The sequence below is a fragment of the Ovis aries genome, chromosome X (genome assembly GCF_016772045.2).
Source record: "Ovis aries strain OAR_USU_Benz2616 breed Rambouillet chromosome X, ARS-UI_Ramb_v3.0, whole genome shotgun sequence".
In the NCBI taxonomy this organism is placed as follows: Eukaryota; Metazoa; Chordata; class Mammalia; order Artiodactyla; family Bovidae; genus Ovis; species Ovis aries.
Genome location: NC_056080.1, coordinates 12,981,191 through 13,269,548, shown reverse-complemented (window position 1 = coordinate 13,269,548; position 288,358 = coordinate 12,981,191). Strand labels below are relative to the sequence as shown.

Here is a 288,358-nt window from a genome sequence, read left to right as displayed (position 1 = left end):
CACATGTCCTGTCAGGCGACCCTGCCCTCCAGCTGCCAGTCTGATATGCACTTCCTCCTCATGCCACTCAGGCTTGGGATAGCAAAAGCTTCATATTTCACTACCTTTTGGCTTCTCTTAGCCCTGCCCACACCTTTGAAATAGTCGTTTCATCAAAACCCCCACAATTACTCTATTTGATATGCCATCTGATTCCTGCCAGGAATTTGACTGCTATATTACTAACAATTTTAAAACTTAATGATAATAATTAAGGACAATATCCGCCATGAGTCCATGGATCTATCAAATAGAATACAAATAGAATTCCTCTGCCTTTTCTAAAACCAGCTTGAACATCAGGAAGTTCACGGTTCACATATTGCTGAAGCCTGGCTTGGAGAATTTTGAGCATTACTTTACTAGCGTGTGAGATGAATGCAATTGTATGGTAGTTTGAGCATTCTTTGGCATTGCCTTTGTTTGGGATTGGAATGAAAACTGACCTTTTCCAGTCCTGTGGCCGCTGCTGAGCTTTCCAAATTTGCTGGCATATTGAGTGCAGCACTTTCACAGCATCATCTTTCAGGATTTGAAATAGCTCAATTGGAATTCCATCACCTTCACTAACTTCGTTTGTAGTGATGCTTTCTAAGGCCCACTTGACTTCACATTCCAAGATGTCTGGCTCTAGGTGAGTGATCACACCATCGTGATTATCTTGGTTATGAAGATCTTTTTTGTACAGTTCTTCTGTGTATTCTTGCCACCTCTTCTTAAAATCTTCTGCTTCTGTTAGGTCCATACCATTTCTGTCCTTTCTTGAGCCCATCTTTGCATGAAATGTTCCCTTGGTTTCTCTAATTTTCTTGAAGAGATCTCTAGTCTTTCCCATTCTGTTCTTTTCCTCTATTTCTTTGCATTGATCACTGAAGAAGGCTTTCTTATCTCTTCTTGCTATTCTTTGGAACTCTGCATTCAGATGCTTATATCTTTCCTCTTCTCCTTTGCTTTTCACCTTTCTTCTTTTCACAGCTATTTGTAAGGCCTCCTTAGACAGCCATTTTGCTTTTTTACATTTCTTTTCCATGGGGATGGTCTTGATTCCTGTCTCCTGTACAGTGTCACGAACCTCCCTCCATAGTTCATCAGGCACTCTATCTATCAGATCTAGTCCTTTAAACCTATTTCTCAATTCCACTGTATAATCATAAGGAATTTGATTTAGGTCATACCTGACTGGTCTAGTGGTTTTCCCTACTTTCTTCAATTTCAGTCTGAATTTGGCAATAAGGAGTTTATGATCTGAGCCACAGTCAGCTCCTGGTCTTGTTTTTGTTGACTGTATAGAATAGAGCTTCTCCATTTTTGGCTGCAAAGAATATAATGATCTGATTTTGGTGTTGATCACCTGGTGATGTTCATGTGTAGAGTCTTCTCTTGCGTTGTTGGAAGAGGGTGTTTGCTATGACCAGTGCATTTTCTTGGCAGAACTCTGTTAGTCTTTGCCCTGCTTCATTCTGTATTCCAAGGCCAAATTTGCCTGTTATTCCAGGTGTTTCTTGACTTCCTACTTTTGCATTCCAGTCCCCTATAATGAAAAGGACATCTTTTTTGGGTGTTAATTCTAGAAGGTCTTGTATCTTCACAGAACCGTTCAACTTCAGCTTCTTCAGCATTACTGGTTGGGGCATAGACTTGGATTACCGTGATATTGAATGGTTTGCCTTGGAAACAAACAGAGATCATTCTGTCATTTTTGAGATTGCATCCAAGTACTGCATTTCGGACTCTTTTGTTGACCATGATGGCTACAAGATCTTTCAATTGTTAGTTCTAATCCTGTCATCTTAAAATGTAAATTATGGAAGTGGGTCTAGTAAGATATTTAGAACTTTGAGACATTCTTTTGATTTATTGTAATAACCAATTTAAAAAGTATATAATTTCCTTTCTAAGACTAGCGAAGAGGGCACTCCCTGTCCCCCTTCTGATGTCCGTGTCAGAAGCATTCTCTGTCCCTTTTCTTACTTTAATAAAACTGCTACACAAAATCTCTTGAGTCATCATGCCTGATCCCTGGTCCCGAAGCTAAATCTTCTTCTTTGGAGATCATGAATCCAACATCATTCACTGTAAGCTATCACTGCAGTATAAAATAAAAAGTAAACAAAATGGAACAATTTATTGCAGACCATAAAAAATATGTTTAGCAAAATTAGAAACATAAAAAATAATCAAAATCATGAAAAATACAATGAAATAAGAACAGGCATTTTAAGAGTAGACAAATAGAATTTGTAGAAATTAAAAAAATGGTTATTGAAATTTCAAAACTGTTGGACAGTTTAACCAGTGAATTATACATAGCTAAAGAGAGCTATGAAACCAGATGACAATTGCTTCTTGGCAGGAAAGCGATGACAAACCTAGGCAATGTTATATGAAAAGCAGAGACATTACTCTGCTGACAGAGTTCTGTATAGTAAGGCTATGGTCTTCCCATTGGTCATGTACAGTCGTGAGAGCTGGACCATAAAGAAGGCAAAACACCAAAGAACTGATGCCTTTGAACTGTGGTGCTAGAGAAGACTCCTGAAAGTCCCTTGGACAGCAAGGAGATTAAACCAGCCAATCTTAAGGGAAAGGAACCCTGAGTATTCACTGGAAAGACTGATGCAGAAGCTCCAGTGTTTTGGCCATCTGATGCGAACAGACAACTCATTAGAAAAGTCCCTGATGCTGGGAAAGATTGAGGGCAGAAGGAGAAGAGGGTGTCAAAGGTGAGATGGCTAGGTGGCATCACCAATGCAATGAACATGAACTTGGGCAAACTGGGAGATGGTGAGGGACAGGGAGGCCTGGCGTGCTGTAGTCCATGGGGTTGCAAAGAGTTGGACATGACTAGGCCACTGAGCAACAACAAGAGAGGTTTAGTCACCAAGAAGGTAAATCTGAGTATGTTGATCAGAATGAAGTATGACAAGATAAAGGGATGGAAAATATGAAAGAAGGGTTAAGAGACATTAAGAAATTGGCAGAGGAGCAGTACTTGCAGGATAATAACTGATAATTTTTCATAATGGATTAAAGGCATAATTCCTAAAATTTTAAAAATATAGCATGTCCTCAATAGGACTAAGCAAACATGCCCACATCTAGACATGTGCAGGCAAAGAAACAAAGAATAAAGCAAGCAAAAAGAAAAACCATATTAGCCAGAATACTAACAGTAAGACAGTGGGGTTTGCTGCAGCAGTAATACAGACCTAGTAACATAGAATAATATCTCAAAATGATGAGGGAAATTAACTGTCACCTATAATTTCACATCTAGCTAAAATAGCATTCACAATTAAGGTCAAAATGAAGACTTAAAAAAAAAAAGGTTCATTTTCTTAGTCAAACATTTAAGTTAGGAAATTGACCAAAAGAAAAAACATAACCACTGAAGAAATAGACTCAATAATCTAAAAACTGTTTATAAAATGAGCACTAGGCTCAGGTGGTTTTACAAGCAAGTTTTACTAAAAGGAAAACAACCCAAAAGAGAAATGGGCAAAGAATGAACAGATTATTCAGAGAGGAGAAATTCTCATTGGCTAACAAGCCCTGTGGAAAGTTTCTCAGCCTCATTTATAATCAGAGGAAAGAAAAGTCAAATAATAATGAAATATCATTCTACCACTTGCAGGTTGGCAAGGATCGTTCAGATCTGAAAACAGCAAATACTGGCCTGAGTCGAACGTAGAGAAACAGGAAGTCAAAGGCATTGGTGGTAGACTATGGATTGGATTGCTTACTCTGGGAAGCACTTTTGCAACACTTAATAAAGATGGAGATAAACATATACATCAAGTGGGCAATTCCATTTCTAGAAACTTTCGCACGTGTGCATAGGAAGACAAGTACAGGTGATTTAGTGGAATACTGGAGATAATCTAACTCTACCCGTCAATAGAACAATGGGCAGCTGCAGTATCAGAAAATGGGTATCATCCAGGAGTGGAGATGCATGGACTCAGTCTGCGTGTATTAGCTGAATGAATCCAAGGAACAAAATGTTGAATGAAAGTAGCAAGTCACACACTATACATCATTATATCATTTATGGACAAATTAAAACACAAGTGAAAATAGTGTAATTTCCTATGGATATATGCTTATGTTGTTACAAGTTAAAAACACACAGAAGAATACACATCAACTTCAGGCTGAATGAGGATAGCATGGACTGGTAACTGCTGTATCTCTAACACTTTATTTTTTAAAAAGCTTTTTAAAATGTAAGATGTTTCTGCTTATCTAGTATTGGTGTAGGAACCAAGGTATATTATATGATTTTCTGTACTGTGACTGTATGTTTGAAAATGCCCTATACTTCTAGACAAAATAAGACCCATATGTTTATATAAATCACCAGATTATTTTTCCTGAAGATTGCATTCTTATTTTTTGTACCTGTAGCAGAGGAATAGGGCAGCCAAGTCCATAAACAGTTTTACCATACATAAAATTTATATTACGTATATTGGTATTCAGAGCTGTCTCAAACCTGGTCCCTGCCCTCTGGGATATAAGTAGGGATGGAAATTGTTAGCCTGGAATTTAAGATGACTCGCTGACAATGAATGTTTCATGTGAGACTATGCCACCTGCTTGCTGTATGGCTCCTTAACTAGCTTAAAGGAAGCCATGCAGTTATCATGGTTCCAAGCTCCCCCTTGAGACATGTCTTGTTGTTTATTCTGGCTGCTGGGTTTCCAGCCCTTTCTTTTCCTATTAAAGTACTGGCTGGTGACACTTAATTTGACAGAAATGTAAAAGGAAATCTGCCTGCAACCAAAGGAAATACACAAGTTCTTATGAACTCCTTTGCATGCAGAAAAGTTAAAAATGTTGATTGAACTCAGCTCATTGAATTTCTATTTCAAACTTTTTCTGTGCTAAAGAGTCTTTTCCATGCACACAATGGTAGTCTGAAACTGCCTTGAAGACTTTGCTATATCCCAGAAGGGAACATTAGCCCTTTTTTCTGGGAACCTGTTGAAATTCAAAAATGAGTGTGTATAAGGACTTGGACCACTGGCTGAGAGAGCCTGGAACAGCGTATTTCATTATATAATGTGAGGTATTTACTTCAGGGAAACAAAAGTATTTATCTTTGGGAAAAAAATCTACAACCATGTTGTCTCAATGAGAAGTTATAACCCACAAATTTTGCTCAGTTTCTAGAAAGACATGGTATTAGCACTGACAAATAGGAAAGAAAAACGTTGAAAAGTCGTGACTAGTTAGGGTCTCTGTCCCAGAGCACTTTTAAATCTAGTTGGGAAAAGAAGATGTAGGCTTGTTAAGCAAAGAATGAGCAGAAAACTCCGATGACGTTCTCATGTTTGCATGTCTTAAAAATCCAACTGGCCAGCGAATTTGTTCAGAGCAGCAGACGTTTACTGTGGACCCATGATGTGCCAACTGTTGAGATAAGCACAAGAGATGTAAAATCAAGTCAGAGAAAGCCCTTGCCTTGGTCCATAGGTGAGGCGAGCAATTAAATGGATTATTCTAATATATTAATACTGGAGTCTTCTAATAGGAAATGTGCTTAAGAGCTACTGGGGCACAAGATGGTTGGAATCTCGAGACATAAGTAATCATTAGTCAGGCAAAAAAGATTATTCTAGGCACCTTTAAAAGTATGAGCTCAAAATACCCAGGAGGGGAATTTCACGTAGTTTGAAAGAGTATCAAGTCTTTTTCTTTTTTTTTTTTCCCCTTTCACCTGAGTTTTAAACAGTGGTCCTTAAAGTGGGGAATGTGTGTTTAGTAGGTGCCCAATCGTGTCCTATGCTGTTCGACCCCGTGGACTGTAGCCCGCCAGGCTCCTCTGTCCATGGGGATTCTCCAAGCAGGAATACTGGAGTGTGTTGCCATACCCTCCTCCAGGGGATCTTCCTGACCCAGGAATCGAACCCAGGTCTTTCTGAATTGTAGGCAGATTCATTACTGCCTGAGCCACCAGGGAAGCTCCCATAAAGTGGAATGCTCCAAAACCCTTTTGTGCAAAATATTTGTGTTTCCATGCAGAACTGGCTCTCCTCATCCCTGGTGCCACAGGCTAAGTATAAGGAAGAAGATAATGGGATGAGGACAGACTGGTTTGTTTGTTTGTTTGTTTGTTTTTGGCACTTCATTGCTTGGCTCATGGATGGATGATGGGTGGATGGATGAATGGATGGACAGAAAGGCATAGAAAACAGAAGCTTTGTACAAATACAAAAATATCTATATCTCTTTCTAGAAGGCTTGTTGAATCGAATTTAACCACCAATTAACAAACTAAATTGTTATTTACTTCACTGCAGGGAGATAGGATGGACATTGCTTAATTTTCTAGGCCTCCCATCCAATTTCGATGCTTTATGACATTGAGAATTAGGAGGCTCTAGGTCTACAGGCTCAGATTTTATGTCAGTGTACAGGGGGGTGGAAATTCCCTCCCCCATCAACTTAAATGTGTTCTAGATTCTCCTATGGGAACCTAAACTTGTTATAAATATTGGCTGCTTTCAATGCCAAGTATTTCTGACTGATAAGTTTATTACTTTCAAATTGCATTCTGTGTCTTGGTGCCTGAGGCAAGCTGGGAACACCCACCAAGGTGCTGATGTTTTATTCTCATCCAACTTAATTGAGTTATTTTTCAATGATTTCTCCATACTTCCGACACTGTGGGAGCAAAATATTTTTTTCCACACACAAAGCTGATTCTGCTCAACATATTAATTATTATATATGTTGACAATGATATATATAGCTATAAGATCTTTTACTTCAGTAGTGTAAAAAAATTCTCTCTTCCAATATTTTGCCTTCTTGATCACTAATAATGTGTTCTGTCCTGGATCTTCATTTTTCTTTCTCCTCAAATGACATTCACTGGTGGAAAAAATTATGTTGGTGAAAGCAGTCTTTGAATTTTTATACTCTGAAAAGTTTGATATTTATTGGCTTTCAACATAACCTGATTTTGCTTTCCAATTTCTGTTCAAAGAAGCACTTCATAAAATATGATTTGAGATTCAGATTTCTAGAGGGCAGAAAAGTCTTAAAAGTAATGAGAAGAATGTAATATAAATGAAACTAACTTTTTAACAAGGATATTTATCTATCTTAATCATGGGTAACTTGTGATCCTCAATGAGAACTTTTTGCTCTCAAAAAGTAAAATGATCCTCAGAAGGAGGGGCAATGTCAGGAAAAGTTCTTTGATATGAAAGCTGACATGAATCCACAGTCTACACAATCAATGAGGAAGTCTTTCTCTGTAGGTAAGTATCAGTCCATGCTCAGTCGGGAGACAGAAATCACACCAGCAAGTTTAATGGAATTTCTTTTTATTATTTTTTTAATTAATTTTTTAAAATATACAGTTTTAAAGGTCACTTTCCAATTACAATTATTAAAATATTGGCTCTGTCCCCATGTTGTACAGTACATCCTTGAGTGTGTCTTACACCCAGTAGCTTGTGCCTCCCACTCCCACCCCTATCTTGCCTCTCCTCCCTTCGCTCTCCCCACTGGTAACCACTAGTTTGTTCTCTATTACTGTGCATCTGCTTCTTTTTTGCTATATTTACTAGTTTGTTGTATTTTTTAGATTCCACGTATAAGGGATATTGTAAAGTATTTGGCTTTCTTCATAGAATTGAATATAAAGAATTGCTAACTAGGTATTGTGTTAACTAGGTAACTGAAAAGGGCACGCACATACAGGAAGCAGCTATTACCCCTGGGGAAACAAAAGTAAGAGGTTGGAAATGTAATATTTTAGCAGGTTGGAGGAGGAGGAGCCTGGGTATTTAAAACTGAGCCCTGAGAAAGGCACACTGCTTGGCTGGCGCTGGTATCTGTGGGTGGTGGTAGAGTGTTGTGAGGTTGACTGTGCCTGTGTTGTTTTTTTGTTTCAATTTTATTATTTTAAGTTACAGTTGTATTATGCTGCTGCTATAGCAAAGGCTTGCCACAGAAGTGAGACCAGGGTGATGATGATAGGAACAAGAATCCGACTGGAAGCCCACAGAAAGCAAACTGGAAACAGGAAAAAACAAGTCCCTCTTCCTTCTGCGACCTTACTGTCTACTTGCATCTCGAGTGAGAGCCTAATAGACCTTAGCTGAAAAACGTGTTTTGCAGAATCTCAGTCCCAGCATCAAAGAGCGGACTGTAGCAGGGCAGTTTGGAGCTGGGGGACACTAGTTTAATAACCAGCATGAAAGTTTGCAGAAGTAACCCCACCTATGGTATAATGTGATTATGAAATTAAAAGTACTGCCTACAGACCACTCGGATGTTAATTGACGCCTTGTCATCCAGGGGTCCCTAATGAATTATCTGAGCCAAAACCCATACCCCTTGCTAGTGACTGATACACAAATGAGTTTCTCATATTTTATGGTAACCTAAAGACTTTTATATGGCCTTCAGCAAATTAATTCAATTGGTCCAGTGCCAGGATTTTTTTATTTTTTATTTTTTTGTTTTACTTTATTTTACTTTACTGTATTGGTTTTGCCAGTATTTTTAATAAGCTGCAACCACTAGCATTAGGACTTAGATCCGGAGAGCTGACATGTAGCAAATTTTGGCCCCTGTTGTCTGCTTCATATCAAAGATGCAGAAGCATTGTTGAAAACTTTAATAAAGTTTCTTACAAAGAAAAAGAAAAAAACTAAGCAAAATACTGAAAAAAGAGCAAGATAAGTTTGGCCATTTTCATTTACTCCATCAGCATTATTCTGGTATTCCTAGACGGTGCATTTAGACAAGAAAAATAAATAAGATACATATATAAATATTAGAAACTGTCATGATTCAGAGTTATTATCCTCCTAGAAATGCCTATTCAATCAACTCAAACTCTAACAGAATATTCGATTCCAGTCAGTAAGCCAGATGTAAGATTAACATATGTAAATCAGTAGCTTTCCTTCAAGTCAGCCACAACCAAGTAGAAAATATAACAGTGAACACAAAAAGAATTTAAAGTTTATTCTCAGTACTATTAGAAACTGAAATACCACTGGCTTTATAAATAAAATTGTATGAGAACACAGCCATACATTATTCATATGTGTATCATGTATGGTTATTTTCGTTCTACAATGATAGAGTTCAGTAGTTGTAGCAGAGACTCTATGGCCTAGAGAATGGGCAATATTTATTATCTGGTCCTTTACAGAAAGTGTTGGCTGATCCTCAATCTCTGTGATCACATTAGAGATGAGCCCAGTCCACATTTGCATTTGTGTTTCTAATCACACTAGTGCCTGAAGTGACTGTATTTACTGTCTTTTTAAAATAGAAGTGTAGTAAGTTTACAGTGGGCTTCCCTGGTGGTTTAGCAGTAAGGAATTCGCCTGCCAATGCATGAGACCCAGGTTCAGTCCCTGGGTGGGGAAGGTCCCCTGGAGAAGGGCATGGCAACCCACTCCAGTGTTCTTGCCTGGATAATCCCATGGATAGAGGAGCCTGGTAGGCTATAGTCCATGGAGTCAAAAAGAGTCAGACACGACTGAGAGGCTAAACAACAACAGCAGCAGCAACAAGTTTCCAATATTGTGTTACTTTCAAGTGTACATTAAAGTGATTCAATTATATGTGTGTGTGTACTTTCTCAGATTCTTTTCCATTAAAGGTTACTGCAAGGTATTGAATATAGTTCCCCAGGCTGTACAGTAGATCCTTGTTGGTTATCTGTTTTATGTATAGTGGCTTGTATATGTTAACCCCAAACTCCTAATTTATCTCTGCCTCCCACCACTATCCTCTTTGTTAACCACAAATTTGTTTTCTGTGTCTGTGCATCTATTTCTGTTTTGTAAATAAGTTCATTTGTACCATGTTTTAATACCTTATGTAAAAATATATGACATTTGTCTTTCTCTGACTTACTCACTTAGTATGATAATCTCCTGGAGAAGGCAATGGCACTCCACTCCAGTACTCTTGTCTGGAAAATCCCATGGACGGAGGAGCCTGGTAGGCTACAGTCCATGGGGTCGCTAAGAGTCAGACACGGCTGAGCGACTTCCCTTTCCCTTTTCACTTTCCTGCATTGGAGAAGGAAATGGCAGCCCACTCCAGTGTTCTTGCCTGGAGAATCCCAGGGACGGGGGAGCCTGGTGGGCTGCCGTCTGTGGGGTTGCACAGAGTCAGACACGACTGAAGCGACTTAGCAGCATGATAATCTCCAGGTCCATTCATGTTGTTGCAGATGGCATTATCTCGTTCTTTTTTATGGCTGAGTAATATTCGTGTGTGTGTGTGTGTGTGTGTGTGTGTGTGTGTGTGTGTGTGTGTGTGTGTAAAACATCTTCTCTATCCATTCATCTGCCAGTGAACATTTAGGTTGCTTCCATTTCTTGGCTATTGTAAATAGTGCTGCTATGAATATAGAGGTGCATGTATCTTTTCAAATTAGAGGGTTTTTTTTCCTGAATATATGCCCAGGAGTAGGATTGCAGGATCATATGCTAACTCTATTTTTAGTCTTTTAAGGAACCTCCATACTGTTTTGCATAGTGGACATGCCAGTTTACTCCCACCAACAGTGTTTGAGGGTTCTCTTTTCTCCACACCTTCTCCAGCATTTTTATTTGTGGACTTTTTTTTAAAATTGGAGGATAATTACTTTACAATGTTGTGTTGGTTTCTGCCATACCACAATGGAAATCAGGCATAATTATGTATATCCCGTCCCTCCCTCCCCGCTCCCATCCCACCCCTCTAGGTCACCACAGAGCGCCAGGCTGGGCTCCTTGTGTTATACAGCAGCTTCCCACTAGCTATCTTTTTTACTGACGGCCATTCTGACCAGTGTCCCACTCTCACCAACATACAAACATGCAAAAATGTGCATGCACACTCAAACACATCAACTCCACAGACATTCTCTGTGGCGAGGGAAGGCAGCTAGAAAGCCTTTGTTCATTTCTTGCTGTTGTCTCCAACCTAAGTAGCTTGTATTATCATGTTTCAGCCCCACACTCATCACCCCAGCATCAAACTCAGAGGCTCTGAGGGAAAAACAAAACCTAGTAGCTAGCTCAGGAACCCCTGATGTATTCTTTCTTAAATAGAGCACACAATAAAATACTATAAATATCACAATATTATGTGATTTTTTTTAAAATGTGTGTGTACAGTCTGGGAAAAGTCTGTTTTGCAAAAGAAAAAAATAAGTCACATTAAAACAAATCACACACCAACAGCTAAAGCAATGCTCAGAAATATCTGAAAACTCTAGCTGGGTTATTTTGCCCGTGTAATTTTCTTCTAATGACTACTTAGCAGGTAAAGGAAGAACAGAGAGACTAGTGCTTCTAGAATAGTATTCTTAAGAATTCCCTTAATAGCCTTCTATTACAAATAAAGCTGTAGGCAGCTTGAGCCAACATGAAGTTATAATGTTAGGAGATAAAAATAGTTACCATAGTTACCTTTCTCCCACTAGAAAAAATTCAACTGCCTACAGCTATCCCTCTTAGGGATTTTGTAACAAAGCAGGGAGGCCTGGTTTTATCTGGTAACTTCAGAACACTGTGGGATCTGAGAAAATTAGCTTGGAGTTGTTACAATACACTGGCAGTGATGTTGCTACCTCTGGTATCCCATTTTATTCATCCAAGAACAGAAATCTCTGTCTCAAGGTCTGTGAGCATTCAGTGATGAGAGAAGAAACTTGACAATGCAGAATTCCAACTCCTGGTATGAGTGAAACTCTTATTTTGTGAAACTTCAAAGCAGTGAAATTTCCCTTTGGTTTAATTGACAACTTCTTTGAGGTAAAAATGACAGGGAAAAAAATCTTGGTTTAAAACTGAATCGTGATAGCTATTCATCTCCATGAAAAAATACAGTAAGTGATGGCAACTGGCGAATTGTAGATGGTTCTCAAGTAAGTGAGTTCAGCTCAGGGCTCCTCTGACAGAGAATTACTGACATCAGGCTAGATGCTTATTGTTTCCAAACTGGTGAAGATTTTCTACTGTGAGGTCATGCAGCGTCTAATCACTGCTTTCAGAGTGGTTTAATTCACCCATTTGATATTTGGCTGATGGATTTACATTCTTTCACAAATAATGATGCAATTTTGTTTTTGTCTAATGACCTCATTTGCATTTTCATATTGCTAGAACCTACAGACTTTAATGGGCATACAGCCTACAGACTGTATTTTTAATGTTTTTCTGATGACATGAGTAATAAATATTCATTATTGAAAATACATGAAAAATTCAAAAAGACCTGTAGGTGAAAATGAACTGTTATCCATAATAAAACCCTAGAGTTTGACATGTGGATGAATCTACTTCTAGTATTTTATATATAATATCAACATACAATATCCATTGTGTACATCCCTGGTATCTCAGATGGTAAAGGATTCACCTGAAATGCAGGAGACCCAGGTTTGATTCCTGGGTTGGGAAGATCCCCTTGAGAAGGGAAGGGCAACCCACTCCAGTATTTGTGCCTGGTGAATTCCATGGATGGGGAACCTGGTGGGCTACAGTCCATGGGATCAGAAAGTCAGACGTGACTGAGTGACTAACATTTTCACTTTTCATTTTCCTATGTACAATGTATGTGTGTCTCATGTATATATATACACATACCATTTCCATATCCACTGTTCTACTTATGGACATTGGTTTTTTTGCTAGTTTGGGCTGCCTTGAATCTATATACATCTTATTTTCCTGAACATACTACACTTATTTCTCTTGGAATTGCTGGATCACAGAGTAGGCATGTTTAAAAATGTCTTCTTAGATGAGGGCAGAAGCTCATATGAGAAAAGAAAAAATTGATTAAGCCCCTGAATATAGGAATGGATGCTGACAAGTGCCAACAGAGAGGGAAAGCTGGTCCCAGTCACCTCAGTTTTCATGGACGTGAGGCAGCCAGGATGATGTGTCACAGGGACAAAGTATTCCCGTGGTGTCAAGGAGCCTGGCCAGTGATACCATAGAAAAAAATATTCTTTGGGCCAATTTTAAGACTCCCAATTTCCTCTAAAATGTATTTTTCTTTGGAGGTCAGAAACAAGACAAACTAAATACCCTTTAATACTCCTCCCCCACAGATGTGAAAGAAGAAAGGCTCTAGGAGTCAGTGTAGTTTTAGCATGATGCTACACGAGTGCTGATTCATGACAAGATAAGAAACAGGCATGCATGCAGGCTCAGTCATGTCCGACTCTTTTGGGAACCCATGGACTGTAGCCCACCAGGCTCCTCTGTCTATGGGGTTCTCCAGGCAAGAATCCCAGAGTGGGTTGCCATCTCCCTTCTCCAGGGGATCTTCTGACCCAGGGATCACACTCAGGTCTCCTGCCTTGACAGGCAAATTCTTTACCATTGAGCATCTGGGAAGCCCTAAGAAACAGGCACCAGAATGTAAATCAGTGCACTGCTTACTTTATTGAAGAAATTTTGGTACCAAAAAAAAATCAGATGAATTAAACGTTGTTCTTACATATTTGACTTATATGCTGGCCCATGTTCCTTAGCCCATCAGAAATCAATACCAATTTGCTAATGGGCAGCCAATCTGCAGAATAAACAGGCTTTGGAGTAACATAATCTGAGTTCACATGTTTCCTATGCTGCTTATTCTGTGACTTCGCATATATTTCTTAATCACCTTAGACCTCAGTTTTCTCATCTGTAAAATAGAAATGGTAACAGTACCTAACATGGGGGTATGTGAAGAATTTGGATACATACATGTAAAGTGTTTGCTGCTGTCCCAAAGTAAGTGGCTATGTTTGTGCATGCAGTCCAGATTCTGTGAAATGTGATAGGCTCAGAGTGTACTTAAGCAACTTAATCCTAGCTTTTTACCATGTAGAATAGGTACTGCAAGCAATGGATGAGAAAACCAGTGCTGAAATTGCTAACCTTCATTTTGCTTTCCTGGAGAAGAAGTTCCATGTTCTGTATAGGCATTAAGCCTTGCTTTCTCAAATGAGAAAAGGTGCCAGTAAACTAACAAATGCCTTTGTTTTATCTCTATGCATTAAGGTTCTTTATTTACATGTTGTTCTGCACCCATTGGACTGTGAAGTCCTCAAAGTCAAAGGCTTCGATTAATTTTCTTTGTATTTCTTGTATGCCTGGCACATGGTGGACGGTCAACACATTTTTATTGAACCAGTGGAATGGCAGAGTCCTGACATTAACTGCAAGCAGAAGATAGTACAAGCCTTTGTCTACTGTAATTGGACTGACCTTTCCAAATGAATAAGTAATGTCTCTGCGTTGTTTGGTCTCCCATGAATTACGGTTGGTAGTATTTGACAATTAATTAGGATATGCTAATGTTAAAATGTAAGCATCATTGGGTGTGCGTCAGAGAAAAGATGGATGAACAGTTTGGAGTGGTACGTGATGTATTCAGTTTCCACAAGGTCGCCCAAGATCTAAAATCTCCTACAGCTTCTTTTGCTCTGACCAAGCAGAATTTTGATCATTGATTTTTAGATTATTTGAGGACAGCATAAAATCTGTTACAGAGTTAAGATTCTGGGCTAAAATGTTATTTAGGGGTAAAAGGTGATGTATCTCACCCGATTTATGTACCTCCCCACTTTCTCTTGACCCCTTCTGTGTTGCTGGTCCTCAGCTAAGAACCTGAGGGAGAGCTGAAGGCTATCATGTCTGCCTCGTATCCCAGGTCCCTCTCAGTTTCCCTTGCAGAGTGGTCAGGACAGTTGAGCCATTTCAGTGTGCAGACTGAACTGGACTGCCTGAGGCTCTGACTCCTCCTACCACTCTGAAACTCAGTTGGAGGGCTGTAGATTGGGGCTAGGACTTTGGGAACGTACTTCTGTGGCACAGGTGTTATGAGGGAGCCCATGTATCTTATCCCTTTCAATTCAAAGTTCTTGCCAATTAAGTTTTGATGGTGTAAAAAATCATGTGATGTGTTCTTTATCGTACAAGAGATATTACTGTGCGTTGTGATTTTCGCATAAGTCGTGTCTGACTCTCTGTGAGCCCATGGAGTATAGCCTGCCAGGCTCCTCTGTCCATGGGATTTCCCCAGCAAGAATACAGGAGTGGATTGCCATTTCCTTCTCCAGGGGATCTTCCTGACCCAGGGATCAAACACATGTCTCCTGTGTCTCCTGCATTGCAGATGGATTCTTTACCCGCTGAGCCATCAGGGAATTCAGGCTCTTCTGTCCTCTGCTATCTCCCAGAGTTTGCTCAAATTCATGTCCATTGAGTCAGTGATGCTATCTAACCATCTCATCTTCTGCCATCCTTTTCTTCCATTGGCTTCAGTCTTTTCCAGCATCAGCATCTTTTCTAATGAGTGTACCTTTTTACCTCTTTTCTGATTTCTGTATACCTTTGGGTCAAATTGTTTTACTTGAAAATTTTTTTTCAGCATAGGTGATTTACAAAGTTGTGTTCATTTCAGGTATACAGCAAATTAATTCATTTATACAAATATGTATTACATACCTGTTCTTTTTCAGATTCTTTTCTATATAGGGTATTATAAGATATTGAATGTGGTTCCTTGTGCCATACAGTAAGTCTTTATTGTTTTATCAACTTGAATTTTTTTTTTTTGCACTGAGAAGAGATTTAGGAGCTGTTATGTAGATGTAATATAGAAATAGTAGCCACAAAGCTACTCATTTCAGCTCAGGTTCTCCAGAAAACAGTCTGTGAGCTGCATGTCTTAGACAGTATAACAGTCTGTATGGGGTGCAATATCAGGGTAGCAAGAATGAAGAGGAAAAGTAAGGGAAACAGGAAGTGAGAAAAGGCAAGAAGTGAAGTGTCACCAGCAGCCGCCTGTGATTGTCACAGAGTCAGTTGTGGCCATCTCTGACTTCATGCACCATGACATCTCCATTGCTTTTCCCAGACCCAGAGCCTCATCACCTCACATCCGTCTGCGGCAGAAGCTTCTTGCCTGGTCCCCCTGCCTCTCCTCACGCCAGCCCAGCCTTAACACCCCTGCTGGAGCACTGCTCATGTGGCTGTTCTGATCACACCCTCTTCATGCTCAGAAACTCTCAGCAGCTTCCCACAGTGCACAAATTAGCACTCCACCTCCCCTCTCACTTCAGAACATCATCCACAGGCTGTTCCAGATCCCTCCAGCTCCATCTAACTATCTGCATAGGTCTGAGTGCGTCTTGTACTTTTCTGCCATGAACCATCATTTGCCCTCCTAAGTCTCAGTGGGATGTCTTCCTGCCTGATCTCCTCGGCCCTGCCCACTATCTCAACTGTGGAAATCCAGTTTTTCCTTGAGAGAGCCCCAGGGCCGCAGGCCCTGTCCCTGCAGCTCTGCGTTTCTCTCTGGCTTAGATTACTTTACCCATTTTATGTGTGTGTGTTTGCATAGCATTTTTGTTTGTATATCGTGGCCTCTTAGGGTTTCTCATTTAACAATTTGCATTTCTAGTGATGTATCAACATATTTCATCTCACCTGCACTATAAATTCCTTAAAAATGACTTCTGGATTCCTCTATCTCAGGGAATTCTTAGACCAGGAACCTTAGACTGGCTCAGTCCCTGACACGTGCTAAGTAGTTGAATTAAACTCTAACAACATACCTTTGAAATGGCCTAACTTCATCTAGGTGTTTCCTGTGTTACGTAGTAAGAACCAAGACAATAATAATATCCTCACCACTTAAAGTATGGCAATATGTAGAACATTTTCTGAGGCCTGGAGTAAGAGCAAAGCAAAGTTTACTTCTTTCTAAATGCAGGTACAAAATAGAAGGTATCCAGCTTTCCATGACCAGTTCCTTTTGATGAAAGAAGATTGCTTTCTATTTCAATAAAAGGAAAAACATTATAAAATTAAATAAATTCTTACTTATCTAGAATCACCAAGGAGCCAAAACATTGTGCTGTCTGGAGTCATTGATTTACATGTTTATTTGAGCTCTATTGAGTAGTTTTTATAATCAAGAGGGAGAAAATGCTATGATTTCAATCTCTGTCATTAAAATTCTTTAGCATGAAACCATAAAAATTCCGTACTGAAGTCAGTCTGAGAGCTCTGCCCACTTTCAGCTTGGAGCTTAGACTATCTTTCAGAAAAGGCAGCTGGAGGTTGTATGGACATAAAGGAAATGCCATTTGTAAAATCCCTGCATTAGCTGGGCCCTTCTGGGATGTGAGGATGCTTAGATTTCAGAGGTAAATGTCTATCTTTGCAAGGAAATGCACATTTATGTCATGTCAGAAAGCCCCTTAACAGTAGGTGACTGAGAATGCCTTCAAGTAATCGTCTTTAGAGAATCTCTGCAGAAGAAAGGCATGATCAACAGAATAGTGTTGAAGGGTCTAAGAAAGAAGACAGAGATAGCAAATGAAGTCAGCCTTATGTGTCAAGCAGTGAGTCAGTTTTATAGGATTTAATTTGATATCCTGAGGAGGTTGTACACTTAGAGATTCATTACTTTGGGCAAAAATATGGTGCCATATTTTTCCACTTTGATATTCTGGTGTTGAATACAAAACAGTTGTGCTAGGATGTTTTCCTCACTGATTTCAAAAATAATTATCTGGAAAATTTTGGAGCATCAAGGAAAGCATAAATAGAAAATGACTTGTAATCCCATCTCCCGAAATGAATTCTATTCACATTTTGTTGTTGTTGTTCAGCCACTCAGTCATGTCTGACTCTGTGACCCCATGGACTGTAGCACACCAGGCTTCCCTGTCCGTGACCAACTCCCAGAGCTTGCTCAAACTCATGTCCATCGACTCAGTGATGCCATCTCATCCTCTGTTATCCCCTTCTCCTCCTGCCTTCAGTCTTTCCTTTTGGAGCCTATCATTTAAGCCTTTTTTTTCCCCCTATGCAGACATACACTTTAAGAAAATTAACATAATATTGTGACTGCTCTTTTGTTACTTGGTGGTTGGTTGTCTTCCCATGTAAAGTAGCCATGCTCAGCCCTGCTGTGTCTTAGAATCCCTGGGGGATTCTAGAAGCATGGCGGGAGGTGGTGATGGATGCATCATGAACAGACTTGATTTGGACAAAGCATTCTCAACCTTGAGTGAACATGAGGCTCTCCTGGAGAGGTTTGACAGATCCCTATGCCCAGGCCACATCTAAACCAATTCTATCAGAATCTCCGGAGTTAGCACTCCAGGTTTTTTTTTTTTTTTTTAAGTTTTGTAAAGTCACCAGATGATTCTAGTGGGTAGCTAATAGTTGAGAACCTTAACTCTGGATGTAGAGTACACAGCAGGTTGTCTTAAAAATCTTTCAGTTGATTTCAGTGTATTTACGTAGGGTAGAAAAACCCATACCCAAGACTCCGAATTCCCTCAGCTCCATTTGGGTCTGTGACTGTACCTGTGAATTTGTTGTTGCTTCTCTTGTCTGAGGAGACAGATTCCCCCAGATATTGCTATGACACATGTCATAGAGTATACTGATGATGTTTTCTTCTAGAAGTTCTGTGGTTTCACAGCCTTGCATTGAAGTCTTTGGTCCATTTTGATTTCATTTTTGTCTATGCTGTGAGAAAGTAGTGCAGTCTGGTTCTTTTGTATACAGCTGTCCAGTTTTCCAAACACCATTTACTGAAAAGGTTGTCTTTACCCCATTGTATAATCTTGCCTCCTTAGGCAGGATCATCTCTAAAGCAAGATTTCCTTGCTTCGGCACCTTGGGTCTACCACTCCCTTGTCAGCCTTCAAAAATGAGCAGTGAAAATGCAAGTGCCTGGAGTAAGAGTGAACCCTTAACCTATCAGCGGCTGACGTTCCCGGAGCTGAACTGGCATCGCCTGTGATGGAGCCAGGACCGGAAGCAGATACTGCCTTCACTGTGAAGTGCGATTCCGGTCCAGCTGATGGCGGAGGGCCGCTCCAATGTGGAAAACAAACCACTAGGGGAACAGGGGTGATGGGAGTGCTGAAGGAACGTGAGATGGAGATGAGCTGGCTTCAGACCCAGTGCTCACTCCAGCGGCAGCAGCTGCTCTTCCGGGGGCCTGCTCCCTGGGGCTCCCATGTGTGTTAAGCCACTTCAGTCCTGTCCAGCTCTTTGTGACCCCACAGATTGTAGCTGTCCATGGAATTTTCCCAGGCAAGAATACTGGAGTGGGTTGCCGAGGGATTCTCTCGACCCATGGATTGAACCTGCATCTCTTATATCTCCTGCATTAGCAAACTGGTTCTTTACCAGTAGCGCCACCTGGGAAGCCCTCTGGGGCTCCCACTGCCAGGCAAAGCATTGTTCTGTGTTCTGAGGAGCCTCTTGAGGGAGCATGCCTGCAGAGATTTGTGGCATGTTTTGAGAGAAAGGTCACTGCTAGGCAGTGGTGTTACAAACCCAGCACAAGCACTGCTTTTTCCACCGCAGCACATGGAAAGGGTGCTTACAAACGTCTGAGCAGTGATGCTTGAAGTGGTGATTCCTCTTGTTGAAGGAGTCTTGGGAATGTGCCATTGAATCTCTAGTTCTACCTTTAGATTAAAGTGATTAGAATTATGGCATTTTCCTTCTTATGTTCAGCTATCACCACTATATGGAGAAGGCAATGGCACCCCACTCCAGGACTCTTGCCTGTAAAATCCCATGGGCGGAGGAGCCTGGTGGGCTGCGGTCTATGAGTTCGCTAAGAGTCGGACACGACGGAGCGACTGCACTTTCACTTTTCACTTTCATGCATTGGAGAAGAAAATGGCAACCCACTCGAGTGTTCTTGCCTGGAGAATCCCAGAGATGGGGGAGCCTTGGTGGGCTGCTGTCTATGGGGTCTCACAGAGTCAGACATGAGTGAAGCGACTTAGCAGTAGCAGCAGCAGCATCACCATTATATCCATGGCATGGCATTTTGGAAAAAAAAAAGTATTTTTCTAGTTGGGATTTTTATTTTGGGGAATTTTATTATTTAGTTGAAGTATAGTTGATTTACAATATTGTGTTAGTTTCTGGTGTACAGCAAGGTGATTTTGGTTATACATATGTATGTATTCTTTTTCATATTGTTTTCCCAAGTTGGGGTTTTTAGATGTCTGGGGTTCTAATACTGGCCTTTCAAGGCAATTAAGTTCTTAATAATAACTTATTAAACTGGCTCTATCTTTGGTGAAAATCTGAAAAATAATTTAGGCACAATACAGGTTATCAAGATGATGATCTTTAAGAAATGTGATGAGTTCTTACTGTTTAGAGTTATTTTATTTCAGTGCTTATTGAAATTCAGTCATTTTTGTCCCCATTTTGAAGGTAAGTAAGGTTTGCGCAGAGAGGTGAATCAACCTGCTTTGGGTTAGTAAAAGGAGGAGGCACCGTTAATAACCTAACCTCAACAATGTTTTAGTGCCAACTTCAATTTGTCTCAGAGTAATGAGCCAAAACAGGGACTTCATAACGTAAATCAACTACACTTCAATAAAGGCTGGTTACGTCCCAATGTGCAGTGGAAAATTTAATGAATCCTCAGAGAAAAAGCCGCAAATTGAGGACTGTGTGTTCAGTGTCTTTGATGGCTGGAGAAATCTGCTAATAGCTGCTTAGAGGCAGAACAGGACCTTTGTTTCCACTGATTGATTTTCGCCTGGGAGTGTTTGGTACCATTGTGCTGACTGCCTCTGTCAGGGGACACGATCCTATTGCCTGATAGATCCAAGTGATACCACAGACAGCTGGATTATTGTTTAGTCTCAGACATAATACCTGTTATTTCTGACATGTCTAGCAGTTATGGAAAGATGATCCTAAAGACCCTGTGCCCTGAATGTTGACTCGTGCCACTAGGGAAAGAAATGGTCCGTTTGGGGCTGTGATAAAATGAGCACTCCATGCAGCATCACTTAGCAACCGAGCTCAAAGGGCCCCTCATTGGGAACATATGTCTGTTTCGCCAAGCTCTTTGCTTTCAAACTGGAATTCTCTGTCTGTTCATTACCTCACTAACAAGTAATAGACTTTGACATGTTTAGATTAATTTGTTTAAAGAAGTTTGCTTCAACAGTCTCATGGAAAAAGAGGAGGGCCCAACTCAAAAGAATTGACACCTTGAGAGTTTACTCTTTATTTGTGTTTCCAGTGGCTATTTTATTTCATCTAAAAAGGGAAAAATTCCATATAGCTATTACATTTATGTTTTGATATTTTTTAATTTTTTATTTTTTGGGGGTAAATTGGTCTTGGTTCTGTAATGCACTGAATGGTTTATTAATTCCATAAATAGCTGTGTGCCAGGCACTGGGCTAGGAGCAGGAAGAACATACATGAACAAACTAGACAGAGTTTCTATCCTCACAGGACTTAACGCTCTAGAGTAGGTAAGCCAAGCAACAAACAAGAACACTGATGAGAAAGAAATGCACTGAGTAGAAGAGTAAGGCAGAGGATGGTTGGGAGACGGGTTCTGTTGCAGAGAGGGTAGCACAGGGTAGAAGGTAGCCTCTTGGAAGAGATGACGTTTGAGCAAAGATTTAAATAAAGTGAAAGAGTCAAGAAACCACACAGGAGGAACATGCCAGATAGAGGAACAAGAGTAGGGGAAATCTCATTTCATTGGAAAGCTATACATTGTTTAGAGCAATGATTTTTTAAAATTTAAATGTCTTTATTTTTGATTGGAGGGTAATTGCTTTACCATATTGTGTTGGTTTCTGCCCTACATAAAACAGGAATCAGCAATGCTGGTGGCGATTGGCTTGAACCCCCTCCCCCACCCGCCAACCCAGATGTTTTCAATTGTCAAAAATTGGAGAGGAAGGTGGTGTTAGCACCTCATCCATAGATGCCAGGGATGCTGTTCAACATCCCATAGTGTGCAAGAAAGTTCCCTCCCACCCTAACAAGAATTAACTAGCCTATAATGTCAAGTGCTGAGGTTGAGAAATCCTGGTTTAAAGCACACACTTCCGGGTTATTTGACTCCAGTTCTGTAGGGCTCTGTGCCTTTCATTGCCTTTGAGTTATTGTGCAACTCAGTAAGTTGCAGGCAGCTGATCAGAAGGCAGAACAATACTGCTCTATGGATAGCTAATAAATTCTTTCCCTTGGAGGTTCAGTTAACTTCCCTCCCCACACTCAGAAGAGGCTGCATTGGCTCCCATTTGCACATTCATTTCAGTGTCTCTAATCTATAAATGGGTCTGGCCTTTGGATTCTCCTTCAAATTGACTGCAACGTCTTACTGATTCCTTCCTTGATAATAAGTTGAATGAAATCAGTAACACATGTTGTTCGTTTTATGTCTCTGTGAGAGTCATGATTTTACCTTCTTTTGAAAATTGTCCTTCAGCACAAGCAAGTTTAACATAAGTAAGTATAAAAACTGTGAAGTGTAACCTCAGCTCTTTTGAGAACCACAGGAAGGAAGAATGTGGAACAGGGTAAATGAAGGAGGAGCTGATAGGAGATTGAATCAGAGAGACAATTGGGGGCCGAGTAATGAGGGCCTTGGAATCACTGGTGAGGACTTCATGTTTTATACTACGTGTGATAATTCTGAGCCACAGACTGGTTGAAAATCAGGGAGAGTCTTGAAATAATTTCCATTTTCCAAAGATCCCTTTAAGGATTAGAATTATTAAGATAATATTAGAGGATATTGTGGCTTCCCAGGTGGCTCAGTGGTAAAGAACCTGCCTACCAATTCAGGAGACACAGGAGACATAGGTTTGATCCCTGGATCGGGAAGATCCGTTGGAGACAGGAATGGCAACCCATTTCAGTATTCTTGCCTGGGAAATCCCATGGACAGAGGAGCCTGGTGGGCTATAGTCCACAGGGTTGCAATGAGTTGGACATGACTGAAGTGACTTAGCACAGCACAGAGTATATTGAATTAAGAGTTCATCAGAAACCGACCTTTCAAAATGATGCAAAGAAGAGAGAATGGTGGTTGGGACCCAGGAAGTATTGATCAAAATGGGGAGAACTGTTCAAATCAAGATGGTAGATCATGATATTTGCACCAAGAGGGCTTGCTGAAGCCAGGCTCACCAATTTGGTAGCCTCCAAGTGCATGTGGGTATCAAGCACTTAAAATGTGGCTAGTTCAAAATGAGATGTGCCATAAATGTAAAATACACACAGAATTTCAAGGACATAGTGAAAAAGTAAAACATCTCATTAATAGTTGCTTTTATGGATTATAGTTTGAAATGATAGTATTTTGTATCTTCTCAGTAAAATTTCACCCATTTCCTCTTGTTCCTTTTTGACATGGCTACTAGAAATTTAAAAATTACTTCTATGCTCACATTTTCCTATTAGACAATGCTATGCTAAAGAATGGCAAGTAGGCTTTTAACTTCAAAAGGATAAAAAGGCTATCTCCAAGGTTTTTTAAACTGAGCAAACACATTAGAGATAAGCAGTTGATCCTAGATTTGATTTATGTAGCAGTCATTCTTCCATGGTGGGAGAGGAAAGTGAATTGATCCTAGTGTTGATTTATATATAATGAATCATAAACATATACTTACATAAATAAATCTATGCCTAATAAAACACCCTTTAAGAATCTTAGAGGAAGAAAAAGCAGGTCAGTACCTCACTCATGTTTGAAGAAGCTGGGGAAAGATCACTGGACTAGTGATTAGGAGACCTCAGTTCTACTCCCTCTTGACTGTAATACTCTAGGAAGTTCTATGGCCATGGGAAAGTTGCTGCCCTTTCTGAATCAATTCATGGTCTCTTTTATCTACCCCATGGTGTCATTGGATGCTCTCAAGTCCTGAATAGCTTGCTTAGGTTGTATCTTCCATCATAATGGCTTGCATACATAAATAGATGCGTGGTGGTCCTTCTTGAATTGAAGAAGATTCAGATGGTAGTCCTATCCTAAAAGAGTAAAATAATCTCACTAAGTCCTAGTTTCTTCATCTTTAAAATATAGGTCACAACTGTATAGGACATGCGTGTGTGTGTGCGCACATGTGCATGTGTGTGCGAACACACACTCAGTCGTGTCTGACTCTTGCAACCCTATGGACTGTAGCCCACTGTCCATGGAATTCTCCAGGCAAGAATACTTGAGTGGGTTGCCATTTCCTTCTCCAGGGGATCTTCTTGACCCAGGGATCGAACCCATGTCTCACGTCTCCTGCATTGACTGCCGGATTCTTTACCTCTGAGCCACCTTCCCTTGTAAGCTTAAGCATTGTTTCAGTTTCCTAGGGCTACAGCAACAAAGTATTACAAGGGTACTGGAAGGCTTAAAGCAACAAATTTATTGTCACATTTCTGAGGCTGGAAGTCTGAAATCAGGATGTTAGTAGGGCCATGCTCCCTATTCCCGAAGCTTCTAGAGAAGCGTCCTTCCTTGCCTCTTCCAGCTTCTGGTTGCCCCAGGCATTCCTCAGCTTACAGCAAAGGATCCCCGATCTCTGCCTCTGCCTCCACACAGTCATCTTCCATCTGCGTCTGTGTCCAAGTTTCCCTCTTCTTGTAAGGACACCAGTCATAACGGATAGGGCCCACTCTGATTTAGTATGACTTCGTCTCAACCTGATGACCTCTGCAAAGACCTTGATTCTTAATCAGTTCACATTCAGAGGTACTGTGCCAGGATTAGAAATTCAATGTATATTTTAGAGAGAACAGAATTCAACCCAGAACAGGCATTTTGCAGAAAACCCACCACACAATAAATACTCATGATTGCTATTATTAATAGTTTAGAGCAGGATTTGACAAACTATGGAGCATGGGCCAGATGCACCTGTCACTTGTTCATTTCCATATTGTCTATGGCTGCTTTTGTGCTGCAAAGGCAGATTGTGACAGAGACTGTACAGTTTGCAAAGCCTGAAGTATTCACTCTCTGGCCCTTGACAGAGGAAGTTGCCTGATCCTTGGCCTAGAGTCAGTGTCATGCTTGTTAGAAACATAAAACCTTGGGTCCCATCTCAGACCTACTGAATCAGAACCTGCCTTATGACCCAGCAATCCCACTGCTGGGCATACACACCGAGGAAACCAGAACTGAAAGAGACACGTGTACCCCAATGTTCATCGCAGGACTGTTTATAATAGCCAGGACATGGAAACAACCTAGATGTCCATCAGCAGATGAATGGATAAGAAAGCTGTGGTACATATACACAATGGAATATTACTCAGCCATTAAAAAGAATACATTTGAATCAGTTCTAATGAGGTGGATGAAACTGGAGCCGATTATACAAAGTAAGCCAGAAAGAAAAACACCAATACAGTATACTAACGCATATATATGGAATTTAGAAAGATGGTAATGATAACCCTGTATGCGAGACAGCAAAAGAGACACAGATATATAGAACAGTCTTTTGGACTCTGTGGGAGAGGGAGAGGGTGGGATGATTTGGGAGAATGGCATTGAAACATGTATAATATCATATATGAAATGAACCGCCAGTCCAGGTTCGATGCATGATACAGGATGCTTGGGGCTGGTGCACTGGGATGACCCAGAGGGATGGTATGAGGAGGGAGGAGGGAGGATGGAGGGGGGTTCAGGATGGGGAACACGTGTACACAAGTGGTGAATTCAAGTCAATGTATGGCAAAACCAATACAATATTGTAAAGTAATTAGCCTCCAATTAAAATAAATAAATTTATATTTAAAAAGAAAGAACTTGCATTTTGGCAAGATCCCCAGGTAATTCATAAGAACTTGTATATTTGAATAGAACGGATTTAGAAATGATCTTTTAATGACTCACAGTTGGTTCTTAGTAGTCGTTAAGGTTTTTTTTTTTTTATGTCTTTTGTTTTAGTTTGTGGAAGTGGGAATATTTGTACATAGTAAAAACTTCAAATAGGACTAAAGAACTAGTAATGAAAATATATTTAATTCTTTTTTATTCTTTGTTTTTTACCCCAAAAGGACCATACTATATAGATTATTAGGTACATAGCTTTTACATACAACTGCATAGTTTAGAGATCATGCCATCAGTACATAAATCCATCCCAGTGTTCTGCATGGCTGCATGTGATTCGGTTTTGCCTAGATACCACACTTAATTTAACCAGTTTCCTCATAAAGCATTTGCAGGGATAAAGCTTTTTATTTTCTGAAGTTGTTTTTATGATCACGGTTTCTCTTTGGACAGTTTCAGGTTCACCATTGTTTTCTTGGGTATGATTTGTCTAAAACATGATCCCTGTCAGTCAGTCAGTTCAGTTGCTCAGTCGTGTCCGACTCTTTGCGACCCCATGAATTGCAGCACGCCAAGCCTCCCTGTCCATCACCAACTCCCGGAGTTCACTGTAGGCCCCCCAAATTGGCAGTTTGGAAGAACTCATTAGGAAATCTTATGATAGAGTCAAATATGGTAGAGCTTAACATTGTTGGAGTTGTTGAGAGTTCAAACCAGCACCAGGATCCTTGGACTGGAAGCATCTCCTAGCCTCTCTATATCCACACTCCATCCTTTTTACCCCCTGCTTTCTGCCATCTTTGTTCCAATTTAGCTAATGAGGAGCTTAACCAGGAGCTGAGGGAAGGAGGAGAATGGAATTAGGGTCTTGTTTTGTTTTTCTTCTGGTTCCCTCCTGAATCCCCACTGAAAGTCATTGTTCTTTGACAGTTGCCTTTTTCTGTATGACTCCCTCAGCTTTCTGTGTTCTAAATCTCACTCATCCCGTAGGCCTTGGAGTGGCAATAGCCACCCCATATCCAGCCCTGTGCACTGCCGATTCCTTGTGGTCCTGTGACACTCTCTCCACAGCTTTATAAATAAACTCTTTGTAAACAGATTTTCTCAAGTTATCCTAAATGGAGAGCTGGGTTTCCTGTTGGGTCATTGACAGTCTCGCTCCTTCCTCTGCTCCCCAGTGATGAAAAGTGGTGAGTGGATCAGGCTTTACACGTGAATAGTCACCTCATTAATGCAGTTGCAGAGATATTGGAGAATATTTTGCTGTGTGGATCCCAGAGATATGTTGTCTCTGGCTTCTGAGCCAGTTAGGATCTTCTGACTACAAGTGGTAGAAAACCCAAGTTAAGCTGGCTTAGTACCAAAGAAGGACTAAACTGACTTCAGCATCATGCTTCAGTGTCATGCTTGTTAGAAACATAAAACCTTGGGTCCCATCTCAAACCTACTGAATCAGAACCAGCATTTTAGCAAGATCCCCAGGTAATTCATATGAACTTTTATATTTGAATAGAATGGATTTAGAGATGATCTTTTAATGACTCACAAAAGGGCAAAGGTCAGTTTGGCTTCCAAAGTCAAAGCCAACTGGTAAATACAGGAACTGCAGCCTTCCCACAAGAGTCATGCTTCCTGTATCTCTTTGACCTGTTCTTCTCTGTTATTGGCTCAGGTTCCCATAGGGAACCAAGATGTAAGCTTCAGATATACATCCTTCTGTTTGAAGATCAGCAAGAAAAAGGGAGTGTCTTCTCCCAAAGCATTAACTGAAGTCTTAGCCCTCATTCTCACTGACTCAACTTCCTGATGCTAGCAGGTTTGTGGAAGAATAATGAAAATGAACATTTATTGAGTACTCACTTTGTGTCAGACTAACGGATGGCAACCTGCTCCAGTAATCTTGCCTGGAAAATTCAGTGGACAAAGGAGCCTGGACTACAGTCCATGGGGTCACAGAGTGTTGGACATGCCTGAGCATGCACACACAGTTTGTGTCAGACTTGGTTCCAAGGACTCTTCCCATGTGATAGACATTGTTATTCTGTCTATTTCACTGAAGAAAGCAGTGAGACGTAGACTATGTCCCAGAGCTAATAACTGGTAGAATAGGAAGTCAAACTTGTAGTTTTGCTCCAGCCCCCAGTATAAACCCCCACACTCTTGTCCTCTGTTTAGCTTAGACCTGCACCCCATATCTACCTCTGGGACTGGGGTGGAGTCACCTTCCAGTGGACTTGGAATAGAAAAACGGCACTCATCACAGAAAATGCCAGAGACTGTTATCACAGAATTAAAAATGGATGGCCACCAACTGTAATCAGTTAATTTCCACTTTAGCAAGTCATGATGCTTTGCTAAGGTGATAGTTCTCATTTTTCCCAAATCAACATGCCATAATGTGTGTGTTAACATCAATAAGAATGATAGTCATTTACCTTTAGGGGTACCCCTCCCCAAAAGTATACTCTGCATACTTGAAGATAATTTTCAGAACAAGCTAAAATCCTAACTCTGACACAGATAAGTCTGTGCTCAAGATATTTAACTCATGAGGAAGCTAGTTCAAGGGAAAATTTTAAAAACCACAAATTTAGATGCAAAAAGAGAAACATTTAATAGAGTGTGTAAATGGACACAAAACTGTTTTTTTCCACAAGGGGGCAAAGAAGTCAGACCTCTATCGAGAGGACAGAATTTACATGTCTATAAGAATTACTTTGCATTGGTATCACTTAACTACAGAATTGTGAAATAGTTCAAAGACAGTGAAAAGCTCGAATCTGATATCTGGGTAGGGAAAGCTCTAGACAATGCATAGTTCCTCATTGAAACACAGTATTTTCCTATTTTGTTAAATAGTATTTTATCATAGTAAGAACACCTAACTAAAATCTGTACTTCCAACAAAACTTTAAGAGTACAATACAGTATTGTTAACCATAGCACAATGTTGTACCGCAGATCTCTAGAACTTAACTCATTTTGCATCACTGAAGCTTTATGCCCATTGATTAGCAATTACTCAATTCCCCTCAGCCCCAGGCAACCAGGCAAAGTTATTTTATATCCTCATATGAGTGGAATCATGCAATATGTGTCCTTCTGTGACTGGCTTACTTCACTCAGCATATTAACTGCAGAGCTCATCCGTGTTGTCACATGTTATAGACTTTCCTTCTTTTTAAAGATTGAATAATATTCCATTGTATGTGTCTGCCACATTTTAATGAAATCTGTTCATCTGGCAGTGGACATTTAGGTGGTTTCTGCCTCTTGGCTGTTGTGAATAGTGCTGCAACGAATATGAGAATATTAATCTGTCTCTGAGATCCTGCTTTCAATTCTTTTGGATATTTGCTTGGCAGTGGAATTTCTAGATCATGCAGTAGGTCTACTTTAAATTTTTTTGCTGAGCCTCCATACTGCTTTCTGTAATGGTCACATCATTTCGCATCCCCACTAAGACTGTGCAAGGGTTCCAGTTTCTTTGCATCCTCGCCAGCACTTGTTGTCTTTCTATAATAGCTGTCCTAGCAGATGTGAGGTGATAGTTCATTGTGGTTTATATAGGAAAGTACCAAAGGTAAAACTTCCATTGTTCTCTCCTCATGGAGTCATTGACAGGGTTACTTATGACATTAATGTGTGACAATACATATGAAGTTATTGCTAACCAGGGAAGCTCACTCGAGCTTTCATGTCCAGAATTTTTTGTTTCTATTTGTTAAATTTATTTGGCTGCACTGGTGAAGAATCAAAGCTACTCCATTTTGTGAGGTTCCGGGAAAAGAGCCTTTGGAAATCTCCTGAGCTCACCCCACCACCTGCAAACCAATCAGAACCCTTGGCCAGCCCGGGAAATTCAAATCAAGCCAGGGAAAGGAGAACCAATCAGAACTCAACACCTAACCCTTCACCAGAAGGTGACCAATCAGACCCGGAGACTCCCGTTTTTCAAATTTTTCCAGCGATAATACCCTATATAAGCAATGTAACCCAGAGCTCAGGGCTCCTCCCTATAGCTGCTGTGTCAGTATTGGTGGGAGCCCCAGCTCGAGCTTGGTAATAAAAACTCTCTTGCTTTTGCATCGGATATCGGCTCCCTGGTGGTCATTGGGAGATTTTGCGACTTGGGCATAATACTGGGTTTTAGTTGGGGCATATGGAATCTAGTTCCCTGATCAGGGATAGAACCCACACACCCTGCATTGGGAGTGTGGAGCCTTAGCCAATGGACCACCAGGGAAGTCCCCAGAGTTTTTACTGGGGCTTGATCACACACTACCCATGGGGCTTCCTTATTTTTGAGAGCCCTTCCAGAGGCAGAACTGGTATCTCTTGGTCCAAAGCTCCCATCATCAATCTTACTATTTGACTCTCTTGTGGTCAGGGCTTCCCTGATGGATCCATGGTTAAAGAATCCACCTGCAGTGCAGGAGACACAGGAGACACAGGTTCAATCCCTGGGTGGGAAAGATCCCTTGGAGAAGGAAATGGCATCCACTGTGGTATTCTTGCCTGGAAAATCCCATTGACAGAGGAACCTGGCGGGCTACATTCCAAAGGGTCACACAAAGAGTTGGACACGACTGAGCAACTAAATACACACACACACACACACACACACACACACACACACACACACACACACCCACACACACCCCTCTTGTGGTCAATGTCCCAAAGCAAGCAAAGATGTTCCAATCAGACATGATATTCTAGGGGAGTAGAGATCATGTCCCAGTAGCCAAGGAAAGAGGCAAGACATCTTTTGGGGTAAGGTTAACTCTTAACTACACAGGGGGGCCCTAAACAAATTCTTTAAACTACTTTAATTCTCAGGTCTGGAAATTACACATATGAATAACAACATGAAGCACTCTTACATAGTGAGTGCTTACCAAGTGTGATGCCTAGAGTTAAGACTTTTACATGCATTGTATTATTTAATCTTGGGTTTTATCATTAAATCCTATGAGGCGAGCCCTGCTGGCCCTGATTTGTGCATAAGACAGTGACACTCAGAGAGTCTGGGGAATGTGGCTATGACTTAGAAATTCTGATAGAGTTAAATTCCAGCCCAAGCCCTTCCTTTTAACCGTGGGACTTCATACCTTCCAGTTAGTGTGCTTTGAATGAAATGATTCAGGTCAAAGTGTCAGCATAAAATAGATTTTTTAAAAACTGAATAATTGTATTGGTAAAATGGTTTCTTATATCCTATCATCACTTAAGTGCAAAGAGGATGATTGATCACTCACTACTTCTGCCTGGGACAACACAGAAAGCTGTGTTAGGCATTGAAATACCAGCCTTGTGAGGTTAGCTGAGGGAAGCATGGTGGTGAAGGAATTTTTTCTTTTTTCCTAAGCTGTTGGCAGAGTCTCAGTCATTACAACAACGTTGAAATCTAATCTATCTTGTGTGGTTAATGTCGTGGGCATTTGTCTGTCTCCATCTGGGAAATTTCAATAGTGTAATTTTCACCTGCCAAACCTGTGCAGGGAGATGATGAGAATTAACAATGTGATTTGAAAGAGCTCATAGCTATTGCTCATAAAGGTGAGGACTGAGAACACAGTATTCTCAGAGTGACTTGTAAATATGCATGTTGCTCAAAGGTGAATTTGCTCCACTAGTTCATGGGCTAGTAGGACGGTTTTGCTGTATGTCCCTTTGAATGTCATCTGAATAATACATGATTACGGTACTTTTGTTGTTTGTGCAGTTGTATACTGAGAGTTTTAAAGTAATGAGATGTTTTCTGTTTCTAGAAAAGAAATAATGTGAAGAGGTAGGCTATGAGTTGTGTAGCCACAAGAATAGACGAGGAACAAAGACAGCTCAGACTTTATTTAAGTGCTACTTGTGGAGGTGATAGAAATGCTCTTAGAACTTTATTTGTTGTTGTTTAAATCCAAAGATATGCATGTGGAAGAGAGTCACTGACAGTGGTAGCAGAAGTGTCTTTTTTCCCCCTGCATAGCTTGTGCATCCAAGGACCAAACTCAGGCCCTTGGCAGTGAAAATAGGTAGTCCTAACCACTGGGCTGCTGGGGAATTCCTGTAGAACTTGAGATCAGCTCCTAATACCAGGATGTTCTTTTACAGAAGAAACAAGTCAAAGTCAATTCACGGTGTCCTTGGAAAATTCAAAACCCAAAGGCTCAGTGACAGGTGATCTTGGAATGGCCAGCGCCATTACTAATGAACACAACTCTTTTTAATAGAATTTTTTAAATATAGGACAGTGTAAGCCCAGGTTTTGCTGTGATTTGAAACTAGTAGGCATACTTATAGGAGTCAAGCTTATATTTCTGCCCCTACCATCTTTCCCCCACTCTTCCTATAGGTAACTTCCTTTATAAAAGTTTGGTTTATACTCTGTTTTTCTTTTTTTTTTTCACTTGGTATTATCTTTAATTACAAAGACTTTTCCAATCACATCACATAGCGGTAGTTTTATCCACTGCTCTGTTTGGCTGCCAATCTCTTATCTCTCTCCTCAGCAATGGTAAGGCGAATACCCTTTCCACGGGGAAGAGAGATCCATGGTTTGTTGCCTTTGCCAATAACAAAAATGTTCGAGAGCCAAGTGGCAAAGCTGTTGCCGTTTGCATCTTTCACATGAACTACATCAAAAGAACCTGGATGTCTCTCCCAGTTTGTAATCACACCAATTCTTCCCAGGTTAGCACCTCCAGTCACCATGCACAGGTTACCAGTGTCAAATTTGATGAAATCAGTAATCTTGCCAGTCTCCAAGTCAATCTGAATGGTATCATTCACCTTGATGAGGGGATCAGGGTAACGGATGGTACGAGCATCATGGGTTACCAGATGAGGGATTCCTTTTGTCCCCACAAATATCTTTCTTACTTTGCACAATTTATACTTGGCCTCCTCAGGTGTAATACGATGAACAGCAAAGTGACCCTTGGTGTCATAGATCAAATGAAAATTCTCTCCAGTCTTATCAATACTGATGACATCCATAAAACCGGCAGGGTAGGTTATATCTGTTCGGACTTTGCCATCGATCTTAATGAAACGCTGCATGCAAATCTTCTTTACTTCGTCTCCAGTTAAGGCATACTTACGTCTATTCCTTAGGAAAATGATTAGGGGGAGACATTCCCTTAGCTTGTGGGGGCCGGTAGATGGACGAGGGGCAAACACACCAGTCAGTTTATCCAGCATCCAATGTTTTGGAGCTGCTACGCGTTTCAGGTGCTTCTTGGGACCCCGAGCCATGGCTGTGCTAGGCACGAAAAGAGGTGTTTTTCTTATTATAAACAAATATGTGTAGATACTCTTATGCTTCTTTTTAGTTACATAATAGAATAGTGTGTGTGTGTTGCGTGTATGTATCCATGCGTGTGTGTGTGTGTGTGTGTGTGTGTATATATATATATATATATCTTGCTTTTTCACTTGATAATATATCCTGGCAATCATTCCAAAGTAATATTAGAAATATACCACATAAGTTTTCACAGCTATACTGTTCTGTTATGTGAGTGCACCCTAGTTTACTCAACCAGTCTCCTAGTGATGGGCATGTGGGTGTTTCTAAGTCTTTTGCTGTTATAAATAAGGCTTCAGCAAACAGTCTTGTGCATATACTTTTTCATATCTTTGCTAGCACATACATTCCCTTCTCCAGGGGATCTTCCCAACCCAGGGGCTGAAGCCACATCTCCTGTGTCTCCTGCATTGCAGGCGGACTCTGTACCCACTGAGCCACCAGGGAAGCTGATTCTGAGGTTGACTATTCTTAATTATATTGTTAATCACAAGCCATGTTGCCTCCATGTTCCCCTATGTGAACTCCTGCATATTGTGAGTATAGAGGTGGAGGCTAGAGGGATGAATCCTTAACAAAGGCCTGGGCCTGCCCAGGAGCACAGTGGAGGGATATTGGCTTAGTTTGGGGGGTGGGAGCAGGATGGTTTTTCTGTACTGCACAACGAGGCAACTTGAGCAGAGTTAATGAACCTCTGTGTACTTCTGTCCTCACCTCCGAAGAAGTGGTGGTGAGAACATTACCTATCTGATGGGGCTGTGTGGGAGGAAATGAGAGAAGCCCTGAAAATTCTTAGCCTTCTGGCAGAGGCCAGCATCACTGACAAGTGCTGGCAAATGATACCCAAGCTTCCCTGCAACAGTGTCCACTTTGCTTCCAGAGCATCGCTGTCCTGTGTGTCCTCCTGGCTGCCTGGCCACTCTGTTTCTTTTGCTGACGTTTATGTGGGTGTCAGTGCTTCATTTATGTCCCTCCCCCCTCAAAATAGAGCTCAGAACAGGAACTTGAGAAAGATGTTGATTGGAGATGGCTTCCCAGGTTAGGGTTTCCAGAGTTAGCAAATAAATATAGAATGCCCCATTCATGTTGCATTTCAGTTTAAACAATGCATACTTTTAACAGTATTTTTAGTAAAAGAGAAAAAAAAATTAACTGTCCTGTATTTAATCTGACAGCCCTATCCCAGGAGGCATCATGGAAAAGATGAGCAGTGAGACATAGAGGGAATAAAGCCTGAAGAGCATGTTAATGAGTCATTAGACCACTAGGAGGCCAGTGGGGCTCAGACCTTTGGAGGGACCATGCAGAATAAGGCTCACCATTGCCTTTTCCAGGGCCGGTGAGACTGGAGCGTCTCTTCTAAGGGTTGCCCCTGGGAAGCTGACTCTGCAGCATGCCCTTATTTGTGCCAAGCAGCCTCTCACAGCTTCAGGCAATGCCCTGTGGGAAATTCCATTTGACCTTGCATTCTTGCTTTGTAGCCGTTTTTACGTGTGCCATAAATTATTTCATGATTATTTTCAATGCGCTTATCTCCTTTCATTAGACTAAGCTCTATACGAGCAGGGTTTTGTCTTTGTCGCTGCTGGAGCCCTAGAGTTTGGCCATGTCAACACGTACTGAGAGAAGGAATCTGTTAGTGGTCATTGCTGTGCAATAGATGTTAGTGACATAGAAGGAGCTTCCTTGTGGGCTGACCCCAGTGCGTGGTAGGGTGGACAGTCTCCTGAATGCTCCACTGGCTGGAAGAGGGGCTTGTCCTAGGAACCTTTTACCTGCTCCTTGATCTTAACACCTGTTGTCCCAACTGAGAAACTGATACAGCCAAGGAATCTGCGTAATCCCACTCAGAATGAAATCTGCCACTATAAATATCCTTTAAGCCCCTGTTGTACATACAGCCCGTACCACAGCAGGTGCCACAGAGGGATGCACACGTGGGCTCGGTGGGGCACTCCTCCCTCTCTCCATGAACTGATCTTGGTAGATGAGACATACGTGAAAAGCTTTAACATGGGGCGGCACTGAAGTCTAACTGGTGACCTGGTGTTGTCGTTCCCATCTCCCTGGTCTGTAGGTTGGTCATCTAGGTCCCACTTCGCACAGAAATCCAGGCTCAGAGGGGAAATAAATACTTAGGCACTTCAGTCATGAGGCTGAGCTGGAAGTTCCATCATTGCCTCTGTAAAAAGCCTCTGTCGTTATTGAATGAGTGCAGATCACAGTGGCCCTTCCTCTTGGTGGGGGTTCCTTCCTCCTGCCCATTGGTGTCTAACTGTTGGCAGCTGAGTTCCCGACCTGAGCCCCTCCCCCAGCCTGTTATGTTCCCCACATCCCAGAGCAGGGCTGTGCTTCGGCATCGCTCTCCATTTACAGTTCTTCCTCCAGCAGTCTGTCTGGTTCTCAGCTTTTCTTTGAAAACCAGAGCCTAATCTTGTCCCCCCTGACAGTACTCATTAAACCACGTTTCTCATCATTGGATAAGGCACAGTTGCCCGTACACAGGCTCACAGACACTTGGCTGTGGGATCTTCCACAGACCAAGGACCTGGGTCATACAGGAAAGGCTCCATCCTCCAGGACGAGCGCAGATCACATCCCCTCTTCCCTGGGTGTGAGCGTTCAGCCTGAACTGAAGAGGCAGCCATCTTGCCCTGAACACCATCCAACTGATGGCTAGATCTCTTCCGACATCTCTGTTGAGCCCTCGTGTGCATAGTCAGGTTTATTGCCAGGGCCCAGCATCTACCCCTGCCACAAAACATGCATGGTGTGGTTTGTGTCAACCTGCAGGCCTCATTAAATGGTTTTGAAAGTTGACACCTGGACAGTGTTGGGCAAGAAAGAGAGAGACTCTGATAGTCATGACCTGGGGGTCAATGGAAAAATGGCAGCGATTCAAGATGAGCAGGAATCCTACTGAACTGCCAGTATTGGGTGACTTCTGTCTCTGGCCCTAAGAATCAGATAAAAATATATTAGTCATCTCCTCTCTGTCTGCTCTCTGCTCTCCAGTACGTCTGTTGGAAATACTTAGATGCTTCCAAGAGCCTTTTGTGGTGAAGCCCTGAGAATATTCCAGAAGGCTGTGGCAGCTTTGAGTGATGAATGTGTGTGTATTCAGTTCAGTCTAACTCTTTGAGATCCTATGGACTATAGCTCTGTGTCCATGGGATCCCCCAGGCAAAAATACTGGAATGGGTTGCCATTTCCTTCTTCAGAGGATCTTCCTGACCCAGGGATCAAACTCAGGTCTCCTGCATTGCAGGTGGATTCTTTACCACTGAGCCACCTGGGAAGCCTGTGGCAGCTTTGAAGTCACTTGGAAAAGAATTGCTCTCTATTCTGAATTAAAAGTGTAATTCCGTGATAATCTTTGTATTACTCTAAATTTTGAGAGGGTTGAAAAATTGTGGCATTTCTTTCACAATATAGCTGTTTGGGGATTTTACATTTATGTACAAATATTCAGCTTTGAGACCCGTATTCAACTTCTCAATTAAAATTTTATGCAGAACCAAATTAGGCCTGCAAACATATAGTATATTTGTAATTTTCATTCATTTTAATTATAGTTTCATTCAGCCCTCAACAGGAACATTTGTTTTCTTACCTATAGTCTACAAAACATAGAAAAAAATTAGTTTTGATTTTGTCGGTTGTATTTATACATTTCCAGGAAAGAAGTGTAGTGTTATCTTATTTCATTTAAATTGAAAATTTTCTTCTGATAATATTATATAGGAAGACATATACTGTGCTGGTTTAATGAAAATTTCTGGAAATATCTCCTCCAAATTATCTCCCTTCCAGAGGAAATAACTACTTAAAAGGAATCAAATATAGGTTTACTATTTTCTACCAGTTTTTCTCTTATAACCTGAACATATACAGTATGTTTAATTGAAAAGAGAGAAATATATTTTCTATTATCATGGCTCCAGTAAGTTTACTCTTTAAGGAGTGCCACTTTTCAATGCATTTTTAAGATTTAAGTTTTTCATATCTTTGTATGAACTCTTCTAATTCTTCCCAACCTAAACATTATATCTATTAAATACTTTACATTTTTTCTCAATTCAAAATGATAAGGTAGGAATAGAAACAAATTCAGGCTTTTATGAAATCTGCTCTAACATCCATGGAATGATGATTTGGGATTAAAAACAAAAAGAATTTTTGTTTTGATTTCTTTGAAATGAAGAGTGCTGTTGAAATTTACCCTTACTGGTATGTTGTGTATGCACCCCAAACTACTCTCTAATATCTGGGAAAATGAAATACATTTAGGTGAGAGATAACTGTAGACTTACGCCATCTGGAGACCTGGTTATAATGACATAATGTCAGTGAGATCCTCCCAGCAGGATGGAGTTGTTCTGAGTTCATCTGGCAGCTTCTGTTGGATCTGGGAAATTCAGAACTGGCCAGCCTTCCTTCTTAGTCCTGACCCCCAGCATACACGTCTGTAGTTACGGCAGGGAAAAGACATTGTTGCCTATCAGCCTCTTGCTCTCCTGCTCCACAACCAGCCCGCCCCCGCCCCCGCCCCTGTACAGAGCTTGACTTACTGAGTCTTGACCAGCAGAATCCACAGGACCCCCCAAAATAGGCAAGGTCAGAGTTTCTAACTCCCTTCTCCCTTTTTGGAGCACTCACCCATACTGAGTCACAGCCACATCCCTGGCACTTAGCAGTTGACTGGAGGTATGCCTTTCAGGTGAGAAGGAAGGTTTCATGAAGCTGGCCTGAGTATGATTTTCAGTGGGGGAGAGACTGCATGCCGGGGAACACACATTTCATTCCCAAATGCACCCATCAAAGCAAATCTAGCTGTCTGAAGGCTCCTTATATTTAGTAAAAATCAATAGCCTGATGTATCCACACTGTATTTCCTCATGAACAAGCTTTCAAGTTTCCTGTTGGGCCTTTCCCCAGGCTCCCTATCAGAACTTGCATTTTCCCTTTGAATGCTCTGCTTCACTGGAAGTCCAGTCATGCAAGAGAGTGTTGCGTCAGTTAACCTCAGCGCCACTGGCAGAGACCTCTCCCTAATACTGCAACAGGCACCTCTTACACCCTTTCTAGTTAATTCCTCCCCTCTTCAAGGTTAAAGTCAGAGTGCTACTGTGGATTATTTTTTCTTCTCTGTGCTCTAGCCATGCTGTGAAACCATTTTATAGGAGTTGTGTAAAGATACTATGGAGTTATCACAGAGTGAGTGTGGACAGTTTACAAGTATCTGTATCTCTTAGCCTGTGGTTTTCCAAAAACAGAGCCTGAGAAAATGGCTTGTGTGCAGAGAGTTTATTTGAGACCTGAGCCAAGGATGTAGGAGAAAAAGCTTGAAGCTGGGATGAGGAGAATCAGTTGGTAAATTTGGGAAGTAGGAAAGCCAATGCAAAGATGTGTCATGCAGTCAGCTCCTACTCTAAGCTTGTTGTCATCCCCAACTCTTTTTTCAACCCCATAAACTGTAGCCTGCCAGGCTCCTCTATTCATAGGATTTCCCAGACAAGAATACTAGAGTTACTATACTGGTTTAGTGTTTCCTTCTCCAGGGGATCTTCCCGATCCAGGGATCGAACCCATGTCTCTTGCATTGGCAGGGGGATTCTTTACCACTGAGTCACTGTGGCTTTTCCTGCTCTAGGCTACTCACGCTGGATGACCCAGGCCCCTCCCAGGAGACTTAGGAGATGCATCTCAGAGTTGTCCGCCCAGGGCACAAAGGAAGGAACATTTACCCCAGCCCCAGTGACCAGCGGTAGATCTACACATGTTCATTCCCACACATGCTTTCTGCTTGTATTTGCATGAGGGTCACGTGGATTCCTCTGAGCGGCCTATGCTGTGGTGTTGAGGAAACCTTGGGGCAGGGAAAATAAGTAAGAGGCATGACATGTAGACAAGCGCTGTCAGGTTACATGTATATGAAAGTGCTGGCCACCATGCACATAACGTGACCAAAATGGTGTGCTTCCTTAGGATTTCAGTGTAGTCATTTATTTTGAGAGTGAGATGGAACTCCCAGCAGGGAAGTGGGAAAGTGAGACAGGGGCAGGAAGACAGCCCATGAATGGTGCGTTATCCAGACTGCTGTCTCTGTGGACAACTGGAACTTAATTCCATTGGAGAGCTCTCAGAGCCAGTAATAGAAAATGTGCTTCTGGATTTTTTTATCCAAGGGTGAGAGAACCGGGGTGTTTATACCATTTCACACCAGTGATTGACTGTGGGCTTGGGAGCATTCACTCCCTAGTACTTTGTAAGTATGGCCAAGCAAGGCTCCAGCAATGCTCTCAAAGAAATGTATGTACTGTCTGGTTGGCAGGCAGACTGGTGGGCAGTCATGCAATTAAGTGAGCATATAGGGGCGGGACACTGCTGACAAGCTGCTGCAGTCCTTGACAGATACATTTTTCTTTATTTGTAGTACTCTTATTTCTGCAGGAGAGTCTTTTATTAAAGGGACCGCTGGGTTAAAGTATATATTTTTATCAATTACAATAGGTGCTACCTAATCACTTTCCAAAAGAAATGTCATAATTCACATTTCCACTAGTAGATTTTGAAACTACTCTTTCTCCTATTAGCAATGAATGTTATGATTCTTTCAAAGTTTTGCCAGTCTGGTAAATATAACGTGATGTCTTACTACTTTAAAAAATATTATCCTGATTAGTATTTTTGTTCATTGGCCAGATGGATTTACCCTTCCAGAAAATATCTTTTCAGATTCTTTATCCCCTTCTTTTGGTAGGTTGATTTTCCCTTTGGGCAATTTTTAAGAGTGCTTTGTGTATTATTTATACTAGCCTACTGTCTGTTCTCTGTTAGAAATATCTTTTCAAGTCTCTTCTTTGTCTATCAAAACTTTGTTAAATTTTTTTATAATATAGAAGTTTCATGGAACATTTTCTGGATGTACTGTATTGTGATAAAGATTCCAACACTTGCTGTTACATACCACTAAGAAGGAAAAAAAACCTGTCAATTAAATTGCTACAGTGCTTTCTCATGAATTTAACCTTGTGTTTGCAGTGGGGACTTTTTCCAGTCTTTAATATTGACAGTATAGTTTTGTAGCACATTGAAGAACACTGGTTTTGTTACTACTGCCTACTTGCTTCATTGTCTTATATTTCCTTATTAAACGATATATAGCTGGAAGTTTGAGCTTCCCTGGTAGCTCAGTGGTAAAGAATCCTCCTGTAATGAAGGAGACAAGGGTTCAGTTCCTGGGTTGGGAAGATCCCCTGGAGGAGGGCATGGCAATGCACTGCAGTATTCTTGCCTGGAGAATTCCGTGGACAGAGGAGCCTCGCAGGCTACAGTCCATGGGGTCGCAAAGAGTCTGACACAACTGTAGTGATTGAGCAACACAGCTGGAAGTTTAGCATCAGCTTCTGGTCAGTTTCAGCAGGAAGTTTCTGATACTTTGATATTCTGCTCCTTTATGATAGTGCTGCATGAATTGGTCACAATGGCCTCTTTTCTTTTGAAACCATTTTCATCTTTTTCAAGAAATTTGACAGTTTCTTCAGTCTCCGTCTCAAGGTTTGGTGTCAATAAGCAATACTTTTCCATGTATCTCAACAGCAAAATGTAGTGTAGTTTCACTCATTTGTGAGTATTTTCCTTTTTGACCCCACAGAGCACTTGGCTATTTGCTCTGTGTGAGGCATGGGACAGGTAGTTATTCCTCCAGTGGTGATGGGCATTTGCTTCTCAACTATCCAAGTCATGTCAGTATACTGTTTTATGCCTTTCTATGTACCCAGTAACATTTTATTTCAATCTCAAATCACTGTACACTTAGGAAGCCATTTTAAAAATGGCAACTAAACTCAACAAGTGAGATGCCAACAATGCACCTTATTGTTGTTGTTTTTTCACTGTCGTGTCGGACTCTTTATGACCCCATGGACTGTAGCCCAACAGGCTCCTCTGTCCACGGGATTTCCCAGGCAAGAATAATGGAGTGGGTTGCCATTTCCTCCTCCAAGGCATCTTTCCAGACCAGGGATCGAACCCTCATCTCCTGCAGGCAGGATTTTTTGCCGCTGAGCCACCAGGGAAGCCCAACAATGAATGTATATGACTGTTGAAATGATAGCAGTATCAGTAGTCATGACCAAATCTGAGCATGCTCAGACACATAAAACTAGGTCACAAATGGACAGTTACATCCAGGTTCAGAGATGTGAAATGAGAGGGAATATATACATCTTGGGATCAATAAGATAAGGTACATAAATTTTCTTATCTTCCTTTTTAGACTATAGCAAGAATGGTTTAAGCTTCCCTTTAGGGGCAGTTTCAGTCAGAACACCTATCTTTATGCTGTATAATGAAACAGAGACAACCCCCATGAGTACTGATACAGGTGATGGTGGCCCCATGGCATTCCACTCAGGGAATGCTCTGACCTTTCATTTTCTACCTTCTTGCGAAATACCAGGTGATTGGTCAGTACCACAGATAGTGGTACTATGTGATCATGCTTTTCACTTTCAATATACTGGGGGCTGGAAAACCACAATGCCAGGAAAAGATGCTTTCCAGGCCAGAAATTGGACGAAGGACAAGTACAGAAGGCGGGTGTGGTAAAAACAAAATTACAAAAGCAAGGGTCTGGGGCTTGAGTCTTGTGTTGTTATTGCATCTCTCCCTTCTAGTTTTTACCCACTAGCACAGCTCACACCTCTAGATTTCTGTATCAGGGAGATGTTGTCCATCAGTTGCTGCCTCTAATATGTTTCCATCCCTGATGATGCTGCTTTCCCAGTTTAGAGCTTATTTTCACCCTCTGTCAATGGGAGCCTCCCAGGGCCCCTTGGTGCTTGAGCTGAGGCTGCTATAGCTCTCCATCGTGCAGAAAACTGGGGACCACCAAATAAGACCGCCAAAACCCAGGCATGGGTCACTGTCCTAAGAAGGACAGGCTGATTATTGCTGGGGTTCTCTGTTGAAGCAGTTTCTCCCCCTAGTCTTGGGTACTCAGGAAACTTGAGGCAACTAGGTCCAAATCAGGGAGAGTAGAACTGGGTCTTCCCACCATACAAACCATAGCTGCACCCCCCACTTCCCTCCACCCCTCCTTCCCCAGTGCCTCCTGCCCATTTCTCTGGTTTCTGTTTTTTGTTACCCCCAAACTGTTTAAACTTCTCATTGTGAGATGTAACACATCCAAGAAATTAGGCAAAAATGCAAAGATAGAACTTTTTAAAAAAAGTTTTGCAGAGTGAGCACCCATACAATTAACACTTGCTTGGATCACTGTACAGCTGTTGAAGGAAAATTAGTTACAGCTACACATAAAAGTGTGAATGAATCTCAAAACATAATGTTCAGTGAAAATGTTGGTTCCAGGAGAACATATACAGTATGATGATTGTATTTTTAAAGTTCAAAAACACATGAAATTAAACAGTTATAAAGAAAAAAATAATTATAAAGAAAAGCAAGAGAAAGTTAACCACAGAATTCCAGACCGTGGTTATCTCAGAGGGGCAGGACGGGATGCAAATGAGAATGGGTCACTGGGGACTGTTAAAGAAGCAAGTGTTCACATGTGCTTATAGTTTTGGAATTCTTTATTATACACATGTACTTTATAAATTATTTTGCATCTACTCAATATTGAAAGCAATCTTAAAAAAAGAATACATTAACCATAGAGCGGCTATAATTAGTATCTTCTGATCTAACCCAGATCAGAAGAGCCAATGTATTTTTCTCCTCTGGTCTCACTTTTCCCATCCAGTCTACTGTAGGCTAGGAAAATACAACCCCCTTGCATTCAGTATGTGGGTGTTTGTACTTACTGTTTTTTGACATATTAGAAGTTGGCAAATACAAAGTGAGAAAAGATATGAGGCATAAAATGGAGCTCCAAGATGGTTGGTAAAAAATGAGAAAAATGCAAGGATGAGCAAGGAAGAAATGACTGGGGACCAACTAAAATGAAGAAAGATGATTAGAGAACATCGCTTTACATTAATGTACAGGGGGACACCTGTACACCCCTGGCTGATTCATGTTGATGTATGACAAAACCACAATATTGTAAAGTAATGAGTTTCTAATTAAAATAATTGATTAAAAATGTTTTTAAATGAGAAAAGTGCAAAGGTGAGCAGGGAAGAAATGACTGGGGACAAACTAAAATGAAGAAAGATGATTAGAGAATTAAATGTGTACACACCATCATAACCATAGAAATGACAGAGGACGCAGCGAGGTGATGACTCCACAAGGTTTCTCAAAGAGTCAAAGACTGCAGAGAAAAGGGGATTTTTAAGTCCTTCTGCCACGTAATGATATTGTATAGTTGTTCTGTATACATTTTGTAGACAAAGATTCCTTACCCTGTGGTCAAAGGGACCTTATATTCTAGATCTTTGACTGAACTATACTGTTCATATCAGTGATTTAGCATTGAAAATACTGTTTAATGGAATCAACAACAGGACTATATTCCCAAGAGGGTGATCTTAATAAGGAGGCAGCCATGGTCCTATTCCTTGGCTGATAGAAAATGACACCATCCATGACAGTCACACGAATGATCTCTTCATGGAACCTCGTGTGTGTGTATTTAGAATGTTGTCAGTAAATATTGACTATTATGTTTAGAAGAATATGTATGACACTAAACTTGTGATAGATATCTTTGGCTGCCTACCCAGGACCATTCTTTCTTATTCACAGCTATCAAAACCCTAGTTTTACTTGGGAAAAATTGGATCCAGCACTAGAGGGCGAACCATGATTAATGAAACCATAATGGCAGTCCTCTTCTCCTTTGGTTAGTGGTCGGTTGATGGGTGAGTGTGTGACCCAGTTCTAGCAGGAGATGGAATGGCAGCCTTGTAGGGGAGATTCTGGAGAAGCGAAAACATTAAAATCTCACAAAGAAAAAACCTTTTTGCCTCTTCCTCCACTTAGTGCTTTGAATTCTGCTTTGGGAAGATGTTCTCTTTAGAGCTGGGCCAATAAAACCAAGGAAGGTAAAGACTCAGGGTCCTTGGTGACACCGTTGCCCTTCTGAGCTAATCCTACATCAACTACCAACAGACTTCATGTAATAACAATAAACGTCTTTATGTTAATTAGGTTTTCTGTGATTTGCATCACATAAAAAAGACATAATGAGTGAAGTAAATGAATGCTAATCTACATTTGTGTAAACATACCTGAATCACTTACTCTATTTTGTTATCACTTATTACCATATTCAAAGCACATGCCATATGGATTAGCGCTGAACAAATAATTATTAAAATTATTGAATTAATAAATAATAAATGGAAATGAAAATTAAAAAATCAAATTCCAAGAGAAACCTTAGTGGACACACTTTGATGTTTCTGTAAAACTGTGTATCTTAATGCCTAAGCTCCAGGAGTAGTTAGAGATGTTGCAAATTGCCAAATGCATATTTGATTTGGTTAGATATATGCTAAATTTAGGAAATGGAATGCAAATAAGCAGAGACTAAAAGCTTTTCCTGGCTCTGACATAAGGTACTTTGGCAGGGGAAAAAACTCAATAGTGGAACTAGAATGATGAATTTGGTGTAAATTGAAGAGACTCATCTAAAAATTCAGCTTACATCATTTTTTAATATATTTCAGTTACCCAGAAGAATATATATATAGCATTCTGAGGAATATGTTGATCTATAACTCCCATTTGAAAATGAAATTCTCCCACAATGGTGCCACTTTAATACCCCCTAAAGCAGCCCAATATGCTTCTTCCTTTAGTCCTTCCCAGTTAGCCTCTTAGCAAATGCTTAGATTAGAAACTATACAGTAAGTCATTTAATGCAGGTCATGATTTTGATCTTATTTACAGAGATTTCTGCCAGCTGATAAGTATTGAGAGGGTAACAGACAGGAAGGCTAGAGGTCCCCACGTGGAGGAAATAGACTGCAAGTGTCAGACGTTTTTTTTCTCTCTGTTAGTCAGCGGGAGGAAACAAACTACAAGTGTCAGACATTTTTTCCCCCTTCTCTGTACATAATTTCTATACAAAATCTCCAAGCCAGGCTTCAACAGTACATGAACCGTAAACTTCCGGATGTTCAAGCTGGATTTAGAAAAGGAAGAGGAACCAGAGATCAAATTACCAGCATCCGTTGGATCATCGAAAAAACAAGAGAATTCCAGAAAAACATCTATTTCTGCTTTATTGATTATGCCAGAGCCTTTGACTGTGTAGATCACAACAAACTGGAACATTCTGAAAGAGATGGGAATACCAGACCACCTGACCTGGCTCCTGAGAAATCTGTATGCAGGTCAAGAAGCAACAGTTAGAACCAGACATGAAACAACAGACTGGTTCCAAATAAGGAAAGGAGTACATCAAGGCTGTATGTTGTCATCCTACTTATTTAACTTGCATATGCAGAGTACATCATGAAAACTGCCAGGCTGGATGAAGCACAAGCTGGAATCAAGATTGCTGGGAGAAATATCAATAACCTCAGATATGCAGATGACACTACCCTTATGGTAGAAAGTGAAGAAGAACTAAAGAGCCTCTTGATGAAAGTGAAAGAAGAGAGTGAAAAAGCTGGCTTAAAACTAAACATTCAAAAAGCTAAGATCATGGCATCCGGTCCTATCACTCCATGGCAAATAGATGGGGAAACAATGGAAACAGTGACAGACTTTATTTTGGGGGCCTCCAAAATCACTGCAGATGGTGACTGCAGCCATGAAATGAAAAGATGCTTGCTCCTTTGAAGAAATGCTATGACCAACCTAGACAGCATATTAAAAAGCAGAGACATTACCTTGCTGACAAAGGTCCATCTAGTCAAAGCTGTGGTTTCCAGTAGTCATGTATGGATGTGAGAGTTGAACCATAAAGAAAGCTGAGCACCAAAGAATTGATGCTTTTGAACTGTGGTGTTGGAAAAGACTCTTGAGAGTCCCTTGGACTGCAAGGAGATCCAACCAGTCCATCCTAAAGAAAATCAGTCCTGAATATTCATTGGAAGGACTGAGGCTGAAGCTGAAACTCCAATACTTTGGCCACCTGATGTGAAGAGCTAACTCATTAGAAAAGACCCTGATGCTGGCAAAGATTGAAGGCGGGAGGAGAAGGGGACAATAGAGGATAAGATGGTTGGATGGCATCACCAACGCAGTGGACATGAGTTTGAGTAAGCTCTGGGATTTGGTGATGGACAGAGAGGCCTGGCGTGCTGCAGTCCATGGGGTCACAAAGAGTTGAACACGACTGAGTGACTGAACTGAAGTATACAAAATTAAAAGATTTCTTTTAAAATTCTGTGTTGCCATGACCTGGTTCCACCTTAACTTAAACTTTTCTCAAACCTTGAGCTAACCATTGTGTTTTTCTTATGGAAATGTTTTTCTTAAGCTGTGTTAATGAGACTGTGTATTTGCTTGAAAATCTGCCTTTCTTCAAGATTTATGCCAATTGTTTCATGGCAGGGATGACTCACCTCGTGCCAATACTATCTCAAAATGCATGTTGTGGGTGAGGGGCCTAGTGCCACTCTCAGTTTTGAGGCATTTCCTTTCTCTAATTAGCAGCTTGCTAATAGGTATATAACTTCTTGCTATCAACTAGCAAGGGGGGCACTCTTTCTGCCCTCTTCTAATGTTCATGTCAGAAACTTGTTCTATCTTTTTTATGCTTTAATAAGAACTTATTACACAAAAGCTCTGAGTGATCAAGCCTCATCACTGGTCCCAGATCAAATTCCTCTCCTCTGGAGGCCAAGAATCACAGGGTCGTTCATGGCTCATAGCGGCAACCTTTCAGTATAGGCAGTAATTGTGATTACACATGGTGTGGAAATAAATAAAATATGGAATATGCAAGGTGACATATCTGTCCACAATGGTACAAACAATAAAGAGTCACTTTATCTAAATGATTAGCCTTTAAAAAAATATATGCTTACTCTCTCCCTGTCATTATTCCCTTCCCATGAGCCCTTAAATCTCTCCATTTAAAACAACAAAATAATCTCTTAACCTTCTGTCTCACTCCAGCCAACTCGGTATCTCCCTCCTATTCATCATCCCCAAATGTCTTGAGTTATCCATACTACCGTGAGGCATATGCAGTCAGTGACCCCCTTATCTCCACTCAACTCTGGGTACAGGCCAGTGGCATCCTACTTTAAGTACCCTGTATACTCCCCTTGAGACTTCTCTGAGCTGTCTCTCGTGCCCTAGGGACTATCCCTCAGCCATCGATGGCTGGGAGTTAGAGGACAAGTGCAACATCCCAGCATCCGGGTGGAATGAGCATGACTGAGTTATTTTCTGCATTTCTGCCAGAGATCCCCAGTAGGGCTGAACGACGATTGCTCACAGCATTAACGTGCTCAGTATCTTACCCTTTGCGTGCTTCCTTCCCTTTCCTTCTCACTTGCCCCCTTCCTTACTGGTGCTTCCTGGGATTTCTCCCAAATAAAACACTTTAAGTCAGATTCTAGTCTCAGGATCGCTTTCTGGGGGAGCTAGACTGAAGCAACTCATTTCTGTTTCATCACCTTTTATCACTCTCCAACCATTCCCATGTGGGTTCTGCCCCATAACATCACTGAAGACTTCCATGTCAGTGAATACAAAGGGCATTTTCATCTTAATCTGTCAGTGACATTACACAAATTGACTGCAGAAACCTGCAATACTCTTTTGACACCTTGACACTGGGCCATTTTTTTCTCCTTTTATTTTTCTGCTGCCTGGTTTCCCTCACGGTCTGCAACTAACAATTACATATTAAAGTTCTTCATGACTTGATTCTACACCTACTCCCCTTCTCACTCTGTACACTCTCTCTGGATAATTTCCTCTATGTGTTCATTTTCAGTTGCCATCCGAAAGGAAACAACTGACACATTTGTGTATTTAGCCCAAACCTTTAGTCTGTACTCCAGACTTACATATCTAATTGTCTACTTCATACTTATTTGATCTCTTGAAGGCAACTCAAACTCAACTGTATTCAAAGGAAAATATGACCTTTCCTCCAACACCCTGTACTATCCTATTGATTTCTATTTCAGGGAATGTTAACACTGTTCATCCAGCTTTCAAAGGCCAAATCCTAGTAATCATCCTCAGTTCATCTCTCTTCTTCATCACCATTCCCCAGTACACTTCCAATCTGTCATCAATTGGATCCTTTTGATTTTACTTCTTAAATAGTTTTTAGCCTGTCCCAAAATTTTTAAAACAGAAGAAAAACCTCTCTGCTTCTTTTGCCTCCCCACCATCTCCTGAACCTCTACAAACACCACCTCACTTGCTTGCCCACTTCCTCTCTACTGCTGCCTATGATCCATTCTTCACACTATAATCAAAGTGGTAGGATCATTTCCACCCTTGTCCTCCTCCCTAAGTTTAAAACACATTAACGTCAGTACTCATCAACTAGACACAAAAGCATTAGATCCTTCCTGTCTGGCTTCTACCTGTTTCTCCAGCCTCATCTTGCCCCAGACTTCGCCTTCTTCACACATTGTGGCCTGACATGGGTGTCTGTATACACTGTCTTCTAAAACACCTCCATCTCTCGTTCATTCGCTCCATAACTAATAATTTTTCAGATCTTGATTGAATTGTTACTTGCTTAGGGATGGTTTTCATTCACCTCTCTTGCCAAGCTAATTCCTCCTAATATAAACTTTATTCACCCCACCTGTCCCTCTTGAATTACAATGATTACCGTTGAGATTCACAACAGTTATTTGTTCATTAAGTGAATAATGGAAGCAAAGCTCCAGTCTCAAAGGTAGAAGAATTGTGTTGTCTCCTGTTATGGTCTGAATTGTGTTCTCCCCTCAAAATTCATGTACTGAAGTCCTAACCCCCAGTACCTCAGAGTGTGACTGTATTTAGAAATGGAACTTTTGAAGATGTAATTTAGTTAAAATTGGATCATTTGGGTGACCCTATTCCAATATGAATAGCCACCCTATTCCCTGGTGCCTAGGCTGGTAAAGAATCCACCTGCAGTGCAAGAGACCTGGGTTCGATCCCTGGGTTGAGAAGATCCCCTAGAGAAGGAAACAGCTACCCACTCCAGTATTCTGGCCTAGAGAATTCCATGGACTGTATAGTACGTGGGGTCGCAAAGTGTCGGACACAACTGAGCGACTTTCACGTTCATCACTTTCATTCCAGTATGACTGGTGTCCTTATAAGAAGAGTAGATTAGGACCCAGAAAACACAAACAGAAGGACAACCACGTGAAGACACAGCAAGAAGGCAGCTGTCTGCAAGGCAAGGAGAGAAGCCTCAGAAGAGGCTAAACCTGCTCGCTCCTTGATCTTGCACTTCTAGCCTCCAGAAGTGTCAGAAAATTAATTTCTGTTGTTAAAGCCACCCAGTCTGTGGTATTCTGTTGTGGCAGCCCTAGCAAACTAACACATCTTGGCTGTATATCTTGGCTGTCTCGATGGGCTGGTGTGTACTATCTTGGAGTACATCCAACACCATCTTATTCCTCAAAAACTGTGCTCACATACTTTGCCACTTTACCAAATACAGTTTTTGACGCTGCCAGGATGTTCTGTCTGCTCTGAGTGAAGCAGCATTCATCATTGTCCCATGTGTTCAGCCTGAAAGCCAATTTTTATAAATTGGGGAATGAAATGACCTTGGTGTTCTGTGTCCATACATGCTCAGTCGCTTAGTCAGTGCCCTCATTCCGTGGGTAGAAATCAATAACATGAAAGACAGCCTTTTTGGAAGCAGAAGGCAGTGCTTTCTAAGGTAGCTGCTCTTGAGATTTTCATGACACCTTTGTTGTTGAGGAATTTACAGTTTCCCTCTCTTTATTTTATATCATTGCATTTCTTTCTTGACCGTGCCATGCAGCATATGAGATCTTAGTTCCCTGATCAGGGATTGGACCCGCACCCCCTATTGAAAGCACAGTGTCTTAACCACTGGATTGCCAGGGAAGTCTGTCTTTTTTAAGAACAGTATTTCCTGTGCACCTTTTTTTTAAAAAATTTTTGCAAATTATGTGTTTGTTTTAGTTTTGGTGCCACTGGGTCTTCGTCGCTGCCCGTGGGCTTTCTCCAGTTGCTGAGAGTGGCGGCTGCTCTCTAGTTGTGGTGGCAGGCTTCTTGTTGCAGAGCATGAGCTCTGGGGTGCCTGGACTCAGTAGTTGGAGCTCTTGATCTCTAGAGTATGGGCCCAGTAGTTGTGATTCATAGGCTTAGTTGCCCCATGGCATGTGCAGTCTTCCTGGGCCAGGTATCAAACCCCTGTGCCTTGCGTTGGGAGGTGGATTGTTACCCACTGTACCATCAGGGAAATCCCACTTCCTACAAATCTTGTGACCAAAAATTCTGATATGTCTACTCCTTCTATGCATTTTTCTTAGAGTAGATGTGACAAATGATAAAGTCTCATGTTTGAAATAAGACGACATTTAACTGGGAAGAAGGCATTTTTCAGTTGCAGGAAATAAAATGTTTTCTGTTTGCTTATTTTTAGAAAATATTGCTTCTTGGCTTATTAATTTTTGTAAGATTCTGTTAATAATAGGATAATCATTTCCTTGAACATTTTGTATCATTTCTATAAGTGGCACTATACGTGGTTAATAGCCTAACCCCAAAGCTAGCCATGTTTCCAAATGTGATTAATATTTCTGTCTTTTTCTTAATGCTCCATTAACTACTGCAAAGTAAGTGGTCCTACTGCCAAAAGCCTTTTCCATTAAATGGAAATACATTTACTCACATTGTGAATTAATTAAAGCCATATGGAACTTAGAGCAGAAGAGTCTAACTTACACATTTTGTTTTAGAGATTTAGAAAATATGGAGCCATTTGTGGCCAACAGGACTCCCAGATGCTTTCCTATCTTAAAAATTCAGTAACAAGTGTTTCAACTTTTTCTCAGCTATCGTAGTTTTCATGTGTATGATTATAGTGAGATTCCGCTTCTGTGGTTAAAAGCAAGGGGTTTATACTGAACATCAAAACCTCTGGATGGAGGGAGATTTTTCAGTGGTTTTTCTTCTGATTTCATAAATCTCTGATATTTTAGAAAGTTGAGTTGTGGGGGCAGAGAGCCTGGTGGCATAGGTTGTTAAGGTGATGGATGGCCATATCTCTAGTCTCAAACAAATCATATGCTTTTTCAGTTCAACAGCTATGCTGAGGTACACAGGTATGGGGTAAGGAGGCCCACACACAAGAAGTTGCTTGGGCCAGGATTCCCGTGAAGAAGAGGTGATAGAAGCTTGAGCAGTAGAACACATTGAGGACTTTTGTCCTCTGCATCAGTTCAGTTCAGTTCAGTCGCTCAGTCGTGTCCGACCCTTTGCGACCCCATGAATCGCAGCACGCCAGGCCTCCCTGTCCATCACCAACTCCCGGAGTTCACTCAGACTCACGGCCATCAAGTCAGTGATGCCATCCAGCCATCTCATCCTCTGTTGTCCCCTTCTCCTCCTGCCCCCAATCCCTCCCAGCATCAGTCTTTTCCAATGAGTCAGCTCTTCTCATGAGGTGTCCAGAGTACTGGAGTTTCAGCTTTAGCATCATTCCTTCCAAAGAAATCCCAGGGTTGATCTCCTTCAGAATGGACTGGTTGGACCTCCTTGCAGTCCAAGGGACTCTCAAGAGTCTTCTCCAACACCACAGTTCAAAAGCATCAATTCTTCGGCGCTCAGCCTTCTTCACAGTCCAACTCTCACATCCATACGTGACCACAGGAAAAACCATAGCCTTGACTAGACAGACCTTTGTTGGCAAAGTAATGTCTCTGCTTTTGAATATGCTATCTAGGTTGGTCATAACTTTCCTTCCAAGGAGTAAGCGTCTTTTAATTTCATGGCTGCAGTCACCATCTGCAGTGATTTTGGAGCCCAGAAAAATAAAGTCTGACACTGTTTCCACTGTTTCTCCATCTATTTCCCATGGAGTGATGGGACCGGATGCCATGATCTTCGTTTTCTTGAATGTTGAGCTTTAAGCCAACTTTTTCACTCCTCTTTTATTTTCAACAAGAGGCTTTTAGTTCCTCTTCACTTTCTGCCATAAGGATGGTGTCATCTGCATGTCTGAGGTTATTGATATTTCTCCCAGCAATCTTGATTCCAGCTTGTGTTTCTTCTAGCCCAGTGTTTCTCATGATGTACTCTGCATATGAGTTAAATAAGCAGGGTGACAATATATAGCCTTGACGTACTCCTTTTCCTATTTGGAACCAGTCTGTTGTTCCATGTCCAGTTCTAACTGTTGCTTCCTGACCTGCATACAGATTCCTCAAGAGGCAGGTCAGGTGGTCTGTATTCCCATTTCTTTCAGAATTTTCCACAGTTGATTGTGATCCACACAGTCAAAGGCTTTGGCATAGTCAGTAAAGCATAAATAGGTATTTTTCTGGAACTCTCATGCTTTTTCCATGATCCAGCAGATGTTGGCAATTTGATCTCTGATTCCTCTGCCTTTTCTAAAACCAGCTTGAACAGCAGGAAGTTTACAGTTCACGTATGGCTGAAGCCTGGCTTGAAGAATTTTGAGCATTACTTTACTAGCGTGTGAGATGAGTGCAATTGTGCGGTAGTTTGAGCATTCTTTGGCTTGCCTTTGTTTGTGATTGGAATGAAAACGGACCTTTTCCAGTCCTGTGGCCACTGCTGAGTTTTCCAAATTTGCTGGCATATTGAGTATCTTCCCTTATTCCTCAGTTCAATAACTATTTAGTGAACACCCACTATGGGCCCATGGGCAGAGCACACACAGAGTAGCTGAGCTGCATCTCCCCATTATGAGGTAGCGTACAGAGAGGTGGCTGTGGTCCTCTCTTACTGCTTGCTCCATGGAAGGCCAGCTGTAAGGGTTGATGTCCATTGATGGGCATCCATGAAGGCACTTTCTGGAAGTTACTTGTCTCCAGAGGCACTGCTTCCAATTTAGCATGAAAAAATTAAGGTCCCTTTCCTCTCTTTTCTGAAGCCTAGGAGATGAGCTCTAAAACTTGTGCATCAGAATCCCCTGAAGGACTTGTTAAAAAACAGATTACCTGGCCACAGCCCTAGAGTTTTAGATTCAGTAGTCTGGGGGCGAGGCCTGAGAATTTGCATTTTTAACATATTCTCAGTTGGTCTGTTGGCCTCAGATCCAGACTTCTAGAACCACTGGGCCAAGACATAGCCCCAAGCAACCAGAGCCTGTTATTCTCCACATACCATTCCAGGCCCTCTCAGGTCTTCTGTTCACACAGGTACCTCCCAAGAAGGCACACGAACCTCCTCCACATTTCATCACCCAAGATCCCCATTTGAAAAAGAAAAGAGAAGCATACTCAGAGGGTGGAGGTCTTCTGTTATGGCTTCATCACTAATTGCAGGAATTGTGTCTCCATCTTAATAACTGACTATTTGTTGAATATTTACTATATGCCAAACACTGTGGTAGGACTTAGAATAATAATGAGTTAACATACACTGAGTGCTTGCTTGTGGGTTAGGCTGTAGTCATGGTCATTTCAATGGACATTTGATTTTCACTATAGTTCATTTTACAGATGAGGAAACTGAGGTATATAGATGCTTATAAGTTATGCAGAGACATATGACATATAGCTAGTGAATAGTGGAGCCAAAAATATGAAACTAAGAACATGTGAGATCTTAACCATTAAGATATATGTATCTTGTTTAGTTGCTTAAGTCGTGTCTAACTCTGTGATTCCATGGACTGTAGCCTGTCAGGCTCTTCTGTCCATGGGATTCTCCAGACAAGAATACTGGAGTGGATAGCTGTTCCCTTCACCAGGGGATCTTCCTGACCCAGGGATTGAACCTGTGTCCCTTGAATTGGCAGGCAGATTCTTTACCACTGAGCCACCTGGGAAACCCTCTCTATCTATCTATCTGCTGCTGCTGCTGCTAAGTTGCTTCAGTCGTGTTTGACTCTCTGCGACCCCATAGACAGCAGCCCACCAGGCTCCGCCGTCCCTGGGAGTCTCCAGGCAAGAACACTGGAGTGGGTTGCCATTTCCTTCTCCAACTGTATCTAAATTCCATTTAATCTTCCCAAGAACCTTAAAAAGTAAGCATTATTAGCCTCATCTATAGATGAGGCAGCTGAAGTTTAGAAATATGAACAACTTGCCCACCAGGTCAGGGGTGGATGGGAATGCAGGCTGGCTGATTCCTGAGTACATGCTTCTGGTGTATAAAAGATTATATTTGCTTCAGCAGGTAAGACCAGCCATTGTCCTCTCAGGGCTCATTGGCAGCCCTTGACCTGGCCAGAACCCCTCTCCAAAGTGGCTGAAATGAATGGGGAAGATGAGTTCAGGCCGCCAGGATTTATAGCACCTGAATGATAATGTCCCCTCACCAAAGGGCTGGAATAGCTCCTCAAATTGACAGAAGATTGGCCAGAGTTTCCCCAAATGCAATTTAGTGTTGGGCCCTTGGTCCTCCAGATTAGGATGACTGCTCTGTAAGGGACCAACTGGACCCACATTTGAATCCATCAATTTTCAGGGACTTTCTAAGAGCCCAGAAAGTAACTTATTGCAAAATCAAGCGTCCCCCAATACTGCCCCCTTCAGGACTGAAACACGCCTTCTCCCAGATGATGAAAAATTGGTCAGGGACAGCTCACAGGTGTGTCCTTCTCTAGAAATTGCCCTTGGCTGAAGAGAGCCACTTCATCCAAGGCTATGCCTCTTTGGCATTTAAGGGGACATCCCCTAACCAATGAGTGGTTGCTGCCAGGGCATAAAGGCCCAGTCTCCTGGTCACAATCAGGATATTTCTGCCAGGACATCCCAGCTCTAGAGGTCCTAGGGTGACCAGCCATCCCTGGCTTGCCTGGGCCTGAATTGTTTCCCAGGACCCAAGACTTGAAGTGCCAAGACTCAAGCAAACTGGGACAAGTTGATCACCCTAAGAGATCCCCCTGTGACTGTCTGAGGTCCATCTTCTCCTCCTGCCCACCACCTGTTTCCTTCCCTTCCCTTCCCTCATAGGTGTTGATTTCTAGGCCATTTCTTAATAAATTTCCCTCAAGCTGATCCCTATCTCAGAGTCTGCTGTTTAGGCTTTTCTTAGAAGCTGTCAGGTTTTCCCTAACACCTGTGACACCCCAGACTAGGGGAACTACTGGACGAGAATGCCACCTCCTGCAGTTTATCCTTTTTCCCTCACCTGCTGAAAGACTCATTGGATGGGTCTGGAGAAATGGTGCCAAAGTGGATGGACAAAATGAAGCTAATGGGGATCACAGTCAGATACAGACTTCACTCAGCATCTCCAGTAGTTGAAATCTATTTGTCAGAGATGATGTCACAGTATCTGAAGCAGAGTGGAGTAAAGCTATTAATAACTTGTGCTATAATGCACACTTCTAATTTTAATTTGTGGGGAAATATGTTCATATTGAAATAAATTCTTAAAGACTCTACCCCAAAGTCTAGTCTGTCTAGTCTGTCTGTCTCCTCCCACCACCACCTTCCTTTTTCTTTTCCAAAAAATTTTATTTTATTTTGGAGTATAGTTGGTTTACAATGTCATGTTACTTTCAGATGTACAGCTAAGTGATTCAATTATACATTTACATGTATCTGTTCTTTTTCAGATTCTTTTCCTATTTAGGTTATTACAGAATATTGAGTAGAATTCCCTTTGCTATACAATAGGTCCTTGTTGATTTTCTGTTTTATATGTAGTAGTATGTATCTGTTAATCCCAACCTCCTAATTTATCCTCCCCTACCACCCTCTTCCCTTTGGTAACCATAAATTTGTTTTCTATGTCTGTGCATCTCTTTCTGTTTTGTATATAAGTTCATTTGTATCATTTTAAGATTCCACATATAAGTGATATCAGATGACATTTGTTTTTCTCTTTGTCAGGGTTTCTGCCTTTGCCAGAATTTTTAACTAATAAAAATGTGTTTGCTGAGCCTGACTCCCTAAAGCCGGGTACAACATGATTGAATTCTAAATTTTGTATGACATGGGCTGTAATCAAGGTGGAGATCCTTACCAAAAAATAATTAGCTCTGAGGATAGAAAACTCAGCAGATGCATAATAATTAAATTGGCTCTCTGTTTTTATTTTATTGAGAACTCTAAGCTGTATTGATCTTTCAGACCAGATGTGGATTCAAACCAGATGCCACCCCTTGTAGATCTTTGCTGAAGTGCTTATTTAAAAAAAGAAAGAAAGGAATAATATTGAAAATGCCACCCTAGTACATTAACACATTTTGGAAAATCCCTACACTTGCAGCTTCAAAGTACCTGACTTGGGTTCTGAACTCCTCCAAGTGGGAGAAGTCAAGTGGGAGATGCTGGTCCTTCTAGTATCTGGTGGGTCTCCCAACATGGAGGGGAAAAATCTAAGAAGAAAACCAGATGGGTGACGCTTTCAGTTTTACCAGTTGAAAAGTTCTAGGGGTTGTTACACAACTATGGATACGATTAACGCCACTTGAACTGTACAGTTAAAAGGCTAATGTTTGTATTAGTGTTTCTACCCTATTTTTGGAAAAAGACAGAAACTCGAGGCCAAGCATGAGGTAGCAAATGACCTGCTGACTGCTTCCGCTTGCAGGAAGGCTGTAGAGAAACCTCCTAGCTCTGAATGGTTCCTTTCTCCTGGACCCAGTCTTCTTCCTAATCTTCTGACCTTGATTGCCAAGCCCGTACTTTAACTGTTCTTATTCCATCTCTCAGGACTACCTTACTCCTCTGCACCCCAGTAAACGCCTCCCCTTCGGCTGGCATCTACTTTGAGTGGGACCTCCTTCATCCAACCGACCCTCTGTGTCTGGACCAGAGGCTACCAGCCACGCATGCTTTGATGCTTCCAGCCCCGTAGTCTTTCAGAAGGAGTTCTCAGCCTGCAGTGTGCCCTCCTGATCTTCAGGAGGTTAGACATACCCTCTCTTTTGTTCCCACAACCCCATTTGGACCCTCGCCATGTTATCTTATAATTGTCCCTTTCCCGTTGTATCTGCTTACATTTCTGTCTCTTCAGCCAATACCTCAGTGTGAGCAACTGGAGGGCTGCAACTAGTATATAGCTGACTAGAAAGTTATTTTATTTTTTGATCTATAATGTGTGATGTGTGTATGTGCTCATATGTGGCTGACTCTTTGTGACCTCATGAGCTATAACCCGCCAGGCTCCTCTGTCCATGGAATTTTCCCAGCAAGAATACTGGAGTGGGTTGCCATTTTCTTCTCCAGGGGATCTTCCCAACCCAGGGTCGAACCTGCATCTCTTTTGTCTCTGCATGATTCCTCACCACGCTGCCACCTGGGAATCCCTCTTTCTATGATAGCAGAGCTTATTTTGAATTTCACAGTTTTTGATCATCCTGATAAAGTTAGTTGATTCTGAGAAAAAATCTGGTTTGTTATTGATTAAGCACATACCAATTTCAGAAGGCATTGTTCTGATTTTATATATGATAAAAATATAAAAGTTATTAAATAGTTGCTATAAGGTAATTTTATTGATTGCCCCCAAGGGAAAAGTATGATAGTCTTCCAATACTTATCTACTATGGAAAAATAGATCTTTAAAAAAAAAATCTCGATGTTAGTGTAAATAAATGATTGGGGTGTAAAAATGATTTTACTGTCAACATGCCTTATTCAGTCTCCTTTTTATTTATGTCACTTTTACTAAATTTACATCACCACCACCACCAAAAAAACCCAAATCTATTTGTTGTCACCTTCTTTTAGCTAGTTGTTGACATGACAATTCCAAAGACATTTAGAGCTTAGGGTTTCTAAGAAAAGAAAATGAGCTAGGTAGAATGCAAGATTTGTTTTTGTTTCTTTAACATCTGTATTTATCAAAGTTATATTTCTGTATGCAAAGTTATAATGAGCATAAAATGCACATATAATATTTTTACAGGTTTATATAAAACCAAATGTCTCCCCTGCCATTTGCCCCCATTGAGAAAAATCACTTTCTTCTTTTCTTAGCTGATTTATTTCTATTTAACTATTCTATTTCTCTAAATAGCATGTTTCTCTCGGTAATTGCTGCTGCTTGATTTTTTGGCTCAGGCAAAATTAACTGACTTCCCACTGTGGAAAATGAGCATTTAACATCCTCCCTTTCCCCAGTGTTCTCCTTTATTATGGCTATATAAATACTATACAGTGGTGAGCTTTGTTGTAAAACATGGTTACTTTTCCTTGTATATACTTTTGATTCTCCTGTGATTGGTAATTGCATAGGAATTTGCATAGGCATGCTAAGTTTTCTGTGTCCTTAGCATTAAATATTAATTAAATACCATACTTTTTAGCAAGTGTCTGAATCTCTTTTCAAGAGGTCCAATCACACCCATGTCCTACAATGTTCATTTTTCTTCTAGAAATCTCTCCTGAAGCTTTCCCATCTGTGCTTCTCCGGTTGTGTTGCCTTCTGCACCTTTGACACGGCCGCCTCTCTCCGGCACGTATTCGGATTTCTTCATCAGTAAAGCATACCCTGAAGTGGCTTCTGAATTATGAAGATGAGATGGTAAGTCTTTGAGACCTTTTCATTTTACTAATAAATTTGGTTGAGTACAGGATCCTTGGTGGGAAATTGTTTTTAAAGCATTGGGCCTTTGTTTTCAAGCTTCCAGTAATGCTGTTAAGCGGTCTGAAATGATCCCAGTTTCTGAGTGGTGCTATGTGACCTGTTTATTCTCTCTCTTACTCTCACTCTGTCTCTGTCTCTCTCAGCAAGTGTCTAGGATCTTTTTATACTTAGGATGCTGAATTTCTTGATGATAGGTCCTCGTGTGTTTATTTTTATCCATGACCCTATTTGCTCTGTCAGTTTTTTCCATTTAGAAGCATATGTCCTTTGGTTCAAAACATTTTCTTTAATTATGTCTTTGATGGGGTTTTTTTGGCCTCTGTTTTTATCTTTTGGAGCACCTCTGATTTGGCTTTTTGATGTGCTGGACTGCTATTTTAATTTTCTTATTTTCCTGAATCATTACTTTTTTAAGATACTTTCTGGAAGACTTCTTGAAATATGTCTCCCAACCCAACTATCAAGGTTTTCATTTGTGCTGTCATTTAAAAAAACCTTTTTTTTAAAGAGGCATAGTTATCTTCTTAATGTTGTGTTTTTATGATAGCTTGTTCTTGTTTCATGCTTGCAATATCTTCTCTGGTGGTATTAACAATAGACTTTTAAGGTTTTGGTTTTCTGATTGGTCTTCTCCGTACAAAGCCACTGTCATATCTAGGTGGCATTTTCTCTGGTAGGTGTATTGGTCTCAATATTGTGTGTTAGAGACTTTCCTCAGATATCTGGTAATTCTCGATATCTGCTCATACTTAAGATTGTGAGATTAAATATGTTACTTATTAGAAGCTCTGGCCAATCAGAATCTCTCATCCCCCTGGATGAGTGATTAATTCAGGGATGAGCATATTGTCTTACACTGGGTTGATGTGTATTCTCTTGATGATTAGGAAAAATGACTCTGTAATCCCAGTGTTACTAAGCTAGAAGAATGTGAATTTTTATTTGCTGGTGCCATCTTGACCTATGCATAGAGAGAGATCTCAAGATATGGGGAGACAGAATGTAGATAACATCACTTGCAGCCCTGGATCTGATTAATTACACATCTTTTGACTTCTCCCTAACTTTAGTTACTGTACCCCCTTGAGTTTTTTCTTGCTTGAATTATTCAGAGTTCAGTTTCTATGACTTTGAACCAGAATTTTTTTGACAGATACGATGTCTTTCACCATGTTCCTCTGTCTGCCTGAAAATAATACAGTTTATGCCACCTACATATGCAAAGGGTCATCCACTATTCATCATTTCACTTCAGCTTTCTCATAATGGCTTATATACCCTCTGAGTACTAGTGTCTCATCCACTGTCCAGTATAGCAACAGTGAGAATGACTGTATGGGAACAGACACAAAAATACCGTCTGCAAGTAACAGTGATGATAAATTCACATCTCCTCTGAGGGTTACCTCCTCTTTCTCAAAGGTCTCATTCACTTCCTGGCTATTAAATAGGGAGAAATTGTGTCCAAGATTATTCACTGATTTCTTATTTTTCACTCTTACTGATTTCCTCATGATGGCATGTGTATTAATGCCTCTTTGTCTTAGAGTGTTTCCTCATTTGGCTTGTTTGTGAGAATAGGGCAAACGTTCCTTATTTATAATGTCCTTATTTACCAGGTTCAACTGTTTTGATCTGGAACCTTTTAATATTACCACTTTAAAACTCATATTTCTTACACAGTTTTCAGTTACTCTTTTTTTAGCAGATAGTGGATAACCTCTCAATTTGAGAAATCTATCTTTCTTTAGCAAATTCTGGTTTAGATTCCTCTAAGAGAAATGAGAACTGAGAATATCATAATCATACTTTTTTTTTCTTGAGCCATGTCTGAATATGAAATATCTTTAGCTTCCCAGGGCTTCTAAAGATAGCTCTCATAAACTTCATATTCCTACAAAATCAGGTTGCTGTGGAAAGCAGGGGAGAGTGTCTCACACTTCTGTGTCCACAGGGCCTGATGCATTTTCTGTGTCCATAAAAAGAAGTCACATAATAATGACTGATTTTACTTGGAACCAGTTTTTCCTGTCAAAAATATTTTCAGTGATTTGTTTAATCAGCCTTCCTGATTCTGAACACTTGGAAAGATGGTGTTTATTGTCTTTATTAGTTGATTCCATCACATATGAGCCTCTGGGCATGCTCACACGATCCTGGGGCTGGAGGAAAAAGAGACGATCATTCATTGTTCCATGCTCTATAGTAAGTGACGAAAAAGCAAGAAATAGGCTCTTATCTCAGGGCCAGGAGTTGCTTATAGGGCCAGAATTTTTAAATAAGGAACTAGGCATCACCAAAAAGAGGCAATGCATTTAGAAATTCTGAAGAAAAGGACCAGGCACCCCTGAAACATCACCACCTGAAAGTTAAGCCCCAAGGGGACCCTTAGGTCCTTGCCTGTCTCCCCTCCTACTCCTCTGTCTTTTTTGTATGACTTCATCCCGCTTTTTTCTTTTTATGTTTGGTGCATTTTTCCATTTTAAATATTTCTCTTTTCCATCTCTCCCAAAATATGACCCCTGGCTAAACCCACTCTGATTATTTTTTCTTTGAGCCTTGTCTGATTTTTAAAATACTTGTTGATTTTTCAGTCATTTCATCTGGAGGCAAGTACAGTAAGCATCTTAATTTAAGGACAACTTGCTAGTATCACTACAGTGAAACAAAGAATGATACATGAGCACAGATAAAATGTTAATAATGGAGACAAACCCAGTCTAAAAGTTTCCATTACCTTTTCCCAAGGATTCTGGGAAATACCTCCTTTCACCCACAATGATGCATTTCTTTAAAATGCACACCTTCTTCGTCCTCTAGCTAGTGAAAGAGTGTTACAGAGTTGGATCTATAAAGCAATGTGAAATTTTTATCTTTAGAAGACACAGTGTCATGAAATCTGGCTGTGCAAAAGAAGCAGATTCATCTATACCAATGTCATTGTCATGGTGCCTGGTGGCCCAGAGGTGGAGGGTTTCTGATTACATGATTGTAAGGCTATGATCTAAGTCTCTATTTCCTGTGAAGTAACCATGTCATGGTTAATAAAAAGAATAGCCTTGGCATCAAGAGGTTGTGCCTCTGGATTTATAAAATTTAGATTAGATCATTTTAAGGTCTTTCCCAGCTGTAACATTTTATGTTTTAGATCAATATAGCTGTGCCCTCTTGGAGGAATTTTCTCTCTTCTTATTCTTCTTAGTTTTGAAGGGGAAAAAGAAATCCACATTTTGCAAAAAGACTTTTGTGAAACCCCTCATCTTATAGAACATAAGGCCCTTCCCTTTAATCCATCCATTACACCCTTCTCCTTCCAGGAATAGTGGGAACATTAAGTTGACTAAACCCTATAATTCTAAGCTTTCTTGGCTTAATATTGTTCTGTGGAGTTAAGAACTCTGAATACCCCCGTGGACACTCTCCCATCTTGTTTTTCCAAGAGGATTTTATTCTTGACCCGCAGGAGTTGGAGTAACTCAACAATAAAATGCTGAGGATTTTGTAGTAACTACTTCTCTATGCCGCAGATGGTTTTCCTCAGTACAGAGCCTTCATCAGACAATGTGACAGGGAACATTTTCACTGGCAAACATTTTCAGTTTCATTTAGGGATGGTGTATGGGGAGACACAAGCTGAATTTATGTTTCAATATTATTAGATAAGTTTCTGCCAGACATTTTTTTTTTCTTGAGGTAAAAGCCATTCTGACATAGGCACTTGGGTTTTATTCATCTCTGAAATTACTCTCATAACCAGTTTGAGAAGAGGGTTTAAATACAACTAGATTATTTTCCCTCTAGTCACTACTTTCAACCACGTCCTGTAATATCTCCCTTCCTTGGCAAATAGTGAATCACTTACGTGGTAGGTTGGGCGATTACCTTCTGGGGCCTTTCAGTTACTTCAAGACCAGCCCAGGCTAAAGCTTCCATCTCAAACATCATTTATATAGCTCATCTCCTCCATCGCCCCTCGTACAAACTTAAGCTGGCATCATGATGACAACCAGTGGATAGGAGCTTAATCAGCTGTGAAGACATGGTTTTCCCCACTCAAACTTCCAGAACTAACTAGAGAGAGATGGGAGGAGAGACAAGGAAGGAGACAAGTGCTCTTGACTTGAGATGGCTGTTGTGCTCTCTGGCTTTCATAACATCACTAGATATCTCTGATCATTGATACTCTTGTGGTAGACATCCAGAGGAGATGGATCCTAGCTCTTTGGTGGACTGGGAGTTCAAGGGTATGAGATCTTGAGGATAAAGGAGTTCAGGGCGTCTCTCACTGCCCCAAATCCTGAAAAGTTGAACCACATTCAACTTTAGCCCTATTCAGCCTCTCACCCCCTCACCCCAGGTGTTCCTGAGGTCACCTCGCTGAGTGCTTGTCTGGCATATCAACAGGATGGGTCCAGCCCCCTTACTGCCTTAGTATAGGTCCCCAAAAGCATACTCTTAGATGAGAAATGCAGAAAAGGAGTAGGAAGTGAGACGGAGCAATGAAGCCAGCTGGAGCTGTTTCCAGCCAGTATAGAATGTGGGCCTTAGAGTTTTCCTGTCTGTGAGGGAAGGGAGATGAGTGCTCTGTAGACGTCCTCGTCAGTGATGAGTTGAGAGTTATTCTCATGGAGGTAAACTTCGCAGCATCTTTGGCCCGTGTGAGCATGGCAGGTTGGACTCCAGGGGCCAGAGGAAGCTCTTTGGCAAAGAGCCACGGAGGTAGAAGTTGGTGGTGTCCTTCATGACACCATCTCCAATCTCATCCCCATAGGGTTTACAGTGGTGACTGCACTGCTTCAGGCTTGAGCTGTGACACGCGCCTCACTCCCTGACTCAGCTGAGAGGGACAGTGGCTTAGTGGACACAGTCTCCCCAGGGCAGGAGGTACAGACTCCAAGAGGGTGGGAGAAAGCATACCAGGCCATTTAGGGCCTAACCTTTGAACACACTCCCTGTCCCTCTAGCCTGTTCTTTAGTGGTCAAGTTCAATACTTACAAGGGAATGGGAAGCATGCTACTTCTCCCATGGAAATAGAGCAGGAGGCAGAGGAGGTGACCACCTGGTCAACAGTAATGCCATTTCCCACACACTCTTTCCAAGCAAGGAAAAGATTGAAGAGCCTCAAAATGGATAGTAACAAATGTCCAGAGAGAACAAAGTGTGCTTGGTGGTTTAAGATGCTACTGATTACCTTCAAGCATGTATTTGCATCAGAAAAGAGAAGACCAAAATAAGATTTTAGGTAGTTACTAGAATTTTTTTAAATGTTTTAATTTATTAGTAAATAATAATCACTTAGCACATAATACAACATTATAATAATTCATGTATGTATTTATTATAGTAAACTATTAAAAAGTAATAACTAGGCAGCTGGTGTGTGCAGCTCTTTGTCAGGGCTTGGCAGAGAGAAAAATGAGATCAGGTCAGAGCCAGAGGAGAGATTCAGAGAGCATCATGGAAAAGACAAGTGACTTTTTGGTGGAAAAGAAGACAAAAGAGAAAGATTAACTACAAAAGAACATTTCTTAAGTAGGCGGGAGTTCATTCTAGCTGAGGGACCTCTAAGGCTGAATAGAGAATGCCAAGTGTGGCTAGTAACTTCAAAAACACATTTCTAAGCCCTGTGGGGCAAGATCCCAACTAATTATTAGTTAAAGTGAAGTGAAGTCTCTCAGTCGTGTCTGACTCTTTGCGACCCCATGGACTGTAGCCTACCAGGCTACATCCATGAGATTTTCCAGTTTAGAATACTGGAGTGGGTTGCCATTTCCTTCTCCAGAGGATCTTCCTGACTCAGGGATCGAACCCGGGTCTCCTGCATTGCAGGCAGACGCTTTACCATCTGAGCCACCAGGGAAGCCCTAATTATTAGTTAAGATAGTAACAATTATTAACCATCATTAACTTTGTCATGAAAATCAATATCTGATATTTTCACTCTCTTTTCAGTGTCCTCTTCTCCTACACCCTTAATTTAACAAATTAAGGCCTAAAATAACAAGAATAATGTGGTTCAGATGGTAAGAATCCACCTGCAATGCAGGAGACCTGGGTTCAATTCTTGGGCTGGGAAGATCCCCTGGAGAAGGGAAAGGCTACCCTTTCCAATATTCTGACCTGGAGAATTCCCTGGACTATATAGACCATGGGGTCGCAAAGAGGCATACATGACTGAGCAACTTTCACTTTCAAAGACAGCAAGCTGAATAATGGCTTCCAAAGATGTCCATATCTGAATCCCCGGAAACACCTTACATTAAAAAGGGATTGGACGGGTGTGATTAAGTTTAAACTCTTGAGTGTGGAGAGCATCCTGGATTAGACAGATAGACTCAGTGTGATCACAAGGGTTGCTATAATGGGGAGACAGGGAGAGGTCAAGGTTCTGTGAAGGAGGAGGCAGAGATAGGAGAGGTGCAACCAGGAGCTAAGGGAAAGAGGAAAACTCTCAGAAGGCGTAAGAAAGAGGCAAGGAGCAGATTCCTCCCTGGAGCCTCCAGAAGGTCCCAGCCCTGTCAGCACCTTCATTTTAACCCCTTTTAATTCATTTCAGACTTCTGACCTGCAAAGTATAAGCTAATAAATTTGTGTTGTTTTAAGCCATGAAATTTGTGGCCATTTATTACAGCAGCCTTAAGAAACTAATACAATAAGCAACATTTATTGGCTGTGCCCTGTGTGCCAGGCACTGTGCTAAGTGCTAGGGGGTGTCCTGTCTCCTTATCCCATGTTACAATCAGGGAGCTTGTCCCCAGCTACACAGCTATTATGTGCTAGGAGTCAAGACTCAGATCTGGACCTCAGACCCTGTATTGTTCCCATCCTGTTAAGAATCAGAGCTCTACTGTTCTCCATTAAAAGGCACCAGAGCCTCTTAGAGAAATTGCTGATTCTAGAACTGGAGCAGGGAAGACCAGGTAAGACAAGATGAACCTGGAGCATCTTGCAGTGCCACAGAGCAAGGAAGTACTCAAAAACAAAGATGGCGCCATGTGAAGGGACATGGGAGCCAAGCTGAACATGTTCTCAATGGCCAAAGCTGGAAGAATTTGAGCCACTAACTAAAGTAGTATTGGGTTATAACCCAAAGTAGAAATTAAACAGCCAAGCACCCAAACAAATAGAAAGAAATGATCAAATAAATATACAGAGGAGAAAGGACATACCTTCCTTATGGAAGGGTTTCAAATAATATTTTTAAATACCCACCCCCTCCTGGAGGGAGAGTTTAATCCCTGACCCCTACCCCAGTGTGGACTAGGTGTAGTGACTCATTCTAATGAATAGAGGATGGCAAGGGAAAAGTGATAACTTGATGGTGGAGAAACCTGGTGAACAGCACCTTATCCAAGTGGCCAAAGTTAACATCACTGATGATAAGTCATGTGGAATTATGTATGCCCTGATGTGATAGCATATTGAAAAGCGAAGACATTACTTTGCCAACAGAGGTCTGTCTAGGCAAGGCTATGGTTTTTCCAGTGGTCATGTATGGATGTGACAGTTGGACTGTGAAGAAAGCTGATCGCTGAAAAATTGATGCTTTTGAACTGTGGTGTTGGAGAAGACTCTTGAGAGTCCCTTGGATTACAAGGAGATCCAACCAGTCCATTCTGAAGGAGATCAGCCCTGGGATTTCTTTGGAGGGAATGATGCTAAAGCTGAAACTCCAGTACTTTGGCCACCTCATGCGAAGAGTTAGTTTGAGTGAATTCTGGGAGATGGTGATGAACAGGGAGGCCTGGCATGCTGCGATTCATCGCAGAGTCGGACACGACTGAGCAACTGGACTGAACTGAACTGAACTGAACTGATGTGAAATGATGAGAAGGGTACTTCACCTGTGTGGCCCTTTCCTCCAGAATCTGTATCTCTAGTTCAAATTATGAGAAAACATCAGACAAACAGAAATTGAGGATTAAGAGCAAGCAAAGTATGAGAAACAGACCAAAGAGCCTAGGGAGAGGTGGCAGCTAATTCAATGTGGTATCCTGGATCCTGGAATGCAAAAAAAGGCATTAGCCAAACACTGAGGAAAGTGAAGTCGCTCAGTCGTGTCCGACTCTGCGACGCCATGGACTGTAGCCTACCAGGATCCTCAGTCCATGGGATTTTCCAGGCAAGAATACTGGAGTGGGTTGCCATTTCCTTCTCCAGGAAACACTGGGGAGATCCAAGTGGGGAAAAAAAAAAAAAAGCAAAATGAGAGGGTATGTGGGGTGGTGATCTGAAGAAAGATGAACCATAGTTATAAAACACCGTGTTACTGTTTATTCTTCATTACAAAGTAGCAACAATTTGATGGAGTATATTGCCCTTTCCTATGTGTCACAGCACCTGAAGAGGTGAAGTTAGGCAGGTTATATTGGCCCCATTTTACCATATAATTCAATGCTCGCAATTTACTGGGCACAGTCCTAAACAGATTCGATTATAACATCATGTTACTCATTTAATCCTTACAACAACCCTATAGGGTAGTTTCTGTTTTCATTCCTGTTTTCCAGAGGAGGACTCTATGGCACAGAGAGGTTAATTGACTTGCCCAAGGTAACACAATGAGTGGAGAAGCCTGACTATGAGCGGAAGTGGTTGGCTCCAAGACTTGCCCATAACCACTAAGCTATAGTGTTTTAAGTCTCTGGGGCTCATAGAGACTAAGTGATTGGCTCAGTCACAAAACCAGTTCTTTCAGGACTGAGACTAGAATTGAAGTCTCTTCATTTCCAGTTCAATACTTTACCCCTATTTCCAGGCACCACAATCCACGGTCATTTCTCCTTTTCCAAAGCTCAGCAAAGCTCTTAGAATATCAGGAGCTAGTCTGAACTCTCAATGGCCAAAACAGCAACCATTTGAAAAGCGAAATAAAGTAGTATTGGATTCCAACCCCAAGTGTGAGATAAATAGGCATGCATCCACACTGTTATCAGTAAATGATTGAATAAATCAACTGGGAAAGAAGACAATTCTTTGACTTTCACTCTGTCTCAATAGCTCAAAAACAGGTAAGATGTCTATTAATAAATTACACATATTTGTGGCCCCAGGTTTAAAGTTGAATAGAGAGAAACACTTTGTCGCTGGTTTAGTTTCCTGACAGGATTCTGATGATTGTCTCAGAGCTTATGGCAGTTCAAAATTTCTTAGGCTTTACAGATATTGTCCTTACAGCTCTTGACCTTTGTCCATCCTTGAGGTTACCTTTGCTTACACTGACTTTATACTTAATATCTTTTGGCACCCTTGGGAGTGTTACCTTAATATATGTTCTCCGTAGTTGGACAATAGTGTTGATCATCACCAGTTGTTGTCCTCATCAAAATATTTCATTTTAAAATGGAAAAATGACTTTAATGATTTACAGGCTTTGGGAATGCTGTTAAGATTTTTTTAAAACCTTGAAACTATATCCCCTGGTGTTGTATTTAGATTGACTCTGAAAGAAAATGGGGAATACTAATGGTGGTCATATTTGCTTTAAAAACATGTAATATCTCGGGCTTTCTTGGGTTTTCATGGAAAGTGGGTTGAATCTCTTAAATGAGAAAATTTCCACTTGGATTCATGGTTCCATTGTATTATGATCTGAAAATAATCAAACTGAAGAAAAGCATTTCCAAATTTAGCAGCAATTGTAATAAATGTAAAATTTGTAAAGGGCATTTCCATTTTCAAAATATTCTTTTTTGTGTTTTCTCCCAAATCTCACAAAAACTCAGTGAGTTGGTATTGTAACCTTTCTTTGTATAAGTGAAGAAATGACCCAAGTTCACTCAACTAGTTGTGGGCTAAGCTAAGATCCCATCATTTCATGTTACCTTGAGTCCTTAAAGAGAGAAAATTGTAGTAAGGCAAGATCTTGCCAATATGTCAATAATCAATGCTTTGACACATACTACATATTAATTCATTCTTCTTAGATATGCCACTTTCATCAAAATGACAACAAACATTCACGAATTTATTAAGGAAATAGATGAAATAAAATCAAGATTAATAGTGGCTATTTATTATGATTTTACCCACATTTCACAAGTGGGAATTTAATAAGTCATTGTGATGCAAAGGTCTACCATAACATGGTGAGATAATAGATCACATAGAGATAATAGATCACAAGGATAAGTTTTGTAAAACAAAAGATCACAGTGCCTTAAAGATACCTAGCATAAAAATCGGCTTTTAGTAATCATTTTTCAAAAACAGTAAATGATGCATGGTGAGGGTGGGATTTTTAATCTTGGACTCCAGCCTCTGGGACTTATTTGTTGGGATGTTTAATAGAGATGATAAATTCTTTTTTGCAAGGTTGTTATGTTAGAAATGAGAAAATTTCTTTCCCTTGTCTAATACACTATCTGGCACCCAATAATCATATTTTTGTTTATATTTTTATTAAATCATTGAATGTCCAGCTACCTGCTTTAGGTAATCTATGAATAAAAACATTCTTTTCCCCAGAGTAGAAAATGTCAACCTTGAGATTTGTTCTTTCTCCAGAGTTGCTACCATCCAAAGCTTTCAAAATTAATGTGCCAGAGAATTACTTGTTTAATGCTCGTAAAACCACTTCTTATTCTATTTACTTGGAAATAGATTCCAGTGGGTGGGTGTGGGGGGAAACTTCAGACAATAGGGCAGGAGGAGAATTTTCTCTATGATATCAAGGAAGTGTGACGAGTATTGAACCAGCAGGTACTTCAGATGAAGAAGTACATGCTTTTCAAATAATGATGAAAGTCACATAAAGCAGAACAGTAGAGACAAGTCGAAGTTGTAAAGCAGTCTTAAGATGTAGAAATGTGAGTTCAAACACATTCAGCCTCTACTTTCACACCTGATAGGAGTTTTATTCCAGTAACCGTGGATACTCATAAAGTGGAAGAGATGAGAGAAGAGTAAGGTTAAGCCCCACTAAGGCAGGGACTGGTAATATAATAGAATTTCCTTTTGCTTTGAAGATTTAAATTTGCATAAACACTGATCTATGGTGCAGTCATTTGGTGCAAGCTATTTCTGTATATATATTTTAGCTACATCAGGACTATACTTTGACAGGTAGGTAATAATATCTTACCATCTAAAAAGGCAAAACTTTTCATAGAAAAATGTATACTAACTGGTGGTGGAATAATATGGGGAAGTTGGGATATTCGAGTGAGAGGGGAAATCAATTAAGCATAGCATATCAATCTTAAGATGCAGTACAAATCACAGTATTTATGAGAAGGACACACAATTACAGCCAAGGATAAAAAAGACGGGAACTTCTCCCTAGCATAAAGCGATAAGTGAGTCCAAAGAGCTGAATTGTGTTACCGCCTTATGAATGAATCATTTGGTGCAAGCCTATGCAGCTAGCTGACCACAGGCCCATTCTTTTTTTTTTTTTTTTAATTCAATTTTTACTGGAATATAGTTGATTTACAATGTTGTTAGTTTTTGCTGTACAGCAAAGTGAATCTGTTATACATATATCCACTCTACTTTTACTTTCCCAGATAGGTCATCACAGAGCATTGAGTAGAGTTCCCTGTGCTATACAGTAGGTCCTTATTAGTCATCTGTTTCGCAAACCCATTCTTGTCCTTGCTCTGGTTTAACATTGCCTGTTGACAGTTGTCTTCTCTGACTTGACTATTGGTGGGGATGATTCTGGGTTCCATGGATGATTCTGAGACTCTGTTAGATGGTGCCCCTTTTGTCAACCCAGTGTAGGAGAGTTGATCCAAGAGAGCACTCAGGTCACAAGGACATTCCTTCTACCTCTGCTTCCCACCTTTTAAACAACCCTCTGTTTCCTTGGAGATTCACGGGTTTTAGGTGCATTTGAGAAGAGCTAAAGAGCCTCTTGAGGAAAGTGAAAGAGGAGAGTGAAAAAGTTGGCTTAAAACTCAACATTCAGAAAACTAAGATCATGGCATCTGCTCCCATCACTTCATGGCAAATAGATGGGGAAACAATGGAAACAGGGACAGACTTTTTTTTTTTTTTTGGCTCCAAAATCACTGCAGATGGTGACTATAGCCATGAAATGAAAAGATTCTTGCTCCTTTGAAGAAAAGCTATGACGAACCTAGATGCATATTAAAAAGCAGAGACATTACTTTGCCAATAAAGATCCATCTAGTCAAAGCTATGATTTTTCCAGTAGTCATGAATGGATGTGAGAGTTGGACTATAAAGAAAGCTGGGTGCTGAGAATTGGTGCTTTTGAACTGTGGTGTTGGAGAAGACTCTTAAGAGTCCCTTGGACAGCAAGGAGATCCAACCAGTCCATCCTGAATGAAATCAGTCCTGAGTATTCATTGGAAGGACTGATGCTGAAGCTGAAACTCCAATACTTTGGCCACCTGATGTGAAGAACTGACTCATTGGAAAAGACCCTGATGCTAGAAAAGATTTAAGGAGGGAGGAGAAGGGGATGAAAGAGGATGAGATGGTTGGATGGCATCACTGACTCAATGGACATGACTTTGAGTAAACTCTGGGAGTTGGTGATGGACAGAGAGGGCTGGCGTGCTGCAGTCCATGGGGTTGCAAATAGTCAGACATGACTGAGCGACTGAACTAAACCGAGGTGCCCTTATTTTTCTCATGTGCCCGTGAGTCAAACATGAATTCAGACAAACTAGTCAAAACATGTCATCTTTCTGGCCATCTACTCGTGGGTGGGTGTATCACCTATGCCTGTCCAATCTGAGTGCATCTCAGCACTTCTTTGGGGGAAATCTGAAACACAAACCTTCTTTCCTTGTGGATACTGTGGTATGCACATGTGAAGACTGCAACTTCTTCTGCATCTTACCATTATGGGGAAAGCCTGTCTTGGAAGAAGGCTGACTCTTGAAAAAGGGAAGGGCTGAGGGGATGACAAAGAAATGGAGCCAGAGCGCTGCTTAGACCACACCTAAAGCATGACATTTAGTCCAATGAGCTCTGTGCTGTAAACTCAACAGATAATTTTCCTTTTATTTCAAGGAGGAAATCAAACTTATTAGACACCCCATCACCAAATTTGCAAGCCAGATTTACAGTGGCAAAATATCTTTTCCTTTCTAAGCCTGGGTGTCACCCATGCTCTGGATCCAGGTCTTTCTCTCTATTAGCATTCAAGCTCACTCACACCTCTCCCTCCCATTTCCAAGTCCCTCTTGCTAGCCAATTTTCGTCTAATGGATGCTCTATTTTTCTTCCCCTTCTCACACGAACTTCTCAAAAGGATGTTCAATGCTTTCCATTTCTCCACTGTCCTCTCTCACTCCACGTTTTATTCTACCACTTCCATGTCATCAAAACTACTTTTTGCCAAGATCATTGGTGACCTCCATGCTGCTAAATCCAATGGACAGTCTTCACACTTCTGACTTAATATCTCACTTCCTACCTTTGATGATGTTGTACTCTTTCTTTTTTAAATTAAAAAAAATTATTTTATATGTATTTAATTGGAAGATGATTACAATATTGTAATGTTTTTGCCATACCTCAACATGAATTGGCCACAGGTACACATGTGTACCCCCCCCATCCTGAACCCCACTCCCACCTCCCTCCCCTACCCCATCCCTCAGGGTTGTCCCAGAGCACCGGCATTGGTGCCCTGCTTCATGCATTGAACTTGCAATGGTCATCTATTCTACATAGGGTAACATACATAGTTCAATGCTTATCTTTCTTTGATTTATGTGTACCATGCTTTTCTGGCCACTCTAAGGCTCTCTCCTTTTAATCATCTCTTAAATGCTAGAGTTCTTGAGACACTGACTCTAAGCCCTCTTCTCTTCTTCATCCTTACCTGAATGATCTCACCACTTTCCATGACCTCATTGTTGTCTGTGAGTCAATGGCTTCAGACTGGTTCTCTCTCTCTCTCTCATGAGCTCCAGATACATTTATTGTCTAAAGGCATATTAGGCTAATTGTATATAAACTTTAACTCATCATTTTCACCTCCAAAATCTGCTTATCCTTCAGTGTTTTATACCTTAGTAGCAATCCTTCCATAATGTTGCCAAACGCTAAAGGCAGAAACCTGAGAGTCAAAGAATGAGATAACCATACCAGACAAGGTTGTGAACTGCGAGCACTACTTGAGCCCAAGATTTGAGAGGTGGAAAATTTTTAGGCAGTGTTATGTTCTAAAAGAAGACTTGGAGTGTATGGGGATGGGGAAGTGAAGATCATAGATAGAGAAGGTTAAGACAGCTTTGACAACATGTTGGAAGTTTCTACATCATTCTAGAAAAAGCTTAACTCTCTGCACACATTTAATCAGAAACAAGCATTAGTTTTTCTTAATTAACATTCCCTTCGTGCAAGCTGTTTTTCCAGGAGTTAGTGGACACATGGTTCTAAATGATTTCCAGCAACATGCAAATGAATTCTGAGACAAATAGAGACATTCTATAGTGTTAAACATGAAACTGCATACTTCTTTTCCCCAATTAGGATAAAATGAGTTTTTTTCCTCCTAACCTTGCCCTTTGAAGGTACAGCTAATTTAAAAGCTCTGGTCTCTTAGCAACCATAGCTGATTCACACATTTAGCGTGGATAGTAGATGTGCTTTTCTTGAAAGATTTGAAGTTACTGTCTAAGCTTCCCAGAGAGTGTTTTTGAAATGTATTTAAACAGGATATAGCAAGGTATTTTAACAGAGATAAGAGTACGTTCGTCTCAGTAGTCATCCCTTATTCATCATCTTCATGACAAATCTATTCCAAGTTTCTTCACTTCCCACTCACCTGGCTGCAGTGGTGGAACACACGTTTGCCTGCTTTAATTAAGGGATTTGCGTTGAAATTTGGTCTCCTATGCTGCTCACAATAAAATGTTAGTAAGTTGTTACCCATTACAACACTGTTCTTCTAGCCACTATACCGGTTGACGCACAAGTACATTCTGCCTAAAGGCCCACTCCCTTGTTCAGAGTTCAACTTCTAAACTGCTTAACTCAAGAGTCACAGCCTTTGCTGAAAACTCTCTTATCACACTCAAGGTTTTAAATTTTGGTAGTAGAGAAAGCTATGGAAATATGGCTTGGTTAGCTGTTTGTGGGAACTTCAGTCCTGGCTGCGTGTTTTGTTTTGTTCTTTTTCCAGGGCAGAAATACACATTCATGTAATTGCTTTCAACATATATCAGTAAGAAGAAGGTCAAAAGTTCTCAAGTTTGATTTTTGTGTTTACCCCATAGGCTCCAACACTTAGTTGGGGGCTTTCAAATTGATTGAAGTTGATTTCTTTGCTTTTCCTCCAAATAATGAATGGTATAAGTGCATGGTCAGTAGTTCAGGGAAATTAATAAAAAGACAAAAACATCCTTACAGGCAATGCAGAAAGAGCACAAAGAACCAGAGAGAGAGGTCATGCAATTTTCAAATAAGCTCGAGGACAGTGCTCAAACCAGAGGAGGAAATTCATTAGAGGATAAAGTTCCTCTCGGGTGTAAGATTCCTGGAACCATTGACAGTCTATTGGCTCTATTCAGTCACCAGTTTTTCTATTCCTTTCCTTCTTAACTAGAGCATCTTCCAATCATACTCTGGTTGATAACTCCAGTGAAATAAGATCAGTGATATTTCCTTGGTCTCTCTTGGTTCTCTTTTGTCTCACATGGTTTAATTCATGAACTATCTCAAGCACAAGCCCAGGGTACCCTGCTGCTGCTGCTAAGTCACTTCAGTCATGTCCGACTCTGTGTGACCCCATAGACGGCAGCCCACCAGGCACCCCTGTCCCGGGGATTCTTCAGGCAAGAACACTGGAGTGGGTTGCCATTTCCTTCTCCAATGCGTGAAAGTGAAGTCACTCAGTTGTGTCCGACCCTCAGCGAACCCATGGACTGCAGCCTACCAGGCTCCTCCATCCATGGGATTTTCTAGGCAAGAGTACTGGAGTGGGGTGCCATTGCCTTTTCTGCAGGGTACCCTAGGCATTCACTAAATATTTATGGCAGAAATAAACTCGTCTTTCTGAAATACCAGTAAAATAAGTTTCTTTACCATTTTATCTTGTGAGACAACATACAAAATGTGCATAAGAGGTAAAGATTTAATTTAACAAATTATTGAAAAGCATCAATGTGTCTTCCCTGCAGGTCAAAACATAGTACGGCATCTGCCCCTGAGAAGGCCTTCACCTGGCTCTTCCCAATCCTAAGCCCACTCAACCTCCTGCCAGAGACCACTGTCCTGACTTCCACTGTATTATTTTTGTGTCCTTTGGAATTATGCATAATTATCATATAACTACATTATAATTAATGTATGTGTATCTGTGCTGAGTCATGTCTGACTCTTTGTGACCCTATGGACTGTAGCCCGCCAGGCTCCTCTGTCCAAGGGATTCTCCAGGCAAGAATATTGGAGTGGATTGCTATGCCCTCCTCCAGAGGAATCTTCCTGACTCAGGGATCGAACCCATGTCTCCTGCATTGGCAGATGTATTCTTTAACACTGGGCCACCTGGAAAGCCCACTATATAATAATAGTTTAATTTAATTTGGTTTGCATTTGAAATATATATTAATGGAATCATACAATATGTCATCTGGCTTCCTTAGCTCAGGCTTCTGTGCTTAAAATTTCTCCCTGCTGTTGTAAGGTGGTGTATTTCATTCATTTTCTTGCTATAACCATGGTGTGGACCTACCTCTACTTGCTTAACAGTTCTACTATTTGGTGCTCTTGTTTGGAACATCTATTAACAATACTACTGGGACCATTCAAGGGCATGTTTCCTAGTGCACATAAGCATGCATTTCTGTGGGGTTTAGAGAGCCAGAACTGGAATCACTAGGTCATAGACTGTGCACATTTTCAGCTGTATTGCCAGACACGCTCAAAAGTGATTTTATAGTATTTACTCCCATCAACAGTGTGTGGGTTCTCATTGCTTTCCATCCATGTTCAGTTCAGTTGCTCAGTCGTGTCCAACTCTTTGCGACCCCATGAACCGCAGCACGCCAGGCTTCCCTGTCCATCACCAACTCCCAGATTCTACCCAAACCCATGTCCATTGAGTCGGTGATGCCACCTAACCATCTTATCCTCTGTTGTCCCCTTCTCCTCCTGCCCTCAATCTTTCCCAGCATCAGTATCTGTTCAAATGAGTCAGCACTTCTCATCAGGTGGCCAAAGTATTGGAGTTTCAGCTTCAACATCAGTCCTTCCAATGAACATCCAGGACTGATCTCCTTTAGGATGGACTGGTTGGATCTCCTTGCAGTCCAAGGGACTCTCAAGAGTCTTCTCCAACACCACAGTTCAAAAGCATCAATTCTTCAGCACTCAGCTTTCTTTATAGTCCAACTCTCACATCCATACACGACCACTAGAAAAACCATAGCCTTGACTAGACAGACCTTTGTTGGCAAAGTAATGTCTCTGCTTTTGAATATGCTATCTAGGTTGGTCATAACTTTCCTTCCAAGGAGTAAGCATCTTTTAATTTCATGGCTGCAATCACCATCTGCAGTGATTTTGGAGCCCAGAAAAATAAAGTCTGACACTGTTTCCACTGTTTCCCCATCTATTTGCCATGAAGTGATGGGACCACGTGCCATGATCTTCATTTTCTGAATGTTGAGCTTTAAGCCAACTTTTTCACTCTCCTCTTTCACTTTCATCAAGAGGCTCTTTAGTTCTTCTTCACTTTCTGGCATAAGGGTGGTGTCATCTGCATATCTGAGGTTATTGATATTTCTCCCGGCAATCCTGATTCCAGCTTGTGCTTCTTCCAGCCCAGCGTTTCTCATGATGTACTCTGCATATAAGTTAAATAAGCAGGGTGACAATATACAGCCTTGATGTACTCCTTTTCCTATTTGGAACCAGTCTATTGTTCCATGTCCAGTTCTAACTGTTGCTTCCTGACCTGTATATAGGTTTCTCAAGAGGCAGGTCAGATGGTCTGGGATTCCCATCTCTTGAAGAATTTTCCACAGTTGATTGTGATCCACACAGTCAAAGGCTTTGGCATAGTCAGTAAAGCAGAAATAGATGTTTTTCTGGAACTCTCATGCTTTTTTTGATGATCCATCAGATGTTGGCAATTTGATCTCTGGTTCCTCTGCCTTTTCTAAAACCAGCTTGAACATCTGGAAGTTCACAGTTCATGTATTGCTCAAGCCTGGCTTGGAGAATGTTGAGCATTACTTTACTAGCATGTGAGATGAGTGCAATTGTGCGGTAGTTTGAGCATTCTTTGGCATTGCCTTTCTTTGGGATTGGAATGAAAACTGACCTTTTCTAGTCCTGTGGCCACTGCTGAGTTTTCCAAATTTGCTGGCATATTGAGTAATATCTATCAAAGCCATATATGTAAAAAGATCTTGCCATTTTGATACATGAGTAATAGCAGATGCCACTCTGATGTGTATGTAGTGGTGTCTTGTAGTTTCAACTTGCGTTTACCTAGTTGCCAATGAGGTTGAACACCTTCTCATGTGATATTGACCATTTGAATTTCCTCTGTTGGAATGTGCCTGTTCAGGTGGTTTTCCTATTTTCCCCTCCATTGTCTTTTTCTTATTCATTTATAAAAAGGTCTTTATATAGCAATAGGAAGGTTGTTCTCACCAAGCACTGGAGTTGCTAATGTATACATTTTATCTGTATGTACTTGACGGTATCAATTTCCTTGATGGTTCATAGTGGGCTACCTGTAAAGTTGAAAAAGATTAAGATAGTTAAGTTAGAATTACTTAATATTCAACATGGTTTTAAGTTTTTTGCAGTTCAATTGTTAATATTTTCCTTTCATTTTAATTATTATAATGAAATGGTTTACTTAGCAGCCATTTATCTCTTGAAAATCTCTACCAATCAGTCTATCTTATTTTTCCCAAATAAAGGACAAATTATTTTTCTCCCAGTGGAATCTTTTTCAACAATATGTGTAGTAATAAATTGAAAGAGATAATATTCTAAAGTGATTAGCACATAGTAAGAGCTCAATTACACTAGTTAAAGATTGTATTTAAGAATAACCTTAATATTACCTTCCTGAATCTTGATTCCTTAAAAGGAGATAATCTGTATCTTGTGAAAGTTTTAGGAACCAGAACTTTGATTAACCAGAATACTTTATTTCATCTGAAATATTGCATAACCACATTCCATTTGAAATCTAAAAGATAAAAATCCTTTAGTCTTTTATATCTAACTTACAATATTTTATTTTAATGCACCTTCAACTATCCTATATCTTTGCAAACATTTCTATTTTTCCTCCTTCTGAGCTCTACCAAAAGAGGAAGCATTTATCTGAGAACATTATCAGTTCTCTAGAGGGCTCTGCTTAATATGGAACTCTGCCTCCTGTGGCTACATAACAAATTGCAAAAAGATATTTGCATAAATGAAAACATAACTCCAATTGCAATAAATTACAAATTTCTAATCATGGTGCAACTCATCAGGCCTGAAACGTACGAGACTAAATGAGAAATTCTTAGTATTAGCTGTGGAAAGCAATTTCTGGTAACTATCCCTGAAGAAAAAGAGTTCTAACAGAGAAACATATTTTTTCTGATCCTTTCTGAAGAATTTTTGTTTGCTTTAGAACCCACTTGGGACAGAAAGACACCATGGGCTTCAATGATTGATGTCTCCATGGCATCATTTGAAACTGTGCTGTAGGAAACTTAGGGACTCCAGAACCTACCTCTTCAGTAGTTACAGCCTAAGTGACCCTCTTAGGTATTTTACAAAATGTAAATGCTCAGTTCTTTGATAGATGCCCTCACTCTTAGAGCCCTACAGGAGCCTTTCATCATAAATGGTCTTTGAAAATCAAAGGTTCCCCATCCTCAACGTGAGGACCCGTAAGGCTAACATCTGAAGTGCTTTTGTAACTTCTTCTGACTTACTGCTGTAGCTCTAGGGCACTGGATTTTTTATTTCTCTTTCTTTTCAGAGAACACATTTTATAATGGATTTAAATATAATGTTCTCATACGAATTCAGCATGACAGAAAATGTATAGAGAGTCTTTGAAAGCTTAGGAATTGATTGGATCCATTCATCAACCTGAAGAAACTGGATGTCAGCAGCATAATCTATATTTCTACTTGGAGCTGGAGTCTGTATACAATGATTGTATTGGGCCAAACTCTAATAGGATACAGGCCATCTATTAAGAAATGTCTCAACCGTGAGAAAATATCTCTGCTGAATTTGCATTACTATTCTAGGTGTAGGTATGATGTTTTATTAATGGGGGAAAATGTAATGACCCTAGTACATTCTGCCCATAGCATCATGGATTACCAAATGAACATGGAAATGAAATACTAAGATTATTGACATAAGCGGGGATGCTTTAAAAAAAATCAAAACAAAAATTAGATATTTCATGGTAAATAACTCAGCTACACCACTGACTACTACAGGCATATATCAAGGTCCTTTTTACTAAAAAGCACAGGCTGTATAAAACATGCTTGCAAGCGTCCATATCTTTAAAAAAAAAAAAAAGGAAAAATTTTCCTTTTGAAGACTATTTCAAAAATATTTTTTTGAAATACAGTAAAGATGTTTAGAATAATATTAAAATGTCATCTACTTATTTCTCAAAATAAGCATATGTTAATTTGTGCATATTTTTAATATAAATGAAATTATGGAGATAGAAGTTGAAATCTCTGTTCCCTTCCCTAGGCTGTCCCTTCCTCTTCAGATGTAGTTACTTAAAAGTTTTGGATGTATATCCTGTTGTTGACTATATGGATCTTTGTCAGCAAAGACTGTCTCTGCTTTTTAATACACTGTCTAGGTTTGTCACAGCTTTCCTTCCAAAGACTAAGCGTCTTTTAATTTTGTGGCTGCAGTCACCATCCGCAATGATTTTGGAGCCCAAGAAACTAAAGTCTGTCCCTGTTTCCATTGTTTCCCCATCTATTTGCCATGAAGTGATGGGACCAGAAGCCATGATCTTAGTTTTCTGAAAGCTGAGTTTTAAGCCAGCTTTTCACACTCCTCTTTCACCTTTGTGATTTTTTTTTCTTTTCTAACAAATTTTTTATTGAAGTATAGTTGATTCACAGTGTTGTCTTAGTTTCAGCTGAATTTTATTCTTACTTGTGCTGCATGAAAACTTTATTTGAAGTAAACTTCTTTTTTTTTTTTTTTTTGGCTGACCTTTTTTAAAAAATTTGATTGATTTTTATTTCTAAGATGACGGATACACATCTCATCCCTCCTACCCCTGCCCCATGCTAGCATTATTAGTATTATTACAAAGATCATGGCATCCGGTCCCATCACTTCATGGCGAATAGATGGGGAAACAGTGGAAACAGTGTCAGACTTTATTTTTGGGGGCTCCAAAATCACTGCAGATGGTGACTGCAGCCATGAAATTAAAAGACGCTTACTCCTTGGAAGGAAAGTTATGACCAACCTAGATAGCGTATTCAAAAGCAGAGACATTACTTTGCCGACTAAGGTCCGTCTAGTCAAGGCTATGGTTTTTCCAGTGGTCATGTATGGATGTGAGAGTTGGACTTTGAAGAAGGCTGAGTGCTGAAGAACTGATGGTTTTGAACTGTAGTCTTGGAGAAGACTCTTGAGAGTCCCTTGGACTGCAAGGAGATCCAGCCAGTCCATTCTGAAGGAAATCAGCCCTGGGATTTCTTTGGAAGGAATGATGGTAAAGCTGAAACTCCAGTACTTTGGCCACCTCATGCAAAGAGTTGACTCATTGGAAAAGACTCTGATGCTGGGAGGGCTTGAGGGCAGGAGGAGAAGGGGATGACAGAGGACGAGATGGCTGGATGGCATCACCGACTCGATGGATGTGAGTTTGAGTGAGCGCCGGGAGTTGGTGATGGACAGGGAGGCCTGGCGTGCTGTGATTCATGGGGTCACAAAGAGCCGGACACAACTGAGCGACTGAACTGAATACTATTGTTGTTTACTGGTATCTTTTAAAGTCACTTCTCCATCTGGGGGATTCAAGTTAGTTACCATTCAGTAACACAATCTGGAGACACACTGCATAGGCATTCATAAAATGCGCTATTTCACGATATGCTGACAGCCAGAAAATGAAGGCAGAGGAGCCACTGGCCACTCCTCCTTGCTGATCTAATTGTTCCCTTGTGTTATAATGAGAAAAATGACCATCAAGAAAAGTTTTCTTTCCCCTGCCCTACACTAGAATATCTTGTCCATTCCAGAAAGGTGTGGACTCTGTTTTGCAGATCTCTGGTTTCGACCAGGGCCTTCCCTGGTCTCTCAGCATATAAGAATCCACATCAACGCCGGAGACCTGGGTTTGATCCCTGGGTCAGGAAGATCCTCTGAGTAGGGAATGGCAACCCACTCCAGTATTCTTGCTTGGAGAATTCCATAGGCAGAGACACCTGGCAGGCTACAGTCCACGGGGTCGCAAAAAGTCAGATATGCCTAAACGACTAAGCAACAAAAACAAATTGCAACCAGGGGGTAATGAGCTTCCTCTATACAAGGGCAAAGAGTAATATTTTTTGCTTTGTGAATCACATAGTCTTCACATCTACACAACTCTGCTCTTAGAGAAGAAGCAGATAATATGTGAGTGAATGAGCATAGCTCTGCTCTGGTAAAACTTTATTTACAATAACACAGGGCAGCCCGTTTGGCCTGTGGCTGTAATTTGCCCACCGTCTTTATGAGGGCAGCAACAACTCAGGCTCTCACAAAGGGAATTTAACACGAAGAGTCTTCCTCCCGATAGTATAAGGTAATAAATACTTTTCAGTTCAGTTCAGTTGCTCAGTTGTGTCCGACTCTTTGTGACCCCATGAATTGCAGCACGCCAGGCCTCCCTGTCCATCACCAACTCCCGGAGTTCACTCAAACTCATGTCCATTGAGTCGGTGATGCCATCCAGCCATTTCATCCTCTGTCATCCCCTTCTCCTCCTGCCCCCAATCCCTCCCAGCATCAGAGTCTTTTCCAGTGAGTCTACTCTTCGCATGAGGTGGCCAAAGTACTGGAGTTTCAGCTTTAGCATCATTTCTTCCAAGGAACATTCAGCACTGATTTCCTTTAGAACGGACTGGGTTGGCTCTCCTTGCAATCCAAGGGACTCTCAAGAGTCTTCTCCAACACCACAGTTCAAAACCGTCAATTCTTCGGCACTCGGCTTTCTTCACAGTCCAACTCTCACATCCATACGTGACTACTGGAAAAACCATAGCCTTGACTAGACGGACCTTTGTTGGCAAAGTAATGTCTCTGCTTTCGAATATGCTATCTAGGTTGGTCATAACTTTCCTTCCAAGGAGTAGGCATCTTTTAATTTCATGGCTGCAGTCACCATCTGCAGTGATTTTGGAGCCCCCCCAAAATAAAGTCTGATACTGTTTCCCCATCTATTTCCCATGAAGTGATGGGACTGGATGCCATGATCATAGTTTTCTGAATGTTGAGCTTTAAGGCAACTTTTTCACTCTCCTCTTTCACTCTCATCAAGAGACTTTTTAGTTCCTCTTCACTTTCTGCCATAAGGGTGGTGTCATCTGCATATCTGAGATTATTGATATTTCTCCCCGCAATCTTGATTCCAGCCTGTCCTTCTTCCAGCCCAGCATTTCTCATGATGTACTCTGCATATAAGTTAAATAAGCAGGGTGACAGTATACAGCCTTGACTTACTCCTTTTCCTATTTGGAACCAGTCTGTTGTTCCATGCCCAGTTCTAACTGTTGCTTCCTGACCTGCATATAGGTTTCTTAAGATGCTGGTCACGTAGTCTGGTATTCCCATCTCTTTCAGAATTTTCCACAGTTTATTGTGATCCACACAGTCAAAGGCTTTGGCATAATCAATAAAGCAGAAATAGCTATTTTTCTGGAACTCTCTTGCTTTTTCTATGATCCAGTAGATGTTGGCAATTTGATCTCTGGTTCCTCTGCCTTTTCTAAACCAGATTGAACACCTGGAAGTTCACAGTTCACGTACTGCTGAAGCCTGGCATGGAGAATTTTGAGCATTAGTTTACTAGCGTGTGAGATGACTGCAATAAATAATTTTAGGCTCCAAGAATTCTAAATATAGATTAAGGTTAGGAAAGCAGGTGCCAACTTTGTGGGTCATTGAATCTAAGTCTTAGTGGGTAAATCGCCAGGTCCCAAGATCAGAGGGGCTCTCATGTTGTGTGTTATGTTGGACTGTATGACAGTGCTGATAGTTGACTTTTTTTTTTGGCCATGCAGCGTGGCTTGTGTGATTTTAGTTTGCTGACCAGGGATTGAACCCTGAGCAGTGAAAGTGTGTAGTCCTCACCACTGGACCACTGGGGAATTCTCTGAGTTGACCATTATTGGCAAGCAAAGATGGCAGCATCCTATCGTTGTACTTATATATGTTTATATACTAATACATATGTGCAGAAATAGAAATAATAATGATTAGATTTTATTGAGTGCTTACTACATTTTTGACACTCAGCCCCTATTATGCATACAATCTTTTACTTATCAAATCTCTAGGGTCACTATCAGTATTTATACTTTGCTGATAAGGAAAACAAAATGTAAACTGTTTATTAATACATACCTTGCCCAAGGTCTCATGGCTGGAAAAGAATCCAGAATCTCTTTCCATACTGTCAGATGTGGAGATATAACCATTTGTGGAAAAGAACCATTCTGGAAAAGCAGGAAAAGGGTAGTTTTATTTTGATTCATTTTTGTATAAGTGAGCCAATTATACCCCTGTACACTGGCCCCTGTTTAATTCTTCACAGTGGGCTGGGACTGGCTCAAAAGTCTGCTGTTGCCAAGCTCAAATTCATAAGCATCCAAATATGTTAACTATAGCCCTACCAAAACATATATTTATAGAGTATAGACTCAAGAACAAGTTTTTGTTGTTCAGTTGCTAAGTTGTATCCCACTCTTTGTGACCCCATGGACTGTAGCACCCCAGGCTCCCCTGTCCTCCACTGTCTCCCAGACTTTGCTCAAATTCATGTCCATTGAGTTGGTGATGCCATCCAGCCATCTCATCCTCTGCCACCCCCTTGTCCTTTTGCCTTCAATCTTTCTCAACCTCAGGGTCTTTTTAAAAAATTTATTTATTTTAATTGGAGGCTAATTACTTTACAATATTGTAGTGTTTTTTGCCATACATTGACATGAATCAACTATGGATGGGGAACACATGTAAACCTCAGGGCCTTTTCCAATGAGTTGGCTCTTTGCATCTGGTGGTCAAAGTATTGGAGCTTCAGCATTAGTCCTTCCAATGAATAGTCAGGATTGATTTCCTTTAGGATTGACTGGTTTGATCTCCTTGTTGTCCAAAAGACTCCCAAGAATTTTCTCCAGCATCACAGTTTGAAAGCATCAATTCTTCAGTTCTCAGCCTTCTTTATGTACCTACTCTCTGTTGTGTTTAACATATCGGTAAATAAAAATATGAAACATCCTAATTAGCAAGACTTTTAAGATCTGTTTTAGTTCATCTGTATCATGTTAAGTTTACAATTTTGCTTTCTTTTATAATATATGTACTGTATCAGAACTATAATATATGTATATAATTTAAAAATATACAAACAAGCATATAACAGTAGGTATGTGTGTGTGTGTTAGTCACTCAGTCATGTCTAACTCTTTGCGACCCCATAGACAGTAGCCCACCGGGCTTCTCTGTCCATAGAATTCTCCCAGCAAGAATACTGGAGTGGATTGCCATTCCCTTCTCCAGAAGAACTTCCCAACTCAGGGATCAAACCCTGGTCTCTTGCATCGCAGGCAGTTTCTTTACTGTTTGAGCAACAGGGAAGTCCTGTAGGTAGGTACTTAAATTTCCTTTTATTTTCCCTTAGAGCAGTCTGCAGTACATCAAAACTGGGCACCATAAGTCCAGGCTTCTGCATGCTGGAGCTCCTTTTGTAATGCCTGTATTCACTGGCATTATTCAAAATTTTATTAATTCGTTATTTTTGGCTGTGCTGTCTTCACTGCTTCTCTCTAGTGGTGGTGAGCGGTACTCTGCTGCAGTACACGGGCTTCTCATTGCGGCGGTTTCTCTTGTGGATCACAGGCCTCTAGGGCATTTGGGCTTCAGCAGCTGTAGCTCCCAGGCTGTAGCGCACAGGCTCAGTAGTTGCAGCTCTCCAACTTAGTTCCTTTGTGACATGTGGGATCTTCCCAGACCAGGGATTGAACCCTTGTCCTCTGCATTGGCAAGCATATTCTTTACCACTGAACCACCAGGAAAGCCCTCACTGACATTTTTGTGGCTGCCCTCCTCCTCCTTTCCCATGTGGGCTTGTACTTAAAATCTCCTTGTTCATCTCCTAAACTGGTGAAGTCTCCAAGGCCTTGCTGGATGATTACTGGGTAAACTTTAGACTTGGAGTAAATTTCCTTTAGACTCATCTTAATTATCTCTAGCAAGGGGGAAAAAAGCTCTGTTGGGAAGCAGTGTGTTAGAGTAGAAAAACTATGCAAGCCCTAGGAATATAATGTCAGTGGAAAGGTGAGTTTCCCAACTAGCCCGGTAGCCATGTGTGCTGAGACATTTATTACTCCAGCCCAAGGTGAAGGGCAGAGTCTCAGCCAACCAGAGACCATAGGTTGGTGGCCTTTGGCCGGAAGTAGCCTCTTGCCCTCCTTACTCCAGTTTCCCTTGTAAATATCATTTTTCTCCTCATGCTTTGATGCAGAAAAGGGTTAGGAAGTGGTTAAAAACCATAGACAAACCACTGACCTCATTGAATCTCATCCTCCTATAAGGACATACATACATAAAACAATAATTTGTACAGTTATTATTTATAATCACTTTATTACCCTTGTGACAAGTGCTAAGAAGTACTAGATGCTAAGAAAGCAAATAATGGAGCTCTCACTTATCTGGGAATCAGGATAGGGGTTTACAGTGGAAAATATACTTAAACTGAGAGTTTCATAATGAGGGTTTTCTATGTCGGGTATGAGTGGAGGATTGGAGGGAAGAATGAGAATGTGAAATACCCAGGTAAGATTTTTGAGTCTTATACTAAGAGCAGTTGGAAGAAGTTGAAATGCTTAAACATGAGCAGATTTGGGTTTTAAAATGATATCTTTAGAAAACTAATTGATGGAGACAAATTGCTTTTAAGGAAGCTTATATTGTTATAGCAAGTGAGGACTAATGGGGCCATGGGAATGGAGCGAAATACAGATTCAGATGTTTAACTGTCTGGTTGGGATGTGGGCATGAAGAAGGAGTATCAGAAATGATTCCTGATAAACTGTGTGGGTACGTGGTGGGGCCATCCCCCAAGAGAGGAATCCCTAGGATGGGAGAAAGAGTGTACATCCGGTTTGCAACATGTTAAGATGGAAGTGCTTCTGCCGCAACTGGATGAAGATGGAGAGTTAAGAGTTAGGCATACAGATCTTCTACCCGTGCCCGAGGGAGGTGCAATGGCTAAAACAGGCCAGAGAATGAATGACGTGGGTAGAAAATCGGGAGGAAGAAGAAAGGGGAGGAACAAAGGGGAAGAACTAGACTTCAAGGTGAAATAGAAGAGACAAGGGGGTTCTGAGGGAGCTTCAGAGCCTTAGGGAGACAAGCAGAAAAACTGGTGTCATGCTAGCACCATGAACAGGATGCTTCTGGTTTTTTAAAAATGCTTATTTACTTATTTATTTGACTGCCCCGATTCTTAATTGCAGCATGCAAGATGTTTAGTTGTAGCACATGAGGTCTTTTTAGTTGCATTATGCAGAATTTTGTAGTTGTAGCATGTGGGATCTAGTTCCCTGACTGGGTATCGAACCCAGGCCCCCTGCATTGGGAGTGCAGCGTCTTAGCCACTGGAGCACCAGGGAGGTCCTGAGGATGCTTTTGGAAGGGATGCATTTAATGATGCCAAGAGCTCAGGAAGGTTGGGAGCAGAAGAGTTTCTGAGGGTTTTAGTGGCTTGGATATTGTGATGACACGAGTGAAAGCTGTTTGGTTGAAGGGCTTGTTGGGAAGTGAAAACATGCTGAAAGTTCAGACACCGAGTGTAGTTTAAAGGGGGAGCGAAAGGGGAGCATTTTCTGGGGACGGGAGATGGAGCCAAAATAAACTCAAAGGAGGTTTTCTTTCTTTTTGTCCAGATGAAGGAGACTTGATCATGATCAAAACCTAACAAAAAAGTTCTTTGCTCAAAAGTCAGCTGTGTTCTAATGCTAATACTATCTTATTCATGTGGAGAGTACTGGTCCCGCTAAATGCTAGATTAATGTTACCTGATCCCTAATTATGAATGCAGAAAATGAGTTGAAATAGTTAAATAATAGCACATGCTGCTGCTGCTGCTAAGTCACTTCAGTTGTGTCCGACTCTGTGTGACCCCATAGACAGCAGCCCACCAGGCTCTCCCGTCCCTGGGATTCTCCAGGCAAGAACACTGGAGTGGACATACTTTCGAGTAAAAAAATATATATTTATTTTTCTCTCAAATTCTAATTCTGCATTCATTTCACTATTCAGCAAATATTTATTGAGCAGGTACTATATGACAGACTCTGAGAGAAGCTTAGATACAGAGGTAACCAAGATCTTCTTGTTAAGAATGAATGTAATTAGGCTGAGTAAATAATTTGTATATTATTGAAATTAATATACTTTTATAAGACTATAAAAATAAGTAATGTAATTTTAAGTACAGGACAATAAATCAGGGTAAAGGTGTTGAGAGAGACAAATGACAGGGGTGGAAGCAATTGACAAGGAGTAGCCCATACTTAGCCAAATACATAATCTATTTTTTACCATTGCTTCTGACTGAGACCCAAAATAACACATTCAAACATAACCTCATGGGGACCTTAAATGAAAGAATACATGCATGCATGAAAATAGACTTGTGGGCTTTTGGCATTTGGAATATGTCAGAATATTTGCAGTCTTCCCTTCCTCCCCAACCTGGTTTTGTTTTATTTATTTTGCATAAAAGCTTGCCTCTTGCTTTGGATTTAAATCTCTTGATAGGAAAGGATGCCCCAGAGGTGGCTTCTGGCTTGATTGTGCAGCTTCTACAAGGCAAGCCTCATAGTCATAGTAGTGAAATTTCTCCAGGAGGATGACTGGACCCTGAAATTATGGAACAGCCCTAGAAATCTCAACAAAATACAGAGGGGGTGCATGACTTCTATAAATTTGGAGTAGGAATGCAGATCATGCGTCTAAGCTCAGTGTTTCTGATTCTGTACATAAAGCAAAGTGGATTCTCCTGGAACTAGGCTCAGGGATGGATGTGTGCTTAATGGTGAAATTATTCAGTTAAGTAATGAATAGCAATGTGGTGGTTAAGTGAAATGCTGGAGGGGCAGTCTTCCATAGACGGTGCAAGATTTTCTTATGGTTCATGAAAGATGGTGGTTAGCTGTAAATATACTGTTAAAGGACAGAAATGGTATGGACCTAACAGAAGCAGAAGATAGTAAGAAGAGGTGGCAAAAATACAGAGTGAGTGAAGTCGCTCAGTTGTGTCCGACTCTTTGTGACCCCATGGACTGTAGCCTACCAGGCTCCTCTGTCCACAGGATTTTCCAGGCAGTAGTACTGGAGTGGATTGCCATTTCCTTCTCCAGGGGATCTTCCCAACCCAGGGATTGAACCCAGGTCTCCCGCATTGTAGACAGACGCTTTACCGTCTGAGCCACCAGGGAAGTCCTGCCAGGTAACTGTACAAAAAAGATCTTCACAACCCAGATAATCACGAAGGTGTGATTACTCACACTCACCTAGAGCCGGGCATCCTGGAATGTGAAGTCAGGTGGGCTTTAAGAAGTATAACAACGAACAAAGCTACTGGAGATGATGGAATTCCAGTTGAGCTATTTCAAATCTTAAGAGATGATGCTGTGAAAGTGCTGCACTCAATATGTCAGCAAATTTGGAAAACTCAGCAGGGGCCACAGGACTGGAAAAGGTCAGTTTTCATTCCAATCCCAAACAAAGGCAATGCCAAAGAATGCTCAAACTACCACACAATTGCACTCATCTCACATGCTAGCAAAGTAATGCTCAAAATTCTCCAAGCCAGGCTTGAGCAATACATGAACCGTGAATTTCCAGATGTTCAAGCCGTTTTAAGAAAAGGCAGAGGAACCAGAGATCAAATTGCCAACATCCGCTGGATCATGGAAAAAGCAAGAGAGTTCCAGAAAAACATCTATTTCTGCTTTATTGACTATGCCAAAGCCTTTGACTGTGTGGCTCACAAGAAACTGTGGAAAATTCTGAAAGAGAAGGGCATACCAGACCACCTGACCTGCCTCTTGAGAAATCTATATGCAGGTCAGGAAGACATGGAACAGACTGGTTCCAAATAGGAAAAGGAGTATGTCAAGGCTGTATATTGTCACCCTGCTTATTTAACTTATATGCAGAGTACATCATGAGAAATGCTGGGCTGGATGAAGTACAAGCTGGAATCAAGATTTCTGGGAGAAATATCAATAACCTCAGATATGCAGATGACACCACCCTTATGGCAGAAAGTGAAGAAGAACTAAAGAGCCTCTTGATGAAAGTGAAAGAGGAGAGGGAAAAAGTTGGCTTAAAGCTCAACATTCAGAAAACTATGATCATGGCATCCAGTCCCATCACTTCATGGCAAATAGATGGGGAAACAGTGGCTGAATTTCTTTTTCTGGGCTCCAAAATCACTGCAGATGGTGACTGCAGCCATGAAATTAAAAGACGCTTACTCCTTGGAAGGAAAGTTATTACCAACCTAGACAGCATATTAAAAAGCAGAGACATTACTTTGCCAACAAAGGTCCATCTAGTCAAGGCTATGGTTTTTCCAATGGTCATGTATGGATGTGAGAGTTGGACTATGAAGAAAGCTGAGCACTGAAGAATTGACGCTTTTGAACTGTGGTGTTGGAGAAGACTCTTGAGAGTCCCTTGGACTTCAAGGAGATCCAACCAGTCCATCCTAAAGGGGATCAGTCCTGGGTGTTCATTGGAAGGACTGATGTTGAAGCTGAAACTCCAATCCTTTGTCCACCTGATGCGGAGAGCTGACTCATTTGAACAGATACTGATGCTGGGAGGGATTGAAGGCAGGAGGAGAAGGGGACACAGAGGATGAGATGGTTGGATGGCATCACCGACACAATGGACATGGGTTTGGATGGACTCCGGGAGTTGGTGATGGACAGGGAGACCTGGCGTGCTGCGGTTCATGGGGTCGCAGAGTCGGACACGACTGAGTGACTGAACTGAACTGAGGTGTTTCAGTGTTCAACTCTAAGACTTCTTAAGATTTACCAAACTAATCAGTTCAGTTCCAAGAATTTATTCTCTTCTTTCTTGGAAGAGAAAAACACGTTTCTTCAGTTCTAAGAGTCCTGAAAAGACTTCTGGAAAAATGAGCTTTTCAAATGCACTTCCTAAACTGGCAAGCAAGAAGGAAATCTACAAAGGTCAAAGGGCAGGGGAAAGTGACCCTCAAGTTCTGTTTTAGAGGCTTCATGGGGCTGGAGACAAGGTTGGGAAACAATAAAGCCTAGGGAACACTAAGGTAGAGATCTTAATAGGAGAACCCTTCATAAGGCGAGGATCCTGAAGCATTTCACCTTTGGTGTTAGGGTGAACAGTAAATATACCCACAACTGTCTTGTCTGTACGAGACAGCTGAGAAACTTCCCTGTCTCCATCTTTTCCCTGGATGGAAGGAGTGGGAAACCAGGCATATTGGCAGCATGGAATGCCATACAGAAGAGAAAATGAATACACACCAGCTCCATACGCCATCCTGGGTGAATCTCAGACACATAACACCGATCAAAAAGGCAGCAAGTCATAGAAGGACACATGTATAATTCCATGTATTAATATATAGAGTTATATGACACAAGTCACATTTAATTAAAGACCCACCCTACTCCAGTAAAACCTCATTTTAACTAATTACTCTAGTACCACCCTATTTTTCAGATAAGGTCAGATTTGAGGTATTGGGAGTTAGGACTTCACTACATCTTGTGGGGGGGGGAGTATAATTCAACTCATAACAGCATAGGACAGCCCCCCGCAACAAAAGATTATCCCATCAAAAAGGTCAATAGTGCCACTATTGAGGAACTCTGGGGTAAGGCAAAAAAGATAGCAAGGGGATAATTAAAATGATTTTGAATACCTTTTGAAGGTGGGGGAGTAAAAATATGAGACTAAGAAGGGGTACACAGGGCACTTCAAAGATCCTAGAATGTTTTTTATCTTCAGCTTGGTTGTATGTGCAGAGATGTGCATTTTATTATCCTCAAATATACTCATATATTGCATATACTATTTGGCTGTATAATCTTTTCAAGATAATAAAAATTAAAAATTATGAGGATACAAATAAATTATAAGTGTAAGGAAATAGGTATGGAAGAAATTGAGGGACTTCCCTCATGGGCCAGTGGTTAAACACTGCGAGGGATGTGGATTCGATCCCTGGTCGGGGACCTAAGATCCCACATACCACTAGCATGGCAAAAGAAGAATAAAGAAACTGAGCCTATTATCATGCATGCATGTATTCATTCATTTAAGGTCCCCATGAGGTTATATTTGAATGTGTTATTTGGGGTCTAAACCAGGAGCAATGGTGAAAAATAGACTGTGTAGTTGGCCAAGTGTGAGCTGCCTAAAGGGCGTCTTCATATGACTATGCCACATGTATTGAGGGTTCTCCAGTTGTTAGGGTTCCCTGATTCTGCCAGGTTCCTGCTCTGTCCAGCTGAAGTTTCACTCTTAAGACAGAGAAGAAACTACAGACACACACATTACCTTTCACTGGTGGCTAGATCTCTCCTAGAGCCTGAAACTGCCCAGTACAGTGGACACCAGCATGAGAACTGGAGGCAGGCTGCCTGGGTTTGCCTCTTGGCTCTGCCTCTAGCAGAGTAGTCATCTCTCTGGGCCTCTATTTTTGCCTTTGTGAAAGGAGAATATTAATAGTACTTAATGATTGGATTGTTCTGCAGAATGAATGAGGTAGTATGTATAAAGCTGTATAACAGTGATGGCATGTGTTAATCATGTTACTTATCATCACCATCATTTATTCTCCCTACCTTCTCTCTTTTCAAGTGTACAGCAAAATGATTCAGTTATATATATTCTTTTTCTGATTCTTTTCCATTATAGGTTATTATAGGGCATTGAATATAGATACCTGTGCTATACAGTGGGACCTTGTTGAGTTATCTATTTTATATATACTAGTTTGTATCTGCTTATCCCAAACTCCTAATTTGTCCTCCCCTTTCCCTTTTGGTAACCATAAGTTTGTTTTCTATGTCTGTGGATCTATTTCTATTTTGTAAATAAGTTCATTTGTATCATTTCTTTTAGATTCCGCCTAGAAGTGATATCATATATTTGCCTTTCTTTGTCTTGCTTCACTTCATATGATAATCTGTAGGTCCATCCACGCTGCTGCAAATGGCATTGTTTCATTCTTTTTTCATGGCTGAGTAGTGTTCCATTGTGTATATGTACCACGTCTTCTTTATCCATTCCACTTTTGATGGACATTTAGGTTACTTCCATGTCTTACCTATTGTAAATAGTGCTGCTATGAACACTGGGGTGCATGTATCATCATTCTCATTCTTAAAACCAATACAAAAAGTAGATCTCAGCAGTCCTTCTTTGGCTCACCATATCTCTTATCTTCTAAGCCCTCTTGCAACAGTCTAGCAGTGGAGAGGCAGAGTAAGAGGGATCCATGAAGAAGAAGGGACGCTCTTTGATTCCTCCAACAAACACTTTGCTCTCTAGTAGAGGGTGCAGGCTCTGCTATCAACTGGGTGACTCATGGTTCTCTCTCCATATCCCCAAGTTCCGCTTGTCCATGGAAAGTAGATTGTGATGGTTGCAAGGTATAGTAATTAAAATATGTTTAGCAGCTATAAAAAAAAACTTACAAATGGTGGAATGATTCAAACACAAAAGAACTGTATTTCTCCATAAAGTCAAAAAAGAAGTGTTCCTAATTGGCAGGAAGCTCCCTCTCCATCTTATGGCTCTACCATCTGTAGCACATGGCTTCCAAGTTGCTGAGCATATTTGCACAAAGTTGGCAGAGGGGAAAGCACTTAGAAGATCACATGGGGAGAGATTTTTATGGGCCTGGTCTGCATGCCACACACATTATTTCTACTTACATTCCATTGGCGACAATCCAGTCACGTGACTGCACCTGATAGCACAGGAGGCTGTGATTGGTAGACCAGTAGGGAAGAAGATGGTGATATTTGGTGAATTGCTAGCATGGGCAAGAAGAGGGGAGGATGTCACTGAATAACATATGCCTGGTACAAATCAGAATTCTGGTGGTAGAGGGAGAGGGGAATGCCTGATGACTTAGAAAATTAATTGGCAAGGCTTAGTCCCATGCACACCATATGGAAGAAAATGCTGTCCTCTGAAATCTGATTTCACTGAGCAATGCCGGTAAACATGGGATTACTGAGGGTTCATCAAATCCAACAGTCTGTCCAGAGGGCACAATATTCTATGCTAGGAAGTGCTGAGCATTTTGTGTAGTGAGGCCTGGTAAGAGAAATTAGGATTTCAGCTGTTGCCTCACCAGAGACAGGATATAACACTCTCAATGGGGCTGAATGGCTGATGTCGTCTTGATTTGATCTGGTGCTTGCTCTGACTCCAGCCAAACCAGAAGGTCTCAGCAGCTGGATATCTTTGCATTTAGTGGAGCACAGCTGTGCTAGGCATTTTGCTGCTATTCTTATGCTTGAGATACATTCCATCTAGGAGCTTACAGTCTTTTAGGCCCCACTCTAGACTTACTAAGTCAGAGGAGTCTGCCTTTTAGCAAGATCCCCTGGGAAATCTTATTCAACTTAATAGATCAGAAGTTCTTCAAGACACTGACTGTTTTGGTTTTTTTTGGCCACTCTGTGCACCTTGTGGGATCTTAGTTCCCCAGCCTGGGATTGAACCCATGCTCTCAGCAGTGGGAGTGCAGAGTCCTAACCACTCAGCATCCAGGGAATTCTCAGGACACTGACTCTTAAGCTTAGTTGCACATTGGCGTCACCTGGGCAACTTCAAAGATGCCAGTGCTTGGATCCACTTGTAGATTCTGTTGTAATGGGTCTGGACTAAGGCCTGGACTTTGGATTTATAAAAGCTCCCCCAAGTGATGTCATTTTGCAGTGACTTTGAGAACCTCCGCTTTAAATGGCCTACTCTTTCTCACCAATAATCCCTCCTTGATCAGTGTGGGTGCTTCTTGAATGGATTGTTCTAATGCGTGTTTGATGGCCAATCCAACACCTTAAACTGAGAAAGACAAGGGGTATTGTGTGGGTCTTGGTCAGCAGAGCAGCAGCTGATCACGATGTCACAGCTAGGGGCTGTGTTCTTGCAGAAGGCCTGGGCTGATGAACAATGAATGTATTTTTTTCCCCTAAAGGCCACTGAAGGTACCTACCACCACCACCTTCTTCCTGGCTGGCACGGGCTTGGATGGAAAAAAAAGAAAAGAGTTTCACATAATTGTTTTCTGTTCCCCCGTATCATTTTCTCAGAACACATTAGTTGATATAATGTTCTGATTTGGAGACAGTTTTCAAACTGTATTTCAGTTTGGAATCTGCACAGAAACAGAGAACTTTACTGGCATTTTTCCCCCCATTTCTTGAAAGATCCCAAGACTGCCAGAAGACACCCCTTCCTTTCATTTCACACTCTGCCCCAATCCCATCATATGCTTAATAAACAGTGAAAGAGTAAAGGTGGGTCACTCATGTCTGCTTGATAAAAATGAAAAATGTACCAGATTGCTCTCAGTGTGTAAAACATGGCCTACATTTCTCCTTAGGTTGTGTTGACCTATGTTTATTTCTGTTCACTGTTGGCCAGCAAAGCCTAGAGCAGTGGTTAGCCTGTAGACTCAAAGCCAGTATCATCCTTGTCCCCTGAGAACTTGCTAGAAATGCTAATTCCATGATCCACCCCAGGTGTTTTAGCAAGCCCTCCAGGAGCTGATCCTGATGCATGCTCAAGTTTGAGAAAAGCTAGCCTAAAGATTGACTTCAACTCAATAAGCAAACAGACTATACTCTGCCATCTTCTGTCTTGATAAGTTTTTCAAACTTTATAAACTTCAGTTTCCTTAGCTGTAAAGTAGCAATAATAATAATACCTAATCTGTGGAGTTGATGTGAGTTTTACATGTGTTAGTGCAAGGAAAATAATTTGCAGGCAGAAAGTCAATGTCCTATGAATGTTAATCATCATTGTTTGCTATTATTCACTTACATACTTTTGTATTAAGTAGCATTTATGTATTTGTCAACGGTTATAAGTACATTGCACATGCCAGTGGAATCGTCTTAGGTAATGTAGGTGCCAGTTGGGCCAAAGCCCTACACTCAACCCCAAGGAGTTCTTTTTTTTTTCTAGTATTTATTTATTTGGCTGTGCCAGGTCTTAGTTGCAGCACATGGGATCTAGTTCCCTGACCAGGGATTGAACTCAGGGCCCCTGCACTGGGAGTGCAGAGTCAACCACTGGACGACCAGGGAAATCCTGATATAAAGGAAGAGTCAGGACAAGCAGAGAGTTCCTAATGGGAGTAAGTCAGGGCCTGGATGCTGTGCTCTTCAGGAGCCTAGGGCAGGGAAGGGAGGAGAACAGAGTGTTTGGCTATGTGGTATACATGTTGGTGAGGAATGTGAAAGAGAGCAGGACATGCCCCCACCCCCCCACCAAATATGCCTCTTTGGCATACGGATTATTCTGAGCTGGTTATTGTTAAGAAACAGCCTATACAGGAGAAGCTCTGCAAACAGAATAGAAGTTACCCTTTTGTTATAAGTGAAATCTCCATTTGTAAAGGAAAGTTATGACTAACATAGATAGCATATTAAAAAGCAGAGACATTACTTTGCCAATTAAGGTCCATCTAGTCAAGGCTATGGTTTTTCCAGTGGTCATGTATGGATGTGAGAGTTAGACTGTGAAGAAAGCTGAGCGCTGAAGAATTTCTCATTTTGAATTGTGGTGTTGGAGAAGACTCTTGAGAGTCCCTTGGACTGCGAGGAGATCCAACCAGTCCATTCTAAAGGAGATCAGTCCTGGGATTTCTTTGGAAGGAATGATGTTAAAGCTGAAACTCCAATACTTTGGCCACCTCATGGGAAGAATTGACTCATTGGAAAAGACTCTGATGCTGGGAGGGATTGGGGGCAGGAGGAGAAGGGGACGACAGAGGATGAGATGGCTGGATGGCATCACCGACTCGATGGACTTGAGTTTGAGTGAACTCTGGGAGTTGGTGATGGACAGGGAGGCCTGGCGTGCTGCAATTCATGGGGTCGCAAAGAGTCAGACACGACTGAGTGACTGAACTGAACTGAACTGAACTGAAGGGCTTCCCAGGTGGCTCAGTAGTAAAGAATGCCTACCAATACAGGAGATAAAGGAAATGCAGTTCGATATTTGGGTCAGGAAGATCCCCTGGAGAAGGAAATGGCAACCCACTGTGGTGTTCTTGCCTGGAGAATCCCGTGGACAGAGGAGCCTAGTGGCTGCAGTCCATGGGGTTGCAAAGAGTCAGACATGACTGAGCATGCATGCACACTCCGTCTCTGTTCCAGGAAAAGAAGGATGATTCTTAATGTCTAGAAATTCTACCTGTGGTAAAGGCATCAATCTAAATCTGGTTAACATTCTTACCCTTGTTTACTGTGCTTTGCCTGAAAACCTCGCCTGAACCCATTTCCCTCCACCCAACATCTTTTGTCTTCAGCTGAAGATGGTGTTTACAGTGGTGACTTGGACCTTTTTGGGGAGATACTGAGTTCTGCTAGGGCTTCCCTGGTGGCTCAGATGGAAAAGAATCAGCCAGAAATGCAGGAGACCCAGGTTCAATTCCTGAGTTAGGAAGATCCCCTGGGGAAGGAAATGGCAACCCACTCCAGCATTCTTGCCTGGAGAATTCCATGGACAGAGGAGCCTGGCAGGCTACAGTTCATGGAGTCGCGAAGAGTCAGACACGACTGAGTGACTAACACTTCACTTTTCAGTTCTGCTGGGTCTCTCCCATACTTGCAGGAGGTATTCATGTTGTTAAGCTTTTGTTCCTCTGTCTTTGATTATGGGGATCTCAGCCAAGTACCTGGAAAGGTAGAGGGAAAATGATTTTTCCCTGCTACAAACACAACTTAGAGTCTGGAAGCGCGAATTCCAATCCCAAGTGGGCTCCACCTGGCTATGAGACTCCAGGGCACATCCCTCATCTCTTGTCGTTGTCTTCTTAACCACAAAAAGATGGGGTTATCCAAGAGCAGTCCCAGCTTTCCTCCTGCCATAGATACCTTGGTTTTAAAAATAAAAACCAAGAAACTCAGTGATGTTGTAACCAGTTAAACAATCCATCTGAAAAACAGACATATATATGGATCGAGAATACAAAAACGTATATTTTTATATTCAAAATGGGGACTGAGGTATAATAAAGAATTGGTTGGCCTTTGTCTCTGTAGCTCCTGGGAGGGAAATGTTAAATCCTTGGAATTTCCTGAGTGATAGAAAGTGAGTGTTAAGTCACTCAGTTGTGTCCAGCTCTTTGCGACCTCATAGACTATACCCCTCTAGGCTCCTCTTTCCATGGGGTTCCCCAGGCAAGAATGCTGGAGTGGGTTGCCATTTCCTTCTCCAGGAGATCTTTCTGACCCAGAGATTGAAGCAAGGTCTCCTGCATTGCAGGCAGATTCTTTACAGTCTGAACAACCAGGGAAGCCCCAAATGATAGAAGGATTATTATTCATGGTGGGTCCTTGTACCACATTGGTGTTCATGCTAAGGAGACAACTTAGGATGGGGGCCAGTCATGTGATTAGACAACCTTGTCATCAGAGGGTTGTGGCTATGAGCCAGGTGATGTCCCCTGGACCTCCAGGAAGGTGGGGGGGTGATGCTGGATATTGAGTTCCATTATGTAGCCAATTATCCAGCTGATCATACCTATGTAATGAGACCTCAGTACAAACTCTGAACAGTGGGCTCCAAAGAGCTTCCTGGTTAATGAGCACCTACGTTTTGAGTTTTACATGCCTTGATTCTGCTGGAAGAGGAGGCAGCAGCTCTGTGTTTGAGACCCTTCTGGACCTCACCCTGCATGTCTTTTCATGTGACCCGTCCTCACTTGGATCCTTTATTACAAAATTGCAATCATAACTATCGAGACTTCCTGAGTTCTGTGAGTCATTCTCATGAATTCTCAAGCATAAGGGAGTAGTGGGCTTCCCTGAGTTAGTGGCCAGTTGGTCAGAAGTGCTGGTAGCTTGACGACTCCCAAACTTGCAGCTGGCCATCTGAAATGAGGGCAGTCTCGTTGGGGACTGCACCCTTAGCCTGCTGAGTCCACCCTGCCTCCAGGCTGGCATCACAGTGGTATTGCAGGATGGTGGAGATAAAAGCTGCTTCTTCCTTCTTCCCATGAGAGAGGGAAGGTGCTGGGCCCTCCATTTGCATGTCTACAGGCAATAATTACTTTGCTACCAATTATCTCGAGCTTACAGAGTTGTTAAATAGCTTTCATAGACTCAGAATGAGGTCACAGGGAAGGATGAACTATAGACAGTGCGTAGCATCCCACTGAAGCACCGACTTTTCTTTACATGCTTTCTTTACCTAAAGAAGAAATAGCACTTGAGATATCATTATATCCACTCTCCTGCATCTAGGAGAGTCTAACTAAAACCAGCCCTGGCTGCCCAATAAACAATAGTTGAGTCCCAAATTTAATTCTTCAGGGAAGACAAACCCCACTTCCACTGGTTCCTTACCCCAACATCACAAACCTCCCGACTAGGATATTCTTTCAGATGTATAGATCACCATAAGCGCATGTACCCTGTGGGCATTAATAGTCATGAGATTAGTAAATAAATAACTGACACCCTCCTGCTCCTTCCCTGAAGGCTGGTCTGTCTTCCATATAAAAGATGAGCATCTCATCCACAAAATAACATTCCTTCATCTTCTGAGTCTCTCACCGCGCCCTCCCCGCCCCCCCCCCCCCCCCCCCCCGCCAACTCCATCCCACACACACTCTGCTTTCTGCGCATGGGGTTTGGTATTTCCCTTTATGCTCCCACCAGTGTTTTAATGATATTTTTCTTGTTTGACATTCAGCTGCTATTTAGTATATGAAACCAGAAGTGGCTGTCACACCAGTCACGTCCTGAGCAGCCACAGTCAGCATCTTCCATGTGACTCCTAGTCCTGTGCTCACTTGACCTACTGGGGACCTAGATATTTACAAAGAGGTACTTGGGTATGAGTGCTCAGAGTCACGTGTAAGTCATCCTTTATCCCCAGCATCATCCTCAAAGCAGTGGCTCTCAGAACATGACCCCTGGCCCATTGGAGTCCTCTGGGAAATGATTGGAGATGGAGATTCTCAGACCCTCGCGCAGCCCTGCAGGACCAGAGACACGGAAATGCTGGGAGGGGGGCGTGTCTTCAGAGGCTCCCCAGGGGATTCTGATGCAGGCTGAAGTGTGAAAACCACTTGTACAGAATTGTATTTTTACTGGAATTTGAAACTCAGTCTGGAAAAGCCAGTGGGCTTAATAAAACACAACTGCTTCTTGTTTCTCTTTCTGGCCATGGCCTGGAGACACAGCTTTGCTAGCAGAATCTGCTGCGCTTCCCTAACAGAGTGGTTTTCTTCTCCCTGGTTGAGTCATCTCTTCACCCCAAGACAGACTGCCCTTGGTGTGGGAAGAGGACCATTCTAACCCACAATTTTCTTGAGTCTGTATGTGGTCTCCATCTGCATGTGGCGAGAACTCCCAGGGGGCTCAGCCAGGCCAAACACACAGTGTCTCCCAGATGTTTTGTCTGTTCGCTTCCAGATCGCTCAGCCTAAGAAAATCTGAGGCCACAAGCTTTCCTCCCACTTGTCTGCCTTCAGCCATGGTTCAGAAGGCTCCTGTTACATACTGTTCCTTGCTCTTCACATTCCATCCCACTCGGCGTGACTCATCATCTGGCATGCATCCCTTTCAGCCAGAGGATGGACTTTTCACCACAGAACAAAGCATCCACTTCTCTCTTTTGACATTTATTTAAACTCCTCTTCCATATCTCCCTCAAGATTGTTGTCAGGAGTGGCGACTCCTCTCAGATGCTCATCTGGACATCGAGAGTGTCCTCTGCAAATGTGCAGAGAGGATATTTGAAACTGGGGAAAATGTCTTCCACCACTGGGGATCCTGGGAATGAATACAGGAGGATAGTTTCAGAATGAGACTGTGTAATTAGGCACGTCTGATGAAAACGACAGTCCGCAGGTGGCACACTGCTATGGAGGTGTGATCGCAAACAGCAGCCCCCCTCGGGAGATGAGGTAGAGGCAGTTAGGACTGAAATTAGTTTATCTGTAATTTGCATTTGATGTTGGCATAACGTTGGCCCACCAGGAGGTAGAGTTGATGAGTTGAGAGACGCTGTTATGCAGAAGTACTTTGCCTTCACATCTGTAGACCTGGCATGCCCATGAACTCTGCATAGATCATGCCAGAGACTCCAAGACACTGTAGGGGTCTTAGCTGTGGGAAGGGGCAATTTAGATTTGGAATACAGTGTTCCCAGTAATGATTCATCCCCAAGCATTCTCTGTTGCATTTACAGCACTTCATCGCATTGTATAGGAGTTCTTAGTTTGAAAATATGACAATTCTGCATAGCTGCTTGTCTTGTAGACTATTTTTGTTAGAATCTTTTGGTGCAAAAATAAGTTTCTCAACACTAAATCAAATCTCACTGAGACCAGTGGTTTTCAAACAGCTGAACACTAGGATCTGCAGAGACTCTTAAAAATCTCAAGGCCCTGGGAATTCCCTGGTTGTCCAGTGGTTGGGACTCTATGCTCCCACTGTCCAGGACTCAGGTTCAATCCCTGGTTGGGGAACTAAGATCCCAGAAGCCCCATGGCTTGACAAAAAAAAAATCCCAAGACCCAGGTTGCACCCCAGACCAGTTATATCAGACCATCTGGGTGGGGCCCAGGCATTTGTATTTTTAAAAAGTGTCCAGGAAATTCTAACACACAGCAAACTGACTGACTTGGACAATTGACATGACTGTTGAATGGGTGGTTGGGAAGAGTCTTGGGGGCTCAGGATAGATGAATCCATTTCACAAGGGAAAGGAGATACTGTGCTATGCCATGGTAATAAGACTAAGTGGCAAGTTTACCAGCCTTAAAAACAGGTAAAGTGATCAGTGATTTTGGAGAAACAGATGGGGTTCTAGCCACCACCCCCCACCCTGTAAAGTTTTCTCCTTCCTATGGAAGCATTCACTATTGAATCCTGTGTGCCAAAACATAAGTGATACTGCAGCTGAATTAGCCTCTGGACCTTGACACTGCATCAGATCTCTGAGGCAGAGTTCTGGGTGAAGCAGAAAAGAATAATTTTACTGCTTTGCCAGGCAAAGAGGGCGTCAGCAGGCTCCTGTCCTCAAAACTGTGTGTCCATACCTGGAGAGGGTAGTGAGGAGTTTTACAGGAATGGGTCATAGAGGGCGTGGTCAGCTCACGGGCAGTCTTCTGATTGGTTGGTGGTGAGGTAAGTGGAAGTCAGCATCATCAGCCTTCTTGTTCCCCCACGTCTGGGGTCTAGTGCTTGTGGGCAGCATGCAGTTAACGTCTCCCACCTGGTAGGGGTTTCAGTATCTGTGAAACAGCTCAAATATTTCGTTCTGTATTTGCCTCGAGAGGGGGGACCTGGACCTGCCCAAGGCTGCACTATTGTTTCTTTTGACTGTTATTCCATTGTTGCCTCATCCCTTCCCTTCTGTAATTAGCATCCATTTGAGCCTGCTTCTTAGAACTCAGGAAGGTCTTGGAGGCTGAATGAAGCCAATTTTCCTATAATCAAGAAAGGGGGACATCAAAAGGCTTTTGTGCCCAACAACCCCTCAGTATCAACATTGCTGTAGAAGATTAGGGAAGGTGAGTACCTAAACTAGTGGTTTTCAACCTTGACTCCATGTTGGAAGCAATTGGGAAGCTTTAAAAATCTGCTGACCTGGCCACACCCCAGAGCAATCAGGGTTTTTGGCTATCAGGCATCAGGAGATAGGAAAGTTCCCCTAGTTAATTCTACCTTGCAGGCAAAGTTGAGAGCCAGTGGCTTTTAGCAGTTTTAATAGTGGTCCTCAAAAGTCCTTGCTAAAGGGGAGGAAAAGTAGTTTTCCTCAATCCTTCCGAGTTCTTAGCTGAGATCCCTGTGATGAAAGATTAACAAGAGAGATACAATAAGAATTTTTTATAACATGTTTACCTCATGTATACGTGGGAAATACCCAGGGGAAATGAGTAACTCATTAAAGTGGCCTCAAGATGGCCTAGGTTACCACCTCAAATACCATCTTTCCCTAGAGACAAAAGAAAAGTGGCGGGGAGAGGAAGTGACCAGGAAAAGCAGGGTAAACAGGGCAAGGCTTGCTATGAAGACTAAGTTGGCGCCTTCTCCGTGGATGACTTTCTGCTTGATTTAGTCATCTTCCTCTTCCCAGTACAGAGAGGGAGACACCCTGACAAGTGGCGCTTTCCCTTGTAAATGTCCCTCCCAAGAGGGTAACTTCTACTCTGTTCTCAGAACTTCCCCTGTGCCTGCTGTCTCTCAAAATAATCTTTGTGCCAAGCAGGCAGATTTCGGGTTGGCATATTCTTGCGCCCTGTATTAGAGTCCCCAGGGGAGATGCCCTGCTTACACTCCACACCTAGGAAATGAGGATCGTCAGGAGCAGGACCCAGGTATCCACATTTTTTAAAGCTGCCCTTCCTATAAGAAGAGCTCACAGTGTTTAATCCACCTGTTAAATTTGCCCAAATCCTGTTCTTTCCAGGGGTTAGAAATAGCTGGACCTCTGGCGTGACATTATGCTGGATCATAAAACCTCCTGGGAATAAGCTGCATTCTCCTATTTGGGGGGTTGAGTGTGAAGATAACCCTCAATCCAAAAGCCCCAGGTCAGTTGCTTCCCTCACCTGCCTTCAGGCTTTATGTTATAAATTCCTATTAATCTATGCTCTTTTTCCCCAAAGAATTGTCCTTAACCTTGGCTGTGCCTGAAAATCACAAGCGGAGATTTTTAGACTCTCAATTCCCAGGACATACTCTGGACCACTTAAATCAGAGCATAGAGGAGTGGGAGGATGGGAAGGGGAGGGTCGTAGTACTTTTGAAAATTGAAGTTTGTATTGAGATCATTGTGGATTCCAGTGCAGTGTTTTAATTGGCATCTCACTAATGATGTCGAACGTCTTTCCATGTGCTAATGTGCCATCTCTGTATTCTCATTCATTGAAATATCTGTTCATGTCTTTTGCCCATCCTCTCATTAGATGATTTGTATTTTTACTGTTGACTTTGAGCCTTCTCTGAGTAGTCTAGATACTTTCTTTCTTAAATATGTGGCATCTCAGTATTTTCTCCTAGTCTGTAGTTTGTCTTCCTCAATGGACTTTGAAGAAGCTTACTGGGGGTCGCCCCCAATTGAGATTCACTCCAACAAAATGAATTTCTGAGTCATATATGGGATTTTGAAAGCGAAAGTTGCTCAATCGTGTCCGACTCTTTGCAAACCCATGGACTATACAGTCTATGGAATTCTCCAGGCCAAAATACTGGAGTGCATAGCTTTTCCCTTCTCCAGGGGATCTTCCCAACCCAGGGATCAAACCCAGGTCTCCTGCATTGTGCCAAAGAATTGATGCTTTTGAATGGTGGTGTTGGAGAAGACTCTTGAGAGTCCCTTGGACTGCAAGGAGATCAAACCAGTCCATCCTAAAGGAAATTGACCCTGAATATTCATTGGAAGGACAGATGCTGAAGCTCCAATACTTCACCTGATATGAAGAACTGATTCTGGAAAAAACCCTGATGCTGGGAAAGACTGAGGGCAGGAGGAGAAGGGGATGATAGAGGATGAGATGGTTGGATGGCATCACCAACTCAATGGACATGAGTTTGAGCAAGCTACAAGCTTTGGTGATGGGCAGGAAGCCTAGCGTGCTGTAGTCCATGGGGTCGCAAAGAGTTGGACACGACTGAGCAACTGAACTGAACTGATATGGGATTTTTGGTGTTTGTTTGTTTGTTTTTGTTTTGACATAATTTGAACAGAAGATTTTCAGTTTCATGGAGTCCAGTTTATCCATTTTTTTCCTTTATGGATGGTACTTATATAAACATCTAAGAATTTGCTGTCTAGCCCTAGAACCTGAAGTTCTTCCCCTGTGTTTTCTTTTCTGCAAGTTTATATTTTGACATTTTGCATTTAAATCCATGATCTGTTTTGAGTTAATTTTTGTATAAGATGTGGGATTTAGGTCTAGGGGGATTTTTGGTTTGTTTTGCTGATGGATGTCCAAGCATCAGTATTTTTTAACAGGTCTCCAGTGTAATTTCCTCAGATTTTTCAGGAGCATCATAATAAAATTTAAAAAGAACAACAGAAATGTGTGTTTTTAGAACAATGTTGTCCAGTAGAAATATGTAATATATATGACTATATTATTATATATACATACAAAATTTTAAATTTTCTACGATAAAATTAAAAGTTAGGTACAATTAATTTTGATAATATATTTTATTTAGCTCAGTATATTGAAAAATTACTTCAACTCATAACCAAGCTAGAAATTGTTGAGACATTTTGCTTTCCTTTTTTGCATAATAGGTCCTTGAAAGGCAGTATGTATTTTTTTTTTTTTTTTTAGTTAGTTCGCCTCTTTATTTTTGGCAGTGCTGGGTTTTTGTTGCTATGCACAGGCTTTCTTTAGTTGCAATGCTCAGGGGCTACTCTCTACTTGTGGTGCGTGAGCTTCTCATTGTAGTGGCTTCTCTTGGGCACATGGGCTTCAGTAGCTGTGGCGCATGGGCTTAGTTGCCCTGCAGCATGTGGGATCTTCCTGGACCGGGAATCAAACCCATGTCCCCTGCATTGACAGGCAGATTCCTATTTACTGGACCACCAGGGAAGTCCTATGTATTTTATATTAATAGCACATCTCAGCTGGATTCACCACGTTTCACATACTCAACAGCCACATCCGGTTAGTAGCCACCAAATTGAAAAATAGTTTTAAACCAAAATAGTCTTGTTGCCTACCCCCTGTTCGTTGCATGTTTGCTGACTGAATGTTAAATTCTTGCACTACTCCTCCCTGGCGCAAATGTAGGGCTACTCATTTCAAATAATACAGGCTGTATTTAGAAAACCTTGCTTCTGCTTACAGCCTGATGACACACTTCTCTTCTAGACAGATGCACCCTGGGTGGAATGTGCTTTCATAAATATTTATGTTGCACTAACAGTAATGGGCCCCCGGCCTTGGAGTCATGATGGGCTTCCCCCACACTTGGATTCTTATCCAATTTTCCCTCAACTCAAGTTATTAAATTCACATGAGTGTGCACAGTGTTCTAAATTCATGAGGACCCTGTTTATACGTGGAGCCGTGCTGCAGTGAGGGCAGGACAAGGTAAATCTTACATGTCATCCTTTGAACTGTCTAAGGAAGAAAGAGCAGAGCAGGACTGATTTCCATTCTGCCAGTGAAAGCACACCAGCCTCAATAAGTGTCCCTTTAGTCATGTGGCATCAACCAGAACAGAGTTTCTCATCCCCTGTGCTGTAGATGTTTGGATTGGAGCCCTCTTTGTCTGGGGCGGGGATGTTGTGTACACTGGAGGGTGTTTAGCAGTGTCTCTGGTCCCCAGGGTCTACACACGCCACAGGTGTGACTTCACGCAGTGTCTCCAGACAGGACCAGATATTCCCTGGGGTTCACAGTCACCGCCCACTCCAGTCAAGGATCACTGGGCTCTAATGAAATGGATTTCTGCATCATGTATGGGCTTTTTGGTGGGTTTGGTTGTTGTTTGTTTTTTTGTTTTGTTTTGGGCCTAATTAACAATTTTACATGGCTAACTACGTTCAAACTCTTCAAAGATAAACTGAGGCCTATTAAAGAATTTTAGTTTATTTGAGCAAAAGTGATTCAAACCAAGCATCCAAATTAGCAGATAGAAAAGAACTCTGAGGAGCTGTACAAAATGAAAAACAAAACAAAACAAAACAAAATAAAACTGAAAGACTCATAGAAGTAAGGCAGTGGAAATGAAGAAGTTATATAGGGGGGAAGAGCAGGTTGGTTATTGCAAGGTGACTTCCTATCAGGCAGATGACCTAACTAGTGCTGCTGGGTGACTCCTGATGGATTGCTTTAAGATTCCATTTAGGGGAGATTCCATTTGGCAGAGAGCTAAGACTAATTAAGTCTTGCTTTGGTGACATGGGGCTTAGTCTAAGCCACTTCATTTGAGACCTGTGGTCTGGTTTGGTAACACTTCATTTCATGGAATATTTCATTCTCCAGTTTGTCTCCTTTGGGGGAACCTACATTTCTAAATGTGCCTGTAAAGTGAAGTTGCTCAGTCATGTCTGACTCTTTGTGACCCCACGCACTATAGCCTGCCAGGCTCCTCCATCCATGGAATTTTCCAGGCAAGGATACTGGAGTGGGTTGCCATTTCCTTCTCCAGGGGATCTTCCTGACCCAGGGATTGAACCTGGGTCACCCACACTGCAGGCAGACGCTTTACCATCTAAATCACCAGGGAAGCTATAGCAGACTTTAATCATTGAGAAAATGGTACCCTTAGTTCTGGGCTGTGGTACTATGGCTCATTGAGACACAGAAATAGGACATATTCTCATCTAATCTTCAGTATATGATTTATCTTTGAAAAAGACCTCTATTCCCTGCTTGACAAATTCTTACTCATCCTAGAAGGCTAGCCCAAATGCCGCCTCATTTGTGAAGCCTTTGCTAATTTTCCAAGAAAAATGGTGCCTTTGTCAGAAGTCTCCTTGCTTTTTGTTGAAGCTCTGCTAAAGGCATCTATCTGTTCATTCCTACAGACATCCCATCATGGTGAGTGAATGAAGGAATGATGTCAAGTGACATTACGGGTAGAAGCTAGAGGATCAATCACAGCCAGCTCTTATTAAACCAAGAAGCACACTTCATGTACACACAATGGAGAGAGCAAAAGCAATCAGAAGTAGATGCATCCTTAGAGCATGGTCAAGAAGCTCTCCAAAAACATTACAAAATAAATAAAGAACAGTGATAGCCTCCCTCCAGAGAACACCCAAGGCCAGGGTAGCTAAGAAAAATGGTCGTCAGTGCTGTTCATCCCCTTTGGTAAACTGGAAGCCATGTTGCAAACTTCTCTGCCCTATAATTTGTGACTCTCAAGATGTCTGAATCAACACTCACAGTAAATGTCCTTTAGAGTCAGGAATCCCTAGAAAAAGTTATTGTGCAGATGCTGAAATAACTCATTTACACAAAACGTGACGCTTCCATCACTATACGGAGATTATATAGTTTTACTTTTGCTCCCTGAGCATCAGGGAGATGGCGAAACTCTGCAAGTGGGTCTGGCTGACTAAACTGGAATATCGGGAAGAAACGTGAGTCAGTTCACTTCTAGGTGTGATCAAGAACAGGATTCCAATGTCCAGTTCGATCTGCCTTTAAAAAGAAATACTCAATTCAGTGGTCCTCCAACTTGAAGCTACTTCAGAATGTTAGACAGTAACAAGCTACCTGATTTCCTGGAGGATTCTGATTCAGATGGCCTGTTGGGGCTTAATAATCTGCTTTTTAAATAAGCAGGGAACTCTGCTCAGTACTCAGTAATAACCTAAATGGGGGAAGAATTTGAAAAAGAATAGATACAAGTATATCTATGAGATGGGAATACCAGACCACCTGACCTGCCTCCTGCAAAAGCTATATGCAGGTCAGGAAGCAACAGTAAAAACTGGACACGGAACAACAGACTGCTTTAAAATTGGGAAAGGAGTATGTCAAGGCTGTATGTTGTCACCCTGCTTATTTAACTTATATGCAGAGTACATCATGCAAAATGCCAGGCTGGATGAAGCACAAGCTGGAATCAAGATTGCCAGGAGAAATATCAATAACCTCAGATATGCAGATGACATAATGGCAGAAAGCAAAGAGGAACTAAAGAGCCTCTTGTGAAGGTGAAAGAGGGGAGTGAAAAAGCTGGCTTAAAAGTCAACATTCAAAAAACTAAGATCATGGCATCTGGTCCCATCACTTCATGGCAAATAGATGGGGAAACAATGGAAACAGTAAAATGATTTATTTTCTTGGGCTCCAAAATCACTACAGACAGTGACTGCAGCCATGAAATTGAAAGACACTTGTTCCTTGGAAGAAAAGCTATGACAAACCTGGACAGTGCATTAAAAAAAAAAAGCAGAGATATTATTTTGCCAACAAAGGTCAACATAGTCAAAGCTGTGATTTTTCCAGTAGTCATGTATGAATGTGAGAGTTGGACCGTAAAGAAGGCTGAGTGCCAAAGAATTGATGGTTTTGAACTGTGGTGTTGGAGAAGACTCTTGAGAGTCCCTTGGACAACAAGGAGTTCAAACCAGTCAATTCAAAAGGAAATCAACCCTGAATAATCATTGGAAGGACTGATGCTGAAACTGACACTCCAATACTTTGACCACCTGATGAGAAGAACTGACTCATTGGAAAAGACCCTGATACTGGGAAAGAAAGGAGAATGGGATGACAGAGGACAAGATGCTTGGATGGCATCACTGACTCAATGCACATGAGTTTAAGCAAACTCCAGGAGCTGGTGAAGGATAGGGAAGCCTGGTGTGCTGCAGTCCATGGGGTTGCAAAGTGTCAAAGACGACTGAATGAATGAGCAACAACAGCAATCTATATGTATAACTAAATCACTTTGCTGTACACCTGAAACTAACAGAACATTGTTAATCATCTATACTCCAACATAAAATTTAAAAAACATTTTTAATAAAAGGCCCCCCCAAAAGGTCATTTTAGATACCTTGATTTGAAGGAGCGGGGAGGCAGTCCTAACTATTAACACCCCACCCCTCACTTTGGAAAGGGGTTTGAGACTTTCCATCCCAGGGCTAAATAGCAAAGCTGCTGAAGATTTTGTCTTTTAATCTACCTTGGACATCACCTCCTATGATCCCTTCCAAAAATGAACAGGCAGCTAGAGATAGTGAGAATCTGTAGCACAGATGTGTGACTGTGGCTCATGGGTTATCATTGAGGGCTTCCCAGGGAAGAAATGCATGGTTTCGTAGCTACTGGTTCCAGACAAGACTTGCAAATTACAGAGGGATAAAGATGAAGCCAGTGGGGAGCAAGGATGTGGTTGGCCAGCTTCTAGTGTGGGTCAAAGCCCCTAATACTGACCACTGGTTCCTTCTGCGAGAAGCACTCTCATGGTACCCAACAAGCCTGGAAGAAACAAAGATGGATAAGATGCAGTTCCTTAAGGTACAGAGCTTATCTACATTGGTTTCTTCATGATGCTTCTCCTGACCAGTCTGAGAGCACACAAACCATAACCTTCAATTTCCTCCTCTATAGTGTTTCTTACTTATATGACTTTAATCTTTCAAGGGGGTTTCCCTGGTGGCTCAGTGGTAAAGAATCCACCTGCCAATGCAGGAGACGTTGGTTCAGTCCCTCGGTTGGGAAGATCCCCTGGAGAAGGGCATGGCAACCCACTCCAGTATTCTTGCCTGGGAAATCCCATGGACAGAGGAGCCTGGTGGGCTACAGTCCATGGGGTCGCAAAAGAGTCAGACATGACAACTAAACAACAACAATCTTGTAAGAGAGGGAGGATGGGTAAGATCACAGTGTGGGATCCAGTGCGCTTGAGTTGGGATCTTAGCCCATTTGCTCACTACTTTTATAAGCTTGGCCAAGTCTTGTCACCTCTGTGTGCCTCACTTTCATCAACAATAAAGTGGGAACAATGATAGTACATATTGTGTAGGTTGGTCACAATGATTGAGGTAATATATTTAAAGCCCTAAGCTCTTTAAAGATATTATTTCACTTAATCATTGTGACCAACCTACACAAAGTGAGCCTTCTAAAAGTATTAGCTCTTACAGTTATAGCAGCCCAATCAGAGCTCTTATTATGGAATATAAGCTTTATAAACAGCATTTTAATAAATCAACAATGTAAAATCAACCACATTCTTTATTTAAAAAATACCAGGCAACAGCAGAGGACAGATTTTTTCCCAAAGGGCCTCAGTCAGGATTGCAAAGACCTCATTTCCACAAACTTCAGGAAATCTGTTGAGTTCAGTTGTTTACATGCATTGGCTCAGTGGCCAATGAATATGTTTATCTCCAATGAGTCATTGACCCTGCCAACATGAAGGAAAAGGGTCAGATCACTGAAAGAAAACTGAGATGAAATTATGTTTTGGAGCAGTGCGAATAAGCGTGAACAGCTTTAGATCCAGTGCTTCCTGTTTTCTTCAGCAAAACTTGAGAGCCTGTGGACATGTGTTTGAGAAGTTCTGTTCTAAGAACTTCGAACAGCAACTTCAAGTCCAGCACGAAAAGAGTTTTCATTTAGTCCCCCTCGAGATGGTTGCCAGAAGGGTCAGCAGAGAGCTCTTTGGAATGTGAACATCTAAGCATTGCTTTCACATTCGAGTTCACATACATTCTAAATGCATGATTGAGAAACCAAAGAACCAGCTGTCAGAAAAACTGATGGGGGGAGCGGGGAGAGTCATGAGACCCTCTCACTGCAAAATCATCAGATTGTGCTTCTCTTTTGCTCTGCCTTGGAGAAATCAGGGGTGTCAGGAGGAAGAATCTTTGACCCAAAGAAGAAAAAAAAAGCAGGGGAATTCTTATCAAATCTCACCCTGTGAGCAGGTTGACCATGTGACTCTCCCATTGGTGCTTACGTTGGGCAGAAGCAACTCACCAGCTAAGAAGAGGCAAAAGAAATAAAAAGTCTGAGGCCCTAAACTGGCTTCAGATTGTGGGTTTAGATCTTTAGATCAGGGTTTCTCACCCTCACAGTATTGACATTTAGGGCCAGATCGTTCTTGGTGGGGGGCACTCTCCTGGGCATGGTGGGTTGTTGAGCAGCACCCCTGGTGTCTCCTCACTACACACTAGTAGAACCTACCCTCCTCTGCAGTTGTGAGGGTCACAAATGCCTCCAGTTGGTGACTGGGGTCCCCTGGAAGGCAGGATGAAGCCCCCCCCCCAGTTGAGAACCACTGCTTTAGATCTGACCCAGATGAGAGAAATTTGAGCAGTGGTCCCTGAATGATCTGTAGGGAAAACCAGTTGTGAAAAACTTTCTAATCCATTGTGAACCAATATATTTTGAAACACAATAAAAATTAATTACTGTAAAAGAGTAAAGTAACAAAAGAACATAAAATAGAAAGCAATTTGTTATGGTTAGATTCAAATGAGATTAACTCTGTACAGTTGGCAAACAGGTTTCCCAGTCCTTGTTCTCCCTTTCTGTACTCATTTCTGTGATTCGTTCATTGGTTCATTCATTCAACATGCATTTGTTCAACACCCCCACAGTGTACCAGGCATTGGACTGGGGACTGGGGAGCCAAAGATGAGTGAGGAAGAAATTCCATCCCTGGGGGGAGGGTGTGGCATCCAGAGAACCTTCCTGGAGGAAGTGATACCCAGCAGGTCCCAAGACATGAGTGACAATTCACAGGAAGAAGCAGAGGCAGAGTGTGAATTTCAGGCAGAGGGTACTGTGTGTAAGGCAGTCAGCAGTTAGTCACAACCCTTCCAGGGAACTGAAAGTAAAATATGACTGGAGCTGAGAGTAGAAGGGGAAGAGGCAAACAGATGATGCTGTAAAAGTAAAGCAGGGGTCAGATCATGAAGTCCTGGTCAGCCCTTGCTATGCCAGCTCCAGTGCCCGGGACAAGCACTAGTATCAACTGGGGAACTTTTTGGAAGTGCAGACTTTCAGGCCCTACCCCTAGATCTGCTGAATCAGAGTCTGTTCTGAGACTTAGGAAGGCTGGATTGTTTATGGAGCTTTTATCCTGAGGGATACAGGAAAAGATTACAAAGTTTTTCGTTACTTGTATCCCTCAGGATAAAGGCATGGGCCTTCCCTGGTGTCTCAGATGATAAAAGATCTGCCTGCAATGCAGGAGATGCAGGTTAGATCCCAGGGTCAGGAAGATCCCCTGGAGGAGGAAATGGCAACTCACTCCAATGTTCTTGCCTGGGAAATCCCATGGACACACGAGGCTGGAGGGCTACACTCCATGGGGTTGCAAAGAATCAGACACAACTGAGCAACTAACACTAATCTTGTGGGATGCAGATAACCATTACAAGGATTTTAGGCACTGGAGGTTGGCTAAGCTGGTATCCCTAGGCACTGCCTTTGCCGCAGGTACGACAGGTCAGGTAGATGCACACAGAGCTCAATATTGGCTTTTCCAGACTCCCTTGTGGATGGAGGAAGGGCAGAGCTCCTCACTGGAGATGGTAATTTTTGAGAAAACTACTGTTTCCCTGATGCAAATTAAACATGTGGCCAGCAGCTATCTTGGCTGCTGCTTTCTGCCTTGAACGAGGCTGTGTTCCCTGAGCTGAAAGCACTCCTGTGACTAGCCCAAAACGGCATATCATTCATGTATCAGTCGGTGTTGTGTCTGTACTTACACGAAATCCAAAATAGTATTTGCTTAAACAAGATAAATACATTTACCACTGGCACATAGAGAAAATTCAGCAATGTGCAGTCTAGGCTAGTATGCAGTTCCTGACCATAAAGCCCCAGGAACTCTCTTTTCACTCTGTCCTTTTCACTACTTGACTTCTATCCTCATGATATTTGCTGAAGTTCCACCCGTCACAACTGCCCTCCAGGTCAGTGGACGAGTTCTTGATTTGCCAGGAGTCATCCTTGAAGTCTCACACCATACTCCTACATAAAGTTCAGTGATTAGGACTTGGTACATATTTGCACTTTGCTGTGAAGGACACTTGGTGATGTATGTATTTATTTGGACTGTGCTGGGTCTTCATTGCTGCTCGGGCTTCTGTCTAGTTGCAGCAAGTGGGGGCTACTCTCTAGTTGTGCTGTGCAGGCCCCTCATTGTGGGGCTTTGCTCACTGCAGAGCACAAACTTCGTTGCTCTGCAGCATGTGGAATCTTCCTGTACCAGGGATCGAACCCATGCCCCCTGCATTGGCAGGCAGATTTTTAACCTCTGGACCACCAGGAAAGTCCTAGGTGATTTATTAGTATTTGTTTTTCTGGGTGGCCATGTACTAAACTAAAAACTAGAACTCCATGACAGAGTGAGTGGGAGGAAAAAGATGCTTGATAGCCATATCTCTGTGGAAAATTCCATCACAGCAGGTCTGTATTCCAGGAAGATGATTCAGATAGCAGTGTGGAGGGCAGGTTCTAAAGAAAGAAGACTGAAGGGAGGCAGGCCAGTGGATGAGGCAGTGGGAGACTCAAAGGCCGGGGCATGACCGACTATTGCCCATCAGCGAAATTTGGCCTCCTGCTTGTTTTAGTTAAATTTCATTGCCGCAGAGTGAGGCCACACACTTAGACGTTGTCTGTGGCTGTGCGGAGGGGGAGCAGTCATTGTTTTTCTGTATCCTTCTGAGTTCTTGGCTCAGAACCTTGTCATCAAAGATACTTTAATAACATCTATACTTCCAGTATACATGGGAGAGACCCAGAAAAACTGAGAAAACTCCCCCAAATGGCCCAAGCCACTGCTTTAAGCATCCTCTGTTTGGTTAAAGACAAAACGCAGATGTTGGAGAGGGGAGAAAACCAGTTGGAAGGTTAGCAGGGAGTGAAGCATGGTAAACAAAGGTCAGGTTATGCGCATTCAAGTGGGTGCCTTCTCCATGGAGGAGAGTTTGTGGAGATTTTGTCATCCTTCTCTTCCTGGTGCAAGAGGGAGACAAATGGAGATTTCCTTTTTAAATGGGAATGTTCTTTACTTGCAAAACTACTTTACAAGAGTAGCTTCTGTGATGTTTCCAGAGACTGTCCTGTGTCTGCTGATTATTTTAGATCTCAAAAATTACCAGCTTAAAATAATCCTCGGGCCCAAGAGGCCCATTTTGGGGTGGCAATATCCTGCTCCCCTTCAGCTGCTTTCTCTCTGCTTTCTCTCAGTGTTGAGTATTCGACAGAGGCCGTGGGAACTTACCCTAAAACATTCACCGTCTGGCCTTTTACAGACAAACCTTGCTGAGTCTTGCTCTAGAGGAGTATCATGTAGGGTTGGAGAAAGTGGACATCCTCCAGGAGACATCAGGGAGGTAGAAAGAGGGGGTGAAAGTTGGATGTGGGGAATCAGAGGCAGACTGGAGCTCTTCCTGGAGTAGGCAGAATATTCTGGAACTCTTAAACCATACCCAGATCACTGGCCTAGCTAATGCAAGTTTACAGGGGTGGCTTCTTCTGAGACTTCAGATGTATCATTATTTATGCTCCATTAACTAAAGAAGCAAAATAGTAATTCAGGTTTTGAGATCTTGACTATAATGAATAAAAGATGAAAGGACACTACAGCCTGTTTGAAAAGGAAAGAGAACAGCCGTGGAAACACGGAGTGTCTACAACATGTCCGAGTCTGTGCTAGAGTTGTGTTTATGCTGCTTGTTAATACCCAGTGACAGTTCTTTTTCATTGTGTTTTTGATGATTGACAGTTAACATTTTTGAATGTCATTTTTAAAGCATCAAAAAATTATATAACTAACATAAGTCAAAAATTGTTTTTGTTTTGTCTTTATTCTTTGTATGATCTTTGCCTCATTTTGGGTCCTGCTGAAAAAGTAAAATTCATCTGAGTAAATCTGAAAGATCTTTTGGCTTTATTCAGGTATTCATGAAGGGTGGCACCCAGTCTAGCAGGAAGAAAGAAGCTCTAAGGAGCTGTACTGAGTGAAAGACTTTTCACTTAGGCAGAAGGCAGCAGGAACAGGAAGTTGTTCTGGGCAAAACAACAGGTTGGTTAGTGCAAAGGTACTTTCCTCGGGGTGTGTGTGTGTGTGTGTGTGTGTGCTAAGTTACATCCGACTCTTTGCAACCCCATGGACTGTAGCCCTCCAGGCTCCTCTGTCCATGGGATTCAACATTGAGAGGCTCTCCAAAGCATCTATAAAAGAGACACCTCAACAGGTGCATTTACAACTTTCTACCCCCTAAGATGGTCCTTGGAAACAGAAAATATTGGAGTTTTTCTTCCAGGCAAGAATACTGGAGTGGGTTGCCATGCCCTCCTCCAGGGGATCTTCCTGACGCAGGGATTGAACTTGCCTTGCTTTTATCTCCTGCATTGGCAGGCAGGTTCTTTACCTCCAGCGCCACCTGAGATGGCAGGGGTCTATCAGGTACTTACCTAACTAGTGCTGATCAGGTGATTTTCTTACCAACGGGTTTACGATTCTGTTTCTGGAAAAGTTGAAACTGTAATTATATCTTGGTTTGATGACATGGGGTTTAGCATAAGCAACTCTGCTTGGGGCCTGCTGTCAGGTCATGAACAGTTAAAAACCATCCTGAGCACGTGTCAGAGGTGCCTGGATTTGCACAGGCATGTGAATTTCAAAGGTCCCCTATTTCCTCACCTGGAAGATAAGCCCCTGACTTGATATCCTGAAAAGTGAAAGTGAAGTGAAAGTTGCTCAGTCATGTCCGACCCCATGGACTGTATAGTCCATGGGATCCTCCAGGCCAGAATACCGGAGTGGGTTGCCATTCCCTTCTCCAGGGGATCTTCCCAACCCAGGAATCAAACCAGGGTCTCCTGCATTGCAGGCAGATTCTTTACAAATTGAGCTATCAGGAAAGCCCTGATATCCTGAACATCCCAACTACTCAGAGGGCTTTTTGAGCCAATAGCCCTTTCCAGTACAACAAGCACTCTTCTCACTTGCGAAGAAGGCATCTAATTGTCAAGTTGGCAGCAAAGCCTTCAAGTCACTGCTTTTGTTCAGTGGTATTTGTAGAACCTATTTGTAGATGCAAACTTGCCCTTTTGCTCATGCATTTTGAGAGACAGACAGGGTTGCTCTCCCATCAAAATCAACTCTTCTTTCCCCATCTACCTTCCAGTGACATTCCTTGGCATTAATCATAATCTAAAACCCCACCCTTCTCGCCAGCCCTGGAAATACTTGGTAGCTAGCCCTAAATTCAGGAGTCCTTTTTTTTTTTAATTTAAATTTATTTATTTTAATTGGAGGCTAATTACTTTACAATATTGTATTGGTTTTACAATCAGTTCAGTTCAGTTCAGTCACTCAGTCGTGTCCGACTCCTTGCCACCCCATGAATTGCAGCATGGCAGGCCTCCCTGTCCATCACCATCTCCCAGAGTTCACTCAGACTCACGTCCATCGAGTCAATGATGCCATCCAGCCATCTCATCCTCTGTCATCCCCTTCTCCTCCTGCCCCCAATCCCTCCCAACAACAGAGTCTTTTCCAATGAGTCAACTCTTTGCATGAGGTGGCCAAAGTACTGGAGTTTCAGCTTTAGCATCATTCCTTCCAAAGAAATCCCAGGGTTGATCTCCTTCAGAATAGACTGGTTGGATATTCTTGCAGTCCAAGGACTCTCAAGAGTCTTCTCCAACACCACAGTTCAGAAGCATCAATTCTTCGGCTCTCAGCCTTCTTCACAGTCCAACTCTCACATCCATACATGACTACTGGAAAAACCATAGCCTTGACTAGATGGACCTTAGTCAGAAAAGTACTGTCTCTGCTTTTGAAAATGCTGTCTAGGTTGGTCACAAATTTTCTTCCAAGGAGTGTCTTTTAATTTAATGGCTGCAATCACCATCTGCTGTGATTTTGGAGCCACAAAAAATAAAGTCTAGCACTGTTTCCACTGGTTACCCATCTATTTCCCATGAAGTGATGGGACCAGATGCCATGATCTTCATTTTCTGAATGTTGAGCTTTAAGCCAACTTTTTCACTCTCCACTTTCACTTTCACCAAGAGGCTTTTAGTTCCTCTTCACTTTCTGCCATAAGGGTGGTGTCATCTGCATATCTGAGGTTATTGATATTTCTCCCAGCAATCTTGATTCCAGCTTGTGTGTCTTCCAGTCCAGCGTTTCTCATGATGTACTCTGCATATAAGTGAAATAAGCAGGGTGACAATATACAGCCCTGATGTACTCCTTTTCCTATTTGGAACCAGTCCGTTGTTCCATGTCCAGTTCTAACTGTTGCTTCCTGACCTGCATACAGATTTCTCAAGAGGCAGGTCAGGTGGTCTGGTGTTCCCATCTCTTGAAGAATTTTCCACAGTTTATTGTGATCCACACAGTCAAAGGCTTTGGCATAGTCAATAAAGCAGAAATAGATGTTTTTCTGGAACTCTCTTGCTTTTCAATGATCCAGCGGATGTTGGCAATTTGATCTCTGGTTCCTCTGCCTTTTCTAAAACCAGTTTGAGCATCAGAAAGTTCACGGTTCACGTATTGCTGAAGCCTGGCTTGGAGAATTTTGAGCATTACTTTACTAGCATGTGAGATGAGTGCAATTGTGTGGTAGTTTGAGCATTCTTTGGCATTGCCTTTGTTTGGGATTGGAATGAAAACTGACCTTTTCCAGTCCTGTGGCCCCTGCTGAGTTTTCCAAATTTGCTGGCATATTGAGGGCAGCACTTTCACAGCATCATCTTCCAGGATTTGAAACAGCTCAACTGGAATTCCATCACCTCCACTAGCTTTGTTCATAGTGATGCTTTCTAAGGCCCACTTGACTTCACATTCCAGGATGTCTGGCTCTAGGTGAGTGATCACACCATCATGATTATCTGGGTCGTGAAGATCTTTTTTGTACAGTTCTGTGTATTCTTGCCACCTCTTCTTAATATCTTCTGCTTCTGTTAGGTCCATACCATTTCTGTCCTTTATCGAGCCCATCTTTGCGTGAAATGTTCCCTTGGTATCTCTGATTTTCTTGAAAAGATCTCTAGTCTTTCCCATTCTGTTGTTTTCCTCTATTTCTTTGCATTGATTGCTGAAGAAGGCTTTCTTATCTCTTCTTGCTATTCTTTTGAACTCTGCATTCAGATGCTTATATCTTTTCTTTTCTCCTTTGTTTTTTGCCTCTCTTCTTTTCACAGCTATTTGTAAGGCCTCCCCAGACAGCCATTTCGCTTTTTTGCTTTTCCATGGAAATTGTCTTGATCCCTGTCTTCTGTACAATGTCACGAACCTCATTCCATAGTCATCAGGCACTCTATCTATCAGATCTAGGCCCTTAAATCTATTTCTCACTTCCACTGTATAATCATAGGGGATTTGATTTAGGTCATACCTGAATGGTCCAGCAGTTTTCCCGACTTTCTTCATTTTTTTTTCTTCTAGCATTATGGGAGTTTTATTTGGAAGTGAACTTTTAACTATTAATACAAATGCCAAGAGATACTACACAAAACATCCACAGGAATTTTTTTCATCTTTTTTTTTTGAATTGTTCACAAACATTTCCTACATAATCCAACATACAACAGAGAAATGGTACATCTTTTTCTTTCAATTTGCATACAATGGAAAAACAAGTATATATATATATATTTTACAAAGTTTAACTAATAGACACTACCAAGCTGACAGTTTAAGTCTATATGTGAGAAATCATCTAATAAAAAATAATCAGAATTTATTTAGCATCAGTCACTTCCATAACCAAGTATTATTCTGATTGATAAAACTTGTCATTAAGCTTCTGGTATAAACTTATACCACTATTCCATCGGTTGTGTTGCTCCCCACCTTGGTTCTTCAGAATCATGAACAGAAAATTGTTGCAAAGTAGGGGCAAGCATTTGCAAAAACAAACAAAAATCCCCAGCTTATTATAAGCATGAATGTGTGGTGGAATTTCCTCCCAAGCAATGGACTTCAAATCATTAAGAATCACCAGAACTGAGTATTGTCAAGATATTTTGCCTAAGTCCAATTTCAATTCAAGTCTGAATTTGGTAATAAGGAGTTCATGATCTGAGCTATGGTCAGCTCCTGGTCTTGTTTTTGTTGACTGTATAGAGCTTCTCCATCTTTGGCTGCTTAGAATATAATCAATCTGATTTCGGTGTTGACCATCTGGTGATGTCCATGTGTAGAGTCTTCTCTTGTGTTGTTGGAAGAGGGTGTTTGCTATGACCAGTGCATTTTCTTTGCAAAACTCTATTAGTCTTTGCCCTGCTTCATTCCACACTCCAAGGCCAAATTTGCCTGTTACTCCAGGTGTTTCTTGACTTCCTACTTTTGCATTCCAGTTCCCTATAATGAAAAGGACATCTTTTTGGGGTATTAGTTGTAAAAGGTCTTGTAGGTCTTCATAAAACCATTCAACTTCAGCTTCTTCAGCGTTACTGGTTGGGGCATAGACTTGGATTACCGTGATATTGAATGGTTTGCCTTGGAGATGAACAGAGATCATTCTGTCGTTTTTGAGATTGCATCCAAGTACTGCATTTCGGACTCTTGCTGATCATGATGGCTACTCCATTTCTTCTGAGGGATTCCTGCCCGCAGTAGTAGATATAATGGTCATCTGAGTTAAATTCACCCATTCCAGTCCATTTTAGTTCAGATTCCTAGAATGTTGACATTCACCCTTGCCATCTCTTGTTTGACCACTTCCAATTTGCCTTGATTCATGGAACATTCCAGGTTCCTATGCAATATTGCTCTTTACAGCATTGGACTTTCCTTCTATCACCAGTCACATCCACATCTGGGTATTGTTTTTGCTTTGGCTCCATCCCTTCATTCTTTCTGGAGTTATTTCTCCACTGATCTCCAATAGTGTGTTGGGCACCTACTGACCTGGGGAGTTCCTCTTTCAATATCCTATCATTTTGCCTTTTCATACTGTTCATCGGATTCTCAAGGCATGAATCTGCCACAGGTATACATGTGTTCCCCATCCTGAAACCCCCCCCCCCACCTCCCTCCCCATACCATCCCTCTGGGTCATCCCAGTATGCCAGCCCCAAGCATCCAGTATCATGCATTGAACCTGGACTGGCGATTCATTTCATATATGATATTATACATGTTTCAATGCCATTCTCCAAATCATCCCACCCTCTCCCTCCTCACAGAGTCCAAAAGACTGTTCTAGACATCTGTGTCTCTTTTGCTCTCTCGCATATAGGGTTATCGTTACCATCTTTCTAAATTCCGTATATATGTATTAGTATACTGTATTGGTGTTTTTCTTTCTGGCTTACTTCACTCTGTATAATAAGCTCCAGTTTCATCCACCTCATTAGAACTGATTCAAATGTATTCTTTTTAATAGGAGTTCTTTTTTAATATAAAGAAAACAAAGGAGACAAAGTCGTGAAGTTATGGGTTATCTAAAGGAGCTACAGAAGAAATGGAGTCATTTCACAGATCTAGCAAAGCCAAAATCCATTTCATTAGCACCCAAAGGAAACATACTTAATAGGAGCTGTTGCCAGGAGAGAGTTTCCATGGTATTTTCTGTTTCCAAGGACCATCTTAGGGGGTAGAAAGTTGTAAATGGCACCTGTTGAGGTGTCTCTTTTATCGGTGCTTTGGAGAGCCTCACCATATTGAATAATTGGTCCCCAGAATAAACTCTGTTTTGCTAATGGGTTTTGAACATTAAATGAATCCATTAATTCTCAGTGGAGCATTACGCATCAGAACTCATTTTGCAAGGCTGAATATCAAAGTAGTTTTTGAAATGAGAATAAACCTAGAACCATTTATTACTAGTGATCCCACCAGCAGTTCTAACAACTCGACCCTGCCAAGTAGAGGTCAGGCCATACCCTGCCTTCTTTCGTTCTACTGTGCAAGATGAATCCTGACCAAGAGGGGTGCTCCCACTGGTGTGGAAGAGGGTATTCATCAGTTTCCTCAAGAGCAGTGCAGGGGTGTATTGGGGTAAGTGTTCTAAGCTATTTGACCTAAGGCAGATTTACATTTTCTTTCCTTCAGCAAATATTTCTTGAGGGCCTCCCCTGCTTCAGATGCTACATTTCCAGGATGTTTTGTTACAAATAAGGTAAACTATTTTCCACATACAATTTGCCTCTCCTGTCCTTCTGCCTCTGAAAAGCCTACACTCTAAACAGTGAACTTTGTCAGCCAGCTCTTAGCCTGACACATCTGTGCAAGTGGGAAGGAAAGAGTTAACAGCTGATCTGCAATCCCTGGGGTCCCATCAGGGAAAAATTACCTGAACAGATCATGTAGATTTGTTTGCTGGACTCCGTGATGATATTTGCTAATGGGGTATCCTTAGTGATGGAATGTTTTTGTCAGGATATACCAGATTTGTATAGGATTACTTACAGTAAATGTCCCTGGAGTTTGTGGGTTTCATGGCCAGCTGGAAAATATCATTGTTATCCTTTTAATTATCAGAATATAAAATTAACAAGTTTCATGACAAAAATAGCTCCTTTTGTATAAGTGATTACTGTTGTTCAGTCACTAAGTTGTGTCCAGCTCTTCAAAACCCCATGGAAGGCAGCACGCCAGGCTTCCCTGTCCTTCATTATCTCCCAGAGTTTGCTCAAACTCATGTCCATAGAGTCAGTGATGCCATCCAACCATCTCATCCTCTGTCGTCCTATTCTCCTCCTCCCCTCAATCTTTCCCAGCATCAAGGCCTTTTCCAGTGAGTCTGCTCTTCGCATCAGGTGGCCAAAGGATTGGAGCTTCAGCTTCAGCATCGGTCCTTCCAATGCATAATCAAGGTTTATTTCCTTTATTTTTTTTTTTCAATTTTTAAGTTACTTTTTTTTATTTTTTAAATTTTAAAATCTTTAATTCTTACATGCATTCCCAAACATGAACCCCCTCCCACCTCCCTCCCCATAACATCTTTCTGGGTCATCCCCATGCACCAGCCCCAAGCATGCTGCATCCTGCGTCAGACATAGACTGGCGATTCAATTCACATGATAGTATACATGTTAGAATGGCATTCTCCCAAATCATCCCACCCTCTCCCTCTCCCTCTGAGTCCAAAAGTCCGTTATACACATCTGTGTCTCTTTCCCTGTCTTGCATACAGGGTCGTCATTGCCATCTTCCTAAATTCCATATATATGTGTTAGTATACTGTATTGGTGTTTTTCTTTCTGGCTTACTTCACTCTGTATAATCGGCTCCAGTTTCATCCATCTCATCAGAACTGATTCAAATGAATTCTTTTAACGGCTGAGTAATACTCCATTGTGTATATGTACCACAATTAGCTGATTTGATCTCCTTGCTGTCCAAGGGACTCTCAAGAGTCTTCTCCAACACCACAATTTGAAAGCATCAGTTCTTTGGGACTCAGCCTTATTTATGGTCCAATTCTCACATCTTTACTGACTACAGATATCCTGTGTGTTAAATCTGGGCCAGGGCCAACCCATCCCAAGGCTGTGATTTTCTGAGAATAGAAATCATTTCTTATTCCTCTTCGTAAGACCATGCCCAGCATAGTACCAGTACCTAGAGAACACTCATTAGATGTTTAACTTTAAATATGAAACATAACCCACTTATAAATGGCCACAAACTATTTAACTAGCAAAATCTTTAAGAAGAGTATAAAGTGAAGTGAAAGTTGCTCAGTCGTATCTGACTCTTTGTGACCCCATGGGCTATAGAGTCCATGGGATTCTCCAGGCCAGAATACTGGAGTAGGTAGTCTTTCCCTTATCCAGGGGATCTTCCCAACCCAGGGATCAAACCCAGGTCTCCCCTCATTGCAGGCGGATTCTTTACCAACTGAGCCACAAGAAAAATAACATCTCACCAAAACTGTTGCAACCAAGGGAGTGATGAAAAGTCAAATAAAATGGAAAGGGCCTTAGGTAAAAGGACTTTGGAGTGAAGGTAGAAGTTGTTTTGATAGGTGCTTTTTAAACTTTAATGTGCTTGTGAACTACTTGGGATCCTGTCTATATGTAGCTTCTTCTGTTTTCATGTCTTTTTTTTTTTTTTTAACTTTTTGGCTGTGCCATACATCATATGGGATCTTAGTCCCTGACAAGGGATCGAGCCTGTTTCCTGCAGCGGAAGTGGGGAGTCTTCACCACCGAGCCACCAGGGAAGTCCCTCTATCCATCTTCTAATGCAAGAGGTCTACAGTGGACTCTGAGATGGTCTTTCCTAACATTTCTAAAGCCTTGTTAGTCAACTTGTGGTCAGGAGCTGCAGTATCAGCCTGACCCAGGTGCCTGTTAGAAATGCAGAATCTTTGGCCCCGCCCAGCCTTTCTTAATCAGATTCTGGCTCTGTTTTTCATACATTGACATGAATCCACCACGGGTGTACATGCATTCCCAAACATGAACCCCCCTCCCACCTCCCTCCCCATAACATCTCTCTGGGTCATCACCGTGCACCAGCCCCAAGCATGCTGTACCCTGCGTCGGACGTAGACTGGCAATTCGATTCTTACACGATAGTATACATGTTTCAATGCCATTGTCCCAAATCATCCCACCCTCTCCCTCTCCCTCTGAGTCCAAAATTCTGTTATACACATCTGTGTCTCTTTGCTGTCTTGCATACAGGGTCGTCATTGCCATCTTTCTAAATTCCATATATATGTGTTAGTATACTGTATTGGTGTTTTTCTTTCTGGCTTACTTCATAGGTTCTTGATTCCTCTGAATTCACTCTTTGAAAAGGGCCGAGAACTCTTTATTGTGTGTGCGCTCTCTCTCTCTTTCTCAGGTCACCAGGTCCTTCTTGAGAAGTGATATTTTCTTGTTATATCACTATATATAATAATATATCCTCTATAGTTCCTTTATAATTGATTGGCTTTTCCAAGCTTATAGCTGAGGGGCAACAAAGCAGACTTCTATCTCTTGTAACTTTCTGAAAACCATAAAACTTTGAACTTGCAATCCATTTGAAACCGTGTTTTGTTTAGGGGCTGCCTGGCAAATAGTCTAATAGTGTTTTTAAATAAAAGCAAACTGGTTCAAAACTGTGAAAGGTGTACAAGAAGCACAAGTAGTACAGTCAAGCAGTCTAATGCGTGCTGTTTACACGGGCAGGAAAATCCAGTATTGAATAATGAGTCCTGTGGACAGGAAAAGGCATGTGGAAATTTCACCTATAATTTAGTCAAATAACATTAGATTCAATAACTGGAGAAGAATATATCTGAGGTAAATAAAATGCATTTGTATTTAGGTACCTCAGAGTCAGTCACCTTTTTTTTTTTTTCCCCTCCCCTGAACCTTTAACAAAAAAATGTATATGGTTTTTTTAAAACAATGTTATTCATTTATTTATCTGGCTGCACCAGGTCTTAGTTATGACATGTAAATTCTTAGTTGTGACATGTGGGCTTCAGCTCCTCAACCAGGGATTGAACCCTGACCCCTTGCATTGGCAGCACAGTCCCAACCTCTGGATCACCAGGGAAGTCCTTGGATTTTTAAAAAAATTAATTTTTATTATTTTTTGGCAGCACTGTGTGGCATGTGGCATCTTTCTTCCCCCAACCAAGAATGGAATCTGCCACCCCTGCAGGGGAAGCATGGAGTCTTAACCACTGGACCACCAGGGAATTCCTAAAAACTGTATAGTGATTTTTAAACCATGAAATGGAAGGGTTAATAGGTACAGGTAGCCAAAGATCAGAGCCAGAAACATTGAAATTCATGGATGTAAGTGAAGAAGAAAATACAACTGGCATGAAGTGGAACTCTCAGCAGAATTTCAGTCTTCAGAGAAACATCGAGATGGGAAAGAGGGCTCAAAAAGGAAATGCCATTAACACAGAGGGAGAGGCAGGGTGAGGTGAAAGCATTATATGGAGTTATATCCAACTTAGCCAATACTTAGAAAATGCAATTAACTTGAAACATACTTACATTTAGTGGCTATAATGAAATCCCCTAAGTTAAGATTCTGATAAAGCCCTTGATGTCTGTTTGGATTTGCCCTTAATGAAGGAAAGCCAACAAAATTAGGGATGTTTCCTGGAAGTAATATCTGCCTATGGGCTATGAGCTGGGGTCCAAAGTCATGTACGGGTTGGCTGAAATCTTGCCAAGCAGAGAGCAATGATGGCTGGCTTTCATGATAAGCTTCTATCTAAGGGAGTCACAAATACATTTCACATGTTTGATTCACAGAAAGATAACAGACAAATATTGGTCCAGATAGGGATAGGAAAGAAGGGAGAATTAGACATCTGTAGTCTGGCCATGACTAAAATATAAACTAGCTACAGGGAGGAAATCGGACGTGGAAAAGGAAATCCATGGAAAGACTTGGAGAGTGCAGGATGCTTTGAGTTAAAATACTCTTTCTGCCATGTTCAGTTAATTTTACAAATGAAATTTAAAGAATGAGAGTCAAAAGAGCTGTAGCAGGCTGAACAATATAGAGCTTTATGTTTACAAGTGTCATGGCATTTTAACTTTGAAGCATCACTTTGGCCTTAACACATTTCTTACAGGCAAACAGGATCCTTCAAGTGTTAATACTCCTAACACAATGTTCTCCCGAGTGTAGGCTCAGGATCCTTAGCCCCAAAATATATTGCTTGAAAAGGGGATTCCATGGTTATAAAAACTGGGGAAATACACAATATTCTCAGAGATTTGCCATGCACATTAGTACACTAAAATTCTGAGAAAGTCTATGGGGGGAAACTACAATTTTGTTTAATACGGGGTTTCTCAAAATTGTATGACGATGGAAACGTTTTGGCCCAGAGTAAACTATAGAGTTAGTACTCTGGAGGAGCTCCTGGGGCGGGGGGCGGAAATGCAGGCCTTTGAAAAGAGAAGGCAGCACTTGAGCACATGATCTTAATGAAGCCAGAGTTATCTCTGCTGTGATGTGAGTAGGGTAAGAAAAGCCAGAGGAGCTCCTTGCACACTCAAATTGTGGGTGAGCCCACACCATCCTACCCCCGTGAGTCTCGGAAAGACAATGGCCCTGCTGACCTATACTTCCCATTAAGGCTGCAAACAAGCTATTCTCGAAGAAGGCAATGGCACCCCACTCCGGTACTCTTTTGCCTAGAAAATCCCATGGACGGAAGAGCCTGGCAGGCTTCAGTCCATGGGGTTGCTAAGAGTCAGACACGACTGAGCGACTTCACTTTCACTTTTCACTTTCGTGTATTGGAGAAGGAAATGGCAACCCACTCCAGTGTTCTTGCCTGGAGAATCCCAGGGACGGGGGAGCCTGGTGGGCTGCTGTCTATGGGTTCGCACAGAGTCAGACACAACTGAAGCGACTTAGCAGCAGCAGCAAGTTACATACTTTGCATAAAGCTGGGCTTGGTAAATGTTAGTTAATTGATATACTTGGGGGAAAAGGCTAGAAAAGAGGAAAGGGAAGGCTAGCCTTGAACTTCTGGATAGTCTGTTTTTATTATTTTAAATTGATTGATGATTGCTTTACAGTATTGGCTTGATTTCTGTTACACATCAACATGAATTAACCACAAGTATACATATGTCCCCTCCCTCTTGAGTCTCCTCCCACCTCCCACCCATCTAGGTTGTTACAGAGCCCCAGTTTGAGTTCCCTGAGTCATAGAGCAAATTTCCATCGGTCTGTTTTTTAAAACCTAGGAATTAATTCCTTCATCAAGTAGGCTATACCCATGTGGCATGTATGTATTTGGTGCTAGGGATTTGATGGTGACTGTCATGTCTTCCCATGTGGAGTTTATAGTCTAACAGGGAGAAAGGCATTAATATCACACAAGCAGCAACATGGATGGAAGGTCCGTCTAGTCAAGGCTGTGGTTTTTCCTGTGGTCATGTATGGATGTGAGAGTTGGACTGTGAAGAAGGCTGAGTGCCGAAGAATTGATGCTTTTGAACTGTGGTGTTGGACAAGACTCTTGAGAGTCCCTTGGATTGCAAGGAGATCCAACCAGTCCATTCTGAAGGAGATCAGCCCTGGGATTTCTTTGGAAAGACTGATGCTAAAGCTGAAACTCCAGTACTTTGGCCACCTCATGTGAAGAGTTGACTTATTGGAAAAGACTTTGATGCTAGGAGGGATTGGGGGCAGGAGGAGAAGGGGATGACAGAGAATGAGATGGCTGGATGGCATCACTGACTCGATGGACATGACTCTGAGTGAACTCCGGGAGATGGTGATGGACAGGGAGGCCTGGCATGCTGCGATTCATGGGGTCGCAGAAAGTCGGACACGACTGAGCTACTGAACTGAGTGAGAGGCTATTGTAATAAGTGAAGTATATCAGATAGAGAAAGATAAATATCATACGATATCACTTATGTGTGGAGTCTAAAAAAATGATACAAATGAACTTACTTATAAAATGAAGCAGACTCACAGACATAAAAAACAAACTTATGGTTAGGAGTCTGAAATTCACATATACTCACTATTATATATAAAATAGATAATCAACAAGGATTTACTATATAGTTCAGGGAACTCTATTCAGTATTCTGTAATAACCTAAATGGGCAAAGAATCTGAAAAAGAATAGATAATGTAAATGCATGTGGGCTTCCCTGGTGGCTCAGTGGTGAAGAACCTGCTTACCAATGCAGGAGATATGGGTTTGATCCCTGGGTTGGGAAGATCTCCTAGAGGAGGAAATGGCAACCCACCCCAGTATTCTTGCCTGGAGAATCCCATGGACAGAGGAGCCTGGCGGGCTACAGTCCATGGGGTCACAAATGTGACTAGCAACTAAGCAACAATAACAACAGCATAACTGAATCACTTTGCTGTACATTTGAAACCAACACAGCATTGTAAATTAACTATACTTCAGTTGTATTTGTGTGACAAATTGTATAAGCAGCAATGAGTGCTGTGAGGAAAATATGGTGCTATCAGAGAACATCTCATAGAGAAAATTGACCAGACACAATCACATCTTTGGAAAGAGAGGCTTTTTCTTTTTGAGATATCACTGATATAGAACGTTGTGTTAGTTTCAGTTGTAAACATAAGGATTCGGAATAGGTATATATTGCAAAATGATCACAACAAATCTAGTTAATGTCTATCACCACATGTAGTTAACAGAATTTCTTTTTTTGTGTTGAAAACTTTTAAGATCTACTCTCTTAGCAACTTTCAAATATCTAATACAGTATTATTGACTATAGTCACCATTCTGTACATTACGTCCCCAGGACTTGTTTATTTTATAACTAGTACTTTGTACCATTTAGGCCACCACCCCCCTCCACCACCATGCTCTGTAGCTGAGTTCTCTTTTTTCAGTGATCATTTTTTGAGCCCACAAATAAGTGAGATCATGTGGTATTTGGCTTTCTCTGTCTGATTTATTTCACTTAGCATAATGTCCTCAAGATCCATCCATGTTGTCATTAATAGCAACATTTCTTATTTTTTATGGCTAATACTGTGTTGTGTATCTATTGTGTGTTTACCCATTCATCACTGGACACAGGTCGTTTCCGTGTCTAGGCTGTTGTAAGTAATGCTGCAGTGAACATGGCAGTGCATGTATCTTTTTGAATTAGTATTTTTGTTTTCTTTGGATATATACCTGGGAGAGGAATTGCTGGATCATATGGTAGTTTTGTTTTTGGTTTTCTCAGGAACCTCCATACTGTTTTCCATAGTGGTTGCAACAATTTATATTCCCACCAGCAGTGCACAAGTGTTCTGTTTTCTCTGAATCCTCACGAATGCTTGTTATTTCTTGTCTTTTTGATGATAGCCATTCTGACTGACAGAAGTGAGGTGAGATCTCATTGTGGTTTTGATTTTCATGTCCCTGATGATTAGTAATGTTGAGCATCTTTTCATGTGCCTTATATCCTTTACCTTGCTTACCAACCATCTATATGTCATTTAAAAAAATTTTCTTCAGATTTTTTGCCAATTTTTAAAATGGTGGTGTTGTTTTTGTTGCCATTTGGCTATATGAGTTCTTTATGGATTTTGGATATTAGCCCATCATCAGATATATGATCTAAAAACATTTTTTCCCATTCTGCTGGTTGTCTTTTCTTTCTTTCTTTTTTTTTGTTGTTGTGCTTTTTAGCTTGATATTGTCCCTCTTGCTTATTTTTACTTTTATTGCCTTTGAATTCGGAGTTAAATCCAAACAATCATAGCCTAGGCCACTGTCAAGGAGCTTACTTACCCACATGTATTCTAGGAGTTTTATAACTTCAGGTCTTACATTCAAGTCTTTAAATCCATTTTGAGTTAGTTTTTGTGCATGATGTATGATAGAGGTCCAGTTTCCTTGTTTTGCGTGTGCCTATCTAATTTTCCCAACACAATCTACTGAAGAGACTATCCTTTTCCCATTGTACATTTTTAGCTTGTCATAAATGAATTGACCATATATATGTATGGGTTTCTTTCTGGGCTCTCTATTCTGTTCTTTTGATCTGTGTGTCTGTTTTTATGCTATTTACCATACTGTTTTGACTACTATAGCTTCATGGTAGAGTTTAAAATCAGGAAGCATGATGCCTCCAGCTTTGTTCTTCTTTCTCAGTATTGCTTTGGCTACTCAAGGCCTTTGTGGTTCCATACAAATTTTAAGATTGTTTGTTCAATTTCTCTGAAAAATGGCAGTGGAATTTTGGTAGGAATTATATTGAATATGTAGGTTGCTTTGGGCCATTGGGCCATTTTAACAGTATTAATTCTTCTAATCCATGAGCACAGAATATCTTTCAGTTTATTTGTGTCTTCTTTTCAGTTTCTTTCACTAATGGCTTATTGCTTCACTGTACGTGTCTTTCCACTCCTTTGTTGAACTTATTCCTAAGTATTTTAGTCTTTTTGATGCACTTGTGTATGAGATATCTCCTTAATTTCTCTAGTTCATTATTAGTGTGTAGAAATGCAACAGATTTTTGTATATTGATTTTTGTATCCTGTCACTTTATTGAACTCATATAGTCTACATCTTTTGGTGAGGTCTTTAGGATTTTCTATATATAATAGTATGTCATCTGCCAGTTTTATTCTTCATTTACAGTTTGGATGCCTTTTATTTTATTTATCTTTGCTTAGTTGCTCTGGCTAGGACTTCCAGTAAGCACCATGTTGAAGAAAAGTGGTGAGAGTGGGCAGAGAAGTGCCTTTTCTTAACAAGTGAGGAGCTGAGAGCCACCTTCAAGAAGTGAGAATGGGAAGTTGGGATGGGTGGAAGTTCCAGGCAGAGAGATGAAACTAGACTTTTTAGAGCAAGAGAGAGGGGGAAATGAGGCTGAGAAGGTAGCAAAGGTCAGCTCATTCAGCAGCTTGTAGGCCAAGTTAAGAAATTTAATCATGGGCTGAGAGCCATGGAAGCCAGGTAAAGTTTAACCTGGGTATAATAAGATGTTCATTTTCAAGGGTCCACAATGTCCCTGACTACAGAAATGACTGCTGAGAGTCAGAAGGAAAGCCCAGACACTGCCTGAGATTGTTGCAGAAGTCATGTGAGAGACATTGTGGATTGAAGGAGGGAGTTTGCAGTGGGGAGTGGAGGGGCCCTGTAGGGTCAAGGATGAAGGTCAGGTTTCTAGCTGGTGTAAATGTGTTACCAAACCAAACTGGGTTTTCCCCACTTACATCCAGTGAAGCCAGTCTATTGATACCAGGTTGTAGTGAAGGAAAGTGCAGGCAGGGGGTATGAGTGGTTAATGCTCAAAAGACCTATTGGCTTTCAGGGAAAGGTCTTTAAAGATAGGGCTCTAGGGTGCATGATTAGCTTGTGGGCCTTCTGATTTGTTGGTGGTAAAGTGACCTGGCCTCAACATCATCAATCTTCTGGTTCCAACCAATCTAGGGTCTGTGTGCTTGTGGTTAGTTCAGTTCAGTTCAGTTCAGTCGCTCAGTCGTGTCCAACTCTTTGCGACCCCATGAATCACAGCACTCCAGGCCTCCCTGTCCGTCACAAACTCCTGGAGTTCACTCAGACTTGCGTCTGTCGAGTCCGTGATGCCATCCAGCCATCTCATCCTCTGTCATCCCCTTCTCCTCCTGCCCCCAATCCCTCCCAGCATCAGAGTCTTTTCCAGTGAGTCAACTCTTCGCATGAGGTGGCCAAAGTACTGGAGTGTCAGCTTTAGCATCATTCCTTCCAAAGAAATCCCAGGGCTGATCTCCTTCAGAATGGACTGGTTGGATCTCCTTGCAGTCCAAGGGACTCTCAAGAGTCTTCTCCAACACCACAGTTCAGAAGCATCAGTTCTTCGGCGCTCAGCCTTCTTCACAGTAAACTCTAACATCCATACATGACTACTGGAAAAACCATAGCCTTGACTAGACGGACCTTTGTTGGCAAAGTAATGTCTCTGCTTTTGAATATGCTGTCTAGTTGGTCATAACTTTCCTTCCAAGGAGTAAGCGTCTTTTAATTTCATGGCTGCAGTCACCATCTGCAATGATTTTGGAGCCCCAAAAAATAAAGTCTGACACTGTTCCCACTGTTTCCCCATCTATTTCCCATGGAGTGATGTGACCGGATGCCATGATCTTCATTTTCTGAATGTTGAGCTTTAAGCCAACTTTTCGCTCTCCTCTTTCACTTTCATCAAGAGGCTTTTTAGTTCCTCTTCACTTTCTGCCATGAGGGTGGTGCCATCTGCATATCTGAGGTTGTTGATATTTCTCCCAGCAATCTTGATTCCAGCTTGTGTGTCTTCCAGCCCAGTGTTTCTCATGATGTACTCTGCATATAAGTGAAATAAGCAGGGTGACAATATACAGCCTTGACGTACTCCTTTTCCTATTTGGAACCAGTCTGTTGTTCCATGTCCAGTTCTAACTGTTGCTTCCTGACCTGCATACAGATTTCTCAAGAGGCAGGTCAGGTGGTCTGGTATTCCCATCTCTTGAAGAATTTTCCAGTTTATTGTGATCCACACAGTCAAACGTTTTGGCATAGTCAATAAAGTAGAAATAGATGTTTTCTGGAACTCTCTTGCTTTTTCCATGATCCAGCGGATGTTGGCAATTTGATCTCTGGTTCCTCTGCCTTTTCTAAAACCAGCTTGAGCATCAGGAAGTTCACAGTTCACGTATTGCTGAAGCCTGGCTTGGAGAATTTTGAGCGTGACTTTACTTGCGTGTGAGATGAGTGCAATTGTGCGGTAGTTTGAGCATTCTTTGGCATTGCCTTTCTTTGGGATTGGAATGAAAACTGACCTTTTCCAGTCCTGTGGCCCCTGCTGAGTTTTCCAAATTTGCTGGCATATTGAGGGCAGCACTTTCGCAGCATCATCTTTCAGGATTTGAAATAGCTCAACTGGAATGCCATCACCTCCACTAGGTTTGTTCGTAGTGATGCTTGCTAAGGCCCACTTGACTTCACATTCCAAAATGTCTGGCTCTGGTGTGACTGATCACACCATTGTGACTATCTGGGTCGTGAAGATCTTTTTTGTACAGTTCTTCTGTGTAATCTTGCCACTTCTTCTTAATATCTTCTGCTTCTGTTAGGTCCATACCATTTCTGTCCTTTATTGAGCCCATCTTTGCATGAAATGTTCCCTTGCTGCTGCTGCTAAGTTGCTTCAGTGGTGTTCGAGTCTGTGCGACCCCATAGACGGCAGCTCACCAGGGTCTGCCGTCCCTGGGATTCTCCAGGCAAGAATACTGGAGTGGGTTGCCATTTCCTTCTCCAGTGCATGAAAGAGAAAAGTGAAAGTGAAGTTGCTCAGTCGTGTCCAACTCTTAGCGACCCCATGGACGGCAGCCTACCAGGCTCCTCCGTCCATGGATTTTCCAGGCAAGCATACTGGAGTGGGGTGCCTTTGCCTTCTCCAGAAATGTTCCCTTGGTATCTCTAATGTTCTTGAAGAGATCTCTAGTCTTTCCCATTCTGTTGTTTTCCTCTATTTCTTTGCATTGATCGCTGAAGAAGGCTTTCTGATCTCTTCTTGCTATTCTTTGGACCTCTGCATTCAGATGCTTATATCTTTCCTTTTCTCCTTTGTTTTTCGCTTCTCTTCTTTTCACAGCTATTTGTAAGGCTTCCCCAGACAGCCATTTTGCTTTTTTGCATTTCTTTTCCATGGGTATGGTCTTGATCCCTGTCTCCTGTACAATGTCAGGAACCTCGTTCCATAGTTCATCAGGCACTCTATCTATCAGATCTAGGCCCTTAAATCTATTTCTCACTTCCACTGTATAATCATAATGGATTTACAGTTAACTTCTTCCAGCTGATGGGAGTTTCAGTATTTTCAAAATAGCTCAAGGATATGACTAAGAATATTATCTATAGTCCCTGGTGCTGCTGCTGCTGCTGCTGCTAAGTCACTTCAGTCGTGGCCGACTCTGTGTGACCCCATAGACGGCAGCCCACCAGGCTCCCCCGTCCCTGGGATTCTCCAGGCAAGAACACTGGAGTGGGTTGCCATTTCCTTCTCCAATAGTCCCTGAGGGGGAACAAAAGGTCCTTGATATTGTTCAGTGACTAAGCTATTGTCATTTTGTCTTGCTTGCTTGTTTCCCTTTGTTTTTGCATTTTCTCACTCCTCTGATTGAATTTGCTTTTTGGAATTCTGGGAAGGCCTAAAAGGCTCAAGTTTTTCTATAAACAAGAGGCAGGCAGAGGGCATGGTGGGGAGAGGGTCTCTCTTGGGAAGGCCCCACAGGGTCCTGCTTGGTTATGACCCTCCATTTTCCTTGATATTCCTCAATCTTGAGGGGGAATGGGTGCAGAACAAGAAAGGGAATATGGTTTTGGATAGAGAGGTTAATCATTAACTCGGTTTTAGGGGTACTTGGTTTTACATGGATGGAGGGTGGTACTATCCATTGAGATGGCACCTGGAAGACTGGGTATGGGCGAGGATCATGAGTTGTTTTTGACATTTTCTGATGGTCACCTGGAACTGCTGAGTTGGGGCAATGGGGTGGGGGGGGGTCGCCCCCTATTCCTTCAGGCCGCCATGTGTCACCCTGGGCCCTGCTCCCAGCACACCCGGCTCCTTGTGCTTGCTTGGGCTTCCCTGATAGCTCAGTTGGTAAAGAATCCGCCTGCAATGTGGAAGACCCTGGTTTGATTCTGGGGTTGGGAAGATCCCCTGGAGAAGTGAAAGGCTACCCACTCCAGTATTTTGGCAGTTCCACTCCAGTATTGTATGGAACCACAGAGGCCTTACGAAATACTGAGAAAGAAGAACAAAGCTGGAGAATTCCATGAACAGTCCATGGGGTCACAGAGAGTTGGACACGGCTGAGCGACTTTTACTCACATATGTCTAAGACCTAGTGGGGGAGGTATGGTTAGACCATCAGAAGGTTAATGGTTGGCTGATGCTAACTGCTGCTGCTGCTAAGTTGCTTCAGTTGTGTCTGACTCTGTGCGACCCCATAGACGGCAGCCCACCAGGCTCCCCCCGTTCCTGGGATTCTCCAGGCAAGAACACTGGAGTGGGTTGCCATGATGCTAACTGCAGGTCTGCGTATAGAGGAGGTCACCTTAGGAAAGAAAGGAAAGAGAGCCCACTTGTAACTTGAATGCCTTAAAGACATGGTGGAGGAAGAGGAGGCAGGGAGAAAAGAAAAGCAGGAGTTTGTTGTGTCAGAAACCTCGAGGTTGATACACTCAAACCCTGCTGCATGGAGTCATTTCTGATTCAGACTGAAGCACGTGCAATGGGTGACCTGATAAGGAGGTCATTGCTCGAACTTAGCAAGTATTGTTTTGCTGGAGTGATGGTAATAGACACTAGGATGGAGTGAGCACGGAGCAAGATGCAAGTGGAGATATGGTGAGGACCCTTCCTAAAGAGGCTTATCTAAGAGGAAGACCATATTTCATTTCTGACTTTGGCCCTAACTATGTAAGCAACCTCACTTATATCTGGCTCTCAACCCTTAGAATCAAGACGATCATACTCCACTGTGTATAGAATGGTCAGTATGTTTTCCTTTCAGTCATTGCAATTTTCTTGTGTCTCCCAAGAGAATCTTGTTGATGGTGATTCTAGTTTTAAGACTCATTGCATGTATTTATTATACTACATGACCTCCACCACTACCACCAAATGAAGCAAACCAAATGCTTTATCTGCTGTTAAAAAGGTTTAGACTCACCAGAATATGGTTACTATATCATCTCTGTTTTGGCATCTTCCTAATGAATTTTGAGGGAAAATTCTGACTAAATTCTTCCCTAAGCACTTACTTTATGATTTGAATCTCTATAAGACACACCCCCACCTCTGGTGACTAAGATCTCAAGTGATTTAAGAGATCTCAGAGCAGTAAATACTGGTTTGCAACGAAGCTTTGCTTTTTACATCAGTTTCCTTTTAAGCAACTTATTAGTTCAGTTGCGTGAAAAAAAAAATTAAGTTTGGGTAGACTGCATCATCGGATTGTTATTCCCCTTAATTATAACTTTCTCCCTCTCCACCTCCCTAAAAAGAAGTCTCTGGAGTTACAGAGTTGGAAAAGTACCTAAAACACATTTCTGACATTTATTTTATGACCGAGAACAGTGATTTGGTATTTGACTCAAGCACACTTGCCTGTTAGTGGGCGAAAGTGGTTCAGGAAAAATTGAACTGCAAATAGGAAGTTCTACTGAATGAATTTCTGTGACAGTATTAGGGTGAGGATTTGCTGCAGAAAAGAGAAGAGTGTTGGCATGAGAAAGACAAATGATTCACTTCTTAGTTTGTTATAGTCTGAGATTCTGCAAAAGGGGATCATCATAATATTAGTGGTTTTAAAGTTTCTTGCAGTCAGAAAGAAACAAGGCTACATACTTACATAGAGGGGAACATCAAGTTAGAATTTATGGGGCAGTTGCAAATCCACGTAGAAGGAGTTTGGAGTGGCTTCCAGAAACTACTGAGATTTTTTGACACTCACATGTACATACACAGCTCTAGGAGTACCTGCAAATTTGCAGAGGACTTTCTGGCATAATAGAATTCAAGGCACTGGACTTTGATCCAAAGTAGATTAGATAGTAACTATGCTGGGAGTCACAAGGCAAGTCTCCATAAGGAAAGGAGTTTTTTTCCTCCCTTTGTTTTAACCTTTTCTTGTAGCTACCTTAATAGAGTATATATAGGTCTAAGAAAACTAACTGAAACTAACTGAAATGGATTATTCTGAAAGAAAAGGGAAAGTTTAAAAAAAAAAAGTTTTTCACTGGAGCTTTTTTTTTGACAAAAGCACACAATTACTGGAAGTCCTGTTTGCCCCAGCACATGAACTCATTGTGAGAATGTTTCTTGTTTTTTTTTTTTAATGACTGAATCGACATTTGACATAGTGGTGGCATTCTTTCCCTTAACAGATTATTTACAAAAGTTTGAATTCTTGTGTGCACTGAAGTTATGAGAGTAGAGGAAACCAGCTGGGATAGAGACATACTGTCCTCCACACCTATCATCTGGTGCCTAACACAAAAGTTCTAGTCTGTTTCCTTTCATGTGCAGGACGTCTGTGAATTCAGAGCACTCAGACTAGGTAAGATTGGGTCAGCTTTCTGATCCTCTGTTTCCTGATCTGTAAAATGAGGGGACCATATTGGTTGAGCTTGCTGATTTCACCCGACACACACCCTGTATAACCCTTTCTCCTTGAGAGGGGGCTGGGGCTCGTGAATGTGATGGAATAACACTTATCCCGAGCTTACACAGAGGAAGGGATTTTGCATATGTGATGTTTCTTTCTTTTTTAAAAAATATGAATTTGGCTGCACCAGGTCTTAGTTATGGCCCTCAGAATCTTCACCCTTCACTGCAGTATGTGGGATCTAGTTCCCTGACCAGGAATCGAACCCAGGACCCCTGCACTGGGAGCACAGAGTCTTAGCCACTGGACCACCAGAGAAGTCCCCAGACGTGATGTTTCTAATCAGTTACCTTTGAGTTCATCAGAAGGGAGATTGTCCTGGGCAGGTCTGATCTAATCAGGTGAGCCCTTGGAAGTGGACCTTTATCCAGCTAAGCCTCCACAGAGGACCCAGGTGACTTGACAGTTTGATTTGTCTTGTGAGACGTTATCCAGAGAACCTAGCCGTGGTGTACCAGACTCAGCCATGTGAACTAGGAAATAATTTGGGCTGCTTAAGATGCTGAGTTTATCGTAATTTGTTACATGGCCATAGCTCAGATGGTAAAGAATCCGCCTGCAATGTAGGAGACCCAGGTTCGATTCCTGGGTTGGGAAGATCCTCTGGAGAAGGGGATGGCTACCCACTCCAGTACTCTTGCCTGGAGAATCCCAAGGACAGAGGAGCCTGGTGGGCTACTACAGTCCATGGGGTTGCAGAGTTGGACATGACTGAGTGACTAACACTTTCACTTTAATAGAAAACTTACATGATTTGATTTCATTAAATACAACTCCTTGAGGTGACTAGACTATGGCTGAGACAACTAGTAGCTGCCCCCTGCTAGATGCCCTTCTATAGACTGATGGATAAACCTCTCTGACAGTTGATGAGGCACAACACAGCCCTCCATCAAAGTAAACAGGACATTAACCTGTACCTTTCAAACCCTTTTCAATGAGGTCTGTCTGTAGCTTAGAATACCAAGAAACTTTTCCAGCCAGGGGTCTTGAGTGGTTATTTGTGCTTTGTCAACTTTGCTTCTCAAGTATGCTATCTTCTCTCCTCTTCCTCTCTTGCTGTTTAGGGAATGTGAAGTTATCAGACCTGTCCTTCAGTATGCTAACCTGATGCTCAGTCGAGGCAGTTTTGAGTGGTTGTAACAAGCAGTGGACTTGGGAGACTAGTTCAACTCTTGGCTCTGAAACCAACTAGCCTGTGACCTTGGGAAAAAGGATGAGTTCTCAGGCTTTTGGTTTCCACATTTATAAAACACATGATCTTATGTCTTCTCACACTGTTCAAATAAAGGAACGTGAACAACTCGTAGTTGCAAGCATCCCTCAAATTCTCAAGTCTACAAAGACTTGAAAGGGTACATGATCTCATTTCTGTGGGTCAGGGAGATGTTCTTTATATTCTTGCCAGCTGAACCAGTTGTCTCAAATATTGTAACATGTGCCAGAGATTAGTCTTAGTGTGGCAGGGGACCTGAGAGGGGTAGGGAAGAGGATCTTCGGACATCACAGGGAAGTAATTATAGTCAGTGTTAAAGATGGAATTGTCATGAAGATATAAAGGATCCTATGCAATATTTTATAGAATTGTTACAAATACAGGGGGAAACTGTTCTGGGTGGAATATTGTGGTTTAGGGTGTGGGTGCGGTGTTGTGAGGGGTCTGGGTGCCATGGCGGAAGGAAACGTCAAAACAAGCCTTCCTCTGACTGGTGGGGGATACTCCTTCACAGGGTTCAAGGCAGCCGATCTTCACTGGCTTTCTCCATGTGTCCCTTCACCTAGAAAGCAGAATTCAGTGATGGACCAAGAAAGGGCTAGAACAAAACAGGGAAAGCCTGGGGCACTGACGTGTGGCTTTGAGTGAGATGGGATGTTCAGGAAGACCAACCCCAGTGTGAAAAGCTCTAGGGGCTGGGAAGGAAGGTGGTGGAGGCACCATCAGCAGAGCCAGACGAGCCTCTCCAGGGTGGCTTTAAATGCAAGATCTCCTCCCTTTCACACTCCTCTTGGGAAATAGTCCTCTGATGATTACAGGCACTTGGGGATGAGGAAACTGAGGCAGAAAGGTGAATGAACATTCCTGAGTCACGCAGGAATCAAATGTCAGTGAGGGGACTGGAACCCAGAACCCCTCACTCCCTACTACCCCCGCCCCAGTCGAGACAGATGGGAGGATTTCCCTTCTGTGCTCATGGTCCAAGGAGAAAAAGGGGAGCCCTGTGCTTCTTGAGGACCCATGTGGTGCTGACATCAAGAAACCTCAAGTTGTTAGTAAAAATCTAGAGAGCTGGGTTGCTGTAAAGTAACTGATCTTTTTCTAGCTCTTCTGATCCCTGGAAAACTGTCTTTTGAGAAAGGTCACACCCTCACTGTCCCAGGTAGGTACGAGGCTCCCTTATAGGTTACTGGTCTTAGTGGCTTTATTTTTAATTTCTCAGGTGGTTCTCTCTCTCTCTTTTGCAGTTTAGAAGATGGACCTGTCCTTTTGGTTCTGTTTTATGGAGCTGCACTTGGGAGTTGTGTTTTCCAATGGCAAGGAGCCCACACACTCCCCAGGGCCTTTGCGGTCCCCATCCAGGGCTGCCCCCACCCCCAGCCACTCTGATGCCCTCTCGCAGGGACTTCCTGCCACGTGCCCGGCAGCCAGGTGTGTGGGTACTAGGATGGGGGATGTGGGGTGATTTGTCACTTGGGTGGCCGCTCTAGTGGTATGTTCCACAATGGAGGCCCAGCTCTGACAGTGAGGCCAATGCTGAGTCAGGAAAATGGAGAGCAGCCCCGAGCAGCAGACCCTGACCCTGGGCGACAAGAAACAAGATACAATGAGGTTGGGTTCTCCCGAAACCACAACTGTCTTTGGAATTCTGCAGTGCCCTCCTTATAAAAAGGTAAGCAGGTCCAGGAGAAATTAATGTGATTTTTGAAAGGTCAGTGTGAGCCTGAGCATTGATTTTTTAAGATGCTTTATGAATTAGAGACCAGAGGTTTTTCCTGATGATATTTATTGCATAAATGTAATTATTTTTCTAAAACATATTAAAATAGAAAGCATGTTCTTTTGATCAATTTATACAAAGAAAATACCAATATAGTAATAAAAATACTGAAAATATATGAAAAGCACCAGAACGTTAGAGAAATTACACTGGCAACAATTCTAGGAATATATTTTTTTTTTCGCAATTGTACAATAAAGTGCTATTAAATCCAGTCAAAATTAGTGGCAAGATATAAAAACAGTTATGGTATATTATGAAATTTGAGACTAGGTTTACCAGCAATTGTATTTTTAGGCTACTTGCCTATAATGATACTTCATTAATGTTTTCATGGAAACTGTGAATTTCCATTCCCAAGTGAAAACACTCTAAATCTAAATGTTGGTCCTTGGTAATCTGGTCATAAACAGGTAATGACATATTAAAAAATTATAATAGAGTACTCAAAATAATCATACAAACGTGATTAAATAAAATCAAAGGAAGACAGAATAAAATCAAATATAAATATATGTAACCAATCAAGACAAGTACAAAAGTTTAGATACCTTTGATTTTATGGTTAATTTTCAGTACATTTTGCTTAGTCACATTTAATAGACACACAAATGTTAACAAGATATGTTATTAAATTCAACTGGCCAGACATCAGGGAAAAACATTTTAGTGAGTTTATGTAATTTTCACATGAAACATAATACATTTCCAATTTTGACTATTTCCACATTATTTGCAAAAGAACAAAACACATAGACAATTTGGGATTAGACTATAGTAAAGCCAGCGATCTACCATATAAGGGGAAACCGCTGTGCACACAGGGAGAAACTATGAACAGTACTTAGGGTGGACTGCAGTCACTTTCACGTCTGGAGGTGACAAACTGAAACAGAAAAACCCAAATTAAGACAAAGTATCAGACCAGTATCCATTTAAGGTTTTATTTCCTAGGCCAATTTTCAAGGAAGTCTCTCTTTTCATTCTTCATAATGCCATTTTGGATTCATCAAGTTCTCAAGATGAAGGCCGCCAACACTGCAACCTCAGAATAAAACATTCTCCAAACGTGGCTCAATCACAACTCAAAATTTATTTTACAGACCATGTTTTGTCTTTCATATAAAGTAGATTTACATGTGAAGCAACAGGGACCCAAACTGGTTATACTGATGAGAAAACAAACTACTTTTATTAGGCTCTGCTCCTGCGAGGTGTTTCATGTTAGGAATTGAGGAACTGTCCTCAGTATTGCTGTTGACAAAGGTGGAAGATCAAGTCAGTTAACCTTGGTCTGAAGGTTGGACAGTCGATCACCAAGTAATATTTTTCACTTCTAAAATGGAGAACTGACAACCTAAGTTTCACTCCCCCCCCCTTAAATACTCGAGTCTTTTGTCAAGTTCCCCTCTCATGCCTGATTTTAACAAGAAACTGAAATGTAAATGAATTATACTGCTAGGCATCTTTTTCAAAAATTAACTTTTCAAAAAATATGTTTATCTAACTCCTTTCATTTAGAAAAGAAGGTGAAGATGGTCCTATGGAGGATCAGGCCTTTCTAATCGGTAAAGCAAAAAGGTATGTGTTCAGCCAGAGAGCAACATGAAACTGCATAAAAAGGACTGGAGAGGTTCTCCTTCCAGATGTTACTGACAGATTTCAGAGAAAATCCAACCAGACTTAGTTCCCCAGGCCTACCTCAATGAGAATGTGATTGTTCAATACAAAGTCTGAGATTAATAAAAGGCAGGGAGGCCTTTAAGGAAGATGGATAGGAAACAAAGGCTAAAGGTGGTTTGGCATTAAGTAGTTGTACATTCCAAAAGATCATCAACTAGCACGTGTTAGTAGTTCTCAAAATGACAAAGTCCTGGTTACAGAAATGACTCTGTATAAGTACGTCTTTTTTTTTCAATATACATTGTTCTATATACACAGTATAGAAAAACTAAGTTGGCTCAGCTATAGTAACTGTTTAAAAAAAAAAAAAAGCAGATGACGTGTTTTGGCTGCAACAAAGCAAGTTACTTTTCTGTTCAGCTAACATATACATACATACATATATATATAAACATATATATATATATATATATATGATAAAACAAGCTTTAAAAGTATTCAGGAGGGGAAAATAAATTATCTGTAAACTATTAAGTCACACAACAGCTATGCCTTTACTTACTTGACTACTACCCATAGACTCTCATAATCAATCTCTTCAGTGTTTGCTTATTCGACTCGTTTATTTCAAGAATGTTTCAATTCTGCCCCTAAATGCCGTACATCTCCTTGGTGGAAGCACAGATGTGTGACACTTGCTCCCACTAAGGCCCACTTCTTTAACCGTGCAACAGATAGAAGAAAGAAACCATAAAGGTAAGCAAGAGCACAGTTAGGGCAAGTAGCAGCTGCTGGAACCGGATACATTGTTGGACTTGGTCTTCAAGCTTCCTAGTGCTCGCTACCAAACGACTGAGCTGAAGAGGGAAAAGAGGATGAAAGGTCTGCATCAGTACATTAATCATGTGCGTGACAAACGAGTATTAGAAACCCCACAAACAAGTACGGGAGAGTCCGTGCACTCTGAGAGGCTGGGTGGAAAGGCGATGAGGAATTAGCCTTGGCTGGTGAGATGTGCCTCTCTTTATTCTTGTTTCGAAAAGGTCTAATTTTCAAGTTGAGAAAGGAGCAAAGCTATGATTTCCTGGAGGTACTGAAACCAACTCTTCAGAAAGAGGCCCTCCACCTTTTTCAAATGTAAATGCACTACACAGTACCTTTTCTGGGAGATCATGTTTTTCAATGAGCTTTCAGAAAGAAACAGCTCTCTGAAAGTAACTCACCGCTTACCATTTCTGATCTGGTTTCCCTTCACGAAGAGGAGAGCATTTCTGTCATGTCTATGCCAAAAGGTTTCCTTATGTCAGTGGGGAAAAATGGATTTCTAATATTGATTAACATTAAGGACTGTTTTAGTTGGGAAGAAAGAACACTTACCTGATGGCAGAGGTCTTCGCTGGTTTTAACTGACATGTTAAAGGCGTGATCTTTCCATGTAAGACTAGATGGTTTATAGCTGTCAACAATATGGCATCGTAACCTATGAAAATCCAAGGGAAACGTAACTTCTTAAAGCTGTTAATGAATTATTAAAAAAGTAAAATATAAGGTGAAAAAAGTAAACACAGAAGTGTGTCACAGAGGGGAAAGCATTCACTTCTCTGCCCAGAGATACCTAACGGAGCCACTCAGTGTGTATTTATCTTCGAAGGGCAGCAGAATTTGGCATCCCCTCAAAGTATGCCTCTGTGGCACATGGTTTATCTTGAGCTGGTTATTCTCTAAGAAAAAGCAGACACAGGAAAAGTTCTGGAAACTGAATCAGTTCAGCTCAGTCGCGTTTGGCTCTTTGCGACCCCAGGGACTGCAGCAATGTAGTCCATGACCCCATGGACTGAAGAGCAGTTACCTTTCTGTGAGAGACATTTACAGTTTACACAAGAAGTCACCTTCTCTACAGCAGAAAGAGGAGGATGACTCTAAACCTCTGGACACTCTTATCAGTGGAGAAGGTGGGGACTTAAGTATGTGGGACAACCTTACCTGTGTATACCATGCTTGTCCTGCTCACCTCCCAGTCCCTCACCCCTAACATCATCTTTTATCTTTAGTTGGAGATATTTAAGGTGATGTCATGGGCCACTTCAGGGAGTTTCACTGTTTTCCTGGGTATCCCTCCAGTATACAGGAGTTATACATGCTATTTAACTTCTATTTTTCTCCTGTTTTCTTCTATTCATCTGTCTATGATTATGCAGGCTGGGGGATGTCTCAGTCAAGAACCCAAAAAAGTAAAGGGTGAAGTCTTTTTCCTCTCCTACAGGTTGGCAATCTCCCATGGGACCTGCCGGGACACCATCCTCGCTTGGGACCCTGCAAATGAGACCCTGGAAATACGGAAGAAGCCAGAGAGGGTAAGGATTCTTACTACAGTCCTCTCTCCGGAATTTCACTCTGGGGGCAGCTGAGAGACGAAGGTAAACATTTCACCTTGCCCCTTCTTTTCCAAGTAGAGATTAGCAGGAGAAGATAAGTGTCAGCTAGTTCCTTAGGTGTCATGACTCTGGTAGAGACTTTTATTTTCAGGACTTCTGTTTTCTACTGGTCCTTTTTCCTCCCAGAGATGGTGGTTGTTTTATCTCTATCTTTTGTGGTGTTTGGCATAAGGAGAACCACAGGACAGGTGAGACTTTGCTTTTGTATCATTCTGTCCTGAGAGCTTGGCTTTACGACCATTGAGAGTATTCTCTCTGGTCGCTGCCAGCTAGATGATGCTCGTATCTACATGCATCTCATGACCAACTGCATAGGCTGGGGATCCAAGACACAAAGTGATAAGCGGCCTTCTCTGATCCTTCCAGCTGTTGTGGGAGTTTGGCATAAAGGGCCCTTGTCCTTGCAACCTTGCCTCCTTTAGTGCTGGAGAAGTCCTGTTCCTACAGCGCCCACCCAGTGTCACAGATGAGGAGGTTTGTAACTGAGAGCATTACCACATTCTTGTGGGAAACTGGAGACACTTCTCATAACACTGTCCTTAGCACATGTGACAGTGAAGGTCTTGGCTTCCTGAGGCTAACTCTGGAAGTGAGCTTTCTGAATTTTGTGACGGCTGCATCTTTAAAAGCACCCCGTTTTGGGATGCCTCTTGCATCCATGGTTAAGCCATCAAAAGGCTTATTGGTGTGGGTTGCTATTGAAAGTAACATAAGATGTTACTTATCAATGGCCAAATGATGGATCTTTCGAATTGGAGAAACTTTTAGTGTTTAACATGTTTCAGAGCTCTCATCCTAAACAATTAACTTCTTTGCTATCTAGGGAAAGACTAACTTGAAAGGAGGACATGAAGGAGTATGGCAGTCAGCTTAGGGACATCCTTAGCAAGATGAAATGACAAAGTTCTTTTTACCTCCACTTTTAGAACATATCTATCAAATTTAGAGAAGAGTTAAAAAGATCAGTTCCTCGCTCCCAGGGACCTTGACTGGCTGTGCAGGGGTGTTCTTAACATCCACAATTATACTGTAGTTATCACATACACCAGATGGCCCCCTGGGGAAAACAGGTACACTCACACAGGAAATATGACCACAGTTCCTCCCAAATTATCAGGAAATGGATAAACCAATATTCAGAGGCTGATAGAAGCAATAGTAAAGGCTTCCCCCACCCCCTCCCTGAAGGTGAATTGGTCCAAGGCTGAATTGTGCACTCAGAAAAAGGAGAGCATTCAAAGGCCTTGTTGAATGCTTTATCTGAATTTTGTAAAGCATGCTGCATTAAGCCCTGAAACTCCAGAACACAGAAATCATTTGATTTCCATCTTAATTGGAAATCTTCTCCCTGATATAAAGCAAATTGAAGAAAATGTAGTTGGATGGGCAGGTCAGTCCCTTGATATCATTCAGGCTGCAATCCAATTTTTTGAGGCATTGAAAGCAACTGTCTTTGTCCTGCAAATCTTTACAAAGCCAGAAATTCAGCTCTAGAAGCAATTCAGTGTTCACTTATCCTAACCAGTTCGAAAACCTGCCCTATTTATTAATATCTCGAAATACCTGTAGGCATTGTCAAAGACCAGGACACTGGAAATAGAACTGTTCTGTACTTGGAAAAACTTATATGGTAATTACTCTAAACCTCTGATATTAGGCAAAGTACCCCCAAAACTCCAGGCAAAAAACTTAAAGATACTTTCTCAGTGCCTTTGTGATGTAAATTTTCTGTCCCCACCTTCTTTAGGACATGATAGCCAGCTTTTAGAAATGCAAATTCTCGGAAAATGATTCTCATCAGAAGGCAAAAAAGGAGCTATTTTGAAACTGGACAAATGAAAAAAACATACATATACATACATACATATATATATATATATATATATCAGTTAAAAAATATATCTTAGCACCCTGAGAAGGTAAACTTACTCCAGCTGCCAGAAACACAATTTGGATTCACCTGTTCTTTTATAAGCCAGTGAGTTTTGTGTTACTGTACCAAAAACCAGGGCTAAAAATTTAGAACCAAAGCTTTAAGATCTGTTTGCATCTGTTTACATGTGTTTATATATGTGTTAACAAATGTGTGGTACTTTTCTATCTCTGCATGGTACTGTAAAAACTAATTCATAAAAGTTCTATTTAAGTGGCATAAAGAAAAAAAGTGGTTTTCAAATTAAATATTCCTAGAACTCTCAAATATAGAAACCCCAATTTTTTTTTCCAAGTTCATGTGATCTGGGATAATTTTTGGTAAATAAAAAGCTGGGTTAAGTTTGTTGGTTTAATTCAACGTCATCAAGATGAATACAACAAGAGATGCAACTTTTATTCTACCTGGACTTACTACTCAAATAAGCTCATGTTAGCTCTGTTACAAAATCTGTCAGCAAGAAAAACAGCTTGGGATGATGGCTGACACTGTGCCTCGATGTTTTTATGAGTAGACTGAACAATTCTATCTAAATCACTTGACCTAACAAGTCACAGGGATAAAAGTTTGTAGGTGAGCTTCTCAGCACTGAGGATGTTTTATATTTCTTAAAAATAGTTTTCCAAATATCTTTGATTGCTTGAGAGTTGAGAGTTTTGCTAAGTTAAATGATAGGGAATTAATTGAATATCTAGGTCATTTCCAAATAAGATAAAATACTGAAACATTACTAAACATAGGTTTATCTACTTTGGGCTTCTTAGTACAGAATGAAGATATTTGGATACATAAGACATAGTCATATCTTGTGCCATGTTAAAAAACTATTCTAGGAGGAAACATCTGTTTCTAGAAATGATGAACTATATTCATAAATTTGCCAGTTTAAAGAATGCTGGTGTAACAGACTGCAAGTGCTTGTTTCCACTAGAAATTAGTTTCTAAGAGTTATGAAAATTATAATACTAGAAATAAGTATAATAACTCCGTATGCAAGAGTTGGGATATTTTTGACTAAGAGAAGTGAAAGTAATTATATCCTAAAGTAAAGCTAGTTATTTCAGAATAGAAAGTAGGAGAATAAAGGACAAACTAAAGGCATATAGAAAGCTGGGAAGAGAGAGGAAGAGAAAATGTTACCTTGCATAGTCAAGAGCGCTAAAATTGAATAAATTTGTTTTAAGGGTTTTAAAAATAAGCTTAATAGTGTAAGTACATAAAACAAATTTTCTTTCATTTATTGGTTAAAGGACAGTTTTATTAGACTACTGGTCTGCCCCCACTAGGAGATTGTGAAAGGTTTTTCTTTACCCTTTCTAAGTAATCTGCCTAGAAATCAAAGATTTTATTGTATTAAAATGATTTCCTGTGTTTCTAGTTATCTTTATCATCAAGACTTTAGCAAACAGTCTTTTAAAGATTAAGAGCTAAGTTTTGGTCACAACTATGTGACCATCTGTATTTGCCTTTGAAATTTAACTGTCACTTTGGTTAATTGGATATGTAAGTATTGTTCCATAATAATTTATGATTCTATTTAGTCAAGTGTCCAAACCTTTTGGTATTTTTGACAAGCTTCCCCACATCAAATTCTAAATGAAATCTTTTTGACCTCTAACTAACTTCGGGACTTTCCACAGGGCCTCTGTGGAAAGATGTTTTTTCTCTCATTATAAAAATATATTAAACCACTTAGGCTTATTTGATAGATTAAATTATGTGAGTGAAAGTGTTAGTCGCTCAGTCCTATCCGACTGTGATCCCATGGATTGTAGCCCGCCAGGCCCCTCTCTCCATGGGATTTCCCAGGCAAGAGTGGGTTACCCTTTCCTTCTCCAGGGGCTTTTCCTGACCCAGGAATCAAACCCACGTCTTCCGCATTGCAGACAGATTCTTTACTGTTTGAGCCACCAGGGACGCCCCCAATTACGTGAGACACATTGTCAAATAAGAATACTAAACCTTCTTGATTGTATTTGTAGAGATACATGTTTCATCTTCAAAGAGACTCACAGAAAGGACTCTGACAAATACTGTAGGATTCAGGTTTCTGATAACTTCAAAATTATAAAACTGAACTGGGTAGGAATTTCCAGAACTAATGGAAAAACTGGACTCAAAGCAGAACAAAAATTAATAACATGGAATTGAATGAAGCTGATGAAAATGATTATAATTTTTATGACTTTTGGTTAGAAATACAATGTTCTGTTTCTCCAGATTTAAGGAAAACTTTTTCTCTTATGGTATCTGTGATTTACTGCAATTTGGTAAATTATACCTTTGTAAGCAGAATTGAGACAATGTTTTTCCATACCTGATCCCTCCAAAATCTGGAAACACTTAGTGATATTCTCATTTTCATGGTGATACAGTTATTTACATACGTTCAATGAGAATCTGTTCCCCTTGTAACAGGACACAATTGGAAACATGGTTATATTATCAAGGTTTATGACTCAAATGTCATATTGAAAATGAAATGCATAAAGACAGGTATGAGCAGATGGCTGTAAGGAACTAGAGACACTTGGGGAAAAACTCACCTGGTACCTTGTTTTCAGACAGCCTTACTAGGGGAGTAAGGAAAGTCACTTCCTGGCAAGCTCAGGAACCTCAGGATACTTTGGGGACCTCAAGAAGAGAGGAACTTGCCTCAATTGGCACAATAGCCTTACTTACCCATGTTTACCGTGCTTTCCCTGACAGCATCTCAGAACTGGCTTTCTTTGGTCTTCAGCTGGAGGTGGTGATGGCCTGCACCATCTGGGTGAGTAATTTAGTTTTCCTAGGTTTCTCCCGCATTTACAGGAGGTGTCCATGTTATGAAACTTCTGTTTCTCTGTTTCTCTCCTGTGCATCTGTCCTTTATACAGTGGGTCTTAGCCAAGAACTTAGAAGGGTAGAGGAGAAATTATTTTCCCTTTCCTACATCTTCTAGCTTTATTGCACAATCAAAGAACACAATTATACACAGTCCTCAATAACCTATGAGAAGTTTTCTTTTATATAAGGTATTTAATAGTATTCAATAGAATTCACCCAATCTAAGGATCTGAAGGAAACCACCCTTTCTACATGGGAAGCAGTGCTCTCACCTGGCCTTCAGTGCTAAACCACCAAGTCTCCCTGTTTCTGTAAGTGATGGATTCTCTTTTGACAGTTATAGAACAGCAAGCCATTAGGAACTGATTTACAAAATAAGACAACAAAACAACTCATATGTAACAAGACTAGGAAAAAAACCTGGTAATTTTAAGGTATGGTTTCATAAGCACTTCAAAAGTAGGCCCTCTTGTAATATAACTTGAAATTTAAATATCTAAATACTCCATTTAAAAACACATCACAACCTAAAAACACATCACAACCAGCACGAGCCTTATCTAGGATCTGTGTTCCCTTCTCCCTCTTGACTTAAGGCTGACCTCTACCTGGGTTCTAGGTTTTGTTCCTTCTTTCTCAGGAATTTCATGGTCAGTGATTTACCTTGTAAGGTCAGCTTCTCCTTCTGAAATTGTTCTTACCGTGGTTTTAAACAGTGCTCAAACAGCTCCCACTAAAAACCCCAAACACAACACGTTCTTCCTTCTAAAGATGACCCTGGTCCTGCCTAAATAAGCCAAACCTTCAGGAGACTCTCTACTTATGTTTCTTGGGCAGTTGACTCCTGCCAACTAAACTGATCCTTGTGAGGTCATCAGTGACCTCTATGATGTCATCAGCAGTGGCCACCACTCACATGTCATCTTTGACAGACACTGGTAGCAGTTTGCTCCTTCATGAAACATACTCTAACCTGGGTTTTGAGGGCGCAGCTCACTTACTGGTTTCCCTCCTGACTCCCTGTATTGTCCTCCTTTGATTGGCCACTAAATATTCCTCTAGGCTAGGTCTAAGTGTAACTTTTACCCTCTTTCACTGGGGAAAAGTCAGACCTAGCCTAGTGGAAATACAGCTTGTCTTTCTAGACCCTTTCTTATTTTTCTTGCTCTCTTACCTATGAATGACCTGAAAATGATAATCTCGTCCAAGGCATTTCACATCAGGTCAATGTTCTCCCTGTGGTTTTACAATGGTGACCAAGCTCCTCCTCTGGGCCCTGCTTCCTCTCCAACATTCTTTCTTAGTATGGGTCCTCTCACATTCTGTTTCAGTCATTATGTGTTACATAACCTCTTTTTTTTGTAGATTAAAATCAACCACAGCCATTAATAGACTTCCTAGCTTCTCATCTATAGAGAAAAATAATTACCTATACCTAACTTTCCCAGGTGGCGCTAGTGGTTAAGAACCCACCTGGCAGTGTAGGAGACATTAAGAGACACGGGTTTGATCCTGGGTCAGGAAGACCCTATGGAGAAGGAAATGGCAACCCACTCCAGTATTCTTGCCTGGAGAATCCCATGGACAGAGGCGGCTGGCGGGCTACAGTCTATAGGGGTCACAAAGAGTTGGACACGACAGAAGTGACCAAGCATGCACGCAGAGTTGTCCTACTAACTAAATGAATAAATGAGTAACACACTTACGCCAGTACTAGCATATAGGAGGTTCTATTTAAGTGTCTGCCCACAGTCTATTTTCTACACAGCCTCCCAGAGGAATCCTTTACGTAAGTCACTTACCTCGTGGCTCTGCTCAGCACCAGGTAATGGTTCCTCCTCTTAGAGTCAGCAGTTCTCACTATGGGAATGATTTGGCCCCTGCCACCCACCTTACTTGATTTAGGCTCCAATGACTTTGCTGTTCCTCACACAGGCCAGGAACACAGCTTTTTCATTTGTGGTTCTCTCTACCTGGAAAGCTCTTGTCCCAGTTACCTACATGGCTTTCTCTCATTTCCTTTATGTCCTACTCAAACACCATCAGAGTAGCCATCTTAACTGTCCTCAACTGAGCTTCCTCAATACATTCTGGGCTGCACCATTCTTCAGCGGTGGCGGGGGGGGGGGGTGTACCCTGTGCAGAGGGGTACACTGAGTAGCATCCCTGGTGTCTACCTGCTAGATGCCCACAGCATCCCACTGTTCAGTTATGACCAACAACTGTCCCTTGGGGGGCAAAACTGGGCACACTGGGAAAAATAAAAAGACCCATAACCAACCTTCTCTTACCTATATATCTTTTTAAGATGTAAATGACTTGCATGCATGCACAGATGTACATGTGTAAATGCCTATACAGTCAGGGTTTTCTCCTCTTAAATAAGTGTCATACATATTTTTCTGTGAGTAGGTTCTTTTCTTTTCCTAATACTATATCAGATGTCTTTTTCCTATATCAGAACAAACAGACATAGTACACTCTTTTGAATGGCCGCAGAGTACTCCTTAGTGTGGCTATTCTCGAATGTATTTTGCTGTTACTTTCCTGATGATCATTTAGGCTCTTTTTCATTTTCCACTAGTACAAACAATGCTGCAGCAAACATTCTGGTACATAAACTGAGCATTCCTACAAAGGTTTACTGCTGGAAGAGAAACACCTGTGCTTGTAATTTTGACACATCCAGAATCTTGCACTGGCCAGCAAGTCTCTGTTATTAGCAATCCTAGAGCCACTCCAGGTCCCATTCACCTGGGCACCCTAGAGCCTTTCAGCAGTTGGGGCCCACAGTGTAAGCCTAGTGTCTGCCAAGTGCAAGAAGGAAGGAATGCCTGCCTAGCCCAGGTAGGCACATCCCTCTTTGGGATTTTTCCCATTGCAGTTTGAGAGCTTATGAGTCAAAAAGCATACCTGTGCTCCATCACTTTGTTTCTAGGAACTTCCTTCCAAAACTGAGTTAATTCTGCTGGACCCGTGCCAGATGTCTGTTCCATTTCTGCAGCCATTACCAGAAAACGGTCTTGGGCAGAGACTGTTAAACCTGCATTCCAAAAGGGCAAGTTAATACATAAACAGGAACCTTTACAAAGGGTTGGGCATGTGGCTTAGGCATTGTTCTAGAAAACACCACTAAGGAAAAAGAATAATATGGAACTATTGTAAAACAGGCAGCTCTCCTATAAAGATGAGGACTTCTGTGGTTTGAAATTCAATCTCAGCTGGCATTAGTTTCAGCAAGTTTAGTTGTTCAGTTTTTTTGCTGAGACTCATTCAACCATCTCGTTTTACAGTTGGCCGGAGTATGGTGAGGTGACTTGCTGACAGTCCAGTTTCGAGATTCCAGTTGAGCTCGGCTGACTCATCACCCAGCCCTAGGTCCCCCATAAATAGCCTGTTGCAGCCACTCAGATGACAACTCACCGCCATGGGGAGACACAACTATATCAACTGATGCACCAGGGTCACAACTGCTATTGCTGGGCTTGACTCTGTACTTTTCTGGAGCAGTTGTTCTCACCTGTTTGTAAAGACAGTAGTCATAATAACTTTCATGCTCTTTGGGGGGAAATGGTTGAAAAATGACTTTTAAAAACCAGTTAATAAAGTCTATAAAACCACCTTGGTGGTTAAAATGTATCTTTTCCCATCAACAGGTAAAAAGCACCTCAATTTATTGGGAAGAAACATTCATCAGTCCAACTGTCACTGAGCCTTCCTCTTAAATTAAAAAAATGAGCCCAACTGTTAATTATTAAATTCAGGTGGTTAACAGGATAAATATTTCATATTCCAAAAAACAACATACATTAGAATACGTCTTACAACAGTGTTTAGAAATTGAAAAACATTAGATAATCAAAGAACATCCAGAAAGTAGATGATTTAAGGAAGTAAAACCTACCATATGGGCAATAGTGGGCTCAGTCCTGCTATACTTACTGCTCAGCATCAGGTTAGTATCCAGTATAAACTATACTCCAGAATATACCACACTTGGGGGGAAATGCACTTTTGATTTTATAGCTTTATTTTTCACTCTTACTTATTATTCATATAATGAAAAAAGGATTGGTTTTTTTTTTTAAATAACAAACATTAAACCCTGGGACTAATTTGGACAGTATCCTATTACTGCATATTATAGACAGATACAGACCTCAAGGGAACATTTTAGATAAGCTCAGAGCTAAAAGGCAGTTTAACAAGCCTAAAAATATCATAAATAAAAACATGCAAGCTCAAAATTATCAATCTTTCAATTTCCACACATAACTTATAAATTATCTTTCAGATATTTACCTTAAATGCCACTATGTTTTTTGTTACATTTGTCAACACTATCAAAGCTTTCTTCTCTCCTGAGTCTGTACTTCCAAAATAGAGTTCTTCTGCTGGGCTACATGGTAATAAAAGCATAAGGCATTGGTATTGCTCAGAAGAAATGACAAATCTAATCATCAGCTTGAAGGAAAATATCTGGTTATGCCCATTTGTATGAAGAGATTTCATCAAAGAAGATTACAAAACAATTACCTAATACATTTTGTATTTTAATCTTACTGACTGACTGAATGCATGCTATTTGAAAAGTCCTATGGTTTCCCCCAAGATCTAAAAGAAAAATAGGCAGGAACAGAAGGGAGAATTAGGAGGATTCTGAATTAGTCCTGTAACCAGCACCATCTTAAGGTTTATTTACTGAAACTCTTTGGCAGGTGACAGATAAGAACCAGAGAAGAAATTGCCACTTCAACTTTACCTAACTACAAACATTAGAATGGGGCACATATCTATACACCAACTTTAAAAAGTCAGAGATATATTTAAGTAACAGAATAATTCCTGACTATAGTTTTTTTCTAAGTAACATGGAAGGAGAATAACATAAGATTTGCCGTGGGAACTACAGGAAAATTGGTCAAAAAAATCAGTAAGCTTCAAAATGCAATTTTTACTGTTATTAGCCACTGTAATGCCCATGATCTAAAATAAAAATAAAAAGACTCAAGCAAAGTTTGTGTAATTTAATTACATGAGCTAAATTTAAATTGTATCAGGTGCCTCTCCAAACAGTACAAAGGACCATGATTTTTAAATAAAAAGGTGAATTTGCCAGATAGCCCTTGACTTTGAGCTCCATCTTTAAACAGACTCATTTTATATCAGGAATTGTGTAGAGAACACACATTGTTAAATAAGAGCTCTCCCTGGAGAGCTGTGCCTAGCTTTGGACAACAGATAAATTGGCATGACTGCTGGCTTCCTTTAAAAACCCACGTGAAATATACCACAGAAAAGATAGGAAGTTTCTGTCTTCAACTGTTCTCAGTACCCAGCACAAAAACCATGAAAAGGTCTGGGGAGACAGAGGCTGGTTAGGTCCCCAGGTCTGTGGAGGAAAAGCACTGTGATTTTCTCGTGGGCACTGCAGAGTTGGCTTTCTCCCTAGCTGGCTCTTCCAGCCATATCTCAATAGCAGTAGCCCAGGAACTAAGGTTGTGACGCCTCCAGAGGAAAAAAAAAACTAGCTTGCAAACTAGTACAGGGGGAAATGAGGAAAAAAATTCTGAAGCAGGGAAAAGGACAAAACAAAACCATGGAAAGGAGAACAGGCATGTGTGTTTCCCCCTGTACCCGCCACACACACACTCATGCAGATGGTGAAGATAAATCCAGATATAACAGTAATCAAAATATGTGTCAACAAATCAATCTTGTCAATTAGAGAGTTTCAAATTTGATCTTTAAAATGTCTGGCTCTACTGTTCATGAGTCTTTAACAGTTATATAGAAAGGTTTCAAGTAAAGGGATATAAAATGATACAGGAGGCCGTTACTAAAGACAGTTGATAAAGCACTGTTAAACAAGGCTATATACATTTACCAACCCAAGTGAGAAAGGTCTCTACATAATGATAAAGAAATGATACTAATTTTTTGGACTGAACACCCTGGAGAGAAAAATAGAGATGTGCTGAAATTTGGCTTTGGTAAAAATCCTATTTTTCTGGTTCAGCTTTAGTTTTGGAAAGTTAAATTAATAAAAGGCTACTTCAGTGTCATTTCTGGCAACCTCAAACTTATGCAAGTCAAACACTATCAATAAAATGAGAAAAATGTATGTCATTCAGATTTGTTGTTAATATGGGAGTATTCATTATTTACCTAATGTGGGATAAAGGCCTTTTAAACAAACTCAACAGAATAAATAATAAAAAGGTAGCTACAAATATCCACTATGTTTGAAAACCAAGGTAAGTCTTCAGATACCCCTTAATTTTACATTTCCACAGTTTCAAAAACAGTCCAGAAATTTTCTTAACTTTGCAGTTCTCTCAAAACAATCAAGATATGTTACAAAAGCATAGCTAATAAAATCCTCAGCCATTACCTGATGTGTAATAAGGGCCCTTTAAACACACTCAGTGGTTTCTTGAAAGTTTTCATTTTGGAATCAACTTTTTCATTCTCATCTGCTTTGGAAGTAGGTTCCATTATGTTACCCTAAAGACAAATTTTATATATATATATATATATATATGAAAAAAGATAAAAAAATTGAGTTTCACACAGGCAGTGACAGGCAGTTCATTAGGTCACAAAGTAAGCATTATAGTGACTCGATCCAAATTATAATCTTTAAGCTAGGTTTACTATATGTTAAATATATAATTTAGATATAATAATCAGATCATTAACCTATATTTGAGTGCCTACTATATAAAGAAGCCCCTTTAGAAAATGTAACATGGTCTTTCTCTTAAGAGTCTTTTTATTTTTAGTTTTTTTGGCCACACTGCACAGCTTGTGGGATCTTAATTCCCCAACCAGGGATTAAACCTGGGCCCTGGGTAGTGAGAGCACTGCATCCTAACCACTGGACCACCATAAGGGAATTCCCCTCCCTTATGTATTTTAAAATCTTTTCTACATAGAATATATTTATATCTCTGTCAAGTTCCTGATATTAAAACATAACAACTCAGTGCTCTTTAAAAGTGACAAAGAGGGGGTAGATCAAGGGTATGTTTTAAGTTACTTTTATTTTAGATAAAACATTTTTTGGATAAAAGGATTCTTTCAAGGTGTTTTTATACAAAGCATGGAATCAGCCTTTTATATAATGTAGTGGTACTAACCGTCAGCTAGTGTCATCCTTGCTCTTTTTACATTTCAAGATATAGAAGGGCAGCAAGTTTAGTGAATTATCTAAATTCACATAGCCAGCTGGTGGGATGAGATCACATCTTTTGTCTCTCAAATTTTTTTTGTTAAAATTACCTTTTTAGGAAGAGTTGTTTGTTCTTCATTAGAAATTGTTTCCAAGGTATCTTTGCCATCACTTTCTATATCTTCTTTACTTGAAGCTTCATCCTCACTGGCAATAGGCCCATTTTCACACAATGGTGTTTGGAAATCATCATCTACAAGTGGTGGGTAGCTATACTTGAAAGGATCCTGAGAAAAAAGAATTTTGTATCAGCTTGCTGAGAGGTGGGTAGAGAAATAATTCTCTTAGTAAAGTTAAAATCCATTCCTCTGGCCAAGGAAACAGAGTTAATTAGATAGTGAAATTTAAAACAAAGCAAGCATTTCAAAACAGCATGGGAAAATGCAATAAGTGGTGTGGGACAACTGGCCAGCCATCTGTAAAAGAACCAAGTTGGATCTTCAGCTCATTCTTTATACCAGAAAGAATTTCAGATAGGTAAGAGCTTTAAATGTGTGTATTTTTTAAAAACCATGTAAGTTTCAGGAATAGGGGGATTAAAAACAACAAAATGAAGAAACACAAAACCTAAGTAAGGAAAGACCTTTTTAAGTACAACATGAAACCTAGAAGGCATAAAAATATTTATAAAAAAATGAAACATTTCTGATTGAGGGCTGAGACAGGATGGCAGAGTAGAAGGATGTGAGCTCATCTCTTCTCATGAAAACACCAAAATCACAACTAATAGCTGAATAACCATTGAGAATAAAACACTAGAACTGACCAAAAAAGATACTCTATATCCAAAGACAAACAAGAAGTCATAAGGAGACAGTAGGATGAGCACAAGCATGGTAAAAATCAAATCCCATACATGCCAGGTGGGTGACCCACAAATGAAAATACCTGTATCACAGGGGTTCTCCCACAGGAGTGAAAGTTCGGAGGCCTACACCAGGCTCCCCAGCCTGGGGGTCTGGCATTGGGAGTAGGAGCCCCCAGAGCATCTGGCTATGAAGGCCAATGGGATTTGACTGTAAGAATTCCACAATACTGGGGCAAACAGAAACTCCACTCTCAATAGTGACACACAGAATCTTGTGACCACCAGGACCCAGGGGAAAAGCAGTGACCTCATAGGAGCCTGGGTTAGATCCACCTGCTAATACTGGAGGATCTCCTGCTGAGACGGGGTGGTTATGGCTCACTGTGGGGACAAAGACACTGGTGGTCGTAGTTCTGGAGAGTATTCATGGGTGTGAACCCTCCTGCAGGCCGCCATTTCCTCACTAAAACCTGGTCCCTCCCAATAGCCTATAGGTTCCAATGCTGGGATGCCTCAAACCAAACAATGGGGTGGCAACACAGTCCATGCAGACAGTCTGCATGAAGTCTTCCTGAGCCCACAGGTGCCCACTAAACACACCCCTTCACATGATCTTGCTCACTAGAGGTCTTACAGGAAAGAAGTGACTCCATGTCGGATCTTTTTTTTTTTTTTTACTTTTAACCGTTGCCTGATTATTGCAACTGGATTACAACTAGTTACATGAATCATTGTTTTGTTTCTTGTCTCCAAAATGTTTGTGCTTTGTGTCTTCCCGCTGCATTATGTTTTCGTAAATGTTGCTCGCTGCATTATTTATATCCTGCCTCATTTATAAGATGAGTTGTCTATCATAGTACCAAGTGTGCAAACAGGCCTTCAAAGAAACTTCTCTTGCTAAACATCTTAAGGAAATACATTACATTGATAACATAAAATAATTGTAATAGTGTGATTCTAGGTATGGGAAGAAGCAATAAGTGAAAATGTCTCCTGGATCATAATTAGATCTAGAGAATCATTAATTATTGATGGGGGTCTACCGACTCAATAGATGTTGAGTTTGAGCAAGCTCTGGGAGTTGGTGATGGACAGGGAAGCCTGATGTGCTACAGTTCAAGGGGTCACAAAGAGTTGGACATGACTGAGCAACTGAACTGAATCCAAAAATTAGCACCTGGAGTGGCATATTAAGTATTTTTGCCTGATCTGGGAGGGGCCACCCAGTGTCATGGGACAAAATTTCATCATAAACTGTCTCCCAAATATTGGTTAAATTCCTGACCAAGAGGGGAGGATCTGAGAAATGGAATATTTCCTGCCATATCAGCCATCAGCAATTGCAGCCCCCTGCCCAACATGAGCTGGTGGGCCCTAGGACACTCAGGAAGGAGAAGAATGTCTCCTATCCAGCAGCCATCAGACTTCAGCCACTTGCTATGGTGAGTCCTGAGGAAACTCGGGATATGACAATACAGGATTATAGGCCCCAGATACCTGAGGTACATGTCAAGGAAATGATTTCAATGAGCCCTGACTCTTGTATCTTCACATCCACAGAAAAGTTGCTAAATTCTTTACCTGAGTGGCTGCCTCTCAGGCCTTAAGTCCTCAAAATTCCCACTGAAAAGAACATAACTCTTAACTTTTAGGTTGTGAATATTGTTTAACTGTACAGGTGTAAAGTAGACACTTCCCATATAGGAACAAAAGCAGCAACATTTGGAACACTGGCACTGATGGCAGACATTCCCAGAGACATCAATTGGACAAGACGCAACAGGAAGCAATTAGAATGGTCATGGCCCCCTTTTCTACAAGACTGTGGAATGGACACTGACAGTGCACAACTGTTACTGGGAAGAACTGACTCCACGCTGGCTCTGTTTCTTCTCCTTTAACCTTTGCTTCCCATGGCTTTTGTTCACGAAAAGGATACTGTCCATACATAGTGGGCTGCCTTGGGGAACCCTGCCCCACTGCCTGAATGTTAAACCAAAATGCCTTTGTTCCAGGCCCTGTCCACCTGTGGATGGCTACAGGAAGGAATTAATGCATCCTCTCCACGAGGCTGGCTATTCCAGGAGATATTTGCAAGATTAATGGAACTTTTACTTGACTTCCCCACCTTCTCCCATCTCTGCTCTATAAAAAGAACCTGGCATCCAGACCCTGATATGATGGCTTTTTGGAGACAGTAGTCTGTCATCTCAGTCTGTCAGCTTTCCAAAGAAACTCGTATTCCTTGCCTCAACACCTCATTTCTCGGTTAATTGGCCTGTCATAGCAACCAGAGCAAACTTGGATTCGGTAAAAGAGACACAAGACTCAGCTCTGCCCACAAGTTGGCAGGAACCAGTCCCTCCTAACAGGAAGCCTGTACGAGCCTGTTAAATAATTTTTCTTTTTTAACCATGCTGTATGGCTTGTGGAATCTGTTTCCTAACCAGGAACTGAACACGTGTACTCAACACGTAAAAGTGTGGACTCCTAACGACTGGACCACCAGGGAATTCCCTGCACGAGCCTCTTAGAATGGCCTCATCCACAAGGGAACAGAGAGCAGAAGCAAAAACGAACTACAACCCTGCAGCTTGCAGAATGGAAATCGCAATCACAGGAAGTCAGACAAAATGAGACCAGCAGAGGAATAAGTCCCAGATGAAGGAACAAGATAAAATCTCAGAACAACAACTATGTTTAGTGGAGACAGGCAATCTACCTGAAAAAGAATGCAGAGTACGGACAGTAAAGATGATTCAAAATCTTGGAAAAAGAATGGAGGCAAAGACTGAGAAGAAAGAAAAAATGTTTAATAAACACCTAAAATATCTAAAGAACAAATAAAGCAAACTACAATAAGTGAAATGAAAAACACACTCAGTTCAGTATAGTTCAGTCGCTCAGTCGTGTCCGACTCTTTGCGACCCCATGAATCACAGCATGCCAGGCCTCCCTGTCCATCACCAACTACTGAAGTTCACTCAGACTCACGTCCATCGAGTCGGTGATGCCATCCAGCCATCTCATCCTCTGTCATCCCCTTCTCCTCCTGCCCCCAATCCCTCCCAGCATCAGAGTCTTTTCCAACTCTTCGCATGAGGTGGCCAAAGTACTGGAGTTTCAGCTTCAGCATCATTCCTTCCAAAAGAAATCCCAGGGCTGATATCCTTCAGAATGGACTGGTTGGATCTCCTTGCAGTCCAAGGGACTCTCAAGAGTCTTCTCCAACACCACAGTTCAAAAGCATCAGTTCTGCAGTGCTCAGCTTTCTTCACAGTCCAACTCTCACATCCATACATGACACTGGAAAAACCATAGCCTTGACTAGACGGACCTTTGTTGGCAAAGTAATGTATCTGCTTTTCAACATGCTATCTAGGTTGGTCATAACTTTCCTTCCAAGGAGTAAGCGTCTTTTAATTTCATGGCTGCAATTACCATCTGCAGTGATTTTGGAGCCCCCCAAAATAAAGTCTGACACTGTTTCCCCATCTATTTCCCATAAAGTGATGGGACCAGATGCCATGATCTTTGTTTTCTGAATGTTGAGCTTTAAGCCAACTTTTTCACTCTCATCTTTCACTTTCATCAAGAGGCTTTTTAGTTCTTCTTCACTTTCTGCCATAAGGGTGGTGTCATCTGCATATCTGAGGTTATTGATATTTCTCCCGGCAATCTTGGTTCCAGCTTGTGCTTCTCCCAGCCCAGTGTTTCTCATGATGTACTCTGCATATAAGTTAAATAAGTAGGGTGACAATATACAGCCTTGACGTACTCCTTTTCCTATTTGGAACCAGTCTGTTGTTCCATGTCCAGTTCTAATTGTTGCTTCCTGACCTGCATACAGATTTCTCAAGAGGCAGGTTAGGTGGTCTGGGATTCCCATCTCTTTCAGAATTTTCCACAGTTTCTTGTGATCCACACAGTCAAAGGCTTTGGCATAGTCAGTAAAGCAGAAATAGATGTTTTTCTGGAACTCTCTTGCTTTTTCCATGATCCAGCGGATGTTGGCAATTTGATCTCTGGTTCCTCTGCCTTTTCTAAAATCAGCTTAAACATCTGGAAGTTCATGGTTCACGTATTGCTGAAGCGTAGCTTGGAGAATTTTGAGCTTGACTTTACTAGTGTGTGAGATGAGTGCAATTGTGCGGTAGTTTGAGCATTCTTTAGCATTGCCTTTCTTTGGGATTGGAATGAAAACTGACCTTTTCCAGTCCTGTGGCCACTGCTGAGTTTTCCAAATTTGCTGGCATATTGAGTGCAGCACTTTCACAGCATCATCTTTCAGGATTTGAAGCAGCTCCACTGGAATTCCATCACCTCCACTAGCTTTGTTCATAGTGATGCTTTCTAAGGACCACTTGACTTCACATTCCAGGATGTCTGGCTCTAGGTGAGTGATCATACCATCGGGATTATCTGGGTCATGAAGATCTTTTTTGTACAGTTCTTCTGTGTATTCTTGCCACCTCTTCTTAATATCTTCTGCTTCTGTTAGGTCCATACAATTTCTGTCCTTTATCGAGCCCATCTTTGCATGAAACGTTCCCTTGGTATCTCTAATTTTCTTGAAGAGATCTCTAGTCTTTCCCATTCTGTTGTTTTCCTCTATTTCTTTGCATTGATTGCTGAAGAAGTCTTTCTTATCTCTTCTTGCTATTCTTTGGAACTGTGAATTCAGATGCTTATAGCAGAATAAAGGAGAGAACAGATGAGTGAGTGGGAAGACAGAATGGTGGAAATCACTGCCACAGAACAGAATAAAGAAAAATGAAATGAGAACAATCTAAGACACCTCTGAGATTGCATTTAAAGCACCTCTAGTCACATTAAAGGGATGTCAGAAGGAGAAGAGATAAAGGACCTGGGAAAATGTTTGAAGAGATAATAGCTGAAAACTTTCATAACATGGCAAAGGAAATAGTTACCCAGGTCCAGAAGTGCAGAGTCCCCGGCAGGATAAACACAAGGAGGAACGTGCCAAGATACATGTTAATCAAACTGACAAAAACTGAAGAGAAAATATTAAAAGCAAAAAATAATGTACAAGGGAATTCCTGAAAGATTATCAGCTGATTTTACAGCAGAAATTCTGCAGACCAGAAGGGAATGGCATGATATATTTACAGTGAAGAACCCATAACCAAGATATCCTTCCCAGCAAGGATCTAACTCATAGCTCGTGGCGGAATCAAAAGCTCTCATGCAAAAGTTAAGAGAATACAACACCACCAGACAAACTATGCAACAAATGCTAAACAAATTTTTCTAGGTGGAAGGCAAAAAAAAAAAAGGGGCCACAACTAGAAACAAAACATAATGAATGGAAAAGCTCACTAGTAAAGAATGCATATAGTAAAAGTAAGACATCATCCACACAGAAATAGGATATGAAAACCAGCAATCATGAGAAGAGGTATGTACAAACTCAAGATATTGGAAATGCATTTGAAATTAAAAGGCCAGCATCTGAAAACAATCTCATTTATACACTACTATATCAAGACACGGTAACTGCAAACTGAAAATCAACAATAAATACACACACAAAAGGAAAAATGAAATCAAACAACACTAAAGTTAGGCATCAAATCATGAGAGAAAAAAAGAGGAAGCAGGGAAAAAGACCTACAAAATCAAATTTAAAAATTAATAAACTGGCAATAACAGGGGAGTTTCCTGGCAGTAGAGTGGGTAGGATTTGGTGCTTTTACTGCCACGGCCTGGATTCTATCCCTGGTCGGGGAACTAAGATCTGTAAGCCGTGCAGCACGGCCAAAAAAGAAAAGACAGTAAAACAAAAACATATCAATAATTACCTTAAATGTAAACTGATTTAATGCTCTATCCAAAAGACAGAGTGGTTGAATGGATGCAAACTCATACATAAGCTGTCTACAAAAGACCCACTTCAAATCTAGAGACACAGACTGAAAGTCAGGGGACTGAAAAAGGTATTCCATGTAAATAGAAATCAAAAGAAAGCTGCAATGTCAATACTCGTATCAAACAGATTTTAAAATACAGACAGACTGTTTTAAGAGAGAAAGAAGGACACTATACAATGATCAAGGGATCAATCTAAGAAGATAAAACAACTGTAAATATACTAGCACCCAATATAGGAGCAGCTCAATATATAAAGCTGGTACTAAAGGTGAGAGCCATAAAATGAAAAATCTACAGTAACAAACTAATAGTGTGGGACATTAACACCCCACTTTCATCAATGGAAATATCCAGACCAAAAGTCAATCAGGAAAAACAGACCTTACATGACACATTAAAATAGATCAACTTAATATTTATAGAGCATTCCATCTGAAAGCAGCAGAATACACTTTCTTCTCAAATGTACATGGAACATTTTCTAGGATTGATCACAAGTAAGGCCACAAAGTAAGGCTTGGTACATTTATGAAAACTGAAATCACATCAACTATCTTTTCTGTCCATAATGTTATGAGATAGAAATGAACTAAAAGGAAAAAAAGTAAGAAACACAAACTTGTAAAAGCTAAACAATATGCTAAGAAACACCCAGTGAGTCACTGAAGAAATCAAAGAGTAAATTAAAAAATACCTAGTGACAAATGACAATGAAAACATAAAGATCCAAAACCTATGGGAAACAGCAAAAGCAATTCTAAAAAGGAAGTGTACAGCAATACAATCTTACCTTGGGAAACAAGAAAAATCTCCAATAAAAAACCTAAACTGAGTTCTGACAAAACATGGTCCACTGGAGAAGGAATGGCAAACCACTTCAGTATTCTTGCCTTGAGAACCCCATGAACAATATGAAAAGCAAAAAGATATGACACAGAAAGATGGACTCCCCAGGTCGGTAGGTGCCCAATATGCGACTGGAGAAGAGTGGAGAAATAACTCCAGAAATAATGAAGAGATGCCGTGAAAGTGAAAACAATGCTCAATTGTGGGTGTGACTGGTGATGGAAGTAAAGTCCAATGCTATAAAGAACAATACTGCACAGGAACCTGGAATGTTATGTCCATGAATCAAGGTAAATTGGAAGTGGTCAAATAGGAGATGGCAAGAGTGAACATCAACATTTTAGGAATCAGTGAACTAAAATGGGTGAATTTAATTCAGATAACCATTATATCCACTACTGTGGCCAAGAATCCCTTAGAAATTGGTGTAGCCCTCATTGTCAACAAAAGACTCTGAAATGCAGTACTCGGGTGCAATCTCAAAACTGACAGAATGATCTTGGTTCATTTCCAAGGCAAACCATTCAACATCACAGTAATCCAAGCCTAAGCCCAAACCACTAATGTGGAAGAAGCTGAACAGTTCTATGATGACCTATAATACCTTCTAGAACTAACACCAAAAAAGATGTCCTTTTCATCACAGGGGATTGAAATGGAAAAGTAGGAAGTCAAGAGATACCTGGAGTAACAGGCAAGCTTGGCCTTGGAGTACAAAATGAAGCAGGGCAAAGGCTAAAAGAGTTTTGCTGAGAGAATGCACTAGTCATAGCAAACACCCTCTTCCAACAACACAGGAGACGACTCTACACATGGACATCACCAGATGATCAATAAAAAAATCAGATTAATTAGATTCTTTGCAGCCAAAGATGGAGAAGCTCTATACAGTCAGCAAAAACAAGACTGGGAGCTGACTGTGGCTCAGATCATGAACTCCTTACTGAAAAATTCAGGCTTAAATTGAAGAAACCAGGGAAAACCACTAGGCCATTCAGGTATGGCCTAAATCAAATCCCTTATGATTATACAGTGGAAATGACAGATTCAAGGGATTAGATCTGATAGAGTCCTTGAAGAACTATGGATGGAGATTCATAACATTATGGTACAGGAGTTGGTGACCAAAACCATCCCCAAGAAAAAGAAATGCAACAAGGCAAAATGGTTGTCGAAGGAGGCCTTACAAATAGCTGAAAACAGAAGAGAAGCAAAAGGCAGAGCAGGAAAGGAAAGATATACCCAAATGAATGCGGAGTTCCAAAGAAAAGCAAAGAGTGATAAGAAAGCCTTCTTATGAGAACAATGCAAAGAAATAGAGGAAAACAACTGAATGTGAAAGACTAGAGATTTCTTCAAGAAAATTAGAGATACCAAGGGAACATTCCATACAAAGACGGGCACAATAGAGTACAGAAATGGCAAGGACCTAACAGAAGCAGGGGAGATCTAGAAGAGGTGACACAGAAAAACCGTACAAAAAAGGTCTTAATGACTCAGATAACCATGACAGTGTGGTCAACAACATAGAGCCAGACATCTTGGAGTGTGAAATCAAGTGAGTGTGGGCCTTAAGAAGCATTACTATGAACAAAGCTGGTGGAGGTGATGGAATTCCATCTGAACTTTCAAATCCTAAAAGATGACATTGTTAAAGTGTTGCACTCAATATGCCAGCAAATATGGAAAACTCAGTAGTGGCCACAGGACTGGAAAAGGTCCATTTTTATCCCAGTCCCAAAGAAGGGCAATGCCAAATGATGTTCAAACTACTGCACAACTGTGCTCATCTCACATGCTAGAAAAAGCAAGAGAATTCCAGAAAAAACATCTACTTCTGCTTCACTGACCATGCCCAGGCCTTTGACTGTGCAAGTCACAACAAACTGTGGAAAATTCTTTAAAAGATGGGAGTCTGAACCACCTTACCTGTCTCCTAAGAAACCTGTATGTAGGTCAAGAAGCACCAGTTAGAATTGGACATGGAACAATGGACTGGTTCCAAAGTAGGAAAGGGGTATGTCAAGGCTGTATATTGTCACCCTGCTTAATATATGAAGATTACATCATGTGAAATGCCAGGCAGGATGAATCACAAGCTGGAATCAAGACTTCCAGGGAAAATATCAACAGCCTCAGATATGTAGGTGATACCACCCTAATGGCAGAAACCATAAAGTAACTAAAGAGCCTCCTGATGAAGGCGAAAGAGGAAAGTGAAAAAGCTGGCTTAAAACTCAACATTCAAAAAACTAAGGTCATGGCATCTGGTCCCATCATCTCATGGGAAATTGATGGGGAAAAAATGGAAACAGTGACAGATGTTATTTTTGTGGGCTTCAAAATCACTGCAGATGGTGACTCCTGCCATGAAATTAAAAGGCACATGATCTTTTGAAGAAAAGCTATACCTAGAGAGTGTATTAAAAAGCAGAGACATCACTTTGCCAACAAAGGTATGTATAGTCAAAGCTATGGCTTTTCCAGTAGTCATGTACAGATGTGAAAGTTGTACCATAAAGAAGGCTGAGCACCAAAGAATTGATGCTTTCGAACTGTGGTGTTGGAGAAGACTCCTGAGAGTCCCTTGGACAGCAAGGAGATCAAACTAGTCAATCCTAAAGGAAATCAACCCTGAATATTCACTGGAAGGACTGATGCTGAAGCTCCAAAACTCTGGCAACCTGACGTAAAGAGCTGACTCAGTGGAAAAGACCTTGGTGCTGGGAAAGATTGAGGGCAGGAAGATGAAGATGAGATGGTTTGATGAGATCACTGAGTCAATGGACATGAGTTTGAGCAAACTCTGGGAGATATTGAAGGACATGGAAGCCTGGTGTGTTGCAGTCCATGAGGTTGCAGAGTCAGACACGACTTAAGAACTGAACAACACCACCTAAAGCAAATAGAGAAAGAAGAAGAAGCAAACCCCAAAGTGAACAGAAGGAAACAAATCATAAATATCAGAGCAGAAATAATGAAATAGAGATGAAGAAAACAACAGAAACGATCAATGAAACTAAAAGCTGGTTCCTTTAGATGATAAACAAAACTGATCAATCTTTTAGCAAGACTCATCAGTAAAAAGGAGAAGGCAATGGCATCCCACTCCAGTACTGTTGTCTGGAAAATTCCATGGACGGAGGAGCCTGGTAGGCTGCAGTCCATGGGGTCGCGAAGAGTTGGACACAACTGAGCGACTTCACTTTCACTTTTTCACTTTCATGCATTGGAGAAGGAAATGGCAACCCACTCCAGTGTTCTTGCCTGGAGAATCCCAGGGATGGCAGAGCCTGGTGGGCTGCTGTCTATGGGGTTGCACAGAGTCAGACATGTCTGAAGTGACTTAGCAGCAGCAGCATCAGTTAAAAAAATAAATAAATAAAGTGAGGACTTCCCTGATGATCAAGTCTTTAAGAATCTGCCTGATAATGCAGGAGATACAGCTTTGATCCCTGGGCCAGGAAGATACAACAAGCTGCAGGGCAACTGAGCCCATGTACCGCAACTATTGATGCCTGAATGCTCTAGAGCCCATACTCCACACATAAGAGAAGCCACCACAATAAGAAGCAGGCACACCACAACTACAGAGTAGTCCATGCTCAAGGTAACTAGAGAAAGCCTTAACAGTAACAAATACCTACTGCCAAAAATAAATAAGAAAAAAAGGTGGAGGGTTCCAGTCAATAAAATTACAAATAAAAAAGAGAAATTAAAATAAATACCACAGAAATACAAAGATCACAGGAGACTATTATAAACTATATGCCAATAAAATGACCAATGTAGAAGAAACAAATTCTTAGAAAGTTACACTCTCCCAAAAATGAACCAGTAAGAAACAGAAAATATGAACCAACCAATCACAAGTACTAAAATTGAAACTATGTTAAAAAATTCATAACAAACAAAACTCTAGGATCCGATGGCTCCACAGGTGAATCCTTCTGAAAATCTTCAAAAAATCCACTGAGGAAAAAACACTCCTAAACTCATTCTATGAGGACAACATCATCCTGATACCAAAACCAGACACATATCACACACCCCCCAAAAAATCACAGGCCAGTATAACTGACGAACACTGATGCAAAAATGCTCAACAAAATACTAGCAGACCATATTCAACAATACATTAGAAGGATCATACACCAAGATCAAGTAGCATTTATCCTTAAAGACACAAGGATATTTCAATATTTGCAAATCAGTGTGATATACCGCACTGACAAACTAAAAATAAAAATCATATGATGATCTCAAAACATGCAAAGAAGGTCTTGACAAAATACCCATGAAGAACAGCATGTAGATTCCTTGAAAAACTAGGAATAAAATGACCATATGATCCAGCACTCTTACGGCAGAAAGTGAAGAGGAATAAAGAGCCTCTTGATGAAGGTAAAAGAGGAAAGTGAAAAAGCTGACTTAAAACTCAACATTCAAAACATTAAGATCATGGCATCCAATCCAATCACTTCATGGCAAACAGATGGGGAAACAATGGAAACAGTGACAGACTTTATTTTCTTGGGCTCCAAAATCACTGCAGATGGTGACTGCAGCCATGAAATTAGGACACTTGATCCTTGGAAGAAAAGCTATGACAAACCTAGATAGCGGAAGAAAAGCTATGACATACCTAGACAACATATTAAAAAGCAGAGACACTACTTTGCTGACAAAGGTCTGTCTACTCAAAGCTATGGTTTTTCCCTGATGATTATACAGTGGAAGTGAGAAATAGATTTAAGGGACTAGATCTGATAGATAGAGTACCTGATGAACTATGGACAGAGGTTTGTGACACTGCACAAGAGGCAGGGAGCAAGACCATCCCCAAGAAAAAGAAATGCAAAAAACCAAAATGGCTGTCTGAGGAGGCCTTACAAATAGCTGTGAAAAGAAAAGAAGCAAAAAGCAAAGGAGAAAAGGAAAGATATAAGCATCTGAATGCAGAGTTCCAAAGAACAGCAAGGAGAGATAAGAAAGACTTCCTCAGTGATCAATATAAAGAACTAGAGGAAAACAACAGTATGAGAAAGACTAGAAATCTCTTCAAGAAAATTAGAGATACCAAGGGAACATTTCATGCAAAGATGGGCTCGATAAAGGACAGAAATGGTATGGACCTAACAGAAGCAGAAGATATTAAGAAGAGGTGGCAAGAATACACAGAACTGTACAAAAAAGATCTTCACAACACAGATAACCATGATGGTGTGATCACTCACCTAGAGCCAGACATCCTGGAATGTGCAGTCAAGTGGGCCTTAGAAAGCATCGCTACGAACAAAGCTAGTGGAGGTGATGGAATTCCAATAGAGCTATTTCAAATCCTAAAAGATGATGCTGTGAAAATGCTGAACTCAATATGCCAGCAAATTTGGAAAACTCAGCAGTGGCCACAGGACTGGAAAAGGTCAGTTTTCATTCCCATCCCAAAGAAAGGCAATGCCAAAGAATGCTCAAACCACTGCACAATTGCATTCATCTCACACACTAGTAAAGTAATGCTCAAAATTCTCCAAGCTACGCTTCAGCAGTACATGAACCATGAACTTCCAGATGTTTAAGCTGATTTTAGAAAAGGCAGAGGAACCAGAGATCAAATTGCCAACATCCGCTGGATCACTGAAAAAGCAAGAGAGTTCCAGAAAAACATCTATTTCTGCTTTACTGACTATGCCAAAGCCTTTGACTGTGTGGATCACAATAAACTGTGGAAAATTCTGAAAGAGATGGGAATCCCAGACCACCTGACCTGCCTCTTGAGAAACCTGTATGCAGGTCAGGAAGCAACAGTTAGAACTGGACGTGGAACAACAGACTGGTTCCAAATAGGAAAAGGAGTACGTCAAGGCTGTATATTGTCACCCTACTTATTTAACTTATATGCAGAGTACATCATGAGAAACACTGGGCTGGAGGAAGCATAAGCTGGAATCAAGATTGCCAGGAGAAATATCAATAATCTCAGATATGCAGATGACACCACCCTTATGGCAGAAAGTGAAGAGGAACTAAAAAGCCTCTTGATGAAAGTAAAAGAGGAGAGTGACAAAGTTGGCCTAAAGCTCACCATTCAGAAAACTAAGATTATGGCATCTGGTCCCATCACTTCATGACAAATAGATGGGGAAGCAGTGGAAACAGTTATTTTTCTGGGCTCCAAAATCACTGCAGATGGTGATTGCAGCCATGAAATTAAAAGACGCTTACTCCTTGGAAGGAAAGTCATGACCAACCTAGATAGCATATTAAAAAGCAGAGACATTACTTTGCCAAAAGGTCCGTCTAGTCAAGGCTATGGTATTTCCAGTGGTCATGTATGGATGTGAGAGTTGGACTGTGAAGAAAGCTGAGTGCTGAAGAATCGATGCTTTTGAACTGTGGTGTTGGAGAAGACTCTTGAGAGTCCCTTGGACTGCAAGGAGATCCAACCAGTCCCTCCTAAAGGAGATCAGTCCTGGGTGTTCATTGGAAGGACTGGTGCTGAAGCTGAAACTCCAATACTTTGGCCACCTCATGCGAAGAGCTGACTCACTGGAAAAGACCCTGATGCTGGGAGGGATTGGGGGCAGGAGGTGAAGGGGATGACAGAGGATGAGATGGCTGGATGGCATCACCGACTCGATGGACATGAGTTTGAGCAATCTCTGGAGATGGTGAAGGACAGGGAAGTTTGGTGTGCTGCAGTCCATGGGGTTGAAAGAGTTGGAAACAACTGAGAGACTGAACAACAACAATGATCTAGCAATCCTACTACTGGGTGTATACCCTGAGAAAACCATTTTCAAAAAGACACATGTACCCCAATGTTCACTGCAACATTATTTACAATAGCCAAGACATGGAAGCAACCTAGACATCTGTTGACAGATGAATGGATAAATAAGTTGTGGTATATACACACAATAGAAAATTATTCAGCCATAAAAAGGAACAAATTTTAGTCAGGTGACTTGAGGTGGATGAATCTAGATCCTGATACAGAGTGAAGTAATTCAGAAAGAGAAAAACCAATATTGTATATTAACCCTTATATGTGAAATGTCAAAAAATGGTACTAGTGAATCTATTTGCAGGGCAGGAATAGAGACAGACGTAGAGAACAGACTTGTGGATACAGTGGAGGAGGGAGAGGGTGTGAGAATTGAGAGAGTAGCACTGAAACATACACATTCCCACATGTAACAAGCTAGCAAGTGAGAAGTTGCTGTATAACACAGGGAGTTCAACCTGGTGCTCTATGACAAGCTAGAGGGATAGGGTGGGTGGGGGTGGGAGGGAGGTTCAAGAGGGAGTGATATATGTATGTTTTTTATGACTGATTTGGGTTGTTGTATGGGATAAACTGACATAACACTGTAAAGCAACTATCTTCCATTTGTAAATAAAATTTTAAAAAGTCACCCATTTATGATAAAAAAAAAACCCTCTCCAAGAAGTAGGCATAAAAGGGAACATTTCTCAAAGTAATAAAAGTCACCTATGACAAACCTACAGTTAACATGACACTCTATGATGAAAAACTGAAAGCACTTCCTCTAAGATCAGGAACAAGGCAAGAATATTCACTATCACTTTTATTCAACATAGTTTCAGAAGTCCTAGACACAGAAATTAGAGAAGAAAAAGGAATATAAATTGGAAAAGTAAAACTGTCACTGTTTGGAGATGACAGGATACTATACATAGAAAACCCTAAAGATGCTTCCAGAAAACTACTAGAGGTCATCAATGAATTCAGTAAAGTTGCTGTATACAAAACTAATACATAGAAATTTCTTGCATTTCTATATACTAACAACGGAAGATCAGAAATTAAGGAAACAATCCTATCATCATCACATCAAAAAGAAGAAAAATGCCTAGTAATAAACCTACATAAGGAGGTAAAAGGTGTATACTCTGAAAACTGTAAGATGCTGATGAAATAATTCAAATATGAAACCAACAGAAGGAAAAATATAGCATATTCTTTGATTGGAAGAAACAATCCGGTCAAAATGACTATAGCACCCAAGGTAATCTACAGATTCAATGCAATCCCTATCAAATTACCAATGGCATTTTTTTGCAACTTAGAACAAAAATTCAAAAATCTGTGTGGAGACAGAAAAGACACCAATAGCCAAATCAATCATGAGACTATACTACAAAGCTACCAGTTATCAAAATAGCATCATACTGGCACAAAGAGAGAAATACAGATCAATGGAACAGAAGTACAGAAATAAACCCACACATGTATAGTCAATTAATCTACAACAAAGGATGTAAGACTAAAAGTTGGGGGAAAAAAAAATCTCTTCAACAAATGGTGCTGGGAAAACCGGACAGTTACATGTAAAAGAATGAAATTAGAACATTCTTTAAAACTATACACAAAAACAAACTCGAAATGGATTAAAGAGCATTTAATGGTACTATTTAATGAGTACTAATCAATTCCTACCACTTCCCTGGTGGCTCAGATGGTAAAGCGTCTGCCTACAATGTGGGAGACCCAGGTTTGATTAAACTCCTAGAGGAAAACACAGCAGAACATTCTTTGACATAAATTGCAGCAATATCTTTTACAAGCTGACTCCTATAGTCATGGAAATAAAAACAAAAATAAACAAATTGGACCAAATAAAACTGAAAACCTTTTGTACAGCAAAGAAAACCATAAACAAAACGAAAAGACAACCCACAGAATGGAAGAAAACATTTGTAAATGATGTGACTGACAAGGGATTAATCTCTGTAAAGAGCTCATGCAGCTCAATATAACTCAAACAACCCAATCAAAACACGGGCAAAAGACGTATATAGACAATTCTCCAAAGAAGAAACATGGAAAGCCAAGAGGCACATGAAAAAATGCTCAAAACTGTTAATTATTAGAGAAATGCAAATAAAAACTACAAGATATTCCTCTAAGATCAGGAAGAAGATAAGGGTTTCCATTCCCACCATTATTATTCAATATAGTTTCTGAAGTCCTAGCCATGGCAATTAGAGGAAAAGAAAATGAAAGGAATCGAGATTGTAAAAAGAGGTAAAACTCTCACTGTTTGCAGATGACATGATACTATACATAGAAAACCCTAACAATGCCACCAGAAAATTTCTAGAGCTAATCAGTGAATTTAGTAATGTAGCAGGATACAAAATTAATACACAGAAATTCCTTGCATTCCTATACACTAACAATTAAAAAACAGAAAAAGAAATTAAGGAAACAATCTCATTCACCACTGCAACAAAAAGAATAAAATACCTAGGTATAAACCTACCTAAAGAGACAAAAGATCTATACGCAGAAAACTAAAATACTGATGAAAGAAATCAAAGGTGATACAAATGGGGAGATATACCATGTTCTTGGAAGAATATATATTGTGAAAATGACTATACTACTGAAAACAATCCACTATCAAATTACCAATGCAAATTACCAAATTATCAAGATTCAATGCAATCCTGATCAAATTACCAATGGCATTTTTTACAGAACTAGAAGAAAAAATTTTACAGTTCATATGGAAACACAAAAGACCCCTAATAGCCAAAGCAATCTTGAGAAAGAAAACCAGAGCTGGAAGAATTACCCTTTCTGACTTCAGACTATTCTATGAAGCTACAGTCAATAAGACAGTGTGGTACTGGCACAAAAACAGAAATAGAGACAAATGGAATAAGCAGAAATCCCAGAAATAAAGTACCCATAGGTGCATGGGTTTATCTTTGACAAAGGAGGCAAGAATATACAATGGAGAAAAAGCAGCCTCTTCAATAAATGGTGATGGGAAAACTGGACAGCCACATGTAAAAGAATGGAATTAGAACACCTCCTAACACTATACAAAAAACAAACTCAAAATGGATTAAAGACTTACATGTAAGGCCAGAAGCTATAAAACTCTTTAAGAGGAAAACATAGGCAGAACACTCTGACAAATCACAGCAAGATCCTCTTTGACCCACCTTCTAGAGTAATGGATAGGAAAACAAAATAAACAAATGGAACATAATTAAACCGAAAAGCTTTTACACAGCAAAGGAAACTATTAAAAAAAATGAAAAAACTCTCAGAATGGGAGAAAATAATTGCAAATGAGGCAACTGACAAAGGATTAATCTACAAGATACAAAAGCTGCTCATGCAGCTCATTATAAAAAAATGACCCAATCAAAAAAAGGGCAGAAAACCTAAATAGACATTTCCCCAAAGAAGGCAGACACACGATCAGTAAACACATTAAAAGATGTTCAAGATCATCAAATATTAAAGAAATGCAAATCAAAACTATAGTGAGATATTACCTCATGCTGGTCAGAATGGCTATCATCAAAAAGCCTACAACAACAACAACAAATTCTACAACAAATGTTGGAGAGGGTGTGGAGAAAAAGGAATCCTCCTACACTGTTGGTGGGAATGTAAACTGATGAAGCCACTATGGAGACCAATATGGAGATTTCTTTAAAATAAACAAACTAGGAATAAAAGTACCATATGACCCAGCAATCCCACTATTGAGCATACACCCTGAGAAAACTACAATTCAAAAAGACACACATATCCCAATGTTCACTGCAGCACTATTTACAAAAGCTAGGACATGGAAGCGACCTAGATGTCCATCAACAGATGAATGGGCAAAGAAGTTGCAGTACATATATACAAAGGAATATTACTCAGCCATAATAAGGAACAAAGGTGAATCAGTTGAACTGCAGCGGATGCACCTAAAGCCTGTATACAGAGTGAAGTCAGTCAGACAGTGAAAAACAAATACCATATATTAACACATATATATGGAATCTAGAAAAATGCTACTACTGAACCTATTTGCAGGGAAGGAATGGAGATGCAGATGAAGAGAATGCATTTGTGGACACACTGGGGGAAGGAGAGGGTGGAATGAATTGAGAAAATAGCAGTGACATATATACACTACCATGTGTAACACAGAGAGCTAGTGGGAAACTGCTATATAACATAGGGAGCCCAGCCTGGTGTTCTGTGACAACCTAGAGGGGTGGGATGAGGGGGTGGGAGGGAGGTTCAAGAGGGAGGGGATATGTGTATATGCGTGTGTGTGCATGCGTAGTTATGACTGATTTGCAATGTTGTATGGCAGAAATCAGCACAAGTCTGTAAAGAAATTATCCGCCAATTAAAAAATAAATTAACAAAAAAACTATGAACTATCACCTCACACCAATCAAAATGGCCATCATCGAAAGGTCTGCAAACAATAAATGCTGGAGCAGGTTTGAAGAAAAGGGAATCCTCATGAATTGTTGGTGGGAGTGTAAATTGGGATAGCCACTATGGAGAACAGTTCAGAGGTTCCTTCAAAAACAAAAAACAGAGCTCCCATATGATTCAGCAATCCCGCTCCTGCGCACATATTAGGAGAAAACCATGTTCAAAAGGTTACATGCACCCCAATAGTCACCAAAGCACTGTTTACAATAGCCAAGACCTGGAAGCAACGTAAATGTCCACTGACAGAGAAACAAAGAAAGATGTGGTACAAATATTCGAAAGAATATTCAGTCAGTTCAGTTGTTCAGTCGTGTCCAGCTCTTTGTGACCCCATGGACTGCAGCACACCAGGCTTCCCTGTCCATCACCAACTCCCGGAGTTTGCTCAAACTCGTGTCCACTGAGTCGGTGATGCCACCCAACCATCTTATCCTCTGTCGTCCCCTTCTCCTCCTGCCTTCAATCTTTCCCAGCATCAGGGTCTTTTCCAATGAGTCAGCTCTTTGCATCAGGTGGCCAAAGTACTGGAGTTTCAGCTTTAGCACCAGTCCTTCCAATGAATATTCAGGACTAATCTCCTTTAGGATAGACTGGCTGGATCTCCTTGCAGTCCAAGGGACTCAAGAGTCTTCTCCAACACCACAATTCAAAAGCATCAATTCTCTGGTGCTCAACTTTTTTTAGAGTCCAACTCTCACATCCATACATGACTACTGGAAAAACCATAGCTTTGACTAGTGGACCTTTGTTGGCAAAGTAATGTTTCTGCTTTTTAATATGCTGTCTAGGTCAGTTAGGTTCTGATAATAATGCCACAGGAGGGTAGGCTCTGGTTAACTGGTTTCCCCTGATGGCAGAAGAACTGAGTCCTCTGGTGTATTTCAAAATGGCTCTTCTTCCAGCTCCTCCTGCAGGAAGTTCTAGGAGATTTTTCCCTAGTATTTACTGAAGAAATGTGGTGGAGCTCCTAGAGGTAAATGTCACAGTGTTGTAGGGGCCCTTCTGTGACTGGATCCCTTGGAGTTGTTAATTCTGAGAATTTTCCAGTGAGCCTCCAGCAATCCATCAATTGCCATTTAGGTTTTTAACTCCTGCAGTGGTTTCTGCTTTGTGAGTCTCCACTCTGGAAAACCTAGACTCCCTACATAGACTTGACTGTTTCTCTAAGTAATCTGTTTTGTGTCTACCCCTCTCTTATGAATTCAAGAAGAGCTATTGCTGTCATCACTCCCTTCAGCTTTTTACTTTTAGGACAAGGTAGCAACTTCTAAGGATCTAATGTGCAAAACCTGAAACTGGAACTCTCTGTCCACTTTCTAAAAGGAAAGGATTCTGGATTTCTGTGTCACCGTTCATGCTCTTTGTCATACTGAAATTTGGATAGCAGGCTATTTCTCCAGATAATCAATGAGAGGCAGAGTAGAAATTTTATTCCTTAACACTTAGGCTCAGAGGAGCAGAGAAAGGAAAATTGTGAGAGTAAGTTGAGAGTTGAGTCCAGTCACTCAGTATTACTCAGCCATTAAAAATAAGGAAATTATGCCATTTGCAGAAGTATGGATGGACCTGGGATGATCATACTAACTGAAGTCAGTCAGAGAAAGATAAATATCATATATATCATTTTTATGCAAAATCTAAAAAAAGATACAATTGAATTTATTCACAAAACAGAAACAAGCTCATAGACTTAGAAATCAAACTTATGGTAACAAAAGGGAAAAGATGGGAGGGAAGGAATAAATTGGAAATTTGGGACTGACATATACATACTACTGTATTTAAAATAAAGGGGAGGGGACATATGTACACCTAAGCTGATTCTTGTTGATGTTTGACAGTAAACAATAAAATTCTGTAGAGCAATTATTCTTTAATTAAATAATAAATTTAATAAAATACAACAAATAATGAACAAAGATCTACTGTACAGCACAGGGAACTCTACTCAATATTCTGTAATAACCTAAATAGGAAAATAACTTGAAGAATAGATACATGTATATGTATAATTGAATCACTTTGTTGTATACCTGAACTGTGGTTCAGTGGAAGAGAATCCGCCTCTAATGCAGGAGATCCAGGTTTGATCCCTGGGTTGGGAAGATCCCCTGGAGAAGGGCATGGCAACCCACTCCAGTATTCTTGCCTGGAGAATCCCATGGACGGAGGAGCCTGGTGGGCTACAGTTCTTGGGGTTGCGAAACAGTCAGATATGACTTAGCTACTAAACAACAAGAACTACTCTCTAATTTGCAGGGGGTGGAGTGGCAATAGTCTAGGGCTTCCCTGGTAGCTCATCTGGTTAAGAATCTGCCTGCAATGCAGACCCCAGTTCAATTCCTGGGTTGGGAAGATTCACTGGAGAAGGGATAGGCTACCCACTCTAGTATTCTTTGGCTTCCCTTGTGGCTCAGCTGGTAAAGAATCCGCCTGCAATGTGGAAGACCTGGGTTCAATACCTGGCTTCAATCCCTGGGATGGGAAGATCTCCTGGAGAAGGGAAAGGCTACCCACTCCAGTATTCTGGCCTGGAGAATTTCATGGACTTTATAGCCCATGGGGTCGCAAAGAGTCAGACACAACTGAGCAACTTTCGTTTTCACTCTCAATAAGCATTGTAAATCAACTATACTCCAATAGAAAATAAACAATAAAGGGAAACAGTTCTGAATGGCAACACAAACAAAACCCAACCAATAAATCAACCAACCACAAATTTAAAAAAAAAAACACACAAAACTTAAAAAACAAAGCATTCTTTAAAAGTCCATAACTGGGAAAATATGTATTACATATAATAGCAACAAAAACCACTTTTCCTTAAAATATAGAAAAATCAACAAGAGTAACCACTCAACAAAATAAGGAATTAAGGAATGATGGAGAGTTCATAGAAAAAAATAGACTGCCTTTTAAACCATTAAAAAATGCTCAACATCACTTACAATAAAAAACTACAAATTCAAACCATAGTTAAGTATTTTTCACCTGAGACTGACAAAGCTTAAAATAAGGAAAATAGGTGGTGTTGGCAAGGATGTGATTCAAGCATTCTCATACATTAAATAGGCACAGTCTCTTTATAGGGAAATTGGTAACAGGCATCACAAATCAGCCATTGAAGTTTAAACTAAATGTAACGACTGACCTAATGATTTCAATTCAAGGAGTTTATCTTCTACAGATACTGCTGCTTCCATACTAAGAATTCATTATGAGAATATTCACTGAATCAGTGTTAGTAATGGTAAAAGGTTAGAAAATTAATGGTATTTAAAACAGAACATAATAATAATACATCATTAGATCCACACAATGGAATATTCTGCAATGGTTTAAAGAATCTATTAGATCTCTAGCAATCAATATGGTATGACCTAAAAATAAATGATATTAAAAAAAACAGAATAATATACTAAATAGCATATAATGACTACAGTAAAAAACAATAACAATGGACTTAGTATTTCTAGAAGAAGAAAAAACTCTGAAACAGTGACTACTGGGGGAATTGCAGTGGCAGTGATTTAGGAAAGTAGACATACTTTTAATTTTCATTGTGCTGTTGTAATTTTCAGTCTTTGGTACTGATTATTTAAGGAAGTGTGTATGTATTTAGGGGAAAAATGTACTTTAATGAACAGTAGTCCTATTACTATTATAACTACAATTTTGAGGAAATAAATCTCTAGCAACCAAGAAGGGAAATAAAATACCTTTTTCTATCCATAAAAATAAAATTAATAGCATGCAGTAAAAACTACTTTTAAGAAACAACAACTGTATTGGCAAATTATTTAACAGAACAAACCAATCAAATAGTTATTTTAACCAAGGTTAGTATCTGAAATGACACATACTTTTTGAAATGAACCATACTTTGTTTTTCTAGGTTTAAAAATGAAATATAAGGCCTCAGAAGAGGAAAGCAGGAAACATGAAGTTTAAATAGTGCTTCAGGGGGAGGAAGTCAAGATGGCAGAGTAGGAGGACATGGAGCTCACCTCTTCCCACAAATACATCAAGAATACACCTACAAATGGAACAATTCTCAGAGTACATGCTGAACACTAGAAGAGGACTTTGGGCAGCTAAAAGGACAACAAAGATCTCTGCATAACCAGGCAGAATGAAAGAAAGAAAGAAAATACAGGAAGCTGAATGGGACCTTGCACCCCAAGGAGGGAGGTGCAAGAGAGGAGAGGTTCCTGTACCTCAGGAAGCCCCCTCATTGGCAGGGCTATCAGCTGGGACAGAAGAGGAGTTAGAGAACACAGCAACCAGTCTGTGGCAGGCAGGACAGAGTGAGACCTCCACAGGTGGTCCACAACCCTGTGCACCCCAGCCTGAGATGTGTCTGCAGATGCAAACGGGCTGGATGCTGGTACGTTGGGTCTGGAGAGAGCAGACCTGGGGAAAGCCTGCTGCCCGTGGTGACGAGATAGTCTGAAGGGATGGGAGGGTGGAGCTCTACAACCAGGAATATTTGTGGAAGAAGCCTGGGACGCCACAGAAGCAAAGTGCCATTGTTCAGAGGCATGTAAAGGGTGAGGCTGTCACTGCAGGCTCTTTCAACATGTGTTGACCTTTGCCTTGGTGGGCTCCAGGAGGGGCTACCTCCTCGGTGGTCCACACACCCTGACCACTGCCCCAGTAGTCTATTGCCTGAGCAGGCTCCACAGGGCTGGGGGAAGATAGATCTTTCGCTCTTGGAGAGTACACACAAGGTCTCAAAAACTGGGCCCCAGGGCAAAGCAATGACTCCATAAGAGTCTAGACCTACTTATGGGTCTTGGATAGTCTCCTGGCGAGGTGCAGGTTGGCTGTGGCTCCCTATGGAGGCAAGAATACTGGTGGCAGAGGCCTCAGGGAATATTGATGGGTATGAGCTTTCCCAGAGGGAGGTCCCTGTTTTGGCACCAAGACCTGGCCCCATCCAACAGTCTGCAGGTTCCAGAGCTGAAATACTTCCGGCCAAACAATCAACAAGACAGGAACACAGCGCCACCCAGCATCAGACAGGCTGCCTCAAGTCATACTGAGCTCAAGTGAAGTTAAGTGAAAGTCACTCAGTCGTGTCTGACTCTTTGCAACCCCATGGACTATAGAGTCCATGGAATTCTCCAGGCCAGAATACTGGAGTGGGTAGCCTTTCCCTTCTCCAGGAGATCTTCCCAACTCAGGGATTTAACCCAGGTCTCCCACATTGCAGGCAGATTCTTTACCAGCTGAGCCACAAGGGAAGCCAAAGAATACTAGAGTGGGTAGCTCGTCCCTTCTCCAGTGGATCTTCCCGACTCAGGAATCGAACTGGGGTCTCCTGCATAGCAGGCAGATTCTTAACCAGCGGAGCTACCAGGGAAGCCCTTACTGAGCTCAAAGATGCCTCTAAACACACCCCTTGACATGGCCCTGCCCACTGAGGGCAGGCACCAGAAACAAGAACAACTAGGATCCTGTAGCCTGCGCAAAGAAGGCTACAAGCACAGAAGGTTAGACAAAATAAGATGACACAGAAATATGTTTCAGACGAAGGAACAAGATAAAAACCCACAAGAACAACTAAATGAAGAGGAAATAGGCAATCGAGCTGAAAAAGAATTCAGAGTAATGATAGTAAAGATGATCCAAAATCTTGGGAAAAGAATGGAGGCACAGACCGAGAAGATATAAGAAATGTTTAACAAAGAGATAAAAGATTTAGAGAATGAAGAATTAGAGATAAACAATTCAATAATTGGGACTTCCCTAATGGCGCAGTGGATAGGAATCCACCTGCCAATGGAGACAATATGAGTTCAATCCCTGGTTGGGGAAGATTCCACATGCCAGGGAGCAGCTAAGCCCATGTGCCACAACTACTGAAGCTGGTGCACTTTAGAGCCTGCGAGCAACAAGTACTGAGCCTATGTGCCACAACTACTGAAGCCTGTGTGCCTAGAGCCTGTGCTCCACAACAAGAGAAGCCACCACAATGAGAAGCCCATGTACTGCAATGAAGAGTAGCCCCCGCTTGCTGCAACTAGAGAAATCCCACACAAAGCAACAAAGATTCAGTGCAGTCAAAAATAAATCATAATTTAAAAAAAACTCTATCCCACCCTCTCCCTCTCCCTCAGAGTCCAAAAGTCCGCTCTACACATCTGTGTCTCTTTTGCTGTCTTGCATACAGGTATTGTAAAATAAAATAAAGTAACAATTAAAATTAAAATAAAAAAACTAAAAATCAAAACACACAATACAAATCAAAAATATACTAGAAGGAATTAATAGCAGAATAACTAAGGCAGATAATGAATAAATGAACTGGAAGACAGAGTGGTGGAAATCATGGCTGCAGAACAAAACAAATAGAATGAAAAATGATAAGAAATGAGAAAGAAAGAGGGAAAGGGCCTGAGAAACTATTTGAAATGATTACAGCTGAAATTTCCCTTGGAAAAGGAAATATTCACCCAAGAGCAGGGAGTGTAGAGAGTCCCTGGCAGGATAAATCCAAAAGGAACACCCTGAGATACATATTAATCAAACTGACAAAAATTAAAATATAGAGAAAAAATATTGAAAGCAACAAGGGAAAAGCAACAAATAACATACAAGGGAATTCCCATAAAGTTATCAGCTGATTTTTCAGTGGAAACTGCAGGCCAGAAGAGAGTAGCATGATATATTCAAACTGACAAAAGGGAGAAAATCTCCAACCAAAAACATTCTAACCAGCAAGGCTCTTGTTCAGACTCCACAAAGAAACGAAAAGCATTACAGACAAGCAAAAGCTAAGCGAACTCAGCATCACCAGACCAGCTTTGCAACAAATGCTAAAGGTACTTCTTTAGGTGTTTAAAAAAAAAAAAAAGGCCAAACTTAGAAATATGAAAATCCACATGGGAAAGCTTACCAGTAAACATACAGTAAAAGTAGGAAATCATCCACACAAAAATATGGTATCAAAACCGGCAACTGTGAGGAGAGTACAAATGCAGAAAATGGGCAATGCATTTGAAATTAAGTGAACAGCAACTTAAAACAATGTTGTATATATATACATATAGATAGATAGATAAATTGCTATATCAAAACCTTATGGAAGACGTCCCTGGTGGTGCAGTAGATAAAAATCTGCCTGCCAATGCAGGAAACAGAGGTTCAATCCCCGGCCCAGGAAGATTCCACATGCCTCTGGCAATTAATGCCCATGTGCCACAACCACTCTGTGCTCTAGAGCCCATGAGCTAACTATTGAGCCCACATGCCTCAACTACTGAGGCCTGTGCACTCTAGAGCCCATGCTCTGCAATAAGAGAAGCCATGGCAATGAGAAGCCTGCACACTGAAAACTACAGAGTAGTCCACACTCTCTCCAACTAGAGAAAGCCTGTGCACAGCAATGAAGACCCAGAGAAATAAAAATATTAAAAAAACGTTATGGGAAATGTGAACCAAAAAACTACAACAGATACACAATAGATACACACACAAAATAAAAAGCAATATGAACACTAAATCACGAGAAGAGAACAAAAAAGGAGGGAAAAAGACTTACAAAAACAACTTCAAAACAATTTTAAAAAATGGCAATAAGAATATACATATCAATAATTACCTTAAATGTAAATAGGTTAAATGCTCCCATTAAAAGACACAAACTGCCTGAATAGGATAAAAAAATGACTCATATATATGCTGTCTATAAGAAACTCATTTCAGACCTATGAACACATACAGACTGAAAGTGAGGGGATGGAAAAAGATATTCTATGCAAATAGAAATGAAAAGAAAGCTCGAGTGGCAATACTCATATCAGACAAAACAGACTTTAAAATAAAGACTGTTATAAAAGACAAACAAAGACACTACATAATGATCAAGAGATCAATCCAAGAAGAAGATATAACAATATAAATATATATGCACTCAACACAGAGACCCGCAACATACAAGGCAAATGCTAAGGGAACTCAACAGTAACACAACAGTGGGAGACTTTACCTTTCACTGTTCATCTGAAACAATCACAATATTGTTAGCTCGCTATACCCCAGTAAAAAATTAAAAGTTTAACAAAAAACAGAGAATAAACAAATAAACAGAAAATAATGGGGGACTTTACATCCCACTTCCACCAATGGACAAATAATCTAGACAGAAATTCAATAAGGAACATAGGCCTTAAATGACTCATTAGACCAGATAAACCCAACTGATACTTACAGCACACTCCATCTAAAAGCAGCAGAATACACTTTCTTCTCATGAGCACATGGAACATTCTCTAGAATACATTATATCTTGGGCCACAAATCAAGCCTTGGTAAATTTAAGAAAACTGAAATCATAAGAAGCATCTTTTCTGGCCACAACACTGTAAGATTAGAATTAAATTACATGTAATAACTGTAAGCAAAAAAACACACACAATCATGTGAAGGCTAAACAATATGTTTCTAAACCAATGGATCACTGAAGAAATTGAAGACAGAATAAAAAAAAAAATACCTAGAGGCTAATGACAATGAAAACATGACAATCTAAAACCTATGCGAACCAACAAAAGCAATTCTACGAGGGAAGTTAACAGCAATATGATCTTACCACAGAAAACAAGGAAAATTTCAAATAAACCACCTAAAGTTACACCTAAAGCAACTAGGGAAGAGGAACAAACAAAATCCAAAGTTAGCATAAGGAGAAAAATCATAAAGATCAGAGTGGAAATAAATGAAATGGAGACAAAACAATAGAAAAGATGAATGAAACTAAAAGCTGGGTCTTTGAAAAGATACACAAAATTGATAAACTTTTAGCCAGACTCATCATGAAAAAAAGGGAGGGCTCAAATCAGTAAAATTACAAATGAAAAACAAATTATTATAAGCACCACAGAAATACAAAGGATCATGAGAGACTACTACTACACTACTACAAGTGCCAATAAAACAGACAATCTAGAAGAAATGGACAAATTCTTAGACTGAACCAGAACAAACTAGAAAATGTGAACAGACCAATAACAAGTGATATTGAAACTGTGATTTTAAAAACTCTCAACAAAGTCCAGGACCACATGACTTCAAAGGTGAATTACATCTCACATTTAGAGAAGAGTTATCACCTATTTTTCTGAAACTCCTGCAGAGGAAGGAAAACTCTCAAACACCTTCTAAAAGATTTTCATCACTCTGATATCAAAATCAGAAAAAGCACAAAAAAAGAAAATTCTAGGCCAATATCACAGATAAACAGACGCAAAAATCCTCAACAAAATACTAGCAAACCAAACCCAACAATACATCATGATCAAGTGGGATTTACCCCAGGGATGCAAGGATTCTTCAATGCAAGCCAATTAATTAGTGTGATATACCATATTAACAAACAGAAGAATAAAAACCAAATAATTAACTTTGTAGATGCAGAAAAAGCTTTTGACAATATCAGGCATATTGATATTACTTTAAATGTAAATAGATTAAATGCACCAACCAAAAGACTTAGACTGGCTGGGTGGATGAAAACATGTGCATGTATGTACTTCTAGTTTACCACATCACTCTGCTTGGAACCCCTCCCCCCAGTTGTACGTTACTATTTTATATTGTTAAGTTAATCATGTTCCCATTATGGCTTGCAATTTTAATTAACTTTTATTTTTTGTCTGGCTATTGACTGTGAAAACTGATAAACATATTTTACTTTTGTGATTACTCACTTAATAACACTGTATCATGATTGGCCAACAGAAAAACAATAGACCTCTATATCACCAAAACTAGGATCTAACAGAAAAAAACTTGTAATCACTTTTTAAAATCCAGATGGATATCAGAATTATCTTGAAACTTTTTGAAAAATACAAATGCTCAGGTATTTCTTTTTCTCACCAGAGCTCCAGATATGTTTCTAATGAGCAGTCATGTTTAAAAACAACTCGAATATATGATGATCTTTTAGTTTTATCTAGTTTATTTCACTTTTTCTATTTCATATTCAGGGCTCCCATTTCATTTAGTTTATGTTCTCTAATTTTTTCCATCTTTTTTTTTTTTTGGATACTCTTTCTCAAGCCTTTATCAAGTATAGTAGAAAAACTTGTATACACATATGTAAATGTGTAATATATATATATTTTAGAAAACTTATGAACCTAAAAAATTATGACATTTTGGCTAATCAATGAATATAGTAAAGTTACAGGATATAAAATCAACACACAGAAATACCTTGCATTCCTATACACTAATAATGAGAAAACAGAAAGAGAAATTAAGGAAACAACTCCATTCACCATTACAACGAAAAGAATAAAATACTTAGGAATATATCTACCTAAAGAAACAAAAGACCTATATATAGAAAACTATAAAACACCAGTGAAAGAAATCAAAGAGGACCCTAATAGATGGACAAGTATACCGTGTTCATGGATCAGAAGAATCAATATAGGGAAAATGAGTATACTACCAAAAGCAATCTATAGATTCAATGCAATCCCTATCAAGCTACCAACAGTATTTTTCAGAGAACTAGAACAAATAATTTCACAATTTGTATGGAAATACAAAAAAACCTCAAAGAGCCAAAGCAATCTTGAGAAAGAAGAATGGAACTGGAGGAATCAACCTGCCTGATTTCAGGCTCTACTACAAAGCCACAGTCATCAGGATAGTATATGGTACTGGCACAAAGACAGAAATATAGATCAATGGAACAAAATAGAAAGCTCACAGATAAATCCATGCACCTATGGACACCTTATCTTTGACACAGGAGGCAAGAATATACAATGGAGAAAAGACAAATCTCTTTAACAAGTGGTGCTGGGAAAACTGGTCAACTGCTTGTAAAAGAATGAAACTAGAACACTTTATAACACCATACACAAAAACAAACTCAAAATGGATTAAAGATCCAAATGTAAGAGCAGAAACTATAAAACTCCTAGAGAAGAACATAGGCAAAACACTCTCCGACATAAATTACAGCAGGATCCTCTATGACCCACCTCCCAGAATATTGGAAATAAAAGCAAAAAATAAATAAATGGGACCTAATTAAAATTAAAAGCTTCTGCACAACTAAGGAAACTATAAGCAAGGTGAAAAGACAGCCTTCAGAATGGGAGAAAATAATAGCAAAGAAGCAACAAAGAACTAATTTCAAAAATATACAAGCAACTCCTGCAGCTCAATTCCACAAAAATAAATGACCCAATAAAAAAATGGGCCAAGGAACTAAACAGACATTTCTCCAAGGAAGACATACAAATGGCTAACAAACACATGAAAAGATGCTCAACATCACTCATTATTAGAGAAATGAACCAGTCAGAATGGCTGCAATCCAAAAGTCTACAAGCAATAAATGCTGGAGAGGGTGTGGAGAAAAGGGAACCCTCTTACACTGTTGGTGGGAATGCAAACTAGTACAGCCACTATGGAGAACAGTGTGGACATTCCTTAAAAAACTGGAAATAGAATTGCCATATGACCCAGCAATCCCACTGCTGGGCATACACACCGAGGAAACCAGAACTGAAAGAGACACATGTACCCCAATGTTCATCGCAGCACTGTTTATAATAGCCAGGACATGGAAGCAACCTAGATGTCCATCAGCAGACGAACAGATAAGAATGCTGTGGTACATATACACAATGGAGTATTACTCAGCCATTAAAAAGAATACATTTGAATCAGTTCTAATGAGGTGGATGAAACTGGAGCCTATTATACAGAGTGGAGTAAGCCAGAAAGAAAAACACCAATACAGTATACTAATACATATATATGGAATTTAGAAAGATGGCAATGATAACCCTGTATGCAAGACAGCAAAAGAGACACAGATGTATAGAACAGTCTTCTGGACTCTGTGGCAGAGGGCAAGGGTGAGATGATTTGGGAGAATGGCATTGAAACATGTATATTATCATATATGAAACGAATCGCTAGTCCAGGTTCGATGCATGATACAGGTTGCTTGGGGCTGGTGCACTGGGATGACCCAGAGAGATGGGATGGGGAGGGAGGTGGGAGGGGGAACACATGTACACCTGTGGCGGATTCATGTCAATATATGGCAAAACCAATACAATATTGTAAAGTAATTAGCCTCCAATTAAAATAAATAAATTTATATTAAAAATTATGACATTTTGATTCTACCTGTTTGACTTAGTATGACTAGAATACTAGATTTCTAATTAAAAAATAAATATGCAATAAGTGACAAAGTTTTACTGTGTAGCATATGGAACTATAGTCATATCTTGTAATAACCTATGATGCAAAATAATTTCAAAATAATATATGTGTATTTGTATAACTGAATCACCTTGCTGTGCACCTGAAACACTGTAAGTCAACTATACTTCAATAAAACATATATATTAAAAATATGGCAAAGTTCAACAATGCAAAACTGCAGTTACTTTTGCACCAACCTAATAAAAACAACCTACTATATAGAACAGGGAACTCTGCAATAGCCTATATGGGAAAACAATCTGAAATAGGATGGATATATGTACAACCGATTCATTCGTTTTGATGAACACCTGAAACTGACAATAAACGTTAAAAAAATACAGAAATAATTCAATATTTAGGGGAAGAAAAAGAAACATCTTTGAAATCATCTTTAATGACCATCATTCAGTAATAAGACACTTTTCATTTGGTTTTTCAGATGTCTAGGAATCAAGATACTCATAACCAGTTTAAGGTTCAGTTTGGCTGAAGAAATAGTTGTGCATGTCTCTATATGAAAAAATTTCTATTTTTGTTACCCTCATCCCACCCAATTTCCTTTGCAGTGAGTTGAAGTGTTGTGGAGTTCTCTGTAGGACTATGTCCAGTTATGATAGTCCGGAAACAGTCTCAGACATAAGGATATATATATTTTATATCTTTTAAAATAAATGAGTCTCAGTTCATAAGTATTAATGGCAGCCCACTCCAGTATTCTTGCCTGGAGAATCCCAGGGACAGAAGAGCCTAGTGGGCTGCCGTCTATGGGGTTGCACAGAGTCGGACACGACTGAAGCGACTTAGCAACAGCAGCAGCAGGGACCTCATACTATTCTTCCTTTCTTTTCTTAGAATCATCCTTAGCTGGTTGCCAAAAGCTGCTGAGAACTTTCTGTATAATATACCACTCTCGTGGAGAGTCAATTTTGGTTCAGATATTTTATCCAGTCTTTCATAGGTTCCAAATGTACTGTACAAACAAAAGGTTGATAACTTCCCCCTGAAATTACCAATTCAAGGTTTTTTCCAATGAAAGAAAACACAGAAAAGGATACACAAAAACTTTTCATTTTGCTACTCCTTTGATTCTAGTTGAACGTAATTTTGCCAGTACTAAGTAGATTGCCAAAGTCAAATAACTGAAGTATTAACCAATCAAATTAACCTAAAGCATACAAAATCCATAGGTTTCACAGTTTATTTTTTTAGAAAAGTCATTATCCAATTATGTTTCATTGCTATGGAGTACTAAAAATTTAACACATTTCTACTTACTTCTGGTCTCTTATTTGTAAGTAGTAAGATAATTTCCAAAAAATATTATAGTATATATTAACTTCTAAATTAAAAACTGTTCAACAGTAAATAACTGAAATCAAACTAAGGAGATATCAAAAGGCAATTAAGTGATTTATAGTCATTCATTAAACAATTTATGGGTTATCTCTAGACAGTGTAATGCAGCCACAAACAAGAACAAGACAGCTTATCACATAATGATTTTGAATGATTTCTAAGAGATTTTGTGAAGCAAAAAGCAGCACACACAATAGTGTATAAATATACTACTTGGTTAAAACCATGATGGGAGGGAAAAATAATTATATGTATATATATGAATACTATAGTTGTTTATATATTACATATTTAGTATAGTTTTTTATATAGGTAACACAGATCTCTGGGGGAAAAAAAAAGAATTAAACTAGAGAGAACAGGATGGTAGCCACAGCAGTACAATTCTGAATACTTTTACTGAGTATCTTTCAGTTTAAAATCATATAAAAACTTGACCTATTCAAAAATAACAACTCAAGATGTTTAATAAAAAATGTCTATAACTCTGGTTTCTATTTTAGAGTATCTATAATTTTTCTTAGGCTATTTAGATATTGCTTTTCTGTTTCTGTTGAGGAAAGAATACAGCCTCATGTGTCATGTCCCAGTCTTATTTTAAAAACAGGTTCTAGGTACTGTACTTACAGTTCCACCCATGTGAGGAGGCAGGTATTCTACACTGACATAGTCTTGGATGTCATTTTTACTCGTAAACTTCAACAAACTCACTGCTTCTGGACCAAGCCAGGTTTTCACAATTTTGAAAGCAGCTGAAGAAAAACACAATCACTGTATTAAATTCCTTTCATTCTCTTTCTCAATTTACTTACCGTATGTGCTAATGTAGGTCCTCTGAGATTAGTTTGGGCTAAAATCTGTTAATATGTATTTTTCCATGGCATGATAGTTATATTCACATTCTCTAACCCCTTATGGCAGAAAGTGAAGAAGAACTAGTTTCACTTTCCTGATGAAAGTGAAAGAGGAGTGAAAAAGTTGGCTTAAAATTCAACATTCAGAAAACTAAGATCATGACATCTGTTCCCATCACTTCATGGCAGATAGATGGGGAAACAATGGAAACAATGAGAGACTATTTTTTTGAGGTTTAAAATCACTACAGATGGTGATGGCAATCATGAAATTAAAAGATGCTTGCTCCTTGGAAGAAAAACGATGACCAACTTAGACAGCATATTAAAAAGCAGAGACATTACTTGCTGACAAAGGTCTCTAGTCAAAGCTGTGGTTTTTCCAGTGGCCATGTATGGATCTGAGAGTTGGACTATAAAGAAAGTTGAATGCCAAAGAATTGATGCTTTTGAACTATGGTGTTGGAGAAGGCTCTTGACAGTCCCTTGGACTGCAAGGAGATCCAACCAGTCCATCCTAAAGGAAATCAGTCCTGAATATTCTTTGGAAGGACTGATGCTGAAGCTGAAACTCCAATACTTTGGCCATTCCAATACTTTTGCGAAGAACTGACTCATTGGAAAAGACCCTGATGCTGGGAAAGATTGAAGGTGGGAGGAGAAGGGGACGACAGAGGATGAGATGGTCGGATGGAATCACTTACTCGATGTACATGAATTTGATCAAGCTCCAGGAGTTGGTGATGGACAGGCAAGCCTGGTGTGCTGCAGTCCATGGGGCCACAAAGTCGGACACAACTGAACAACTGAACTGAACTGAATCCCTGTAGGCATTTATACTTTAACTGTGCCTTATGGGTTTCAAATGTTCCAGGAAGATTCTGGAGAATTAAATTACTTTGATGTTCATTAACGAACTTATGGTTTTGGCCTCTGAACAAATCCATCAATGATCCCGACTTCTAAGATTTCCAGACAATGAATCACTACCTGTACAACAGTACGGGAAGAGTCATTTGCCTTATGCTTCTCTGATAAATCCCCAATCTGAAAAATCTTCCAAAATGGGAAGTCAGGAAGAGAAAGAAAAAGCCCTTCTCTTATGTGTGTGAGCCAGACTCAGACTTTTCCACCCTAACCTTAAACTTCTGTGCCTTTCTCCTAAGCCCTGCAGCTTAAGAGTTACGATGATATTATAGAATCTTCAAGAATAAAATTATCAAATACAGCTATTTTGTAACTACAATTTTGTTCTATCATGTGATTTTGATAAACTTTTTAACCTTCTTTCCATCATGAGTTCCTAAGCACATTTTAATGGAATTAAAAGAGAAATCCTGAATTAAATTTGCAAAAGCATCAATGAAAAAGTCAGGAAATAAAACAGCATGATAATGAACATTAAACAGTAGTTCAGAAAACTGCATTTTTACTTTGGCTAATTATGTTTAAAAATTTCTACATAACATTTACATTTTCATTAATTTCAATTCAAAAAATCTGAGTTGGCATGTCTGAAGCTATGGTACTTGAAAGTAACTGAAGTGCTATAAAGCTGACTTTTCATAACAGCTTTTATTGAAATAAAATTTACATACCATAAAATTCACTTTTTTTAACGTATACTCATCAATGATTTTTCTTTAGTATATTCAGAGTTGTGGAACTCATCACCACTATCTAATTTTGGAACATTTTCATCACCCAAAAAGAAATCTCCACCCATGGGCAATCTCTCATCTTCCTTTCTCCCTGACAACCATTAATCTAGTTTCTGTCTTTATGGATTTGCCCATTTTTGTAACTATGTTTTATAAATGAGTTTTTATTTCCTACTAGCTTTGTTCACTCAGCATGTTTTTAAGGATCATCTGTAATGGAGCATGTATCATATTTAATTCCATTTTATGGCTGAATAATTTTTCATTTTATGGTTATATAACATCTGTTTATTTACTGTTTATTAGCATTTGTTATTATCAATAACCTCAGATACACAGATGATACCACCCTTATGGCAGAAAGTGAAGAGGAACTAAAGAGCCTCTTGATGAAAGTGAAAGAGGAGAGTGAAAAAGCTGGCTTAAAACTCAATATTAAAAAGATGTAGATCATGGCATCTGGTCCTATCACTCCATGGCAAATAGCTGGGAAAACAATGGAAACAGTGACAGACTTTATTTTCTTGGGCTCCAAAATCACTGCAGATGGTGACTGCAGCCATGAAAGTAAAAGATGCTTGGTCCTTGGAAGAAAAGGTGTAACCAACCTAGACAGCATATTAAAAAGCAGAGAGACATTACTTGCCGACAACGGTTTCTAGTCAAAGCTGTGGTTTTTCCAGTAGTCAAGTATGGATGTGAGAATTGGACTATAAAGAAAGCTGAATGCTGAAGAATTGATACTTTTGAACTGTGGTGTTGGAGAAGACTTTTGAGAGTCCCTTGGACTGCAAGGAGATCCAACCAGTCCATCCTGAAGGAAATCAGTCCTGAATATTCATTGGAAGGACTGATGCTGAACCTGAAACTCAAATACTTTGGCCACCTGATGCAAAGAACAGACTCATTGGAAAAGACCCTGATGCTTGGAAAAGACTGAAGGTGGGAGGAGAAGGGGATGATAGAGGATGAGACAGTTGGATGGCATCACCAACTCGATGGACATGAGTTTGAGCAAGCTCCAGGAGTTGGTGATGAACAGGGAAGCCTGGTGTGCTGCAGTCCATGGGGTTGCAAAGAGTCAGATATGACTGAGCCACTGAACTGAACATTTGTTTATCCATTCATCAACTGATGAACTTTGGATTATTTCCACTTTTCACTATTATGAATAATGCTACTATGAACCTTTGGGTAGAACTCCTTGTGTAGACACACATTTTCAGTTCTCTGGGACATACATGTAGGAGTGAAAATGCTAGGTCACATGATAACTCTGTATTTAATTTTTTGAGGAATGGCAACTGTTAAATGGCTGCGCTATTTAACATTCTCACCCACAGTGTATGAGGGTTCAAAATTCTCCACATCATTATGGACACTTGTTACTTTATTCTGTCTTTTTGATTACAGCCATCCTAGTAGGTGTGAAGTAGTATCTCATTTGGTCTTAATTTGCATTTCTCTAATGATGTTGAGCAGCTTTTATGGGTTTATCACCCATTTACATATTTTCTTTGGCAAAATAATCTATTAAAATCTTTTGTCCTTTTCACCTGGGCCACTTGTCATTTTATTGTTGCATTATAAAAGTTATTTATATATTCTACTCACAAGTCCCTTTTCTGATGTCTGATTTGTAAATATTTTCTTCCATTCTGAGAATTGTCTTTTTACCTTCTTGATGGTGTCCTTTAAGGTACAAAAGTTTTCAATATTAATGAAGTACAATATATCTATTCCTTTGTTGCTTGTGCTTTTTGGGGGTCATACCTAAGAAACCACCGTCTACTCCAAGGTCACATGATTTACCCCTATGGTTTTTCTAACAAGTTTATAGTTTCAACTCTGATCCATTTAGAGTTCATTTTGTTAGATGATGGAAGGTAGAGGTCCAACTTCATTCTTTTGAATGCTGATATTAGTTGTCCCAGTATCATTTGTTTAGAAGGCTAATCTTTCTCCACTTAACTGTCTTGGCACCACTATCAAGAAATCAATCATAAATGTTAGGATTTATTTCTGGACTCTCAATTCTATTTTACTGGTCTTTATTTCTATTATCATGTTCACACCACAATGTCTTAATGCTTTTATAGTGAATTTTAAAATCAAGAGATGGACTTTCCCGGTGGTGCAGTGGATAGGAATCCACCAATGAAGGGGACACAGGTTCGATTTCTAGCCTGGGAGGATTCCATATGCCACGGAGCAACTGGGCCTATGTACCACAGCTAATGAGCCAGTGCTCTAGAGTTTAAAAGCTGAAACTACTAAGCCTGTGTGCCATGATTACTAAACGTGGCTTATCTAGAGCCAGTGTTCCACAACAAGAGGGGTCACCACAATCAGAGGCTCATGCACTGCAACTGAAGGGTATTCCGCATTCTCTGCAACTAGAGAAAAGCCCAGATAGCAGTGAAGACCCAGCATAGCCAAAAATTAAAAAAAATAAAAATTTAAAAAAATCATCTAAACATAGTTAAAAAGTTAAACTATTTTAAAAATAGTTTAAAATTGTTTAAAAATTAATAAAATCAAGAGGTGTGAGTTCCTCAATTTCACTGTTCTTCAGTTCAGTCGCTCAGTTGTGTCCGACTCTTTGCAACCCCATGAATCGCAGCATGCCAGGCCTCCCTGTCCATCACCATCTCCCAGAGTTCACTCAGACTCACGTCCATCGAGTCAGTGATGCCATCCAGCCATCTCATTCTCTGTCGTCCCCTTCTCCTCCTGCCCTCAATCCCTCCCAGCATCAGAGTCTTTTCCAATGAGTCAACTCTTCACATGAGGTGGCCAAAGTATTGGAGTTTCAGCTTTAGCATCATTCCTTCCAAAGAAATCCCAGGGCTGATCTTCAGAATGGACTGCTTGGATCTCCTTGCAGTCCAAGGGACTCTCAGGAGTCTTCTCCAACACCACAGTTCAAAAGCATCAATTCTTCGGCACTCAGCTTTCTCCACAGTCCAACTCTCACATCCATACATGACCACTGGAAAAACCATAGCCTTGACTAGACAGACCTTTGTTGGCAAAGTAATGTCTCTGCTTTTCAACATGTTATCTAGGTTGGTCATAACTTTTCTTCCAAGGAGTAAGCATCTTTTAATTTCATGGCTGCAGTCACCATCTGCAGTCATTTTGGAGCCCCCCAAAATAAAGTGTGACACTGTTCCCACTGTTTCCCCGTCTATTTCCCATGAAGTGATGGGACCAGATGCCATGATCTTCATTTTCTGAATGTTGAGCTTTACGCCAACTTTGAATGGCAAACCACTTCAGTATTCTTGCCTTGAGAACCCCATGAACAGTAAATCACTGTTCTTACTCGACTATTTTTATTACTCTGGGTCTCTTGCATCTCCATATGAATTTAAGGACAAACTTGTCCGAATCTGTTTAAGAAAAAAAGTGGGGGCCGCAGTTGGGATTTTGACAGAAACTGCACTGAATCTGTAAATCAACTTTGAAGCACTGCCATCTTAGTAATTAATAGGTCTTCTAATCAGTGAACAAGATATGAATATTTACCTAGATCTTGAATTCCCTTCAGTGGTGTTTTAGTTTTCAGTGTATGAGTTTCCAACTTTTTATTCTTTTTATTTCTAAGTATTTTATTCTTTGTGATGCTATTACAACTGGAATGATTACATAATATCATTTTGGGTTATTCATTGCTAACGCACAGAAACACAATCAGATTCATGTATTGACTCTGCATCAGGTCACCTTGCTGAACTTGTTTACTGGTTCTAACAGGCTTCTGTGTATGTATGGTTTGTATTTCTTAAAATTTTCCATATAGATATCAGCTGCAAATATGAATAGTATGACTTCTTTTCCAATCTGGATGGTTTTTCTTTTTCTTGCCTAAGTGCCCTGACAATCTAAGTGGTAAGAGCTGACAACTTTATCTGGCTCCTGATCTAAGGGGGAAAGTATTGATTCTTCCACTAAGCATGATGCTAACTGGGGGGTTTCAAAGATGAAGTTTTGCACAGATGTCCTTTATCAGGGTGAGGAAATTCTCTTCTGTGAAGAATTAACTTTACCCAAAGAAAGGTCTGGCCTTTATCCTCAGCTTTCAGAAGTAATCTTCATGTCTGTTGGAGTGTCTTTGTTTGCCTATATGCCTTGAGTCACAGTGGAACAACATGATTTAATTTGGGGGCTTTGGGTCACACAGTATCTGTAGACCTCTGGAGAGACTGGAGAGTGAGATGAACCATGTGATAAACTGGTCAGGCCTAAATAATGGAGCTCCAATTAAAAACTCTGAACGTCAGTGTTTGGGTGAGCTTTCCTGGTTGGCAACACTCTACGAGCATTGTCATGTACTGATGGTGGGAAAGTAATGCACTTCACATTTGGTACTTTCCTGGATTCTGCCATATGTTTTTCTTCCTTGGCTGATTTTAATCTGAATCCTTTCTTAGTAATAAATTATAGCTGAGTATAACACCTTTCAGTGAGTTCTGTGAGTGACCATAGTAAACCTAAGGGTAGTTTTGGAAACCCCTTTACATTACAGTTGGTATCAGAAGTAGGAGTAGTCTTGTGTGAACTACTGTGATCCCCACTAACTTTTCAGACATTCCAACTCTTTCTGCCTTCTATTCCTAGTTTCTTGGGTACTATGATCAGGAGAGTACATTTGAATTTTCTCAAATGTTTCTTGTGTCTATTAAAATTATCAGGTGTTTTTTTTCCCTTTATTAATATGTTGAATACCTGGTTTATTTTCATATGTTGAACCAACTTTGCATTCCTGAAACAAATCCCACTTGATCATAGCATACAATACCATTCACATGCTCACTAGATTCAGTTTGTTAATACTTGAGGGTTGGTTCATTTATATTCATAAGGAATATTAGTCTCTAGTTTTCTTTTCCTGTGATGTGTGATATTAGGGATATACTTGCCTTATAAAATGAGTTGGGACATGTTTTATATTTTCTGGAAGAATTTCAGAAGAGTTGGTATTGATTCTTCTATACAGGTCTAGTAGAATTTACTAGTGAAGCAAATACCTTGTTCTAACAACCCAAGAGACAACTCTACACAAGGACATCACCAAATGGTCAATACTGAAATCAGACTGATTTATATTCTTTGCAGCCAAAGAGAAGAAGCTCTATATAGTCAACAGAAACAAGACCTGGAACTGCCTGTGGCTCAGATTATGAGCTCCTTATTGCAAAATTCAGACTTAAATTTGAGGAAAGTTGGAGAAGGCAATGGCACCCCACTCCAGTACTCTTGCCTGGAAAATCCCATGGACGGAGGAGCCTGGTAGGCTGCAGTCCATGGGGTAGTGAAGAGTTGGACACAACTGAACGACTTCACTTTCACTTTTCACTTTCATGCATTGGAGAAGGAAATGGCAACCCACTCCAGTGTTCTTGCCTGGAGAATCCCAGGGATGGGGGAGCCTGGTGGGCTGCCGTTTATGGGGTTGCACAGAGTCGGACATGACTGAAGTGACTTAGCAGCAGCAGCAGCACGGAAAATCACTAGGCCATTCACGTATGACCTAAGTTAAATTCCTTATGATTATACACTGGAGGTGATGAACAGATTTAAGGGATTGGATCTGGTAGCGAGTGCCTGAAGAACTATGGATGGAGGTTCATAACATTGTACAGAAGATAGTGACCAAAACCATCCCAAAGAAAAAGAAATGCAAGAAGGCCAAGTGATCATATGAGGAGGCTGTACAAATAGCTGAGGAAAATAAAAACAAAGCTGATAAAAAATATTAAAAAAAAAAAAAAAGATGAGGAAGGCAAGGGAGAAAGGGAAAGATATACCCAACTGAATGAAGAATTCCAGAGAATAGCAAGGAGAGATAAGAGGGCCTTCTAAAATAGACAATGCAAAGAAACAGAAGAAAACAATTAACTGGGAAAGACTAGAGATTTCTTCAAGAAAACTGGGGATATTAAGGGAACATTTCATGCAAGGATGGACATGATAAAAGACAAAAACAGTAAGGACCTGACAGAAGCAGAAGAGATTAAGAAGATGCGGCAAGAATACACAGATGAAGCGTACAAAAAAGGTGTTAAAGACCAAGATAACCATGATGGTGTAGTCACTCACCTAGACTCAGACATTTCCACAGTGTGAAGTCAAGTAGGTCTCAGGAAGCACTACTAAGAATAAAGCTAGTGGTGGTGATGGAATTACAGCTTAGCTATCTAAAATAGTAAAAGATGATGCTGTTAAAGTGCTGCACTCAATATGTCAAAATCTGGCAAAGTCACTGGTGGCCACAGGACTGGAAAAGGTCAGTTTTCATTCCAATCCCAAAGAAAGGCAATACCAAAGAATGTTCAAACTACCATACAACTGCACTCATTTCATATGCTAGTAAGGTTATGCTCAAAACCCTTCAAGCTAGGATTCAGCAGTATGTGAACCTAGAACTTCCAGATGCACAAGCTGGGTTTAGAAATGGCAAGGGAACCAGAGATCAAATTGCCAACATCCACTGATCACAGAAAAAGCAAGAGAATCCCAGGAAAACATCTACTTCTGCTTCACTGACTATGCTAAAGCCCTTGTGTGGATCAAATCAAATTGTGGTAAATTCTTAAAGAGATGAGAATACCAGATCACGTCACCTCCCTCCTGAGAAACCTGTAAGTGGGTTAAGAAGTGGTAGTTAGAACCAGACATGAAAACAACAGACTGCTTGAAATTGGGAAAGGAGTATAACAAGAATGTATATTGTCACCCTACTTATTTAATTTATACGCAGAGTGCATCATGCTAAATGCTGGGCTGGATGAATCACAAGTTGGAATCAAGATTACTGGGAGAAATAGCAACAACCTCAGATATACAGATGATACCACCCTTATGGCAGAAAGCAAAGAGGAACTAAAAAGCCTCTTGATGAGGGTGAAAGAACAAAGTGAAAAAGCTGGCTTAAAACTCAACATCCAAATGGTTATATTTGACTAATTCAAAATTATATACTCTGCCAAATAAAAGACTTGTTTTCTAAGTACACAAACAAAAACTCAATATTTAAAAAGCTAAGACCATGGAATCTGTCCCATCACTTCATGGCAAACAGAAAGAGATAAAGTGGAAGCAGCGACAGATTTTATTTTCTTGGGCTCCAAAATCACTGTGGATGGTGACTGCAGCCATGAAATTAAGACACTGCTCCTTGGAAAGAAAGCTATAACAAACATATTCAGCATATTGAAAAGGAGAGACATTACTTTGCCAACACAGGTCCGTCTAGTCAAGGCTATGGTTTTTCTAGTAGTCATGTATGGATGTGAGTGCTGGACTATAAAGAAGGCTGAGCGCTGAAGAATTGATGCTTTTGAATTGTGACACAGGAGAAGACTCCTGAGAGTCCCTTGGACTGCAAGGAGATCCAACCAGTCCATTCTGAAGGAAATCAACCCTGAATATTCATTGGAAGGACTGATGCTGAAAGTGAAGCTCCAATATTTTGGCCATCTGATGGGAAAAGTCAGCTCACTGGAAAAGGCCTTGATGGTGGGAAAGATTGAGGGCAGGAGAAAGGGGTGACAGAGGATGAGATGGTTGGATGGCATCATCAACTCAATGGACTTGAGTTTGAGCAAACTCTGGGAGATAGTCAAAGGACAGGGAAGGCTGGCATGCTGCAGTCTATGGGGTCACAAAGAGTTGGACACAACTTAGTGGCTGAAGAATAACAACTAGGGAAGCCATTTTGGGTCTCAGCTATTTTTTATGATCTTTTAAATTAATAATTCAAGTTCTTTTGTTATACTTATTCAGAATATTGAATCCATTTTCATAGTTTGTGTCTTTCTAGGGATTTGTCCATTTCATCAAGGTTACCTAATTTCTTGGTATGCAATTATTCACAATATTCCCTTACAAGCCTTTAAATTTCTCTAAGGTCTACAGTGATGTCTCTTCTTTTATTCCTGACTTTAATAATTTGAGTGGTTTTTTTTTTTCCATTCATCAGTTTAACTAAAGTTTTGTTAATTTTGTTGAACTTTTCAAAGAACCACGTTTTTATTTCATTGCTTTTCTGTACTGCTTTCTATGTAACAACTGACTTTGGCAAACACAGATGAAAATGCACATTCTAAAAATAACATTAAATTTACAACCACACTGAAGCTGGTAAAGAATGTTTTTCAATGGTTTAAACTTTGTTTTGTCAAAGAACATGACTGTCAGAAGGATCACGTGACAATAGAGATTTGGGTAAGTATTAGATTCATCCCATCTTCTTGCTCAACTTTTGAAGCCCAGGAGAAAACCTAGCCAAGGCCTGCATTCTGTGATATATCTCATCTAAAGGTGACAAACTGAGGCTTCTGGCTACAGTTTTACCTGAATGGTTCAATATTTAAAAACTGTTTTTAGGCATGACTAAAGGGTGTCCCCAGAGCCCAGGAACAGAATGTTAGCCCAGTTTGCCTAGGAGCAGACTTTGACTATTCCAGCTCCAGCCTGTTAAAAGTACACACCAAGCACAATACTAACATTTTTTAAAAAACAAGTACAGAAATATTGCTAAATTGGGAAGAAAGAAAAAAGGAATCAGATATTTTCTGTTAGGGAAGTATAAGTAATATACTCACCGTTCATTATCCAAGGCATATCGAAGATCACCATTTTTGCTGAAAGATGGGAAAAAAAAATCATTGATTGTAGCTCAGTCCCTCAATAGCAGTACCACTTATACCTGACCAAGAAAAAACTAGTGACATAAATGGAACTAAAAGTTGAGATATGTGAGTCAGTTTTAATCCCATGAAGTGTGAGTAGTGCTAGAAGTAAACTAACTTCTCACAATGGTGAGGGGTTCACCTAGGAGGATGGCTTATGCGTAATGAAAAATGCACTATCACTGCCTGCTGGCAAATAGCCTGTTCCTTTATTCATTTATAGCTTTTATTTTTTGCAGAAAAGTACAAAAAATAGTTAAGTGGGTAAGTGGAGACTATAGATGTGGCATGTGGTATTAGTGCTAAAGTCCACTGAGCTTTAAAGTGATTTCAATGTCTAATTTATGGTTTCAATTACAATTTTATAGAGATTATATCATTAAACCCACCCCTGACAGTTGTCCTCATTTTTAGTAAGTCATGTTTTAAGAAACAAAACTTGTTTCAACTTTTCTTAATATTATCAGCCCTAGGAAGCCAATAATTTCAAAGTACACAGAAATATTAGTTGTATACTTAGATGAAGATATTAAACAGCTCTATTAACAATTGTGACAAAGAATCAGAACTCACAAAGGAGACTTTTGATATAAAATTCATCCTATTTCAGATGAATCAAAAAACAATTTCATTCTTCTCTGAATAGGGAACCTCCTAGAATAATTAATGCAGGACGAGTAAAGTACATGTAGGGAAGAAGGTACATGGAAAGAGGTACCCTGGTGCTTAATACCTGTCTTCATCTGAGATCTGCCTCAAAAGATCTGGATTCAATAGTTTAAGAAATAAGAGTTACATTTCATGACAAATTTTAAAGCATAATTAATCTAAGATTCTGTAAAATTCAATGTCTGCAAAGCATTATGAAGCTAGAATATATACATTATATAGTTATTTGGAATGACAGTGTTCAATTCATCTTCATATAGACCCATGAATTTATTAACAGTTTCCTCAAAAGAATCTTAGATGTATTTTATAAAGCAGTAATAATATCTGCGCTCTTCAAAATGGCTCTTCACAAACTGCTTTGGATATTTCAATAAACAAGTGGAGATTTTTCTTTCATTTTGTACATAAAAGAAAGAAAACCTGGTAATATGGGGTAGTATTTCCCTACTGACCAATGACTGGCACCATTCAGCAAGTCTTAATGAATCAGGGTACATGCCAGATCCAGGAAGAAATCAGAAGGAACAGCAGATCCTACAGGTTCCCCAAACCAAACATTCCTTTTACCTAAAAATGTTCATGAATACTCTCTCTGAAGACACGAGAGCACAGGGCTATGAGTGGCACTGATCCTTGATAACCACCATGCTTTCTGTATGCTCTTCACTCCACATTAACACTAATGTGAAAGCATGTCGGCAAAAATTACTACAATATTGTAAAGTTATCAGCCTCCAATTAAAATAAATAATTTTAAGAACCCACCAAAAAAAAAGCTTGATCTTAAAAAAAAATACAATGACTTAGGGATTTCATGCTTTAGTGTCACCTGAGTTACAAGTCCCAAAAGACCCCAACTGTGGAATTTGCCAGGGGTGTGTCCAACCAGACCTCAGTTTCCATTTTCTGATATCCCTGTTGCATCTCTCCTGTCTCTTTACTTTCATCCCACAAGGGTTAAAAGTTTTTGGCTATCTATGTGGGATGGCATCTTGATTCTCCAGGGGGAAACCATCATATAAATTTAATCAATCAAACATGAATACATAACATGTAGGAGTGCGTCATTTAGGTAATTAACAGAAGACTCACAATTAAAAAACAAAAGCTAAATGCCAACTAGTCAAATGTTTTCTTAGTAACAATTTAAAAATATCAAATTGATAGAAACAGCATTTTATATTTGAGTTGCTTATCACACCTTATCAATACTGCTCATCTGTGTCTTGCATGTAAGAAGCTCCAAATAATACTTAAAATTAATTTCTCAGTTGAAAATATTAAAATGGTACAATCTTAGAAATATATATATGTTTTTATGTCTCTATATGTGTGTGTATGTGTGTTACAGGATGATAAAAACACAGATTATAACTTATACTCTTAAAACTATAAAGAACAGTCATTGTTTATGAAAAATCTCTCCTGTACCTACTAGGTTCAACTTCTATTAACACATTTAAAGCTCTTCACCAAAATGTAACATCTCAGGTTTTAAAGGCTATAATAATACAAAGCTCACAATTGTCATTGTCTATGGTTTCACTATATTTTTATAAACAAGAAATTTACTTACAGAGGTATTTGGGGTAATAAACCTTAAAGCAGTTGATGATAAAGCGTACAAAGTCCATGTCCTAAAATAAAGAATATACATTTAAATCTTTAAGACTGGCCACATTAGAAAATTTTAAATTGTGTATTTCTAAGGGTGCTCAATTAAATAAAAATGAGGTAATTATTAAATTCTTTAAAAATAGCTCATAAAATAAGTATTTATATTCCCAGAATTTGGTTTTAAGTCATTAAGATACTTAAAATAATCAATCTTAAAACTGAATTAAATACATGGCTGAGTCCCTTTGCTGTTCACTTGAAACTATCACAACATTGCTTGTTAATTGGCTATACCCCAATACAAAATAAAAAGTTAAAAAAAATTGAGTTAAAGAAATTAAATGCTTACACATCATTCATGTTACCTCAAACTAGTTAGATACTTCAGGCTGCTAAGGTAATGTGGCTTTATAAAATGGAGCTAAAAAGGAACTCTCATAGAAAAATTCTAAAAATCTGTTGAGCAATTAAATAATTATTAGAACAAATACACAGGCTACAGCCTGACTACTGGGAATGGCAACATATATGTATATAAATTCTGATATCTCTTTTTTAAACCTAATTTCTATACCTCATAATAGTCAATAAAATATATTTTATTAATCTTTCACACAACAGCTAATCTGATCATACCAGTTCGCTGGATCTACTTCAACCTTTGTTCCTCTTATGTAGGAATCAAGAATTTTTTTAGTTTATATTTAACTACTGTTCACTGACTTCAATTTCTGGGAGATATAGCTGACTGTTAGTTCTACTGCACTGAACACAGCAACATGAAATTAGATTATCAGGGATACTATCTACATGGATTTCATTTCATATGTTTCCACTGGCCATGGGATGACTTACTCATCAACTATCTTGTAAGGACTGTAGGATGAAAAATACAACCAGGTAAACTTAAAAGCATCAGTTACCAAAAGGTGAGCTGTCCTAGAGATCTGAGTCTATAAAGTTATTCCTAGCATGCGAGTTATAGCATCTTTTAACTCCAATAAACTGAAAATAAGCATCCTTAAGTATTTTAAGTATTTATTATGGAATAAACCCTAGCATATAATAATACTTTTATAACTAGTCATTATATCTACTGTACACAGGGTTTAATCATCTGTAGTAAAGTAAGAATCAAAGAGAATACCTCAAAATTTATATATTTAATTACCTAGTACATGATCTGTGGCCCCCAGACTTTGCCTAAAAAGTCCTTGTCCAACATTCTTGTTGGAAATACCTTTTATTTCCAAGGTATTAAATAAAATAAATAAAATGTATTAAATAAAATAAATACCTTTTATTTAACTGAATCACCTGGCTTATAAAATTCCAAATTACTGCTAATTCAAGCCGATTTAATAGGATGCCACTGGTGTACATATATTGGTAGGTACTACACAAAAAAGTTTCATGACACCCATTGCTCCGTGTTCTGTGAGGATATTTTCAAGGATGCTATTCATTATGCTGTAAAATGTCTTCCCTTTGAAGACCCATGAAAGACTTTTCTTCTAGTTCAAGTATCAGGAATGGACACACTTCTCTTAAGACACAGGTCTTAAAGTATGTCCACTGAGTAATTTTAAATGTTTCCATTTCTTTCAGGCAAGCTTAAAGCCAAATTGGTGGCCTAACTCTAATAAATAATTGTAAAAAATTTTTGACTTACAATTCTGTATACAGTTTTACAGGCCAACTTAAATCTTCTGTGAATTGTGAGGATTATATATAATTATATATATATATAAACATTATTATGTATAAACATAAAAATATATAAACATTATATAAACATAATTCAGTAAGATTCTAGTACTTGAAAACATTAAGGATTTAAGTACTAAGTAATGCAAATAAATCTTATTTATAAATTAAAGATAATGAAATAAAATATAAGTAGCTTGAAAAATTATCAGCTCAACTCTCTGCCCCTGTATTTGTTAATTACAAAACACTAACATTTTTTTATGATTCTGGGTTAATTTAAATACTAATTATTAGAATAGTATCATACATAAAGGATAACAGAATTATAATTTATTTTCATGGAATATTTATTTATCTAGGCATTTTGGTTTAGATTTGAGATATAAAATGATTTACTCTGTAATCTAGAACTCACTGACATGGAAACTAGATCGAAAAATGAACCAAGGGCAAATGACTCAGAGATACAGAAAGATGAAAAAAAATGTGGGCCTACTGCCTAAAAAAGCTCTATCTAGCTTTTTTTTTTTAAATGTCTAAAGTTTCCCTTTTTGGGGTAAGGGTATCACTACAATATAATTTTGTCACCTCTATCATCTTAAAAAAAAGCTATTTTCCAGTATTACTACGAATTCTTTATAAACACCATTGTACATAGCTACACATATGCCATCAATTAGATATACCATAATTCACCACTTCACTGTGTTGACATTTACAATTTTTCTAATTTTTCACCATTTTAAATGACACTCTGAAAAAAAATTCTGATGCACAAAGGTTTACTTTTTTGTACCAAGGTTTATTTGTTTAGAATAGGTTTCCACAAGTTAATTACCAGGCAAAGAGTATGAATACGAACACTTGAAAGATATTAACATACTTTGCCAACTGGATTTTCAAAAAGATTTCAACACTGATGCAGGCGGGTCCCCAAACGCCACTTCACTGCCACCAGCATTAGCCCAGGTTTGAGTGTTAGAGACAACAGCTCTAATAAACAGACAACAAATCCCCATCACTGCTAAAGGGTTTGCAGTCAGCACTAAGGGCTCAAATGGAAGACTGGTAAGTTTTACTTATTTTTTTAAGATTGGCAAGAATCACCTGAAGAAAACCAGGTTTGAAAACTAACCAAATCAAACAGAAAGCGAATTTAAACGAGCAAACAAGAAACCCCAACAAAATCACAAAGTGCTGGATATGCAAAAACGCAAGCAAACATCCTGTCACTGCCAAACAGGCAATGGTATGCTGGAGAGCTACACTGCTGTGCTCCACGTTTTCGGAGTGCGCTCCTCTGTGCCAGGCACAGGGGAGGTGCTATAGAGGACACTGGCTTTGACAGAAAAGTTCACTGTTACCACACCTACTCATTACCCTGCCAGCCTTGACACCCAATATCCTGCCTATCAGGTAAGGAACATTTCTAGAAAACATACAGTTTCAATGCCAAACATGTTTAGTTTTTTGCAAATCCTATTCCATGTTTGACTTCAATCACAATTCCGGGCAGGGAGAATAAATTCCAAACATGACCTGACTAGCTCAATTTTATAGGATTCTTTGGTTGAGTGGCTGGTGATGGGAAGGACAGGAGAGGAGGATGACGTCGTGATAAAACAATGATTCAGAATTAATGAAAAATTCTTACTATGCTATTTAGTCCAGTCTCTGACAGGTCAAACATCACTGTAACAGGCTTCCCATTTTCTCTCTTAGCATACCGTTCCAACCAGAATGCAATAAGCTTCTTTTTGTCCAATATGGTCTTATGGTCTTTTATATGGTACTTCACCCTGATCCAGACTTTAAGCAGAACATAAGACAAAAAGAAGAAAAAATATTGATAGCATCTTAATATTATTTTATGCATATATCATTCATTTCCCTTGACATTTTAAAACGTGTATTTCATTTTGTTTCTCAGATTAAAACCATCTCTTCCTTCTTTTAAATGAGAAACAGTGTATACTTGTGAATCTTAAAGAGTCACAGAAAGGTATCCCCCCCTTAGAAAATACACTTTCCCCCTTAGTAAGCAAGGGAAGAAAGAAAATACAGGTGAACAAGTAATATTTGCTAATAACCTACAAGTACTCTACCCTGTGCTTAACAATAAAGAAAGCACTAGAAAAACATTTTATCCAGAAGAAAAGCCCAGACAGAAGCACAATGGTGGCAAAAACCCGTGTCATGCATGGGGGCAGAGCATGGCGAGTGTTGAGAGTGGCGGCAGCTAGGACAAAATGTGACGAGCAGTGGGAGGAGTAGCTGAACAGAGAGACAGAGCTGGGCTCGAAGGACTCTGCATTAAATGCTAAGGTGCTTTGATTTTCCTATTTCAAACATCTCTGGGCAGCAGCACAGAGGGGAGACTGCAAGAGGCAGAGAGGGAGGCCCAGCAGGCTGCTTCCTGGGAAGGGCCTGGGGTGGGGATGGGTTGGGACTGAAGTGAGGAAGTGCTGCGGAAATCAGAGGAGGGGCTCAAGTGAAGCTCTGTCCAGGGAAGAGTCAATGGCTGGTGGACCTGAGCTGGGCAGTACAGGGAAGGCAGTGGGATGTGTGCGGTGCACTGAGTTGTGTTGAAGGCGGCCAACCACTGATCCGGTGCGCGGCTGGGGGACAGCCTGGGGTCACCGCTGTTTGGGGGATAGGGGCTGAAGGAGCCCAGGTACTTGACATCACCCAAGGAGGCTGCATCAGCTGGAAAGGAAAAGAGGCCAGAAAAGGAACAAAGCCTGGGAAATACATGTGAGACATCAAGTGGAAGAAGAGAAATGGGAAAGAAAGCTTGAGCAGGAGGAGCCGGCACTGGGAGGAAAATGCTCTGAGAGGGCGGTGACACAGGAGCTGATCACAGGCCACCAACTGGGCGTTCGAGGTGGGCACGGAGTGTGCAGCACACTACTTTGGCAGGCTGACTGCTCAGGATGGGGGCTCTGACGCGGCCACTGAGCCCCAGCCTTGGTGCCAACCGAGCTGCATTTTGGACAAAGGTGAGAGAGGACTGACAAGGGAGACCTTGGGACAGCAGGCTGATGATCACCTCACTCTCACACCGATTTAGGAAGAAGTACGGGGAGAAGACTGTAGGTAACTTGAGAAGCCATCCTCAATGACTGTCAGAAACATTCTCCATCAAGATACCAGGTTGAATTTTAATATCAGTAAATTAGAAAGAAGAAAATGACTCTGAGTTACATCATTTTGGCTGTGTGATGGGATGTGGCATTTGGGCCTTTATAGCCTGCTTTATTATATGGCACATTCAACTACTAAGTACCTGATGCTTGGTCCACCTGGCCCCAACCACTCCCACTGGAGGAAACCTGACATGTGGTTCATACGCAGAAAGTTCTGCCTATTATCAATTCAGTAAGATGGATGACATCTCAAAATCCCGAAAAGCTAGTACATATATTAAATATACTCACACAACTTGTTGCCTTCTTTGTCATAACCATGGAGATAAATGCCACCAATTTCCAATAGCCACCTGGGAATGGAGGCTTCGGTCAGGTCTAAAAGGTGACAAACTTTAATGAGTAATTCTAACTCAGAGGTCTTTTAAAGAGAATACTTAGAACATATGGATTACTATTATACAGTAGTTCTGGTACAGAAAACGATAAGGTTTTTTTTTTTTTAAAAGATACAGCTTTTACAAACATTTGTTAAGTACCTCTGATGATTAAAAAAAAAAACAACAGTGTTTCTTACTAAGTAGGAAAAAACTACATAAAGACAGAGATGACAAAAATGGAAAAATCCATTTCCTTTTACATGTCAGCCGTTATGATGTAGACACATTTTCATGTTCTGATTTTATTTCTCATAATGACTTGCAAACAAATATCATTATTGGACAATTTCGGAAGAACATGGCAGTAAATATCCACATCATAGTTTCAGAGGTGAGGTAAGAAATTACTATGGTTTCTCTAGTAAAATGTTTTAGTCTATTTTTCTACAAAGTCTGATAACCAGCAGAGGCTAACACATTTATAATCTTGGCACAGGTGGGAAATACTTCAAGAAAAATGCTAGATCCTTTAGCAGGAGGCCTGCTCTCTAACAAGGTCAAGAACCAACACAGCAAGGCAGCAAATGCCAAGGCTTTTGTGTCATTCATCAGTACTTCCCTAAGAACTCTCAAAGATGTCTTTATCTTTCCTCACCCCTCTTTCATCATATCTCTGCTATTGGCCACTAGAAACTAGCAATTCTATATAAGAGAAAACTATTGTTGAGTTTTAAGGTTTATCCTGTACTTGAAACGATTTAGGAATATCAGGTTTACATTTCTTGCTTGGTTAATAAATGCTCACTGCTCACATTACCTACAGTTTTTATATTTCCAATCAAATGATTTTTTAAATACCCTCCTTCTGAGAGATTCCTTCTCCAAATATGATGACTAGAAAGAGTATCTGCTCTGGATTTATTTGCTGACTATTTTGTATTAAATCTCCAGACTCAGTCACTCCAGAGTTTATAATCCTTACGGTCAGGAAACCGTTCTTTAAACCTCATTGAAACCAGTAGTTTCAATGACTTCCTACAGGAGTTGGTGATGGACAGGGAGGCCTGGAGTGCTGCAGTACATGGGGTCACAAAGAGTCGGACACAACTGAGTGAACTGAAACCAGTAGTTATGCCAGTTTCTTCCTGTTAAATTTTTTAGGAGGAGATAATGGGTAACCTTTCCTGAAAAGAGGTCATCATTTACTTGAAGACTACTACATAATCCCCTCTAAGATTTAAAACTTTTTTTTTTCAGGGAAGGGGGTGCAACTTCAATCTAGAATTAGACCTTGAAAATCAAAATGTTAAGAGGAGGCGGCTACAGGCATCCTTGGGGATAAGCTTGCATTTTGGGGATTCCTATTCATCTAGTAATTCCACATGGAGCAACTATTAACACAAGCAACCCTGGGAATAGAGGCAGACACCAGGCAACAACTGAGAAAAACAGGCAAATAGTATGTCTTTTTCTCCAGGCTTGGTGGTAAAGATGCTGAGCTGCTAGTTTAATTAAGGTTCTAAACCAAAAAACTACAGAATAGGAGACTGTGCTGTTAGTGAATAACGTGAGTGTGATTTGGCTCCTTGGCAATCTGATTTCCTTGTGAATAATGCTACTTTTAAGACTTATTTATAAGATGCTTCTCTCAAAGTGTTACTGGGTCTTTATAAAACCTCGTACCCTGATATTTATGATGACTGCAAAGAATATTTCCAAATATGCTATTCAATACATGTAAAATAGTAACATTTATGCAGGGGAGGGATACAGTACACAGTCAAGGTTAAATTGAACAGCTTACCATTGACAGCCATTTCTTTCCTCCACTGAAAACTCTCATCAAGCATCTTCAGTGTTTCATCTACGACATTATGCCTCCAAGCCAAGTAACTTTCAATCCAGTTATCATCTTGCTGTAGCCTTTCAACATCACGTGAATCATACTTATCTGACTTATCTAGGGGAAAAACAGTAATAAATATCCATGTCAGATAAATTCTGCAGTGAATGATAACCAATACTAATACCAAAGGAGAAGAAAGACCCGAAGGATAAAGCTAAGCTATTTGAAGATAGACACAGGGATGCAGTTCAGATGAAAATGCAATTTAAAGGATTGATGGAATTTCTAAGTGTGACTAAAAGTTATCTAATAATTGCAGCTTTATTTCAAGACAAGCCACCACGGGTGTGAAAAATAAGAACATAGTAAAATATTTCGCAGAACCCTCTCTAAAACCATAAACGAAGATCTGGGAAGAGCAATTATGTTATTGGAACTTGAAGTCCTCACCCTAGTCAACGAAAAATGAACTTTTGTGTAAAGAAATAACTAAGTCGTACTTAAAAAGACATGAGTTTGGCAAATGTCTATTTTGAAAAGGAACTAAATCCAAAATGGAAATGATGTATGTAGCACTCAAAATTCCCCATAGTTCACTGGAATGTGTGTGCATGCTTGTGTTAGTTGCCCAGTCATATCTGACTCTTTGCGACCCTCTGGACTGTAGCCTGCCAGGCTACATTCATGGACAGAGGTCCATGGAATTCTCCAGGCAAGAGTACTGGAGTGGGTTGCCATTTCCTTCTCCAAGGATCTTCCCAACCCAGGGACTAAACCCAGGTCTCCCACATTGCAGGCGGATACTTTACCACCTGAGCTACCAGGGAAGCCCTAGTTGGAGTAATTGTTGCCAATGATGTCTCATTATCCACCTACACACAAGCTGTGTTCTCATCAACCTCTACATACCTCTATACCCTCCTTCCACGGTCCCCCCCTCTATTTTCCTGTAATTGAAGTTTCCTCGTCTCCTTACAACCACCTCTGCACATCCAAATTCTACCATTCTGTAAGACTCATTTCAAATGCTTCCTCTTCCATAAAATTATCCCTAGGCCCAGAAGTAATTCCTTCCCTGTGAATAGCTAGTGGACCTGAACTATGCCTTTCTTAAGGCACTTAGTGCATTCCCCCTTGAATCAGAGTTACTGGCATTTATGCCGTATCTTCTTGTACAGAGATCTTAACAGCACAGTCTATACATCCTAAGAAGCCCCCAGAGCAGACTACAGCAGAGCCAATGAAAAGAGTTTTAGGAAATATTTGTGGACTGAATCTTTTCCTTTCCTATTTTTATTTTCTCAGGCAATGGTACCCTCCCAGGTGCCCAAGGAAGATATTTCAGAAAACTGCCTTCATCTCCATTTTTTTTTTTGCCCCTAGTTAGTTGCCAAATTATACAGATTCTATCTCCTCTCCATTTGTTCTGACTTATTTCAGGCCCTCATGGATAATAGATGAAAGGGCAAGGGAATATTAAGCGCATTCATAGAATTACCTTCTTTGAGACCCAATTTCCATATCTTTAAATTACATTAGATACTCACAGGGTTGTGTGAGGATTGGATAAAAATGTATATATATAAAAGTACCTGAAAGTTTAAAGCACTATAAAATATAACACGAGGCCGTAAGTCATGTATTGTAGAGTGTTAGCTTGGATATGGCTTTCAATATCTGGTCTCTACTTTTCTAATGCATACTCTGTTGTAGATAAACCTTAGAAAATGGTGTTTTAGCTCTGCTATTCAAACATTCATCAATATTCAAAGCAAAAAGGCCCCTGGGAACACCTGCCCCTCCAGAAGGACCATCCATCCAGTTTGGCTACTGGACAACTTTCTCCAATGGACCGATATGGTGTTTTGCTTGAAATTACTGTCTGCCTTCAAGAAAATTTCTCCCAAAAACCCAAGTCTGAATAACCACAGTTTACTTAACAGTTGTTCTTTCAAATAAAAAGGGTGGTCCATGAAAAATGACTAATTTAGTTGGTAACTCAAGTGCACAAAAGTATTTTATGAGTACTCAATTTTGTTACCCAGAACACTTAAAGAACATGCACTCAAGGGTCAAGATTTAATAAAACTTATTGCTTCATCAGAGGCTTTCTAAAATAACATTGACTTAAAAAAAAAAGTTTTAACTGAGCATGCTGACAATGAAGACTATATTGGCCATTCACCTTGATTCAGGCTGAGGAGGCAACAGCTTTGCCTACCAATGCTTCCATGTAATCAGAGCAAATGAAAAACGCAAGAGGCTTCTTAGCATCACTGTGAAAACAGCTCTGACCTCATGGGTTCCTGAAGAGCCCTTGGCATCTCCAAGGATCCAGAGACTAAACTCTGAGAACCACTACCCCAGGAAAACATGTGGTAAGTGGTGAAAACTCAGAAAATTCTTAGCCATAAGCAGAAGAATCAAACATACTTGCTGTTATTATCATTATTCCTACCCCTGTTGGTATTATCACTACAGTGTCCCTTATCAAGAAATTCAAAGCTTACTGCTCCTGGAGAGCTTTTAGGAATGAAGATATTTGCAATCAGAAATCTCCATTTAGATTAAAATGGTTGCTATTAATAAAACAGGTACTTAAACATATGAGATGCCTGTTGTTAGACATTATCCCTAGATAGAAAGAAGTGGAAATAAGAGAGCTAGAAAAGAGAGCGCGAGAGAGGACTAGGGAGGAGGTTATGCAGGTGGAGGGAGAGAGGCAAGAGACAAGCTGGGGCAGAAGAGGACCGAGAAGGGGGCTAAGGCAAGGAGAGGGAGAGAAGGAAGGAGACAGAGAAACAGAAAACTGAGCATTCGAGCTAAGGAAAACTTGACCTGGACCACAAGACCAAGTGCAATACTGTTTACGACATCACAGTTTGCTGCAACACAGCCCCCAGACAACTGAGCTGAGGGGAGGCAAAATACACAGCCCCACACATGCTTCTCTGGTATACTGATTATTCTGAGCTATTTGTAATAAACAGCAAATACAGGAAAAGCTCTAAAAGGTGAGCAGAAGTCATCCTTTTATATGAAAAAGTTATCCTTTTATAAGGGCAGCCTCCATTTGTAAGGATGCTGCCCTCTCTGTAACAGGAAGAGAAGAATGATGCAAAATCTCCTGAAACTCTTATCAACACAAAAGGTAAGGACTTAAATCTGCACAACCATACCCTTATTTACTGAGCTCTTCCTGGTCATCTCTAATAACTGACTCCCCACCCCGACATTTTCTTTTGTCTTTAGCTGGAGATGGTAGTGAAGGTGGTGGCTTGGGCCACTTTGGAGAGTGACTCAGTTCTCCTGGGTCTCTCTCAACGTATACAGGAGGTATACATGTTATTAAACGTGTTTGCTTTTCTCCTGTTCATCTGTCTTTTATCAGTTTATGAGATCAGTTAAAGAACCTAGAAGGGTAGAAGGAACTTCCACAGAACCCTCAAGTGTTAGGGAGTTTGGTCCTTTGGTCAATCCAGATGTTACAGGGAAAAGCTAAAGATGTACACCCAGAAGGTATCTCAAGATATCAAAACCTTCCCCACTCCCTACCTAAGACATCACTTTACCTCTCAGTGACTAAAGCACAGAGATAAAGAAGAGATCAATCTCCTACAGAGATATATGTGTACACTGTCTAATAGCTTGTCCTTATTACTTTCATCTTGCTGAGGACCAGTGAAAGCTGCATCAGAAATCAACGCGAATCTCAAGTAGCAGACTTTGAAGCCTCATCCTTGCACTTGTTCAAAACAGCTCAAAGCTCATTTCTGGCCACTCCTCTGTTAAGAAAACTTAATGAACTATTGCCACACTTACTATGGTTTACTGTCTCTTTCTACTATTTCTCCTTATATGAATTTTGCTCTATAAATTGGTCTTATATTTATATAGTATATCACCAAGCCAACTGGACACTCCTAATTTTGCTGAGAAAGAACCAGATAAGTGGCTATGGTGATTAACCTCTGAGTCAGACAGGACTAACTGTTCCAGAGAAAAGATGACTCCTCTCAACTCTCCTTCCTCCCCCGTATGCACATGCACATGTCCTTTGAGCTCTCTCACATACACACTTTTAAATGTTGCAAGATAAAGAGAATACAGTGCTTACTCATAAAACAGTAAATTCCATTATTAACTTTTCTCTCTCTTGCACTTGTTGGCTGGTGAAATTACAAACCAGCCAGAAACTATGTTTTAAGGTTAACAAATGTGAAAAAAAATTCATAGCCAGATTCAGGATTTGGGACAGTGATGGAATCAGAAGACCCCTGCTATTAACTATGTTCAGGAAGACTGAGCAAGTCACTCCAGGCCTGACTTTTCTTCTCTGTAAAATGGAGATAAGGTCTGCCTTTTCAGTCTTATGAAGATCAAGGACACTCTGAAAACTTTTAACACAATACCAATGAATTTTTATTAACATAAGGTAGAATGCTACTCATGAACAGAAACCTAAATTCTAATTGACCTATTAGTCAGTTGAGAAAATCTTGAAATTATATTATAGTTATTATAAATGTGCCTAGAATTCATATAAAAGGTTAAAAAATGCAACAGTATTTTGATAATGAAAAACAGAACAGTTATCAACTGGGTGTCAAAGCAGCAAATATGCAACTCAAACATTTTAGTAGTGTGAAATCTCATGAGTGTGTGTTTGATCACTAAGTCACACCCAACTCTTTGTGACCCCCATGGACTGTACCCCACCAGGCTCCAATGTCCATGGGATTCTCCAGTTAAGAATACTGGAGTGGGTTGCCATTTCCTTCTCCAGCGGATTCCTGACCCATCAAACCTGAGCCTTCTGAATTAGCAGGCAGATTCTTTACCACTGAGCCACCAGGGAAGCCCTTAAAACCTCTTAGCATCTGTTATTTCTCCAAGACTCTGAGCACTGATCTATTTAAAGTCCTGGTGGGGCCCTGGAAGAGCATTTGTACTAGGTGGATGATTTCTATTGGCTGGAGCCCGTATATGTCAACAATGTGTGATTAGGATGAAATAACAAATATTCCCTTAAGGGCATCCTCTGCTGATTGGCCACAACCTACCCTGAATCTCTTCTTTTCCATGAAGCTTTCCGGTGAGAGACTGCCAAGCAGGTGACTGTCTACAGTGGGATTAAGCCACTGACCTCCAGCAGCAATTCTCAAACTTTAGCACCTATCAGAGTCACCAGGAAGGTGTGTTAAAACAGGGATGATGGGCCCTACCTCTAAATTCATGGGGCCCAGTAATTTGTGGGTAAGATCTCAGAATCTGCACTGGCAGCAAGTCCCTACAGAATGCTGCTGCTTCAGAGACCACACTTTGAAAACTCCAGGGCTACTACAGGGGTTGGCATAATTGTTTGGTGAAGGGCCAGAGGATAAACATCTAAGGATCTTAGCCTCTGAGGGCCACATATGGCCTCTGTTGCTGATTCTTTTTCTTTTTTATAGCAACACTTTACAAATAGAAAAACCATTCTGAGCTCAAGGGCTATTAAAAACACAAACGGGGACTTCCCTGGTGGTCCAGTGGATAAGAATCCACTTGGCAATGCAGAGCACATGGGTTCGATCTCTTGTCTGGGAAAATTCCACATGCTGCAGAGCCAACTAAGCCAAAGAGCCACAACCACTGAAGTCTGCACACCCTAGAGCCCACACGCTGGAACTACCAAGCCTAAGCGCTGCAACTACTGAAGTCCGTGCTCTGCAACAAGAGAAGCCACCACAATGAGAAGCCTGCGCACCACAACCAAGAGTAGCTTCCACTTGCTGCAACTAGAGAAAGCCTGGACACAGGAAAGAAGAGCCAGCGCAAGCAAAACTAAATAAGACACGACATTCGACAGAACTTTGCTGACTGCTCGTCTGTTGTAGAGAGGGGAGGGGCTTTCTGCTTCAGCTCCTATCCTTCAAGAACTGAGTTCATATGCTCAATATGTACAAGACATTATATCTTGGTGACTTACCTCTCTATCTGTTGGAGTCTTCTTTCAATGTTCTTTAATAACAATTCACTAGAAAGTTTAGAGATTTGTGTGTTGCTATCATGAGCCAAGATTTGAAAACCTTACACCTCTTATTTTCCTTGCCACATTGATAACTAGGTTGTTTTATATCCTGTAGAATTATATAAATAATATTGGAGATCATTGTCTTTTGCCTGACTTTCTGGGAATCATTTTGAAGTTTCATGATTAACCATGACTTTTGCTGTAGGATTTTTAGAAGAGTTAAGAGAACAAGTTACCTTGTTTGGTAAAAGTTTTGTTTGCTTTTCATAAAGGTGAATTATAGCCAATGTGGTTTCTGTCTTTATTGAAATACACATTTTTCCTCATTTAATCTTGTTGCTGCAAATATGTTTGTATTTGCTTCAACCAATATAGAAAAAAAGAAAGAGAAAACAGATATGGCTAGCTAAAAAGACAAGGAGAAAAGGGAGTGAAGAGGCACAAGAGATGAAAGACACTTCTCAATACTTGCCTTTCTAAATAGTTTTGGTGGTTGAACTGTGCCCATTAAAATTTCCCTGAGAAGCATTTTGTGAACGTAGTAGTTCTTCCCTTGCATTTTCTTTTTTTTTTAATTTCCTATTTTTTAATTTAAATTTATTTATTTTAATTGGAGGCTAATTACTTGACAATATTGTATTGGTTTTGCCATACATCAACATGAATCCCCCTGCATTTTCTAAACATGAATTATCTTTACATTCCTGGGACTAACAAAAGTGCTTGCTTGGGCCTTATGTGTCTGTGTGTGCCTTTGTGGTGGTAGGGCAGGGAGAGTGTAGAGGACTATGCCTACCAATTCAATTTTCTTTAACAGTCATTGATATATTTAGGCCTTTTACTTTTTATTGAGACAATTTTAGATGATTTTTCTTTTCTCTGGAAAGTTTTCCATGTAATCTAAGTTTTCTAACTTACTGTGACAAAGCCTGTCATTATATTCTCTTTTATGATTTTTAAAATCTCTGCCACATCTATAATTCTATCTGCTTTTTGTTCCTAGTGGATGTTTTTGCCGTCTCCTTTTTCTCCTATTCGGTCATCCTAGGTTGGTCTATTTTACTAATCCTTTCAAAAAGTCAGCTTAGGTTTATTACATCTACTATCTTTTTTTCCTATACCATAATCATCTGCTCTTATTCCCTTCTACTTTCTCTATATTTACTCATGTTCATTTTTCAGTTTCTTGAATTCAATCTTTAGTTGATTTTTATTTGGGCCTTGATTCCTAAGAAATGAATGTAAAGACCACAGACATTCTCTTGGTCAGCTTTAAGTATTTTGTAATTTCCACTGTGATATCCTCTTTACTCTCTGGGTTATTTAGCAGAAGAATTACATGCATTGCTAGGAAGTTGCTAATCCATGGTTATTTACAAGTGTTATTTTAATTTCCTAACATTCAATTTACTTTTAAGTACCTTTTGATTATGACTTCTTATACAGTTGCTTCCTGGGGTGAGACCATGGTCTGTATGATCTAGTTGCTTTGGAATTTGAGACTTCCTTTATGACTTAATATGTGGGGACTGTTTACAAAAGTTCTCAAAGCACAACTACATATTCTACATACAAAGTTACTGAATCATATTACATGGTCTGTAGATATGCAATAAGGACAAAAATTGATAAACTCTTAACATCTTTTCCTCTTACTGTGATCATCACAACTTTAAAAAGTTGACCTGGAAAATGTCACAGCACAGTTTAAGGAAATCAAAGTGTCTGTCTACCTACCTATCTTCTAAAGGCTTCCTCTCTTGGGGATAAAACATAATTCAGTAGTTATGAGGATTAATTTATGTTCACTCATCATATGTTAGCTCAAAAGAGAGCTAGGAATTGCAGATGCAAAGATGAACAAAGCCTGGGTCGATCCCTTGGATGGTTCATAATCGAGAGTTTATGTAAAATATCCAGGAGTGTACACTTTAAAAGTGTAATTCCACCCTTCCTTTCCAGAGAGGGCAGCTGATAAGAAAAACTCCAGTTTTATGTACTTTTACCCACAGAGGTTCCTTCTATTCACTACTTATCTTCCTGTCCCTAAAATTCTCCTCTAAGAGATCATCTATGATACTAAAGTTTCCTGGTTCTTCTACTTCTCTAACCACTTCCTCTCCCTCAGCCTAGTAAGGTGAAGGCATTCCTCAAGGTTAACTGTGTAATTTAAAAGGCAGTAAAAATAAAGACACTTTCAAAATTAAATTTACCACCAAGATCCCACCAAAGGAAAATCTAAAGATTATACTCAAGATGAAATAATAATGATACCAGATAAAAGATCTGAAACTTAAGAAGAAATGATAAAGATATTGGCAAATACAAGGTATAAAAGCAAACACTAATAAAAAACAACAACAACAAATTGGAAGAGCAGTAATTTATGAGGAACCAAGTTAGAACTACACAATGACCATTTCTTTCAGGGAAGAGAAAAGAGGAAAACACTCCTAACTGATTTTATGAAGTCTGAATAATTCTGACATCAAAGTCACACAAGAAAAATATAAGAAAGGAGATTTACAGACCAATTTTTGAATACAGATGCAAAATTTTCAAAGAAAATATCAGCTACTGAAAATATCAACTGACCACAGCAAAATAAATATTTTTAAAACCAATTAATACAATAAACTATATTCACAGATTAAAAGAGAAAAACCAAGTGAACAGTTCAGATACAATGTATTCAACAGATGAAGAGAATGCATTTAGTAAAATTCACTCCTTAATTGTGATGGGAACAAAACAAAACAATGAACAAAAACCAAAACTAGCAAAGGAGGAACAGAAGGAAACCTATTCATTCTGATAAAAAACATCTACAGAGATCTTGTTTGGGCTATCTAAGATCAGGAATAAGACAAGTAGGCTTTTATCACTGATTCAACAGTGTTCTTAAAGGTTCCAGCCAGTATAAAGCAAAAGTACCTAAAAGTTGTAAAAATCGTTGATGACAATTAGTTATCATTATTTCAAGGTGATACTATAATCTACAAAGAAATTGTCAACTTATCTAGAGATAAATTAATTGAAATGAATAAGGTTCGAGTCCAATATTAATGTAAAAAGTCAAACATATTTCCTATAAACCAGCAACAATCATCTAGAAAATACATTCTGAAGAGATACTGTTTAAAGCATCACAAAAATAAAACAAAGTATCTGGAAATAAACTGAATAAAAGTGGGTTAACCTTTATGGAGAAAATTATAAATCTTTTCATAAGGAAGAGTTTGGCTGACAGATATATCAAGTTCTCCGAAGATTTAACCATTGTTATGTCAAGTTTCCCAAAATTGATCTTCTGATTTAACACAATTCCACTCAAAACCCTCAAAGAGGTTCTTTTGTTTTTGCAGGGGGGACTGCAAAACCATAATAAACTGATTCTAAAATTTAAACGTAAGAACAAAGGGCCAAGAGAATCTGAAGATTTTCATAAGCAGAAACCAAATGGCCCATAAAAATATGAAGAGATGCTCAATCTCATTTGTACTCAAAGAAATGCAAATTAAAACCACAGTAAGATATCCTAACAATGGCATCAGATGGGAAAAAATAAAAAACAAAACACTGTCAGTTTTTAAGGTGTGGGAAATAAAGGACATTCAAAAACTGCTGGTTAAAATAAAAGCAGGTGAAATCACTTTGGAAACTAGATTATCTAGTAAAGTGGACTGAGTATCTGTTCTACCAGCCACCCAGTTCACAGTTGGCTACAGAAGTTTTCAAACTTCTTGGTCTCTGGACCCCTTTTACACTGAGGGCTCTACATTCCATCCAAGGCAACAGAACAGGACTTCCCTGGTGGTCCAGTGGTTAACAATCCTTCTGCCAATGCAGGAGACATGGCTTCAGGTCCTGCTCTGGAAGGCTGCACATGCAGTGGGGCAGCAAAGCCTGCGCACCGCAACTACTGAAGCCCATGCGCCCTAGTGCCTGTGATCTGTAGTAAGAGCCCCATGCGTGGCAACAAGAGCAGCTCCCACTCACCATAGCTAGAGAAAGCCTGCATGCAGTGGCAAAGGCCCAGCACAGTCAAAAGTAAGCAATATTTTTTTTTTAAAGCAGCAGAAGGGGAGTGTGGGGAGAATGGATACATGTATATGAATACCCGAGACCCTTTGCTGTTCACCTGAAACTATCACATTGTTTGTTAATCAGCTATACCCCAATACAAAACACACACACACACACACACACAAAACACAGCAGAATACACATTCTTTCCAAATGCATATGTAATATTCTCCAGGACTGACCACATGCTGGGCCACGAGTCTTGGTAAATTTAAGAAAACTGAAATCATATCAAGCATCTCTTCCAATCACAATGCTACAAGGTTAGAAATAAACAGAAGAAAAACTATTAAAAAAAATACAAACAGGTGGATGCTAAACAATATGGTACTAAACCACCAATGGATCACTGAAGAAATCAAAGAGGAAACCAAAAAAACAGCTAGATATAAATGAAAATGAAAGCACAATGATCAAAAACCTATGGAACGCAGCAAAAGCAGTTGTAGGAGGGAAGTTCAGAGTAATTCAATTTTACCTCAAGAAACAAGAAAAATCTCAAACAGCCTAAACTTACACCTAAAACAAATACAGAAAGAACAAACAAAATCCAAAGTGAGTGGAAGGAAATCATAAAGATCAGAGCAGAAATAAGTGAAAAATGAAGAAAACAATAGAAAAGATCAATGAAAACTAAAGACTGGTTCTTTGAAAAGAAATGCAATTGCTAAACCTTTAGCTAGGCTCATTAAGGAAAAAATGGAGAGGACTCAAATCAATAAAATTAGAAATGAAGAAGTTACAACTGACTCTACAAAAATACAAAGGATCCTAAGAGACTACCAGAAGCAACCATATGCCAATAAAATGGACAACCTGGAAGAAATGGACAATTTCTTAGAAAGGTACAGTCTCCCAAGACTGAACCAGGAAGAAACAGAAAATATGCACAGATCAATCACCAGCACTGAAAATGTGATTTAAAAAAACTCCCAACAAAAGTCCAGGACCTGATGGCTTCACAGGCAAATTCTATCAAACATTTAGATAAAAGCTAACAGCTATCCTTGTAAAACTCTTTTTGGGAACGCATGTAAGAAAGATTTTAAAATTTAAAAAATAAAAAACTAAAAAAAAAAAAATTGCAGTGGATGGAAAGCTCCCAAATTCATTCTATGAGGCCACAATCACCCTGATACCAAAATCACATAAAGATACCACAAAAAAGAAAATTACAGGCCAATGTCATTGATGAACACAGATGCAAACATCCTCAATAAAATATTAGCAATCCGAATTCAACAATAGATTAAAAGAATCTTACAACAGGATCAAGTGTGATTTATCCCAGGGATGTAAGGATTTTTCAGCATCTGCAAATCAGTGTGATACACTACATCAACAAATTGAAGAATAAAAATCATATAACCATCTCAATAGACTCCAAAAAAGTTTCTGACAATATTCAGCAGCCATTTAAGATTAAAAACTCTCCAAAAGTGGGCATAAAGGGAATCTAACCTCAACATAATAAAGGCCATATATGACACACCTACAGCTAACATCATACTCAATGGTGAAAAACTGAAAGCTTTCCCTCTAGGATTAGGAACAAGACAAGGATGTCCACTCTCAGTTTTATTCAAAATAATTTTGAAAGTCCTAGCTACATACAGCAATCAGAGAAGAAAAAGAAATGAAGGGAATCTAAGCTAGAAAAGAAGTTAAACTGTCACTGTTCACACATGACATGATACTACACATAGATGATCCTAAAGATGCTACCAGAAAACTACTAGAACTCAATGAATTTGGTAAAGTTGCAGGCTACAAATACACAGAAATCTGTTGCATTTCTATACACTAACAACAAAAGATGAAAAAGAAATTCAAGACACAATCCCATCTACCATCATCAAAAAGAATAAAATACTTAGGAATAAACCTACTTAAGGAGAAAGGAGATCTGTACTCTGACTTGGATGGAAAGAAATATCATATCATGTTCATGGACTGGAAGAATCAGTATCATGCAACTGACTATACTACCAAAGGCAATCTACAGATTGCAATCCCCATCAAGTTACCAATGGCATTTTTCACAGAACTAGAACCAAAATTTGTATGGAGACACAGAAGACACCAAACAGCCAAAGCAATCTTGAGAAATAAAAATGGAGTTGGAGGAATCAGGCTCCCTGACTTCAGACTATACTACAAAGTTATAGTCATCAAAACACTATGGTACTGACACAAAAACAGAAATACAGATCAATGGAACGGGACACGAAGCCTAGAAATAAACCCATGCACCTATGGCCAATTAACCTATGACAAAGGAGGCAAGACTTCACAATGTTGGAAAGACAATCTCTTCAACAAATGGTGCTGGGAAAATCAGATAGCCACATGTAAAAAAATGAAATCAGATCATTCTTAAACACAATACACAAAAATAAGCTCAAAATGTATTAAAGACCTAAATGTGAGAGCAGACACTATAAAACTCCTAGAGGAAAACAAAGGCAGAACACACTCTGTCATAAATCCCAGCAATACTTTTTTTCAATCTGTCTCCCAGAATAATGAAAATAAAAATAAACAAATGGGACCTACTTAAAAGCTTTTGCACAGTGAAGGAAACAATTAATAAAACAAAAAGATAACCCAGTTCAGTCATTTCGGTCACTAAGTCATGTCCGACTCTTTGCAACCCCATGGACTGCAGCATGCCAGGCCTCCCTGTCCATCACCAACTCCTGGAGTTCACTCAGATTCACGTCCATCGAGTCAGTGATGCCATCCAGCCATCTCATCCTGTCGTCCCCTTCTCCTCCCATCTTCAATCTTTTCCAGCATCAGGGTCTTTTCCAATGAGTCTGTTCTTCGAATTGGGTAGCCAAAGTGTTGGGGCTTCAGCATCAGTCCTTCCAATGAACACCCAGGACTGATCTCCTTTAGGATGAACAGGTTGGATCTCCCTGCAGTCCAAGGGACTCTCAAGAGTCTTCTCCAATACCACAGTTCAAAAGCATCAATTCTTCTAACCCAGAGATTAGGAGAAAATATTTGCAAATGATGTGACTGACAAGGGATCAGTCTCCAAAATTTACAAACAGCTCATGACGCTTAATATACTCAAAACAATCCAATCAAAAAATGGGCAGAAGACCTAAAGAGACATTTCTCCAAAGAACATATACAGATGGCCAAGGGGCACATGAAAAGATGTTCAACATCACTAAGTTTTAGAGAAATGGGAATAAAAACTACAAGGAGATATCACACCACTCAAGATGGCTATCATCAAAAAATCCAAACAACAAATTTGAGAGAGGATATGGAGAGAAGGGAACCTTCCTACATTGTTGGTAGGAATGTTAAGTTTCTACAAGTGTTATGGAGAACATATGGAAGTTCCTTAAAAAACTAAAAATGGAGCTACCATATCACCCTGCAATCCCATTCTGGGCATATTCAGAGAAAAACATGATCTCAAAGGCTACATGCACCACACTGTTCAGTGCAGCATTGTTTACAATAGCCAAGACGTGGAAGGAACCGAAACGTCCACTGACCAAGGAATATGTAAAGAAGATTCAATACGTATACACAACGGAATATTACCCAGCCATAAAACAGAGTGAAATAATGCCATTTGTAGCAACACAAATAGACCCAGAGATAGTCACACTGAGTTACCTCAGACAAGAAGAAATACCCCATGACATCCCTTATATGTGGAATTTAAAAAGAAATGATACAAATGAACTTATTGACAAAACACAAACAGACTCACACACTTGGAGAATGAACTTATGGTTGCCAGGGGGAAAGATGAGGTTAAGGGATGGTTAGGAGTTTGGGAATGACAAGTAAAAATTGCTATATTTAAAATGGACAACCAATAAGATCCTACTGTATAGCACAGGGAACTCTGCTCAGTGTTATGCAGCAGCTTGGATGAAAGGGGAGTTTGGGGGAAAATGGATACATGTATATATATGTATGGCTGAGTCCCCTTGCTGTACATCTGAAACTATTACAATACTGTAAATCAACTATAATTCAATGTAAAATAATGATTTTAAAAATAACTGAGGCCTCTAAAGACTTTTTAAAATTAATTTAATTGGAGGTTAATTACTTTACAATATTGTATTGGTTTTGCCATACATCAACATGAATCCGCCACAGGTATACACGTGTTCCCCATTCTGAACCCCCCATACTACCCCTCTGGGTCATCTCAGTGCACCAGCCCCAAGCATTTTTGTTTCTATGGGTTATATTTACTGGTAGTTACTACATTAGGTATCATAACTGAGAAAAAATTTAAATATAACCACACACAAGTACTTTATTCTATCATCTGTCAGAGTAATATTATCACATGCCATGTAACCTCTGGGAAACCCCACTGTGTGCTTGTGAGAGAACGCCAGTGAAAAAGGAAAATGATGTCTTAGTGTTATTACGGAAATAGTTTGGGCTCTGAAGCTCTTTGAAATCATCTCAAGAAACTATAGTTCCTAGACCAATTTTGAGAACCACCGCTCTAGACAAAGTCTAGGCATCAGATATGTTTAAGAATGTTTATAGCAGCATTGTACATAGTAGTAAAATGTAGAAAGAACCCCAAATTCATCAATTGGTATTTTCATTCTGTGAACTGTTGATACACCACGACTGTAAAAAGGAATCAACTACAGTAAGAATGACTCTTGAGCAACAGATGCAAATCATGGAGAAATATATGCAGCTTTGATTTCCAGTTCAAAAAAGAGGCAAACTTAATCAAGCAGTGGTGAGGAATACATCACAGGTGGCAAAGCTAATGAAAAGCAAGAGATTGAGTAACAGCAAATGCAGGATAGGCAACTACCATGTGAATGGCAGGGGTGGGGATACACAGAAAGTTCTGAGTAGCAAGTATATGGGTGTTTATTTCTTGTTTTACACATTTTGTATGTAAAATATATTTCAAAATTAAGAAATAAGAGACCAACACAAAACAAAAGCACTAGAAAAGTTACTGAATAGGAGACAATTATTTAACGTAACAGCAATGGAAGAAACCACAAAGGAATGGGTAATTTTGAAAGACGGCAATGACAACCCTGTATGCAAGACAGCAAAAAAGACACAGATGTGTATAACGGACTTCTGGACTCAGAGGGAGAGGGAGAGGGTGGGATGATTTGGGAGAATGGCATTCTAACATGTATACTATCATGTAAGAATCGAATCGCCAGTCTATGTCTGACGCAGGATACAGCATGCTTGGGGCTGGTGCATGGGGATGACCCAGAGAGATGTTATGGGGAGGGAGGTGGGGGGGGGGTTCATGTTTGGGAACGCATGTAAGAATTAAAGATTTTAAAATTTAAAAAAAAAAATGAAAAAAAGTCAGAGTGACAAACAAGAAAAGGCCAAACCAATTTTAAAAGCCGCACACTAATGAAAAAAAGAATTTTAAACTACAAATGGATATAAATAGATGAAGTTTATTATCACTAGTAATCAAATGCAAATTAAAACCAAGAAAAAAGCATTAAGAGACAATCCTAATCTGGGTAAGGCTGTAGTGATCCTAACACTTTCCTGTGTACTGGTGGGAATTAAGCTTGGTGCAATTTATACGGAGGAGAATTAAGCACACATGTCAAGTATCCTAAACTATTCACCCTTCAAACCAATAATTCTACTTCTAGACATGACTATTCAGGAAACAATCTGAACTACTGCACAAAATATTATATTAACAAACAAAAGTCCGTTATACACATCTGTGTCTCTTTCCCTGTCTTGCATACAGGGTCGTCATTGCCATCTTCCTAAATTCCATATATATGTGTTAGTATACTGTATTGGTGTTTTTCTTTCTGGCTTACTTCACTCTGTATAATCGGCTCCATAACGGACTTTTGGACTCAGAGGGAGAGGGAGAGGGTGGGATGATTTGGGAGAATGCCATTCTAACATGTATACTATCATGTGAATTGAATCGCCAGTCTATGTCTGACGCAGGATGCAGCATGCTTGGGGCTGGTGCATGGGGATGACCCAGAAAGATGTTATGGGGAGGGAGGTGGGAGGGGGGTTCATGTTTGGGAATGCATGTAAGAATTAAAGATTTTAAGATTTAAAAATAAAATAAAATAAAATAAAATAGAAAAAAAATATATTATATTAACAAACAAACAAAAAGGGAAAGAATCTAAATATCCAAAAGAGGCTTTTTCAGATAAAAGAAAATTCTCTTTTATTTACAGAACTGAATATTAAGTAATGTTAAATGTTGGTTACTTCCTAATATGGGGAAATAAAATCATGGCAATAAAAAATAGAACACAGAAAACTACATACAGAATGATCTTTTAAGTGTTTTAATGTATAGAAAAAAGTTCGTTCACTGTTAGAAGGGCTATATCTCTGTATGATAAGTTTATGGGAGATCCCCTGGACTGTTTTTGGTATAACACAAATTTATTTAAATATATTCACATACTTGTAGAATCAGAACAAGCCTAAAATAATAAAACCCACAAGCCTCAGTTGCGTACAAATGTATTGCTTCAGTGGCCATGGATCTCCACGCTATACGCCCACTGTTTTTAGTCACGTGTGCTCCTTAAGGATCATCAAAGTGGACTTCCTCTGGCTTCTCAAACATGCCCCATACCTTCTCACTTAAGCATCTCAACCTGGACTATGTGATCCACCTGAATCACATTCGGTATCTGGCTGGCCGAGTTCTAGCATCTCCCAAAGTTCTTGAGAAATACCGCTTTTTCTGAGGTTTTTCCAACTGCGCTAACCCAGTCACCCAAATTAGATATTATTTTTCCTGGTCTTGGACTCCTACAGAAATGATTTTAGCATTCCTATTCTTCTGGACAGCATTTGCCTTTAATATTTCTGTCTCAACACCTTTACTAGATTGTAGTAGTTCAGGAAGGGGCTCTATCTCTAATATTGGCACACTACTTCCCAGAATTAAACAGGAACGGAATAAATTTTTGTCACAATAGTTGTCTCTTGCCCTGGCCACAAGAAAGAGGAAGAGATAATGGGAAAAGTTTCTCATCTGAGACTCAGCATGAAATTTCTCAGAGGAACAATGAGGGATAAAAAGGACAATTAGCAGTGCTACAACAATTACGACCTTCGAATTTGTTCTTTTTGCAGCTACATATCTATCCATAATTGGTAATAATTTCTGTGGAAACAAAAACATGCTTGGAATTTCCAAGAACCCACCCCCAAAAGAGCTGTTGGAGTTCAGCCACTGTGTAAACTGATAAACTGCAGAAAATATTTTCCTTTAGGAAAAACATGTTTGCTTAAGTCTGCCTAAAGCTACTTCTGAAACAAAATATTGTTAATGGTGAGAGAAAGGGGAGAATCAAAGAGGAAGGAGGAAAGTGGTTATTCTCAATATCTAGCTAACTTCTAAAAAGTAAACTTGAAAGGGAGAACACAGAGAAATCATAAAACCCTTTGTGCCAGTTTCCCACTCTACCTTTACCCAATGCTCTATTTCACAAAACAACTGAAATTTAAGGGGAGAAAGCCTCAAGAATTTTTCTTTTCCTTACCAATGCAAGTCTTTAATTAAATCAGTATTTGCCATGGCTGTGCAGATAACTCATTCACACATATTTGGTTTTCACACAAAACCCTCCTTATACTTAATGCCACACAGTGCTTTACTTTGAAATAACACTGGTCTTTATGAGACATTCTGTGAGGACTGCTCCCTGCCAGATTTTTGTGGGGGAGAGGAGACAGGACAGCCCTTCATACAGACTTGGACTCATCTTCATATGTATATGTATATTTATATTTAAGCATTGCTATATTCAGTCAATGACTATGTATTGAGAACTGTGCTAAGTATACAGAGGTGAGTCCGACCCTGCCCTCACGGCCCACAGGTTGCCCCAGACCCACATTTTACTGAAGGAAATGAACAATAGTAAGTCAACAAATGAACGAGGGCGGTTACAGGTGATGATAACCATAAAGGAGACAAGACAGGGAGGCCATTTAATAACCAGAGTTATAGGTTATGATAAGAACTGTAATGGAGACAAGACAGGCAGGCCATTTAATAAACAGCAAAGGTCTCTCAGATACATTTAAACCAAGATGGAAAAGCAGAACCTAGCTATGCTTGGTGGTCTTCCAGGCAGAGAAATGGAAAGGTCCCGAGATGGAAACAGACTCAAGTCAGTTTGAAGGGCATAAAAGAAGCTGGTCACACTATTCTGTGGGTCATATTTGTAGGTTATGATGTTAATTTTGTGCATCAGTGTACCACGGAGTCATAGGTTTTCAACATAAGTATTCTTTAATGAACTGTTGCTTCAGTGACATGTATGAGTGTGTACTAGACTGCAATATATAATACGTTTCTTATTGTGGGCAGTGGTGAAATCTGCACTGAGCAAGAAAAGTAGTAACATGAGGATGGTGTTGCAGGCCACCAAAAATAACTGAGATTTTTTTTTTTTTTCTAAACACAGTAGAATGGTACTAGAGGGTTTCAAGCTGGGGAGGGCCATGATCTAATTAGGTATGTTGGTGTTGCCAAAAGATTACTACAGTGAATTCAGAAGACCTGAGCACCAGTCCCATCTTAGCTACCAAGGAGTTTAAGCAAATCATTTACTCTCTCCAGAGTTCACTTTCTTCATTGTAAAAACGAGGAGGTTGGACGGAGATGACCTTTAAGATTTTATCTATTACTAAATTCTCCTGGCTATATCCTGCTTCCTCCCTTGGGCCTAAGTAAACAACTATTGGTGAGTACTAGCACATTAGGTCAAGTTCTGGGTTACTTCACAATATTATAAACTATACAGCTAAGACGGAGAAGGCAATGGCACCCCACTCCAGTATTCTTGCTTGGAAAATCCCATGGATGGAGGAGCCCGGTGGGCTGCAGTCCATGGGATCGCGAAGTCGGACACGACTGAGCAACTTCACTTTCACTTTTCACTCTCATGCATTGGAGAAGGAAATGGCAACCCACTCCAGTGTTCTTGCCTGGAGAATCCCAGGGACAGAAGAGCCTGGTAGGCTGCCATCTCTGGGGTCGCACAGAGTTGGACACGACTCAAGCGACTTAGCAGCAGCAGCAGCATACAGCTAAGAATGTTTCCACAGAAATCAATTTTAGAATTATCTCTTTACTGGAACCAGCTATCTCATTGGGCTAAAAGTGAATTAAATGCTTTTGCAACTCTCTAGTAGAAGATTTGGGGTGTGAAGAAAATTGACAGGGAGGGATGAGAAGATTTACTGACCAGGTTATTCAGAACAGATTTCTTTATTTGTTCTAGGTCATCAACTGACATACAAGCTAGTGCCATCTAAAGTTGCAGGGACCCCTCAGCACTGAAGTCAAGATGTAGAAGCTGAACTTCTTTCATGTAACCAAAAAGACTACTGAGAAAACTACTTACTGAGAGCCTACTATATGCTAACCCCATGCTACACAGTTTGCTATACATATTTTCATTTAATCCTCCTAGTCAAACTTCACAAATATGGAATCAGGGGCTCAGAAAAGACAAGCAAACTATTAAGAGGAAGGGTCAGGATTGGTCTTTAGTCTGTACTTACAATAAATTATCCTGCAGGATTTTGAAAATTACTGTACAGGTATTAAATCATCAGTTAAATATTGGACAACTCCAGTTATCTGTGACATGTGGACAGAGAGGTTCACCCAATAAATCAATTTGGGACGCACGGGTACTTTGCTAGGTACAGTGTGAGATGAAAAGAACCTGCTCCAGCACAGGGGGGCCTACTTGGCGGGCACCTGCTGGGTGGTATAAAGTGGAATTAGGCAAACTAACCCAGGGATTCAGATACCCAATTAAGCACACGTGACTAATATTTTGGCAATTTCCAGGTTCATTTTTCTCGATTGTTGTTCCTGATACTGATAGGTCAGCAGAAGAACGGCGTCATCTGAGCTGAGGGCCTAACAAGTGTCCTGAAAGTTCCATAAACTCGAGATACTTGAAACACGAATTTCTAACTCACATTAACCCTTTAGGAAGCAAGAGGCACGTCACTTGGCCAACTGGAGCATTATCCTTGCCATATTAAGGAGAGAAAACTTAGAAAACGTGTAAGGCACGGTCCTCGTGAGGATCGAAATGGTCCCTGTCGGCTTCCACAGAGACCCAAGCAAACATCTCAGCAAAGTTGGGGCCGCTCATGGCACACCTGCCTCAACACCAAGATCACATACTGTGATCTGTACTGTACCCACCTGTCACATACTCAGCTTCAAACCTCCGTCGAACCTCAGAGATGAGCTTGGCTTTATTCTGGGCTTGATACTAGAAGAGAGACACGAAGGGACGCTTAGACGTTACAGGCACCATCCTACCTCCCCTCTGCCCAGCCCACCTGCACCTGGGCGTGTGGCCCCCTAGCCTCGGAGGCGGCTTCGGGGTCCGGGATAGAGGGGCCCGGCAGTGATCCGGTCAGCTCCTCACCTCGGCGATAGTAGCGGTCGTCGACATGATCAGAGTTGGCGTTGCTCCTTTCCACAGCTGCGGTCCGAATATCTCAGCACTGGGAAAGCTGGCCAGGAGGTAAAGAGGGAAGGGCGGGAGGTGGAGGCGGTCGCGTGACAACGGAAGGAAGGCGGAAGCGTCGCCACACCGCCCAATCTAGTGCGTCCGCTCGGGTCTGGAGGCGGGACCAGGCCCTCAACCTGGCTTTCCATTCGTTTCGCGTTCAGACCCCGCCCCCGACGTCCCCTGAACTGCGGACCCTCCCCCGCTAGCCCGCGAATCTCGGGCTCTTTCCTGGCAAAGGTCCGCCCGTGCGAGCTTCGGTTGCCATTCACTTTTACAACATTCCCCGGAGGCCCCGCCTCCTCAGGCTCCCATGGCAACCGAGTTCTGGCCGGATGGGCAGGCTCCGCCTCCTCTGCGCTGGACGCAGCCTCCGGCCTGGACCTCCCAAGATGCAGCGCGCAGGCGGGAGGTTTGGAGCGGCAGGACACTGTACGTATTTTTGGCGTTGCTGCTGCGGGGTGGTTGCTGTTGTGCTGAGCAAGGGTCTCACGCGTAGAGGTAGGGCTGGCGGCTTGTTCCCTGACCCGACTTTCGCCGAGAGGTAGCGGGGCTGGGCTTGGCTCCTAGTCCCGTTATTGCGGAAGACCGGTTAGGAAGTGGGCATCCCCAGGCCTGTGCACCTCTTTCTCTGGAATGACAACTAGATTATTCCTAGTGCTTTCTCTATTTGGGAATTACTTCACTTGCAACTTTCTTCACTTCTGCAACATCTCTCTCACTTGGAGTATGAGATACTTAACAAAGGATTTAATTTTGAAATCTTTGAAAGAGTTATGTAAAGTTTAAAGATATAAAGCGTCTTCAGTGTGTTCGAATCCTTGCGACCCCATGGACTGCAGCATGCCAGGCCTCCCTGTCCATCACCAATTCCCAGAGTTTACTCAAACTCATGTCCATTGAGTCAGTGATGCCATCCAAACATCTCATCCTCTGTTGTCCCCTTCTCCCGCCTTCAATCTTTCCTAGCATCAGTCTTTTCCAGTGAGTCAGTTCTTCACATCAGGAGGCCAAAGTATTGGAGTTTCAGCTTCAGCATCAGTCCTTCCAGTGAATATTCAGGACTGATTTCCTTAGGATTGACGAGTTGGATCTCCTTGTAATCCAAGGGACTCTTCTCCAACACCACAGCTCAAAAGTATCAATTCTTTGGCTCTCAGCTTTCTTTATAGTCCATCTCTCACATCCATACATAACTACTGGAAAAACCATAGCTTTGACTGGACCTTTGTTGGCAAAGTAATGTCTTTGCTTTTTAATATGCTGTCTAGGTTGGTCATAGCTTTTCTTCCAAGGAGCAATTGTCTTTTAATTTCATGGCTGCAGTCACCATCTGCAGTGATTTTGAAGCCCAAGAAAATAAAGTCTCTCACTGTTTCCATTGTTTCCCCATCTATTTGCCATGAGGTGATGGGACCAGATGCCGTGATCTTACTTTTCTGAATGTTGTTTTAAACCAACTTTTTCACTCTCCTCTTTCACTTTCATCAAGAGGCTCTTTAGTTCTTCACTTTTTGCCATAAGGGTGGTATCATCTGTGTATCTGAGGTTATTGATATTTCTCCCGGCAGTCTTGATTCCAGCTTGTGCTTCATCCAGCCTGGTATTGTGTGTGATGTGTAAATTAAGATAGTTCTCACCTGGGGCAGTTTTGCCCCCCGGGGGACTTTTTGACCATGTCTGGAGACATTTTAGCTTGTTGCAAGAGAAAACTGCAAAGAAATTATAAGAACAGTCCCCATACTCCCACCAGCCATAGTCAAACAGGATGGACACTTGAGCATCTTTTTCCCCAAACTTATTTTATATATTTACTTTATGATGGGGGGAAATGAACATTGTGTTCATTTTATTTGTAATATTATATTTGAGTATATCCTTGAAACAGTATCTCAAGTATGGCTAAAGTCTCTGTCTGGCTCCACTCCCCTACTCTGATATCTTTCTTCTCCAGAATAGAGAGTCACCAGAATTTGTCATGAATCCTTACACCTTTGCTTTTTAATTTTGGACCAGGCTGCCTATGTTTGAGGGAGAAGGCAATGGCAACCCACTCCAGTGCTCTTGCCTGGAAAATCCCATGGACGGAGGAGCTTAGTAGGCTGCAGTCCATGGGGTCGCTGAGTCAGACAGGACTGAGCGACTTCACTTTCACTTTTCACTTGCATGCATTGGAGAAGGAAATGGCAACCCACTCCAGTGTTCTTGCCTAGAGAATCCCAGGGACGGCAGAGCCTGGTGGACTGCCGTCTGTGGCGTCGCACAGAGTCGGACACGACTCAAGCGACTTAGCAGCAGCAGCCTATGTTTGAATCCTGTCTCTGTCTCTTCCAATCTGCAGGCCTTTGTGAAGATCCTTAAATTCCATGTCTCAGTTTCCCCATCTGAGGATAATAGTACCTATAGTGTAAGGATGTTCTGAGGAATAAGTGCATTAGTCCAAAGTGCTTAGAACAATGCCTGGCACAGAAAAAGCAGCCAGGGAATGTAGCCATTGTAGGTAAGCAAAGTATATTATGCTGTTTTATCTGTTTTGATTTTGATGCATAATATACTAGAGTATACATATTTCTGCAACTTAATTTATTTTCATTTGATTTTTGAAATCAAGCCACAATGTTGCTGTTCAGTCTAAGTCGTGTCTGACTCTTTGCAACCCCTTGGACTGCAGCACACCAGGCTTCCCTGTCCTGAGTTTGCTATCTCCCTGAGTTTGCTCAAATTTATGCCTATTGAGTAGATGGTGTTATCTAACCATCTCATCCTCTGCCTCCCCCTTCAACTTTTGCCTTCAGTCTTTTCCAGATCAGGATCTTTTCCAATGAGTCATCTCTTTGCATCAGGTGGCCAAAGTATTGTAGCTTTAGCATCAGTCTTTCCAATGAATGTTCAGGATTGATTTCCTTTAGGATTGATTGGTTTGATCTCCTTGCAGTCCAAGGGACTCTCAAGAGTCTGCTCCAACACCACAATTCAAAAGCATCAATTTTTTGGCACTGAGCCTTCTTTATGGTCCAACTCTCATATCCATGCACGACTACTGAAAAAACCGTAGCTTTGACAAGATGGACCTTTGTCAGCAAAGTAACGTCCCTGCCTCTTAATATGCTGTCTAGGTTTGTCATAGATTTTCTTCCAAGGAGCAAGCGTGTTTTAATTTCATGGCAGCAGTCACCATCCACAGTGATTTTGGAGCTCGAGAAAATAAAATCCATCACTGCTTTCATTTTTTTTCCTCATCTATTTGCCGTGAAGTGATGGGACCAGATGCCATGATCTTAGTTTTTTGAATATTGAGTTTTAAGCCAGCTTTTTTGCTCTCCTCTTTCACCTTCATCAAGAGGCTCAATGATACACATTTAATTCATTCCTCTTAGCTATAATATGATATTCCATCCATATATATTCGTTCCCCTATTGGTGGTCATTGAAGTTTTTGCTTTAAAAAAAAAATAGCACAGTGAACATTCCAGAAAAAAGTCTTCATTATTATGTAGGATTATTTCTCTTGGTTAATATCTAGAAATGAAATTTCTAAGTGTATGCATTTCTGTTCACTGCCAGGTTGTCTTCCAAAGTCTCCCTTTAATTAAGTACTTGTAATTATTTCCTAATTTATGACTTCACCTCCAGTGTCGCTTCACTCCCCCATCTTCAACACTGTCACCAGGATCTTTATTACTCAGAAGTACAATCCTGTGGTTTCTATTTTTGAAATCTTTCAGTGGTTTAACATTCCTTAGAGAAAGTTAGAAGTCCTTAGTATGGCATCAAGAACCTTTAATCTTTCCTGATTCTCTCAGTGGATCACATTCATTCAAATTTCAGATACACTAAGTGTTGCTGGGAAAGAGAAAGGAGATTTGACTTGGGCAGGCCTCAACAAATGACTTCTAGTTATATAATAGGTAGAAGAAGTTTTAACAGTGAGCCTATTCTGTAGCCAAGTTAATTTACTAGGTAAACAATGTCCTGTATGTTGGAAAAATTATTATCTCTGTGATTTATGCTCATAAGATTATGTTTAATATTATGAGGTGAAGTTTACATTTGAGTGTTATAATTCTACCTTTTTCCCAAAGGTAGAATTCCAAAGACACTTTGCATTGGTCACAGTCTGTCGATTGGTTTCTTAGAGAAGTTTATAGCTTTCATATGTATATAATATAGTGCTCTTTTAGGATCTTCCTGTACCAGACCTGGTTCTGAAATTTATAATGCCAAATGTATTTTTTAGCATTTAATAGAAACATTGTTTATTTGTTGGGAGACTGGAAGAGAAGGATGGATAAAGGTGATAATTTGTTGCCTATATTTAGGTTAGCATGTATCATTTTTCTAATATACTCACACATCTGTTTTCATTTTATGTGTAAAATATACAATCAACTTTGATGTGTGGTGATACAGGACAGAAAAAGCTCAAATTAATTGCCTAGTATTTTATAAATAATCTGCATCCAAATCTTCCTTCCTGCTGCTTTCTTTCCCCTAGCCTCCTCCAGAGCTGTGACTGGAGGTAAAACTTAACCGGTTTGAGTTACCTGTTTTTTTCTGCAACCACTGTTGGAAGAGTACTAAGTAAAAAGTCAAATGACTAATACGCTAGAATACTAAGCCTGGTATCCTGATTTGATTAATCAAGACTTATTTATATTGGTTTAAGAGCCTCTACATTGAACCTTAGTTTCACTTGTTTCCAGATTATTTCTATCTTAAAACTGAATATTACCACTTATTCCATAGCTTTAAAGTTTTTTCTTGTGAACATATGCTCAGAACTTTTACCTTTAATGTAGATATTGCATTAGTATAAAATAAAACAGATATGTGAATTCAGTAAGCATTGAGATTATTTTAGAAAGTTTGAAGGAAAAAAGTTATCCTTATAAATTAGTAGTTTAGCTTCTGATTTTTAGCTCTGAAGATGATCCATGTAAAATAACTTATCTTGAAAAAGTGCATGTTTTTGCAGTAGTACTTAAAAATAAAAAATAGCCTTTCATATAACAGCTGTGTTTTTAAATCTGTTTGAATCTAAGTCCATGAGAATAAGTTTTCTGTTTGCCTAGAGCTCATGCTCAAAGCTTGTAGCAGTGGTTTGCAACTTTTTATCTCTATTATCACTCAGCATCTATCTTTCCAGGCCATAGTTCAGGGATACAAATCATAGATTTGGGGGCTGGTTGGGGTGGGTGGGGGAGTACAGCAGTAGGTGCATGCAAAACTTTTGAATTAGGGGCCAGTTACCAGATAAGTTTGTGTTTTAGAACAATAACTGAGGTAGCATAAATGAATGGACATATTGGAGGAGAGAGAGACTAGAGTAAGGAAGGCTGATAAAGGGCGTTTGCTGCTGCTGCTGCTGCTGCTAAGTCGCTTCAGTCGTGTTCGACTCTGTGCAACGCCATAGATGGCAGCCCACCAGGCTCCCCAGTCCCTGGGATTCTCCAGGCAAGAACACTGGAGTGGGTTGCCATTTCCTTCTCCAATGCATGCAAGTGAAAAGGGAAAGTGAAGTCGCTCAGTCGTGTCTGACTCTTCGCGATCCCCTGGAGTGCAGCCTACCAGGCTCCTCCATCCATGGGATTTTCCAGGCAAGAGTACTGGAGTGGGGTGCCATTGCCTTCTCCGGATAAAGGGTGTTTACTGCAGCCTAAATGAGGGATGAAAGCCTCACAGACACAACTGGGACAGAAAATTGTAAGAAAGAAGTTTCTAAGTTAAGAAACTTAGTTATAGCATTAAAAGAATACAATGTCAGGTGCCCGATTTTCCTAACTCTTCACTTTATGAAGGGGCAACAATACATACTCTAAAGTTTATTGAAGGGGATGATTCTACTGACCTTTTAGCACTGAGATCCTCCTTACTCCTGCCACACTTGTGGGTAAACCAGAGCATTGTGTTGATGACCCATTAGTTGTGACATTTAATATTAAAATTACAAAATCCTTTTCTCAGTGCAAGTTATTTTTGTTTATTTTCAGTATTAGAAAGTCAAGACCTTTTGAAGTGAGTAGGTAGTAAAAGATGATGAGTTCTTAGATCTTTACCTCCGAATATATAATGTTAAAAAAAAATCATTTAGTGCCAAAAAAGCAAACTCTGTTAGAAGTCTCCTAAGAGGTCTGAGATGTCTGTGGGAAATTTGAAATAAAGAAGTTATTAGTCATACATTTTCATGTAATGTAACCAATTTCAAGTAAAACATAGTTTCACAAGTAAAAGCTACACCTTTGATTTCACTACCTATCTGCTTTACTGATAAAGCTTAAGCTGCTCTGGGATACCTGTTTTCCCAGATCTTTGCTTGAGTTGCCTAACAAGCCAGGAAGTCATTTGGCTTTTGCTAGTTTGTATTATCCAGTATCTCCAGTTGCTTCAGTAATTCTTCTAGAAATTCTCAAAAACAATATAATAAATTAGATTTGAAAAGAAATGTTGTGTAACAGATTACTCCCAAATTTAGTGTAAAACAACAAACATTCATTATCTTAAAATTTCTGAGGACCAGGTTTTTGGGAACGGCTTAGGGGTGGTTCTGGCTCAGGAAGGCTTGACTGGAGTTGGGAGATGTGATCCTAGGAAGGCTCACTCACATGGCTCTTGGCAAAAGGCCCCAGTCCCTTGCTAGCTGTTGGCAGGAAGCCACAGTTCTTTGCTCCGTGTGCCTCTCCACAGGGCTGCCCAAGTGTCTTAATGATATGGCAGGTGATTTTCCCCAGTGCAAATGATCCAAGGAAGAGGTCACTGAGGAAGCCACCATGCTCTGTGACCCAGTTTGCTTCTATATTCTGTGCCTGGAAATGAGTCATGATGACCAGGCCTCACTCAAGGAGAGGAGATTTAAGTGCCACTTCTTAATAACAGGAGTTTCAAAGAAATTTGTGAGGGTCTATTAAAACCACAAGTGATGTATTCGGAAGTTCGACAATAAGGTGCAGCATCTCCAATTTAAATGATCTGATATGCTTTTAAGTAGAGTTGCCTGTAAATCAAGTCATTTTAATAAAATGCAGGCTACATTAAGTTAAATGAAATGATTATGGTTCAGTGATACTTTTTTCTAATTGGATTGTTGGTAGATTTTTATAATCAAAGAACAAAACTTAAGCCTTTGGAGTTTGCTTCTCATTCAAAAGAGGAAAACTATATTACTTACTTGTACATGACCTCGTTTTCGTTTATTTCTAAAGTACTTGATTTTCCTGGTGTAAATAATCCACAAATAAGAGAAAAGAGAGAGTATGAGTTAGAGTTATTTAAAGTGACAAGAGACCTTTCAGCATTCACAAACCATTAACTATACAGTTGCTCTGATGTTTCTAAGATTAGGTACTGTATGAGCCAGAGCTAGCCATGATGGTAAGAATGATGGTAGTTAACCTTTTCTAGCACTTTCTATGGGCCAGGTTCTATTTCAAGTGAGTTCTATTCATTAATTCTGGTACCTTGTAGGTTTGGCGCTGTTACTGCACACTCTTACATAGATGTGGATGTGAGCTGGCTTAAAGGGACTAAATAACTTGCTCTAAATCGCACATCTAAGGAAAGGCAGGCCCACCATTCAGAGGGTGCTCTGATGGTTCTTAGCATATGCTAAGCATTTGGTAACTATTACAGGAGTGACTCCTGGGGCCAAGCTATGGTGGAGGTAATGGAAGATAATGGCCACCTCCTTCCAAAGGTCCCATGCATGCACTGCTGCACTCCGTGCCCCCGACCCTGCAGAAGGCCACCGCTGACCCACGCCTCTGCTGGAGACTCCTGGACACTCACGGGCAAGTCTGGGTCAGTCTCTTGTGGGGTCACTGCTGCTTTGTCCTGGGTCCTGGTGCACACAAGGTTCTGTGTGTGCTCTCCAAGAGTCTATTTCCCAGTCCTGTGTAAGTTCTGGCAGCTCTATGGTGGGGTTAATGGCGACCTCCTCCAAGAGGGCTTATGCCATACCCAGGCCTCCTGCACCCAGAGCCCCTGCCCATGCAGTAGTCCACTTCTGACCCATACCTCTGCAGGATTCACTCAAACACAGTTCTGGCTGTCTCTGTGGGGTCTCTGGGTCCTGGTGCACACAAAGTTTGTTTGAGCCCTCTGAGCGTTTCTGGTGGGTATGGGGTTTGAGTCTAAACATGATTTTGCCCCCCCTACCATCTTGCTGGGGCTTCTCCTTTGTTCTTGGGCCTGGGGTATCTCCTTACAGTTTCTCAAGCACTGCACAGCTGCTGCTTCATCTGGTCCCATCACTTCATGGCAAATAGATGGCCAAACAGTGGAAACAGTGGCAGACTTTATTTTGGGGGGCTCCAAAATCACTGCAGATGATGACTGCAGCCATGAAAGTAAAAGACGCTTGCTCCTTGGAAGAAAAGCTATGACCAACCTAGACAGCATATTAAATAGCAGAGACATTACTTTGCCAACAAAAGTCCGCTAGTCAAAGATATGGTTTTTCCAGTAGTCATGTATGGATGTGAGAGTTGGGCTATAAAGAAAGCTGAGTGCTGAAGAATTGATGCTTTTGAACTGTGGTGTTGGAGAAGACTCTTGAGAGTCCCTTGGACTGCAAGGAGATCCAACCAGTCCATCGTAAAGGAAATCAGTCCTGAATATTCATTGGAAGGACTGATGCTGAAGCTGAAACTCTAATACTTTGGCCACCTGATGTGAAGAGCTGACTCATTTGAAAAGACCCTGATGCTGGGAAAGATTGAGGGCAGGAGGAGAAGGGGACAACAGAGGATGAGGTGGTTGGATAGCATCACTGACTCAATGGACCTGAGTTCGGGTGAACTCCGGGAGTTGGTGATGGACAGGGAGACCTGGTGTGCTGCGGTCCATGGGGTCGCAAAGAGTTGGACACGACTGAGCGACTCAACTGAACTGACTAGAGTGACTCAGCATACATAGCCAGTGAGTGAAGAGACTTCACCATCTTTTTCTTATGTGTTTTCTCACATGAGTTCAATGGAGGGGGTGTTCCTTTGTTCTTTATTCTGCCTTACTAATTATCTCAAGTTGCCTTTCTTATACCCAGTCTTCAGAGCAAGGGAATACGTGCCAGGACAATGTAGTGGTTAGAAGTATAGGGTCAGGAGCCAGAGGGCCCCTCTTCTAAATCTAGTGCCATTGCTGATTAACTTTGTAACCTTGGGAAATTTTCTGACCTTCATTAAAATACAGTTTTCTCATTTAAGAGGCAGGGCACCTAAAGCCAGTGCTCTGGGACAACCCAGAGGAATAGGGTGGGGAGGGAAGTGGGAGGGGGGTTCAGGATTGGGGGCACACATGTATCAGTTCAGTTCAGTTCAGTCACTCAGTTGTGTCCGACTCTTTGTGACCCCATGAATCGCAGCACACCAGGCCTCCCTATCTATCACCAACTACTGGAGTTCACTCAGACTCATGTCCATCGAGTCAGTGATGCCATCCAGCCATCTCATCCTCTGTTGTCCCTTTCTCCTCCTGCCCCCAATCCCTCCCAGCATCAGAGTCTTTTCCAATGAGTCAGCTCTTTGCATGAGGTGGCCAAAGTACTGGAGTTTCAGCTTTAGCATCAGTAGATGATGGTAAACTTAATAATAGGAATAAATGTTGGACTTTGCTAATACCCAAGTAAAAGATGATGTGGAGTTTCAGCTTTAGCATCATTCCTTCCAGAGAAATCCCAGGGCTGATCTCTGTGGCCAATTCATGTTGATGTATGGCAGGAATCATCACAATATTAAGATTATCATCCAATTAAAATGAATAAATTAAAAGATGGGATATTAAGAATACTTACCTTAAAAGAATATTTGTGAGTATTAAATTATGCATGTATTGTACCTGGCATACAATAAGCATGAACAATTTCTGGCTATTTTTTAATTCTTGTGTTCATTACAATATCTAATCCTCTGTTTTTTTCTACTTTGAATAAGAATAGTGACTTCCTTAGGATGTAAAACTGCATTGCTTTTGCAAAATAAGATTTAAATTTTATTCCTATTACTCCTATGAAGATTTTTTTTTGAAGTCATGTTACAGCATTTCCTGGTTTCCACCACTCCCCCCGCTCCCATCCCCCACCTTTCCGGGCTTTCATTTTGGCTATCAAGTCTGTAGAAGCTCCTTTCTCAGGGAGGCAGAAACCCAAGTGCCTGGGCTATGGGAGCAATCTAATATGAATCCTTGACTGACTGAGATGTCATTATAGAGGGGCTAAGACGTAGAAGGAGAAACCAGGTTAGGACTGTATGTTTGAGAGACAGAGGTAGAACCCTTAAGAAATTCTCTGAGCCAGAAAGTTTGCAGTTCTTTATAATGGAGCACTTGTACCTTTTAATAGATGCTGTTAACAAATTCACTGATCTTCTGTGATGTGCTTATTTGCCTTCTTTGCAAACTGTATTTTTTAAGGGCTCTACAGAAATGACATTTGGGATACAGGTTTTTTTAAACTTTTTATTTTATATTGGAGTATGCAAGAATGAATATGAATTCCAGGACACACTGGGCTTCCCCAGTGGCTCAGCGGGTAAAGCATTCCCCTGTAATGCAAGAGACACGGGTTTGATCTCTGGGCCGGGAAGGTCCCCTGGAGGAGGGCATGGCAACCCACTCCAGTATTCCTGCTTGGAGAATCCCATGGACAGAGGAGCCTGGCGGGCTACAGTTCATAGGGTTGCAAAGAGTCAGACACGACTGAAGTGACTGAGCACATAGTCGATTAACAATGCTGTGTGATTTCAGCTGGACAACTGAGGGACTCAGCCCCGCATACACATGTATCCAGTTAGTTCTTTCTGGGGCTGTTAGTAGTCGTTCTCCACTCTTCTCGAGTAGCATATTGGACACCTTCCAACCTGGGAGACTCATCTTTCAGTATCATATCTTTTTGCCTTTTATACAGTTCATGGTGTTCTCATGATAACTATACTAGGGTGGTTTGCTATTCCCTCCTCCAGTGGATCATGTTTGCCAGAACTCTCAAAACTCTCCACTCTGACCTGTCGGTCTTGGGTGGCCCTGCTTCACTGAATTATGTAAGCCCCGTTGCCACAACAAGGCAGTGATCTGTGAAGGGGATACATGTATCCATTCCCCCCTAAGCCCCCCTCCCATCCAGGCTGCCACATAACACTCAACAGAGTTCCCTGTGCTATACAGTCGTTTCTTGCTAGTTATCCATTTTAAATACAGCAGTGTCTACATATCTATCCCAGATCCCCTAACTATCCCTTCTCCCCATCCTTTCCCTGCCCTGCAGCCATAAGTTCATTTTCTTAAGTCTGTGAGTTTGTTTCTATTTCATAAATAAGTTCATTTGTATAATTTCTTTTTAGATTCCACATATAAAGGATGTCATATGATGTTTCTTCTTTTCTGTCCGACTTCACTTAGTGTGACAGTCTCTGGGTCCATCCATGTTGCTGCAGATCATGTTATTGAGATACAGGGTTTGATAAGTGTGACATTGGTAAGATAGCATAAAAAGCTAAAAAATGTTAATAATGTTTATAGTTGCCTGTGTAATAGTTCTCTAACAAAAACATGTGTTTTCTTTTCAGCTCTGCCTACTCAGTGGCAGTTTCCCTCATTTCATTTTTAGGTTTAAAAGCATCAACTGGAATTGACTTACTTTCCAAAACTGGACCAACACAAATTGGACTTGATACTGTAGATTCACTAGCAAACAAGCAATGTCATCTAATGAACAAGAAAGGCTCTGCTGTTATAATGGAGAAGTCCTTATTTTTCGTTTGTCTGAAGGAAATTTTGTAAATGAAGGGCCTAAAAAAACTCCTGTGTTACATGTCAGAAGAATGGTATTTGGCAGAGGACCAGGGGGATTTGTTCAGAAATCCACTGGATTCCTTAGCATAAAAGAAGAATACTCTCATTTAAAAATTATGTGTTGCAACTGTGTTTCAGATTTCAGAACTGGAATCAATCTGCCTTATGTTATGATACAGTGCATTAAAGAAAAGAACATTTTCAAATATTTTCTACTGTTTCTTCATGGTACCAATAAATTTGAAAAGTGTTTGAGTTTTAGACTAGGCTATGAGATGAAGGATAGTATAAGGGTCCTTAATGGCCCTTTAGTTTTATGGAGACATGGTCAGACATTCTTTTATGTCTCTTCTCAAACTGGCAAAGTTGTCACTGTGTCTATGAACTTTTCCTCTGTTGTGTGGGCAGGGGAGATTGAAAATCTAGGTATGGTTTTGTTAGGACCAAAGAGATGTTATTTATCTGCAGAAGGATGCACTCCAAAGCCTTCAAAATCAGATTATGCAACTTGGAATACCCACTTTTGTGCATACTCTCTTGAAAGGGCAGAAATAATAAGTGATACATATATTATCCCTCCTGCTTATACCAGCATGATAACATTTGTACATGTCTGTTCAACTGAGATTGTCAATGGCCAGTTAAGAATGTCTCTGATTGCCCTTACTCAAAGAAATCAACTGATTTCATTCCTAAATGGGACTCCTACAAGTGTGTGCCAGCTTCCATTTGGAGATCCTTGTGCAGTTCAACTTGTGGATTCAGGTGGAGAAGACCTCCTTTTCATCATATCCTTTAAGTCCAGTGATGCGTGTGCTGTTTGGGAAAAGAACTTTCAGGTATGGTACTTATAATCATTCAGTTGCCGTCATCTTAGACCTACTAAGCATCCCTACGCTTCATAGGATTCCTCCTAGAGTCTTATTATCCAAATTGATTTTTAGTCCTGCACTTAAGGAAATAATGTATGTTACAGCATTCCTTTTTCTTAAAATGATTACCTGAATGTTATTTAATAAGTTTTGCTTTTCCATTTTGAGTCATAAAACCCTTGAGTTTTTGGAAATACATGAATACATAACTACAATTATTATCTATTTGTCTTTTACCATAACTTTCTAATTTTCATTAATGTGGTAATAATTGGATTTGTATTTTTACTTAGAACAAGACCATAAGCCTTTCTGGAAAACTCAAATCAGTTGTTGAACTCTGAAGAAGTTGGTAGTTGTCATTTTAAACTTGAAATCTAGAGGAGTTCCTTGAAACCTGTCATTATCTCTTTAGAGACAAATGATGGTTCTCCAGAGAAAAGCAACATGTTAATTTTTCTAGAAATTGTTGCTTAGAGAATTGCATTACGTTACATTTTGAAACTCAAGAGTTGTCCTCTGAAAAAGCATTCACATTTTATCTATATATAGTCATGTCTTTTAATGTAAGGTTTGAAATTGCTTTAAAATACTCACTGGTATTGAACGTTCAATAACAAGTAGAAAGGTGTAGAAAATGAAAAGGAAATTGGAGGATTGGAATCATGTGTCTCCAATAATATCTCTCTGACCCTGATGTTTTGTTAACATTGCATCCTCCCGGCATAAGATGTTTATCAGCACATTCAGTTATGTGTGCTGAAGTGTTAATAATTTGAGATCTTCCAAAGCAGTTTTTAGTACATTATACAGCTTTTAAAGTTCTTGTGCTACTTTGGAAAGCAAAAAGCAGCAGATACTGCCTTCCTTGGTGTGCCCTGTTCATTTCATTAGAAGCTCAGTTAAAATTTCTCTCATTGTATTATCACCTTGATATGAAATATTGATAAATGTTTCAGAAAGCTTGAAAAGCTTTTTTTTTAATTTGAATGTGTATACGTGTGTTTGTGTGTGTGTAGAAATAGGTTGAAATTATGTTTTATGAGACTTTTCCTTGTAGACTAGATTACCTTGATGCTAGTAGGAATTATGTTCAACCTCTGCAACACATAGAGGACTTAAATTCTCAAAAGGAAAATCATTTGAAAACTGTCCTGTTTTTATTTTGAGAGCAATCTTTAAAAGCTCATCACACTTCTCTTTCAAGGTTTTGTGGGAAGGTAGCATTTTCTGTTTGAAGAAGTGGTGTGGGGAAAAGCATCTGTTAATGGTAAAGCCTATACTCCTTATTGGGGTTAGAGTAGTGGGAAGAACACTGTTAACCTTGGGTTTCAATCCCAGATGAACACCATACTCGTGTTACCTTAAGGGATCTATTTACTTTTTGTGAACTCATTTTCTGTCTGTATAAATTTGTGATCATCTTGCCTCGGAGAGAGGAGAATTCAATAAAATGACGTTGTAAAGTGACCTGGACAGCACCTGGTGCTCAAGACAAGCCCAGAAAGTGGCAGCTACTATCGTGTTGGATGAAGGCTAGGGCTATCATCAGCAATGGTGCTTACCTAAGGTTCCCTCTTCACCTGGCTAAGGAGTAGTAACTTCCTGTCTCATTCATTCAGTGGAATAGTCCTCTCTTACTTGAAATGGGTCCCCTGCTTGACACTGTAGAACTCTGCCACCGACACATTACCCAAGGCAGAAGACTGTATCACTGTTTGTACATGGGCCTGTAACTGGTGGGCTCTCTGCTTTGAAATCGTATCCTAGGGTTCTTTTTCTGCACTAGACCACCAGGTTATTTACCTCCGTCTCTACTGACAGTTGCTATGCTACCTTTTCAGGGATTCCGTACTTCTAAGCTGTTCTCAAGTGCCCAGTACTGAATGCTCAGGAGCTACATCCTGATACCTACAAGTTAAGCGCTTCTAGATTGTCTCCGATACCTTGCCACTCTGGGAGTTTCACAGCTCCTGTCCCTGTCATGGTGTTTATTTATACACACCTACTTAAAAAGAAAACGATGTAGCTTATGGTAAAATACTTGATTACTTTAGCAACAAGAATAAAGGTTAAGAATCTACAGGTAAAAGGGGGAATAATCGTGTCAGAAAACCTGAGTTAAGGGAAGTAATTGCATTTGAGCAATTACACTTCGTTTAGCAGTTAAGAGAAATAAAGTAAATACAGGAGGTTTTGTAATTGAATGGAACATACTATTAAGGGGAAAAATATTTTTCTCATTGCCTAGCGAAAGGAATTTCCTGTTTGTGGTATCAAGAGGTTTTAAATAGTACAATGAATACATTATTGAGTAATAAAATGGTGCCTTTGATGGTTTTGCCCCCAAATGGGAGAAAACATCAGATGTAGTCTTCCTTTGGGTTGGCTGTGGATTTCATCCATCCATCCTTTTACTACTTCATTACAAACAGGAATTAAGGCAACTTACAAAGATAGGTGAACTACAAATAAGCATAAATTAGAATAAATAATGAAAATCAAGGTTACTATTTTCTGAGATCAATGCTTCATGAAGGCTCTAGTCCTTAATCCAGTGGTAGGGCTTGAAAGAGAGAGCTGAGTGTGGATAAAAACATGATTAGCTTTTCTCCTAGGCTTTTTCTTTTGAGTAGAAATTATCTCTGCAGGTTGGGGCAAGTATCCTTGTAGCAGGCATTTCAAAATTGAGATTATTGTCAAGTATGTGTGCAACAGATAGTGGTGTGTTGTCCAGTAGAAAGAGGCCAGTATGTTTAGAGGCGTAATGTCCAATATGGTCAGTAGTCACTGGCTCCAGGTGGTGATTCAGCATTTGCAGTGTGGCTGGTCAGATTTAGGATGTGCTGTCCATGTCAAATACATAGCAGATTTCAAGGGCTTAGTAGAAAGTGGGAGTAAAATATTAATAATTTTTCTTGATTCTGTTGAATTGAAGTGATAATATTTTAGCTAGACTAAAATGCCTTTTAAAAGTAAAATCACCTTTTTACTGCTACTAGAGAATTTTCTTTTATTGGCTACTGGAAAATTGAAAGTCATGTCTGTGCCTTGCATTTGTAGCTCATCTATATTTCTTTTGGACAGCCCTCTTCTAGAGCTAGAGATTGCAGGTGTGTGTACATGCATGCGTGCATAGCTCTGTGGTGTTTGTGTGCTGAACACATTCTTATTACTAGTGTCTCTTGGCATGGTTCATTATCATGCATGCTACTCGTGGTGGAGTGGTGGAACAAAGGGAGGCTATGGGTTTACAAATAAGCTTTCTCCCTGCATGAGTGAAAACTCACTGTTTTGAGTGAAACATCACTGCTTTGGAATTAGCCTTATAGGGGAAAGATCGATATTTGATTATGTAGCTTGAAGAGTCTTATGTATTCTTCCTTGAATGCAAGCTTCCCTCTACCTGGAAGATGATGTATCCATTCTTCTGGGGTTCTGCATGGGGTTTTCAGCTTTTCTGCCTGAGGGAGAAGAAATTTCTGATCCCTCTGTTGGTTTTCCAGGGGATCAATCTGGAAGCCTTCAGCTTTTGGATCTTTAAGAAGTTGTCTTCTATTTTAAACTTGGAATTTCACGTTCTGGTATAAATTTAACAAATCATTCCAATAGGCTGTGATGATTCTAGGTGCCCCACTGTTAGGATCTCTTCCCTTCTGTGCCCCACATAATCACTCTGTTCTCTCCTACCAGAATTCAGCATATATTAATTAATTATAATTTCATATGGACTCTTACTCTGCTTTGAGAGCTCTTAAAAGTGTTTGCTAGTACCTTCTAGTTACCTAACGCAACTGAATTCCTTGTGTAATTGGTTTGATCATAAATACATATCCACTAAGGCTTATGGAGTGAGGGTTATCCTTAAATTAACCAGTTAGAGAATGAATCTTCACTAGAGTTAGTCATGAGAAGTGTTAACATTTATAAATTATAATAAAAATTTTATATAGGAATCAGGAATGTGACAGCCCCTGGACAAATGTTGATAAAATATTAAATATAAGTATCTTGCTATCTACAAATTTATGACTCCTTATGTCTTCTGATCTCCCAATATCTTTATTTTAGTTTGGTTCTTAGTGTTTGCACTACCATTTTCATGACTGACTTGTAAGATCGAAGATGACAAAGTGGATCTACATGCACAAAAGGATTTAGCTCACTTTCTATGTATTCATGTGTCCTTTCTTTGTTCCTTCTTTACCACTCTCTTTCAGGTCGCTGCCAAGTGGCAGAAGATTAGTTCAGTACTGATAGATGACTTCTTTGGAACTGGAACGGAACAAGTACTGCTACTTTTTAAGGACTCCTTGAATTCAGATTGCTGGAGTTCCTTTGAAATAATAGGCCATGACACCTTAAACTGTTTGGTAGGTTCTGTTTACTTTTTATACATTACTTTAAGAATGTTTTAGAAAATGTGAGTACTTTAAAGCTTTTGACTTACCTTTAAATATTTGTTTCATACTTTTGACCCACCTTTTAAATATTTTGATTGCATATTAAAAATACATACATTGAATCTTTTAAATAGTATATTGACTCTCCTTTCAACAAATGTCATGCAATTGTATACCAAATGTTATACAAACAGTATACCATTACTGTTTTTGGTGTAAATTTGAAATACAGTATATCTGGTATTTGCTCATGACAATACTGTAAATTAACTTCATCATTGCTTCTGAAGAGCACATTTTATGCCAATAAAGCATGGTGATATTAGATTTATTAAGGAATAAAATCAAGTGAAAGTGCTTTATTAAAAGAAGTAACAGTTCACAATGTGTTAAGATCTTGAACGTAAGAGAAATAATACCCCAAAAGTTTCAGACCTATCTTAAATACCTCTGAGCCTCAGTTTTTTTATTAGTAAAATGACAATAATTCTAATTCTCTCTAGTTAGGACATTTTATAAAAACCTAGTAAGCTGACACTTTTTGAGGCAGTATACAAATGTTCCATGGGTGGTGATAGTGGTATTCATTTTTTTCCTAGTTAGGAGAAAATGGTGTATATTGTGGCACACTGCTTTTTGGATAAACTTTAATTGTATTTTGTTAATCTTAGGAATTTTCAGTTTATTTCAAAATTTCAGTTTTAATGTGCTGTTTTGTTTACTAGAGTGAAACGTTGGATTGCAATGAAGATGACCTATTTGACGACAAACATGAGAATTGTTATTTGGTGGTCCTACCTCTGGAAAGAAGATTGAAAGTTAGTGTCTGTTTCCTTTTGTTTTTTTTGGATTAGTGCTGTTCTAAATGAAGGAAAGAACATTGAACGAAAGGTCCTTAAAGTATAAGCAATGCAGTGATTGGGGGGAAAAGAAATGGTACAGGTTATCTCCTGCTTTTCAAAAGTTTGCTTTATGCTACTTTCCTTAATGCCATTTTGGTTTAAGCCACTTGGCTTTTAAGAAAGACCTCCATTAGCAAAAACTGTTTTTGCTAGCCAAAAGAAATCTGAAGAGGAGTTTTGCTTTTATGAAAAAAGGGGAAAGCAAAAAATAGTGTTCGGTGTTTGTTTTGCAACAAGCCATTGCAGCACACATCCCAAGCAGCAAGAGTAGTCCTGCCAAGCTCCTTTTCTGGACCTTATCTCAGCCTCTCAGCAGCCAGCGCCATGGCTTTCACCTGGGTCTGTGAGCACCTGGGCTCTATCTCGATTTATTTGGTGCTGCTGCTGCTGCTAAGTCACTTCAGTCATGTCTGACTCTGTGCGACCCCATAGACGGCAGCCCACCAGGCTCCCCCGTCCCTGGGATTCTCCAGGCAAGAACACTGGAGTGGGTTGCCATTTTCTTCTCCAGTGCATGAAAGTGAAAAGTGAAAGTGAAGTCGCTCAGTCGTGTCTGACTCTTAGCGATCCCCATGGACTGCAGCCTACCAGGCTCCTCCATCCATAGGATTTTCCAGGCAAGAGTACTGGAGTGGGGTGCCATTGCCTTCTCCATTATTTGGTGCATCCCTTACCAAGATGTGTCCTAAGGTAATTGCTTCTTTGCTTTACACCATTTCCTCATGGCGTACAAAAGGTTTCATAGGCATGCTCTGCTTTTGGTTAGTGGGGGAAACTTGTATTTCAAAGGATCTATTTCCTTTTTCGGTCCCTCTGTAAAAGCTATTAAGACATTACTTATAAATATATCGTCTAAAATGATAGTTTTTTGTAATAAGATTGTGTAAATTTGATAAGACTTATAAAACATAAATATCTGTCTTTTGAAAATCACGTATTTTGTAATTTTAGGGTCGGTATACCATTACTCCTTTAAAAGAGCAGTAAATATGATGAATGATGACATGTTCCAAACATGAATAGTTTACCTTCAAGTTTTCCATACAAAGCTCTCTAAAAAAGATTTTGATATTTTCCCAAGTGTACAAAGGTACTGCATATTCCCTGTATAATACTCAAACTTTAATGCCAAGAAATATTAAAAAGAGACTAACAATTATCTTTAATTCTACTACTGTGATATAACCAGTGTTAAAACTCTGACTTGCATATTCTTATTGATGTTTTTGATGAATATATACAAGTTTACATGGAAATGTGATTATAAGATGCCTGTTCTCACATAACCTGCCTTTTTTCATTCATAAAAATTTTCAAATATACAGAAATTTCATAGAATAATACAGTGATCATCTCTAGTCCCCATGTAGATTCCCCTATTGTTACTTTATAAAAATCATATTTGCCTTATCTGTTTCTGCTTGTGTGTATGTACATGTATTTGAAAGTTGCAAATATTCAGTATTTCACTCTTATGTGTTTTATTTTATTTTATTTTTTATTTTTTATTTATTTATTTTTTATTTTTTAAATTTTAAAATCTTTAATTACTCTTATGTGTTTTAGCAGGAATCTCCTAAAATAAGGACATTCTCCTGTGTGACCCCAATACTGTTATTCACTTAGAAAGTTAATATAATCTCTTAGTTTTATTTACTATTCAGTCCATATTCAGAGGGCTTCAACTGCCACAAAAATGTTTCATATGGCTGCTTTTTTCAGGATCCAGTCAGTGTTTGCACTTGATTATTATATGTCTCATTGGTCTTTTTCTCTAGAATAAGCCCTCCCCACCTTTTGAAAAAATGACATTGCTGAGGCCAAGCCAGTTGTCCCTCCTTTTGGATTTGTCTGACTGTTTCCTTGTGTTGTCCTTTATGTTTTTCTGTATCCCTGGCGAAGTTTTTTGGTGAAGGGCCAGATAGTAAATATTTATACTTTGCAGGCCCTTAGAAAGTTTTTTTTGCAAGTATTTTAATATTAAAGTGAATTCACTAAATACTTAGTGAACACATATTAGATGTAAATGTGAATGATAGATAAATAAAGCATCATAGTGGACAAAGAACCGTAAAGGAAAAGGTGGATTACCTTAAAAACTTTTGTGCTCCAAACAAAGTAAAATAAAAAAACAAATTTTATAAAAGGAAATTGTAAAATTTGACAGAGGATTAATTTACTTAATATAAAATGCATTCTAAAATAGTATTGTTGAGCATATAAAGTGGCCCAGTCTCTTTAAAGGAAGTTTGTTATAGCTATTAAAATGTGAATTGCATGTCTTTTTATTGTTGCAATTTCACTTCTAGAAATCTGTTCTAAGGTTGTACTTACACATGTAAAACTGATTTTACAGGAATATTTAAGTAGTATTTATAAACACAATTCAGTCAAAATCTAAATATCCATCATTAGGAGTATGGTAAATAAATTATGATTTAACTGAATCATGGAATACTATGTAGCTGTCAAAAAGGATAAGGTACCTTTTTATACCATCTTTAAGTGATGCCAAATAATTTATGAAAGCATGGCTTTTAGAAATTCCACTTCTGACAATATATCACTTAAATTTTTGAATCAACTCTGATAATAAAAACAACTTAAAATGGTAGTTGAAATATATATTTTTTAAGCTTCAAAAGCTAAAAATATTAAAATAAGAATAGATTAGCAGACCAAACTCTAAAGGCTGAAACCCAGAGAGACAAGTAGAACACGATTGCCCTGGGAGCATTCTGTATTTAAACTAAAGCAGTAGTACCCTAGTCACCCAGCAAAACCAACATAAAGTCCTCTGCAGGAACATACATTTATCCTAGGCATCTTCTGAATCTCACAAATAATTTTTTAAAGAAAATGAGCCACCCACATGAGTGGGCGAGTGAGCGCATGAAGAAACAAGGCATCCTAATTAATTATTCACAGAAAATAACCAAATACCATTTCTGTAAACAAGTATCCACATGTTACCACTGGCTCTTATTGTGGCTAAAAACATTTCTAAGCACTGGAAGACCTTTTAGAGATGAAGAGATCTACCCTCTTCACCATTTTGCATACAGGGAAGCTGATGGAGAGCCAGAAATGTGAAGTGGTTTGTGGAGCTGGAACTGGAGTTCAGCCCACTGTCTTTTCCCCTCTATAGTTTATTTTCCAGCCACTCATTGAAGGGGATAAGGCAAGGCCTGGACCTTGGAGACACTTGTACATGTGTCCAGGAAGGTTCACAGTGTTGGTGGTAATGCTCCACAACTGGGCCCAGATGTCCACCAGCGGGAGGGGGAGAGGGCAGCTGGGGTAGTGAGCTGATGGGATGCTACAGGCACGAGCTACAGCTACTAGTGAGAAATGGATGAGTTGAAAAGTGAGCGCATACAGAATGACTCCACCTACAAAAGTTCAGAAGCAAAAGACACACACGAATTAAACATATTTTTAGGAGTTGATGTGATGATGGTAAAATGATGAAGAAGTTATCTTGAAAGGGGAGAGTAGTGTTACCTCCAGTGGAGAGAGGTTCTCGATTGGGGAAGGCCCATGGGTTGCTCTGAAAGTGCTGCTTTTTTGACCTGAGTGTGGTTCCAGTGGTTTCTACTTCATCCTTAGTCTGTGATTTTTTTTTTTTAATCTCGTGCACTTTTCTGCATGTATGAGAGTGGTCACAATAAGAACAGGAAAGCAAGATTCAGTGTCACACAGTACAGTGTGCTCCTATATTTGGTTTGGGGTCAGTTTTATTTGTTTTAGGGGAGAAGAATGAAAACACACCTTAACATACACATGGGAAAGTTCTGGAAAGCTAAACAATCTTTTGTCTTTACCAGTGGGATTGAGGGTCTAGGAAGGGAAAGTGAGATCTCTTTGTATGTTGTTTCAATACATTGTCATGGGCTTATTTCATACTTTTATAACAAAACTAACACCATAGAACATTTCAATAGTCTAATGAGTCACGATTTATTCTTAGAGAATTGGGATCATGTTGACAAGAGTCAGGAAGCGAGAACACGGGAAATTTCTGAGGGGGTCCTCATTGTCAACCTGCCCATGTGTCCCTCTTCTTCCGCCCCCTACCCCTCCAGCATTTTCAAACTTGGTTCTCCACCTTGGACAGGTACATCTCACGTCCCCTCAGTCATGAATTACTCAACCAGTGAGTGATGGAGTGTGAGTGATGTGGAACCCTCAGAACTAGGCCAACATAGGAAGTTTTAAAATATTAGCTAGACACTTGATATATTTTGTGCAATGAGGTAAGATAGGGTTCAGTTTTCATTCTCCAACTTCTATTCATTGATAAAAGGAAAAAAAAAATCTGTCTTAAAATGTAATTTAAAAGAAAGGCAAATACAGGATGTATCTTGTTTTTTTTTTTTCAATCTAGAAAAACATATATTAAAAGCCAAATTAATACTTGAACAGTCTCAGATCACATCTGCAGTGAAACAGCTTCTGAAAGTTCAATGGTGCAACTCTTTAAATTTTCTGAAGTAAAATATATTTCATGAATGTTTTATCCTTATTGTTGATATCTATTTATCTGGTATAATAACAGGAACAGGTTGCTCTTTGCCCATTGAGAGCCATTTTATCTCCCTGGTAGTTAAGAGTTAACCCCAGCATCGAGTTTATTCGCACAAAAATAAACATGTGACAGTTTGGGATCTGTTATATGTTACCTTTAAAATTTTGCTCTAAAGGTCATATAAACAGATGATTTCAAGCAATGTTAAATCAAAAGTAAGCATTTCTATTCATAATGAGACATCTTGTTCTTGCAGAAATTATTTCAACAAGAAAAAGTTTTCTTGTTGGGGTAGTCCTTAATTTTTATTCATATTGATTAAATTTATTCATATTCATATCAATACTTAACTCAGTTGTGAAACATGTGAATACACTGACATTGTCTCAATTTGATATGTAAGCTATTGCATTTATTTGCTGTATTATTTTCCTTTGTAATTAGGGATTTCATTTTTTAATAAAATAGTTTTGCTCTGAGTATTCATTGCTAGCTATAGGAAAATGAATTAATAAGCAAATTTGGAGAAGATACCTACTTAATTATTAGTATACTTGGTTTTATTTGAAATTATATCTCTGACAATGGTTTTTCTTTATGCTTTATAGGTTGGTTTCATTTCTATTTGGAAATTACAGCAGCATCTCTTGCTTAAGGAAAAAATTATATCAAAATCTTACAAGGCTTTGATGAACTTGTTTCAAAGAAAAGATGATAGTTCATTAAGTGCAGAGGAGGTAAAGTTAAAAATGTGACCATTTTATCATTTTACAAATTGAAAATCTAAAAGCTATTTAAGAGTTATTTAAATTGGAGTATTGGAATGTATTAGAAAGTGCTGTTCAATGAATCAAGAAGCACAATGGCAGGGATTATGTAATGGTGGGCTTTTATAACATTGAAAACTGGTTAAAAAACCAATATTTTAACCAGTTTGCAAATTATTCTATATGCTATTAAAATCTCAGTTGTCAGCCACCTTGAGGTACAAGTTTGTTTTTTTTTAAAGATGTAACTATTAAACTGTTTATTTGTATAGTTTGAATAGAAATTACTCTTAAGTGAATTAGTTAGTCCTTGAACAACATGGGTCAGGGGCTCCAGCCCTATGTGCAGTTGAAAATTCGCAAGTCGCATTACTGTGGACCCTCTGTATCCTTGGTTCCCCATCTGTAGATTCAACCACCCGGGGAGTATGTAGTGCTGTAGTATTTACTATTGAAAAAAATTCACATATTAGTGAAAGTGAAAAGTATAGTCACTCAGTCACGTCCGACTCTTTGCGACCCCATGGACTTTAGCCCACCAGGTTCTTCTGTCCATGGGATTCTCCAGACAAGAATCCTGGAGTGGGTTGCCATTCCCTCCTCCAAGGGATCTTCCTGATCCAGGGATTGAACCTGGGTCTTCCGCTTTGCAGGCAGATTCTTTACCATCTGAGCCACCAGGCAAGTCCTCACATGTAAGTAAGTGGACCTGCACAATTCAAACCCTTTTTGTTCAAGGAACAACTGTATATGTTTTCTGACTTCTTCAACAGAATATATTAATTATTATTTCATTTTGTGTTAATGGTGACATAATTTCATCTTTAATATAATGATTGTTCTTTTAGTCTGTTGTGTGATTCATTTCTAAGAGTATTTATTCCTCTAGTTAATGTCCCTAAATTGCTATGCCTTTTCAGTCCTCCTATTTGCTTTTTATAATTTTATTTTCATTTTCCTTGTGGTTGACCATCATAAGAACCTCTTCAGGTACCTTGCAGTTACTTATGCCAGTGTGGTAGTGTAGAATATTAGCAAAAACTGCTTTGACCTCATAAAAAATAGTGTTTATACATATTTGTTTCATACAGAGAAAAACAGTATAGTTGAATTACAGATAAATCAAGACAAGCTGGACATAAACACACTTGAAGTTGCATATTTTCTTTCCTCAGGTGACTTTAACATCTTACTCTGACTTCCTCTAAGATTTACCATTCTTATAATGGTCTTTGCCTTTTGTCTGTATTTCAGTCTTAGCAACATGAGAATTTTGGCCCAGAATGATTCCATTAATGTAAGAAACAGAAGCACATCATGTTGCATTTCTGTGTTACTATTCTCAGCTCCTGGGGACCCTCATGCAAGTCCTGTTGAAAGCCATTGTTCGGTCTCCCCATTTCCCTTTCTTACTTGAGCCCGGTGATTTTGCTGATATTAGAAAAGGGGAAGAAAGGTTAGAAAGTAATGCATTGAAATCACTGTCTGGAAGGCACTGTTTTGAGCCCTTTACGTTGCTATCTTTAAAAGCAATTCTGGCAGGTAATAAAAATTTCTGTTTCGGGTAAATACCCTGCCTCAAATCTCACAGCTAGTGGCAGAAGTATCAAATTCCTAGGAACACATTTAGTTCACTAGAATGTAGATGCCGATATCTTTTTTCAGTAATTACCATGCAGAGGGGCAGTGTAGAGTAATAGTTAATATGCACTATGGGCTCTGGAAGCAGTTGGCTCTGGTTCAGATCCCAGCTCTGCCTCTTGTCACCTGTGTGACCTCGGACAAGGTACTTAACCTCCCTCTGCCTCAACTTTTCCTTATCTGGGAAATGTAGATAATAATACTACCAATGCAGGGTACTAGAGTTATTGTGATGGTTAAACATATTTATACGTGAACGGCATTTAGAACAATGCCTGACATATAGTAAGCATTCGGTAAGTGTTGTGTATTTTTTTTATTATTGTTACTCCTCCTCCTATTTATATTTGTATTATAAATCCATATGTGTGTGGAAATGAGTGAGTGTGTCCTGGACTTTTTAAGAAGAAAACTTTACCATCAACTGTACTTGAGTTTAAAAAAAAAAAAAAAAGGAAAAAGAAGAAATTTTTTGCAATAACTACACTTGAAAGAAAAAAAAAAGAAAAATTTCACAAATATAGTTTAATCAGTGTTATTCATACAAAAATGTCCAATTCTAAGTTTAGTGTTAGTCATTGATAAAATAAAGATTGCATTGTCTTCAGCATGCCTTGGGCACATTTTGTCAGATTATTTTTCAAAATGGACTCAAGGTTATATCCCTACTGGCTCTGTGTTGTGTATCCAGAGCCTTATTTACAGTTAGGCCATGCTTCTTGATCCAAGGGTTGTTGTTGTTCAGTCGGTCAGTCGTGTCCAACTCTTTGCAGCCCCATGAACTGCAGCACGCCAGGTTTCCCTGCCCTTCACTGTCTCCTGGGGTTTGCTCAAACTCATGTCCATCGAGTCAGTGATGCCATCCAACCATCTCATCCTCTCTCACCCCCTTCTCTTCCTGTCTTCAATCTTTCCCAGCATCAGGGTCTTTTCTAGTGAGTCACCTCTTCACATCAGGGGCAAAGGATTGGAACTTCAGATTCAGCGTCAGTCCTTCTAATGAATATTCAGGGTAATTCCAAGTAGATAGTTAATTGTATGTTTTATAAATTTTATTTTAGTGAATTATGTATTATCTATATCATTGATAATAATTTACTTTAAAATATGTAAGCTGTAAGGCCCAGCCAAAAACTGGTTTACATTGTATTTTTTGTTTTGCTACATTTGGTATATTTTTGTAATCAGTTATTTAAACATATTTTTCCATAAGGAATGTCTTGTTACTCTTTGTGGTGAAGAAGAAAATCCTGTCTGTACCTTTGACGAAAAGTTATCAGACAATTTTCAAGATTTAGAACAGCTAGTAGAGAAGATGTGGTATCGGGTAATAGAAGATAGCTTGGTTATTGGAGTGAAAGCCACATCTTCTTTGAAGGTGTAAGTAAATTCTAACATGATAATGTCATCTTGATCTATGGAATAGCACTGTCCAACAGAAGTATAATGCATGCCACATGGTAATCTAAATGTTCTGCTGCTGCTGCTGCTGCTAAGTCGCTTCAGTCGTGTCTGACTCTGTGCGACCCCATAGACGGCAGCCCATCAGGCTCTGCCATCCCTGGGATTCTCCAGGCAAGAACACTGGAGTGGGTTGCCATTTCCTTCTCCAATGCATGAAAATGAAAAGTGAAAGTGAAGTCACTCAGTCGTGCCCGACTCTTAGTGACCCCACGGACTGCAGCCTACCAGGCTCCTTTGTCCATGGGATTTTCCAGACAAGAGTACTGGAGTGGGTTGCCATTGCCTTCTGTCATATTAAATACAAATATAGGGGTTTCCTTGTGGCTCAGTGGTAAAGAATACATCTGCCAGTGAAGACACGGGTTTGAGCCCTGATCTGGGAAGATCCCACAAGCTGGGAGGCAACTAAGCCTGTGTGCCACAGCTATTCTGAGCCTGCGCCGTAGAGCCTGTGTTCTGCAGCGAGAGAAGCCACTGCCATGAGGAGCTTGTGCACCCTGCAACTAGAGCGTAGCCCCCGATCACCTAGACTAGAGCAAAGCCCGCACCCAGCAAGGAAGACCCAGCGCAGCCAAAATAAATAAATAATGTTTTAAGTGAGTAGGGTTTTTTTTTTTTTCTCTTATTTAAGAGGAAAGGTGAAAAATCTACCCTAGAAAGAAAATACTGGCGTTATTTTACCTTTCCTTTCTCTTAAAAAAAATTCCCTTTGTAAAGTCCAGCATATTTACAATGTTTTTGCTTTCTGGTTTCCAGAGAAGAGCTATTACAGGATCTTTGGAACTGTGTTTGCTTTTATACTTAATTTTAAAATCTATTTTACATTTGAAATGATGTTTCCTAGGAAAAGAGAATAATTTTTTTTTTTTTTACTGTTTAAAGGCATTTAATCATCTGGTTGATGACCTTTTAGACTTAACTGAGCTCTGTGTTTTTTATAGGTCCCTGAATCATGTGACTTTATTGCTATCAGTGGATCAAGGCCCTAACGCCACCTTTCCATTTATTAAGTGTCAAAATAAAATATTTAAGTTGACTCGGAATTCATCTCCAGTACTAAGCTCAGTGCCATATGAAGTAAGATCAGAGGTAAAAAGAATCAAGTTGAGTGTTGATAGTAAAGAAGAGAAAAAGGAAAGCGTTGTTTGTGAACAACCATTGAAGAAAGACTATGTACAGATGATTACCGCTGTAACAGCTCTTCCACCGCTTTTAACATTCAGTAATGTTTGTTGTGTTGTGCTGCTACAAATGAGAGAGAATGGTAACTCTTCTGAAACTCATTATGTTCAATGTGGCAGAATTGTTTTAAGTATAGAAGATCTTTCAAGTGGGAAATACGTGCTGACATTTCCAGAGAAGAAACCTATAGGTAATTTTTGTGGATCCTTTTTAATCATATACCTAATTGAATCAGAAAATTTTAAGAACTCCTTTTATGTGATCCTGGACAGAGTTTAATGACAGCGCTTGTGATGTTTTTGCCGTAGAACACATGGAAGATCTCTTTACACTTCTTGCAGCATGGCACAGAGCTTGTTTTCAAATCACATCACCCATGTTTGCTCTGACTTCGGTGAGGGTATGGCTCTTAGAACACATGAAGTGTGAAGTCCTCAAAGAATTTCCAGAAATTTGCTTTTGCAAAAGGCCAGGAAGTTTCTATGGGACACTCTTCAACTGGAAACAAAGAACACCATTTGAAGGAATTTTAGTAGTCTATTCCAGGTATTTCATGTCAAATTGGCATTGGTCCAGGGAAGTATGTGTGTGTGTATGTGTGTGTGTTCCAACAAGGATCCCTCCGGTAGTGTTCTGTGCCACTGTAGGACATGTCCAGCTCATCACCTGGTACAAGGTGAATAAACAGGTGGTCTCACTTGGAAACTGAAGCCATTTTAATTATGTTTGTTTTTGTTTTTTTTTTTTGGTGGGGTTGATTAGGTAGGGTGTAATAATTTTAGGATTTCCCTTTGCTCCCCCACAATGAAATTTTACGAATATAATTTTGATTTTATGACTCAGAGAAAAACTTTAATCAGGAAGCAACCTAATCGGGTTATTAGTACTAACTGAATTGGTTAGGATATATATACAGTTGTTCCTCTGTATCCACAGAGGATTGGTTCCAGGACCGTAATGGACACCAAAATATGGATGCTGAAGTTCCTTTTATAAGCTGGCTTAGTACAGTCTGCCCTCCATATCCATGAGTTCCATATCCACAGATTCAACCAGCCACGGGGCTGACTGTATGTGATTACTGCTGTCTGAATTGTATCAGTAACCACCTGCATGCATTATAGGTTCTATTCATTACTAGAGGATGTAGAAAGGAATGGTAACTGATTATTATAATATGTTGTACATGACCATTTTGCACTAAGTTTTGTAATATTGTGTTTGGTTTTTTTTATTCCAGGAATCAAACAGTTTTGTTCCAGTGCCTTCATGATCTCAGCACAGTTCTCCCTATAAACAGTTTCTTCAAATATCTAGAGTTAGAAAGTGAGGATTTTCTAATTGGTCATTTGGCAGCAGCTTTGGAGAAGGAATTGGTCACCCTTGCTTCTCCTTCTTCTGCCTTAGTGAAGGTTGAAACGAGCTTGGTGCAGAATTGTGAAGTAAGCAAAGAAAAGAGTAGTGATGATGTGACTGCTTTATCAGACATAGAGGAAAGCATCCATCTCTACAGAAAAGAACTTCAGAGAGAAAAGGAGCAAATGTTGGGGACGAACTTAAAAGTGAGTGGTGCTCTTTACAGAGAAATGACTTTAAAATTAGCTGAAGTTCAGCTGAAATCAGACCTTGCTGCCAAGCAACTGACAGATTTATAATTATATTCTCAGTTTGATTATATTTTAGAATATTTTTCCCTGCCATAGTGCTTTGGTCCTACTTTTTCATTTTGCATTATATGCCTCCTCTGTAAAATGAAGATTGAGGCTCACTGTAGAATCTTTGGTTTTGAAGATGCATAAGATAGCTTGCCTTAGAGCAGCGCTTCTCACCTGGGCTCATTTTGCCTCCCAAAATGGGCAAAGGGATATTCAGCTGTGATTGGAGATACTGTTTGGTTGTCAAAAGTAGTAGTGGCGGTTGGGGAGAGCAAGAGGTGGGTGCTATTTGAATCTAGTGGGTTGAAGCCCAGGGATGCTGCTAAACTTCCTACTCTGCACAGGACAGCTCCACAGCAAGGAATGATCCAGCCCAAATGTGAGTACTGCTGGGGTAGAGAAATCCTGCCTTAGCGTTTCCACTTAACACACAAGTGATGGAACAATATTTTGTTTTAAATCTTCTAAAGAACTTAAATAGTCCTTTTATTATTTTCTGCTTACTGAAAACTTGTTATTATTGTTTAGTTGCTAAGTTGTGTCCGACTTTTTGCAACCCTGAGGACTGTAGCCCACCAGGCTCCTCTGTCCATGGGATTTCCCAGGGGAGAATACTGGAGTGGGTTGCCATTTCCTTCTCTAGGGGATCTTCCCGACCCAGGGATCTAAGCTGTGTCTCCTGCATTGGCAGGCAGATTCTTTACTGCTGAGCCACCAGGGAAGCACCCTAGTAAAACCTAGCGTATAAAAATCAACTTCAAACAGATAAACAAGGTTTTCAGGATTCAGAAGATTCTGTAAACATCAAGCCCCTGTGGAAATTTAAATGGCAGAGTGTCTAGGTGACACCACTAAAATGAAAATGGTGGAAACCCTTATTAAATTCAATTTTATTAGAAAACCTCTCTGAAACTGTAAGTCTACAGGCATGTGAAAATTGTTGGGCATTTCTCTGAAAAGCCTCTCTTTTAAAAGGCTAAGTATACCTCACAGGCCACTATTTTCAAATAGTTGAAAATGCCTTTAAGCCATCTGAAATGCCAACTCTTAGCAAAGCTAAAATGTAAAATCCTAACTAAAGTAACTTAAAGAATGGGACATTTTTAAGAACTGAGAAATTTAAGTGAAAATTCTCTTTAGTTAAGTGATTTTTAAGGGGTCAAATTAGGCATTTTAAAGGGATAAAAATTCAACTTATTCTCTTTTCTTGTTGGAAAAAAATAAGAATTCTGAAATAATAAGAGAATGTCAGGAGAAGGGAAAAGACACAAAAAGATATGGGCCAAAAAGAATGTTTCTGATTCATTTTGCTCTAAAATCTGTTAGAGAAGTTTCTGTCTCAGTTGAAAGAAAGATGATTTTAGAAAGCAGCATTTCACGCTAGCAGCAGTGAAGTGCTAATTTCCCCCCGTGCCTCAGATGTGCTTGTCCTTAATGATCAGATGATGCAAGTGGGTTTTCATGAAGCTAGGTTATTACTGTCTTGGTTTTTATGGCTGTCCATATAATATGCTACTTCTTTTTTAGTAATCCATTGCAAATTGAAATAGAACTTTATAGCTCTGTTTCTATGAAATTTCAATGAAAAATGTTTCAGACTTTCTGGAAATGGAAATGTGATAATTTCAGGATTAATTGTGGAAATCTGGAAGCAGTATATGTACATAGATGTAATGAAGCTACCCATGACATGTTCTGAAAGAACAACCAGGTAGAAAATATAGGAACTAAATTATAAAATGTAGGCTGCCAAAAAGCTAAACAGAGTTTAATTATAATAGTTTATGTGTAGAAAAGCTAAGATATTTTTTAAAAGCATGTTTATTTTTATTTATAAAGCAACTAAAAGTTATTAATCTGTATGTATCAAATAACCTCTTTACAAGTGAGCTTTGTACTCCAGTATAATTTTTCTACTTACTACAGACTAGAAAGGCCAGAGTTTGAGGAAATGACCGCCCTTGGCTGTGCTCTCATGATTCAGTTGTGTTGGCTCTGTAATAATCGTATTCCTTTGACCACTTCTGGAGAAGGCAATGGCACTTCATCAGGGATCTGAGACTCCCCTTAGAAACCTGTCCTCCCAAAAGGAAACCCTCCTACACTGTTGGTGGGAATGTAAATTGGTACAGCCATTATGGAGAATAGTATGGAGGTTCCTTACAAAAAACAACATACAATTACCATATGATCCAGCAATCCCTCCTGGACATATATCAGGCTCCTACTGTCTCCTCCTCACCATGCAGTTTTCTTGTACTACAGATGTCAGCAGCTTTACGGGACAAAAGTGCCTGTATGCATAACTGGAGGTCAACATAATCGTTCTGAGTTCAGCAAGGAAACTTCTTTAGCATCTTTAACTTCACCTTGGATTATCCATTTCCCCACAGCATCAGTCACTTACCTCCAAAGTATAAGCAGTGTTGAGTTCAGTTCAGTCGCTCATTCATGTCTGACTCTTTGCGACCCTGTGGACTGTAGCCCACCAGGCTCCTCCATCCATTGGATTTTCCAGGCAAGAGTACTGGAGTGGGTTGCCATTTCCTTCTCCAGGGGATCTTCCCAATGCAGGGATCTAACCCAGGTCTCCCGCATTGCAGACAGACGCTTTAACCTCTGAGCCACCAGGGAAGCCCAATAAAAATATAAATTTATTAATATTATTGTGATATCAGGGGAAATGTGGGTCATGTTATTTTTAATATTTTTATTGAAATATAGTTAATGTACAATATGATGTAAGTTACAGGGATATGATATAGTAATTCACAATTTTTAGAGGTTATACTCCATTTATCGTTATAAAATATAGATTATACTCCCTGCATATACAATATATCCTTATAACTTGTTCTATACATATTAGTTTGTACTTCTTAATTCCCTGCTCCTATGTCACCCCTCGCCCCTTCCCTTGCCCCACTGGTAACCATGAGTTTGTTCTGTATATCTGTGAGTCTGCTGCTTTTGTGTTTTATATATATAGTTTATTGTGTTTTTTAAATTCCACTGTATAAATGATTTCACACAGTATGTGTACTTTTGTGTGTGTCTTATTTCATTTAGGACAGTGCCCTCCAGGTCCATCCATGTTGCTGCAAATGGCATTATTTCATTCTTTTTTATGGCTGAGTAGTAGTCCATATATATATATATATATATATACACACACACACACACACACACACACACACACGCACACATGTACACACACACACACACACACACACCACATCTTTATCCAGATATCTGTTGATGGACCTTGGGTTGCTTCCGTATCTTAGCAGTTATAAATAATGCTGCTATGAATAATCATGCATGTATCTTTTAGAACTAATGTTTGTTTTGTTTTTTTTCCCGGATGTACCCAGGAGTGAAATTTCTGGCTCATATGGTAGTTCTATTAATATTTTTGATTTTTTAAGAAGCCTTCATAATGTTTCCACAGTGGCTGCATCAATTTACATTCTCAGCAACAGTGTGCAAGGGTTCCCTTTTCTCTACATCCTCACCAACATTATTTGTATTCTTTATGATGGTAGACGTGAGGTAATGGCAGAAGTGATGACAGATGTGAGGTGATATCTCGTTGTGGTTTGGATTTACATTTCTTTAATGATTAGTGATTTTGAGCATCTTTTCAGGTGTCTGTTGGCCATCTGCATGTCCTCTTTGGAAAAATGTCTAATCAGGTCTGCCTACTTTTTAACTAGATGGTTTTTTTCTTGATATTGAGTTGTATGAGCTGTTTATTTATTTTGGATATTAACCCCTTAACAATCATATCATTTGCAAATATTTTCTTCTATTCAATAGGTTGTCTTTTCATTTTATCATGGTTTGCTTTGTTGTGGACCATGTTATCTTAAATCCTGTAATAGGTGAATTCTTAGAGGTGATTGCTGGCTCCAGCCAAGTTTTCTCTCTTGACTTGCCTTCTGCTCTATCTAAATACTTGACTCTCTATTTTTTATTTCATTTTAGTTGTCTTTGTTAGAACCATAACTGTGTAGAATTATTGTATAATAATTTATAGTTGGGAGTTTCTTAAATGAAAGTGTCAATTCTTTAAATAATCCTTAAATAACTTCTCTTTGAGACATTGCTAGAAAGTCTTGAGATTCTCTGAAGTGTTTGTCATTGGCTGGTAGTCACTGCAGTAGAGCTTGGAATTCCAGGAAAACTTAGCTCTTTTAGAAAACTTAATGTCTTTATTCCACATTAATACATCACTTGAGAAGAAACGGAGTGGGATTCTATTTTCTTTTTTCATCCTTTGTGTGCAGTAATCCTTCCCAATGATGTGCCTATAGAAAACATTTTGTCTCTTTCAAAATATCAATGGTATATGAAGTGGAAGAGGATGTGGAGATCTTTCATCTAGTCATGTGTTTATTGATATTTCATCAAATATGTGTCTTGCTCAAGTATATAAGTAGCTGCTAGGGATCTAAAGATAAATATGACTCTTTGCAGCTTGAAAAAAACTTGCAGTCTTAATGAGAGAGACAGTGGCACAGAGCTCTATGCTATACTAATTCATAAAATTATTCCTGGGGTCTTATGGGAATACCCTTCTGGGGCACTGTACCCAATAGGGACAGTGTTTGAAAGCATGAGTTCTTCATTTTGCATGACAAGACTCTTTAGGGATCTGATAAATTAAGGATATTCTTGTTCGGGTAGTTGTGGACTAAAGTGGTATTATCATATACTGGTATTGTGTCTGATAATTCAGGGATCATCCACCAGACATGTTGCTGTCCCATTAAGAAAGGGCCAGAGAGGGACTTCCCTTGTGGCCCAGTGGCCACGACTCTGCCCTCCCAATGCAGGGGGCCCAGCTTTCATCCTTGGTCAGGGAACTACATCCCATATGCTACAACTAAGAGTTCCCATGCTGCAGGGAAGCTAGAGGATCCCTCATGCCACAACTAAGACCTGGTGCAGCTGAATAAACAAACTAGAGAGTAGCCCCCACTCACTGCAACTAGAGAAAGCCCATGTGCAGCAACAAAGACCCAGTGCAGCCAAAAATAAATAAATATAATAATTTTTTAAAAACACTTTATTTAAAAAAATATGAAAAAGAAAATGCTCAGAGAGTTATATATACACAAAGAAAGAAGTTCAAACCAGAGCATTTTGCACAGTAAGAAGGGATCTAAAACATTTAAATCATGCAATTTTGAAACACTTATTAATTGAAATTGATTATCTGAATTATTTACCTATGTGGTAAATGCATAATATTAAATTTTTCATGGTAATCATTTCTAAGTGTACAGTTCAATCATATTAAGTATATTCATGTTGTTGCACAATAGATCGCTAGAACTTTTTCATCTTGTGAAATTAAAACTATATTTATTAAGCATGAATTCTCAGTCCTCCTTCTCCTAGCCCTTGCTTTACACTAATAATTCTCAGCCGTGGTTGTTGATAAGAACCACCTAAGGACTTCTTAGGGCTATGCTGACCTTAAGCCTCACTCCAAAGTTTCTGATGCAGTTGGTCTGGGATCTGCCTTGGGCCTTAGCATCAGTTTAAAATCTCCCCCAGTGATTCTGATGTACAGCCAGAGCCAGTGCCTTACAACAAGCAGAAAGTCAGCCTGACTGTTTCAGGGGGCACGGCTTCACAGATTTCTCTTTATCATCTTTCTCTTCGTAATGTAACATGCCATTGTTTCTCATGCTTCATGTACATACAAATCATCTGAGGATCTTGTTCAAATCTACATTCTCACTTGGCAGGTCTCAAGTGGGCCCTGAGACTGCATGTCTAACAAGCTCAAGGGTGATAGTGATGCTGCTGGTTCATGGACCATACTCTGAAAGGCAAGGTGATAAGCAACTTCATGGTATTGTTAAAGTCCGGACTTTTGTGTTGGGGGAAATTCAAGTTTTCAGAAATCTTATTGTCCTTCCATAAAATCCTCAGTTTACTCTGTTTTCTGGTTAGCTAACTACAAGGTCATCCATCTCTGGTATTGTGCTTCCACTGGTACAGATTCTACACAAAAGTATTGCCATACATTATCTATGTTTCAGCACCTTTGGTGATGAAAGGAATGCCAAAGAATACATTAGCTTACTCTTACTTTCTTCTTTGACATTTCCCAATTTAGATTATCTTCCATGCCTTATATCCATAATCATTGTGGAAGGGTATCTTCTCTTTCATTCCAAAGAATGAAAAATTACGCCAAATACTGAGACAATGGAAAGACAATGATTGTACAATTCCAGATGACACCTTTTATCCATTAGGTCTTCTATTAAAGGAACATCCAACACAAAACAAACTTACCAGTGGAGGAGATGTCATGGTTACTGTAACTGGTGAGAGGTGTGCAAGCTTGAGATGGCTTGATTCAGCAGCTCAGCAGTATATTAAGGTGTACATCTTGACACACCAGTCCATCCAGAAGGAGGAAGCTTACAGAAGAGTGAGGAACCTTCTTTTCCAAAGCATAATCTCTCCTCATGTCTTGCTGCCCACATTCAGTCCTGAGATGGCCTGTGGTCATTTGAATATCCTGTATTGATTGGCTCAGGCCTGGATTATGAAAGGGAGATTTACCTGCTTCCTGTTTACTACTATTTAAATGATTTTACATAGGCATTTGTTATGGATTGAATTGTGTCCTCCCCTTACCTCCCCTGCCCTTCCCAAGATAGATTGAGGTCCTAATCCTTAGTATCTCAGAATGTGACTTAGTTTGGAAATAGAGTTGTTACAGATGTGACTAGTTGTTGTTGTTCAGTTGCTCAGTCATGTCAACTCTTGGCGACCCCATGGACTGGAGCACACCAGGCTTCCCTGTTCATCACCATCTTCCAGAGCTTGCTCAAACTCATGTCCATTGAGTCAGTGATGCCATCCAACCATCTCATTTTTTGTTGTCCCTTTCTCCTCCCACCTTCAATCTTTCCCAGCATTAGGGTCTTTTCCAATGAGTCTGCTTTTCGCATCAGGTGGCCAAAGTATTGGAACTTCAGCTTCAGCATCAGTCCTTCCAATGAACATTCAGGACTGATTTTCTTTAGGATTGACTGGTTTGATCTCCTTGCAGTCCAAGGGACTCTCAAAAGAGTCTTCTCCAACACCACAGTTCAAAAGCATCAATTCTTCAGCACTCAGCTTTCTTTATGAAGTCCAACTGTCACATCCAGACATAAACCATAGCTTTGACTAAATGGACCTTTGTCAGCAAAGTAACGTCTCTGCTTTTTAATATGTTGGCTAGGTTGGTCATAGCTTTTCTTCCAAGCAGCAAGGGTCTTTTAATTATATGTCTTCAGTCACTATCTGCAGTGATTTTGGAGCCCAAGAAAATAAAGTCTGTCACTGTTTCCAATGTTTCCCCATCTATTTGCCATGAAGTGATGGGACTGGATGCCATGATCTTAGTTTTTTAATGTTGAGTTTTAAACCAGCTTTTTCACTCTTCTCTTTCACTTTCATCAAGAGGCTTTTTAGTTCCTCTTTGCTTTCTGCCATAAGGGTGGTGTCATCCGCATATCTGAGGTTATTGATATTTCTCCCAGCAGTCTTGATTCTAGCTTGTGCTCATCCAGCCTGGCATTTTGCATGGTGTACTCTGCATATAAGTTCAATAAGCAGTGTGACAATATACAGCTTTGACATACTCCTTTCCCAGTTTTAAACTAGTCCCTTGTTCCCTGTGAGTGGGTGAAATTTTTAAAATTGTGGAGACTAGCATGGAATTGATATCTTTTTGTTTTACCATGTAGAAATGTTTTAAAAAATGGCTCCCACACCTGCGTCATTTTGTAGAACAGAATATACTGATGCTAAAAATATAATCTTAGAATACACATTATTTAAACTGAATAAATTTAGTTTCATAAAAAAATCACCATGTTGTCTTAATTGTTCTCAATCTCATTGTGCAACACACCAGTGGAAACTTAGGGACAGGCACTTGTCAATGAATCAGTGTTTAGGAATCATAGATGGGAAGGTTTGAAGGAATTTATGTGAGCATGTGGCACAGTCCACTTTTTCTTTTACATATATGGCCCTGTTAGCTGTTTAGAGGCTGGATTATAAGAGACAAAGAGTAGATTGAAGAGTAGCAAAGAGGAGATTGCTAGAGTGGTCTAGGCATGAGATGATGAAGTTTTGGTTTAAATTGGGATAAGTAGAACTGAGCCAGGCTGGGCTAGACTGGGCCAGGCAGCGGGAGTTGCTGCTTCCTACTTGGCTGGAGCCCACCAAGCTGTCCATCTGGGAGAGCTGGTGGCAGGGGACTCATTGGAGATGCTCACATGCCTATGAACCTTGCTCTGGCACCACCCCCACCCAGCCCTCATGTGCATAGAAAACCCAGGGCCTGGCCTCTCCATCTAGAAAACCCGTGATCTCACCTGCTACCTGGACACCAGCTCCACAGCTTGGCCGGCACCTCTCTGAACTACCTGAGTCCCCCCTTTCAACGAGCCTAACTTCAACACCTCAGTTGGGGGCAGAGACTCTGCTCAGGCCCTCTGTCATCCCAGAGGTGTGGCGAAACCTCAAGGACAAACCACTGCTGACCCAGAACTACGAAGCCTACAGCCACAACCTGTGCTACTTGAGTGGCCTCACCTTCAAGGCCATCACTCTCAAGCAGTGCCACAGCCTGGCCCACCTCTGCACCAGCCTCTAGGGTGTGCTGGGAGACATTGTGGGTGTCATGGCAGCTCTGGGCTACCCACTGCTCAGCCTTTGCCTGGGACTGAGCCCACCTGGGCCCCCAGCTTTCCCCACAGTGACTTATTCCAGAAGATGGACAGTTTCTGGCTGCTGAAGGGGCTGAAGACCTGTCTGTGACACTCGGCCAAGGACTTCAACTGTGTCAAAAAGAAGATGCAGCCTCTGGCCACTGTAGTCACCCTGCCCCTGGAGGTCCATGACTTGTAACCTCTGACCTTCCTTTACCACCTTCTCTTTCCCCTCCTCCTTCAGACCCTGCTCCCACCCTGGGAAGGAGAAACCTATATGCCAACTCTCTTTGAGCCAGGAGGCCAAAACCATGAGCCTTTAGCCCTCCATGGACTTGGAAGAGGATGTGATTCAATAAGACCCATCCACTCCCAGCCTTCCTGACTTCTCCAGGCCTGGGGAAGAGGTGCAGTAGGCCCCATCCCATTTCCACCTAATGTGATGCCCAAAGGAGCCCAAAATGATTGGTGCAAGGCTCTCATAGCTTCATGCTTCCTGCCCACTACTTGCAAGCATCCACCCAACTCCTCAAGTGGCACTCCCAGGAAGCGTGCCTGTAGGGTAGTGAGTGGGCTACCATCTTGTGTACCTTTCTGGCATGAAGCCCTTTGGCTGCCATCCTCTCCTTAGATGGGTGTTGCTCTGCTTACTCCCAAATAACTCAATACATCCAATTCAGGAAACACATGGTAGCAAGTCGAAACAGGAAGAGATGGGATTAAAAAGGGAAGAGGTGGGGTCTGCATTGGAGATAATACTGAAAGCAGAGTGAGAGGGCCAGGCCAGACACAGGGGTCACCAAGGCAGTCAGTGTCACAGGGTGGCAACCAAAGGACATTGCTAAGGATTTTCTTGCCAGCTTCAGGACCCTTCCCCTCCACCCTCTTTCCCAGAGTATGTGGGTTGTCAAGGCTGAGGAGGGCAACCATAGCCACAGCCACAAAATTTCCTCAGAGTTTATATTGCAATAGCATTTTGAGGTGTGGGGGCAGCTCCCTCAAGCCCTAGGCCTCAACCCTATCCACTCATGACTCTTCAGTTTATTTATTTATTTATTTGAAGATGTTATATATTAGATGATATTTATTGCCAAATTTCTATCCTTGTATTAACAAATAAAATGCTTGCTTCAGAACAAAAAAAAATTGGCAAAGGTAAAAATGAAGAAGTATGTGGCAGAGATATTTAGAATGTATGGTCAACAGGACTTAGTTTTTGATTTATTAATAATTCTTAAAAGGAGAGGCATCACAGTCACTGGAGTTGAGTGTGTATACACACATATACACATGCCTAGACTTACCCTAGACCTGAATCAGAAGGGTCAACCTGGCTGTATGCATTTTTAAAAGCTACAAGTATGAGTCCACTGTTCACCATTTGTTAAAAACCAATGCATAGATGGTCAGCAGAAGGAGAGGTTTTTGAGTTAACGATAGAATGGACATGAATCTGAGCAAACTCCAAGAGATGGTGAAGGACTGGGAAGCCTAGCGTGCTGCAGTCTATGGGGTCTCAAAGAGTTGGACACGACTGAGTGACTGAACAACAACGATAGAAATCATGGAAAAGAATAGCTTGAACTCCTTCAATGAAATTATTTCATTTTAGGAAAACAGTATTTTATTGAATAGGCTGAACTCAGTGTAGGCAATCTTCTTGTTTCTGGAACATCCCTATAGCTTCTTTGGTACTTCTAATACTGAAGAGCAATCTCATTTTCAAGTGTTGAAAAATTAATTCCAATCCATTATCCAGAAAATGAGACTATATAAGAAAGCAAATATAGCGTAATTATAGTAAGAACAAAAAAGTACCCCTAGGAAGAAAGGTGCAAGACCAGAATGAAGGAAACAAATACTGCTAAAGGACCCTCCCCCCCAGAACAATCAATAGTGACACATCTTTTTAAATAGAAACTCAGTGTCATTAAGTTGTCAGTTCTTTGTTCGTTAACGGATATAACCCAGTTCCAATAAAGATACCAATAGATTTTCTTTGAAGCAAGTCATCTTGATTCTAAAGTTTTTGTGGAAAAATCTGCAAGCCAGAAATGTCTTGGAAGATTCTGAAAAAGAAAAGCAAGTGGAGAGTCACCCTACTGCTTATTAAGATGTATAATAAAACTGCTGTTGTTTAGTCACTCAATTGTGTCTGACTCTTTTGCAACTCTATGAACTGTAGCCTGTCAGGCTCCTCTGTCCATGGGATTTCCCAGGCAAGAATACCGGAGGGGATTGTCATTTCCTTCTCCGGGGAACCTTCATGACCCATGGATCAAACCTGTATTTCCTACATTGCAGGCAAGGTCTTTACCACTGAGCCACCAGGGAAGCCCATATAGTAAAATGTCAATGAGGAAAAGTGTGTTTCTCGTGTACACATAGACACACCAGGATAGAACAGAACAGAAAATTCATAAATAGAACCAAATGCTTATGAAAATATGTACATGGACATCGTTCCACTTCAGTGAGTAAAAGGTGATCCTAGGAAATCCAAGTAGCCATCTGGAGAAGACATGGGAGAATGTACCCATTACCAGGATCAAAGTTTCAAGTATTAAAAAAAGGAAAAAAAAAAAACTAGATGAAAATAAGGGATAACTTCCAAAGATTATCAATTTATTTCACAAAGTCCAGAAGCCATAACATTCAGTCACTTAAAAAGAAAAACTCAAAGCATCTTTATTAAAAAATAAAGTCAAAAGAAAACATGGGAAAGATGTAATTTGTGATATGACTTAAAATAAGGACTAACATCTACAATACAGAGAAGATATCTTGAAAATGGTAAAGGGAACGGGAACATGTCAATAGGGAAAATGGTAAAGAAAAAAAACTAATGGAGAAAGAGATGCAAATAAACATTTTAACAACATGTACAACTTAAAGCAAAAAAGAAAAATGCATCCATAAAACTGGCCTTTCACTAACAACTTTCAGCTCTGAGATGTTGGTAAACTTTGTGGATGTATGTGTTGTTTCAGCAATCCTAAACCTTGAAATGCATGCAGGAAGAAGCTTTCAGAGTGGTAGGAAGTTTTGTACATAAAATTCAAAGTCTATAAATGAAAATAAAGAGCAAATACACTTAGTGACAAAAAAGACGAACCCTGACTTTCATTTAACAGTGAAATGAAATACATTGCCACTCTCCCACCAGACAGAACTGGATACACTACAAAAGTCACATTTTAAAGGATTCAGAGAGCTGTGGAAACAAAGACTGGATGAACTGAAATTACAGAAAACGGAGAGTTGTTCCAAAATGACTCAATAATTGCCAGTCCTTTGTTTATCTCGGGACAGGCTGTAGATCACACTTGTTCCAGGCAAAGGGCTTCTGCTTGAAGACAGAGAAGTCAGCAGCCTTTTAGCAGTTGCATAGTACTGTAATGACATTGAAATATTAAGGGGCTCTAAAGGTGCATAGTTTTCACCTTGGAATATTTTCATCACCGGTGGCTGTACAAGAAATGGAGGAACTAGCACAAAAACTTTTAAAAGACAAATATCTGAAATATCTTTCAGTTGTACAGTGCTGCCAGAGAGGAGCATTGCTTCAAACACACGGTGAGTGTCCCCTTAAAGATATTTCCCAAGTTTTAAAGCTGAGTGAAGTAGGATGCTAATGGAGGCTGAAAACCTCTGAAAGTCAGAACTATCCATTAGCTTCTAGGCCCAAGGAGATCTGTATTTCCAGAACCTATGAACAGGAATATACCAGAAGGAGACAGGGCCTTACAAAGTTTGCAGTATGTTCCAGATCAAGCTGAATTTCTGATTGGATTGAGTTTATTAGCTACTCACATTATTGCATAATAAAAGGAAAACCCTCTTTTCTGTGAAACTTCTGTGGTTTTTCTATTTACACTATCTGGCACACAGTTAAATTTCTAGATGAGCAAAAAGCAAGACTGGCAATTAAGAGGAAAAAAATAGATGTGGATCCATGGATGTTGCTGATACTGAAGTTAGCTTATAAGAACTCTATAATATGTTATAGAATATATTCTAAATAGAGAATAAGGACAAAAGAGATGAAAGAATAGAAAATTTAAAATGATTCGGATGTCTAAATAATCAAAATGAAAGTTTAGAACTGAAAAAGGCAGTATCTAAAATTTAAAGCATAATGTATGAGTTTGGCATCAGAGGGGACATGGCAGGATGTAGGATTAGTGAACTGGGATATGGGTCAGTGGAAAATGCTCAAACTGAAGCAGAGAAAGAAAGAGTGGAAAAAAGATTAGTGTATAAGAGACATGTAAGACCTACTCAAATGGTTTAACATTCATGTAATTCACATTCCATAAGAAAATAGAATGAGGCAAAAGCAATATTTGAAGAGGTCATAGTTGAGAATTTGTTTGAAACTGATGCAAGACATCAACTCAGGGACTCAAGACATAAGTAGGAAACTGCACTTAATGTGCATCAAGGAAAAACAGCTGATAAAATCAAGTGGAAAATCTGATAAGGGGTTAGAGAAGAATACATTGTCTTCAAAAGAACAAGAGTATAACCAACAGCCAGTGTCTTATAAGAAACATTGAAACCCAAAAAGCAATGAAATTTCACCTTTAAACTGCTTATAGAAAATAACTGAGCTGAAAACTATAGATGTAGCAAAAATATGTTTCAAAAATGAAGATAACATACATACATTTTCAAAGACTAAGGGAATTTATTGCCAGCAGACCTGCTCTAAAATATTAAGGGGATTTCTCCAGGCAAGAACAAAATCATGCTGTAAGAAAACATGAAAATTCCAGGAAAGAATGGAGAGCATATTAAAAGATAAATAGTAAATACACATGAATCAATATTGTACAAAACAGTTATTGTTATGTCTTCAAATTATTTGTAGACTTTAATACATGATGACAGAAAAGTGACATTACCAAGATGGCAAAGCAGGACACCCAAGCCTCTGTCTCCCTCCAGAGAACAACAGTCAGCAATCCACAAACAAAAACAGCTATGGGAGTACTCAGGAGTCCACTTAGGAAGCTTCAGCAACACAGTGGACCACTAACCTGAGAATAACTATATCAAAAAAAGAGTAGGAAGAACAGCTCCATTTTGCCTGCATCATCCCAGTCCCAAGTAACACTGGTCAGTGCCCGGAGGGAGCTCCCTGGCCCAAAACAGTTCCCTTTGCTGGGAAAAGAAGAAAGGAATGAGCGATGAGTGACCAGCTTGCCCAGCCTGTCAGGATACTGCACAAAAGACCTGCTTCGTTTCATGCTACCCAGAGACTGGCATAGTTGTGACATCTAGAGATGGCTAGGAATATGGAAGATGGGCAGGGGCTACTAGTATCAGCCATGCAGTGGGAGTGAATGTGGCTGCCAGTGACCTGCTCTGCAGAAGACCCCAGCAGCCTTTGCAACTGAGGACCTTGACAAGCCTTGAGGATGCTGCAGAGCCCTGCAGCTTTCATCACTGAGGACCTCATCACAGGCCCCAGCAGACCACTCCACAGAAGGTCCCAAAAGCTTTTGACACTGAAGAAACCAGTGGCCAGCACAGCCACCGTGGCCCCCTGCAGCTTCTGTTCCTGAGGGCCTCATTTTGCCTTTGCAGACTGACGCCAGCTGCCTGAGTCCCTTCCTGTTTTCCTCTGTCTTCACCCAGAACTTGCTGCAGGATGTCCAGGACCCAGGATCTGCACTGGCAATTAGCCACAAAACCCACTCCAGTAGTCCTTGCCTGGAAAATCGCATGGACAGAGGAGCCTGGTGGGCTGCAGTCCATGGGGTCACATGGGCACGACTGAGTAACTAACACACTTGTGACTGTGTGGGTGCATAATGCCAGCTTAGGTCCATAGACTACCACCCTGTGGCTACCTGCAGCTAGCCCCAGTAGATGCATGAGGGTGTGCCAAATGTCTAGGCACCTCAGCTGCTTGTATGCCTGGAGCTGGCCCTGCCTCCTTTGAGTGGACCTTACTGCCATGCATGTACCTGCAGCTAGCTCCTGCAGCCACATGAGGGCACATTAAATAGCCTGGAGCCCTGCAGATACTTCTGTGTCCACCATCGGCCCCAACCCTTGACATTGGCCCTTTTCACTGCATGTGTCCCCTCAGCTGGCTTCCACCCCCACAAAGGCACCTACAGCCAGTGCCCATAGTCGAACATGTGCACACCACCAGCTCTGGCCAGAACTAATACCAGTTCCAGACCCTCACTTCTGGACCTGGAGGTATCACTAAGGACCCCAACATCCATTATAGCCACCAGATACCCTGCAACTCTCACCACAATGGATCCTGGCGTTGTCAACGGTGTGATTAACGACTGACTGAGTCGATGAGACACTTTGCACCACCCCAGACCCAGAGACACCACATGCCCCCACACTTGGCACCTCACACCACTAGACCAAATGCCACAGCATGCACTGGCATGCCCTGACTCACAGGTGAAGGCTTTTCCTTACCGAAATCAGTGCATTAAATCTGGAAGAGGTGACTACTTTGAGTACACAGACAAACAAGGTTACACAGATCACAATGAGTTGAGAAACATGACACCACCAAAGGAATACAGTAAACTTCCAGTAACTGATTCCAGAGAAATGGAGATCCACAAACTGCCTGACAGTCCAAAATAATTAGTCTAAAGTTCAGGAGCTATAGATTGACAATTTAACAAAAGCAAGAAAAAGATACAAGAACAAAATGAAGTTCAACAGGGAGAGAAAAAACATTAAAGAGACCAAACACATTTTGGGGCCGAGGAATATAATGATTGAAATTTAAAAATGCAATAGACAGTTCCAACAGCAGACTTGATCAAGAGAAGTGAACTAGAAGACATTTCATTTGAAATTATCCAGTCAGAGGAGAGAAAAGAATGAAAAGGAATGAAACAGGACAACTCAAGCCAAATAATATTTTAGAAATCCTAAAAGGAAAAAAGAGAAAGGAGCAGAAAGCTTATTTAAAGAAATAATGGCCCCAAATGCCCCAAATCTGGGGAAAGATATGGATGTCCAGATACATAAAAGTCAAAGGTCCTCAATCAGGTTCAACCCAACCAAGACTTCATTGAAACACTGTAATAAAATTTTCAAAATCAAAGACAAAGAGCATTTTTCCAGAGAAAGCAAGATCAGTAAGAGAAAAGCGGCTCATTACATACAAGAAAAACCAATGCCCAGCCCTCAACATAAGTAGGTTTCTCAGCAGAAATCTTGCAGGCCAGGGAAGAGCAGGATGATATATTCAAATTGGTAAAAGAGTAATCTGCCGGCCGCAAATACTTTGCCCAGCAAAGTCGACGGATTTCCTTATAGCTCAGATGGTAAACAATCTGCCTGCAATGCAGGAGACCTGGGTTCTATCCCTGGGTAGGGAAGATCCCCTGGAGAAGGAAATGGCAACCCACTCCAGTATTCTCGCCTGGAGAATCCCATGGACAGAGGAGCCTGGCAGGCTACAGTCCATGGGGTCAGAAAGAGTTGGACACGACTAAGTGACTAACATACACAGCAAAGTTGAACTTCAGGAATGAAGGAGAGAGAATTACATTCTTAGGCATTCCTCCAGAAGCTGAAGGAATTCATCACAACTGGACATACTTACAAGAAATGCTAAAACAAGTTCTTCAAGTTGAAAAGAAAGAATGCTAAGTAGTAACATGAAATCATATGAAAGTATAAAACTTACTTGTCAAGGTGAATAGATAGTCAAATTAAGGGTACACTAATATTGTAATGGTGGTAGCTGGCACACATAACTTTAGTGTAAAGGTTAAATAATGAAAGTATTAAGAATATAGCTGCAATAATTTGTTATTGGGTATACAATATAAAAGATGTAAATTGTCACAGCAAAAACATTAACTGGAAAAGCAGTGTACTCTTGGTGAGAATGTAAACTGATACAGTCACTTTCCTCAAAAAATTCAAAATGGAAATTTAATTGGAAATAAGAAATTCATATTATCCATCAATTCTCACTTCTGGGTATATATCCAAAGGACATAAAATCAGTTTCTTGAAGAAACATCTGCAATCTCATGTTCATTTCAGCATTATTCACAGCAGGCAAGATATGTCCATTGATAGATGAATGAATAAAGAAAATGTTGCATATATGCAATCAAATATTATTAAGCCTTAAAAAGAAGGAAATCCTGCCATTTGACAACATGGATAACCTGGAGGACATTATGCCAAATGAAATAAGCCTACAGAGAAAGAAATATTACGTTATCTAACTTATATGTAAAATTGTTGAAAAAAAAAAAAAAAGGAAAAAGTATTGAGCTCATAGTACCAGAGAGTAGATTGGTGTGTACCAGAGGCTGAAGGGTGGAGGAAAAGGAGAAGTAATTGATCAAAGGGTACAAACTTTCTATTATAAGATGAATAAGTCCTGGGAGCCTAGTGTATAGCATGGTGATGGTAGTTAATGTATGTTTGAAATTTGCTAAAAGAGTAGATCTCAAGTGCTCTAATCATAGAAGAAAAAACTAACTACAGGGAGGTGATGGAAATGTTAAATTGTGGTAATCACTTCACAATGTATCAAAATATGTTGTACATAAAATAGAATTTTCATTTGAGAAAAATAAGTATATAAATTATTAAGATAGTAATATAAAATGCATTGCAACAATTACAAAGTAGTCTGGAGGGGAAATGGATTTTAAGACTGTTAGGTTCTACTGAAACAGCAGTGTAAAGCAACTGTACTCCCAATGTTTTCTAAAAATGAGTATTAGGTTCTAAACATATCAGGAAAATGAAAAAAATAATAGTTTGTATTAGAGATCAAATTGCCAACATCCACTGGATCATGGAAAAAGCAAGAGAGTTCCACAAAAACATCTATTTCTGCTTTATTGACTATGCCAAAGCCTTTGACTGTGTGGATCACAATCAACTGTGGAAAATTCTGAAAGAGATGGGAATCCCAGACCACCTGACCTGCCTCCTGAGAAATCTGTATGCAGGTCAGGAAGCAACAGTTAGAACTGGACATGGAACAACAGACTGGTTCCAAATGGGAAAAGGAGTACGTCAAGGCTGTATATTGTCACCCTGCTTATTTAACTTATATGCAGAGTACATCAAGAGAAACGCTGGACTGGAAGAAACACAAGCTGGAATCAAGATTGCTGGGAGAAATATCAATAACCTCAGCTATGCAGATGACACCACCCTTATGGCAGAAAGTGAAGAGGAACTAAAAAGCCTCTTGATGAAAGTGAAAGAGGAGAGCGAAAAAGTTGGCTTAAAGCTCAACATTCAGAAAACGAAGATCATGGCATCCGTTCCCATCACTTCATGGGAAATAGATGGGGAAACAGTGGAAACAGTGTCAGACTTTACTTTTTTGGGCTCCAAAATCACTGCAGATGGTGATTGAAGCCATGAAATTAAAAGACGCTTACTCCTTGGAAGAAAAGTTATGATCAACCTAGATAGCATGTTGAAAAGCAGAGACATTACTTTGCTGACTAAGGTCCATCTAGTCAAGGCTATGGTTTTTCCAGTGGTCATGTATGGATGTGAGAGTTGGACTGTGAAGAAGGCTGAGCACCGAAGAATTGATGCTTTTGAACTGTGGTGTTGGAGAAGACTCTTGAGAGTCCCTTGGACTGCAAGGAAATCCAACCAGTCCATTTTGAAGGAGATCAGCTCTGGGATTTCTTTGGAAGGAATGATGCTAAAGCTGAAACTCCAGTACTTTGTCCACCTCATGCGAAGAGTTGACTCATTGGAAAAGACTCTGATGCTGGGAGGGATTGGGAGCAGGAGGAGAAGGGGCCGACAGAGGATGAGGTGGCTGGATGGCATCACTGACTCAACAGACATGAGTCTGAGTGAACTCTGGGAGTTGGTGATGGACAGGGAGGCCTGGCATGCTGCGATTCATGGGGTTGCAGAGTCGGACGCGACTGAGTAACTGAACTGAAGCCAAAAAAAGCATTTTTTAATCTATAAGTTAAACACTAAAGATTAATAGATGTTTGGATGGCTCAGAAATTCCACGCCTAGGTACTTACTCAAAAAATATATCCCTCAAAAGTCTTGTACACCAATGTTTATGTGGCTTCATTATAATAACCCCTGAAGGAAAGAATCCACATGACCTTCAATAGGAGAACAGGTAAACAAATTGTGGTATTGTATCCCTACCATGAAATACTATTCAGGAACAAAAAAGAACAATGATATAGATTAAGTTTATAAACATAGTATTGTATTGAACAAAAACATAAATGAGTAATTTATAATTTTATCTATGTGAAGTTCTAAAACAGACAAAATTAATCTATGACTGTGGATGATGTTAACTAGAAAGAGGCATGAACTTTCTGCAATGATAGAAAAGTTGTAAATCTTGATTAGAGTGATGGTTACATAAGTGTATAATATACATTTGTTAGAAATCATCAAACTGTACCTTTAAAATTGTGCATTTTATTTTATGTAAATTTACCTTGATAAAAAATTATTGCTAAAACAACTAGGGAAAGAGTAGTCAAAATGTTATTAATTAAAAAGAAGGCAAGAGAAAAGGGAAGAAGGAACATAAACCAGATGGGCCAGATAGAAAGCAAATACAATAGCAATATTTTATTGTTGTTGTTCAGTTGCTCGTTTGTGTCCAACTCTTTGCAACCCCATGGACTGTAGCATGCCATGCTTCCTGTCCTTCGCTATCTCCCAGAGTTTGCTCACACTCATGTGCTTGAGTCAATGATGCCATCCAACCATCTCATCTGTCTCCCCCTTCTCCTGCCCTTAATCTTTCCCAGCATCAGAGTCTTTTTCAATGAGTCAGCACTTCATGTCAGGTGGCCAAAATATTGTAGATAGCATAGTAAGATAGTAAATATAAATCCAACAATATCAGTAATTACATTTAATGTAAATGGATTGAATATTCCAATAAAAGACACAAGTTGTTACTGTTATTTGTATATTTCTTAGTTTAGGTTTGTCTGTCTTATATATAAGAGATACACTTTAAATAGTAAGATACAGAAAGGTGAAAAGTAAAAATATGGACAAAGATATACCATGCCAACATTAAGCCAAAGCAGGCTAGCATAGTGATGTTAATCTGCAGACAGTAAGAATAGAATCATTTTTCAGGATACATGTTGTCTAGAAACTGTAGAATATACCCACATGTAAAGTTAACACCGAATATCATGTGATCCCCATTTTCACAGTGAAAAACTACCATGGTTCAGGTTTGTGAGAGAGCATTGTGAAAAGAGCAAGCAATGTTTTGTAGAGTCAGAAGGAAACAAACTTAGAAATATAGTTAATGGGAATTTTCTAGAGTTTGTAGAACTGGGAGAGTCATTTCTCTCAACCACACACCTGGCTTTAGGAGGACTCAGATCAAAAATTAATACTGCCAGAACCCTGTGAATTATTTGCAATGAGTATCAAGTCTTAGGGTTGTTGCTGTTCAGTCACTAAATCATGTCTGACTCTTCACGATCGCATGACTGCAGCCCACCAGGCTCCTCTGTCCTTGTGGTGAAGTTTACTATTTTTGTGAACCCTGCATGGCTCATCGTGGCTTTATTTACTCTCAGCTAATCATGTATGTTATTCTGATTTTAGAAAACAATTCAAGTTCAAACCTGGGACCCACCACTTTATAACCAGGTACGTTAGGCTAGTTGTTCAGCCTCCAGGGGCCCAAGTTTCTGTCTGAAGCTCAGCTGAGCTAGGAAGAGCTGAGCTGCCCAGGTGTCAGAGTGGCTGATGAAGACAGCCAGCCAAAGAAAAGTAGCGCTCAAGCATTTACTCACCTACTGTGTTAGTATACGCAAGAGCAGAGACTGCCAGTGACCTACGCTTCCATTTTCCACTGAGGAAGGGCCCACTGGGTGGATCAGCACAGACAGAAGAGTCATCTGCCTGCTGAGGGAAGCCCATACAAGGGGCTGCTGCTGCTCTATGGACCTGGGAGTAGGAGAAGGGAGATGGGAAAGGCTAGGAGTGGAAAAGGACTGAGTCTGAGTGGAGGAAAGTGTGTTCAAGGGTCTCATCTTCTTCCCCCGATAAAGAAGTCTCAGGGGAGGCACCAGAGGAAGGCCCCAGATAAGAAGGAGGCCTCTGAATCAAGGTGCCTGGACAAGGAAGTCAGATACACATCAGGACGCCTGCCAGGTAAAGCATTTGTAACTGCCTCTGCTTGGGTCTGAAAAATCACACGTAGGTTTTTGGCTAGAAGCTGGACTCCTCAGTTTCAACTGTAAAGTGGGGGATCATAACTGGAATGATGGGGACTTCCCTAGCTCTCTAGTGGTTGGAACTCCACAATTCCAATGCAAGGGGCATGGGTTCAATCCGTGGTCGGGGAGCTGGGATCCTACACGATATATGGACTGGCAAAAAAAAAAAATGGCATGATACATATAAAATGTTTAGGAGAACTCCTGGCACCACATGATAAATTCCCAAGTGTCTATTATTTTAGTGTTGTTAGCGTTACCCATGAGTTAAAACTCCTTACTTGTGATGTTGTGTTGGTGTTACCCTTGAGTTAAAACTCCTTACATGTGGTGTTGTGATACATAATAAGAAATGTATATATGTGTGTGTGTGTGTGTGTGTGTGTGTGTGTGTGTGTATGTACAGTTGACCTTTGAACAACATGAGTTTGAATCTCAAGGGTCCACTTACACTAGGATTTTTTTCGATAGTAAACACTGCAGTATTACGTGATCCTTGGTTGGTTGAATCCAAGAATCCAGAAAGAAGGATATGGAAGGATAACTATGTTGCACTCTGATTTTTGACTTTGAAGAGAGTAGGCGCCCCTAACCCTTGCATTGTTCAAGGGTCAACTGTATTTAGTCTTCATCCTCATTTCTGGTGGGCTTCCCAGGTGGTGCTAATGGTAAAGAACCCACCTGCCAATGCAGGAAACATAATGAAATGTGGGTTTGCTCCCTGGGTCAGGAAGATCCATTGGAAAAGGAAATGGCAGCCCATTCTAGTATTCTTGCCTGGAGAATGTCATGGACAGAGGAACCTGGCTGGATACTGTCCATTGAGTTGCAAAGAGTCAAATGGGAATGAAGTGATTTAACATGAACATAAGCCTCACTTCTGGCACAGAACTCCTAAAATCCTTGGGATTTCCTGTAAGTTCAGTTCAGTTGTTCACTTATATCCAACTCTTTGCGACCCCATGGACTGCAGCATGTGAGTCCTCCCTGTCCATCACCAACTCCTGGAGCTTACTCAAATTTATGTCCATCGAGTTGGTGATGCCACCCAACCATCTCATCCTCTGTCGTCCCCTTCTCCTGCCTTCCATCTTTCCTACCATCACAGTCTTTTCCAATAAGTCAGTTCTTCACATCAGGTGGCCAAAGTATTGGAGTTCCAGCTTCAGCATCAGTCCTTCCAATGAATATTCAGGACTGATTTCCTTAAGGATGGACTGGTTGGATCTCCTTGCAGTCCAAGGGACTGTCAAGAGTCTTCTCCAACACCACAGTTCAAAAGCATCAGTTCTTCAGCACTCAGCTTTCTTTATAGTCCAACTCTCACATTCATACATGGCTACTGGAAAAACCATAGCTTTGACTAGATGGACCTTTGTTGGCAAAGAAATGTCTCTGCTTTTTAATATGCTATCTAGATTGGTCATAGCTTTTCTTCCAAGGAGCAATTGTCTTAATTTCATGGCTGCAGTCACCATCTGCAGTGACTTTGGAGCCCCCCCAAATAAAGTCTGTCATTGTTTCACCATCTATTTGCTATGAAATGATGAGAAAAGGCAGAGGAACCAAAGATCAAATTGTCAACATCTGCTGGATCATTGAAGAAGCAAGATAGTTCCAGAAAAACATCTATTTCTGCTTTATTGACTATGCCAAAGTTTGACTGTGTGGATCACAATAAATTGTGGAAAAATTTTCAAGAGATGGGAATACCAGACCACCTGACCTGCCTCTTGAGAAATCTGTATGCAGGTCAGGAAGCAACAGTTAGAACTAGACATAGAACAACAGACTGGTTCCAAATAGGAAAAGGAGTACGTCAAGGCTGTATATTGTCACCCTGCTTAAACTTACATGCAGCGTACATCATGAGAAATGCTGGAGTGGATGAAGCACAAGCTGGAATCAAGATTGCTGGGAGAAATATCAATAACCTCAGACATGCAGATGACACCACCCTTATGTCAGAAAGTGAAGAAGAACTAAGGAGCCTCTTGATGAAAGTGAAAGAGGAGAGTGAAAAAGTTGGCTTAAAGCACAACATTCAGAAAACTAAGATCATGGCATCCGTTCCCATCACTTCATGGGAAATAGATGGGGAAACAGTGAAAAAAGTTTCAGGCTTTATTTTCTCGGTCTCCAAAATCACTGTAGATGGTGGTTGCAGCCATGAAATTAAAAGACCCTTACTCCTTGGAAGGAAAGTTATGACCAACCTAGATATCATGTTAAAAAGCAGAGACACTACTTTGCCTACAAAGGTCTAGTCAAGGCTATGGTTTTTCCAGTAGACATGTATGGATGTGAGAGTTGAACTATACAGAAAGCTGAGCACCGAAGAATTGATGCTTTTGAACTGTGGTGTTGGAGAAGACTCTTGAGAGTCCCTTGGACTGCAGGGAGTTCCAATCTGTCCATCCTAGAGTAGATCAGTCCTGAGTGTTCATTGGAAGGACTGATATTGAAGCTGAAACTCCAATACTTTGGCTACCTGATGTGAAGAGCTGACTCACTTGAAAAGACCCTGATGCTGGGAAAGATTAAAGACAGGAGGAGAAGGGGACGACAGACGATGAGATGGTTGGATGGCATCACTGACTCAATGGAAATGAACTTGAGTAAACTCTGGAAGTTGGTGATGGACAGGGAGGCCTGGCGTGCTGTGGTCCATGGGGTGCTGAAGAGTCAGACATGACTGAGTGACTGATGTGAACTGATGGGAACAGATGCCATGATCTTAGTTTTCTGAATGTTGAGTTTTAAGCCAACTTTTTCACTGTCCTCATTCACTTTCATCAAGAGGCTCTTTAGTTCTTCTTCGCTTTCTGCCATAATGGTGGTCAAGAGTCTCTTTAGTTCTTCTTCGCTTTCTGCCATAAGGGTGGTATTATGTGTGTATCTGAGGTTATTGATATTTCTCCCAACAATCTTGATTCCAGCTTGTGATTCATTCAGCCCAGCATTTTACATGATGTACTCTGCATATAAGTTAAATAAGTAGGATGACAGTATACAGCCTTGACATTCTCCTTTCCTAATTTGGAACCAGTCTGTTGTTCTATGTCCAGTTCTAACTGTTGTTTCTTGACCTGCATACAGATTTCTCAAGAGGCAGGTCAGGTGATCTGGTATTCACATCTCTTTAAGAATGTTCCACAGTTTGTTGTGATTCACAGGATCAAAGGCTTTGGCAGAGTCAGTAAAACAGAAGGATATTTTTTTCTGGAACTCTCTTGCTTTTTCAATGGTCCAGTGGATGTTGGAAAATTGATCACTGGTTCCTCTGCCTTTTCTAAATCCAGCTTGAATATCTGGAAGTTCATGGTTCATGTACTGTTGAAGCCTGGCTTGGAGCATTTTGAGCATTGCTTTGCTAGCATGTGAGATGAGTGCAATTGTGAGGTAGTTTGAGCATTCTTTGGCATTGCTTCTCGTTGGGATTGAAATGAAAACTGACCTTTTCCAGTCCTGTGGCCACTGCTGAGTTTTCTAAATTTGCTGGCATATTGAGTGCAGCACTTTCACAGCATCATCTTTTAGGATTTGAAATAGCTCTACTGGAATTCCATCACCTCCACTAGCTTTGTTCATAGTGATGCTTAGTAATGCCCGCTTGACTTTGCATTCCAGGGTATCTGGCTCTAGGTGGGTGATTACACCATCATGGTTATCTGGGTCATAAACATCTTTTTTTATACAGTTCTTACTATGATCACTAAAGATGGCTTCCTTATCTCTCCTTGCTCTTGTTATCTTGCCTTGTTATTCTTTGGAATTTCCTGTAAAGAGAGATACAATTGTTAAGGGTCTGTCCTGGTGGCTCAGACGTTAAAGAGTCTGCTTGAAATGCAGGAGACCTGGATTCAACCCCTGGGTCTGGAAGATCCCCTGGAGAAGGAAATGGCAACCCACTCCAGTATTCTTTCCTGGAGAATCTCATGGATGGAGGAGCCTGGTGGGCTGCAGTCCACATGGTAGCAAAAAGTTGGACTGAACTGAATGACTTCACTTTCTTTTGTTAAGTTAATGAAGTGACCTTTGGACTGCACTTAAGGATGGGGGCTGGTTGTTAGGGAGCCAACCTTGTGATTGGAGGGTTGGAAGGTTCAGTCCTACCTCCAACCTCCCCTCCCCTGTAGAGGAGGGGCTGGAGATTGAGTTCCCATGCCAGTAGACAGTGATTATATCAGCCATGCCTACGTAATGAAGCCTCCAGGGTTTGGGGAGCTTGCAGGTTGGTGAACATGTGGGAATTTGGGGAAGGTGGCACCTGAAGAAGGCAAACAAGCTCTGTGCCCTTTCCCCATACCTTGCCATATGTGTTTCCTTCACCTGGCTGTTCCTGAGTTGTATCCTTTTATAATAAATTGGTAAGCTAGGGAGTAAACTGGAGAAGGGAGTGATAACCCACTCCAGTATTCTTGCCTGGAGAATCCCATGGACAGAGGAGCCTGGCGGGCTATAGTCCATGGAGTTGCAAGAGTCGGACATGACTTAGTAACTAAACCACCAGGGAGTAAGTGGGTTTCCTGAGTTCTGTGAGCTGCTCTAGCAAACTGATGGAATCCAAGGAAGGGGTCATGGGAACATCTGATATATAACTGGTTGGTAAGAGGAATAATAATTCTGTTGTTGGTTTAGTCTCTAAGTCGTGTCTGACTCTTGCAATCCCATGGACTGTAGCCTGCCAGGCTCCTCTGTTAATGGGATTCTCCAGGAGAGAATACTGGAGTGGGTTGCCATTTCCTTCTCTGTACCAAAGTCTACTATCTTGGGCTTGTGACTGGCATCTGATGTGGCAGGGCACAGTGTAGGACACCCAATAGCTGTCCAGAGAATTGTTTCTCGGAGGTGTGTGGAAATCACCACCCCCACACTTTGAAATTGGGTCCAAAAACCCAAGAGACTTGTAGTTGCTTATGGATGTGTGCTCAGTTGCTCAGTTTTGTCTGACTCTTTGTGACCCCATGGACTGTAGCCCTCCTGGCTCCTCTGTCCATGGGCTTTTCCAGGCAAGAATACTAGGGTGGGTAGCCATTTCCTTCTCCAGGGGATCTTCCCATCCCAGGGATTGAACCTGAGTCTCTTGCATTCCTGGGTTTCCCTGGTGGCTCAGTGATAAACAATCCTCCTGTCAGTGCAGGAGATGCAGGTTCCATCCCTGGGTCAGGAAGATCCCCTGGAGTAGGAAATGGCAACCCACTCCAGTATTTTTGCCTAGGAAATCCCATGGATAGAGGAGCCTGGTGGGTTACAGTCCATAGCGCCAGAAAAGAGTTGGATAGGACTTAGCGACTAAACTACAGCAACAACAGATAGAGCTAGTTCCTAATCTCTGGAACCTGTGTCTATTTCAGTGATTGCAGACACTGAAGAGAAGAGAAGGCAGTGTGGCCACGAGGGCAGAGAATTGAGTGGTGTAGCCACAGTCAAAGGATGCCAGCAGCCAAGTTTATGATAGTCTGATTCAGTAGCCAGAAGAAACTCATTCAGAAACTAATAAAATTACCCCTTACGAAGAATTAGGTGATTGAAACAGAGTTTGGAATAAGATTTTTTCATCGGTGATCCTTTCATAGTATCTATTTTGTTAAACAAGATGAGTACATTTATGTTTAAAATGTTAATTATAAATCTTTCCTTTAATTCAAAGATTTCCTCTCTTCACAGCTCAGGCTAGAACCCTAGTGATGCAGACCACTGTGAGGAAGGGGAGTAGACAGTATTCTGGACTTCCACTTGCTGCACTGTGCTTGCTGGCTCCTGACGTAGAGAATCAAGACAAAGAGCTTGGCTTTAGCACAGTCTGGCTATTGGTACCTCTGTCCAGGCAGCCGGCCCAACTACAGGCTCTTCATCTCACCACTTGTTTGCGTGAGCTCTTTGGAGGCCTTCACCCTGCCATATTCCAGGACCAAGGTAAGAAATGACTTCCTATGATTCCCCTATACCTCCTTTCCTTTGAATCTTGAAGCTGGTATGCAGTTCCCACAAGTCTTCCCAGGCTGAATAGTGCTGCCTTCTCTTCTTATATTGACATCACAAAAGGAGTTCAGTAGCTTTTACACAACAATTAAAATGAGTTTCAAGAGTATACCTACCTTGGGCACTCCATTCAACATCTGCCTTAACTGGTGATCTATTACACAAGCAGTCAGAAAGTTCTGCCCTTTTCAATGCCAAAAAAAGGCAAAATGTTTCCCAATTCCTTTCAGTGCCAAAATGTTTCCCAATACCCTTCATGTGCATTGCCACCACCTTGTTCAGGCCACATCTTTCACCTGGATTGTGGTGGCGGCTTCCTAACATTGCCTGCTTTGTAGTGCTCTGGTCCAGTCTACATCTCAAACAGTAACCAGAATACTCTTTCCAAACGCAAATCAGATCTTGTCACCTCCTGGTTCAAAACAAGTCAGATGCTTCCCACTGACCTCCTAGTGAACCCCTTGACATGATTTTACAAGACCATCATGGTCTGGTCACTATGTATAATACTTCTTCAGCATTATGTGGCATCGTCCTCTGCCTCCCCCACTGCTCACTGATCATCCCATTCCTTCTTTCCTAGTCCTATCCTCTTATTTATTTTCCCTTTCTGGCAAATTCTCATCAATCAATATCTCTTTCTTCCTCTCTCCCTGTCTGGGCTCCCCTCCCAGCCTTCCCCGTCTTGTTCCCTTGCCTGACGTAATCTTCCCTCCATTCCTCACTGGTATACGGCCTACTTCTCCTTTGTGTCACAATTTAAAGCCAGTTCTCAAGATTGCTTTGGCTATTCGAGGTTTTTGTATTTCCATACAAATCTTGAAATTATTTGTTCTAGTTCTGTGAAAATGTGGCTGGTAGCTTGATAGGGATTGCATTGAATTTGTATATTGCTTTGGGTAGTATACTCATTTTCACTATATTGATTCTTCCAATCCATGAACATGGTATATTTCTCCATCTATTAGTGTCCTCTTTGATTTCTTTCATCAGTGTTTTATAGTTTTCTATATATAGGTCTTTAGTTTCTAGCAATCTTGAGAAAGAAGAATGGAACTGGAGGAATCAACTTGCCTGACTTCAGGCTCTACTACAAAGCCACAGTCATCAAGACAGTATGGTACTGGCACAAAGACAGACATATAGATCAATGGAACAAAATAGAAAGCCCAGAGATGAATCCACACACATATGGACACCTTATCTTTGACAAAGGAGGCAAGAATATACAATGGAGTAAAGACAATCTCTTTAACAAGTGGTGCTGGGAAAACTGGTCAACCACTTGTAAAAGAATGAAACTAGATCACTTTCTAACACCGCACACAAAATAAACTCAAAATGGATTAAAGATCTAAATGTAAGACCAGAAACTATAAAACTCCTAGAGGAGAACATAGGCAAAACACTCTCAGACATAAATCACAGCAGGATCCTCTATGATCCACCTCCCAGAATGCTGGAAATAAAAGCAAAAATAAACAAATGGGATCTAATTAAAATTAAAGCTTCTGCACAACAAAGGAAAATATAAGCAAGGTGAAAGACAGCCTTCTGAATGGGAGAAAATAATAGCAAATGAAGCAACTGACAAACAACTCATCTCAAAAATATACAAGCAACTTCTGCAGCTCAACTCCAGAAAATAAACGACCCAATCAAAAATGGGCCAAAGAACTAAATAGACATTTCTCCAAAGAAGACATACGGATGGCTAACAAACACATGAAAAGATGCTCAACATCACTCATTATTAGAGAAATGCAAATCAAAACCACAATGAGGTACCACTTCACACCAGTCAGAATGGCTGCGATCCAAAAATCTGCAAGCAATAAATGCTGGAGGGTGTGGAGAAAGGAACCTCCTACACTGTTGGTGGGAATGCAAACTAGTACAGCCACTATGGAGAACAGTGTGGAGATTCCTTAAAAATTGCAAATAGAACTACCTTATGACCCAGCAATCCCACTGCTGGGCATACACGCTGAGAAACCAGAATTGAAAGAGACACATGTACCCCAATGTTCATCGCAGCACTGTTTATAATAGCCAGGACATGGAAACAACCTAGATGTCCATCAGCAGATGAATGGATAAGAAAGCTGTGGTACATATACAATGGAGTATTACTCAGCAGTTAAAAGAATTCATTTGAATCAGTTCTGATGAGATGGATGAAACTGGAGCCGATTATACAGAGTGAAGTAAGCCAGAAAGAAAAACACCAATACAGTATACTAACACATATATATGGAATTTAGGAAGATGGCAATGACGACCCTGTATGCAAGACAGGGAAAGAGACACAGATGTGTATAACGGACTTTTGGACTCAGAGGAGAGGAGAGGTGGGATGATTTGGGAGAATGACATTCTAACATGTATACTATCATGTGAATTGAATCGCCAGTCTATGTCTGACGCAGGATGCAGCATGCTTGGGGCTGGTGCATGGGGATGACCCAGAGAGATGTTATGGGAGGGAGGTGGGAGGGGGTTCATGTTTGGGAATGCATGTAAGAATTAAAGATTTTAAAATTTAAAAAAATAAAAATATAAGACCCGCAAAAAAAAAAAAAAATAAAGCCAGTTGATGGGAAAAGTCTTTGCTGATCCCTCAAGACTAGGTTAGAGTCATGTTTTATTTATTCCCACAACTATTGAACTCTTTTATTGTATTGTAATACCCATCATGTGGGAATTATAATTTCCCATCTCATTTGTTCTTTTTTGTTTGTTCCCAACTAGAAAGGAAGCTCATTGAAGGCATGGACTTTTAAGAATTTAATCAATAGGAGGTACAGAATAAAAATGTGATCATTGGAGGTCACATACATGAATAAAACCTAATAGAATTTAATATCAAAAGTAACTGAACTATTCAATGCAAGAAAGTGGTAATAAATAGCATTTGTTAGGGTACAAATCCAGTTAGACCTAGATTTAACTTCCTTGAAGGTTAAATCTAGAAAAGACAACTGAGAAATGTAGATGGCAATAATCTCAGCTGTCTAAATTTTTACATGAAAATAGTATTTTATTACTAAAATTAATTTTATTACAGTTATATAAGATGTTAACGTAAAGAGAGTTTGAAGGACTGGTATACAGGAGCTCTATGTGGAAACTCAGGGCTTCCCTGGTGGCTCAGGTGGTAAAGAATCCGCCTGCAATGCAGGAGACGTGGGTTCGATCTCTGGGTCAGGAAGATCCCCTGGAGAAGAAATGGCAATCCACTCCAGTATTCTTGCCTGGAAAATTTCATGGACAGAAGAGCCTGGTGGGCTACAGTCCACAGGGTTGCAAAAGAGTTGGACACGACTGATTGACTAAGCACATACAGGAACTCAAATTTAAAAGTTTTAAAGATGCTTTTTTTACATGCATTCTTTTCTTAGCTATGTAATCCCCTTCAA

General features: G+C 40.3%; 3 protein-coding genes, 1 non-coding gene and 1 pseudogene across 10 annotated transcripts; 2 read left to right on the top strand and 3 right to left on the bottom strand.

Annotated features, from left to right (window-relative positions):
* Positions 1–32,056: 32,056 nt before the first annotated feature.
* LOC101122834 (small ribosomal subunit protein eS4, X isoform-like) lies at positions 32,057–32,942 on the bottom strand. Its single transcript, XM_012106250.5, has one exon. The coding sequence runs from the start codon at positions 32,917–32,919 to the stop codon at positions 32,128–32,130; it is 792 nt and encodes a 263-aa protein (XP_011961640.2). The 5' UTR covers positions 32,920–32,942; the 3' UTR covers positions 32,057–32,127.
* Positions 32,943–86,334: 53,392 nt separating this feature from the next.
* Positions 86,335–86,407, bottom strand: TRNAG-CCC (transfer RNA glycine (anticodon CCC)). Its single transcript has one exon. It is a non-coding gene; the product is annotated as a tRNA-Gly (tRNA).
* A 52,671-nt stretch (positions 86,408–139,078) lies between these two features.
* MOSPD2 (motile sperm domain containing 2) lies at positions 139,079–228,791 on the bottom strand. Of its 2 annotated transcripts, none has more exons than XM_012106241.5 (15): positions 228,717–228,791; positions 228,488–228,557; positions 208,110–208,265; positions 206,217–206,303; positions 204,434–204,588; positions 201,029–201,089; positions 198,694–198,732; positions 188,194–188,318; positions 155,191–155,367; positions 154,301–154,413; positions 152,209–152,305; positions 151,330–151,426; positions 150,820–150,949; positions 142,090–142,192; positions 139,079–141,569 (listed from the first exon to the last, which is right to left on the bottom strand). In XM_012106241.5, the coding sequence occupies exons 1-15, from the start codon at positions 228,741–228,743 to the stop codon at positions 141,432–141,434; spliced, it is 1,575 nt and encodes a 524-aa protein (XP_011961631.1). In that variant the 5' UTR covers positions 228,744–228,791; the 3' UTR covers positions 139,079–141,431. The 2 variants fall into 2 exon arrangements, with proteins under 2 accessions (XP_011961631.1, XP_004021969.1); XM_004021920.6 differs by having other exon boundaries at positions 139,079–139,975.
* Positions 228,792–229,189: 398 nt separating this feature from the next.
* On the top strand, positions 229,190–261,028 carry FANCB (FA complementation group B). Of its 6 annotated transcripts, none has more exons than XM_060408242.1 (10): positions 229,190–229,232; positions 240,128–240,261; positions 240,353–241,417; positions 245,671–245,823; positions 246,579–246,671; positions 251,892–252,020; positions 254,905–255,071; positions 256,097–256,527; positions 256,646–256,883; positions 257,578–261,028. In XM_060408242.1, the coding sequence occupies exons 3-10, from the start codon at positions 240,485–240,487 to the stop codon at positions 257,990–257,992; spliced, it is 2,559 nt and encodes an 852-aa protein (XP_060264225.1). In that variant the 5' UTR covers positions 229,190–229,232; positions 240,128–240,261; positions 240,353–240,484; the 3' UTR covers positions 257,993–261,028. The 6 variants fall into 6 exon arrangements, with proteins under 6 accessions (XP_060264225.1, XP_060264224.1, XP_060264227.1 ...); XM_060408241.1 differs by lacking the exon at positions 240,128–240,261 and adding an exon at positions 236,427–236,594; XM_060408244.1 differs by having other exon boundaries at positions 229,190–229,301.
* Positions 261,029–265,910: 4,882 nt separating this feature from the next.
* LOC121818314 (cardiotrophin-like cytokine factor 1) lies at positions 265,911–269,835 on the top strand (annotated as a pseudogene).
* The last annotated feature ends 18,523 nt before the right edge of the window (positions 269,836–288,358 follow it).

Excerpts from the sequence above, each read along its gene's own strand:
- MOSPD2 (XM_012106241.5), bottom strand. The coding sequence starts at position 228,743 with ATGTCGACGACCGCTACTATCGCCGAG. Across the intron at positions 152,306-154,300 it reads GGGCCCTTATTACACATCAG|CCCAGCAGAAGAACTCTATT; the intron begins GTAATGGCTGAG and ends ATTACCATGTAG. Across the intron at positions 150,950-151,329 it reads AGTTGTGTCTCCCCATGGCG|GTTTAACAGTCTCTGCCCAA; the intron begins GTGAGTTGTCAT and ends TTTGGAATGCAG.
- LOC101122834 (XM_012106250.5), bottom strand. The coding sequence starts at position 32,919 with ATGGCTCGGGGTCCCAAGAAGCACCTGAAACGCGTAGCAGCTCCAAAA.
- FANCB (XM_042242213.2), top strand. The coding sequence starts at position 240,485 with ATGTCATCTAATGAACAAGAAAGGCTCTGCTGTTATAATGGAGAAGTC. Across the intron at positions 252,021-254,904 it reads GTTCATTAAGTGCAGAGGAG|GAATGTCTTGTTACTCTTTG; the intron begins GTAAAGTTAAAA and ends TTTTTCCATAAG. Across the intron at positions 256,884-257,577 it reads ATTTTAGTAGTCTATTCCAG|GAATCAAACAGTTTTGTTCC; the intron begins GTATTTCATGTC and ends TTTTTATTCCAG.